General features: G+C 38.1%; 21 protein-coding genes across 33 annotated transcripts; 12 read left to right on the forward strand and 9 right to left on the reverse strand.

Annotated features, from left to right (window-relative positions):
* Positions 1-4108: 4108 nt before the first annotated feature.
* LOC143854274 (uncharacterized) lies at positions 4109-12278 on the forward strand. Of its 2 annotated transcripts, XR_013237473.1 has the most exons (7): positions 4109-4590; positions 6278-6391; positions 8693-8773; positions 10783-10955; positions 11116-11212; positions 11870-12076; positions 12182-12278. XR_013237473.1 is itself a non-coding variant. In XM_077364149.1 (6 exons), the coding sequence occupies exons 1-6, from the start codon at positions 4363-4365 to the stop codon at positions 11978-11980; spliced, it is 804 nt and encodes a 267-aa protein (XP_077220264.1). In that variant the 5' UTR covers positions 4109-4362; the 3' UTR covers positions 11981-12278. The 2 variants fall into 2 exon arrangements, 1 of the variants encoding a protein (XP_077220264.1); XM_077364149.1 differs by having other exon boundaries at positions 11870-12278.
* A 1914-nt stretch (positions 12279-14192) lies between these two features.
* On the reverse strand, positions 14193-25133 carry LOC143854817 (uncharacterized). 2 transcript variants are annotated; one of them, XM_077364921.1, is made up of 7 exons: positions 24965-25133; positions 21323-21474; positions 20818-20900; positions 15599-15685; positions 15372-15517; positions 15146-15277; positions 14193-14550 (listed from the first exon to the last, which is right to left on the reverse strand). In XM_077364921.1, exons 2-7 carry the CDS (start codon positions 21471-21473, stop codon positions 14361-14363), a joined length of 789 nt encoding a protein of 262 aa, XP_077221036.1. In that variant the 5' UTR covers position 21474; positions 24965-25133; the 3' UTR covers positions 14193-14360. The 2 variants fall into 2 exon arrangements, with proteins under 2 accessions (XP_077221036.1, XP_077221035.1); XM_077364920.1 differs by having other exon boundaries at positions 15372-15520; positions 24965-25127.
* Positions 25134-26783: 1650 nt separating this feature from the next.
* LOC143854193 (Phox (PX) domain-containing protein) lies at positions 26784-37949 on the reverse strand. The gene is made up of 5 exons (XM_077364036.1): positions 35613-37949; positions 29955-30971; positions 28754-28979; positions 27399-27541; positions 26784-27322 (listed from the first exon to the last, which is right to left on the reverse strand). The coding sequence occupies exons 1-5, from the start codon at positions 37509-37511 to the stop codon at positions 27011-27013; spliced, it is 3597 nt and encodes a 1198-aa protein (XP_077220151.1). The 5' UTR covers positions 37512-37949; the 3' UTR covers positions 26784-27010.
* A 2550-nt stretch (positions 37950-40499) lies between these two features.
* On the forward strand, positions 40500-51535 carry LOC143854314 (U3 small nucleolar ribonucleoprotein). The gene is made up of 13 exons (XM_077364198.1): positions 40500-41261; positions 41761-41816; positions 42217-42340; positions 42654-42764; positions 42893-43030; positions 47272-47340; positions 47466-47507; positions 47683-47751; positions 49842-49913; positions 49994-50047; positions 50192-50333; positions 50774-50839; positions 50943-51535. Exons 1-13 carry the CDS (start codon positions 40572-40574, stop codon positions 50957-50959), a joined length of 1650 nt encoding a protein of 549 aa, XP_077220313.1. The 5' UTR covers positions 40500-40571; the 3' UTR covers positions 50960-51535.
* Positions 51536-51673: 138 nt separating this feature from the next.
* LOC143854315 (wall-associated receptor kinase galacturonan-binding protein) lies at positions 51674-60536 on the forward strand. The gene is made up of 3 exons (XM_077364199.1): positions 51674-52904; positions 53818-53874; positions 60300-60536. Exons 1-3 carry the CDS (start codon positions 52100-52102, stop codon positions 60329-60331), a joined length of 894 nt encoding a protein of 297 aa, XP_077220314.1. The 5' UTR covers positions 51674-52099; the 3' UTR covers positions 60332-60536.
* A 2864-nt stretch (positions 60537-63400) lies between these two features.
* On the forward strand, positions 63401-71155 carry LOC143854246 (anthranilate phosphoribosyltransferase, chloroplastic-like). 4 transcript variants are annotated; one of them, XM_077364114.1, is made up of 13 exons: positions 63401-63640; positions 63733-63799; positions 63904-64054; positions 64264-64586; positions 64683-64826; positions 65023-65184; positions 65270-65353; positions 67767-67955; positions 69547-69637; positions 69837-69896; positions 70083-70201; positions 70452-70586; positions 70954-71155. In XM_077364114.1, the coding sequence occupies exons 4-13, from the start codon at positions 64398-64400 to the stop codon at positions 70996-70998; spliced, it is 1218 nt and encodes a 405-aa protein (XP_077220229.1). In that variant the 5' UTR covers positions 63401-63640; positions 63733-63799; positions 63904-64054; positions 64264-64397; the 3' UTR covers positions 70999-71155. The 4 variants fall into 4 exon arrangements, with proteins under 4 accessions (XP_077220229.1, XP_077220228.1, XP_077220230.1 ...); XM_077364113.1 differs by having other exon boundaries at positions 63990-64054; XM_077364115.1 differs by lacking the exon at positions 63733-63799 and having other exon boundaries at positions 63990-64054.
* A 2985-nt stretch (positions 71156-74140) lies between these two features.
* LOC143854511 (glutaredoxin-like) lies at positions 74141-78753 on the reverse strand. 2 transcript variants are annotated; one of them, XM_077364512.1, is made up of 5 exons: positions 78667-78753; positions 78561-78624; positions 77006-77094; positions 74651-74749; positions 74141-74421 (listed from the first exon to the last, which is right to left on the reverse strand). In XM_077364512.1, the coding sequence occupies exons 1-5, from the start codon at positions 78707-78709 to the stop codon at positions 74342-74344; spliced, it is 375 nt and encodes a 124-aa protein (XP_077220627.1). In that variant the 5' UTR covers positions 78710-78753; the 3' UTR covers positions 74141-74341. The 2 variants fall into 2 exon arrangements, with proteins under 2 accessions (XP_077220627.1, XP_077220626.1); XM_077364511.1 differs by having other exon boundaries at positions 78561-78721.
* Positions 78754-81094: 2341 nt separating this feature from the next.
* On the forward strand, positions 81095-82413 carry LOC143854049 (F-box/kelch-repeat protein At1g23390-like). Its single transcript, XM_077363773.1, has one exon. It carries the CDS (start codon positions 81144-81146, stop codon positions 82299-82301), a length of 1158 nt encoding a protein of 385 aa, XP_077219888.1. The 5' UTR covers positions 81095-81143; the 3' UTR covers positions 82302-82413.
* Positions 82414-83732: 1319 nt separating this feature from the next.
* LOC143854048 (Isocitrate/isopropylmalate dehydrogenase family protein) lies at positions 83733-97391 on the reverse strand. Its single transcript, XM_077363772.1, has 15 exons — positions 96940-97391; positions 96686-96729; positions 96469-96578; positions 95845-95882; positions 94238-94315; positions 92506-92559; positions 92320-92421; positions 92120-92208; positions 91928-92031; positions 90818-90886; positions 90610-90725; positions 89266-89300; positions 88932-89074; positions 88393-88515; positions 83733-84111 (listed from the first exon to the last, which is right to left on the reverse strand). The coding sequence occupies exons 1-15, from the start codon at positions 97178-97180 to the stop codon at positions 84021-84023; spliced, it is 1437 nt and encodes a 478-aa protein (XP_077219887.1). The 5' UTR covers positions 97181-97391; the 3' UTR covers positions 83733-84020.
* Positions 97392-103193: 5802 nt separating this feature from the next.
* LOC143854152 (protein NSP-INTERACTING KINASE 3-like) lies at positions 103194-113716 on the forward strand. Its single transcript, XM_077363972.1, has 11 exons — positions 103194-104201; positions 105022-105154; positions 105275-105346; positions 108287-108430; positions 108692-108763; positions 108882-108941; positions 109052-109143; positions 109281-109430; positions 110093-110434; positions 111454-111845; positions 113334-113716. Exons 1-11 carry the CDS (start codon positions 104048-104050, stop codon positions 113649-113651), a joined length of 1929 nt encoding a protein of 642 aa, XP_077220087.1. The 5' UTR covers positions 103194-104047; the 3' UTR covers positions 113652-113716.
* Positions 113717-117862: 4146 nt separating this feature from the next.
* LOC143854603 (uncharacterized) lies at positions 117863-131051 on the forward strand. The gene is made up of 5 exons (XM_077364644.1): positions 117863-120005; positions 123480-123672; positions 123789-123979; positions 124417-124575; positions 130338-131051. Exons 1-5 carry the CDS (start codon positions 118039-118041, stop codon positions 130687-130689), a joined length of 2862 nt encoding a protein of 953 aa, XP_077220759.1. The 5' UTR covers positions 117863-118038; the 3' UTR covers positions 130690-131051.
* A 9614-nt stretch (positions 131052-140665) lies between these two features.
* LOC143854868 (uncharacterized) lies at positions 140666-144694 on the forward strand. Its single transcript, XM_077364986.1, has 10 exons — positions 140666-140843; positions 140920-141549; positions 141621-141773; positions 141863-142674; positions 142805-142892; positions 142996-143091; positions 143174-143392; positions 143483-143580; positions 143664-143940; positions 144020-144694. The coding sequence occupies exons 1-9, from the start codon at positions 140841-140843 to the stop codon at positions 143809-143811; spliced, it is 2247 nt and encodes a 748-aa protein (XP_077221101.1). The 5' UTR covers positions 140666-140840; the 3' UTR covers positions 143812-143940; positions 144020-144694.
* Positions 144695-155446: 10752 nt separating this feature from the next.
* Positions 155447-181689, forward strand: LOC143854824 (polyribonucleotide nucleotidyltransferase). Of its 4 annotated transcripts, none has more exons than XM_077364929.1 (17): positions 155448-155901; positions 157828-157983; positions 158088-158258; positions 162662-162787; positions 162872-163033; positions 163308-163427; positions 165543-165680; positions 165784-165946; positions 167645-167770; positions 169100-169230; positions 170233-170452; positions 170566-170649; positions 174184-174263; positions 177326-177469; positions 178828-179368; positions 179447-179568; positions 181008-181689. In XM_077364929.1, the coding sequence occupies exons 1-17, from the start codon at positions 155593-155595 to the stop codon at positions 181110-181112; spliced, it is 2898 nt and encodes a 965-aa protein (XP_077221044.1). In that variant the 5' UTR covers positions 155448-155592; the 3' UTR covers positions 181113-181689. The 4 variants fall into 4 exon arrangements, with proteins under 4 accessions (XP_077221043.1, XP_077221044.1, XP_077221045.1 ...); XM_077364930.1 differs by having other exon boundaries at positions 178828-179356; XM_077364931.1 differs by having other exon boundaries at positions 155794-155901; positions 157795-157983.
* A 576-nt stretch (positions 181690-182265) lies between these two features.
* Positions 182266-186487, reverse strand: LOC143854414 (chaperone protein dnaJ C76, chloroplastic-like). The gene is made up of 6 exons (XM_077364388.1): positions 186330-186487; positions 186026-186200; positions 185303-185483; positions 184352-184458; positions 183392-183596; positions 182266-182830 (listed from the first exon to the last, which is right to left on the reverse strand). The coding sequence occupies exons 1-6, from the start codon at positions 186419-186421 to the stop codon at positions 182697-182699; spliced, it is 894 nt and encodes a 297-aa protein (XP_077220503.1). The 5' UTR covers positions 186422-186487; the 3' UTR covers positions 182266-182696.
* A 9785-nt stretch (positions 186488-196272) lies between these two features.
* On the reverse strand, positions 196273-198178 carry LOC143854285 (F-box/kelch-repeat protein At1g57790-like). Its single transcript, XM_077364163.1, has 2 exons — positions 198040-198178; positions 196273-197655 (listed from the first exon to the last, which is right to left on the reverse strand). The coding sequence occupies exon 2, from the start codon at positions 197605-197607 to the stop codon at positions 196495-196497; it is 1113 nt and encodes a 370-aa protein (XP_077220278.1). The 5' UTR covers positions 197608-197655; positions 198040-198178; the 3' UTR covers positions 196273-196494.
* Positions 197977-199056, reverse strand: LOC143854869 (uncharacterized). Its single transcript, XM_077364987.1, has one exon. The coding sequence runs from the start codon at positions 199054-199056 to the stop codon at positions 197977-197979; it is 1080 nt and encodes a 359-aa protein (XP_077221102.1).
* Positions 199057-200612: 1556 nt separating this feature from the next.
* Positions 200613-221216, forward strand: LOC143853995 (Sec14p-like phosphatidylinositol transfer family protein). 3 transcript variants are annotated; one of them, XM_077363692.1, is made up of 8 exons: positions 200613-200924; positions 208427-208579; positions 208976-209122; positions 211642-211797; positions 213526-213606; positions 213752-215768; positions 216932-217115; positions 220800-221216. In XM_077363692.1, the coding sequence occupies exons 1-6, from the start codon at positions 200799-200801 to the stop codon at positions 213827-213829; spliced, it is 741 nt and encodes a 246-aa protein (XP_077219807.1). In that variant the 5' UTR covers positions 200613-200798; the 3' UTR covers positions 213830-215768; positions 216932-217115; positions 220800-221216. The 3 variants fall into 3 exon arrangements, with proteins under 3 accessions (XP_077219807.1, XP_077219805.1, XP_077219806.1); XM_077363690.1 differs by having other exon boundaries at positions 200623-200924; positions 213484-213606; XM_077363691.1 differs by having other exon boundaries at positions 200630-200924; positions 211645-211797; positions 213484-213606.
* An 11630-nt stretch (positions 221217-232846) lies between these two features.
* LOC143854865 (protein neprosin-like) lies at positions 232847-238286 on the forward strand. Its single transcript, XM_077364981.1, has 7 exons — positions 232847-233584; positions 233682-233768; positions 233895-234104; positions 235006-235170; positions 235839-235892; positions 236035-236181; positions 237655-238286. Exons 1-7 carry the CDS (start codon positions 233225-233227, stop codon positions 238030-238032), a joined length of 1401 nt encoding a protein of 466 aa, XP_077221096.1. The 5' UTR covers positions 232847-233224; the 3' UTR covers positions 238033-238286.
* A 3724-nt stretch (positions 238287-242010) lies between these two features.
* LOC143854690 (2-oxoglutarate (2OG) and Fe(II)-dependent oxygenase superfamily protein) lies at positions 242011-253087 on the reverse strand. Of its 2 annotated transcripts, XM_077364777.1 has the most exons (9): positions 252845-253087; positions 249679-249849; positions 246701-246863; positions 246422-246539; positions 245717-245786; positions 245568-245648; positions 243445-243501; positions 243223-243334; positions 242011-242955 (listed from the first exon to the last, which is right to left on the reverse strand). In XM_077364777.1, the coding sequence occupies exons 1-9, from the start codon at positions 253052-253054 to the stop codon at positions 242384-242386; spliced, it is 1554 nt and encodes a 517-aa protein (XP_077220892.1). In that variant the 5' UTR covers positions 253055-253087; the 3' UTR covers positions 242011-242383. The 2 variants fall into 2 exon arrangements, with proteins under 2 accessions (XP_077220892.1, XP_077220893.1); XM_077364778.1 differs by lacking the exon at positions 249679-249849.
* A 3673-nt stretch (positions 253088-256760) lies between these two features.
* On the reverse strand, positions 256761-270002 carry LOC143855065 (Tetratricopeptide repeat (TPR)-like superfamily protein). Its single transcript, XM_077365230.1, has 2 exons — positions 269752-270002; positions 256761-258168 (listed from the first exon to the last, which is right to left on the reverse strand). The coding sequence occupies exons 1-2, from the start codon at positions 269962-269964 to the stop codon at positions 256927-256929; spliced, it is 1455 nt and encodes a 484-aa protein (XP_077221345.1). The 5' UTR covers positions 269965-270002; the 3' UTR covers positions 256761-256926.
* A 2085-nt stretch (positions 270003-272087) lies between these two features.
* LOC143854019 (cell division cycle protein 48 homolog) lies at positions 272088-282613 on the forward strand. The gene is made up of 9 exons (XM_077363723.1): positions 272088-272326; positions 273947-274112; positions 274203-274431; positions 274542-275308; positions 275403-275624; positions 275749-275820; positions 276261-276542; positions 276701-277060; positions 282020-282613. Exons 1-9 carry the CDS (start codon positions 272268-272270, stop codon positions 282314-282316), a joined length of 2454 nt encoding a protein of 817 aa, XP_077219838.1. The 5' UTR covers positions 272088-272267; the 3' UTR covers positions 282317-282613.
* The last annotated feature ends 3478 nt before the right edge of the window (positions 282614-286091 follow it).

Raw genomic sequence — 286091 nt, forward strand, 5'->3', positions numbered from 1 at the left:
TCTCTCTCTCTCTCTTTCTTTCTTGGCCAGTTCCTAAACTAGGAAATGGAGTGAGTTCACATCTCTCTCTTCTTGGGTTTTGTGTGAAAGTTAGGGTGCAGTTAATTTTCCATATTTGAGGGAAGTGGAACTTTCTAGAAGGGACTTTGGTGGAGGAAACAAAAGGCTTCTTTGAGTCATAAGCCAACCCTTTTTGTCTTTCCTGCATGCAGTGGGTTTAATTAAATCAAATTTGACCTTTTCCTCTCCACTCCCCATACACACACAAACATAACCCCAAAACACAAGGCATACACACACAACCTCAACACCAACCTTGTCCTATTATTCCTGCTCTTTTTTAACCTCTCTTTCAATTTGTCAGAATCCCTCACTTTCATTTGCATTTTCAGTAACTCAACCAATGCCTGCTCGAGGAATGCTAGATTCACAGGTGCCTTTGGAAAAAAAAAAAATTTGGGGCGAAGGGTGCTCCCATTGGTCAAATTGATCTTAAATGTAATTTGACCAATGGGGCCCTCTTTGCCCTTTTCTTTTGCAAGGGCACATGTGAATCTAGCATTCCTCTACCTACTCTCTTACCACTTCTAAACACCCTTCTTTACTACTTCCTACAGTGACCATGTGCATACACGTGGGCATACACAAAATCTTCACCCATCTCATTATAGCATTAGTTTTACCAAAACGCCCTTACTCCAATTGACCACAATGCCCTTGAAGCTCTGAACTAGCTATAATAACCTCAATTTTATTTAGATTGAAATTTGGGTGTACATACAAACGTGCCAAAACCTGCTTTACACAAGGAAAAATTCAAGGGAATAAGACTAGTGGAACACACTAATTTTATGATCATAGCTATGGAAGTGAAACATTTTCCCCTTGTTCTTCCCCGGGCCACCTGACTAGTGTACTCATGACTCCTCTTTTTACACTTTAAGGGGTGCTCCGAGAAGAAAAGGGTGGGGGGCGGGGTGAATATATCGTTTTCCTTTAGCTAATTATCAATTATTAGGGGCCAATATAGATGGGTCATGCGCCAAAAATGCCCTGCTCGTTTTAGATTTTGAGAACTGATTGTGAGTCCCAAACAAATTTTTGTACAAGCTGAAGATGCATGAAGTCATGAATCTTATGGAATACATTATTATGTTCAAATGGCTTATGGATCAGGTGCACAAGATTGATGAAAAGTTGAAGGATGAAGATAAAAGGCCTTTTACTTCTTACTTCACTTCAGGATTCATATAAGAACTTGGTGATAACTTTAATGTATGGTAAGGAAACAATGTAATTAGAGGAAGTCAGAGCATCGTTTTCTCTAATAATCATTTCAACATTTGATTAATTGAGAATTTATATGTTGGACCACCGTGCATGCACATGTAGCCTAAAATTATAGTGGGGCCCATATTGTTCGGGCAATCCAAAATTCCAAACCATTCATTTGTAGGGCCCTGGTGCAGATAGGGTTTGCTCATAAATTATATCCATAGGATTATCCTAACCCTCCGATTTTTGGAGGTTTAAAATCGACGGCACAATATAGAAACCTCCGCAATCAGAGGGTTAGGATCATTCTATGGAGAAAATTTTCTAGGCACACCCTATCTACCTTTGGGCCCGACAAATGAATGATTTGGATCACCTAAACAATGTGGGCCCCAGTGTATTTTTGAGTTCCGCATGCATGCACGGCTGTCCACCGTATAATCTTTGGTTAACTAAGGTAGAGTAAATCATTGGATGCGTGCTCGCAAAGTTTTACCGGTAAATACTTTCCATATAAGTTTTTTTTAGAACAAAAAAATCCGCATTAAATGAGATTATGAAACCGTGAAAAGTTATTATTTTGGTGAATGTTTAAAAAAAAGGAAAAATGACTGCATCCAAACATGCCCTGTGTTCTTACAATCATGGTCTTAAATTTCGACCAAAGACTGGAATTTCGGATTTTGGTCAACCCCGAAACTGGGATACCCGAAACATTACAGGATTTCGGCCTACATGTCGAAATTTAAGAAAATTCAACCGAAAATCTCAATTTTTTAATTATTTAATATTATCCCAAAATTTTGACTGAAATTCCAAAACAGAAATTTGAAACCATGCTTACAAATAACAATGAAAATTCCCTGTGTTATTGGAAATTACAAACCTATTAAACCTGTTAGACATGAAATTTATTGGGAATATTTTTCTGCTTGGCACAACCATTCTTTGATAACCACACTAACACATCTTGTCTGTTATTATTTAAACATCTGTCAAAGGTTATTAAAAGATCTCGGAGGCCAATTAAAAAAGAAAAGACGAGCTAATTCTGTGCAATTACTAAAACATAGAAGTGCCAATATCAGTTCCATATTTTTCTAATAAAAAGGAAAAATTCCATAAAGGCTCCAACGGACGACACGTATTTCAATTTCTGTCCACATACAGCAAAAATCATGATTCGAAGACTCGTGGTTCACAGCACAAGACCGATATGTCCAAAAACATCCTCTTAAATTACCAAAGATACCCTTTTTTATTTTATTTTTCTGAATAACAACACAAACATTGGATTTGCTAGGCAATTTCGCCTAAAGCCATTCGCAGCTCACTTTCACCTGTTAGCAAATTTTGTCTTATTGATTTAATTCACCTGAGGTGGCTGTTCTCTACTGCAAAAATGATTCGCCGAAACTGGCTAGCAAATCCCCACAAAAAAAATAAAACATTACCACCATATAGGGAGATGCAAATGATTGGGGCCCACTAACATGACTTGACAATCTGAGCCCTTTATCTAGGGGGGGGGTGCACCATGGAAACAAAAGTCACCCTATACTCCTATAGCTAGACAATTGGACCCACTAACCGACCTGAGATAGTTTCTCAAGTAAGATAGGGTTCTGGAAAATTGGACCCCGCATGATCTAAGTTGCAAACCCAGTCGATGGGCTTTATGGTAATAGATGGGCTAAGGAGGCAACTACAAGCAAATGTAGCTCATTCTTTTGCTCTAAATTCCTTGTTTAGTTATTTCGACATAAACTATACTTGTTTTATACTAAAACAAAACGAGAAAAGAAAAAGAATAGGCTACTGATATTGGCATTACCATGTTTTGATAATTGCACAGACTTATCTTGTCTCTTTTATTATTTAAACAAGTGTTCAAGACTATTATGGTTCCCAAAAAGCTCACAAAAGCATAGTTAGCAAAATGTGATTCGGCAAAAAAAAAAAAAGGGACAGGAAAAATTCAAGTTTACTACTGTATTGGTTCGAAAAAACGTATAAAAAATTACATTTAAAATTTTGTTATTTGCAAGATATACTGAAGGTAAAGTTGGAAAGTTGACCCAAATACGTGTTTAATACGTTAACGTGTTTTAAACACATTTTAAACATTTTCCCCAACAAAATTAGGGTTTTTTTTTGTGTAAAAGTTTTTAAACGAAGCATTATTGCAAACCAAAAAATGGGTTTTAAAAAAAATGCCATTTAAAACGACATTTTTCTAACTATGCTTAGATGTCAATTAAAACAAAAAAGACAGGATAAGTTTGTGCAATTATCAAAACTTAGTAGTGTCAATATCAGTAGCCAAAAAAGGGATTTGCTAGGTACCATCACATAAGACATTTTATGGGCCGTCTGTTGCAGGAAAGAGAAGCCAAAAACGCTCACTGTTCAACAGATTTTGTCTTATTCATTTAATTCATGTGAGGTGGCTGCATTCTCTTGCCTGTCCATGAAATGCCTTGTGCAAGGTTCCTGGGCACCCTTATAGTTGATTTCTGCAGAGTCAACACGGTTTTCACTTGTCACTTTTATAATTTTAATTTCTGCAAAGCGTGGCGCCGAAAAAAGTGGAAAGTGACACCTTGAAGTTGATTTTTGCAAGGGCGCCTTTCGTATTTTCATTTCTCGAGTAATTTTGTTGAGAAAAGTGTTCCTGGGCTGCAGCACAGGGAGCTTATCTGCACTTTAGTGGTCTATAAAGCATCCCATTGGTTCCTTTCTTGCGGACCTGCTGTACGCTTTCAAAAGGGGGATCCGCTATACTAACCAATGATCCTTTATAAACCACTAAAGCGAAGATAAGCTCCAATGCTTTTCTCAAATTTTGTTTTCCTAAAAAAGAATATGGCACATCTGTAATAATATGCAAATCCGGAGTTATTTTAGTGATTCCAATTTCACGATGTTTCATATCCTTGCATTTCCATTGTTTTCCGAGATAGCCCAAATCCAGCAATAGATCGATCTAATCGAATATAGATTCTCCATGACAAGAATCTCAGAACAGATTTTCGTGGAACAACACAAGAAAAAAAATAGAATTTCTTAAGAACCCAGAAAGAAAATATGCAATCTTTGAATTTGAAAACCTTCACGGATTTCAACCCAATAATCCAAAGGTCTTGGTCGTGTCAAAGAAAATGCAAAAATGTTGGGAGAAACTTGAGAATTGTTGCTTGTTCTTCAGCCAAAAATGGAGAAGGAAGAGAGAATCAATCGACAAGTTCTTTTCTTTCTCGTAGCCAAACATATGCTTTGTTGAAGCAACAGATGGAGGTTGCAGCCAAATCCGAGGTAGGTTTTTTATTTGGGTTGTTGGGTTTTTTTAATTCTTGGGTTTGATGGGTTCTAGATTTTTGAATTTTGGTTTTTTATGGGTTTTGTCTTTTGTTGGATAGTGTGGAAAGGAAAAATGTTGGGTTCTAAAATTTCCTACTTTTTAATACATGATAAAATATGAATATGACTTTAACCAACCATATTCAATTTTTACTTAAGAGTTAGAGATAGCTTCAATATATGATAGTATCCCTCAAAATTAACCATAATCATATCATTTCCCTCTGAATTGTGGAAAGAAAAAAAAAATCCTAAGAAAAATTTTAGATCAGAAATGTTTTTCTTGCAATCCAAACAGGACATTATTTTTTGAATTTCTCTTCTTCAAACGTGTTTGCTGATTTTTTTATTAATTTATATTTTGAAGCATTTTTTTTTCTTTGATTGTGGGTTTTGATTGTTACCTTTTTCTGCTTGAATCTGAAAATTTTAGCTTTTTTTGGCTAGCTCTGAGGTCGGTTTTGTTTTCAACCGTCGGAAGTTTCTAATTTTGGGTTTTTTAGATGATTTTAATTATGGGGTTTGATGGGTGCATTTTGTTTGTTTTCTTTGTTTAGTATTGGGTTTTGATGATTTCTTGTTTTGCTGGAATTTGTGTTTGATGTCTTCTATTTTCTATTTATTTGGGTTTTGATTTTTTCTTCCTAGAATTTCATAAATGTTGGGTTTTTGTTGTCTGTCTTTCACATGGGAATTGATTTTCCATGTTTTTGTTTTTGGAATTTCCTGTCTTCAAAACTTTCTTTTCTCAAAAAAAAAATAAAAAATGGAACAGAAAACAAAACTTCGAGGTTATGGATTTGATGTTTTCTTCTTAGAGTATGGTTGCTGACATTATTTTTATTGTGATTTTTTTTCCAACAATTGGTGCTCTTATATGTCATTTTCATCTTTAAATATAGGATTTGGTTGGTTACTTTTTTTTCCTGGAATAATGGCCTTTTCTAGATTCAAGTTATCAGCTCTGGTTGTGGTATTTTTTTATTATTATTATTTCTTCTTTCACAATGGCCAGTTCTACTTTGAGGTGCTAAAAAACTGGATGGATTTTGGTTCCTTTGGAATTTGGATTTGATTTGCGGATCAAGGTTTGTTTTAGAATTTGATTTGGTTTGATTTTCTTCTAATTTTATCCCTACTCTTTGAATTTGAGTCTTTTTTTAAGTTGGTTTAAGCTTCCATAAGATTAAAGAGTTTCACATATTGATTTTCTGCTAGAATTTTGTTTCATTTTCATTTTCACTCTTATTTTCCAATGTTGGGATTCATTTTCATTTTCACTCTTATTTTCCAATTTTGAGATTCATTTAACATTCAAGTAGTACAAAAAAGAGAAATTCAAGGAGTTGAAGGGTTATGAAATGTGTCACGAATTGATTTCATACTACTTTTATTGGTCAATGCATTCATTTCATGTATTGGGCTTGGGGCTATAAAAGTTGGATTCTGATTAGCATTTCTCCATTTCCCCTAATTTCATATCAAAACTCAGGTCTCTTATATATCTTACTAGGATGCATTAACTCACAACTTTTCTGTTTCATTCTCTATATCTTAGTATCTTAGATGTTGGAAAAAGTATAGGAGTGTTTTGCAATCTGTTTTTCCTTTACCCTTTCTTCAAATTACTATTTTTTTGTAGGATTACAAAGAGGCTGCAAGAATCAGGGACTCACTTAGATCATTCGAGGAAGAGGAGCCAGTGTTGCGTCTTCGGAGTTTGATCAAGACCGCAGTGGATGAGGAGAGATTTGAGGTACCCAATGTTGACCTTTCCCTTTTCTCTGAAGCCCATTCTGCTTTTCTTAAGAGAAATTTGGAAGTTAAGATTGTCATATCGGAGGCTGTCTATATCAATTATCATAAAAAATGGAGATTGATTGGATTCAGTAGAACTGAAAAAAATAACATCAAAGTGGATGTGGGTAAGCATAGATGTTTTTGCATTTGGTAGCTACCAATTGAAACAAACATGACAGCAAATTGTATATCAGTTAACCTAAATCCCATTTCAGCCTTCTAAATTCTAAACCAAAGTATCTGCTCCTTTACCTGTTACTTTTACAACATAATCTCTCTTCCCAAGGGTCCAAGGACCGTTGAAATGTATTAAAGAAAATCAAAGGTAGTTTGTTTAGAATCAATATAGATGATGGTGTGGCAAAAGGTATTTCACTAATGATTGGATCTGGAGGAGTTCTTTGAGACCACTAAGTTCTTTACTGTTTTCAGAGACTTGCAAATTCTGCCAAATTGTTGTAATCTTCTTCTCAACAACCTTTTATATTGAATGTCTTATGCTTGTTATTCATGCAATTAAACAATATAGGAAACTTCATTTCTTAGTTTATTGTGGGGGATACTCGTAACAATAGATTTTGGTTAATTTTCCATACATCTATAGAGGAATCCTCATTGAAAATGAATGGTGAAGACCTCAGTTGTGGCGAAGTTCTCCGTGACATCTTGATTGTTTTTCTTTCTTTTTTCTTTTTTCCTTTTGGGAACTCTCTAGTTATCTTGTTTCTTTATCCTTCATCATTTTGTGTATATTATATTTATCTACATGCCTGGGGAAATAACATGGATCAAGTCTCAAGAAATATTTTGCTTGGCTAATAATCAGTTTTTAGTATAAAAGAGAAGAAAAACAGTATATGCACCTACTATTTTAGTTTCTTCTCTTGTGTGTTCTATGTTATAGTAAATGAACCTAATATTTCATTTCTCTATTGCGTGTGCATATCAAAGTGCATGGACAACAAATTTATAACCTTGTGCATTCTCCTTTTCATAACTGACTCCATGACTTCAATGGAAATTCTCCTTCTCACAAAAGAAGTTTCCAATATCAATGAAATAAAATTTCTTACATCTTGACCAATCAATATCAGAGTTCAATAATCTAACTGTCTAGAGCAAATTCCCTCTTCTATATTGAATTGTCTAATTGTGGAGTCGTCACTACTATGAAATTACAATTGCCAAGATAATTGTTTCTCTGTTCTTATATGCTCTACTTTTCTCCATATTCGTGTGTTTGCTCCTCCTCCTAATAAGTTGATTGACATTTTGGGTTCTCTTAGCTCCTCTACCGAAATAGAATCCTTGCCCCGAAGCTCACATAGAAGAAGTGCCTGGTCAATATCAGAGTTCAATAATTTAATGTAACTGTTTGGATTTGGATCATGGTCCTATTATTTTGTTCAATCGGCTAATTGTAGACTCCTAACTACTATGAAACTACAACTGCCAAGAGAGTAATTTCTCTGTTCTTGTCTGCTGCTTTTCTTCCTATTCGTGTGTTTGCTCCTGCTACAGATAAGTTGGTCAACATCTTGGGTTTTCTTAGCTTCTCTGCGGAAGTAGAACCCTTGTTCGGAAGCTCCCTAGAACGACTGCTTTCTCATTAAAAAAACAAAGAACCAAATTTAACACCCGCAAGCATCCCCCTTCAGAAAGAATAGATTCTGACATAGTTTGTTAGATGGAATCTATATCTGATTAAAACTATTATTCATCTCGCGTGGAACTCACTATGAACTGTATGAAGACTTACCAAATGATCATAGGAAAGGAAAATATATGAATTTTGAAGTTCAGTCCACAGTGGACTTTTAGTCATGGGTTCGCTGTTATCATACAATGAACAATATTTGAAATTGCAATGCCCTATGTTTATAACAGTTCTTGTCATGATTTCATCATCAAGCAAAGGATTAGTAACTCTTTGAAATACTGTAGATTCACTAACTTGGCACATTTCTGATCACAGTTCTTGAATGGCTGTAGTCAAACAAATTTTAAGGTCATATTTTCCTTCTGATAGGTTTAGGAATCTTATAGTCTTTCCAAATTTTGCATCTCTCAGATAAATAGATTTTTTTTGTCAGCTGATATTAAAAAATAAAGCTTTTTTTGTCATCTGCTTGAATATGATTGTGCATGGAAATTTCAGTAGGAATCTTTAATTTCAGTGGATGATTATCTTTGAGGCCATTATGAGGTCTGCCATTTGCTCCTATATTCTTAGATTTGTTTATAATATTTTTTGCAGGATGCAGCTAGATACAGAGATGAACTACAGATTGTGGCCCCACACTCACTCCTTAAATGTTCAAGTGATGCAACGACCCTGGTATGATAAATATACAATCAGTTTGATCTGCACACATAGTAATTCATTGGTTAGTGATTGCGGTGCCGTTAGTGTTTTCATCTAGTTAATTAGCTTACGTGCATTAGTTAATTAACCTTATCAATTTGTTTTGTAGTTTTTCCCTTTACTTCACCCCTTGTTTTCTTGGGGATGAACATATCCTTGAATTGAATTTTTTTTCTTAGATCATCATGGCATGAGTCTAAAATTCTTTCCAATATGCTAACAAGTTGGAAGTACTTTCTACTTTCTTAAAGGCTCATTTTAGTGCCACGATAGCAAAATGACCTCAAGTTTCTTCTCCGTTGGATATTGGTAGAAGTAGCTACTATTTTTTTTATTTCCATCATCTACCTTCTCACCTTGGATTGATATTCAGCTCTCTTAGGTCATTTGAAAACTCTCTGTAGTGGTCCAATAATGTAAATTTTTTTATTGATTTAATGGATGCTATAAATGATATGCAAGCGTCACTTATATAATAGTAAAACTAGGCAAGATTTAATTCATTCTGTCTATATCTCTGTCATATTTCGTACTTCAAAATTATCCCTCCATACTCTCGGCATATGACTTTTCTCTATGCCCTTTACTGTAATTTCTGGAATATTTAAAACTCAGAGTGAAACCAAATTGAGGCCGAGCCTTGGCGTAATGGTAAGGTTGCTCCATTGTGACCTGGTGGTCACGGGTTCGAGTCACGGAAACAGCCTCTCTGCAAAGCAGGGGCAAGGCTGCGTACATCTAGCCCTCCCAGACCCTGCAATGGCGGGAGCCTCGTGCACTAGGGCCTTAGCGTGAAACCAAATTAGGGTTACTCATCACATCATCGGAACTCTAGAATTTTCTGGCTCCCATGATTGCCTGAAGCCCTGAACATCGATTTTCCAAATTATCACAAGTTTTTAGGACATAAGAAAAAATAAAATTTACTATATTTTTTATAACCAAAATTCTTTTCATAAGCACATTATTTTCTCTCAAAATTGTGAAATTTGTGGCAGTTCAGCAAGTATGCATTCTGATATATTGTTTCCATTAAAAATAGGTCATTAGAAATCCAAAAAATATTATTAGATTGCACTAGCAATGAATTTTCTTCAACAAATTTGCTTGTTGGAACAGAGTTGAGATACCATGACCCATTTTGCTTTCGGTTCTTGTTGATAGAGAGGAATCAGTATTACCGTATCACTAACCATAAGAGAACTCCCAAAGAAAATTCAGATCTTTCCATAGGCTATATGCAGATGAATGAGCTTTATACATTATTTTACTTCATATCTTATTAATACCCTTGAACCATAGTTACCAAATTGGCACATCCATCCCGAAAGAAGTAAAGAACTTCAGGTCATCTCGAGCAAACTGCCAGTTATTTAAGATTGTTTCTTTCTTAACATCATTCACTGGATGGAAGCTTCAAATTGGAATTCATGGCCTCAAAGGCATTTGTATGAAAACTCTTAGATGCAATCTTGTCATTTTTCTCGTTTTATTCTTTTGCAATTGTATATGTTGGAAAAAAAAGCCCTCTTTTCTGGTTAAGTAAGCACAATTTCAACCTACTGCTATCAATCTTACATGGCATCGCAGCCTAAATTTGCCCTCCTTAAAACCATCCTGTGCTTGTGCCTTGAGCACCTTTGTTGTGTTTATGCAGACTATTCCTTATTGTTCCATCAAGGTTTCCATTCATTGATATATCAGAACATTCTTTTCTTGATCTTGGGCATCAGTTCTAAGTGTCACCAGAATTATGACGTGTGTTCCTTCATTTTTATTATTTCCAACCCATCTCATAAGTGTTTTTCTCATGTGAGTAAAACCCAAATTTTCCATTCACAAGGAAAATCTTTGCGGTTGAACATGCACGAGAGCTTGAACTTCTAACGCTCTTCTTTTTTTCTTTTTTTTTTCTTGATTGCAATTTTCACTCCGGAGTTTTGATGGAAGAAAGGTTAGTTATTTTAATATATCTTAAACAGGGGATCCGGGTGCAAGTCAGGAGCATATACATTGAGGGCCGGAGCCAGCCTTCGAAAGAGCGGTACTTTTTTGCATATCGAATAAGAATTACCAATAATTCAGAGCGCCCTGTTCAACTCCTAAGAAGGCATTGGATCATCACTGATGCCAATGGGAAAACTGAGAATATCTGGTTGGTTTTGTTATCATTTCCATTCAACATTGCTGGTGTAGATTTTCGTTTTTTTGTTTTACTCCTGTTATGATGTTATTTATCATTCATAATTTTGTGCTACAAATGTTTCTCATTTAAACTTACATTTCTTTTTACTTTTCTTTTTTTTGTTGCATAGGGGAATTGGTGTTATTGGAGAACAACCGGTTATACTTCCTAAGACAGGTTTTGAGTACTCTTCAGCATGCCCTTTGTGCACTCCTAATGGAAGGATGGTAGGTTGAGAAATTTTAATTAATTAATTATTATTTCCTAAAGCTAAAAAGAATCAGCCTCAAGTGGTCTAGTAAGATCTCCTATTTTTATACTACAGTATTGTAATTTCAATATCATGATGAGCCCTATTTAATGAAGATTTTCTGTATTTAATGCTTTCTTGTAAGATCTCCTTGTATTTTGACCATCTCAGTCTTTTATAATGATATTAGTTACCATTCTAAAAAAAATTAATGGAGATCTTCTTATAACAACTTGTATGAGGCCTTTTAGCGTGATTTAGCTTGGCCGTATAAAATTGAGCCTCTCACCCTCTTATCATTTTGGTGTAGAAAAATCCTTTTAAACTGACACAGGAGGCATAACTTTTCATTATTCATTTTAAGCCGTGGCATCTCTTTTCGGAAAAAAATTCCTACCTTCATAGATTTTTTCCATTTTGGGATTCAAAAAATTGTCCTAAATTTCAGCGATGAAAATTATATTTATTTTTATAGTTTTTTATAATAGTTTAGGAAATTTTTGTTAGTAATTTTTGAAAGGCTAGATTTAGATTACAATCAATGGAAGTCTAGTAATTTTGAGTCACGTATAAACATTACAATTCTTTCAGAGGGGTTCTTCTTATCATTTTTTTTTTTTTTTGGGCAATGTAGGAAGGTGATTTTGAGATGAAGCATGTGGACAAGGTGGGCTCATCAACTTTCAATGTTGCTATTGCTCCATTTTCCCTCTCCATCATGGGAGATGACACTGATATCATCTAGAGCAGATACCCTTTTTACATGCACAGAAATCGTGTAGCTGAGACGAGAAGAGAGGAGCAAACTCAAATGAGTTGGAAAAATCATGGCTTTGTTTTAGTAAAGCCTCTTTAGTTTTGTTTTAAGCAATTTTCTTTGGTTTTTTTATTAGATGGGGACTGATCTTCTTGTTGTTTTACTGGTGTTGCTATTGTTGTTTTACAGGGATAAAGGGTCTCTGTATCTGTTTATAGTGTGAATGCTATTATGTTCATTTTACATTTACATATACATTCATATATTGTTTACTGGAGTTCTTGAAGTCATCTCTTCCATGAATGAGTTCATCTTTGTAATCTGAGGATTCTGAACTAATGAAAAGCAATGATATTTTCCAATGGGATTTGCTAGGCAATTTCAAGTGAAGTCATTTCGTGGCTCACTTTTGCAGGAGAGAACAGGCACACAGGCTCACCTTTTAGCAGATTTTGTCTTATTCATTTAATTCAGCTGCACAAAATTCCCTAGCAAATCCTTTCCAATGTGAATTCTCACCCTATTTGCTTTGGTTTCTTTCTTTATGTAGTTTGGAAGCTCTGACCTTAAAGCTACATCCTTTTGCTTGGATTTTGTTTTCACCCTTTTATATTTGTTTTAGACTACTATTCCTAGAGTGCTTTTTGGATGCAATAGATGAGTCTAAAGGAGAGTGGGTGGATGCTACTAAAATAGGGGGACACAATCTCAAATGTGAGTCCCTCAAGAAATTTATGTGTTTTGTTGGTTACTCAGTTTTAAAATGCTAGGTTGTGAGTTGGTATTTGATCTGTTCTCCTCTAAGTCGCACTCTCTGTTTCCATAGCATTAGTCAACTAAAATTAAGGGCCGTTTGGATGCCGAGAAGATTTTGATTTGGATTTCTTATATTTGCAGCCCTTTTTGCATTGTAATTTGGTTCCGGATCAAATTCTTGGATTTCCAATTAGCAACTGACAGTGAAAAAAATCAGATTTCCAAATATGCTGTGGAAATAAGTGTTTGGAAATCCACAGATATGGCAGTTTCCTTCACCCTCTTTGCTCCTCAACCTCTCCCCTCCACTAGGAAGAACACCCTTCCCTCTCTGTCTCCCTCAACATGAGCTGGCGGATCTATTCATTTTGTATTCAAAACTCAATTCCGAATCCCAATACAAAATATGAGGTATCCAAACAGGCCCTAAGAGGATTGATAGCAACCTTTTCTTGGAAAATTCTGTAGGCCCGATAGGCACAGACTAAGGCCATTTTTGGCAGTCATGAAAGCTTTTTCCATGGAATATTAGTTCATCAAGTGGTCAGAGAAGGGCAAGGAAGGTGGGAGAGGGAGAGAATTGAGAGGGCATGAAAAATAGTTTTTTTTTTCCTTATTTTTCAGCCACTTCCCACCATAACCTTACTCATGCCCTCTCAATTCTCTCCCTCTCCGACTCTCCCTGCTCCTCTCTCAACACTTGGTAAGCTAATATTTCATGAAAAAAAAAATCATGGTTGCCAAACAGGGCCTGAGGGGTGTTTGGCTCTAGGGAAAATATGCAAAAATTTGCATGAAAAATAATATTTCAAAGAAAAAATGCCTAGTTGTAGCACATACGCAGTTTTCCTTGAAAATGGGGAAGCATTCCAATTTTTCAAAAAACAAATCCATAGAAGATGTGCTTACCAAAAACTGAAAAATTCATTTTCAATGGAGAAATTTTTTGATGAAAATACTAACAGCTAAGCAATGCTTGTAACATTTTTTTTCCTTGAATTGTAGCAATGCTTGTAACATTGTAATGCTACATTTAATGGGTTGAAGTCTGCACTCTAATATTGGTCGTGATAATTTGTTATCTCTGGTTTTCCTCACCACAAGAGGAGTGATCTTCAACTCATCTTTCCCGCCTTCATTTCCAAATAAGCAGATATAGAATTTTTACTCCCCTTTCTAGAATCACAGATAAATCCTAGACAAAACCCCAATTTCTGTAATTTCAGTTTTTTTTTTTTTCTTCCGCTACTTTATTGTTTTGAAAGATGAAGAATTAGAAGGTAATTGTCCACATTTGAGATTAAGTCTTACAGTCAAGCCTGCAATTTTCAGTGTTGTAATAGGAAAATAGCAAATGGGTTTTGATCAAGGGGTTGTACAAGAAGCATTGAGACATCACCTACGATCCAAATTAGCAAATTAAAGGAAGCCAAACACAAATCAATAACAAAAAGAGATAAATAATCCCAAGGTGTTTGACATAAATAAGTGTGTTTAAGAAGCCAGAACACAGTCCTGAAAACCTTCTTTCATCAATGGATAAGTAAAAACACTGTACTCTACAACAGAAATCAGAGAGAAAAAAAAACAAAGTAAGTCAAATGTTTACTTGCTATGGTCTTACACTCTCCCTAATGAATTCCTCGACCTGAGATATCTCGCCCGTCAATCCCGAAGCTTCGGCTATTATTACCTCATTATGACACTGTGAAAATGCAAAGGCCTCCCCAGCCATGCCAAGTGTAAATTCATTTGCGATATCAGCAGTAGAAACAGCAGTTCTCGATGCTCGAAGCTTGTCGCTGTAATGAATAGAGGAAAAAAAATCAAGATACATTAGTGAGACGTATAAAATTTCAGAAATCAAACGCACCCAATTTCAAAATGATAACAAATATTCATCTAGCGTTTTTTTTTTTTTTTGCCCATGCAAACCTATTCAACTAGGTTTTTTAAACACCATTGATCATACAAATCTTTCTTCAATGATCAGACAAACACGTGTATTGAGACGGATGTTAGCAAGAAAAACTTTTCTACAGAAAATAAAGTGTATTTAGTCCTCAGGCCCCTCTCGAGTACAACACAGTCAAACATGTTTCAATTCATGAAAAAATATTCAATGGAATATTAGTGATAACAGTTGTGAGTGAGAGGGGGCAAGAAAAGACACCAAAAAAATTACTCAATTTGAAGTATGATATTTTTTTTTCCAATGATTTTAAGGATTTCTCATGCTCTCTCCACTATAATGCCCTCTCAAGTCTCTCCTCCATCCTCCTCAGCTCCTCTTTCAAATATAGGCCTATGAATATTCCATGAAATATTTTTGTCATGGTTGCCAAACATGCCCCAAGTGTTCAATCCATGCTTATGGGTCGAAAATATAGGTCTTACATTTCCTTCTCCAGTTGTTTCCTTATGAACTCCTTGGTGTGAGCAGTCACTTTATCTGTCTTGTTGCATAATATCTGTACCGGGATCTTCCTCTTCACGACAGTCGCCTTTGTCAAAATATCATACAGATACCTTCCACATTAAAAAAAATCACAAAACATCATAAACTAAGACTAGTTGCTGTTATATCTCAATGAAAAATACCAAGTTGAGGTTTGTGAGTTACTCGGCAGTGGCTCGGCAATTTGGTAAGAAGTCTACAGCATCCACAACAAAAACAAGGCCAGCTGCTAGAGGCAAGAACTCATCGAGCTTGGGCCGAAGCCGAGAGTGCCCAGGAACGTCAACCAGATGGATTGGCTTTGCTTTGCCCTTCTGTGTATTAAAACATATTATTCTTATAGTTCACATATGTAGAATAGGACAAAGACACAACTTATCTGTAAGTTTTACCTTTTCAGATTCAGAATGCAGTACAAAAATGCCCTCATTTGGTTCCATAGATGTAACAGTACCCTGATGGGAGGAGCCATCTCGAAGCTAGCAAAGGAGAAAAAAGAACACATTAGAGAACAAAATGGTATCGAAAATATTCAGAAGTTATGTTGATGTATCCAGATCTATGAAATAACTGTTGTATGGTGCATAGATGCATATATCTTTTGACGCATACAAACAGAAAAGATAGCACATACGGAGTTGTTCTAATCCTTTGGAACGGTTGGGGTCACTATTATTAAACAAATAAATGGAATATTTGTGTTATTGTCAAAAATCAGAGAAATATTGTGTTACTGGATCTTCCCATACTACCTTCCTTTTGCCTTTTTGATCCTCTCCATTACCTTCACCTGCTGAGGAAACGTCATTTGGCTTATTAAGGTTTTCTTTTCCATTCCCCTTTGGATCACAGAGACGAACTTTTTCTTCTTCTTCTTGTCCCTTGCTAAGCGACCCTGTAACTTTCTTTTAAAGATGGAAAGACCGCCTTTAGTAGCCCGAAGCGTTAACGGTTTGAAATAATGATTATTTCCTTCGGGTAGGTCATGTTTATAGATCCTCACTGATTCACATCACTCAATCTCCACAATGAAGTTGCCCCTTCCATTGCTTTATGTTTTACCACACATAAATCACCCATGCTTTAATACCTTTACTTGAGAAATCTGATATTGAAGACTCGTACCACTATGATGATTTGAACCATGTACTAGAAAAAATGGTTGCCTTATCTTTTTTTTTTCAACCAACACTGTAACGAAGCATTAAGGTACCATATACGGTTAACTTCCAAACGATGAGGCATTTTTCCAATTTTAAAAATTTGTAAATTCTATCATGTCCAAACATTCTTAAATCCCAAAAGTCCGGAAAAAAAAATCATATAATTTAGTGTCTAAATTTTTTACATTTAGTCAGGCACCGGTCAACACAAACATATCAGGTGACAGTGATTTTCCTTTAAGTAAATGTTGGATCTTGATAACCTTGATGTTATGATGGATTGAGTTGCATAGGATGACCATGTTGTTCCAATTTTTAGCAATTTCTAATTTTGGGGAATTTTAAAAAAAAAATTAACTATTAAAAACATTGGTCGCAGTAGCGTCTTTTCCGAAACTTCCGTTCTACTGGCCAAAACGAAACAACGAATGAAACGGAATCAATAACTAAGACCTAAAGATGAAGCACCAGTAGCCATTCAAAAAAAAATTATGAAACACCAAGATCATCTGACAAAATGAAAGATCGTTGCCATTCCTTTCAGCAGGGTGGACAAGAATTGAGAATACTAGAATAGGATCATTTACATGCCAGGAAACACACACATGCCGCAACCACCACGAAAGATAAATAAATAAATATAAACACATTTATTGTCTAATACATACTATAATATAGAAATTGCCAGTGCAAGAAGAGGTAATTGAATCAGTGCGTTTATGGTAGATGGAAGATCTAGTGAAAAAAGGAAGATATAATTAAAGAAACTGTGGATTTCTATAAATCTCTCTATGCTTCAGAAGAAGGTCCCCGCCTACCCATGATGGTGTTGATTTAGACTATTGACAAAGTAGATTGTGCTTTTCTGGAAAGACACTTCTCCGAGGAGGGGATCAGAGTTCGGATTATTGTCCTCAGTAGGGATCGAGCCCCGGGGCCTGATGGATTCTATCTAGCATTCTTCCAGTGTTGTTGGATGCAGTGGAAATTGATATTCTAAGGTTCTTCTCTGAGTTTCACGGAGGCATGGTGTTAAATAGAAGTAAATGTGCTACTTTCCTCACCTTAATCCCTACAGTTGATGGAGAGATAAATGTTTCTGATTTTAGGCCAATCAATTTAGTCAGGTGCCTCTAAAAGGATCCCACTAAGGTTCTAGCAGAACGATTAAAAAACGGTGCTTCACAAGGTAATCTGACAGTGCATTGATAGCCAATGAGATTGTGGACTACTATTTTAAGAACGGTAAGGGAGTGGTGTGCAACTTAGATATGGAAAAGGCTTATGACAAGGTAGGTTGGAGGGTTCTGGATTGCCTCATGAGAAGAACACGCTTCGGAGAGAGATGACGTTCCTGGATTATGAGATGTGTATCTTCAGCCTGGTTTTCCATTTTGGTGAAAGGGTCTCCAAAGGGCTTCTTTAAATCCTCTCGAGGTCTAAGGCAAGGGGATCCACTTTCCCCGTTTCTTTGTTTGCTAGTTGCTAAAACCTTGGATAGAAGGATTGATAAAGCATGAAGTGGGATTTTGAAGGTATTTAAAGTTGGTCCCAATGAGGTAGAAGGGTCGCATGTTAAATTTGCAAATGACACCTTAGTCTTCAGCGTGGCTAAGGAAGTGAAAGTGTTAAGGCTTAAGGCAGTTCTCCGGTGCTATGAACTTGTCACAGGGCATAGATCAAATTTCAGGAAGTCTAAAGTGCTTGGGATTAACATCACTGATGACTCTAATGACAGGTTGGCTCGTACTCTTGGTTGCTTTGTGAACCGATTCCAGTTGACTTACCTTTGCTTGCCGCTTAGGGTTTGGGACCCAATTGTGGAGAGGATAGAGAGAAGGCTAGCAACGTGGAAGAGAAATTTGGGGTCTTTATGGGGAAAGATTACTCTTATAAAGGCAGTGGTGACTAACATTCCAATATACTTCTTGTCAGTGTTTGGATTCCCGTCAAGTGTGGTTAATCGGGTAGAGAAAATCCAGATGATCTTTCCCTGGGGCTGGGGCGGGTCTAATGACGAGAAAGTTTCACTTTGTTAACTAGGAGGAGGTTTGCAAGCCAATCAAGATGGGCGGTATTGGTTGCAACAGGCTTATAAATGTTAACAAAGCCCTCATTGGCAAGTGGATTTGGAGGTATGGGGAGTACAGAAATCATCTCTGGACTATGGTTATCGACAACAAAATGTGGAACCACTTCTGGCAATTGGATTTCCAATGATAGGTTTGCGAAGTGGGGTTTGATAGAGTGGAGGGGTATTCTAAGACATGGTCATTGTTTTTAGAAGGTGATAAGATGGGTCTACAAAGGAGATAAGATTAAGTTTTGGCATAATAATTGGTGTAGAGATGTGCCTCTCAGTCAATTATATCACGGTGGTAGCTAAAAATAAGGATGCTCATGTCAAAGATCATTTTCAGTGGGAGGGTGGTTGTCTTTCAAGGAAGGTGGAGTTTAGAAGAATTTTTTTTATCGAAAAGTTAACCGAGTTGCTTGGATACACTGAGTTCGTGTTACATTAGTCATAAAGAAGCATGGAAAGAATAAGTGGGTTTGGATATGGGGTTCTTCTGGGGTTTTCACTGTAAAGTATTCCTTTGACCACATTGCACTTGACCCTTATGCCTCGCATTTGGAAAGAGTGCAGAACATTTCTGCCCCTCCTAGAGTGTGTGCATTTGCGTGGACTTCCTTTTTGGATAAAATTCTTACGGTAGACCATCTAAGTAGCCACCAAATGATGATTATTGATCACTATTCTCTTTGTTTAGAGGCTAGGGAATCGGTGGAACATATGTTCATCCATATCAAGTTCGCTGGTATGAGGTGTGGTATGCCCATAGTGCTTTGTCGATCTGCTCTTGCCAGTCCCTCTTGGACATGGGGCCGCATCCTTAGGAGATTAGGGATTTTAAGGGCTTTCCCATCTCATATGGCCAACTTGTTGGGATTATGATCCTTGGCTTCTTGGAAGGAAGAGAGAGAATTCTTTGGAAATAATTCTACTTGAGAACATTTGGGTGATGTGCAATGAAACAAATAACTAGGTATTATGCAGCTCGGTTAAAATTTCGCACTTTGCATACACAAAAATTATTTCACTTACCATTTTTGGGCCATGGCCACCCTTGTTTCAAGTTCATTTCCTTGTCTGATTTATGGCGTCGTTGGAGAGTGATTTGTTTTAGTGGAGAGCCAAAGGATCCTGGACGGATTGTATAAGTTAAACTTTGATGGTTCATATCTTGGAAACCCGGGCCTGGCAAGGGTTGGTGGTCTTCTTAGGGACGAGAGGGTTGGCATCAAGTAGGCTTTCTCTGGGCCTATTGGGATAACTGATTCAAATGAAGCTGAGCAAAGGGAGGCCCTTTAGGGTTTTAGACTCACTCATGAGAGCATTTTGCCATAGTTGGTGGAGGCAGAGTGGCAGACTCCCACAATGTCATTAGGTGGATGCCTGAGAGCCATCCCCACCCTTGGAGATTGCGCACTTGGTGGATGAGATTTAGGATCGTGTTGGAGATTCCCTAGAAGATTCGCTAATAGCGAAGCGGATAGGCTAGCTCGGGTGAGAGTTGGTAGACCCCGGTTGGAAGTATTTGGCATTCTCTCTTCGTGAGAAGTGATGGTTCTTTCTTTAGCTCACGGTTCTCTCCTCTCTTTTTTTTATCCTCATATCTTATGTATTGACCATCTTGGTGGTGGGCTTTGCCCCTTCTCACTTTTTTAATATAAGCCAATTGCCATTCAAAAAAATATGTAAATAAAACCTGACAAACAAATTGCTGAGAATAGAGACTAAGTAGAAACTCCCTATCTTGGCCCTCTTTGCATAACAGCAATTCTACTATTTGTTCCTTTTTTAGGAAGACAATATGCCCCTTTCAGATAGCTGTATTCTAATGTCTGCTCTAGAGTCTCGGGATCATTTGTGACATAAGTGTACAATTAGAGAAGCAAAAGAATTCATAAGATCATGGTCTGAACCATTTCTAGTTCAAAAAAGCAAATTTAATTTTGATAACTTATTTTTTTATTTATAAATGTGCAATGCAAGGGCAAGTCATTGTTCGATGACAATTAATATGCCTGAAATTGAAGAAAATGTATGGCTGAAAAATCATCTAATAAATAAGGCTCCAAAAGTACAATCAAGGTTAGAACTATATGAAAATGGAATCTCAGTTGTCTTTGATATCGCTATTTTTGGGTATATTCAACCCATGAAAATTATACTTAGAACCCCAAATTCATGAATTCTCGGAAGCTCAAATATGTTCCATCTGATCGGTCAAAATAAGTGTTGTAGTGAGGTTTCACAAACTGTAGTCATTAGTCAAAACTCAAGAGTTTGAAAGATTTGAAAACCCCCGTAAATAACTCTCATATATACATTGACATGATCATGAGCACTTTAAAAGAACAAAATCATCAATGCAGAAGCCTACCTGGTAGAAAAGAATGGTCTTTCCACTGCCACTTAAACCAGCAAGCACTATAGTATTGGACCTTTTGCGCTTGAAAACAGGCACTGCAATAGAAAAGCAGCAAATGAAATGTTAATAATCAATCAACAATATATTTCATATCTCTTAAGTGCTTAAAACAATAACCTAGAAACGTTAGGTTCTCCAAAAAGGTAGGTTCCGAACAATCTTCTTGATACTTCTAGCAGTCCTATAGAGGATCAGGTAGCACAATAAAAGAGTTCACCCCCACCAAATATCCTCCTAAATCCTAACCTGTTGCCTACACCTACCCCATACTTAATTTGCTTCTTAAACTCTTCTACAACTTTACAAACAGAACCCCCTAGCACCCAACCCACAACCTCTAAAGTCTTTTGAAAGCCTTAACTCTTGCCGCATCTACTTTAAATATCTAATCATAAAACAGATAATTCTTAGTAAGTTAAAAAAAATAACATGGATATGAAGAGAAGTGGTAACTTACACAATAAGAAAAAAACAAATGTGAGGAATAAAATGACCAAAGCAACATAGAGTTGCTCTACGGGCTGTTGACGGATCCACTGCTGCAGTTGAGCTACCCATTGCTCCAATTGACGGCCCCATTTCTCCAGTTCATGTGCCCATTGCTCCATCCTGCAATTTGACATTATTTAACTTACGAATGAAAGGATTACTCGAACACCAATATAGTAGTCACATCATGGAAGCCAATTAACCATCTGTATTTCAGGCATTGATGCACTGATGATCCAATGTATAAAGAATTCAATTAACCCACCAACAAATATAGATTAAAGAAACACTAGGATCAAGATGCATTACTAAAACAAACATCAAACTAACCAGTTAAAAAAAATGAAAAAAAAACATCAAAGTAGTTGGAGAGAATCAAAAAGAAAAAAAAAAGTAGAAAAAACAAAGTCCATCAGTGCAACCGCGTAAAAGAAAAATAACAATTACAGAAATTGAAAAGTCTATTTAAGGCAAACGAGTAAAAAAAAATGAACGCCAACTTAGTAAGATGCAATCACCCTTGATGAGAATCTTTCACACGATAAGTCAACTCAAGTGGGAAAACATCGTGATCAAGCAGCCTCACAGGATAAGGATCACTAAATTATCCAAAACCTTTCATTGTAGCATTGATGACAGTGATTCACTGTAGGAACTAGGAACATGTAAACATGAATTACGGGCCCTTGGTTGATCAAATCAAAGAATTCATCATCATCCTTCGTTTTGTGGTCTCTTACCTCAGCGTGCATATCAGTTTAGAAGATCAACAAGCATCACGTATATCATTGGACCTTTTTTCTTATAGCTGTTTCCAATGTGCTGAATATTAAAAGAAGCAATGGCATATGAAGAACTTCTAAACATTGGCTCTAACTATCTTTTGGGCTATGTCCATTCCAAGTTTCAATTTTGTATCGGCTTTCGACTTACGACATGGTTGGAGGGAGGTATGCCTTAGCTCGGAGATGAGGCCTTTAATAGTTCGACCTTGGGAGCCGCCTGATCCTAGATTCCTAAAGCTCAACTTTGATGCCTCTAGCTTTGGAAACCCAGGGCCGGCTGGTATTGGAGGAGTTCTAAGGGATGAAGGGGGTGGGGTGGGGTGGGGTGGGGTGAGGTGAGATGGGACTTTGCGGGCCCTATTGGTGTGGGCCGATTCAGTGAGGCGAAGTTGCGGGAGTTTCACCAAGGAATAAAGCTTTTAAAGGGAGAAGACTTAAATCGAGCAGTGGTTGAGGGAGACTCCCTCAATGTGATTCGTTGGTTATCCGGCTCTCAGATGTCTCCTTGGAGATTCGCTAACTTTCTTAATGAGATTAAAGACATTGTGGGCAATTCTGGTATTTACTTTAGAAAATATGCCAATGGTGAGGCAGATAGACTTGCTAGGGATGGGGTGAGCATGGAGGCTTTCGAGCGATTTGATTTCCTCCCTCTTTGATTTTGGTTTTTTGTCTTTTTTCTTCATGTTGCCCTTGTTATTTTCTCCTTTTTAATGAATTTTCATTTGCCATTGAAAAAACCCTATTTCTTTCTGTTTTTTCTTTTTGTATTTGACTAACTCTGTCATTTTTTTAATGAAAGTTATGACCATTCAAAAAAATGAATAACTTCTAGAGACCATAACTAGGTCATCAAGGAAGAACATGATGTCCTTTACAAAATAAAGGACAAGATTTAGTGGAAATAAGATGTGAGAAGAATGCTATTTTTCAAAAGAACTATAAAGTTAAATTAAAACATTGTAGCATGATTAAAAGGTTCAAAGCCTACTTAGAAGCAAAGGGATTAATTTCACAGTAAATTCCACTGCACTATTCACCTTGTTTTCCTTCTCATTTAACTACCTTCAGCACTCTTACCCCACTATTATCAATGATGATTCACCTTATTAGGACTTTTGAACCTACATGATGTTCCCCTTTGTTCTTTGTGCTTTGTACTTCGTGCTTTTTACTTAGTAGACGGCATTATCCAAAGCTTCCACAGCTAAAAGACATCATTGGCTAGTACCATTTATACCACCAACTACTGTTAAATCAAAAGCTAAGATAGTCTTTTTCCAAACCAAAATGTAACTATTTAGTTATTCTAAACTAAAAGAAAACTATACCAAAGCTCACTGAACCCAGAGACTAACATAATTATAACAAAAAGGACAAAAATTGAAATAATAGCAATAGATAGGTCAACATGGATTTCTCATCATCTAAACATCTCACTGATAGGTGAGATCCTAGCAATACATATAGACCGGGATTTTTTTTTGTGAAAGCTTTTGGGGTTTAATGCTTTCTCTCTATTATGAAGTTCGGTTTCACGGAAAAATCGGAAGCAAAATTTCGGAACATAAAGAATGATAGTTCAAATTATTCAAATATATTTTATATATATATATATATATATATGAGAAAACGGTTCCTACACATATGTGTAGATAAGTTATCTACACACTAGCTTAAAATACAGTGGGGGCCACATTATTTGGGTGATCCAAACCATTCATTTTTAAGGCCCTCACATAGATAGGGTGTCCACAAAAAATCAGATCCATAGGATCATCCTAACCATTCGAACTGTGGAGGCAAAAAATGGACTAATTTGTGAAGGTTTAAAGACATCCTCTCTCTCTCTCTCTCTCTCTCTCTCTCTCTCTCTCTCTCTCTCTCTCTATATATATATATATATATATATATATATATATATATATATATATATATATATATAGTGTAAAAAATTAAGAAAATAGAAAAAAAATAACAAATCTACATAAAGATATACAACCATCGTAACAACATTTTCGGCAGAAAAGAAACAGATTCTTTTTCCGGTGGCCCAGCGGCTAAAGCAGCAATAACTATGATTTTAAATTTCGGCCAAAACAAGAAATATTTCTATTTCAGCTGTAGCCAAAACGAAATCCACTTGGATATGAAAAAAATACCAGATTTTGTTCCTCTCGTAATTTCGGTTGAAATGTGTGAAGCATGCAACTTTTCAGATAAAAAAATGAAGAAGAAAGGTTTCTATTGAAATTCGACAGAAACCCATTCAAAAATCAAGTCTACTCGCAGTAGAGAGAAGAACAACGAGATTCCTTTAAAAAATAAAAATAAAAAACACAGTGGTGAACAATCTTACTTAGATTTCCGCCGTGATTTCGTACCGAAATGTTTCTTTGATCTTACAATATATCGTCCGAAATTTCATACCGAAATGTTTTCATGATTTTACAAGATACCAGCCGAAATTTCATACCGAAACTGGAATTTAAAACCTTGGTAATAATAGATGGCTGTGGGAACTCGTAAAGGGTCTAGTAGAGGGAGATCAGAGATGGGACTCGATCAATGGAAGATCAGATCAGAGATGGGAAGTAAAGAAAAGGGAAAGAACACAAAAATTCAGACCCACTCAAAACCATTATGAGAAAAAATTCATACCACCAATCAATCTAAAGACACAAAATCAAAATGCCTACAATCCATCATTAGAAAAATGTAATTTAAGACATGAAAAAAGGTACTACGTTCATAACCAAACCAGAGTAAAAAAATATAATCAAGAACAGGATTATGAAGGGTATAAACCTAGATCAAGCGCTTACCTAATTCTTGTATTCACTGCCCCCCTTGTGTTGAGATGAGTTATGGGAGGACTGGATCAATTTAATGGAGAACTAGAGAAGAGAAGGGAAGAGGGTTGGAGGGTTGAGGGGTTGAGCATCTTTTGTCTTTGGGGTTTTTACAAAAAGAGTCTCCAACTTTAGCGTTTTTGCAAATAAAGTCCTCTAGTTTTATCAATTTGCAAATCAGGTCGTGGCTTATGGCTTTTCATGGCAAACGGAGACGTCTTTCAATTATTAGAAAGACGAGAACGCCTTTTGCTTGCTAAAAGTAGATATTACACGGACGATGCACGTGGAGCCCACATTGTTTGGGTGATCCAAACCGTTCATTCATTGAGCCATAGCTTATATTAGGGAGAAATCGTCTTTGTAGGATGATTCTAACGGAGGTTGAATATTGAAGGCACATTATGAAAACCTCGACAAATCACAAGGTTAGGGTCATCTTATGTAAATGATTTTCTAGGCACATCCTATCTACATGTGGGCCCAATAAATTAACGGTTTGGATCACAAAAGTAATCTGGCCCACGGTATGTTTTTGGTGCCAGTGCACACACACGGTCGTCCGCCGTATAAAAATAAGTATACGGCGGACGATGACACATGTGTGTCACGGTTGTCCTTAGAAAGCCTGTATGACCCACAACAATGATCCAAACCGTCCATCTTATGGGCAACAACGTAAATAGGCTGTGCCCCAAAAATCATTTGGGCAGAGATAAATGATAAATCATTTGGGCTGTGCTTAGAGAGAGAGAGAGAGAGAGAGAGAGAGAGAGATGGGGCCACTGGGGGTTGATTTAAGATATTATGGGGTCGATTTAACATTGCCCAAAAAATCATTTTCTTAGGAAGATCCAACATGGGGCCTGTGAGACGGACGGTCAAGATCAACTAAAGGTTAGGACAGAATATTGAACAGTTACGACAAAAAATGCCAGTTTTTTTTATTAAAAAAAATAAGTATTTACAGCCCACTGATATTCCCACTACCATGTTTTAATAAGTATTTACTTAACTAGCTGTTAAAAGCTATTACAATTCCCAAAAAGCTCATGACAGACAATGAAAAAGGAAAAGACACGTTGAGTTTTTTTAAATATCAAAATATGGTAGTGCAAATATCAGTAGCCGATTTATATTTTGAAAATGCTAAATAGAATGTCACTTTTCCTAACTATCACTTTCTATGCTCCCACTGCTTCATTGATTAGATGATCAGATCCATTGATCGGAATTGCTGCTACAAATCCAACCAAATGTCCTTGAGAAGATCTTAATCGGATGATCCTCAGCCCTTTATCCATAAAGACTCGATTAGGGTCCTGCCGAGAAAATATGAACCGTTGAAGATCATGTAGGACGCTATTTAGGCCCTTGATCCCGGACACTCTTGCATGGGGCCACTGTGTAATAGTAGGAGTCCTAGCCCTCCAATCTATTGAGGGACTGCACATTATGGAAACCACAATAGATCGGAGGGTTAGGAACATCCTATGGAAATGATTTTTAGGGCACAGCCTATTTGCATAACTTGCATTATGGCCCAACAAATGAACGGTCAATCCTAGCCCTCCGATCTATTGAGGGGCTGCACATTATGGAATCCACAATAGATCGGAGGGTTAGGAACATCCTGTGGAAATAATTTTTGGGGCAAGACCTATTTGCATTATGGCCCAACAAATGAACGGTTTGGATCAACCTATGGAGTGGGCCGTAAAGTACTTTTTTTTAAAAAAAATCTGCACTATAATACCACCCACCATATAAAAACTCAACTAAGGAAAGCTGATAATGAAAATCCCAATCCCAACAGCTAAAATCCCACATTATTAAACTGATTTTTTTTCAGTTACAAAGAATAATATACAGATCAAACCCCACCCACCAGAATGTTTGCAAAGTAATCCCTCTGAACAGTGATTGTTCTACAGACACACCCCCAATAATATAACAGTTGCAACAAATCCAAATACACAACAATTCTCCAATATTAATAATATGATTGTATTCTATTGATCACAGAGATGCACTTGGAAAAGAACCCATAAGGATGACAGGGTTACTATTTCTAGAGCTCCACAAGTTTTCCTGCCTTCCCTTTGAGAACAGATCAGAGAAAAATCCCATTGATGACTTGGAATCCTGTTTCCTCGCCGATGTATCCAAGATGCCGTTCAGTCCATAACCTGCTTGATGATTCATCCGTTCGACGGAGCCCACTCCATTGTCCACCTCAGCGGGTCTGCCACATGGGCAGCCCGTGAGCTTTGTGAAGCATTGTTCATGGAAGAGAGAGTCACAGGAGGTGCATTTTGAAACTTCGCTTTCCTGTTCATAATTGGTATAGTTAATTACAATTTATTAGGAACTCAAGAAATTTGATGTTATTTTAAGAACTTTCTACCTGAAAAGGAAAAATGAGGGAAGACGGGTCTTCACAAGCTTGTCGAGCGCTACATGGGATTCCCACATCGCAGCACACAAGGCACCGCTGTGTAATGTGCTCGAGGATTTTCCTAGAGACAGTCTCTACCATGACTGGGAGTGCTGCAAGAGGAAGAATATTAAGAATTAATATGAACATAAGAAGGATCATTTACACACATAATAGATGTATTTCAAAATACACAAAAGCTGTTATGTCATATATATACATATGGGAAATGATATCAGCACAATATTGTTTTAATAATTGAACAAACTCAGCTTGTTTTTTCTTTTTAAATTGGCTTGTGAGAGCTTTTGGGAACTGTAATAACCTGAGATATACCCTTTCCGAGAAATTCCCAAAACAAATATTTGTGTATGATTATATGTTTATTTATAATATAGATATGAAGATGCATGGATTCATGAATGTCGATGTACATTGAAGAGCACCAAAGGGAGTCACTACAGCATTGTAATCATCTCATCTAGTTTTTTTAGGTAACAACCACATAAAAATAGAGGCATGGCAACTTCCCAAATCTTCTTTCTTTCTTTCTTTTCTTTCTTTTTTTTTTAAATGGACAACCCAAATTCAAACAAAATATTAGATATAACTATTTTGGTGACTTGTTTGCAAAATAAAACTGATGGTAAAGGCTTGTTTGCAAAACAACACATAGTAAATCCCCAAGTGCGGTTAGCACTTTACAAATTGTTCTAAGCTGAGTTATTCCCATCAAAATTTAGCAGAAGAAAGAAAGAAATTATGCCTAATAGAATGAGGTGAAACAATATGAGGTCCTTTAGGCGCAATGACTGGTAAACGGGACATGCTCCTGAGTAGGGAGGGAGTTGGATTATTAAACACTAGCAGTCTAAATGCCCTGAATTATGAATATGTTTCCAATAGTAAGAATGTATGCAGGCAAAAAAAAAATGGTCAGGATTATCCAACACTAGCACAAGACCATGAGAATTCTCACTGAAACTAGTGGGTTTTCCTAAAACGGTGTCAGAATTTGTGCAGGCAAAGATCTGCTAAGGCCCCGTTCGTTTAAGATTATGGCAACTGATTGTGTGTGCCAAACTGATTATTGGACTCAAAATTACGTTTAAATTTGAGTCCAATAATCGGTTTCGCACTCACAATCGATTGCCATGATCTTAAACGAACAAGGTCTAAAGTTTCACTGGATACTGATTAATTCATAACAGCTGCCCTCATTCTAGAGATAAAGAAAAAACCTCTCGCATCGGAAAGATTGGCAGTAAAAATCCTATTTGTAGATAACTACACTTGCAAGAGAAAATGATTATTGAAAAGCATACCAGCAAATGCCCCTTTTGAGAGATCGACAAGGTCTCGCAGTGCAAAAAAATCATTGCCTTCAAGAAGATAATTGCGAGATCCCAGGCCTCTTAGGATAGACCTTCGAAATGGACAACGAACATATGGAAGCATGGCTCCTATTTTCTTTCTGATGGCCATAACATGGAGCAGGGCTGGAACTTTAGAGAATAGCAAAGGATTAACTGCGCTGACGCAAAGCATGGGCTGCAACAGGAAAATGTTGTGAAAATAAGGAACAATCACCATGATCGGAAATAAGAACCTGTAGAGCTAAAATAAAAGGGAAAAATGTTTCTACTCGATCGAGTAGGAACTGTAGGATACGTTATCTACTCGATCGGCCAAAAATACAATGGGGGCTCACATTGTTTGGGTGATGGAAACCATTCATTTCATGGGCCCTGACATAGATAGGGTAAAGGGCGGCCCGGTGCACGAGGTTCCCGCCATTGCGGGGTCTGGGGAGAGCTAGACGTATGCAGCCTTACCCCTGCTTTGCAGAGAGGCTGTTTCCGTGACTCGAACCCGTGACCACCAGGTCACAATGGAACAACCTTACCGTTGCGCCAAGGCTCGTCCTCTCCCTGACATAGATAGGGTGTACCCAAAAAATCAGCTCCATAGGATCATCCTAACCCTTCAATTTGTGGAGGTTAAAATGGACGGGTATAAGCCTCCACAAATCTGTCCATTTTTAACCTCCACAAATCGAAGGGTTAGGATGATCCTATGGAGCTGATTTTTTGGGCACACTCTATCTATGTCAGGGACTATCAAACGAATGCTTTGGATCATCCGAACAATGTGAGCCCACTGTGTTTCTGCCGATAGAGTAGATAACGTTATCTACTCGATCGAGTAGAAAATGTGAGCCCTAAATAAAATATAAATGTGCAATTTAGGAGCACAACGATTAACTGGCTTGCATGAAAACATATACTAAGGGTATTTCCTGTATGCACAACTGAGGCATAGTGCCATAAAACCAATTCACACTAAGATTACCCCATATTTCCAAATTCAAATAATTGGGAAAATTTATTTAAAATCAAATAATTGAGGAAATTCCTGATGAGCCATTTTTTTAACAATTTCTGTTATCTCATTTTCCATCCAAAAATTGCGGTGAATAACTTCAATGCGGTAAACTGTGACATCTGATGTCAACATTCAGATTACCTGGTCATATATAGATTCAAGATATGCTTTAGCCAACTGAGAAACCGGATAGAGAGAAAAATCCCACAGATGCAACACTTTAGCTGGCAGAACGGCAGTCTCATTCGTATGACACAAATTGCAAAACAGTTGACCAGTATATTCACAAAGTCGAGGTTTTCCCCATCCAAATGTTTGCACGAATCCTTTTATTAGAGTACTCCCGACATCCAACCATTTGTGGCATCCTGCACAAGTGTAATGTTGTCCTTCGAGCAACTGTCTCACAGGCTTGTGAGGTTGTATGTCGACTATCAGTGATATGGTCTTCCCAAAAGTGGAGACACCTGTGCAAGTCTCTCCATAAAATGATGAATTTGAATTTTCATGATCTACGGGATTCTGTATTGATTGATGGGGACTGCTCAACCTTGAAGAATTTGTGGGGGATTTGCGGGGGAATAAAAAACAAACCAAAGGACTAGGTGTGCCAAGAGGAGATCTGAATTGCATAATGGATCGTAGGCATTCTTGAATAAGAGCACTTCTCTCAGTGATAACATCAGGAGAAGCATTTCCGAATATCTTTCGGGATTCCCGTTCGACATCGGACCAAGGAGAAGGGAGACTCCAACCCTGCTCCGTAAAGTAAGTTTTCAGCTGACGATAAAGGGTAAAGAAATCACGGTATCGGCGTTCAACCTCCCATTGATCTTTCCCACTCCACACTTTTAATTTATATACTGTATATTCCTTCACACCAACCAATCTTTCCCCAAATGAAACATCGCCCTTTTTCTGCTTTGCCCCTACTACTTCAACCCAATCAATTTTTGGAGGATATTGGATCGGAGGGTAAGCATCATCTGCACCAGAAGTAGACGCAGTTGAGCTGCCATCTCTATAAGGTTGAGACCGCTGACATCCCCGATTACTTTGAGTGAATCTAGCTAAATGAGGTTCCCCCGAGTCGAGTAAAATCTCCTCCATTTCATGAACCATGTCATCATAGAATTCATTCAGATCGAGTTTCTCAACCTGCAAAATATTCAAATAACAAATGAGAACTCCAGCAGTTATTTTGCAATTCAATTCAAAAAAACAAAAAAAAAAAAACCTCTAGCAGTTACTTTATGTAGTAGAATGACATGCTTTACATAGAGCAGCACCCATAAAGTGCATTTCCAATTTCCATGCTACTACATAACAAAACTAGAGAAAATCAGCTGTAATGGAGTAGACGCGCAGTATATGTCAATGAAATGATGATATTCCCAATGGAAAAAAAAAACCATAGAGATAAGATGAAAAAGAGACTTTGGTTAAAACATGTGTAACAGCAAAGAGAAATTATCTGACAAGGTCCACTGGATTCAAACACACTGCATTGAGATTTGACCTAAAAAGTCATGTGGCGTAATCACATAGTCGTTTCTGATAGTTCTTCAAATAGTGGGGTTTGTGATAAATGATCCGGTAAAGACTCTTGGGTGTGGTTGTGCGGATGTGCGACAGCAGCAAGCCATACTAGTATGATATTAGGGAGACTGATACTCCTTGCTTTTCCCACTTACTCAACAAGCATGAACAAGGAGAATCGTGTGATCCTATAGTCCATATTTATTCACTCTTACAAATGAAGCTCCCACATTAGGAGAGTTTCCCATCAGCTCCGTCTTGAATCGGATTAGAAGGGCTCAGGAATCACACCTTCAGTATATTGGCAATACCGTACTGGTTGAGGAAGCATCTATTTCCCAAAACAGGATTTCCAGTGCCTCAGTTCCGTCGAAGAACTGGGTAAAGAAGATGTGGTATGAATGTGGATAGTAATTACAAACTTCACATAGCAGCTGTGTTAATCAAGGAGTGCTCCTCGTTCAAGTAAATGTCAGGATTTGACTTAATGATGGGGTGGGAATTGCAAATGGATGTTTAAACTCTAGGAAAGGAAGGCAAACCGGGCATTATTTGTAAATCAACATGGAGAAGGCGTAGGACCCTGTAGAATGGGAATTTGCAGATTTTGTCCAAAAGACGATGGGTTTTAGAAATCTTTGGAGAAAATGAATTTCTGTGTGCCTATCAAAGGCTTCTATTTCTATTCTTATCAATAGCACAGTGAAGGATTTTATTTTATTTTGGTAGCTCAAGGACAATTCGACATGGAGATCCAATTCCCCTTATCTTTTCATCATAGTGGCGGAAGCTCTTAGTTTGATGATTAAGAAGGCAAAGGAAAGTGATTTGATGGGTGAGTTTCAAGTTTGAAGAGATGCTCCTATTATATCACATTTGCAATTTGCAGATGACATCCTCATCTTTCTCAACAATAAGATGGAAATGGGGAACTTGAGAAAGATTTTTAGGTGTACTGAAGTTGACTCTGCCCCAAAATTAACATTGGCAAAAAATTTGTGGCGGGAATTAATTTGGCAGAGGGTGAGATTTCAAACATAATCGAGGTTTTGGGATGTATCCAAGCTAATCTCCCTGTAACCTAAATAGGAATTCCCTTGGGAGTAGGCACTCTGTCACCTTCTCTATGGGATCTGATTATTAAAAGGGAAGAAAAGAAGACTTATGTTAAAAAAAAGGTCATCTTTCATCTGGAAGGCAATCAAAGTGAGCATTATCAAACCTTCTAGTTTATTTTATGTCCCTTTTTCCAAATACCTTGAAGGATTGAAAAAAGATTTGAAAGTAGCTATCAACCAGATAATTCAAATCTAAAATCAATTTCAAAGTAAATTATTGCAAAACAATGATAGCAACTCACCTTTTCTTGGCTAATAAACCAGTAACATAAAAACTGTAGCCAAAAGAAATCGGATCTAGGTTGATTACAATCGTAGATCAACTCCTCACAAAGCCTTGCAGGATTTTGCAGCAAAGCTCTTGAAAGTAGAAATTCCTCTCCAAGAAAATCCAACGAACAAGTTTTGTATTAAAATCCACAAACAAAAAAAGTTGCAGAAAAATCCATCATAGGATTTGGCGCAGATTCACAAACAAACAAGCAAATATTTCTGCCAAGAAAATAAAACCTAAATTTCGTTTATTCCATGCCCAAAATGATCCAAAATGAACAGGAAACATAATATATAACCCCCTTTTGGTCCCCTCATAAGAGTCCTTTTTACAATAGAATTTCAAAAATGAAGAAAACACAAGAAAAAACAGAAAGACATAATACTTTCTAAAACCCAACAGTCTTTTCTAACTTAAAACTTCTAGCTACTAACTTCTCATAACAAAACATACCAGCATCAAAAAATTAAAACTCATGCGCGACGCATTGGAGTGAGCCCCATTTACGTCAGGATTGTGATCCAATTATGGGTCACAAATAGTGGGTTTTCCTCCTTTTTTTTGTCTCATATTCTGGCTCCAATTTCGGGTCACGAACTGCCACACTTCTTCCTCTTCTTGCATATGTTTTAATGATCTACGGGTGCTCCAACTATTCCACATGCTGTTCCACACATCTTCAACCTTAATGTCCGGTTGAAATGTATGTCACCCCCTCTTGAAAACAACTCACAATCAAGTTCTTGCTTTCATGCTCCGCATAGTAGGGGGAAAGATGATTGGTGTTAAAGGTGTCAGTAACGAGCAAATCCAGGGGCAACTTCACCTTGTATGTGTTGTCACTAATTTTCTTCAAAAACTTCACAAAAACAATTCTTCTTAGGCTTGACGACCCATATTCGCCACCAACTTCAAAAGGAAGCCCTCGGCGATGACAACCGGCATTCTCCTTGTATTATCATAGCTAGCCTCAATTTTAGCTCCCACTTCTTCATGAATAGACACCAAACCTTCTAACAACTCATCCATCTTTCTTATTTGTCTTTCAAACACTAGGAATAGGAATATGAACAAGTGGTCCGTGAGTATTGCAACCAAAAATAACATGGAATGGAGAGAAAGCCTTTTTTTTAAATGGGATCAAATTTTATTGCGAACTAAGAAGAGAGGACCGAGATAGTCGATACAAAGATATAATCGCAAACCAAACAAAACCAGTCCCTCGTCCCTCTTCCCTCTTCCCACCCCCCACCACCACTACCCAAAAAAAAAAAAAACAGAGGCTTGCCCGCACGCGCGCACACCTTCATGGTTTTCCCACCAAACCAGTCCCTTGACTGTTTTACAGTCTTGACAACAAGAGCAAGAGCCCTATTTTATCACTTTCTTTCACCTCCTACCCCTTTTCTCTCCACCTTTCTCGGCTTTCCTGCCCCCTTTTTGTTGTCTACAGCCCCTAGGACGGCAGGATATTGTTTTGGGGATTCTTCATCAAAATCAGTCTCATCTTCTCTCCTTCTCTTGGCATTCCTTGATCCTACACCGCCCTTGCTGCTTATCTTGTTGTCCGGGACAGTATCTCGCCGATTCCTTTCTCCGTTCACACCTCTTTGCGGCAGCTTCATATTCCCTGTTGATTATTTTACCACTTGGGTTGCACGCATCCATATTTCCATCATATTTTCCCTCTGAACACACCGAATCACTGCTTCCTTGGGACTGATGTGAGCTTCCGGGCTTCTCCACCACTACCTGTGGGCCTCCTTCACCAAGATTTGAGAACTGATGTGCTGCCTTTGGGTGAGATCTGACTTATTCCAACTTCTTGCACCTTTAGGCCTGTTTTTTTTTAATCCCATTAGTCCTTGGACTGCTACACTTTTCATGTGATTTGTCCCCGAGACTACATCCCCTTAGATAGGTGATTTGTTGGGCCTTAGTTTTATCACATATTTTGCTTTCAGATTTATTCAAACTTATATGTTTTGCTGCCCATATCGGTACGCATATTGCTATCTTTTGGTGTGATTGTTATTGCAAACTTGTGTGGACAGATTTTAGTTCCTTGATGATTTTCTTAAAAGACTTGAAAGTGAAAAGTTCCTAAGACTTCTCCGAAATAACTTGTGAACCCTTGGGTTTGCACCAAAATGACTCCATCCTCTCCCTCCCCAATAATTGGATGAAGATGTGTATGTAACTTGAGTTGGAACCTCAGTTAGACTTTTCAGTCACCTGTTTGCTCTCCTAGGCAATAAAACACGAAGCAATATAGCAGCTTCAATAAGGGTCTAGATTCTAGAATCAACCAAGTAATGTCCATTACCTTTTTTGTGTGATTAAAATACATGATTATTTGACGCAGCAAACATGATGTGGATTAGACTTTTCAGTCACCTGTTTGTTCTCCTAGGCAATAAAACACGAAGCAATATAGCAGTTTCAATTAGGGTCTCGAATCAACCAAGGGACGTTCATTACCTGTTCTATTTCCTTTTTATATTACATGATTATTTGACCACAGCAAACATAATGTAGTATAACACTCTAATCCTACTTTTAGATGATAATTTCTAATTGTTACAATAATGAGCCTCGATGCAGATAATTGAAGCAGTAGCTGCAATTATAAAAAGCATACCCTATGCTCCAGCATAACCCATCAAGAACCAAGTAAAGCTACAATCAAATACGAGAAAGTATTCCCAAAATGGAAGACTGGTGTTTTCAAATGCATCAGCAACTCAATTGCCAAAATTAAAGACTGGTGTTTTCAAATGCATCAGCAACTCAATAATATTTATTAGATTGAAAATGCAAGAAAGAAAAGACAACTTGCTTCCCTAATTAACTTGCAAAATAACTGACCTCGTCCGGGACAGGAGAACATTTGCCCAGGTCCGTAGAAGAGGCAGAATCCTTCACCGCATGCTTTAGGATAATGTCATGACTTTGATCGGCCATAGGTGGGAACATATTTGATTTATGGACTTCATGGAACCCTAGCTGTTTACCCTCAAATGCTTTGGCTGCTGTGGAATGAAACTGCCCGACTATGATATCAGAAGCACAGTTCAGTCCAAGCTCTGATTTAAGCAATAACTCTTTTTCTGAAAGATCATCCTCGTCAAGACCGATGACTTCCTTGCTACATATGCATTGAAGTTCCCTTTCAGCAGCATCAGAGTGACTTTCAGCTGAGTATATCTCTGCCTGAGGTTTTCGTGTGCATGGATCCTTCTCTTCTGTCATAAAGTTTCTGACTGAACAGCTTTCTAGGTCCTCCAAAGATCCATTAATAGCTTGGGTTTGACAACTAGCAATGGGTATATCTCGTACAGTTTCTACTTGCACCGTTACTTCAGGAATTGGGGCATCAACATGGGCCATAAGAGTGGAATCCAATGTTTCGATGAGGTTTCTTTCAGTTCCTAATGGCCATTGTTGAGGCTTGAGAGTTTTGTCTGACATTACAGATGCTAATCTGGTTTCCTCCGTTTCATGCTCGAATTCATCCCAATCATCGGAACCGAAGGCCACAGCTGAGTTTATAAGCAACGGGTTTTCATTCTTGGTTTTAGCTTCCTTAAAATATACCAAGTCAGTCTTTTCATATAAATGAATTCGATTATCATCATCTGTACCATAGCCAGGCATCGAGTCCTCATCATCTGAATGTTCACATCTGGATGGGATTTCTAAATCTGCATTTGGAACTGCCCCTGCTTCCCTTCTGTCAGTTTCAAGTTCGACACCGCATTCAGATGTTACCCCTCGCAAGCAGGTGTCCGAAGCACAGCTGACTTGTCCAGTTAAGTCCTCAATGTATTTTTCTTGAGGAACATCTGTCTCAGATTGAGAATCTTCATCCGAACCAGCAAAGAAATACGATCCACTTCTAGCCCTCAGTGAGGTCAGATTCTCAGCATTATTTTCTGCATCACTAGCCTCATACAATGAATAGTTTCCATCCAAACTTGGCAATAACTCAGACGCATTCCCACCCCTCGACAATGTCAAATTTTTGCCACTGTTTTCCGCACCAATATCCCAATAAAGTGTAGCATTCTTAGTAGAACTTGGCATTAACTCAGACTTACGCCCAACCCTCAATGACCCCAAATCTTCAATACTATTTTCTTCACAAATGCTCCTATATAACAAAGAATTTTCACCAAAACTCGCCGATGAGTTCAACCCATTTGGCAGTAGGAAATTTTCATCACTATTCTCCGCAGAAACTGCCACCTGTGATGAACTTTCAACATGACTTTGAAATGACTTCGACAAATTTCCTACCCTAGACAACACATTAGATTCCTCTAACAAAGCCCCATTGTCAACATTGACATTCTCTCTATGAGATTCAATTACACCATCATGTGAACAATCAAGAGATTCAATTACATCATCATGTGAGCAATCAAACGCACCCGAAACGAGTCCTCTATTTCCATAATTCCTCTCGAAATTCGGTCTCATACCATAACTTTCCGAAACATAATCATCTTCCCTAAACCCTAAAGTCCGAACAGGGCCCAAATCAGAACCCAAAAAATCATTACAATTCCCCACAGAACTGCAAAGACTCGCCGTGCCAACAAACGAATTCGCGCTGCAATACCTCTCGAATTCTGATTCTTCACAAGAAGAGTAATTCGATGAGGCAGGCGATGTGATGTCAGCATCTAATTTTTGACCTAACCAGGGCGAAAATTCAACAAACGGATTGGAGGAATTCTCACGAATTTCTTCTCCATTTATCATCTGATACTCAAAAGATTGAGATATTCTTACCCGATTTAAAGAAATTCAACCTAATCTGGACATTCGAGTTCGAATTTATACACCAAAGAATGATTTTCTTTCGCTTGATTTGAATAAATTCAACATGATTTGGGAACTCCCGTGGGAATTAAAGAACTCAGACCTGGAATCGATATTTAGGGTTTTGAAGGGTTACGAGATATTTTAGACGTGGGGATTGATAAAAAAAGATCGAGAAATTTCAATAGGTTAAAAAAGATCGAGATAATTGGTGAGTATGGAACAAAGAAATCTGACCTTGGGAATAGCACTCCGGATTGAGGGATTGAATGTCTGAAATACTGAAATGCTTTGATTTTCAGTTTTGTTTTTAAAAATCGAGGGCGTGAAAATCTCTTATATTCATTTCTCTGCCGGAACAAGATCCCAGTCACATCGTGGGAAAAAAGCTAAAATGCGCCCAATGCGTAGAAACGCACCATCTGTTATGTTCGGTGGATCCCTTGTGGGTCCCTCTGAGTTTAATGGCACGATGAGAGAGGAAAGTATAAAAACGGGCAAAGATACATTCGACTCTTTTTGTTTTACTCGGGACATCCCTCTAGTAGTCTAATGTAAAAGAGTAGCCATAAATGCACTAGCGGGCTGTCTCAAGTATAAAAAAGGGGTGAATATATCACTTCCCGTAAGAAAAAAATAGAACTGGGAGGCCTTAGGACTGTCCACATCTATTTTTGGCCCGAATGATATATATTGAACAATCCAAACCGCTCTTGGTAGTCTTCAAAGGCTTGCACTGCTATGTTTTGATAATTGCACTAAATCATGTTGTCTTTTATTATTTAAACAGCTGTTAAAGGTTATTACCCTTCCAAAACACTCTGGGAAGCCAATTTGAAAGAAAAGACAAGCTGAGTTTATGCGATTATAAGATGGATTTTCTAGGGACCGTCTCGCAGAAGCCATGGCATTTCACGGGTCGGCTGTTGCATGAGAGAGCAGCCACATATGCCCACTTTTTCAATAGATTTTGTCTTATTCATCCGAGGTGGCTGCACTCTCATGCACCAGCCGCCCCACGAAATGCCTTCTGTGATGATCACTAGCAATTTCCATTATAAAAATATGCTAGTGCAGATAGTAGTATCATCATTAAATTGCTAATTAAAAGAAAGGAAAAAACTTTTTGAAGGAATATTATTTTAAGAAAAATAATCATCTTACGGCAGGATCCATTGTCGTTTGAACGATGATCGGGTCCATAAATATTGATTGCCATCACAACTATTTTCCATGGTCCACCGTCATTGAATGATTGTAAACCTTTGATCAATGAAAAATGGGTCCCTTGAGTTGTATTTGGGACGAATGAAAAAATCCTCGTTAAATCATGTGTTGGCTACCATTATTTTTTCCCCTCAGGTATTAGCTTACCCAAGGGTGAGCGAAGGGACGAGAGGGATTAAGGCTGCAAATGAACCGAGACGGCTCGTGAAAATGTTTGGGTTCGGCTCGTTAAAAGCTCGGCTCGGGCTCGTTCGTTTACTAAATGAGCCGAACCCGAGCCCAAATAGTAGGCTCACCAAATAAACAAGCCGAACTTGAGCTCTGTATAGTTTGGCTCGGAAAAGCTCGCGAGCTTTTTAGGCTCGGTTCATAAACGAGCCGAGCCGAGCCGAGCTTTAAAGCTTGGATTATGTTTGTTTTTTATATATAAAATAAAAGAATGTAAGTTGTTTATCACAAATGAATGTTTGGCCGAGTGGTTAAGGTGCCGGATTTAGAGGGGGCTTGGGTTCAAATCCTACAAAATGTATGTTTTTATCATTCCTGTCTTCTCGAGACGAGCCAAGCTTAAGTTCGGTTCGTTCCACTTAACGAGCCGGGCCCGAGCTTTCTTAGTTCGGTTCATTTGCAGCCCTAAGAGGGATAGACACGAGAGCGACTGAGCGAGATTTGGGTAAGAAAAAGCCAGGAAAAACAAGAAGACAGAAAACTCCACGCAAAATATAATTTCCCCCCTTGTTTTTTAGCACCTTCTCACACTAGTCATTCGTGTCCTCACAAAAAGTCTTTCCTCTCAACCTCGTTGCCCCTCTCTCACCATGAGAAACTAATTTAATATGAAAACTTTTGGGAGATGATATTTTCACTCCCTCTGCATTACGCATGCACTCCCTCACAGCGTGATGCGACTTGAAAAGTGGGCAACTTTAACGCTTTTTGACGTCAAATCACGTTATAAGGGGGGCGCATGCTTAACGCTGCGAAGGTGAAAATATCATCGGCCCTTTTCTTTCGTGGTTTTCAAACATGGATTTAGCATTTCATCTCTAAAAATTATTTGTGATCTTTGGGTTTTGGACACAATCATTGTCTGTTAGGAGAAATTTATATACGGGTCGTGGACATTGTCAGTGCTAACCAATACTTGGGTGGCCCCAAGCTTTTTTTTCAAACTATTAAATACCTTATAAATGTAAATTTTGAGTATAGTGTTTCTGCGCTGCAGTGCTCCCTGGGCTTTAGTGGCTTATAAGGCCTTCCATTCGTTACTTTTTGTGGACCGGCAAATGCGGACCTGCTATACGAACCATTCGTCACTTTTTGTGGACTTGCAAAGGTGGACCCGCTATACGAACCAATGGGAGGCTTTATAAGCCACCAAAGCGCAGGAACACTTTCCTCATTTCTTTATACCTATTTAATATCTTGGATCATCCTATGATGTGGCTCGTACAGTATTTTTTGAAAAATACGGAACTGTAAGGGCTTACACCGGATAAAATCTCAGTTAGGACGTCATTTTCATCATATTTGATTAAGGCTAATAAGGGCAATAAACTGGACTTACGATGACCAACGAAGGGAAAGAGAGTGCTACTATCAAAACGAGGCATTGCGGGAATTTTCTTCTGACGGGTGTGTAATACGTACGCATCGAGTCTATGTTGCGATCCCATCCTCTTTCATTAACTATATTACGCCGCTAAAGGGTAATACGCACTCCTTCCCATTTTACATGAGAACCATTTTACTTCTCTTCACACACTACCTGCAATGGCGAGCCAAAACCCTAACGGAGGTCTAGAAGCTCTCCACCGTCTTAAATCGATCGAGCCTCCTCTATGGCTCGCTCCTTCTCCTGACCTCTCTCAATCCTCTCGCTCTGCTTCACAATACCTCTTCTCTTCTCTCCTCCCTTTTTGCCCTAAATCTCCTTTCGATCGCCTTTTACTTGATGGATTCGACGCCGAACAGATCTGGCAGCAGATTGATCTCCAGACTCAGCCTTTGGTTTCGAATCTCCGCCGTGAAGTGAAGCGATTCGAGAAGAATCCCGATGAAATTTCGAGATTTTTCGAGGAAAAAGAGAGTGTTTTGAAGGAAAATGGAAGAAAAGAGGGTTTTTTGAAGGAAAATTTTGAAAACGAGGGTTCTGAGGATGAAGAAACTGAAGGATTTAGTGATGACGAAGAAGAAGAAGAAGAAGAAGAAGAAGAAGAAGAAGAAGAAGGAGGAGGAGGAGGAGGAGAAGAGGAGAAAGAGAACGGAGGTGGAATTGAAGATCGATTTTTGAAGATTAAGGAGTTGGAGGAGTATATGGAGAATGATGAGGCGAGGGAGTTTGGAATAACTAAAGAGAAAAGCCGAGTTCGTGACGCTCATGATGATGATGATGAGGATGAGGACGAGGAAGAGGAGAAAGATGAAGATGAAGATGAGGATGATGAAGATGAGGATGATGAGGTGAGAACATTTTTGGAAATTTTCATTTGCATAAAGGAGATGATTTCATTTCATGTGTTACATATTTTGATTTGAAAGATGGCGATGACAATCGTATTAGCTAAAAAAATAGAATTCGTTTTAGTTGAATCACAATAGGAGAAGATTTTTGGAATTTTTCATTTGGATAAAGGACATGATTTGCATTTACAGTGTTACAATATTTTGATTGGAAGTATAGTGATAATCGTATTAGGTAAAAAAAAATGGAATTCGTTTTAGTTGAATCATAATAGTAGCTAGCAAGCAATGCATATTTTGAATCAATCACATTTTGGCGGGAATATAGAGATTTATTGGAAATAGGGACATTCCGTCTGTTGTGAATTTCAGATTTCTGAAGCATTTTTGTATTGCGTTGTTCCTGAGGATATGATTGAGGAATTTCTACAGTTTGTAGTTTCAAAAATGCTTTCTTTTTAATATTGAATGTTTTCTTATCAATGATTAATTTTTACAGATTGGTGGTTATGGCGACATTGGTGATGAGGGTGTTGACAATTTGGCAAATATCAGGTGCTTTTTTTTTCCTGTGACATTTTTTCTTTATATATAAATTTGCAGACGATGCTTTATTGTTATAGCTGTGCAAGTTTATTTTGTGGACACACTTATGTGAGTGTGTATGTCTGGATGCTGTATGAACGAGTCTTTTGCAAAATATGCTCTATGGTTTGTTTCAAAATTGCCACTCATTTGATTTTTTTTTAAGATACACTCATCTTTCTAAAAATTATCATGACGGACACATGTCACTCATATATTTTAACCTAACCATGAACATCTTTATTCCCCCCCCCCCCCCCCCCCCCCCCCCCCCCTTTTTAGGATTGAATCACCAATTATCATGCAGTAACCACATTTTTTTTTACTTTAGACTATGTTGGTTAGTCTCCAATACATCTCTGTATTTCAGATATGAAGATTTCTATGGTGGTAAAAAGGAAAAGACCTCTAAGAAAAGTTCAAAGTCTTTTGATGGATCAGAAGATCCGGAAACGGATGATGAACAAGAACACGATAAGGACTCCAACAAACAGGTCTCTCCTTCCTTTTTCTTTCTCTGCATTTATTTATTTATTTCAGGAGAGACTATGATTGCATAGCATACATCTAGCAAGAATCTCATTTTTTCCCTCTTATATTTGCACTAGCAAAGAGCTTGAAAATTCATTGCATCTGTCAGCACTTCATTACGAGATTCCCAAATAACTGTGCTCATTGTACTTTTCGTTGCATTTAGATCCTAGGGCTATTTTTCCCACAGGTCGCATGATTGGGAGAAGCATGGCTTTGAAGAAATGACCATTTAACTAATTCATCTCATTTTTTCCCACATCTTTCTCTGAACAGAATAAAGGAACTCTTTCCACCTATGAAAAGCAGCTTCAGAAGGTCCATTCTAAAATAGAGCAGATGGAGAAAGAAAACTTGGAACCTAAAGCCTGGTTCATGCAGGGAGAGGTAAGGGCTGATCTTCAAAATTTCTTTTATCCATCAGATAACCTGACCTCCCAAGTGTGGCTGTCGTAGAATTAAATTCATATGTTTTATCTGTATTTAATCACTATTCTTTGGGTTCCTGCTTATAGGTTACTGCTGCACAAAGGCCAAAAAACAGTTTACTTGAGGTTGATCTAGATTTTCAACTTAATGTGAGACCTCCTCCAACGATCACAGAAGAGTTCACAGCATCCCTTGAAGATTTAATTAAAAAAAGGATTGTTGAGGTAATTTTCTCTCCTATTTGCTATGATGTAAAATATAATTCTAGTCCTGCTAGATACTTTTTTCTTATTGACTGAATTGGCACTGGGTGGGGGCAATGCGAAGTATTTAACAATCATCATAGATCAATTTATAATGCACTTTGGACCGTAAGTAATCACAAACAGGTTAGGAATTGTGATTTCGTTGCATTGGCACTTATAGGATTTCAAGTTGAAATAAAGCGCAAATTACCAAATATCGAATTAGTACAAGACTGCAAGTTAGGTATACTCCACGAGTAAGTCCATGATGAGCATTGAGCACGAACTCTGGTCTAAATGCCACATTAGAGAAGAAATCGCTGAGACTGGTCTAGCTTAGATTTTTGAAAAAGAAAAAGAAATGAAAAAAACCTCAGAAATATCAAGTATCTGACTCAGCATGAAACTTTTGTAGGACCCAACCCTGTTCCGAACAGGATACATATGTTAGTTCAGATCATGGTTGTAATATATTTGTTATCTATATCTAGTCACAGGTCATGAGATCTGTCTTCAGCATGACTGTTGAGGTCTGCGTCAGCTCTCTTCCTTTTCTTTCAGTCTATTGTGTTCAGTTAGTTGCTTGAGGTAAGTGATTTCCTGATTGCATGCCACATAGTGATATTGTCTCCTGATCTCATATCTGGTGTAAAGGATATTTAATTATTGAGGACTTCTCCAGTGTTGCTGTGATATGGGGCCACCTTCAAACATAATTATCAGGAATGGTGTAAATTCAAACTGCTCCACAAGACACAAGTCATTCTGGGTATCCACATATCAATTTTTTTGCTTCACAAACAATGATGCAAATGCTTCTCTAACCATATCAAGAGAGAAGATGAGGGAGAAAATAACAGACATCACACTAATCTTCGAGGTTGTAGACTACTATTTCAAATTGTGCGGGAAGGGAATTTTATGTAAATTGGGCATTGAGAAAGCTTATGACAGGGTGGAATGGGACCGCATGGGCTACATCTTAAGGATGATGGGATTTGGGATGCGATGGTGCGACTGGATCAGAAGATGCATCTCTTCAGCTTGGTTTTCAATATTGATCAATGGGTCACCTAAAGGTTTTTTAAAGTCATCTGAGGGTCTTCGGCAAGGCGACCCCCTCTCCCCATTCCTCTTCCTGATTATGGCGGAGACCTTAGGTTCCTAAACCTAATGCTCGAGAAAGTAAATAAACCAAGGTCTAATTGAAGGGCTCAAAATGGGAGCCCGGCATCTTTTTTGAGTGGTAATGGGAGCCCAACAATTAGAAATATCTCACTTGCAGTTTGTAGATGATACCTTGGTGTTCAGTACTTCCCAATTGGAGAAGCTATTACTTCTAAAAGCCATCCTCCGCTAATACAAGATGGTAACGGGTCAAAGAACCAATTTCAGCAAATCAAAACTACTTGGAATCAACGTTCCCGACGAGGTAGTGGTTGGTTTGGGGTGGATTCTCGGTTGTTCGGTGGACAAATTTCCAGCCACTTACCTGGGTCTTCCTTTAGGAGTCGGCATGCCGAGAAAGAAAGAATGGGAAGCTATAGTAGAGAGAGTGGAGATAAGATTGGATACTTGGAAATGCAATTTAGTGTCTTTGGGGTAGAATTACTCTCATAAAGGCAGTCCTTGCCAACATCCCTATCTATCAACTGTCAGTCTTTAAATGTCCGATGAGCCTAATCAAGAGAATAGAGCAAATTCAACGGAGATTCCAGTCGGTGGGGGGTGGGGGAGTTGATGAGAAGAAGAAACTACCTCTAGTAAGTTGGAAGGAGGTGTGTACCCCTATCAAAGCAGGTGGCCTAGGCATTAGAAGGCTAAAAGGTGTAAACAATGCGTTGCTTGGGAAATGATTATGGAGGTTTGGGGAAGAGCGAGATCACCTTTGGACTTGAGTGGTTGTAGCAAAGTATTGTGTCCGTCCGGGCCAATGGGAGTCGGATGACAGGCTTATCCTTGGGGGAATCACTGTATGGGGTGATAATTTGAGACATCATCACAAGTTTAGTGAGGGGTTAAAATTCAGAGTCTACTCGAGTGACTAGATAAGATTCTAGCACGATAGGTGGTGTTAGGAAACCCTGCTGAACTTTTCATTCCCACACCTATTTTCAGTAGCTTTGGGCAAGGAGGTGTTTGTGAGGGATTGCTTTGCGTGGGAAGAGGGAAGAATCTCGTGGAGAATTAATTTCAGAAGAAACTTATTTGACAAGGAGCTAGATAGGGGGACCAGGTTACTTGAGACTCCAGTCCAGACCACTGTTACATCCGAAGAACTAGCGAAGATAAGAGGATTTGGACATGGTGCTCTTTAGGGGTCTTTAATATCAAGTCATTCTATTATCATCTCGTCCCTAGTCGTGACCCTTCGCACCTATTCAGATTGTGGAGCATACCAGCTCCCCCCAGGGATTGTGCGTTTGAGTGGACAACCTTTCTAGATAGGATTCTCACAGTCGATAATCTTTGGAGCATTCACATGCTCATCGTGGACCATTGTGCTCTATGTATAGAATTAAGTGAATTAGTGGACCATTTGTTTCTCCATTGCAAGATGGCAAGAGAGTTATGAAGCATCGTACTAGATAGATTTGGTATTGCATGGGTGGTCCCGCAAAAGCTCCGAGATCTATTGGATTGCTTGTTCTTTTCTCCTTGGAGGAAAAAAGGCAAGACTCTTTGGAAGGTGGTGTTGCTAGCTGCAATTTGGGTTCTTTGGAAGGAGAGAAGTGCAAGGGTGTTGAAGGGTCGTGTCCAGACCCCTCACTTTTTGTTCACAATGATTATAGCTCTAACCATAGCTTGGGTCAAAACCCTCTCGAGCTTAAGGTTTGTGTTAGCACACGATCTATGACACGGTTGGAGAGTGATATGTGGCAGTGCCGTGCAGGCAGTGATTCCATCCCCTGTGTGGGATCCTCTAGAGCCGGGGATGATGGAATTTAACTTTGATGGTTCTAGCTTGGGAAATCCAGTCCAGCGGGCATAGGTGACCTTATTAGAGATGAGCATGGAGTAACGTTGTGGGCCTTTTTTTGTCCCATTGGGATGTAGCAAATTCCAATGAAGCAGAGGTTAGACCAGTTCTGCAGGGGATCATGAGTATAGAGCATAACACTATGGGCGTTCTATACTTCTATCAATCGATGGAGACTCTTTAAATGTCATAAAGTGGCTTCAGGGGATCCTCCCTATTCTATGGAGGTCTGTGCATTGGTTTGATGAGATTTAGGATCGCCTGGAGGGCTATTCCATTTCCTTCCACCATGTTAGAAGGTTGGCTAATGGTGATGCAGATAGATTAGCAAGGGAAGGAGCCTCTAGAGCATCTTTAGAATTCTTTGATTTCCTCCCCCCTTGAGGGTCTTTATATGATAATATCTTTCTTGTGTATTCTTCATTGTTGTCTTCTTTCTCCCCCTATATGTTTGTATTGACCAGCTTGGTCGCTCTTTTTTCCCTAATCAATTTCATTAACATTCCAAAAAAATAAAAAAATGAGGGAGTACCTGTCCTTTTCTTATTGTGCTGAAGCCAATGGACTCTAAAGTGTGAATAAAAGTTGTTTAAAAAACAAATAAATAAATGTGCGAGGAGCTGGGTATCTGTAATCAAATGCCTTTTCTTTTGTAATTTACTTAAAGTTTGACAAGCAGAATGTGGTTCAGCAATTCTGGACATCATCATCTATCTCTTGGTTTTTAGGAAGATGCACTACTACTGCCTAATAGTCTGCGGTCTGCCTTCCCTTTGTCGTCAGTAGTGGATTATTTTTAGCTTGCAGAGCTGCCTTGATGGATAGAAGGTGTGTATTACATGTCCCCTAGCCTCTCTTAAGACATGAGTGAAGGAAACATTGATCCCTCTACGAAGCTCTACTATCCTATCTATCCAATGCATCTAACAACCTTTTCTCTGCGTGAATTGCATTTTGTTGTTTGTGGAGCTACATGTTGTATTTGAAAGGCTTGTTATACTTGTAAGTCCTTTCCCCTGGACATTCAGTTTATACTAAACACTTTATTATTCCCTTTTGTACTGTTTCTTCCAGTCAGTTCTTGCAGCATTCATGACTAGAATGCATTGCCTGTTATGATATTAAGACAAGCTGTTTTGTGAAGTTCTGTATTGATTGTTTGAGTATATTCAAAAAATGGCCTTTCTTTTTCGGGTATAAGGTTAGTTGGCAATCATAAACTTTATGCTTATTTTTTCAGGGTCACTTTGATGATGTTCAAAAGGCACCTAGCTTACCTTCTAAAGCACCAAAAGAACTCAAAGAGCTGGTATGTGTTATTTTCCAGATGAAGTACCTTATACTATAATGCTTGTCAAGAAATGGATTATTTTGTTTGTGTTTGTATGAATCAGAAGTTTTTGTGATGAGTCTAGAACTTTTTGATATTTACAGGATGATAACAAGAGCAAGAAGGGGCTTGCTGAAATATACGAGGTATGTAGTTCTGGTAACCTCCTTTGTCATGGGCAATACATTGTTCTTTTTTCCGTTTTTGTTTTATTTTTTGTGTTGATGATTACATGTGGTGTGGCTATAAAATACTCCTGTATCATTATAGACACTAATTATGATATTTTGTGATAATTATGTTTCGTATTTCCTCTTGCAGGAAGAGTATGTGCAAAAGACTGGTCTTGCTGATGCTCCTCTATCTTTTTCTGATGAACAAAAGAAAGAGGTACACCCATTCACTATTTGGCCAGCATGGTCTTGATAATTCTTACCTCTTACGTGGGTATGTAATGTAACTAGGCCTTTTGAAATAAAAATATTTTTAGCATGTGCCCTTTGTTTCAATCATGGTTTTAAATTTCGTCCGAAATCCAAAATTTCGGACCGAAACCGAAATTAGCGAAATGTACAAATTTTGGCCAAAATTTCAGAAATTTCGTCAATTTCAATGAAATTTGAAAGAAAATATTAATTTTTTATTCCTTTCCCAAATTTCAACTGAAATTACCAAAATTTCGGCCCAAAAAATAGACGTTTCGAGCGCTTGAAACAAATTTCGCCCGAAATTTTGGGATTTCCGCTGAAATTTCAGTTTCGGATAGATCCAAAATTTTAGCCGAAACCGAAATTTAAAACCATGGTTTCAATACCATCGTCAGGTGGTTGTGTATAGAAGTTGTGTTATTTAGTTTCTAGGATTCTTATTTCCATGTTATTTAGTTTCTAGGATTTCATTTCCATATTTTTAGTTTTAGGTTTTTAATTTTCCATGGAATTATTTCCATTGCCTATATATATTGGCCTCATGTAATGGAGATTTTCATTTTTTGATGAATAAAGATTGAATACAGATTTCTCCCCTCTAAAGATCTCTTCCTCCTTCCTATTCTCTTCTATTCTTTTCCTTTTGTTCTCTTCTTCCCCTATTCTTCTTCTCTTCTTTTCTCCTCTTTCGTTATTTTCTCTTCCCTGGACTACATCACCGGAGCTCATGTGGGACATCTATTTTCTTCACCCTATCTCTGGTAATCGGATTCCAATTATGGATAATTTCACCAATGGAGTACCGTTTAAAATGCTTGTCTTTGGCTATGTTGTTTTGTTATTAGTGGTTAATATATTTTTTGGTAATATATATATATATATATATATATATATAGAGAGAGAGAGAGAGAGAGAGAGAGAGAGAGAGAGAGAGAGAAAAGTGTAGCTACACATACGTGTAGCTAACTTAGCTACACCAATGGCTTAAAATACAGTGGGCCCCACATTGTTTGGGTGATGCAAACCATTCATTTGATGGGCCCTCACATAGATAGGGTGTGCCCAAAAAATCAGCTCCATAGTATCATCCCAACCCTACGATTTGTGGAGGCAAAAATGGACGTGTAAAAACCTTCACAAATCTGTCCATTTTTGCCTCCATAGTTTGAAGGGTTGAGATCATCCAATGGAGCTGATTTTTTGGGCACACCCTATCAATGTGAGGTCCTATCAAATGAATGGTTTGGATCACCCAAATAGTGTGGGCCCACTGTATTTTGAGCCGTCGGTGTAGCTTCACTTAACTCATATATATATATATATATATATATATGAGGAAAATGATTGTACGCTCGAGCGTACCTAAGCTTAGGTATGCTCGAGTGGCACACCCTATCAATGTGAGGTCCTATCAAATGAATGGTTTGGATCACCCAAATAGTGTGGGCCCACTGTATTTTGAGCCGTCGGTGTAGCTTCACTTAACTCATATATATATATATATATATATATGAGGAAAATGATTGTACGCTCGAGCGTACCTAAGCTTAGGTATGCTCGAGTGCTAAATCACATGGGTGCCCACATTTTTAGTGGTGATCCAAACCATTCATTTGCAAGGCCCCATCATAGATAAGATGTGTACAAAAAATCAGGTCCATTGAATTATCCTAACCCCTCCAAAAGTGGGGGCAAAAATGGGCAGATTTGTGGACAAACAGAGTATGTCCATTTTGACCTTCACAAATGGATGGGGTAGGATGATCCTATGGGGCTAATTTTTGGTACATACCCCATCTATGTAAGGGCCTTTCAAATGAAGGCTTTGGACCATCCTAAAAAAGTGGGCCCACATGAGTTTGGGGCACTCGAGCGTACCTAAGCTTGGTGCGCTCGAGTGTACAATACTTTTCCTCTCTCTCTCTCTCTCTCTCTCTCTCTCTCTCTCTCTATATATATATATATATATATATATATATATATATATATATATATATATATGTTCCGAGGGAGTTGGATTTTCATAACTCTAACAGCCTTTTCTCTGATCAGGCAAGTCTGCTTTTCAAGAAGCTCTGTTTGAAATTGGATGCGCTGTCCCATTTTTACTTCACCCCAAAGCCGGTATGCATTGCGTTAAATTATTGTGATATTTAGTTGAATTTTGGGGGTTTATTAATATTTACTCATTATGAGCTGGACAGATTATTGAGGACATGTCTATACAAGCAAATGTGCCTGCTCTGGCAATGGAAGAGGTAAATAGAAAAAAATTAAACTTGTAAATAGACATCCCGACCTTGTTTGATATGGAAAAAATCTGATTTTTATATGTCGTTGATTTGATTCAAGAATTTGGTTGATGGTGAAATTGGAGCTAATTTATATTCTGCTTTGGGCAGATTGCACCTTTGGCTGTTTCAGATGCTGCTATGCTGGCTCCTGAGGAGGTGTTTTCTGGGAAAGGTGATATTAAAGAAGATGCAGAGTTGACACAGGCAGAGAGGAAGAGGAGGAGAGCTAACAAGAAAAGGAAATTCAAAGGTAATCCATCGTTAGGCACTCATATTACTCTAGTTGTTTGAAATGAATTTGATATGCTATGTCAATGCATAGAGGTAAATAGCGCCCGACTACTCACTTTTCGAATTAGGGAACAATATCTTCTTTTCTCCACCTTGCAAAATATTTTTGTTTTCTTTTTTTATTTAAGAAAACAACTCAGCCCTTGTTAACAAAATATATGGAAAAATAGAGAAAAGTACAGATGGGGCAGATAATATCCCACCAGCTAACATCTCTCTAACAGCTCTCTCTTTAGCTAATAAATTGGCAATAACATTAGACATTAAGAGGCAGGGGATCCCATCTAACTATCTTCTCTTCTTTGGGATGCCTCCATCTTATGATATCTTTTCTATACACACCCTCTACCCTTCACCTGTTTTGGTCACAGTATTAATTTAGATCCAATGTGGTTGCAGCCAATACAGATAAAAAGATGGCAGCAAAAAAGGCACGAGAAGGCACATTTTTGAATCATTCCAAAGGTAATTACAGCTAGAATTCTTCCGATTCTTCTCTATTTCCCCGTTTTCTGTTCTTTCTGAATTCTCTTCAAAATTCTCGCCCAAAATCTCCGAAAAATGGCAGGTATCGAAGAATCATGAGCCATAACAGTTTAGACAGAGATGGCATATATCCAACACAGCTCGTGCAAATCCCCATGATGTGGCAGTTCTCATGGACACAGTACAGATTTCTGGGTTTAACCGAAGGCTTTTTATACAGCACAGAGAAAGTAGCAAGAAGAAAAATTAACAAAGAGGTTCTCCTTCAAGGGTGGTGAAAGCCCCTCAGAGTTTTGTTCAGCAGAATTGAATGGGATGGTGAGCTTTTTAGATTCTTGGCCAGTTCACTTCTTCAGGCTTCTTTGAATTCATGGTAGCTTAAACAGAGTTTTGTAATGTTTGTCTTCTCGTTGGGTTTCTGTTTTGTTGGAGTTGTGTTCAGCTTCATGTTTCTCTATTAAACATCGAACTATAAGGTGAGTAACCCAATCGTTAATCTAGACCGCCCACAAGTGGGCCCCGCACCATTGCTGAAATGGTTTATTTGCAGCCCTCGATCATATGGTTATGATCCTAGATTGATGTAATGTGGGACCATTTTGATGTGGACTCCTATTCTGTTTCTTTTTACTATTTATGATCTATTTACAGGCTATGGCCTCGTTTTACTACTTACAGGCTATTTGTCTTGGTGGTCTTTTAAATAAGACAAAATCTGCTGAAAAGCGAGCCTTTGTAGCTGTTCTCTCCTTCAAAAGTCAGCTGCGAAATGCCTCTCCCCTAAACTCCCTAGCAATTACCTTCTTTAATATGAAACGTAAAGGGGGGTGAATTTATCCTCCCTTTTACTTAGGATGTTATACATCCATTTTGATAATGACACCCACTCTCAAAACAGTGCACTCTCTTCCCGTTCAATCTTCATGTCTCCACCACGGCCCCACCGTCTCTGTGTGGGCCCATGTGACATGTCGAAATGCCAACATGATCAAAAGCCACACTCCTCAGTCCTCACAATCCAAAGCGAAAAAATAAAAATAAAAAGTAAATAAAGCACCACGATTAAATAAAAAAAGGGAAGAATAACAACATATAAAACCAAAAACAAAAGTCTCACTTCCTCACAAAAAGCAGAACAAATCGAATCCCTTACCCACAAAGAAAAGAATCTGATTCCATCTACTTAAAACACTCCCCCAACCATCTCTTCCCTTTCCATTCAATCCTCAAATCCAAACCATGACCCGAATTCTCCGGCGAGCAATCGCCATCCTTCTGATCGCGATCAAATCAATCTCTGCCAATCCAACGGTCCACATTTGCCGATCTTACTGCGGAAACCTCACAATCGATTACCCATTCGGAATCCGAACCGGGTGCGGCCACTCGGGTTTTCGTGACCTCCTCTTTTGCATCAATGAAGTTCTCATGTTTCACATAAGTTCGGGTTCTTATCGGGTCTTAGACATAGACTATGCCTATCAAGAACTCACCCTCCATGACCCAGACATGTCCACGTGCGCCACACTCGTGCGAGGTAAGGGTAATGGGTTTGTACTGGAACCATATCGGACCCCGTACCTAGTCCCCACGCCCGATAATGTGTTCATGTTAATAGGTTGTGGGGCCAAGTCGCCTCTCTTCCAAGGGTTCCCTACAAAGCATTTACCGTGTCGTAATGTATCGGGCATGGGTTGCGAGGAGTACTATAGATGCCCGGCATGGGACGTATGGCCGAAACGCGACACGGGATTTGGTGTGGGCCCACCCGAGTGTTGTGGGGTTTCTTTTGAGGCGATTCGGGCTATAAATCTAAGTCGACTTGAATGTGAGGGGTACACGAGTGCGTATAGCCTTGCGCCTTTGCACGTGTCGGCGCCTAGAGGGTGGATGTATGGGATACGTGTGTCCTACTCTGTGCCTGGGGATTTCTCATTTTGTCGAGCGTGTGAGGCCACTGGTGGCACGTGTGGGTATGATGATGTGGCTGGTGGAGATTTGTGTATGTGTGGGCGATGGAATTCTACGTCGAACTGTGATTCAGGTGTGTACAAACTTGTATGTTTGCTTTTCAATGCATAGGATATACACATAAGCTCGCTGTATAATAACATCTTAACGGTATAATTACTGCATTCGAGGTCATCCAACATTCGTACGGATCAGATGTTAAGTCAAAATAAAATTTATATACGGAGGGTTAATGCATATGCGATGGTAGCTAGCAAATCCCCCCATGGAAATAAAATCTAAAGTCTAGCAGGATGGTAATTTTTTTCTTGAAAATAAGGAAAAAAAATTATTCTGGAAAATGAGTTTACAAGATGCTGAAAATTTTATTTTCTATGGGAACAAATTCTAAAAAAACAAATTTATTGAAAAATAATCGAATAAAAAATTTACCATGAAAAATATAAACAAATGACAACGTTTAGCATGTGTTATAGGTGAAATTATGTTGTGTCCTTTGCATTTGGTGTGCGTAATAGGAGTACAACCAAGGTTTAAAATTTCGGTTTCGGTACCGATTTCAGACCCTGAAATTTTGAAATTTCGGTCGAAATCTGGTACAAAACCTGAAACCAATATTTTATTCAATATTAAATTTTGGCCGAATTTTTTGGTAATTTCGATCAAAATTTCGGTAAAATATTAAATTAATATAAAAAAACAGATTTTTTAGGTCAAATTTCGGAAAAACTGAAATTTCGGCCGAAATAAATGACCGTTTCGGTGGAGACCGCCACCGAAATCCGAAATTTCAGATTTCGGTCGAAATTTAAAACCATGAGTACAACAAAGGTGCAGCCCTTGATATTTGTGGCTTATAAAGTCAGCTGTCGTTGGATCAAATATCAAGGGCGGTGCCCTGATTATGAACAAATATTTATAGATAGATAAATAAATATCATCATCATCATCATCAAATGAAAGCTAACGTATTTCTACATATGCAGGTAGATCTATGGCAGCGAGCTATCGGCCAACTTCATCAGCAATAGAAACCATGGCAGGTAATGCGTGCCTTTTGAACTTGTGGGACTAAAATGCTCAACATCAACTAAATAAATTAATTTTCTTATTTTCAAGGTATCCATTTGCAAAAATGAGCCATTAATTCCACGAGAAATTATATGACGTGTGGAAGTATAAACGAGTATTTTTCAAAAAGTATGGTACGGCCCTCACCATAGGATGCTCCAAATCGTTCATTTGATGGGCCACAATGTAAATATGTTGTGCCCCAAAAATCATTTTCATAGGATGATCCTAACCTTCCGATCTATAGAAGTTTCCATAGTGTGCAGTCCCTGTATAGATCGGAGGGCTAGGATATTCCGAAGGAAATGATTTTTTAGGGCACAACCTGTTTTCGTCTGTGGCCCAACAGATGGACGTTTTGAATCATCCTATGGTATGGGCCGTACCGCACTTTTAAAAAAATATGAGTTTATACGGCCACACATCATATAATTTCTCTTATTTCCACTCCCTTGTTTGGTTAACATTTTAAAAAATACGAGTTTATAAGGCCACACATCATATAATTTCTCTTATTTCCACTCCCTTGTTTTGATATCTTTCAACATCATTTACTAATTTAGTATTGGTTGCTACACCCCCAATAAGCGATATATTTGCCCCCGGTTCTTCCTCGGGGCGGGGCACCCCTTCTAGTGCACTCTTTACGTGACAAGGGAGTGGCCTAGGAAAGAAAAGGGGATCAATATATTCATCTGATAAAATGATCGAATAGGGCGTACTTTTCTTTTTTGGGAAAATGACCAAATGAAAGGGCTTTCTACTAACTATGACATTTGAAGAGAGGAGACTTGGAAATAACCAATATACAGTGATGGTGACTGGTTTGCATAGGTTTAGGACAAAAATACCCTCATTTTTAAAATACCGTCACCTCTCTCTCTCTCTCTCTCTCTCTCATGGGATGATCTCAACCATCAATTAGAGGGCCACAATTTCTCTCTCTTTCTCTCTCATGGGATGATCCCAACAGTCCATTAGAGGGCCACAATGCCTCTCTCTCTCTCTCTCTCTCTCTCTCTCTCTCTCTCTCTCTCTCTCGTGGGATGATCTCAACCGTCCATTAGAGGGCCCCAATGCCCCCTCTCTCTCTCTCATGGGATGATCCCAACCGTCCATTAAAGGGCCACAATGCCCCCTCTCTCTCATGGGATGATCCCAACCATCAATTAGAGGGCCACAATTCCTCTCTCTTTCTCTCTCATGGGATGATCCCAACAGTCCATTAGAGGGCCACAATGCCCCCTCTCTCTCTCGTGGGATGATCCCAACCGTCCATTAGAGGGCCCCAATGCCCCCCTCTCTCTCTCTCTCATGGGATGATCCCAACCGTCCATTAAAGGGCCACAATGCCCCCTCTCTCATGGGATGATCCCAACCGTCTATTAGAGGGCCACAATGCCCCTCTCTCTCTCATGGGATGATCCCAACCGTCCATTAGAGAGCCACAATGCCCTCTTTCTCTCATGGGATGATCCCAACCGTCCATTAGAGGGTCACAATGCCCCGCAGGTTCGTGCACCTCTCTCCGATATCCTCTAAACCACTGCTTACACTGTATAAACAACTTATAAACACTCTAAACAACTGTTTACCCTATATAAACCACTTGTAAATACTATAAACCACTGCTTACCCCTATATAAATCAGTGTTTACACTGTATAAACAACTTATAAACACTCTAAACCACTGTTTACCCTATATGAACCACTTGTAAAAACTTTAAACCACTGCTTACCTCTATATAAACCACTTTCAAACACTATAAACCATTGCTTACACTGTATAAACAACTTATAAACACTCTAAACCACTGTTAAGCCTATATAAACCACTTATAAATACTATAAACCACTGTTAGGCTTATATAAACACTCTAAACCGTTGCTAGGCTTACATGAACCACTTATAAACACTCTAACCCAGTGCTTACACTGTATAAACAACTTATAAACACTCTAAACAAATGTTTACCCTATATAAACCACTTGTAAATACTCTAAACTACTGCTTACCCCTATATAAACCACTGCTTATACTGTATAAACAACTTATAAACACTCTAAACCACTGTTAAGCCTATATAAACCAGTTATAAACAATCTAAACCACTGTTAGGCTTATATAAACAACTTATAAACACTCTAAACCATTGTTTACCATATATTATACACTTATAAATCCTCTAAACCACTGCTACGATTATATAAAATACTTATGAACGCTGTAAACCGCTGTTTACCATGTATAAACACTCTAAACCACTGATAAGCCTATATAAACCACTTATAAACACTCTAAACCACTGATAGGCTTAGATAAACCATTGTTTACCCTATATAAACGAGTTGTAAACACTCTAAACCACTGATAAGCCTATATAAACCACTTATAAACTACTTCTTACCCTGTATAAACCATGTATAAACACTCTAAACCACTGATAAACCTATATAAACCACTTATAAACACTCTAAATCACTGATACGCTTATATAAACCACTGTTTACCCTATATAAACCAGTTGTAAACACTCTAAACCACTGATAAGCCTATATAAACCACTTCTAAACACTATAAACTACTTCTTACCTTGTATAAAATATGTATAAACACTCTAAACCACTAATAAGCCAATATAAACCACTTATAAACACTCTAAACCACTGATAGTCTTAGATAAACCACTGTTTACCCTATATAAACGAGTTGTAAACACTCTAAACCACTGATAAACCTATATAAACCACTTATAAACACTATAAACTACTTCTTACCCTGTATAAACCATGTATAAACACTCTAAACCACTGATAAGCCTATATAAACTACTTATAAACACTCTAAATCACTGATATGCTCATATAAACCACTGTTTACCCTATATAAACGAGTTATAAACACTATAAACCACTGATAAGCCTATATAAACCACTTATAAACACTATAAACTACTGCTCACCCTGTATAAATCACTTATAAACACTTTAAACCATTGTTAATCCTTATAAACCAATTATTAACACTCTAAACCACTGGTAAGCCCTAATAAACCACTACTTAGGATTATAAACCACTACTGAGGATTCTTAACCAAGAAGCTATATAAACCACTTATAAACACCCACTTCAGTAATGGTTTATCATAGTGAAATAATAGTTTAACTTAAGAAATTAGTAGTTTACAGTAAAATAACAATGATTATAAAGTGGAAAACAGTAGTTTAACATGGAAAACTTTCATTCAAGTTTATAAACATGCCTTATAATTGAAAGAGAAGGGAGAGGGCTAGAAATACACACATTTCCATTGAATGGAGGCTTTGTGCAATGGAATGGTGGTTTCTAGTGAAGATTTTTGCGATTTCGGAATCTAATAATGTTTTTTTGCAATAGTTGTTGTAAATAGAGGCGTTTTCCAATGCAATGAAGGGTTAGGGAGGCTTTGACATCTAAAAATGAGGTTTTCAGCAATAGAATTGAGCTTTTGGCATCTAACAATGGAGGCTTTTGGATTTCAAAAATGGAGGTTTTTGGGTTTTTCATACGTACGTAGGTGGGAGGAAGAAGACGAGAGAAAAAGGTGGGTTTTGGAATTTGTATTCTAAATGTAATCATTTCAAAAAGGTGATTTGATAGGGATGATTTGATAGGAAGAGAGAGAGAGAGAGAGAAAATCAAGGGCATTTTAGTCATATGCACTCTTGACTGGTGATTTACAAAACACTCCTCTTCAAATGTCATAGTCAGTAGAAACCCCTTCTATTTGGTCATTTTCCCTTCTTTTTTTAGAATATTGGGAAAATGACCAAATAGAAGGGGTTTCTACTGATTATGACATTTGAAGATGGGTGTTTTGTAAATCACCAATCAAGAGTGCATATGACTAAAATGCCCTTGATTCTCTCTCTCTCTCTCTCTCTCTCTCTATCAAATCACCTTTTTGAAATGATTATATTTAGAATACAAATCTCAAAACCCACCTTTTTCTCTCTTCTTCTTCTTCCTCCCACCTACGTACGTATGAAAAATTCAAAAACCTTCATTTTTGAAACCCAAAAACCTCCATTGTTAGATGTCAAAAGCTTCATTCTATTGCTGAAAACCTCATTTTTAGTTGTCAAAGCCTCCCTAACCCTTCATTAGATTGGAAAACGCCTCCATTTATAGCAACTATTGCAAAAAAAGGTTATTAGATTCCTAAATCGCAAAAATCTTCACTATAAACCACCATTCCATTGCACAAAACCTCCATTCAATGGAAATGTATTTATTTCTAGCCCTCTCCCTTCTCTTTCAATTATAAGGCATTTTTATAAACTTGAATGAAAGTTTTCCATGTTAAACTACTGTTTTCTACTTTATAATCATTGTTATTTTACTGTAAACAACTAATTTCTTAAGTTAAACTACTATTTCACTATGATAAACCACTACTGAAGTGGGTGTTTATAAGTGGTTTATATAGCTTCTTTGGTTAAGAATCCTCAGTAGTGGTTTATTAAGGCTTACCAGTGGTTTAGAGTGTTTATAATTGGTTTATAAGGATTAACAATGGTTTAAAGTGTTTATAAGTGATTTATACAGGGTGAGCAGTAGTTTATAGTGTTTATAAGTGGTTTAGAGTGTTTACAACTGATTTATATAGGGTAAACAGTGTTTATATAAGCCTATCAGTGATTTAGAGTGTTTATAAGTGGTTTATATAGGCTTATCAGTGGTTTAGAGTGTTTATACATGGTTTATACATGGTAAGAAGTAGTTTATAGTGTTTATAAGTGGTTTATATAGGCTTATCAGTGGTTTAGAGTGTTTATAAGTGGTTTATATAGACTTATCAGTGGTTTAGAGTGTTTATACATGGTTTATACAGGGTAAACAGTGGTTTACAGCGTTCATAAGTATTTTATATAATCGTAGTAGTGGTTTAGAGGATTTATAAGTATATAATATATGGTAAACAATGGTTTAGAGTGTTTATAAGTTGTTTATATAAGCCTAACAGTGGTTTAGATTGTTTATAACTGGTTTATATAGGCTTAACAGTGGTTTAGAGTGTTTATAAGTTGTTTATATAGTATAAGCAGTGGTTTATATAGGGGTAAGTAGTAGTTTAGAGTATTTACAAGTGGTTTATATAGAGTAAACAGTTGTTTAGAGTGTTTATAAGTTGTTTATACAGTGTAAGCACTGGGTTAGAGTGTTTATAAGTGGTTCATGTAAGCCTAGCAGTGGTTTAGAGTGTTTATAAGTTGTTTATATAAGCCTAACAATGGTTTATAGTGTTTATAAGTGGTTTATATAGGCTTAACAGTGGTTTAGAGTGTTTATAAGTTGTTTATACAGTTTAAGCAATGATTTATAGTGTTTGTAAGTGGTTTATATAGGGGTAAGCAGTGGTTTAGAGTTTTTACAAGTGGTTCATATAGGGTAAACAGTGGTTTAAAGTGTTTATAAGTTGTTTATACAGTGTAAGCACTGGTTTATATAGGGGTAAGCAGTGGTTTAGAGTATTTACAAGTAGTTTATATAGGGTAAACAGTTGTTTAGAGTGTTTATAAGCTGTTTATACAGTGTAAGCAGTGGTTTAGAGGATACCGGAGAGATGTGCACGAACCTGCGGGGCACTGTGACCCTCTAATGGACGGTTGGGATCATCCCATGAGAGAAAGAGGGCATTGTGACCCTCTAATTGATGGTTGAGATCATCCCATGAGAGAGAGGTGACGGTATTTTAAAAATGAGGGTATTTTTGTCCTAAACCCATGCAAACCAGTCACCATCACTGTATATTGGTTATTTCCAAGTCTCCCCTCTTCAAATGTCATAGTCAGTAGAAAGCCCTTTCATTTGGTCATTTTCCCTAGAATATTTTCAGGGAAATGATTTCAGCACAACTATGTTTTGATACAAGACGCTTATGTTTCTTGTCTTTTAGTATTTAATTGTCATGTAAAAGTGCTTTTAGGAACCATAAAACCCTTTTATAGCTGTTTAAAAATGTTTGTGCTGAAATCAATTCCCCATTTTTTTTTTTAGGGAAAAGATATATATTCTTCCCCTTTTCTTCCCCGAGCCACCCCCTTGTACGGTAAAAAGAGGAGCCATAAAATAAATACACAAGAAGGGTGACCCGGGGATGAAAAGTGGCCAAATTTATCACTTGCGACGGTTATAAGAAGTGGGGCCTTCACTGACCCAACATGCTTTCACTCTTTAAATGGGTGCCGAGACCAATTAGGTGGGAAGGGTTTCATTTGTGTACTCTAGAAGCAGTATCTCATGCATGATTATGTAGATGGCATCATTGATGGCATGATGTTACATGGTTGGTGGAGACATTCTTGCTTGTTTTCATTAATTATCTGAGGCTAATACTCAGAGCAATTTTGCAGGATTGTTCTTGGCCAGCATGGCAATATTATAGATGTGGAGATCATGCCATGGCAGCATGGAATATGGATGATGCATCACACGGAGTTTCAATTCTTTCCATTTCATTAAAGGATGGGCCCACATGAGGGACAAAATTTGTTTTGGTTACATACATATATACGTATAAGTTCTTTGTGTGCATCTTTTCCTATTGGTTTTGTATCAATAATAAGCATAGTCGCAAATAAGTTTCTACTTGCCATTGTTTTTCCATATAAGTAGGTATAGAAAGTCACTTTTACTATGAATTGTAAAGGGAAATGTTATCAGCACTACTGTATTTTGATGAGGCCACTCCTCACTTTATTCAAAATACGGTATGGCCCACACCATAGGATCATCCAAACCGTCCATTAGATGGGCCACAGACAAAATAGGTCATGCCCCAAAATTCATTTCCATAGGTTGACCCTAACCCTCCGACCTGAATGTTAGAGGGTTGATCTTAACCGGAGTGTTAGGATCAAGCTATGGAAGTAATTTTTGGGGCACGACCTATTTAGGCCGTGGCCCGTCTAATGGACAGTTTGGATCATCCCATGGTGCGGTCCATGCCGTACTTTGAATAAAGTGAGGAGTGCCCTCATCAAAATACAGTAGTGCTGATAACATTTCACATTGTAAAAGGCAATTTTAAGTCCTAACGGGTCTGCTAGGCACCTCGATAGCTGTCCTTAGATTAGATAGCTTATTCTTAGAGTGGCAGTGCTGACAATGACATATCAAGAATAAAAGCACACCTTCATGAAAACTTTTTACTGGAGATTTTTTTTCCATGGAAAATTTATATTGGAAATTTTGTTCCGTCGTAGATAAAGTTTTCAGCATTTTGTCAAATTCTTTTTCCATATAAATATATAATTGTTTTCTAGAATTGAAAAACTTTTCCCATTTTTGAAATATGATTGCAAACCTACGCGACCTTGGATATTTTTCCTTGAAATATTATTTTCAGTGGAATTTCTTTAACACCTCATGCATAACATGGGTGGGTGGGGCCTACCCTTTTACATCCATGCATAGCATGGGTGGGGCCCATCATTTACACCTCGTGTTTTGATGAGATGGGCTACCATCCACCACCCAAACTCATGCATAGGGAGGGCCCCACCATTTTACACCTCGTCTTTTGATTGGTGTGGCTCATCATTTTACACACATGTGGGTCCACCATCTCCACCCAAACCATTTGAGCCCTACATCAGTAAAGGGTTCGAGGAGATAATACTAGGGCTGGCAACGGGGCGGGTCGGGGCCGGATGTTGGGGTCCCCTACCCCTTCCCCTTTGCGGGGAATTTCCCCCCTCCCCTTCCCCTCCCCTCTGCGGGGATGGTGGGGAATCCCCTTCCCCTCCCCGCGGGGAATATCTAATCCCTTCCCCTCCCCGCATCCTTCGGGGACAAAATCCCCGCCCCGCCCCACTCCAACATCACCCCCTCTTTAGTCATTGATACACTGATGATGGGTGTCCCTAATCAACTTGATGCAATTTCAATATATAAAAATGTTATAAACTAACATACTTGTAGACGAAGGAGATATATTTCTTACTCTTCAGAAGATAGCAAAATCCCTTGAAGTACTGACTTGACTCTTGAGTGCCCTCGCAGCAGTCGCACCAACAGGCGTTATAAACCCAAATAAATGCCTGAGCAATGTTCAGAGGCTTGGGAATCACCAAAATGCAAAAAGTGAACTGTGTCCCTAACCTGAGCAATGTTTCTTTCGTGGGAAGGAATTAAGGAAACCCTAAGTTCCTAACCAAAATAAAAATGCAATTTATTATTTTATTATTTTATTTTCGCCACCGATGTTGGCACTACGATTTTTTGATAATGGCATACACTCAGCTTGTCTTTATTATTTCAACATCTGTCAAAAGGTTATTATAGTTCCCAAAATGCTCTCAGAAGCTAATTAGAAGGAAAAGACAAGCTAAGCTTATGTTTGGGGACATCTTGTAGCCGATCCACAGAGTTTCTAGTAGTTTTCCTTAAAAAAAAACACTTAAAAATATACAAAAAAATGGCATTGATTAACGGGGCGGGAAGGGGACAACTACATCCCCTTCCCCTTCCCCTCCCCGCACCGGGGAATTTTTAAATTCCCCTTCCCCTTCCCCTTCCCCTTCCCCTATCAAATCGGGGAATCCCTGCCCCAAACGGGGCGGGGCGGATCCCTTCTTTTTCGAGTGAAATTGCCAGCCCTAGATAATAGATCATTCTCGGAAATGTGCATATCCAAATCCATTTCCAATAGAAAATCCTCCAGAGACACAGTGAAAATGAGAGAAGCTTTGGACACGGGCTTTGTGGTAGTCGGTCGGAAATCGGAAATCAAAATTTCTTTTTAACAAGAATTCATATTTTGATAAAGTGGGTCCTCCGTCTCCCTCCAAACCCTTGCATAGGGTTGGGGTTGGGGTGCAACTCGGGTCGGGGTACGGTTGAGCCCAACCCTAACCTAACTCGAGATAGCATTCCCTCAACCGTAACCCGACCCAATCCAAGCCTCTGGTTTAGGATTGTCAACCCTAACCCAACCCACCTCCAAATCGGGTTGGGTTCAGGTTCATCTAGGGCCAAACATTAAAATACTAGGAAAAAAAAAACATAATCCATAGAAAATCATGATAACATTTGATGATGGAGGTCGGGTTGCTAAGGCCTCAGCCCTAACCGAACCCAACCCGAGAAAATGCCAAACCAACCCAAGCCAAAATTGGGTTGAACCTATCGGGTATAGGTTGAGCCAGACCCAAGTTGCACCCCTAGGGTGGGGCCACCATGTTAAGTTTCATGTTTTGACAGGGTGGATCTCACCATCTTCACCTAAACCCTTCACCATCAGGATTCAGGTCTACGCCCCCACCATACCAAATATCAGTAATAAGGGCCATTCAATTTTAAAAGTACCTATGTTTTTTGTTCAGTTTATCTTCTTTGACTACACGACAAAATAACACACGTCATGTTTTAATAATGGCAGATAAATGATAACTGCACCCCCTCCCTTAAAATCCGTCGTACAATGTGAAACGTGCGCTGAGAATTTCTTTTCGAGCTTTGTTGGTTCGTGGCGCCAACACCCGTCACTTGTTTTCTTTCTTCGAGGAAAAAAAAAAAAAAAAAAAAATCGCCTTTGAAAGCCAAAACGCATTGAATTTCTCGTCACTTGTATTCCTTGTATTGCTATAGATGGAAATTTCTAAAAATAGGTCAAACTCATTGAATCTCGGTTCATTTATAGATTCCATGGATAACAGCGTAGATTTCAGAGATTGAAATCCATGCGATCGAGGTGAGAAATCAATCGATCGGTATTTCTTGCGTTGTTTTCGCTGGAAATTTCTAAAACTAGGTTAAAGTCATTGAATCTCGGCTCGTTTATAGATTCCGAGGATAACGGCGTAAAATCTTCTTTGGATTCGTACATTTGATTATTGGAACGTGAAATTAGGTCAGATTTTTGGTGTATTTATCAATTATAATCAATGAGAAATCAAAGTTTGCTTTTTAAAAGTTAGACTTGATTTTGATGTTTCGAGTCTTTGCTTATCGCAGATTGGAATCTCTGGAAAAAGATAAAGCAAAGATTACTTTAAAAAGATAGTCTTGAGTTTGATGTTTCGAGTCTTTGCTTATCGCAGATTGGAATCTCTAGAAAACAGTGACGACATCCTTTTTTTTTTGGAGAGTTTTGAAGAATAAAGAGGTGAGGATTCGTCAGTTTTGTATTTAGAAACCCTAATTTGTGAATAAAACAGAGCTCAGAGAGTTGGAAGATACGTTCTGTTTTTTACTTTGTGTAAAATCCTTGCAATGAGAAGGCTGAAATCTCTAAAATAGCATTAATTTACGTTTTTTTGTTGGTTACTTATCTGTAAAAAGAGATAGTAAATGATCCATTGAACATTTTGACAGTAAACACAGATTGGTGAATCGAGACCCTGAGGTTCAGTTTTTCTGAAATCTTGAATAGCGGCGAAAGAGTTTGGTTCTTAGTGCTCTGTTTTTTGTTTAGAAGCTTCACTGATCTGATCTTTATCGAAGTAGTCATGGCGGCATTTGGATGCAGTGTTCCTATTTCTTGCATCAACAGGCCTTTAGAAAGGCGATTTGAGACTCAAAAGTGTTTGTTCACTAGACCAATTCCCCGACTAAATCAAAGGAAATTAACAACTTTGGCATCTTGTTTGCGAAGCAGTAATTCCAGTACAATGCCATCCTCAGCCTCCTTTAAGGAGGTATGAAAGTAGATAATTCTTTGTTTTTTTGTGTTGGTCTGGTTTTGATTGTTTAATCCATGGATTTTATTTTTTATCATCTCGTATGAATTGTAGGTAATTGAGTCTCTAATAAATCGGGTGGACTTATCGGAAGAAGAGGCAGAAGGCATACTTGATTTTTTGTTAAATGAAGCTAGTGAAGCTTTGATCAGCGCTTTTCTTGTTCTTTTGAGAGCCAAAGGAGAAACATTTGAAGAAGTAAACCCACAAAAGCATCCTTTTGTTTTTTAATACATAATTATGGTGTTAGTATCTTGTGTTGCTAATGGAGAATAGAAGAAAATGTACTGAATGGGTTAAATTAGAAGCCTGAACTGTTATCTCCAAAAGCTTTGTAGGATGAAATTAATCATTATGTTTCTCTTGTTGATATTTATTGACACTTGATGCGCAGATTGTGGGATTGGCGAGGGCGATGATCAAATGCTGCAGGAAGGTTGAAGGAATGACTGATGTAGTTGACATTGTTGGAACAGGTGGCGATGGGGCAAACACAGTCAACATCTCGACAGGGGCTTCTATTCTTGCTGCAGCCTCTGGTGCAAAAGTTGCAAAGGTGATGGTCAATTCAATGAACAAATGTTGTCTGAAATTCTTCTATATGACTTATAATGAAGAATGACACCTTATACTTGTTCCAGCAAGGAAATCGATCCAGTTCTTCTGCCTGTGGAAGTGCCGATGTATTAGAGACGTTGGGAGTAATCATTGACCTGGACCCTGAGGTTAGTGTGATGAAATTAGCTGACCAATTAATGAATTCAAATATTGTCATAATCATTCCAATGTTAATGTGCTAATGCTCTGTCTTTCTAACTCTGATATTACTGATGTTATCTTTGAGCTCTCTTCGAAGTAAGAAATACTAGCCAAACAATGTTAATAACAGAACTAGCAAGCACTACTAAAATCTTTGCTAAAAGCACTGTAGTTTAAAATCATGCCTTATTGGATTCCTTCTTCTTAGGTTGGTTCTTGGGAGATAAATTGTTAATCTTTAGTAGTTGTCTGAACTTATTCTAGGGTTATCTACTGCAGTTCTATTACCCCAATATTATTCCTGTCAAATACCGATGCTACTGTATATAGCTCTGTTGTCATCAGTAACTAGGGTGTAAACCATAGTTACCGGAAGCTTATTAGTTGGGTGAAAAGCTTTGCTTACACAGAAGCTTGCTTCGTAAGCTAAATTCTTCTCGCTTCCCAGATTTAGGGGAAGCATGCTTCCTACAAGCTTCCCCTTAATTAAGAATACACTTCCTGTTTTTTTTCCCCCTAAAAGAATGTTTTTTTAAATTTTGATAATGCAAAAGAAGTGTATTTGAAACTTAAAGTCTCATCTTAAGTTTCAAATAAAACTCAAAGTGTATCTTTTCTCAAAAACTTAACATCAAAATCTACATGAATAAAACCTGTAAAACTATAAATCCATAAAACTTATAATTCTAATCAGCCGAGTCCTATTTACTACTTGTAATCCTAACTTAAGCTAATACATTCTCCCCAACCTACTAATAACCATATCTCTTTCTATACACTTCTTGTTCACCAATGAGGCTTCCTATATGTTTCATGTTGACTTTTGATGATGCTTCCTCTGTACTTAAGATTTTTTCGCTTCCCGCATATTCTCTTTTCTAGATCCCTTGCTTCTCGCATTTTCTTCCCACTATGACAACTTACTCCTGACATTGTGGCAGCCACCATTAGAGCCTGCAATTAGTTATTAGACTAGTTAGTACCAAGTGCCTTTTGGGTTGTAAGATATCTCAAGTCTAGTTCATTACTGCAAGCAATTTGGGTGAAGAGCACATTGAATCAACCTACGTAGAGTCTCCTTAGTTCTGTATTTACACTTACATCAATTCGAGAATCATGCTAATGTGGCTTCTGATGTTCCCTTGGTGCATCCTTTTTATGACGATCAAGGAAAGACTTTGCATGCTTCTTCATCCATTTATTCCACTCCACCTGCAGTTTCTGCACCTGTCCACTGGTTGAACATTCCTGCAGAAGTCTTCAAGCTTGCACGATCCTTTTGTGAAATCTAGTATTTAGGTAGTCATTTTCTTTGTTGATTATCAAATCAGGCTTGTCAAAGCATGAATGGATCTCTGTCTTTTTCTTGTCTTGTCCTTGGAAATTTTCACCTGACATTCTTGTCATGTCCATGGAAATTATAACTACTAATGAGAATAAACTGCAAATTATCCATGTGGGCTACTTTCTATTTCAGTTAGCGTTTCAAGTTCCGTCACATTATCCAATGTTGGGTATTCCATCACTGTAAAAAGTACACGAGTTTGGAGCTTGGATTGCCATTATGAACTCAAGAGTATTCCATCAATGTAAACAAATGAACCGTTGCATGACAAATTCCCCTTGAATCTTGGCAAATGCTTGATGTGATCTTTGATTCTCTGGAAGATCGAATATGCTCCAAAATCCCTTGTCAGCAGCGGACAAGACAACAAACTTCTAGGTGGAGAGAAATTGATTGATAAAAAGGAAAGTGATTGTACTTCTGTAGCATAAACAACAATACGAGTGTGTGGTTATCATTTAAAATTAAACTTGTTTTTATTACTTGGATATTTTGGTTTTAGAGCACATTATGATGCTTCTAATTGTGAGATAATATTGCAAACTTTAGTTCCATACAAAAAGCCACCTTTGCAAACTTTGATCCTCTCGTATTTTGCTTCTCCTGAGCCTTGCTTCTCTCGAACTTTGCTTCTTGAATAAACTGCTTTCATTGACAAACAAAAGGAAAATAGAATTAGCAGATTGACAAAAGCATGCATATTGAACTTTTAAAATTTTCATCTTCTTCACTTTAGTTGCTTATCAGGAAATGCTACAACTCTCTTATTTTATAGTAATCATCTACTGAAAACCAGTCACACGTAATCTCTACCGTGGACAACTATGGTACCATGTTGTCTTTAGTTGTAAGCATGTTGAATAATTTCAAGCATGTTGCATTGAACCTCAATCATGCTTCCTTTTTCTTTCTTTTAATGCATCATATCATGGATAATGTAGCTCAGGTTGACTTGTTCCTAAATTTTTGTCTCGTTCAAATGTTTAGGACCTTTTGCCTAATGATTACTTGTTTTCTGGTTTTCTTGGAATTAGGGTATTAAGAAATGTGTAAAGGAAGTAGGTATTGGTTTCATGATGGCGCCCAAATACCACCCAGCTATGAAAGTCGTTGGTCCTGTGAGGAAAAAACTTAAAGTGAAGACAGTATTCAATGTCTTGGGTCCTATGTTAAATCCTGCAAGGGTACCGTTTGCTGTCGTTGGCGTCTACAATGAGGATCTAGTAAGTTCTTTCATTATGGATTATAGCAATAAGGTAGCTTGATTTATTGATTTTTTGTTGCATTTTTTTTAATGGCTACGGAATTTTATTAAAAAAGGCAAACCAGCCAACAAACAAAAGGAACTTGATAGGAATGATCGAGGCTACTAATAAAAGCAACAAAACGACAAAAAAATGATCAAGAAAACAGAAAATGGTCATGAACATCAAGAGCCTCTCTATGCACGCCACCCTGATCTAGCTTTCATTGGCAACCTTATTCGTCGTCCTAAAAATGCGATGAAAGGATATATTCTTTCCTTCGAGGCGATCAAGAACCATCTCCAAAGCATCAGTAAACCTCTGAGGAAATCCTTCCCTTACCTCATCCATCGGATAACGTTTAACGAGTCCCCTCAACAATCACCACATCTAGAAGATCACTATGTACAAGAATAATGCCCGTTTTGTGCGCATGACTTCTGCCTCGATTGAATCCTCCACCCCAATAGGGCCAGAGAACACCATTTAACAACACCACTGTGATCCCTTAATGTACTTATAACTCTGGTAGGGGCAGGATTCCCAAAGCTCAATCTATCAAAATCCAACTTCAAGGAATCCAAATGAGGACACCACCAAGGAGATGGACGACCATGCCTAGTATGGCTATCTCCATGGCTGACATCAGTTGGATACTTGGATGTAATATGACCTGCAAGTCAGTTGCTTCTATATAAGGGTGCAATGGAAGAGATCCTTGAGTCTTTCGGCTAAAGAATATTATATATAGCTTTTCATCCATGTTCTGCACAATTTAGTAGAGATAACATGTATAGTTTGTTCTAACCTCTTTTTCCATCCATCTTTTGTAAAGGTTATCACATGTTTATTCTGTAAACAATGGTCTAAATACAGGTCTACAGAGAATAAATCTAAATCTCTATCTCTGATGTCAAAGTTCAATTCAAAGGAGCATTTGGGATCACGGACAAGGAAAAAGTATGCTACTTCCTACAAGTCGAAGGGGTTAGATGGCAATAGGAAACTGTGCTTCTTAAGTATCTATTGACACACATGTCCATAGGATGCTTCTTTTACAGAATTGAATATTGCTTGGAAAGTGAAATATCTCACCATCTATTGTGTAGACACTTTTATCTTTATTTATGTCATTTGTATGTTCTTAAGAGGAAATTCTATCTAATCCAGAAGTATTGTTAGTTGTTAGGCCTTTCTGAAACTAGATATTGTGCCATGGCTCCTAGTGAGCTTATGTTGCTCAGGTTATCCACAGGCCAACCTTCCACCTCCAAAATGGAGATTATATATTGTGATTTGCAAAAGTCAAGCTATTGTTGTATCTCATCCATGTTAACACTTTTATCCACCTTTCAGAGGCTTAATACACATTTATTTAATGCTCATCCTTGCCTGCTTCGGTACAACTAAGTGTGTTTATTTGAGAATTTCAACCCTTTCAATTCTCAATCTGGCTTTGGGCTATAAATTTCCTTAAAGCTCTAGGCTCTGGCATGACTGGTTTAACTGGTTAATCACATTTACACCTTTGTTTTATAAGAGTATATTAACAACAATATTGCTTGGATAGGTCAAGAAGATGGCTAAATCACTACAGAGGTTTGGCATGAAAAGAGCATTAGTAGTTCATTCAGAGGGTTTAGATGAAATGAGTCCACTGGGTAAACTACCTTGACTTATTGTCTCTTCAGGCATGCATGGAAATCATTTCGTTCTAAACATTCTATTATAGCTTTCTGCCATGGCTAACAGCTAACCTTCCATCTGATCTTTCCTTTTTATGTATCCAGCTTTCTACATTTGTGTTTGGATTTGTTTACTTCTCACTTACTGTTCCATTGGTATGTATTGATTTTGCAGGTCCTGGATTAGTCTTTGATGTTACTCCAGAAAACATAGAGAAGTTCTCCTTTGACCCATGTATCTATCTTCTCCTCACTTCCTTTTTTTTTTTTATCTAAAAATTTGTGTAGAGAAGTGAAAAAAAATACAGATCTCCTTGCTATTTAATGTTGTAGTTACTCAGTGTGATTGCACTTTTTTCCCTTTCTATTGCATATCTTGCTAATAATGTAGTATTTTTTTTATAACCCACCACATGTACAGTGGATTTTGGTATTCCGCGCTGCACTCTGGAGGACTTGAGAGGGGGAGGCCCAGACTTCAATGCAGAAGTTCTTAGGAATGTACTATCTGGGGAGAAAGGATCAATTGCAGATGCATTTGTAAGTCTCTTCTTTGTCTGCTGCCTTGATGGTTACTCCATAAACTGTCACCTGTCTATCTGTTGCCATTTTATGGATTGCAAAAGGGAATTTATTTTTTCTGCTTGGATGATTTTTTTTGTTTATCATGTTACTAAACTGGTCCAAGAAACAACAAAACTTGGATTAGTAGCTCTCTGATCTGGCCAAGGATCTTTAGATACCGCAATATGAGAAACCAGCTTATTAATTTTCTTGTGCAAACAATCAGATCCTCAATGCAGCGGCAGCTCTCTTAGTCAGCGGGAATGTGGGCAGCCTTGCGGAAGGAGTGGCGCTCGCCCGTGAAACTCATCAATCAGGAAAAGCACTCAAGACCCTCGACTCTTGGGTACATGTCTCCAATGTAAGTGAAATCTGCTCCTGAATCATTTGTTTTAAGCTACATCACAAATATCTCACACATTTTGATAAAACGACAAAATCCCGAAATAATTCTGAGATTTTAAAAAATTATAGCAATGTTTTCATTTAATGAGCAATAACATCGTGATAATATTGCAATATATTTTAAATAATTTTATTTTTTTCATTTTCCTTGTATAAACCCGAAAAAAATAAAAATAATTTAATATATCCCGAGAATTTCCAAACCCCGAGAAATTCCCGAGAACGATATTTGTGACTTAGGTTGTAAGCATATAGACACTGCATTGTCTCTTGAAGCTCACTGGAACTGTAAATTTTCTTTTCCTCTTCTCCGACTATTGCAGAAGGTGAAAGAAGAAGCTATGGCTGGAGTTGCTTATTCGTGGTAGGAGTAATATTTGCTGGGCCTTGGACTTGGCTGATAAAAATTTATTAGACTGGGATCTGTACCCTTGAATAATGGCAAAAGCATAATACATAGGTTAGGTTTTTTGTCTTTTGCAACAACTACAAATACCTTATAAAATTGACATTAAAGTTAGGATACTGATATTCTCACTACCATATTTTGATAAAGGTACTTCTCACTTTGTTTTACACTTATTTTATTAGCTTTTCACTGCTGTTATAATACTCAAGATGCTATAACATCCAATTAGAACAGTGTAAAACAATGTGACTAGTGCCATTATTAAAATCAATTAGAACAGTGTAAAACAATGTGACTAGTGCCATTATTAAAATATGCCGGGGGGATCACTCCCCTAAGCCCCTGTTTGGATTGCAAGAATTTTCTGAAAATGTTTGGAAAGGAAATTTTCTTCCAATATTTTCTATTTTAAAACTGTTTAGTTACTAGGACTGGCTACGGGGCGGGGCGGGGCCGGATGTTGGGGTCCCCTACTCCTTCCCCTCTGCTGCTGGGAATTTCCCCCCTTCCCTTTCCCTCCCCACTGCAGGGATGGTGGGGAATCCCCCTCCCCTCCCCACGGGGAATATCTAATCCCTATCCCCTTCCCCGCCCCGCATCCTTCGGGGACAATCACTTTACTTTGTTAAATGTTAGGTTTAAAACTAAAGATTTGCTAGGGACAATCACTTCAGGCATGTTGCGGCTTGGCTATTGCATGTGAGAGTAGCCACACAACCCACATAGGCTAAGATTTTGTCTTATTCATTTTATTAACATGGGACAAAGGTGGTTGCTCTCAGATTCATTTAATTGATCAATAGTCCCTAGCAGATCCCTAATTCCCAATCTCACTTGCCAAAAAGTACTGTACGTGCCACACCATAGGAAGATCCAAACCGTCCATTTGATGGGCACACCATACTACCATAGGCATAGGATGATCCAAACCTTTCACTTGATGGGCACATTGTAGGATAATCCAAACTGTCCATTTGATGGGCCACAACGTAAATAGGTTGTGGCCCAAAAATCATTTCCATAGGATAATCCCAACCCTCTGATCTATAGAGGAATTGCATATTATGGTACCTTCTATAGATCGGAGGGTTGCAATCATCCTATGAAAATGATTTGTGGGCAGCAATCTATTTACGTTGTGGCCCAAAAATCATTTCCATAGGATAATCCCAACCCTCTGATCTATAGAGGAATTGCATATTATGGTACCTTCTATAGATCGGAGGGTTGCAATCATCCTGTGGAAATGATTTTTGGGCAACAATCTATTTACGTTGTGGCCCATCAAATGGACGGTTTGGATGATCTATGGTGTGGCCTGTAAAGTACTTTTAAATTGTAACCTATCAAATGGACGGTTTGGATCATCCTATGGTGTAGCCAATACATTACTTTTTGAAAAATAATGGACTATACGAGCGTACACCATATAAAATCTCATCACTCATCAGAGAGATGTTGCCTTTATTTTGGGGAGGGAGATTTTCAAAGAATTTAATGTTGCCTTACAGTGATGGTTTGATGGAGAGATTTTAGGGATTTCTAAGGGTAATATACTAATATAATGAGGGACAATGCCCAATGGATTATGGGTAAAAGAAAACATAAAAAGCTATTTCAAGGACAAAACTGTACAAATGGAAATTATAAAAATTTTGGGGGAATCTTGTAGATATGTTTTGATCCAAGGGGTTTCTAGTAGTTTTCCCAAAAAAAAAAAAAAACTTTACAAAATACAAAAAAAAAATGGCATTAATGCGGGGTGGGGCGGGGCGAACTCCATCCCTTCTCCTCCCCTTCCCCGCACCGGGGAATTTTTTAAATCCCCTTCCCCTTCCCCACTCAAATCGGGGGAATCCCCTCCCCAGGCGGGGCGGATCCCCGCTTTTCCGGGTGAAATTGCCGGCCCTATTAGTTACACAAGAAAAAGATAAGCAAAGATAATGAAAAAGTTTTCCGGGAATAAAATTTCTTCTAGATAAATTTACTGCAATATAAACAGGTTCTAAAGTTAAAGATAGACATGCCCCTAGCAAAGAGATAAACATAAACAACCCTCTCTCTCTCTCTCTCAAAATAAAACTACCCCGCCTCTCTCTCTCTCTCTCTCTAGACATGCCCCCTAACAAAGAGATAAAAATAAAACTATCCCCGCCTCTCTCTCTCTATCTCTCTCTCTCTCTCTCACACATACACACACATCAGATGAAATGTTTTTTCATGGTTGCTAAAAATGCCATAGGGTCCGTTTGGATTCTGGAATAGCAGGACAGGAATAGTAGTTGGCTACGAAATAATGGTGGGAAAAGTACTTCCCCAATTTTTGTTGCACAAAATATAGTAGTAGATGGAAAATAATAGGGATTGCTTAGGTGAAGATTTCAGCGCACCCCATGCTTCTTTACTAACTCCCTCTCAGGCCTTCATATCCCTCTCCTATGGGCATGTTTGCCAACCACCATGAAGAATTATTTCATGGGTCAGATAGGAGCTCAGGAGTTGAGAGAGCATCAGAAACTCCAATTCCGCTACTTCAAATTTGGGTTTTTCCTTATTTTTTTGGGCCTTTTTTTATGCTCCCCTCCCTCCCCCCATCGCTCACAACTGGCAATAGTTCAAGGGAAACGATATCACCATTAACCGTATTTTGATGATCACACTCCTCACTTTATTAAAAAGTAGGGTATAGCCCGCACCATAGGATGACCCAAACTGTCCATTTGAAATCATTTCTGTAGGTTGATCCTAACATTCCGATCTATAGAAGGTTAGGATCATCCCGATTATTATCGTAGGGTTAGTATCAACCTATGGAAATGATTTTTGGGGCACAACCTGTTTAGGCTGTGGCCCAACTAATGGACGGTTTGGATCTTCCTATGGTGCGGGCCATACCGCAATTCTTAATAATGTGTGTGCGATCATCAAAATTCAAATCATTTCCCTAGTTTAATGGGTGAGATTTTTAGTCGTAGTCCATTCAAAGCAAGACCTGCACAACATGGTTGGGTGCAATTCCTACCTAATTGGAGAAGACAAAAGATGATCTTTGAGGTACTAAACCCTCGAGGTAAAACATGGTATTGAAAGCAGAGGGCATGTTATTTACGTGCTATTGGTCTGAACCCATTTTATTAGCCCCACCTTCTCGTCTGGTGTGGAAAACACACTTCAGCACATAGATAGTAGTAATCAGCAGTGAATGTCTGTTATTTCTGCCATATCACATATGAAGTTCTCATTTATACTGGACAGGGTTTTTAAGTTCCTCACTTACATTCCTGTTTTCACTTCTCTTGATTCTAAGAGGATTTAGTTGCAACGGCACCTGCTTCCGTAAGCACAGGCACAAGCTTCCCACTACTATGCATCCCAGTAACCGCTGTGAAGATTTGATAATAAAAAAAAAGATTTAGACTCAACCATGGTTTGAAATTTCGGTGGAAATTGGTGAGAATCTTATAAATTTGGGCTGAAAATTTTAAATTTCGTTTTTGGTTTTAAATTTTGGATTTTGGCCGAAATTTAAAACCATGGACATAACACCATCCATCATTTCAAATCAATAAGCTGCCTCGAAGGAGAAAAAAGGGAGCCTTTAAGATTGTTACCATCGCAGCCGCCTATATGCTTTCCAGCAATGAACACATTTGGGACAGTGGTTTGGCTGGTCCACGCCAGAAGTGCAGATTGTATTGCATTGCCATCACCTTAAAAAGCAAAAAAAAAGTGGCAAGGTAAATATGGTGGGGCAGACCATCACACTACAAGCATTTGCAGAAAAAAAACTCCAGCAACATCATTCTAAAAAAAAAAAAAAAAAAACAACTCCCGCAACAATTATGGTCTCCTTTTATTTCTAGATATTTCATGGTCTCCTAAAAATTGTAGTTAGGAGACTTCTATTTGTGCAGGATAGTATTTTAGGGTTTCGATAAAATCCAAGATTCAAGGTTATGGGATTGCTCTATAACCTACTTTTTGTTGTAATTTTGTGCAATGCTTATTATGCTTTTTTTCTTTTTTTTTGCTATTTTGTATCTTTTTTCCTTTTCTTTCCGTGTAATTTTGGGTGGGGTCCATCTCGGTCCCCTCCCCTTTCATAATATATCTCTGCCATTTCAAAAAAAGAATGAGTCTATGAGTTCTAAATGGTGTTTTTTGTTGTAATTTTGTTAGCTGTGAAGTGTTTTTCATCTTCACTTCAGGTGCGATGCTTAAAAAGCATTCTAGAATGAGTCTATGAGTTCTACATGGTGTGAGTGATGCTGCTGATATTTCTTCACTCTTTCCATATTCTCAAATTCCCTCAACAAAGATGAGAACCCACCCAAAAGCAGGTGTTTGCTTGTAAAACTAGAGGAAAAAAGTAGATTCCCTTTCTCTACGCCTAAAGAAATCTCTAATACCATCCGTCCCCTAGAGAGTGAGATCAGAGATAGCCTTATAATCAAAGGAAAAGCCCCTCTTGTCTACCACCGAACCTTCCCAACTTAAACTACAATGTGATCTTTGGAGGCATGCCTCAGACTACAACCACTTAAATTTCGAAGCAGTCAACACCTCCAACTGGAGACCACGAACAACTTCGAGTCAAACAGAAGTTATAACTCATAATCAACTGGGACTTGTCATATGGTATGGGCCAAACCAAGGTTGCCAAGGCGGGAATTGAAAGCGGGAATCGAAGGCTCCTGGGATGGTTGGAAGCGGGAATCGTGAGTTTGCCAGAGAGTCGACGGGGAATCGCTGAGAGTCGCTGGGGAGTTGGGATTCGATGGGGATTCGCAGGGAATCGCCTGGGAATCGGGGTTCCTATAAAGTGGGAATCGGGGTTTTCATAAATTGGGAATCGGGGTTCCCAAAATTGGGAATTAGGGTTCCCCAGAATCGAATCACGGTTCGGATTCGCAATTCGGGGATTCGCGAATCCCCAACTCCAGGTACGAATCCTGCTTCTCTGGGCCAAACACTGGGTAAAGGATGAGAGATTCCATCATCACCTTAGAAAAATCCAGATTGCTCTGATATTTGTCCCTCTGCTCTCAACTAACACGTGTGACCTAGGGAACTTGACAGAACTGAACAGCCACTAGCAATGACTTATTGAGAGCCATTATCACTTGCCTCCAACACTTTGCTCGTCACTAAGACCCAAAAAACTTGACAGAACTGATCATGTACCAGCAATCACTTGTTGTGAAACATCTTCTCCACATTGTCACTTGTCTCGAACGCTTTGTTCGTCACTAAGACCCAAAAAACTTGATCTCTAATTATCATCCTGGAGTAAGAGTAGTGTGGAAGGACACTAGAAACACAAACCAAAATAGGAGTAAAATGCAATAAAAAACAATTTAGGACAAAATATTGTTTTTAAAGGCGATTTGAGATTATTTACTTTATTAAAGGATTCTACTCTGTTCAGGACATTTAGAAGTGCTACAAAGGCAGAAAATTTGCAGGAAAGGTCTAGGATGTTTCTCTGGGAAGAAAAATGCTTTGCTGAAACGAGTATTTAGTTGGAGGGTTTTGATCAATTACAAAATCTTCGATTTTGCAAGGTTTTTAGCCTTTATCTAATGATATATCTTCGAAACAATACAGTAACACATTCTTCTCTTCTTTCTTTGTTTTTTGTCATCTTATCTTTTATTGGGGTACGTGCTTGGCTTTATTTTGGGTTGAATTTGAGTTAAAAAATTGTGATTCTTAATTTATTTCTTCTGCACGAGAAAATAGCCCCCATTTTCCAGCTTTCTAATCTAATTAATGAGTATGAAAAGATCTGGTGGTATGCTGCTAATGAATCCAATACCAGTTCCCAGTGTACGAAGCAAAAAAAGAGAAAAACCTTGACAAAGCAAACAAAGAAAGAGAAAAGTGGAGGAACAAACCCAAAACGGTAAAAAAATGGCTATTGACCAACTATAATTTATAGGGTGGTTTAAGAAAAAGAAACTTACTCTCAGAATCCAACTCGATCACCTTGTAATTCACTCCTAACTGTGATAACAACTGCTTAACTCGTTTGCAATACCCGCAATATGTCTTGCTGAAACCATAATAACATATTGGAATCAGAGTGAAGAAGTTCCATAGGAAATTGACAAGCAAATGAGGTGAAGCAGAATGAAAAGAAAAATCAGGATATAAAAAACTCAGCAAATTAAATCAAAAGAATAATGAAGCATGCATTACAGGACCAAACTTACTAAGGGGAAAAAACACAATTGATGCCTTTAACATCAGAATCGAAATACATGAAGAGACCGTTAAAAGTTCTAATGAAGAAATGCACATCAAGAAGAAAAGAATCGAAATACATGAAGAGACCGTTAAAAGTTCTAATGAAGAAATGCACATCAAGAAGAAAAGAAAACCTGAGCTAAACAAATAATTAATGAATAAGTCCCCAAAACAGTAAATTCAACGAATATTAAATCAGGATCACAGTACTCTATAAGAAAAATCAGGATCACAGTACTCTATAAGAAAAATCAGGATCATAGTACTCTAAGAAAAACAAAACGTTGGAAGGAAGAGCACACATTAACCCATAATTTCTCAAAAGAATTCCGAAGAAAAAATGAAATGAATGAGAACAAAAGATTTGCAACTCGGCACCAAAAAAAGAAAAGAAAAAGTGTACAACATTGCAATAGAAACAACATGAACATAACTCCAAAATTCTAAGGAAAAACAAAAAAAGTAAAAAAAGAAACGGAACTGAACAAAACACGAAGCTGGATCGTCATTTGAAGCAAAATCAGAATAACTAAATACCTAATTTTCTCTACAGATCTTTCCAAAATCAATGATCTTAAAATTTTATAAGAAACAGCACATAACAAAAATAATAAAGTAGAAATCGAACAGAAAAAAATCCTAGAACTTCAAAATCGAAGACTCTCAAAATGATGAGAAAAAAAAAAACAAAGCTCACATAATCAAATCTCAAATTCTAGAAGAAGAAACAAAAAATTAAAGTGCAGAAATCTGAAGCGAAGAAGAAACAGAACTGAAAATTAAAGTGAAGGATTTCTGAACCAAAATTAAAGTGAATGATTTCTGCACTTTAAAAGAGTCAAAACAGAACAGAACAAGAAATAATAATAATTAAAAAAAAAAACAGCCTAACTAATTAAAAACTTTTTTTAAAAAAAAATCAGTAGAATTTACCTCAGAAAAGGAACAGATTCAAAGCTTTTGTGAATGACAACAAAAAATCAGTAGAATAAAGGATAATCGGTGGATTAAAGGAAACCTCAAAAAGAGGATCAGATTCAAATCAGTAGAAGTTATCACAAAAATCAGTAGATTAAAGGATCAGATCCAGAACTTATAACAAATTAAAATCTCAAAAAACAAAAGAATAATCTCTTGTAACAAATTAAAACCTTAAAAAAAAAAAGAATAATCTCTCGTAACATATTAAAACATAAAAAATCAAAGAATAATCAGTAAAAATTTACTCAGCACGCAAAGAAAAAGGGAAATAAGAAGAATTATGAGAGAGACCTGAAGATCATGACGGGATTTGAAGAAACGAGTTCTTTTGCCTTTTCGAGCGCCATCTCAGAACCTAACCCTAATTCTTTTGCCTTTTCGTGCGCCATCTCAGAACCTAACCCTAATTCTTTTCCCTCTGAACTGAAAAATCCCCCCATTTATTTATACGTGCCCTAAACTCGTTTCTTCAAGTGGCAACGCCAATCGCCCTTTTTATGTCGCATCAAAACGTTCGCGTGCTTTTGCAATGGTCGGAGTAATTAATCTGAATCATTGTCATAATCCTCTTTTTAATTGCTAGCCAATTTCGCAGAAAGCTATTTTGCAGATGGCTTTTGCATTTGAGAACAGCCACATCAGATGAATAAGACAAAATTAATCAAAAAGTCTAACCATGTCGCTCTGTGAAAGCCAAAAAATTAAAATTTTCATTCCAGGGTTGTATAGGAACTTGGGATTGGATTGTATGGACAAACTCCCTTTTCACTCACCCTAATGATATTTGCACCCTCCCGAATCATAAATTTGTTTTTTTTGGAACCAAACAATTGAATGGGCAGAATTGGAATAGGATTCCGATTCCAACACTTTATTCAAGCAATCCAAATGCACAGTGAGATGAAAAGTAAAGGGTTTTTGCAATGATAACCTTCCTAAAACTCCTAAATAACACGCCCTCTTCAATAGAAATTGTTTCACCTCCCTTGGCGTGACCTAAGAATCAACCTTGATTTTTTTATTTTTTATTTTTTTCTTCAAAGGGTTGAGATGAATCTAATCCAAAAAAGCATGTTTTTTAATCTCAGCCCTTCACGGATTCCCAAAAAGGTGAAGGCTGATTCATGAGCAATTCATAAAATAGGGCTCTTTCTATTTTTATTTTTGAAAATTGCATCGTCATTGTTCAAAATTTAGGTAATCCGCCTCAAACGGACTTAAAATAAATTTTACATTTAAACTGGGCATAAAATTTGTTTTACGCCCATTTTACGTTGAAAGAAAAAGAGGCTAAACAAGTTAACCTAATTAATCCTTCTACTTCTATAATTAGTAGAAACATCAAGATCAGCGGGTAGAACTCACCCTTAAGAGCTAGCCATTATAAGGCGAAGATGTCCAAGTTCTTATAAGCCCTTCCATATCAATGTGGGATCTTTGGTTTCACGCATGGAGCTCCAACAATCTCCCCTTCCATGCCAAATTAACGTGGGAACTAATAAGAGATATCCATCTCCAAGGATTTTCTCCATCCTCGAGAATACACCAGAGTGAGCATGCCCCAGCTCTAATACTTGTTGGAAAGCCCATCTGTATGATTCTTTGATTCAGACAGAGACGAAAAAAGGGCCTTGTTTTCCAACACTATTATCAATACCATCATGCAATTGTATTATATCCCTCCACCCACACAAAAAAAAGAAAGGGATAAAGACATCCACTTCAACCCTTATAGTTTAAAAAGTGACAAAGACATCCCCTCTAGTTTCGTTTTGTTTAAGGTGTGCCCCTCAGCTGAAGGTTCGTTCATAGATTGAAGGGTTAGGATGATCTGATGGAGCTGATTTTTTGGGCACACCCTATCTATGTCAGGACCCATCAAATGAACGCTTCGGATCATCCAAATAATGTGAGCCAATACCCGAATCCAAAGCGTTTGGTAGTGTTAGAAAAAGTCAGCTGTCGTTGGATCAAATAAACATCAAGGGTGGCGTCATGGTCAGGCAACACCATATAAAAAGTTACAAGGTTTTTTCCGATCCACTACTTTTAAATGGGGTGGTTGGCCACACTTATTTTAATATCACTGCCCATATAATTTCTATAGGCACCTAATACCTGGACCACCATATTTTAATAATCACTTTATTTTTCAGGAATTGTAATAGCCGTTGACAGCAGGTTAAAATTTTGTAAAAATGAAGGTAGTAGTGTCGTTATCAAAATAAGGTAGCGTGATATATTCTAGGGTCCACTAGTTAAGGTGCATTATTTTACACTTCTACTTTATCCTTTCACATTATCTGGGGCCCACAATCGGTATGACCCTGATTTTAAAACGAACAATAATGGCTTAACCAGTGAGGCGTGACTTGGAGATTCCAATAATAATAATAAAATTCTCACTCATCAGATGATCCTAGCCGTTTGATTTGCAATCATTCAACTTACACAAGGAAAAAACAAAAAAAAATTAAACACCGACTTCAGTGCCAAAGAAAACAATATTGAATAGCTTGGAATTTTCAATGGTTATGGGATCTATACATCTTTTGCTTTGTTTGACTGAGTGGGGAGTGCAGTTATCAAAATGAGGGAGTGTGTGTATCATTTGCCCATAGTTTTACACATTTTTCCAATGGGAAATATCATTTTTCTTTCAAGAGAGAAGTGGGCCCCATTGTACATTTTGAGAAAAAATTACAAACGAGTGTTGATTTGAACAAGTATACCTAAAAACCTAATTAGAATAGAAGTTAAGATAGGTGCAACCAAACCAACCCAAACTAAACCAAACCTCTTTTTCATATATAAAAACCCCTACTCTCTTAAAATTCTGTCAAACTAAGTTTTAAAGGAAGAGAAGCCCTGCAAATGGCCAGAAAAGAGAGAGAGATGGAAGAAGAAGAAGCTCCTATCTATGGAGATGTCTTAGATACTATCCTCTCACACGTTTCCCTGCTCGATCTCTTGCCAGCTTCACTAGTGTCCACGGCGTGGCAAGATGCAGTCTCCATGACCCTTCATAGCCACGCACGTGCGAAACCCTGGCTCATCCTCCACCTCCAAAACACCCGAAATCCTCATACAACAACAACCCATGCTTATGATCCACACTCACACGTGTGGGTTAAAATCCCGCACGTGCGGATCAAAATTCCACACGTGCACATTCTGCACCCTTCTCCCCTCCGCTCTTCCCACTCAAATCTCCTCTACACTTTCTCTCCATCCACATTTTCCATCTCATCCGATCCGTTCAACGCCACATGGCGCGAGATCAAGGCGCCTCAAGTTTGGCGATTGGACCCGATTGTAGCCCTCGTTGGGTCCCATGTTGTCATAGCTGGTGGCACGTGGGAATTTGAGGATGACCCACTAGCTGTGGAGGTGTATGACATCAAGTCCCAGGTTTTGCACAGGTGTGAGTCAATGCCAACAACTATCAAGAACTTTGCATCTGCACTGTGGTTATCTGTGGCTGTATCTGACCGGAAAATGTATGTATTAGAGAAACATTCGGGCGAGTTTTGCTCATTTGATGTAGAGACACAGACATGGGAAAAAACTTTGAATTTGCAACCGAATCCATCGGTTTTTTTCTCTGTAATCGGATCTTTATCGGGCAATAATAAGTTGATCCAAGTTGGGTTAGTGGGCCACGCTAGTGACGTCAAGAACCTAATGATTTGGGAAGTGAATTGTGATACATTTGATCGGGAAGAGATCGGAGAAATGCCGTCGGATATGCTTGAAAGACTCAAGAATTCGAATTCGCTTCTTCACGCGATCGACATCTCTTCGATGGGAAACTTTGTATATATTTATAATCCATCAGATCCGAGAGAGATCTTCCTTTGCGAGTTCAATGGATGTGTCTGCCGATGGGGGGAGGTTCGTAATTCAGTTGTAAATGATCGATATCGAATGGAAAGACATGTGTTTACATGCTCAATGGTGGGGATCGACGATCTACGGAATGTTTTCCGAGCTGGGAGTCATAATTTTCCTGCGGATTTGACCGGAAAATGATTGGGTTTCGACCACAATTGCATGAGATTGTAATTTGGTGAGCCCCTGTATGTGTTTTGTATTCAGCCACTGATACTATTGGAATTTTGTCAATAAAATGGAATTTCTAACATGACTATGTTACATGAATGAAAGCTGCAAAGACCAAATGCCTCTTCAAATAAAAAAATCAAAGATCTTCTAGCAATATGAATTGTCAAAGTTCTCAGGGAAGGAATAAGGGATGATAAAATGATGAAATAGCTTTTATGAAACCTTAATAACAAGTGAAGCATAGCCCCAACTTCATTTCCTTTTCTAAGGACAATATCTCTCTTCTCCTATACTAAATTGTTTCACTGCCTCATCAACAGCTCAAGTTACTTGCCCAACTAATCAATTGGTTTCATAGATCAAATAAAAAAAAAGAAATGATAAAGAGCCTAATAAAAAGGGCTGGTTGTCATTACTTTTCATCAACTTATTTAGGTGAATGAAGCATGCATATCTAACCATGTGTTTGGATCTAGGGAAACAAAATGATGGAAAAGAAATTCCATGACAAAAAGTTCTTTGGAAAAAAAATTCCACATCTAGAAGTTTAGCAATTTTCCTTGTAAAGAGAGGAGATTTTGGAATTTGGGAAAAAAATCATGAAAAATGAGTTTACCAAACAATGAAAATTCATTTTCCATGGTAAAAATTTGCAATGCGTTCAAACAGCCCTTACGAATTCGTTTAGTTGCTTCACTTTATTAGGGAAGTGCAGCGCAGGGAAATGATGTGGAGAACGAATTGGAAAACCTATGAGATGAGTGTTTAGTTGTCAGCAAACTGTAGAGAAAACCCGTACGGGTGTGGCTCTTAGGGTAATTTTGACACGAGTTCAAATCCCCTTGGCTTACCTGATGCATGTGGTTTATGGGTGATTGCGTGCATCTGTAGGGAATAGTCCCACTCTAAAAATTGGGGTGGGTATACCCTACGCTCAACTCAACTCATCTAAGCCTTCGTCCCAAACTAGTTGGGGTTGGCTAATGAATCCTTTAGAAAATTTTCATGAAGAAGGTGAACGGATCTACCTGGCCCAAATTGACTAAGTCTAATCCTGACACTAGTTGGGTTCGTCTACATGGATCATTTTCTTCCATTCTCCCCTATCCAAGGTCATGTTCTCTGTTATGTTCCAAGCCCTCGAGTCTTTCCTCATTGTTTCTACCCAAGTTGTTTTCAGTTTGCCCCTACCTCTTTTTACTCCATCAACTTGGCGCTAGTCACTTCTTCTTACTGGAGCATCCAAAGGCCTGCATTGGATATGCCCAAACCATCTTAAGCGGTGCTCTCTCATCTTCTCCTCAATTGGTGACACCCCCACTTTTTTACAGATGTCTTCATTTTTAATTCGATCTTAACCTATGTCATCCAAAAAACAAAAAACAAAAACAAAAACTGTACAGAAAATAGTAATGAAGCGTTTCATAGAAAATAAATAGAAAGTTTATTGAGTGAACACTTTGACAAAAGCCATCATGTGGAGCCCACGTAAGGCTATTCCAACATCTAGTTCTCTTGGATTGAAATAGTAATTACTTATATGCCTTCTTTTTCTCTTTCATGTTAGAAAAAGAGACTACCATTCTCACCTGATAAAAGGATGCCATTGCCGCAGATAATTCCTAGCCGAAGCAAGATCAACTATTAACAATTCTTACCATACTGAGCTGTACTTGACTGTAATACTTACAAAGTTGTCACTAGAATCTTCGCCTCCAAATTCAATGCAACTGCATCGATAAATTCTTCTGTGCTCAAGTAGAACTCTCTTGATACCCTGTGTCAGAAACATTGCAGAAATTTGAGCAATTTTTCATAAAGGGAGGTACGTAAATGAAGTAATAACTGAACTGAAGCAGGCATATATTGATCACAACAGTTCAAGGATGATGAACCTTGAAAAGTAGGGGAATAATCACTCGGGCTTAGAATATACAAGGACTAAAATATTGAAACTCAGAGTCCATGAGGAAAACAATTGAAAATTCAACAAGAACTCTGTCTTGTTTGAAACCTTATTAAGGGGTTGAAATTCCCAGTTTATTTTATTTTATTTATTTATTTTGTTTTATTAGACGATCTGAGTCTTTCAAGTTTCAAATCAAATTTTTTGTCCATTGGGTTTGCAAAGAACCTTGATCAAAGTTCAATCAATAAAAAGTTCTTCCTCAAGTTTTTTAATTCTGAAATATATGACAGCTGATCGGAAGTACACTTTAGCAACCCCTATTGCATATTATGGAACATCAGCATTCAATTAATTATTTTCAAGATCTGAAAGAATCTAGAGACGGTATTCTATAAGCTACCATGCCATCATGCCATAGACGTGGATGGGGGTCAGATTGATACCAAATAGGCTTGCTGTTATCATTCCTATTTTTATGAAAAACAGGAATCCAACCTATTTTTATTGGGAAAAAAAAAAACCTTCATTCCTCTGAGCAAGGTCCTGAAATGTTCCTCCACGCCTTTCTATTGAAGCACGTTATGAAAGCTATGACAAAACCAGGAGGGCAGGTACTGTTCTCTTTTGTTTCTCTTTTATTGTTTGATGGGATATTTTCAGAATAGAACTTGCTGCTATAATATTCCAGAAAGAACGGCATCTGAACTAATCAAGAAGCTTACTTTTCACTCATATGGGCATGCAAAGAAAGCTACATGCATGTATAGGTGCTTGAAGAACATTCTAAAGAATCTAAAGTCTAAACCTATTCTAGACTCGATTGTAAAAGTTACATAGAGCTTCGCTCTCATAAGCTACACAGAAATTACATTCATATGTCTAGAAAAATCAAATATACAAGTTTCAAGAAGATGCTAAGACCATTATAGACTATCTTAATTAACTCTCCATCAATTCTTCAACAGACTTTGGAACCCCTCCAACAATTCCATAATGTCCTCAGATGTTTTGTATATGCGAAAATGCCCCCTATTCTAGACTCCATTGTAAAAGTTACATAGTACTTCGCTCTCATAAGCTACACAGAAATTACATTCATATGTCTAGAAAAATCAAATATACAAGTTTCAAGAAGATGCTAAGACCATTATAGACTATCTTAATTAACTCTCCATCAATTCTTCAACAGACTTCGGAACCCCTCCAACAATTCCATAATGTCCTCAGATGTTTTGTATATGCGAAAATGACCCTGATGAAAAACTTCTCAAAAAATATCTTTGTAAACCTGGTCCAGCCGTCCAACAGCCTCCACATCCCACCCTCCCCCTCCTTGGGAATCAGTTTAGGAAAACACACAAAAGCCCTGAAAAGTACTACAGAATTCGCAGTTAAAATTGTCAATCCTGGGTCAAATCGATCGATGAGTTTGTCCATTGCTCCTGAATTTGTCTCATAGATCCTGAATTTTTCCTACAAGTTGGCCATTGATCCTGAATTTGTCTCGTTGATCCTGGATTTCTCCTGCAAGTTGCAGAATTTACAAGTATAGAAAACCCTTCAAATCGACTCCAAAGTCATTGTTTCCAATTGGGGTTTTTTCAAACACCACTTTCGCAAAAATAAACCTCCAGGAAGGTCACAATTCGTGCAAAACCTTAGCTTTGATTTTTACACTAAAAAGAAATACTAAAAACGCTCGTTTGCCGAAAACTCAATCTAAGCCGGTCAAACCAGTTCCAATGCTTTCAAAACTAGCCCATGCACAAATTTTAGTCCCATATTGCTTCTTCAACTCAAATCTTAAAACCCTAGACTCTAAAAGGAGTGGTAAGACCCTATTCAAGGACATGGCAAGACTTCAAGAGAGATACAATACAAGATTTTTTTTTCTCAAAGTGAAGTACAAGAGCTCTGAAAGAGTTGTTCAAGTTCAAGTTCAAGTTCAAGAGCACCTCCAACAAGAAGCCTGAGCCAAGCACACGAACTCACCCTCCTCACCTCTATTTAAGTTAATATTTTCAAGTTTATAATTTAATATTTGCTCAAGTCTTTAAATTCAGACTCCTGCATGCTTAGGGTCTAGATGATTTTTTTTTACAATAATTTAGAATCTTTGTTTTAGATTAGTCAATTTCAGCATGCATGATGTAGATTAGATTAGTTTTGTTGTTCTAAGATGGTTTGATTTCAAAATCCAATTTTTCATACAGCTAATTTGGATTGGACCTTCAAAAGCTCTTTCTAGTTCTTTCTTCAAATCCTGTCCCCTGTAACCTTAGCCAATATAGTATATCATCGTCTCCATCTATCCTACGTTTTCAATCCAAGACTTTTCTTTATCCAAAACTTGATCCCATCTAGAGGGCTCACTACGCCCCAGAAGCTGATCTACTGACCATTAAGTCAATCAATGGGATGGCCTGTCGATCAAAAGATTGACCCAACAATCGACAATAATAGGCGTGGATCGACTCTGCAGCATGTGTGGTTCTAGGCAGTTCTTCACCCTTATTCTTATACTCTTTCAATAGTTTTAATCACTTTAGTTCGTTTGGATGATAGGATACATGTCCCCGTATTATTATTTTGTAGTTTCATGTTAATTTAATGCATCCCTCAAGCAACAATGATAAGCTTAAATATTTTAGTCTTCTTTCTAAGGATGGTGCACATATACGACATGATTCTCTTTTAACATCAAAGTACGATTTAGATTTCATTCTCAGCACATTACATAGCAAAGGCACCATTATTTAATCAATCAAACATGATTAAGATCACATATAGAGTCTTGTGGACATGAGTAAAGACCGACTTTTGCCAAGCAGCGTTGGCGGCAGCTTCCAATCCCATAACCTGATTTCAAACCCCCTATGATTTTTTTTTTCTTTTTTGAATGGTAAACCAGACCCCCTATGATGTCGAAGATAAATCCATTGATATCAAAATCAACTCTTAGGTCCTAGGCCCTAACCTAAGAGGAGACTATTCAAAGAAAGAGGTGGTTAATTCCAACTCCCGACCCCCATCAAAGGCGTGCATCGCTTCACTCTGCATCACACAAGTAGAGGGATGGCGGGGAGATAATACTAGTGGTGGCAATCTTCATGAGAAGAATAGCTCATGGTGATGCCATTTTACTATTGGTTACACAAATTATGCATATCAACCATAAAGTCCATCTGCATGGTGGTCATAGATGGAGCATGGAGGATGCATGCAACTATGAGTTCCATAGGCATGGTAGCAGCAAATAATATTTTAGTTTAGGCAATGGGGCCAGAAAATGAAAAGAAATTGGCTTCATAAATGTTGAATTCGACCGAGATTCCCCCTACAACCAGCTATGACCGCAATGAGCAATATCTTGGGGCTTTCAACTATTTCTTCTTTTTTTTTTTTTTGAATGGCAACTATTTCTTTTCCTCTAGAAAGTAAGAAATTATAGATGATGATGACCTTGAGCCACCTTTCTCTGTTATCAAAATTTGAGGCAATATGCTACCACATGCATTCATGATCTTCTATAATTTCATGTAAATGTTAATCCAGTTATGTAGATTTTTTGCAATTGTTACTTATTTACCTGTTTCAATCTGCATGTCTAAATTTATATATCAATACAAATACTAATATTTAAAAAAAAATCATTACAAATACAGTCGAATTGCTAGCCATAGAAAGTAAACAGGTACCATGTCTCTATCAATAAACTCAAAACAATTAATAAAATACATGTCATCAATAAGTCCAATATACACAAGGTCAAAATTTAATAGCCTAAAAGAGAGACAAATATCAAACTATCAGAGTAATATCACTAGTCACTAGACGGAAACACTTTTTTTAAACAATTCCAAAAATATATCAAGGACCAAGAAAAGTACAGTTACCACCCATGACCGAGGTGATCACAGGGAGAAGATTAGACCACAATATTAAAATTTACCCATACATATATAAAATCAATCCTTCGATACAAATTGCATCAGAAAATGTAAACTTATCCACCATAAAGCATGAAGAAATATTAACACAAGACCATCTTTCAGGAATACTAGGCAAAGGTTAGTGAAGCACAAAAGAATAACACCAACAAGAAATGCAAGATAAATCTTGATTGGAGCACAGGGTAACAATACTAACTTGGGCCCGTGGATCAGAAGGGCGAGATCCTTGGTCATTTTGCCTGACTCGACTGTTTCAACACAAGCAGCCTCTAGCTTGCGCACAAAATACAACAATCTGTCGTGTTTATCAAGTTTTGCCCTGCATAGCGTTGTGAAGAAAATATGACAAGGAAGTTTCAGAACACTGAAGAGTTCAATTATCATGTTCAATATAACTAATTAACTTTTAAATATCTAACAAATTAAGCAGATATCCCTGCTTAAGAGGAAGAGGAGGTCTATTCACTTTTTGTGAATGGTTGAGGTTAAAAACAAGGGGAAACACAAGTGACGTAGGTGAACCAAAATGATTTAACTATCTCTGCAACTATTTTCTTCGCGGCGGATGTTATATCGCCACTGAGGAATGCAAATGTCTCTAAATTTCAACTGCTTTTAGCTTTAATTTCATCGTAGCACTATCTACAGTTGACTAGCTTAGATGCCATATTGCAGAAAAATCAAGTAAAAATCAGCATATTTAGTGCAAGTCCAAGGACAACAAGTATAAAGAACCTGTGTTCAAGGCCACGAGTCCAGGCAAATATAGAAGCAATACTATTTGTACTAGTCTCTTGTCCCTTTTGGTGCAGACGGAAATGTCGAGTCACAGTCCCATGAGCAGCTTCAGCTTCTAATGTCTTCCCATCAGATGATAACTGGAAAAGAAAGCATTCATATGAAGCTTAATGCCGAAATAAATAAGTAAACATGAAATCCATAAAGAAAATTGTAATAAATTGGTAATTGCAAAATCAAGCATTCATGGGGAAACTTATCTAATATTAATGCCGAAACAAAGAAGTCAACATGAAATCCATGAAGAAAGTTGTAATAAATAGGTAATTACCAGCACAGATGACATTAATCCCAGAGAACCAAATCCTGCACCCACCAAACAACTTTTAAAACAGGACAAGGAACTTGGCAATATTGTCAAGATATTTGAAGGTACTTAGTGGTACATAAACTAAGTTAAAAGCAACATAAAGTTTACTGGATAGATTAAATCAATTAAAACAATGTAGAGCTAATTATTTCTAGTGGCACATCTGGAAATAAAAATCCTCATCCGAATTCTTGATTTTATTTTTTCGCATTTATTCAGCTTTAATGTAAGCAAGAATTGGGCTTCAGCCTATAATCGGCCAGATGCAAGGTCCATGAGAAACTAAAACTAGCTGAAGTTGAAATGCAATGGGAAAGGCAAGAAATTGTGCTTTGGATACTTTTCTTCTTTTAGAAACAAAACTGCAGATCTGTATATTTGCTGTTTGCATATATGCGTATTTAGATCTATTTATTCTCAGTGGATTTCTATGAATGACTGTAAATATGAAGTAAAAAACAGAACCTATCATAGTTTCAATAAGTTGTTAGGGGCTTAAAAGAAAATTGGAAAGGTGTGACCCAAGTAATTATGGGATCAACTAGAAAGGATAATAAGAGGGACACCGTATTGCCACCCACTTGTTCTTGTACTTTCCACCCATCAGTTTTATTTAAAACCCTTATGAAAGACAGAAAGAAGATGCACTTCATCTCCCATCATGTTGGTCACGCAAAGAACATGGGAGAAGATACAATCAAGCTAGCCCTATTCGCGCCACTCCAAGCCACTCCATCTCCCATGATGTTGGTGGCACAAAGAACATGGGAGACCGAGATAGAGTAACTCAAACATAAGTCTCATATGTGCAAAATATCCAAGGACCAGGGCATTTGTCATTAAACCAAAGAATCAGAGGAATTTCTCTCCACACAAAGATGTCTATCCTATTACAGTTGAGAGAGATTTAAACCTTCTGGGAGCGCTCTAAAATCATATGTAGAACTTATTAGTTTGCACAAGTTCTTTGTGAATTTTATGAACCAATGAGAAGACTATAAATAAAAGTTATGGGTAAAAGGTACCAAAACAAGGCAATACCAGATCCCTTCAAATTGTATATGTGTGTGTGTGTGTGTGTGTGTGTGTGTGCGCGCGCGTGTGTAAAAAGAAAAAACCGTCAGGTGAACTTCTCTTCTGACTGGAAATCTACTCAAACAGGTAAAGAACCATGCATGCATTTTAAATTGCCAGCATTCATAAAACATCAAGCTGAACGGTTAAACCCATGAGTTTAAGAAAGACAATTTTGCATTTTGTCTTTCACTGATAGCATAACTAAAACCTCTGAAGCAGATAAGGCACCTTGAGCAAGGAAATCACTCTGAACATCCCCATCATAGTTTTTGCAAGCCCAAACATAGCCACCATCACTTTTAAGTGCATAAGCCACCATGTCATCAATTAGCCGATGCTCATACCTAAATAGAGGAGAAAATTTAATATAGACTAATTAAGATATGTTGGGCATAAAAGTACTAACTTGCAGATTCTCCAAAGTATGCACACTAACCAAATTGATTGCTCTTCAAATTTGTCCTTCCATTTTTCTTCATATACCTCTTGAAATATATCCTTAAACCTGTATTGTCCTTCCAATAAGATGGTGCACAAACTGATGGATATCTAAATTCTATAATAGCCTAAATCAATTTTATGAATTAGAATACAATATTTTGATAACTATGCTCTGCAAGTACGGATTCAGGTGCCAACCTGCCATTCATCGCATGGTACAGGTAGATGGTTAGGAAAACAAAAAAGAACTGTGTGGAATCAACATTTTAGTATTCATATAACTTTCTTGAAAGACACATACATGCAAATATTCTCCTAACAGACGCAAATACATACCATGTTATCTGGATATGGATACAGGTGTCCAACATGGAAAGGATCAAATATGTAGTTCTCTAAATTTGACCTACTTAATACTGATACATTGTTACAAAGGATCCAAATTTTAATAAAATTCTGCCAATAAAAAAATAAAAAATACAGCCAGTAGGAGAAGAATTCTTTTATGATAGGGATTCCGAAATAATTCTTCCCCTATCGAAATAATTCTTTTTTTTTATTTTTTTTATTTTTTTTGTGATCGGGAATTCTTTTATGATCAGAATAGAATTATTTCGGCCGAAACCAGTATGAGAAGAATTATTTCGAAAATCCCGTAATTTCTGCCAAATTTTGGAAATAATTAAATAATTCTTCTTTTTTTTCCGGATTTCTGCCGAAGTTTCGACCGAAACTGAAACCGAAATTTAAATCCATGATCATAATAGTGACCAAAACAGGACCAAATATACATAGATCGGGGCATACGGCATACCCTCTTATTGATGAGAAATTGAAACATTTGTAATAGCCACCAGCAGGATAAGAAGCATATGCAGTACACATAAACACCAGAACAATGGTATATGACACAGAAATACAGTCAAGACACTAGTACTTGTGAACCACAGTTTGGAAGTAATTATCAACATATGCTTTGAAAATTGACGAAAATATTAACTATAATCATATTGACATATGAAGTAAAAAGTTTCCCAAGATATTCAAGAAAGCATATTTACGTGTGACAAGTAAAAAATTTAACATAATTCAAAACGAAGGCTACCTGCCATCATATTTTTTTAGGATTGTGTTTTTGGTGCTCAAGTAAAGTGGCCATTTCTTTCCATATGCCATTGACATTGATGATTCAGCAAAAGCTCGAATAGACTAAAAATTACAAAGAAATTCCATTAAATTGTGACAAAAGATTAAACCAAAAAACATTTTTCCAAATAAAAACTTGATAGGGACAAACCTCATCAACATTGTACATAGCCAATGCAATGCCAGGACCTTTAAAATCATAAACATTTAGTTCCATTGATTGGCCTCCCTCAGTTGGCTCTGAAATTCGAAAAAACGAGTCAAAGCATTGACAGAAAGCATTAAGAAGAACAAAGTATTAAAACCTTTCATCAGTTCCTCATATAGCTAATATAGTTTCTATGAGCTCACCAAAAACCATCTTAAGCTTCCCTGGTCCTCCAATGACCATGTCAATTGCACGATACTGGTCCCCGAAGGCATGCCTTCCAATGCAGATAGGTTTCTTCCAGCCTGTATAGTATTACAACTCAATGAAGTATAAGACAGAAACAACTATTTCAGGCATTTTCATGATAATGGGAGAAATAGGGCAACCTTGAATAATCCGAGGAATATTCCGACACAATATGGGCTCCCGGAACACAGTTCCTGCAAAAAAAGGAATTAGCAATTGTATAAATAGAAGACCTAAAATGAAGCCAGACAAAAAAAACCCATAAAATAATGAAATAATCCAAAATACGATCTGGTACACAATTTTTCTCAAAAAATGCATAATAAACCGCCATCTTCTTAAGGTTGCTCGACAACTGTTATTAAGTTCTACAGTGCCAACGAAGTATTGGTCGTATGCCATGTTGACTGCAACATCTCTAATCAACCAAATTTCCTCCCGGATACCCCAGTTGAACTCTTCATTTCAACTACTTTGTCTTGAAAAACCATGCTTTCCCATTTCCTTGTGTGGTCTTTAGTCCTCTCTTCAGAGGGTGTTGGGAGAGTTCAAGGTTGAATATAGTCCTGTCCTGATTCCAATTGAACCCATTGTTCTTCTCCTACTGGTTCTAAGGGGTATTTTGAGAAGGAATTGCCAGTCTACTCAAGAAGGCCACATCCAAGTGGAGGTCCTCCAAATAAGCAGACAACCTAGCCAAGACCCACAGCCCCATATAATCTTGACGATCTTGATATGCCCATTGATCTTCAAAAAACTAAGTGTCAGTACACTGTGCATCCAATTTCTAATTTTGTATCTTATTTTGTTGTGTCCTTCCTACAGAGCTTTCTTGTCTTTTCAGTCCTCTGTGTCTCTTCCCTCCAGGTTTTCTGAGGCAGCAATAGATCCTAAGTGACAGCAGGCTACGAATGATGAAATATAGGCCTTAATAAAGAACAGAACTTGGGAACTAGCGGACTTACCTAAGCAAAAAGAAGCTTGTGGGTTGCAATTGGGTGTACATAGTCAGAAATAAGGCTGATGGTCCGGTTGAAAGATACAAGTCCTGGCTGGTTGCATTAAGATTTACAGGAAAGTATTGAATAGATTACAAAGTAACCTTTACTACTATCGTAAAGATGAAATCTATCATAGTTCTTTGCTCTCTGACAACAAGTTTCTCTCGGGAGCTTCACCAACTGGATGTTTAGAATGTGTTTTATACGGTAATTTACAGGAAGAAGTCTACATTTCTCCTCTTCAATGGTTGACATTCGTAAATTATGAAAGTAAGGTTTTAAGGAAGTCCATATATGGATTGAAGCAGTATCCTCAGACATGATTTAAGAGGTTTAGCCCAGCTGTGAAGAGATTTGGTAATTCACAACCCCATGTCAATCGTACATTGTTTATTAAGATTTAAGAGGAGTGGTTCTCCTAAGCATAACTGTTATAATATATATTGAAGATATCATAGTGGCTGGAAATAAAGCCTCAGAAATTTTCCAGTTGAATGCATTTCAAGAATAACACCTCAGAAATTTGTCAGTTGAATGCATTTTAGTTGTTAAGTTTGAGAACAAGGATCAAGGAGACAAGGAGAGCTCAAGTACTTTCTTGAAATTGAGGAGGCATGGTCCAAAGAAGGGTACCCAGTCAACCAAAAACTCATTAAATTCGCCATGCTAATCATTGAATTGCCCGAGTTGACTCGAAATTACCTTTTGTTAGTTCTTGTCCAAGTACAAGCTAAACACTGATATAACAGCAGCTATGTAGAAATTTTAAAGTGTAAGCAGCCCAATAAACTACAAAATTTATCACAGATAAGGTGGGACCACGTTATCATTGTCATGTGAACCATGCAACAAAAAAGAATGCAATACTAACCATTCAATATGTTTCTAATTGTTCCATTGGGGCTCCTCCACATAGACTTAAGTCCAAATTCCTTAACCCTTGCTTCATCTGAATGAAATGAATCACAAGGAAGCCAAATTAGAACCATCTGTAACTTATTAGCCAAGGAATAATGAATATCTCAAACTGATGCATATACCAAAAACTCTATAATTTATCAAGTTCATCTTAAAGGATTTCAGGAAAATAAAGAGTATATGCTTATGCAACATTATAAATATAAACAGAACCATGAGTATACTTACAACAGAACTTCACATAACACCTTAAAAAGGTAAAAAGATTGAAACTTGACGTCAAATAAACTAATCTTATGACATTCAATCTCAAACAAACTAGCCTATCAAATACAATGGAATATAAATATTCTAATAGAACAATCCCTAATTAGCATTTCAAAAAAAAATAAAATAGAACGATCCCCAATTCATGTGAATTAATAGTTAATAGCTATGTACTTGACACAAACAAGTGTGTAAAACACAAGGAGATAGCAGCCATTGCAAAACTTTATGTAGCAACGCATCAAAATTTCATTTGAGAACATTGGGACTTAGGGTTATCAGTTAACCATTTTACCTTTGGTCTCCCTATCTTGAACAATCACCAACCAATTTCAGTACAGATCTTGAATGGAGTAACCTTTAAACTCCTTTTTAGATATGGTCCAACAACAAAAATTACCATTGCTCTTTCCAAACACACTACCAGGGGTGAACTGCTTGCTGTTGTGAATAAGCCAGCTTCTCTCCTTCTAAGGCCATGTTCGTTTAAGATTGAAGCCACAGATTGTGGACCCCAAACCGATTACAGGACTCAAACTTTAGTTTAATTTTGAGTCCTGTAACAGGACCTAAATCTCCCAACAGATTGCATATGATGTCAGCATCCTCATGGTTTGATTAGCTAGATTAAAGGAAACCAACTGCTACAAGGGCGGGCTACATGTGATACCACCCCACCCCACCCACGCCCCAAAACACCCAAAAAAATTGTAAGATCCCTCTTCTCCTCCCCCCCCCCCCCCCCTCTCTCTCTCTCTCTCTCTCTCCCTCCATATATCCAAATCCTTCATCTGAGCTGTGCATTTAACCTCTTTCTCAAACCCTAATTCTAAGTAACATTATGTTTGGTATGCTACAGTGGAAGTCCCTCTATGCAAGCGTATCAAGTAGAAGACCAAGCATTTGTTCCCTCCCAAAGACCCTCTTCACTCAGCATGCCCCTAAAAGATGTGTACTCCCAGTTTACCTTGTTGCAGCCCAAAATTATGACATCCTTTTCTTCTGCATAAATTCTGCAAGTAGGATTTAAACATATTTGAAGTTCAAGGTATCCTATAAAAGGTGTTTAAACTTCGATGACAAGTATAAAATCCATAACTAAATTATTCTCCAAATTGAAGCAGTCGTGAAGATAGCAATCACAACTTGAGTAACCAACTGGTAAATAGCAATTTGCACAATAGGGTGCCATGATCAAGATGGTCAACATGTTTCAACAGCATGTTTCTTAGGACTTTCTAAGTTCTAACCAAGGGGAATTTAGAACATGCGTAAAAGAATAAATTCACTAACCTGGGGTTATTGTCGCACATTTCACTGCAACGTTGTACCTGCAGCATGAAAAGATTTGAGAAATAAAGATAGATCACTAGCAAAAAGCTCGTAGGAAACATGTAACTGAATTATAGTAACATTTTTTTGTTGCAAATGCTCGGGATGTTTACACTAAGCAAAAAAACCCAAAGTATGGACTTGTTTTGGTATAACTGACAATTATTAAGCGTGAATGATTTTTTTTAGGAATAGCCTGGATTAACTCAGAAACACCACATTGTGAATGGTGAGACCATTGATCTGAAATCCTAAGGTGAGACCCATTGGTGATTGCCAGTGGCCCAAAAATATTCAAGGAGGAATAAGGGTGGACATTGCCAAATGCTACTAACGCATTCAACTACAATAACCAATATCTAAATCATAACTCATTGGCACAAAGGCCACGTGGCTAAATAACAATTTTCAGAGCTTTAATATAAATAAAAAGTAAGAATTTAGTAAAATTTCAAAAGAATTCTCATCATACTTCAACCATGAAATCAAAGCATACATAAGTCAAGCTCTAGCTAAAGCAACTAAAACCAGTATCAAAATCTCTAACAATAAGAACAGTAAAATAAACTTCTCCGCGCAACATACTTTAGTGTAGCTTCAGCACTTTCCACAGTAACCTTGTCGTCTGTCGCATCCCGATTCAAAAGGCCTAAATCGAAATACTTGATATCTAAATCAAGATATGGATGAATGAGCTGTGATCACATTAACCTAAATTAACTTAAAATAGAAATAAAAATGCTTCACGTCATGATTTCTTTTATAAAGAGGAGAAAGAAAAATTGAAAAGATGAAAATTCACCTTCTCCTTAATCATTTTCCAGATAATTCTCGTCATTTCATCGCCTGAACCGAAAAAAAAAAAACAAATATTTCAAAACATTAAAAAAGAAAATTTATAAGAATTTAATGTTCTTGAGTGACAAGATATATTAGGGTTTTGCCATTAAAAAAGGATAAATTAGGGTTTTAAGAAGCTAGAATGTTCTTGAGTGACAAGATATATTAGGGTTTCGCCACTCAAAAAAAGGATATATTAGGGTTTTAAGAAGCTACCGTCCATTTCAACGATGGGATTCTGGACTTTGATTCTGTCAATGGCGGCTGAAGATGCAAAGCAACGAAGGGAAACATTATAAGAGCGATTAGACAAGTTAGGGTTCTTGAGAAGTATTCCATTAAAGGAACACTGGTGCTTGGCAGAGAATAATTTAGGGTTAGGGTTTTTCCTGAGATTTAGAGGGGCGGATGAGAGAGTGGCAACGGCAGACATTTTTCGTAAACCTCGTAGCCACATTCGGTTTTTTTGAGAGAAGCCGTTCGAATCGAAGCTCTGTCTCCTTTCTTTTAAATACGCGAGTCGGATTGGTTAGGTGATTCGCGGGAGCTTTCTAAACTGTGAGCCTCTCTAATCTCCACCGTAGAAGCATACACGTGTACGGGATCGAGTAAATGGGAGGGCCACGGACTAGTTGTCTAAGAACACCCCTTTCCTCTCCTTCAAGAAACGAATTTGCAAAAGAGCATGAAGTTGAAGAGAGGACTAAAGAGATACCCCTCCACGAGAATAAAAAGGGTCCATTTGGTTGGAATCACTTGGAAATGGAGTGGGAACAAACAAGAGTGGATAGAAAGCTCTCGGAATTCTTCAATTAGAATCCAACCAATTAGGATTCAAACGGACCTAGACAGTGTAGATCTGATCAAAATTGGGTCCCTTGATAGACCTGTATGAGAGAAGCATGCAGACTCGAGGCAGCTACATATGGCATTGGTCATGTTGATCAAGTCAAGTAAAGTCAAAACTAGGATGGATGATTGGTAACTGGTGCTTTGGAAGACCAATGGCGGTTTGCAGTGACAGAAGATAGTTATGGACTTGCCAATGGAAAAATCTTCAAGGTAGCTGAAAAATATGCCAAGGTGGTGATAATTGGATTTTAGTGACTTGTTTCTCATTCTCTAGTTGTTTAACATCAGGAAGAGAGAGACCAAAAGGTTGGTTTAGGTTTGGGAAACACAAGCACATAAGGCATTTTATATGCTTCATGTAAAGAAGACAGAAAAACTTAGGACTGAGAGGTTCTTGCAGGCGATGGATACGTTTGCTACTCCTGGGCACGAGAGAAAGCTTGGATTTTCTTGTGGGTTGGGAAAAGACAAGGAATGACTTTAGCCATATTAGTTTTAATTCCTTGTAGTTCTCGTATATTCCTTACTGGAGACACAGGCATTACTGTCAAACCATGTAAACTCTTGTGTGCATCCTGTATGTAAACTACTTTTACTCTTTGAGCCTAAACAGGTGCTCTATTTTTTATAACCATCTATGTTGTTTTTCTAGCCATCCATTTGCGAGGCATTGATCAGATGGTTGGAATTCTCCGATTAATTTGTTGTGAGGCATTGATCAAATGGGTGATTAGGGCCCATAGGAGTTGTAGTTCTTTTGGCATAGTCCTATTGTAACTTGTTAAATAATCAGCAATAAAGATTAACATTTGCCTATTCGCGTGCTCTATTATCTTGTGTCTGCTTGCAAACTCAGCATTTCTTATTCTCCCTGTTTTGTAGGTCTGACCCCCACAACCTTGTTAGGCTTACTTGCTTGTTGTGAGACAACGCAAGTGCCACACGGATCTCGCTCCCCAACCAAAGGTCCGTGACACTAGGCTCTATTTGTTTTGGATTTGGATGACCGATTGTTTTTTCTAGAATCCCATCTCCTAAGAAAGAAGAACAAGAAAGAAAAAATGGAATGCAGTAGGAAAAATGAATGGGGAGAGATGAATGGACTCAAAATTACGTGTAGGCCCTATTTTTGGATTTTGAGAACTGACTTTGACTCCAAGACAGATTATTGGACTCAAAATTAAACATAAATTCGAGTCCAATGATTAGACACTGTTCATTTCATACTGTTTCAACCGATGGTGGGCCCATACTGATTATTGGACTCCAAATTACTTTTAGTTTGGAGTTCAATAATTGGTTTGGGATCCATAATCAGCTGCAGCAATGTGAAACGAAGAGGTTCTTAAGATCAGGAAGACTATGGCCACCGACTGCGAGCGAGTCCAGAACCAATTATTGGACTCAAAATGAAACATGATTTTGAGTCTAATAATCGGTTGGGCCTTAATTTGGAGACCAACAATCAGTTCTGAAATGACAATTCGGTTCTCAAAATCCAAAAAAAACAGGCCTTAAAGTAATCATTTCAACCTCCCCCTCTTGCTGGTGAGTAAAAGCAAAGCATTGAAAAAGGCAAAGATAAGAGATATGCCCTACTTTGAAAATTTGCTTGTTTTCTTTTGCAATGCCGTCCCCACATTTTACAGCTTCATGATTGAAATAAAGAGCCTCATTTCTCCCGCTAACGCTTCATGAAAGCTATATTCACATAAAATTAAAATAGTGTCGGTGTCATTGTGTGGGACCTATCAAATCCTATGCTTTAATTAGTTTAATTGGCCGCACCCCTAATTTTTACATGAACACCCCTTTCATGGGATGATCCACACTGCTCATTTGTTGGGTCAGAAAGTAAATAGATCCTATCCAGTAAATAATATCCATAGGATGATCCAAACTTATCATTTCCATATGCCCCCCCCCCCTTTTTTTAAATAATGGGAGCCCACCACTCATCCATTTATAATGTGTCATGCATCATCATAGACTCATAGTACACGCAAAAGTAACAACAAATTTTATTAAAGAGCACAACACGGGTGGAGAGAATATTTGTTTTGCTTAGTGTCTCTTTATTAATGATAATGATTTTCCCAAAGTTTGAAACTCCCAAGAGAGTGAAGGAAATTGGCATAAAGAGACTAGGAAACGTGTCGCTCCTTTTCGATTGAATTTTTTTGGGTTTTCCAAGCGACAAAAATACCCCTGGGATTCCGAGCGGATGCAGGCGTTTATATTCGATAGATTTACGGAATTACCCTTGTGTTGCAAGAGAGGAGAACTAAAAATAAAATGAAAATATATTAAATTACGGAAACACCCTTGTCCTCTATACAATTGATATTGTCAGTTGGAAAAAGAAAAATTAAAACTGAGTTCATAGCATGAGTGCCTGTGAGGAACAGTATTTTTTTCCAGAAAGTAAAGTAGAGCTAACTCGAGTCGAGTCGAGTCGAGTCGAGTCGAGTCGGGTAGATTCCTTTCTTCATGAAATTTTTCTAAAGAATTCATTTAGCCGACCTAACTAGTTTGGGAAAAAGGCTTCGTTGAGCTGTGTTGAGTTGACAGTGGGGTCAACTTCTTAGGATAATCCAAACGGTTCATTTGATGGGCCACAACGTAAATAAGCAGTGCCCGTAAATCATATCCGTGGAATGATCCTATGATCTGTAGGGGTTTCTATAATGTGCGGGCCCTTTTCAGATTGGGTGGGTTAGGATCATCCCGTAGAGATGATTGAGGGTACGGTCTATTTACGCTGTGGTCCATTAAATGAACGGTTTGGATCATAGTAAGAAATGGGCCTCAATGCACGTTCTGAAAATCATTTTGGATTTCACACGCACGCACCTTATAAAATCTATAGTTTTAATGAATGAATCTTAATATAGAACGACCGTCGGATCTACATAAATCAACGCCTTAGCTTTTCTTGGGCGAATCCAAAACGTGGCTTGATGGATTGAGGGCTGAGATCATCCAGTCAATGTGTAATATGATGATGGTTGGGATGGTTTGTGGTTTTCGCTTGGATGAACGTTCTGATCACATCTAGGTGGCACATGTGGCACAAAAACTGATATATCTGTCCACTTTTCTTCCTGGGTCCACTCCATTGTAGTGTAAAAACATACATACACTACTAGATGGGGGTGGCCCGGGGAAGAAAGGGGGCGAATATATCACATCGCTTTTTTAGTTTTTGTTCTTTCTACTTTTATTCCGAACCCGTGATCTCACTGTGAAAGGGTTCCAGCTATCGTACGCATATAGCTAATGAAACCATTGGGTTTTCATGGTATCGTAACGCGAACAATCTTTTGACTCTTATGTCACGTGCAAGGTCACGTCGAAAATTTTCTATGCTCTTTCCCCATTTCCAATTCCCCCAAAAAATAAATAAAACCAAAACCACTTTTCCAGCTCTTTCTTAATCCGTTAAATTTAGAAAGCAAAACCATGTTTGGCAAGAATGAAAACTAATTCCATGGAATATTTATGGGTCCAAATGTGTGAGATGTTCTGCCTTCTGAGAAGGAGAGGGAGACAATTGAGACCGGACTAGGAATAGAATACAAAATCTTTAAAAACTAGTGAAAAGAGAAAAAACGGGCAGTGATAAATCGAACCCCTAATTTCTCCCTTCCCTCTCTAATCACTGCCCTATATTAGACCCCTATACCTCTTTCTCTCTCTAATCACTGCCCCTATAGGGGGTCCATTTATCACTCCCCCCGCCAAAAAAAATATTTAGAATTTGCTTTTTGTTTCCCGGGATTTTAGGAGCTTTTCATGCTCCCCTCACTCGTACCCTCTAAATTGTCTTCATCCCCGAGGCATCTCTTTAGAGTGTCCCCACAAATGTTACATAGAATTTTATTTTTTTTCATGGTGGCGAAACACGGCTGAAGAGAAAAAAGAGTTACAATTTTTCTGAAAAAAGATATCGGCTATTAGAATAGGGGGATAGATGAGGCGAGCGAACCAAACCTTTGGAATCAACTCTGAATGGGTGGAACAAAGGCGGATGATCTTGGCACATTGGAGTGTCTCGTGTGGTATAATCATATCGTTATAGTCTTGAGTGGGGGCCTATGCAGGTACGGGACGGGTTTAAAGAGCCTAGCCTAACACGGTCAGTCAACTTTGGAGCTTTGGGCTTACTGATTGGGTACCTAACATTAGCCTAACTCGTTCTGTCAGCTCGGAAGTTTTTGGTGCATTGGTTGGGTACCTAACATTTGGTATTAGAGCAGAATCTACGTTCAATGCCCCAGGTCATGGAAGGGACATCATTTGGAGAGGACTACTTGAAAAGAGATATCTAGTAAAAAAACTAGCGTGAAAGCCGTCATAGAATGGGCCGTCACCGAAGGGGTGTCCTATGGAGAGGGCTACCTGGAAAAATGCCATAATGAAAGCCATCACTAAATGGGTCGTCGAGGATAGTGGATGTGGAAGCATAGCTGTATGTTATGGTTCTGAGTGGGAGCATGTTGAGAAAACCTGCCCGACAAATCTGAACTAATTGTGCACAAATTAAACGGGAAGTAAAATCACACACAAATAAGCCACTAATAAGGTAACTTTCCCAACAGGCCCACCTAGGTATGGGACTAGGACCCATCCCATCCTGGTATGTGATGGGCTTAAAGGGTTCCATAAACTTTCCCAATAGGCTCACCTAGAAAAGGTTTTAAATTTTGTCCGAAATTTTGGATTTCGGTCAAAGACCGAAACTGAAATCGACGAAACGTCCCAACTTTCGGCCCAAAGAAAGGTGATTTCTTCTGTTGTTGCCAAATTTCGCCCGAAATTTTAGGATTTCGGCAGAAATTTCAGTTTTGACCAGGTCCAAAATTTAAAACCTTGCACCGAGGTATGGGACTAGGACCCATCCTGATATGGGATGGTACGGGACAGGTTTAAAGGGCCTGGCTTAATGAGTTCCATAAGCTTAGGAGCTTTTGGCGCATTGGTTCGGTACCTAACACATACGTTGAAATACAGAACATACGTTGAAATACAGAACAAAGTGGTGTATCTATCAAATCAGAGAGGTATAAATATCAAAATCTCTTTTGTTCTCGTAAACTGTAAAACGCATAAAAAAAATAAAACTGTAAAACGCATTTCCGCCTTAAATCATTTTGTTAACAAGAATCTACTGAAAATAAGTAAAAATTTCAGAGATTTATATGGAAGGGAGTAAACTAATCCCAATTGCAGAGATCCATGTGGGCCCCCGGCGCATTTTAGACTACAGAGACATCCCCTGCCAAAAAACAAAAATCTCTCTCCCTTTTTTTCTCCTTTTCCATTTTATACATTTTTTTAAACTTTTCAATGCCAAAAGCCAACAAAGCCTAGGACAACAAAAGCACGTGACCTGCCAAGTAAGTACCTGCTTTTTTTTTGGGGACTGATATATTTTCCCTCTTTCTTCCCTGAGTCACCCCCTTTAGTGTAAAAGGAGGACTGATAATGTGATAAAAACTATAAATGGGGTGGCCCAGGGAAGAAAAGGGGGTAATATTTCACTTCCTTTTTTTTTTTTTTTTTCACATCCTCTTGTTCTTTCTGATCATACCCCCATCTTTCAGTCCAATCAATCCAAAGCAGAGAGAGGGGAAAAAACAGGAATTCTGAATTCATCTTTACTCCATTTTTTTGATTTTTTTTTCTTACATTTGCATATGTATCTGTGTCCTCTCTGGCCTTTTGCATTGGCCTTTGCTTGTTTGGCCTTTTGTTTTGAAGGGATGGGAGAAGGGAGAATAGGGAGGGGATCAAGCCAATAAAACTGGCAGTAAATTTGGGAGGATCTGTTAAATGTTGTAAAGATTGCGGAGAGAATTCACATATCCCATTGATTGTAGAGTTTGGGAGGAAAAATCTGTTTTTTTTTTTTTCATGTTTAATGGTGGTGGGATGTTGTAGTTTGATTGAAAGAACTGATTTTTTATTTTATTTTTTCATTTTTATAATGTTTTTATTCTGTATGAATTGGTAGTGTAATGTAGACTGGTGGTTTTGGTATTTGGGTGAGTTTGAGAGTGTTCTTTTATATATTTTTTTTGTTTCTGTATGAGTTGGATGTTTACTGTAGACTGGTGGTTTTGGTATTTGGGTGAGTTTGAGAAATGTTGCTTTCTACAGTGTTCTCTACTGAAATGATGGTGAAATTTCAGTTTTGGCATCTGGGGTTCTGATTTTCCATTGGGTTTGCTTTAAAAAGTGCTGAAATGGAGGTTTTGGGTTGGGAATTTCATCTGGGAAGGTTTCCTTTTTGGGATGTGGTGGTTTTCTTATCTGGGTTTTTAGTGTGAGTGCAATTAGCATTTTTTGGGGGGAAGAGACATTTTTGTCTCTCTTTCTCTCTATGTGTTTTTAATTGTTGATGTGGTGGTTTTGTGGAGGAAGTTTCATTTGGGAATAGTTTCCTTTTTGGGTATGGTGGTTTTAGCTTATGGGTTTTGACTGTGAGCAAGCTGAGAGGGTTTTGGGGGTGAAACAAAGGATGGGAAGGAGGGGTTTCCTTCTATGGGAACTAGTATTGATGCTTTTTACATGGCTAGAGAGCTCAGTTGCAACCCTTTCTCCTTCTGGCATAAACTATGAAGGTCAGTAGGTCTTGGGTTATTTTGCTTTTCCTTGTTTGGATTGCAAGATAAAAATATTTCTAGTTTAAATTATTTTCTTGGGAAATTTTTTTGTTTCTACAATTTATGGGGACATGAGATGGGTATGGCTTATTTAGAGGGATACCATTATAAAGTGCAGGTCTATGGATATAAAGATTGAAATCTTGTGGTTACTTCTTTCATGTGTAATCAAACAATGGAAAATTAAGAAATTCTGAAAAAGTTTATCCTTTTCAAAAATTTCCAGAAAATTCATGCAATCCAAACAGGGCCTTAATGAATAATTTCTATTGCTGCTCATAGAAGATATGATATTTTCAGTGCAGAAAGACATGACATTATGTGAAATTTTTTAATTAGATGATTTTGTTATGTTTTTCATACTTCAGGGTGAAAATTGGAGATAATTTTCTTTCATTGAGTTTTTCTGACTGCCTTTTCGGTTTGTTCATGTTTTTGCCTTTTGTTCTTGTGTTTGTTGATTTGATGATAAACTACTAATGTTTACTCATGCACTCTCTTTCTCCCTTTACTTGAGGTTTCTGATGGTCAGATAGAATACATGTGATCTATTTGCATGTTTATAATTTTTAGATTCGTAACCTGTATTTATGTGATAACAAATTGCCAACTGAGCTCTTACTAGTTTCATGATAGACTGTCCATCTATACTGTTACACCTTATTTTATAGAATGCATTAACAATCGGTTTTATGTTTGCCAATCTTCAAATTCAAATTTTTTATATATTCGATCGCCAATTACTGACTGCTATTTTCTATATCTCTTTCACATGCAGTTGTAGCTTTGATGGCCATAAAAAATGATCTGAATGACCCAAATAATCTATTGGAGAATTGGGATATCAATTCAGTTGATCCTTGTGGCTGGAGGATGGTTACCTGCTCCACTGATGGCTATGTGTCTGCTCTGTAAGATACTTATTCGTACTCCTTTCTAACCTTTTGCAATACACAACAAAGAAGTAAAAACACCCACCATCATCCAATCATTTTCTAACGTGAACTTGCTCACTTGGTTTATATTATCAGAGGGCTGCCTAGTCAGAGCTTGTCTGGGACCTTATCTCCAGGGATTGGAAACCTCAGTAATCTTCAATCCGTGTAAGTGGAAACAGACTCCCATCTTTCTTTTGAGTTGTATTTTTAACGTAGTAATTTCTACTATTGTGATGTGAATTCAAAGCTGGTTGTGTAACTGTTAGCACAATCCTTACAGCACATGTTACTTATATCCACGCAACATCCATGTGGAGTTGCCGAGTTTACTACATCAAAGCGTCTCGGTTCCATGAACACTTATCTTCTCTAATAACTGATAAGCTTGGACTCTCTTCTACATATTCCACGCTTATCTTTCTCCTCTTTGTAATCTACAAAGAAGAGCTACCTCGTAGTCATTCTCAACTCAACTCACCTCAACTAAGCCTTTGTCCCAAACTAGTTGGGGTCGGCTAATGAATCCTTTAGAAATTTTTCATGAAGAAGGTGAAAGGATCTACCCGGCTCAAATTGACTTAGTCTAATCCGGACACTAGTTGGGTTCGTCTACATGGATCATTTTCTTCCATTCTGTCCTATCCAAGGTCATGTTCTCTGTTTTATTCCTAGTCCTCAAGTCTTTCCTCACTGTTTCTACCCAAGTTGTTTTCGGTCTGTCTCTACCTCTTTTTACTCCATCAACTTGGCACAAGTCATTTCTTCTCACTAGAGCATCCAAAGGTCTGTGTTGGATATGCCCAAACCATCTTAAGCGGTGCTCTCTTATCTTCTCCTCAATTGGTGCCACCCCCACCTTTTTACGGGTGCCTTCATTTTTAATTCGATCTAACAAATTATGGCCGCACATCCATCTAAGCATTCACATCCCCGCTATACTCATCTATTGCACATGCTGCTTCTTGGTCATGGCTGGCCTCGTAGACATTCAAAAAAAATAAAAAAATAAAAATGCTACCTCAATCTTGTGGTTAAATCATCTTGAGAACCACTTTACACACACATGTTTATGTGCTTCCACCCTACGCTAGGGAGTAGGCACACATTTACAAATCACATGCTTTATATGGTATCAGAGGCAAACTTTTCACACCTTGTCTCCATTGAATGATAGATCCAACTACCTACTATGGTGCAACCAATTGCTGCCAATCGTGAAAAGCCAGGTAAGTATGTTGATGGTATCTTACTTGCCCCTGCCCTCTTTTTTCTTACACAGACCGCTAATTAGAGCATTGTTACCATTGTCTTGAAACCAGACTATGTCACATGGACACATTGATCAAATGCTCCTCAGCATGCCACCGTCACTGTCTTCGTTCTCGCCCAGGTCATCGGTCTGCCTAAACCTCGTGATGTCTGGGTCTCACTTTAGACAACATTTTTGTCACTTTCCAACAGTTGAATCCTTAGCCTTCGATCCCAACTCTAGCCTGTTTGCAAAGACTCCTCATCTATTACCGAATATATCCAACAGCTCAAGACCATTTCTGATCCTTTCACCCTCATTCACTAACCGGTGTCAGATATCGATTTGATTCTCTACTCCATGAATGCTCTCGGGCAAATATGATAATTATACCGGTGCAATTTGGTTCAATCCGATCCTCTTTCTTTCTCTAAACTTCCCTTTCCTTTTGCATCATGAGCAACGTCTAGACCATTTTCATCAACTGACCCTTGCGCAAGCCCAGACCACAACTCTCACAACCCAATCCAATCTTGGATGAGGTGCGGACAAGGACGTGGCCGCGAGCGTGGTCGAAGCAACACTTGATCCACACTAGCCCACTTTTGCTTCCTGTGACAGGATCCTTGGCATTGCACCTACCAACAATCAGCCACCCACCACCTCCTCTCAAATCTGCTCCATGCACAGGCACTCTGCTCTCCAATCTTAAACCAGTTCAATCATGCTTTTCAATGAGATTATCTTCCACTCTTTTACAGATAATGCATCTACAGTCGAATGATCAATAGTAAGTGCACACGACTTACCAATCAAGATTCCATGAATGCCAGTGGAATCACTTCCGGTGATTACCATAGCGTCAACATAAAGGAGGAAGATGCAGCCATGAAGGTGTGTCGTATAAATAGCGAGGGGTATGAGCAACTGCAGTAAAATGCATGCTCAACTGCTCATGTAATATAGAATTGAAGTGATGAAACTAGGCCCGCAAAGCTTGCTTTAGTCCATATAGGGCATTTTGAAGTTGACATGCATAGTTCGGATACACAGGGTCAACAAAGCCCTGAGGTTGAACCATGTAAACCTCCTCCTGTAAGGTGTCATGTAGAAATGCATTACACACATCTAGATGACAAAGTGGCCATTTTTGGGAACATGCAAGAGTGAGTATGAGATGAATAGTTGGTACCTTCATGAATGAGCTAATGTTCCGTCAAAGTCCAATCTCTGTCTCTGGTGGAAAACCCTTGGAGACCAATCTCCCCCGGGTGGGGTGGCGGGGTGGGGAATCAGGTTAGGATGCTGATTCCAGCAATTTAAATGCACCCTAAAGTACGTGACACGTGACAAACTGAATGGTTTGCACATATCCAGTTCGAGGGAAGGTCTTAGCACAATCCACGCAACACGTCACATCCACACAACATCCATGTCTAGCAACGAAGGCTGCTACATCAAAGCGTCTCAGTTGCCATGAACTCTTAACTTCTCCAACAACCGATAAGCTTGGACTCTGTAGTTTGTTCTACCTAATCCAATCTTATATTTCTACTCTCTTTGTAACCTCCTAAGGAGCATTACCTCTTATCGTAATCTTTTAGTTCTCTCATCATGAGAATCACTTTACAAATATTGTATATAAATAAATGTGTGTGTCTATAAACACACACATTAGGGAGCTAGCACATTACAAATCACATTCTTTACAATAACGACTTTATAAAGGATCCTCTTTCCTTTTAGGAGTAATTGTAAAACCCGCAAACTTACTGATAGTGCATGAAGTCTAATCCTGTAGAACCTTGAATTTATAATTTTATATTAAATGTGATATGCATCATTTTCTCATATAGGTTGCTGCAGAACAATGCCATTTCTGGTACTATTCCTGCTGACATTGGAAAGCTGGGGAAGCTCCAAACACTCGATCTCTCAAACAATCAGTTCAGTGGTGGAATACCCAGTTCTTTGGGGGAACTGAAGAACCTGAACTATCTGTAAGACTGGAGAACTTATATGCTTTGATTTTTTATTAAAAAAATGGATTGTATACTTTGATTTCCATAACCAGGATCTAATCTGAACTGGATTTCTATAAGCTAATTTCCATGTAAACTCAGATACTGTTGAATGCTTTGCAAATGAACGGAGCAATTCTTTGTTGACGTGCATGTGATTTTTTATTGATTTTGCTTTTCAATAAAGCTAATTGGTTGTTTCTCTTTCTTGTTTTCTGTTTTTGCTTATGATCAAGTCAGGCGACTGAATAACAATAGTCTTTTTGGACCCTGCCCTGTTTCTCTGTCGAACATCAAAGGCCTCACTCTTATGTATGTGCCTATATTCTTCCTCTCTTCTTTGACCCTAGTTGTGTCATAAAACCTGCTATTTCTTTTGTTCAATTGTGAATAAACTTTTGAGATTGGTAAGCCCTAAAATTTCTTTCAGAGATCTTTCTTATAACAATCTGAGTGGTTCCTTGCCGAAAATATCTTCTAGAACTTTCAAGTAAGCATATCGTTTTTTCCCGTCATTTCTTTTTACCTTATGATGTGATGCTGTCTTTTGAACTGGTGCTTAGTTATTGAGTTATTCTTCATTTTTTTATTCTTTTCCAGCATTCTTGGAAATCCATTAATTTGTGGGCCAAGTTCAGAAAACAACTGTTCTGCTGTATCCACAGGGTCGCTTTTCTATGCGCCAGACACAGGTGATCTTAGCACATGAAATGTTTGGGCTATTGCAGAGTTTATGTTTTTCATTGATAATCAGTATTCTGAACCACTTGGATACTCCCGTTGCATGGCTAGTCTAGTCTAAGCTTTAAATCCATTGTCTATTTCTCAGGTCAGTCACTATCTGGAGGAACAAGGAGCCACAGAGTAGCTATTGCATTTGGTGCGAGCCTTGGTTCTGTTACTGTGCTTATTGTTGTTGCTGGGATGATTCTTTGGTGCCGGCACAGACACCATCAACAGATTTTCTTTGATGTCAATGGTTAGGTTTTTTTTCTCCAACCCATGTTTTGTTTTTTTCTATTAGATTACTTTCCATGTTGGTTGATTCACTTTTTTGCTTTTGTGTGTCTAGTACTCTAGTCTTCTATACTATACATGCCCAAACATACACACTAGTGACTAGGCCCCCCAATATTTAATATTCTATAACCCTATAATCTCTAAGAATAAAAATGCCTTCACTCTCGTTCTCTGTCCTCTAGTCTTGGTTCAGTTCGTTCCTCTCTCGCTGTGTCTTACTAACGACAGAGTAGTTGATCCACACACACTGTGTGTGTGTGTGTGTGTGTGTGTGTGTGTGTGTGTGTGTGAACTTAGGCATTTTTTACCATGTTGGTTTCTCTAATTTGTTTTGCTTTTGCTTTTTTAAATTAGGAACATGGGTGTCATGCTTAGTTTTAAAGGTATATATGTGCCCCCTCCCCCCCAACACCCATGCCCCCACGCAAACACCCCAAATACACAACTGCATAACGCGACTCTTAGTTCATCAATTTTTTCTTATAGACTAGCATTCATTTGCCGTTGTTGCTTGTTCCTTGTCTTCTGCCTAAGCTATGGTTATTTGTGCTGTTAAGTGGTAGTGTTGCCTTGTACATGTATATTTGTGCCTGGTTATCTGACTCCAATTGTGCCTGGCAGATCAATATGACCCGGAAGTATGCTTGGGTCATTTAAAGAGATATTCTTTTAAGGAGCTCCGATCAGCGACCGATCATTTCAATTTGAAAAATATCTTAGGGAGGGGGGGATTCGGAATTGTGTACAAAGGATGCTTGCAAGATGGTACTCTTGTGGCTGTAAAAAGATTGAAAGATTATAATGCAATTGGTTGCGAAATTCAATTCCAGACAGAAGTTGAGATGATAAGTTTGGCTGTTCACCGAAATCTCCTTCGACTATGTGGGTTTTGTTCATCAGAAAATGAGCGGCTCCTTGTCTACCCATATATGGCAAATGGGAGTGTTGCTTCTCGATTAAGAGGTGAGTGGACCTGGCAGTTAGTACTGTGTGTTATAACATGACAACTAAAGTGGGTACCTTGAAACTATTGGACACTTCCTACTTAGGAAAATGATAAACTTCTCTCTGTTTTTCTCAAATAATTATCTAGGAGGAATCTAATTTATTTTCTGGCAAAAGTTCAATCCGACCGAACCCACGTTGCACCACTAAAATATTTGGAAGATATTTTACCCGGATATGACAGCTGTGGCTTGTGATGATATATTTGATAAAAATGTAGTCATTTTTCTAGATCTAGTCTAAGCTCGATGGCAACGGAGCCCTTTTTGCATAAAAATCTGCCCTAAAAGTTTTTCTGAAAGACTGATCGAAATGCAAAATGAGTCATGTTTGATGTCATCCATGAAAACACGTTTTTTTTGTGTGACCAACTTCGTTGCAACTGAGTTTATCGCCTCATTTTTGTAGTTTTTTTTTTCCATTACTAACTGCCTGCTTGAAGAGGGCGAGCCTTGGTGCAACAGTAAGATTACTCCATTGTGACCTGGTGGTCACGGGTTCGAGTCATGGAAACAGCCTCTCTGCAAAGCAGGGGTATGGTTGCGTACATCTAGCCCTACCCAGACCCTGCAATGGCGGGAACCTCGTGCTCCGGGCCACCCTTTTTAACTGCCTGCTTGAGTGCTTGGGTCACTTTTAAGTGTGTTAAGCAATGAGAAATGCTGTCTTGAAGAAGCTAAAGCATTCTGACATGATTTTCTAGTTGTAAGGCAATGGGATCGTTCCTAACACCCTGACATATGTCAGAGGAGGTCCCACAGCCTACACCAACAAGGGCATCCTGTCAAAACAGTTAGTCCTTGTGGTACTTCTCTAGTATTTCTCTTAGGTAAGGAAACAAATGCCGGTTGCATTACATGTGTCCATGAGGATCTATACTTTATTGTTTTTTTTTTTTTTTTTTTAATTAACATAAGAATGGTTTAGTGTCCTTAGAAAAAGTTACAAATTTGATATTTACCTTGTTTTTCTAGCAGATCATATTCATGGCAAGCCAGCTTTAGATTGGTCACAGCGAAAGAGAATAGCATTAGGGACGGCCAGGGGATTATTGTATTTGCATGAGCAATGTGACCCTAAAATAATTCATCGTGACGTGAAAGCCGCCAACATTCTTCTTGATGAAGACTTCGAAGCAGTTGTGGGAGATTTCGGGCTGGCTAAGCTTTTGGATCACCGTGATTCTCATGTGACAACGGCTGTTCGTGGCACTGTTGGGCATATAGCTCCAGAATACTTATCAACAGGCCAGTCTTCAGAAAAGACAGATGTGTTTGGATTCGGTATCTTACTCCTCGAGTTAATTACCAGTCAGAAGGCACTGGATTTTGGACGGGCAGCGAACCAGAAAGGTGTAATGCTTGATTGGGTAAGCTTTGTTTTCTATCTCCTTTTTCTAATTTGGAGGAATGATAGAATATCCTGGACTCTTCTGATGTGAAAAGCATGTAGCCCATAGTTTTAAAACTCCCCTGAGTCGATTCCCTTTTACCTTGGATGCAGTCAGTGTTTTCTCGTCGTACAAAGTCAATAAAATTAATAAAAACTCATTTGGCTTTGCCGGGTACTTGACCGCGTCGTGCCGAGTGTACTAGGATTTTCTCCGTCCGCGTATTGACCCACATCCGCATTTTGAAACACTAATGTGGCATGTTGTGAAACAATTAGGTCTTGGGCACAATGTGCTGTACAGTCAGCGATATCTAAGGTTTCCCTTTCCTTTAATCATTGTTTCCTTATTTATATTGAAATAGATGGGATGAATAACCGCCCTTGTCTCTTGTAAGCTTTAGTAACCACTGCTTTATTCCCCGCTTTTATTTTGTTGTTGACCATCTCGGTCATCAGGCACCGGCCTTTGCTTTGATATATCATTGACATTAAAAAAAGAACTGTGTGAAACTTCCTTGAGTCAATCATAGACTTGCCCTAATCAACTCGGATTTTTACCTGTCTTTCAAAAAAAAAAAAAACTCAGTTTTACCTTGGCCAAGTTCTCATCGAAATTGGTTTATTCTTGTCCGAGTTTGAGTTTTCATCTACCAAGTCAACCAAAACTCATTAGGCTTGCGCGAGTTAATGAAAACTTGAGCTCATCAATCATGGTTTTGTCCGAATTGAGTCCTTTTTACCTTTCACCGAGTTCTTAACCTAGACCGAGTTTGTAAGCACTGAATCTCATAGTATACCCTTTTCACTAAATGGATAAAGAAAATTTTGGTCCATTTCCTGGTAATCTAGTGATGAACTCTCACAATCGGAAAATATCTCCACGAACCATCTGATTGATTCACAGTATCCCTCTTTGATCTTCAGTGTTGCTTGAGCCGATTTACACCATTCCAAAGGGGTATCGACTCTGCTTCAACTATTCTAGGCAGGTTCTACAATAGGAATATTGCAATTTTAGTCACTGGGACTGCCCATTTTTTATCCGCTCGATCTACAAAATCTTTCAGTTGCATGAATGTATAGAATTCAGTGTCAACCCAGTATGTTACATCCTGAATTTCTTTAGCTTTACCCTATTTGTTGAAGTATAAATGATTAAGTAACACCAACTCTAACTGCTTAAGCTTTTGGATTAATTGGTTGTTTCACATGGTATCAGAGGCGAGCTATTACCTCACAGCAGGTCTTAAGTTCAAAACCCACATGAGAGGAGGAAGTTGCGGGGGTGGAGGGGGTGAGTGGGTGAGATATAAATTGATTAAATAACACCAACTCTAACAACTTAAGCATTTGGAGTTAGAGCCTGTCCCATTGCATTTCTGCATTCTTAACATTGTATCCTGTAGCACTTTGATTGCATTTGCAATAGATTTGTGCTCAACATTTTTTATTTGCTCTTTTTCAGGTGAAGAAACTTCATCAAGAGGACAAGCTAAATCTCATGGTGGATAAAGATCTAAAGAACAATTTTGACAGAGTTGAGTTAGAGGAGATGGTCAAGGTTGCTTTACTGTGTACACAGTTCCACCCTTCTCACCGCCCAAAAATGTCCGAGGTGGTGAGAATGTTGGAAGGTGACGGCCTTGCGGAGAAATGGGAGGCCTCACAGAAGATCGAGACCCCACGATCTCGATCCTATGACAACCCGCCTCAAAGATACATGGACTTTATTGATGAATCTTCACTTGTTGTCGAAGCCATTGAGCTTTCTGGGCCGAGATGACATGAATCTCTCTGGGTTTTATGTCTGCAAGTTTTCAAGCTTGGAAGTGGAAAATATTTTTTTTAGATGGAGTTTAGCTGCATAGTTTATACTTTGTATATATGGTGTAAGCCAGTATAGCCTTATTTACTGTACGACTTACATCATAGGATGATCCAAACCGTCCATTCGATCACAATGCGAATAGGTTGTGCCCAAAAAATCATTTCCAAAGGATGATCCTAGCCCACCTATGGACGTGCATATTATGGAAACCTTTTATAGATTGGAGGGCTGGGATCATCCTATGGAAATTAGTTTTTGGGCACAACCAATTTGTGTTGTGGCCATTCAAATGGACGGTTTGGATCATCCTATGGTGTACGCCGTACTGTACTGTACTGTTTGAATAATACTCTACCATACGGGCTTACACCATATAAAAGCTCAGCAGTTGCATCGATTTTTTTTCGTCTGTGTGTAGAAAAACAGGCATAAAAAGAAAAAAAGGAGACCAGAAAAGTCATGAATGAGTGTCTTTTACTTTCAGTTTCTTTCACCAGAATTAAGCCAATGTTAAATGATCAATGCAGGCAATTTTTCATTAGCTAGGGTGAGTCAGGTGAATTTTGGTTGACTTTGAAAGGGCAAAATTCTCATGACCTTGGTCAAGGCAAAACCGAGTTAACTCGGACTTTGGGACTTTATTTTTTAGGCAAAAATACAAAAACACCCCCTAAACATTTTCAACTATAACCCTAACTTTTAAAAGCTGCGAGAATTGCCAATGGGGGACACACTTTTGAAAATTTGTTAAAGAGGGTTATCAACCCTCTTTTAAGATTTGATAACCCCCTTTTTAGTGACTTGATAACCCCATTTCGTCCCTCTCTAACAATTTTCGAAGTGTTTCCCCCATTGGCAATTCTCGTATTTTGATGTCCCCCATTGGCAATTTTTCCTTTGTACAAGGTAGACCCCTCAATTAATTGTTCGTCCACAAATCGAAGGGGTAGGATGATCATATGGATCTGATTTTTTGGGCACACCCTATCTATGTCATGGCCAATCAAATGAACGCTTTGGATCATCCGAACAATGTGGGCCCCACTGTGTTTTTGGTAGTGTTTGGATTCGGGTATGGGTTTTGGAGGGGGGTATGGGGTCTTTTGTGAACAAACATTTGATATAAAGGACTTTTCATTTGGTGGGGCTTATTCTGTCTTGTGTCCTTTGGTAAATTTCGGATTCCAGTCAAAACCGAAATCGAAATCACACATACCCAAAATGTTATATTTTTTCAGACAAAATTTTGAAGTTTCTTTGAAATTTAAGAAAATTCTACCCAAAAATATAGATTTTTTTTAATTAAGTAATATTTTCCTGAAATTTCAGTCATTTCAGCCGAAATTGTGTATTAAATAAAATATTATTTTTAATTGTTTCGTCTGATTTCGGTTTCGGTGAGGACCAAAATGCATTCCGAAACCGAAATTTGAAACCTTGGCTAAGGCTATGTTTTGCCTTTTTATTTTTTAATATCTTTATTTATTTCTTTTAAACTATTGTGAAAATTAATTGTTGTCGTCTATATTTTTCCGTCGTCCAAACCGCACAAAAGTTAATTCAACACTTGTATAAACCTTTGGTTTCTTTGGTTAAACTTTATACGATTGTCACAAGTCGTAAGAAAGGACTAAGGCCGTAAGGCGTGTTTATCTTATACTTTGAATGGTATATTAAAGAAAGGAATTTGTCCAAATGAATATGTTAGGTTAAGAAGTGGATTATTGTCATTCACACAAGTAAGATTTTTGTTCAATTATATGTTATTCATAGACGGATCAGATCTAGTCCCTCAGAGATATGTTAATCATTAAAATATTTTTATTCAGTGGAGTAATCACATATGACAATGTTTGATAGGTTTAATTGTTGGTTATCATTATCATTATCATGAATTTTTTCTAAAGGATTTAGTTAGCCTACCCAACTAGTTTGGGACAAAGGCTTAGTTGAGTTGAGTTGAGTTGAGTATCATTGTCATGAACTTGACAAAGCATTACAATACTTGTTAAGAAATCCCTGTGGGCATAGATGGTATTGAAAAAACAAATACCCACTATAGAAGTTTTCATATGAATATAAGGTCATATATATGAGCTTTTATACGGTGGCCGACCTTTACATGTAAAGGTCGGAGAGAGAAAACCCCCACCCTTGATTTTTATCCAACAAAAGCCCCTTTTTGTGATAAAAAATCAAGTGTGGGGGGTTTTCTCTCTCTCCACCCTTGTTTCCACACAGTCGGCCACCATATAATTTCTCCACACACGTATAGGGAAATGATAAATGTGCCCATTCATCACTTGGGACACCGAGCAGCAGTGTATCAATGACTGCAGAGGGGCTGATGTACTTTACGTCAGAAGGATTCAACGGATTTGATTGCCACGTACATGTGATGAAAATGGGCGCATTTATCATTCCCTATATATTTATACAAAGAGTTTTTTTTTTTAATTTACCTAAAATAATTATAGAGGATGAAAGAATTAGTGAGCTTGACGACAATTTGAAAGCGAATGTTGATATTTTGGATTTGGTGCACAAAATAAGTATACTACAATTTATTTGTATCATATCATGTTACATATCTAGACGGCATGGGGGAGACATGGATGGTCTGACCTTCACATCCTACTGTAGATTTAAAAATGCCTAAGAGTGGCTTTGATTTTAGTTGCTTTGCAAATGGATGATTGAATCTCCAATCATTTTAATTGTCCAATAGCATACCGCCAATTGTACGGTTAGGATCTCCACTTAAATAAATTTGGGGATGTTGATTCATTTTACGGTGGGTCCCACTCTAAATAAAGGGTCTAGATTGATGATCCATGTATGTCTACACATAATAATCATTGATATTAGACAAGGTGGGCCATCGTTAAAGGGAAAATGGCTTTGATTGAACGATTGGTGTGGATAATAAGATGATCCTAACCATCCGATAAATGGAGATTTCTATAATGTGCAGTCTCTCTACAGATCAGAGGGTTAGGATCATCCTTTGGAAATGATCTATGGTGTATGACGTTGTGGTCCAACAAATGAACGGTTCGGATCATCCTTTGAAGTGGGGGGATAATTTTTGGATGGTTAGGATTGCTCGTTGGTTGTAATCTAAGAACCAGAGACCAACCAACATGGGTCCCACTGGATGGGATATATCCAAATTGAATTGTAATATATCCAAAAAGATTTCCGTATCTTCCAAGAGTCCCTAATAAATGAAACTGCCACGTGTCTGTGAGGTCTGGCAAGGAAGATATACATTCTGATTCCGTGTATAATCATACTACTATAACGACTAATAACTCTCTGAATTGACTAAAATACCCCTATTTGGTCGTTGTAAAAGATCTCGTTAACTTTCACTATCATATTAAATGACTGAAATACCCTTCCGTGGAAAAATGCAGGAAAAATCTGATTTTCTCTAGCAATGAAAATTCAAAGAGCTTTTAGGAGGATCAAAAGCTCTTAGTAAACTAGGATTCTTATGGCTAAATACATAAGTTTCCCTTGAGTTTTTTCCACGATAAGATCAGGGCCGTCAATATGGGCATGCCACTTCAAGGCAACAATGCAAGAATATTTACACAATTTTGAATTAGGTGCACATAATTTTTAAAAATAAATTGAGACCCTCATTTTTGTATTGCGCGTGGCCGTTTAGTCCAGTGTTTTTTAAAAAGTTCTTCAAAACGCTATGTATTACGCGCTCTATAGGATGATCCAAACTGTCTATTTGTTGGCCCATTACATAAATAAATTTCACCCCAAATCATTTCCTTAGGTTGATCTTAACCATCAAAATGATTTTTGTGGTATGACCTTTTCAAGTTATGTCTCAACAAATGGACGGTTTGGATTATCCTACGGAGTGGGTCGTATGGTGCTTTTTGAAAAATAGGCCGCACCATATAAGATCTCTTGTTTTTTACTGTAAATATAGAGGAAATTTGAGGGCATACATGTCATTAGATAGCATAATTTCCTCCACGTGCCTTTTTATACTATGGGCATTTAAGTAATTTAACTAAAATAATGAAAATTACATTATTTTAAAGTTCTAAATGATGGGCACTTATGTAATTTCCATAAACATTCTCCAACTGTATAACACGTCTACACTTCCCCTTCTCCTCTCCAACTCCTAGGAAAAATCGAAGTCCTCCTTTTCTTTGACGGATGTCTTGCTTTGGAAACTCCCACAAAATCCTCTCTATTGATAATTCCAAATCTATTCTCCAATTTTACTATAAAAAGAAACAAACAAACAAACAAAAAGAAGAAGAAGCACTCTTTACTGTGTTCTTTGTTTGTGGGTTCTCTTTGAGCAATGAATTTGAGAAAGATTGCCTCCTCAATGCAGTTTTCTTATCCTTTTAAGAGAAAAGTGATCTCTGGTTTTGGTGTGAGTATTGTAGCTTCTCTCCTTATTTTTACAGTAATTGTGGTAAAAAACCCATTTAAAATCTCTCTCTCGAGCCCTGTTTTTCAAGGATTCAATCCAATTTCTTCTCATTCTGATACTGTTGCCTTTCAACATCCGATAGAGGAAATCCAATATGTGACTGTGGAGTCTAAAAATGTAAGCTTTTCTGATTTTGACTCTGGAGAGAGGGTTAATGTGAAGAGGGGTGAGGGGGATTTATCTGATAAAGATAAAGAAGAGAGGGTTTCTGAGAAAACCAATGGTGGGGGTTTATCAGAGAAGGCTAAAAATTCTAGTTTTATTGAGATGGGGGGAAAAGCTAAAGAAGAGAGGGTTTCTGAGAAAACCCATGATGGGGATTCATCAGGGAAAGCTAAAAATGCTAGTTTTATTGAGATAGGGGGAAAAGATAAAGAAGAGAGGGTTTATGAGAAAACCAATGATGGGGATTTATCAGAGAAGGCTAAAAATGCTAGTTTTATTGAGACAGTGGGGAAAGCTAAAGAAGAAAGGGTTTCTGAGAAGACCCATGATGGGGAATTATCAGAGAAGGCTGAAAATGCTAGTTTTATTGGGATAGGAGCAAAAGATAAAGTAGAGAGGGTTTCTGAGAAAACCAATGGTGGGGGTTTATCAGAGAAGGCTAAAAATTCTAGTTTTATTGAGATGGGGGGAGAAGCTAAAGAAGAGAGGGTTTCTGAGAAAACCCATGATGGGGATTCATCAGGGAAAGCTAAAAATGCTAGTTTTATTGAGATAGGGGGAAAAGATAAAGAAGAGAGGGTTTATGAGAAAACCAATGATGGGGATTTATCAGAGAAGGCTAAAAATGCTAGTTTTATTGAGACAGTGGGGAAAGCTAAAGAAGAAAGGGTTTCTGAGAAGACCCATGATGGGGAATTATCAGAGAAGGCTGAAAATGCTAGTTTTATTGGGATAGGAGCAAAAGATAAAGTAGAGAGGGTTTCTGAGAAAACCAATGGTGGGGGTTTATCAGAGAAGGCTAAAAATTCTAGTTTTATTGAGATGGGGGGAAAAGCTAAAGAAGAGAGGGTTTCTGAGAAAACCCATGATGGGGATTCATCAGGGAAAGCTAAAAATGCTAGTTTTATTGAGATAGGGGGAAAAGATAAAGAAGAGAGGGTTTATGAGAAAACCAATGATGGGGATTTATCAGAGAAGGCTAAAAATGCTAGTTTTATTGAGACAGTGGGGAAAGCTAAAGAAGAAAGGGTTTCTGAGAAGACCCATGATGGGGAATTATCAGAGAAGGCTAAAAATGCTAGTTTTATTGGGATAGGAGCAAAAGATAAAGTAGAGAGGGTTTCTGAGAAGACCCATGATGGGGATTTATCAGAGAAGGCTAAAAATGCTAGTTTTATTGAGATAGGAGGAAAAGATAAAATAGAGAGGGTTTCTGAGAAGACCCATGATGGGGATTCATCAGAGAAGGCTAAAAATGCTAGTTTTATTGAGAAAGGAGGAAAAGATAGAGAAGAGAGGGTTTCTGAGAAGACCCGTGATGGGGATTTATCAGAGAAGGCTAAAAATGCTAGTTTCATTGAGATAGAGGGAAACATCACAAGAATTCCAGAACAGAATTTCTCGAGGAGTGGTAAAATTTCACCGAGGAGTGATAAAATTTCACCCACTCCCAACAATGAAGAGAGGGTCATAGAGAAAAGGGTTGAAAGTTTTCCTAGGAAATGTGACATTTTCAGTGGTAAATGGGTGAGAGATGAAAGAAAACCATTCTATCCTGCTGGTTCTTGTCCTCACATTGGTAGGGATTTCAATTGTTACCGAAACGGACGGCCTGATGATGATTTTGTGAGATGGAGATGGCAGCCCCATGATTGTAACATACCCGGGTAAAATCTCCTCTGAACTTTTTATATTTATCTGAGCTGTTGAAAATTGAATTTCAATGAAGAACACTCAGTAAGTCATGGAAACTACGGAAATTTCTTGGAGTGCTTTAGCTTATGAAAATTATTGAATAGCCCAGGAACTCTTGTATCTCTGTTTTGTGAAGAAGATGGGGCCTTCGCTCTGCTTTGTGGAGCCTTTTTCCTACCAAACAACTTGGGTTTGTCTCTTTATATTTACAGCTCCTGGTTTTCAGGAAATGTTTGAGTTGGAAATCAACACCAAGTCAAACAGCCCATTGTTTAAGCCTATTGCTTCACCCCTTTATAGCTGCTCACTCTGTGGCGGTTAGCTCCTTTCGAATTGGGTAAGGCCATGTGGCCATCATCCTAACATATCCCACTCGGCCACATTGGCCGAGTCAATTCATTTTGAATGCCAAAATTCTTCCATTTAGGATATTTCCTCCAAGTCATTATGGTTTCTATCTTTGACATTTCTAAGTCCCATCAAGTCCACATGCCTAATGAAAGTTCTCGCATGCACTCCTTTTGTGAAAGGATCGACAATCGTGTCACATGTAGGCATGTAACTTACCTTTATTACTTGTTTTTCCACTATATCTCTAATATAGTGATATTCCACACACACACACACACACACACACACACACACGAGCTATTCTCTGTGCTATGTATCATGCTTATTGCCACCTGATTGTCATAATCCATTTCTATTGGTCTATCAATCAAGCCAAGATCCCATTCGACTAAAAATCATTTCATCCAGAGAGCATGAACAGCCTCCATCCTACAAGCTATGTACGCAACTTCTTCTGTGTATCTGTTACACAACCCTATTTCTTGCTAGACCAAGAAACAGCTATGCCTCCAAATATGAACATATGTCCATAAGTGAATTTTCTGTCAACTCTGTTGTCTACGAAATTTGCATCAGAGTAACTATGAATCCCAAGCTTTTCCACTTGAAAATACAATCTGTTGTACTTTGTGTTTAATGTATTTCATTATTCTTTTCACCGCTTCCCGATGAGTAGGCTAGAATCACTTTGATACCTACTTACTAGGCTCATCGAATAAACTAAATCCGACCTAGTACACTACATCGCACACATCAAGCTGCAAACTGCTTGCCCGTACAGAACATTGAGTCTTTTCGGTCCTTCACCTGAACACTGACTCTTAGACAATTTCCTGTCTACCATTAAGAATTTCTGTGTAGTATTACAATTTTAAACACTGTTTTATTCTTCCTCTCCCTAGTGATCTTAATCCCAAGCACATATGATGTTTCTCCCATATATCTCATCTCGAACCTTGAGCCAAGTTCGAAATTAGGTCTTTTGATCATTTGCCATTAGTATATTGTCCATATCTAGGGATAAGATTGTAAATTTGCTCCCATTTTATAGACATACACAGTAGTTAAGCTTGTTAGCCACATAGCCTAGTTTGAGAATTAATTGGTGAAACATCAAATACCATTGATGTGAAAATTGTTTCAGACCACATAGAGGTTTCTTCAATCTGTACGCTTTTTCCTCTTGACCTTCACTTTTGGTTCTTATTGTTAAAGTATAAAAGATAAATAACTCCTTTCTCCAACAGCTTAAGCTTTTGGAGAACTTGGTAAGTTAACATGGTATCAGAGCCAAAAGGTCTCGAGTTCAAACCTCCCGGATAGCAAAAATCCACATGCGATGGTCAGCCCAAAGTGGGACCACATGTGCCACGTGTTTGCGAAGTGGGCCACATGTGTGGGAGTGTTAAAGTATAAAAGATAAATAACGCCTTTCTCCAACAGCTTAAGCTTTTGGAGAAGTTGGTAAGTTATCACTTATAAATAGTTTTTTCGTAGGACATTGGCAATCCAACTTCCTTGCTGGAGAAGGATGAGTTGGAATCGCCGAATGGAGGTGAGTTCGCCATAGATGGAGTCGATATTAGAGTGTATGTCCTAAAAGCCAGTCATTGTTGTGTTGGACTTTAATCTAATCAATGAAATTCATGACATCTATTGGGTAATTTGAATGGAATGTCTGGTGTGCTTTTACATGTTTGTCCTTGAGCAAAGTAGGAATATCATGCCCATGGATTCACAGATCCAACGGGCAGAGAGATATGATATTCCAGCTCTTTGCAGACCTAAAATGTTCCTGGTTGGGAGATATGATATTCCAGCTCTTTGCACCCCAAAATTTAAAACCATGTTGAAAACTAGGGTCGGTTGCTGATTTGGCCGCAAAACATTGTGACTGCTGTGAGCGAGAGTAATGCGGTCGACGATGTTCTGGTTCTTGTCCAACGTGCACAGATTATCAACGGCTCCTCTATTCATCGGGAACATGTGCTCGTTAGCCATCACCACATTGCTCCATCATTTAGCGTTAGCATCGGCTTTTGCCGAGCGTTATGAGAAAAGCTATAAAATGTCGAAAAAATTGATCTTCGTAAGACAAGTGTGTCCTCCGAGATGAAACGACTGTAACAAGTGCAACACTGGGGGTTTTGGTCTTCCGTGCCGAGTCTCCCTTGATCATCTGAGTTTTCATGGGCGGAGCACTGTCGTCGTGACAAATCTCATTTTTTTCTCATTGGTTTGGATCTTCACCAGTCCGTTGTGAGCAACATCTTCGTTGGAGAAGCTGACTTATCCGCGCTCGGCCATATCACCTCAGAAGTTGCTTTGATACCAATCTTGCACATCTATTTTATGAAGAAGAACAGTGGGCTTCGCTCATCTTCCTAGAGCTTTTTTCCGTTAAGATCAAACAACTTGGGTTCATCATTGTATATTTATAACTTCTGGTTTTCAGGAAACCTTTTGAGTTGGATATCAACACCTAGTCAAACAACCCACTGTTTAAGCCTATTGCTTCTGTCACTTATTCCATGGTGGTTTGCCCCACCATCCGAACTGGAACAAGCCATTTGAGTTTCTGGAGATTATGGAAAGTTGTAAAGAGAAGTAAATGGATATGCTTTACTTTACCTAACTTCTAATTTTGCAATGGAAGTTACCGAACTACTGCTATTACCAGTAAAAACTCATTGGATGGAGTACTGCCTTCCGTTTTGATGCTCTTCTGAATTGAATAATGCACCGCAGAGGGAAAGTAGTGGAAGTGTTTGCACTTAAATAATATAGACATTCACAAGGAGGCACCAAGATAGTTGGCATGGAATTTTAACCACCTTTGAAATACAATTAAAAAAAAACACTTAAGTATTAGAATTTGCAGATGTTGTCTAGAAATGGAATTTTAACTACCTTTGAAATACCATTAAAAATACACTCAATTATTAGAATGTGCAGATCTTGTCTAGAAATTTTATTCATTTTTTGAGTTATGAACATTTTGCAGATTTGCGCATTTCTTTTTTATTTGTTTCTCCAATGTATATTTTTCGAGAAATTCAAGTTGAATCGTAATTGCCTAATTTTATTATTCGCAGATTGAATGCTACTGATTTCTTGGAGAGGTTGAGAGGAAAAACACTGCTTTTTGTGGGGGATTCACTAAACAGAAATATGTGGGAGTCCCTTGTGTGTATTCTTCGTCAGAGTGTTGTAAACAAGAGGAGAGTTCATGAGGCTACAGGAAGGACAAAATTCAAAGCAAGAGGCTATTATTCTTTTAGATACGAGGCAAGTTCTATATTTCAGAAATTAGATATTAATTATGTGAATGTATTCAGTTATATGATTTTAACTTCAAATTTTTTCTGTTCATCTTATTTCTGGTTGTGTGGGCTGTATTGCAGGACTATAACTGTTCTGTAGATTTTGTTCAGTCTCCATTTCTAGTAAGGGGAACATTTGTTAATGCTGGAAATGGGAAAAAGGAAACTTTAAGATTGGACTTGATGGATGAACATACTCCAGTGTATCGGGAAGCTGATGTTTTAGTTTTCAATACTGGTCATTGGTGGACTCACGAGAAAACCTCTAAAGGGTTAGTGCTGCAGTTCTACTGCTTTAATCAAATTCTCCTTCTCTTCATGTGGATGACTCATTTTGTACGTTTAACCAAGTTGAAACCTTTAAATGAAAAAGTGTTCAGTGCAGCTAACCAAGGATTGAAATGTCTGTTTCGGTCACAATTTCAGTTTCTGCCAAAATTATGTAAAAAAACAATAATTTCAGTTTTGGTAAAATTTTTGTAAAAAGGCTAAAAAATGAAATTTCTGCGGTAAAATTTCGCTGAAATCTTGTATGCAACCGATTCTTTGTTCTTTCGGTGTCATACTCACCGAAATCCGAAATTTTGGCCGAAACATTGCTGTTTTGGCCGAAATTTAAAGCTATGCAACTAACATTTCACCACTGGGCTGTAAATTATCCCACATGCTAATGTCTGTGAGTCATTCTTGTCTCATGTGGAATTAACAGAAAAGACTATTATCAAGAAGGTCACTATGTGTACCCTATTCTCAATGCCATGGAAGCTTACAAGAAGGGTCTCACCACATGGGCCAAGTGGGTCGACAAGAACATCAATTCCAACAAAACTCGGGTCTTTTTCAGAGGATATTCGGTCACCCATTTCAGGTAAAATATTGGTTCTTAATTAATCCTCTTTCTGTAATCTAGTTTGTGAATTGGAAGTTATAATCCAATAGCCATATAACTGCTTGTGTACATAGCAGTTAGCACAGTTTTCTTCATCCACTCAATCCAACACTTTGCATGACTAAGAAATCACAATTGAGATCAGTTCAGTTTCCCAATGGCCTGTTTTGTTAGTTAAATATTGATGCAAAGTTCTAATTTTATTGGGTCGTGTTAGACATCTTTTGGTCATTGTTGTATTACAGTACCCAATATTAGAATAGGTGCCACTGGAGTGTTCTTTTAGAACGATGATATAAGACACGGCCATGGTGTCATTTTCACTAACACGGTTTGCTATTGGACAACTATGAAACTCAGACAGATACAAATATGGACACGAACATGGGAAAGAAGATGCAGCTTGATATTTTCCAGAATTTAGAACATGTTAAAATGCAAAGGGGATGCGAATGTAGGCATCCGATACCAGGAGATAAGATGCAATACACACACACACACACACACACTAGTAAAAAACCCCGTGCGATGCACGGGCCCACAAAGAACTGTACGGACCACATCATCGGTTGATCCAAACCGTCCATGTGATGGAACACAACAGAAATAGGTTGTGCCCGTAAAATTATTTCCATAGGCTGATCCTAGCCCTCCAATCTATAGAGGTTTCCATAATTAAAAAAGCATAAAGGAGGGGGGTAGGATTGAAATTATGTGGCTTTAATGGGTGCCTTTGTTAAAAAGCATAAAGGAGGGGGTAGGATTGAAAATATGTGGGTTGAATGAGTGCCTTTGTTAAAAAAGGTCAAAAAAAGTGATGTGTAATTCTCATAGAATTTTGGGAGAAATTCAAATAATTCTCTCCTTTTCTCTTCTGCTATATATATATATATATAGAGGAAAGTGTTTCTACTCGGTCCCCTAGATAAGCTTATCTACTCCTCCCTTTAAAAAAATACAGTGGGCCCACGCTGTTTGGATGATCCAAAGCATTCATTTGATAGGTCTTAACATAGATAGGGTGTGCCCAAAAAATCAGCACCAAAGGGTCATCCTAGCCCTTCGTTTTGTTGGGCACACCGTGTCCAAAATGGACGCATATAAACGTGGACGTTTATATGTGTCCATTCTGGGCACCACAAGGCACTACAAAACGAAGGGCTAGGATGACCCTTTGGTGCTGATTTTTTGGGCACACCCTATCTATGTTAAGACCTATCAAATGAATGCTTTGGATCATCCAAACAGCGTGGGCCCACTGTATTTTTTTAAAGGGAGGAGTAGATAAGCTTATCTAGGGGACCGAGTAGAAACACTTTCCTCATATATATATATATATATATATATATATATATATGTGAGGAAAAGGATTGTAAGCTCGAGCGTACCAACGTTATGGTACGCTCGAGTGCCCAATCACATGGGTCCCACATTTTTTTTGTGGTGATCCAAAGCATTCATTTGCAAGGCCCTATCATAGATAGGGTGTGTACCAAAAATGAGCTCCATTGAATCATCCTAACCCCTCCAAAGTGGAGGGCAACCTCCACAAATGGATGGGTTAGGATGATCCTATGGAGCTGATTTTTGGTACACACCCCATCTATATAAGGGCCTTTCAAATGAATGCTTTGGATCATCCTAAAAATGTGGGCCCACATGTGATTGGGCACTCGAGCGTACCATAAGGTTGGTACACTCGAGCGTACAATCCTTTTCCTCTCTCTCTCTCTCTCTCTCTCTCTCTCTATATATATATATATATATATATATATATATATAGAGAGAGAGAGAGAGAGAGAGAGAGAGAGAGAGAACGGTTCCTACACACGTGTAGATAAGTTATCTACACACTAGCTTAAAATAGAGTGGGGGCCACATTATTTGGGTGATCCAGACCATTCATTTTTAAGGCCCTCACACAGATAGGGTGTCCACAAAAAATCAAATCCATTGGATCATCCTAACCATTCGAACTGTGGAGGCAAAAAATGGACTAATTTGTGAAGGTTTAAAGACATCCATTTTACCTCCACAAATCGTAGGGTTGGGATGATCCTATGGATCTGATTTTTTGTAGACACCCTATCTATGTGAGGGCCTTTAAAATGGATTGCTTGGATCACCCAAACAATGTGGGCCCCCACTGTATTTTAAGATAGTGTGTAGAGAACTCTCTACATAGTTCTCTTGTAGGAACCGTTTTCTCATATATATATATATATATATATATATATATATATATATATATATATAAAATAAAGAGGGAGGGGGTTTACTGTTCACCGCTGATGTGGACATTCCCCCCTCCGATCTACGTGGCAAATAAAATCCTACGTGGCTTTCAGATATTAGAAACTTGCCAGGATGCTTAATTATGAAGAGTCACCATATTGTACGAAAGGCTTTAAATGAAGAGTCACCATATTTTGGGTTTTTTTTCCACACCGACTATTCCTCCCCAAAAGTAACTCATTCAGCAGTCAACACCTTTCCCTATTCCAAAACAACCTTTCCCTATTCCAAAATTATATCAGTTCCCAGACGTTACCTTTTTTGTTAAACATATGTTTTTTATCTCAAACCGTGCATCGCACAAGTGGAAGATAAAGATCTACCAGGTATTTGTACTCTGTGTGTGTGTGTGTGTGTGTGTGTTTTCCCTATTTGAAATTGACCCGCGGGTCCACACGGCCCGTCAAAACTGGGCCGGGCCGGTTGGGGTGGACCCGCGGGTGTCCGTGGAGAAGTGGAAAAAGGTTTTATTTTACCTTTTTCCGGTAATTGTCATATTTTTTTCATTTTCTGTGTAGTTTTTTCTGTAATTGTCATATTTTGCTACATTTTTCGGTATTTTTTTTCGTTTTTTTTTTACTTGGTGCCATTTTGCCGTAATTTTTCTATAAAGTTTAGTACCGCATGATTTTTATTTATTGCTAGCCACCTTTGCACAAATCGTACTTTCCTGCTTTTTGCACATAGGACAACTCTCAAAAAGTCAACGTGAATGGGCTAACAGCGCATGATCACATGCAATTGGAGAAGGTAGCGTTATAGAATGTGGCTAGCAAATCCCTTTATAAATAAAAAAAATCTTAAAGAATTATGTCAAGAATCCGGTTGAATGGTCCCAGCCAATCAGAACATGGTGTAAAAATGGCGGGGCCCACCCTTATTTATGGATTTGTGAAGACACTGTAAATTGGTGAGGCCCACCCCCTATTCATGGATTTGTGAAGATAGTGCAAAATTGTGTACCCACCATATACATGAGTATGGTAGAGATGGTGGACCGTATCATATCACAACATGAGTTGTAAAATGGTGCCTTACATTTTATAACAAGATATGTAACGAACAGGGACATCCGATTTTTAAAACAGATTGTGAGTCCAAAACTGATTATTGGGCTGAAAATTAAGGCCCTATTCGTTTAAGATTATGAAAACTAATTGCAAGTGCTACACCGATTATATATTGCTCTCAAATTTCCTAAATTAAGGCCCTATTCGTTTAAGATTATGGAACCTGATTGCGAGTGCTACACATCTAACTATTTGATAAAAATATAAATTTATAGGGTAATCAGTAGTATCAGTAATATGATGAGTAACTATGTTGTAGTGCTTATGAAATTGTTACCAGTTATTTGAGTTTGGCACATGGCCTCGCAAATGTATCAACATTTTATTCTTTTGAATTCATATCACAACATTAGTTGTAAAATGGTGCCATACATTTTATAACAAGATATGTAAAGAACAGGGACATTCAATTTTTAAAACAGCTTGTGAATCCAAAACTGATTATTGGACTCAAAATTAAGTCCCTATTCGTTTAAGATTATGAAAACTGATTTCTTCTTTGGCTTTCCCTACTTCAAATTCATTCTCTTGATCACTTTGTTACTTCTCTCTTTGATAGAATTGAATTTAATTTGTTGATATTTATTTTCTCCAATTATGCCAAAATCGTTAGTAAGTAATGAAGATGTTCTGTTATTTTTTTTTAATTAAGTTCCTTTGTTAGTTATTAATTTATTTATCCTGGGCAAAGTAGTGCATGAATGCTATTTTTAATTTTATTTTTATTTTTTGGGGGATTTTTGCCCATGTTTAATTTGTGGTTTCATTTGTAATTACATTTTGATGTTTAACTGAATCCTATAAGCTTCTACTCATTATCATTTGCCTTTTCTTTTCTCTGTCGTTTTATGTGTCGTGCAACGCACGTCGTGTCCTACTAGTGTATATATATATATATATATACTTCAAAACATAGAAGATGAAATGTATAATAAATTTAAAATAGTTTTTATAAGACCCAAATAATCAAAATTATAATTGCAAATATGCAGCACAACAAGCATAAAGCATGATAGTCAATTCATAGAGAGGAACTGAGGAACATTATGTTTGAAACATGATGGGTATTTTGACCGACAGAAATATCCATCAAGGATCCATATGAGCAGTATATAAAAACTCCTCGGTTGATCTCCCACCACTTCTCATCCAGATTTAAATATTTTATTCAAAATCCTTCCTTTCTTCCAAATCAAGACAGCATTACACTTCAAAATACTTCAATATGGTCCAAACCAAGGTTTTAAATTTCGGTTTTGGAATGAGTTTCGGTCCTCACCGAAACCGAAATTTCAGGCGAAATTTTGAAATTTCATTCAAAATCCGTCGAAATAGAATAAAGTAATATTTTATCCTGTACAAAATTTCGGCAAAATTACCTAAATTTCGGCTGAAATTTCGGGATAATATTAAATAATGAATACAGATTTTTTAGGGATATTCCTTAAATTTCGGCCCGATCAAAATTTTGTAACGTTTCGGACTTCACCCCATTTCGGTTTCGCTCTCGACCGAAACCCTGAAATTTCGGATTTCGGTCGAAATTTAAAACCTTGGTCCAAACAACTCAATAACAACTCAATAGGCTTCAAACCAACTAAAACAAGCAAGAAACAGTGGATATAAGCTTCGACCCAATTCTGCCCTCTCATGATGTTAAGGTCATTGTGGTTTTCAAAACATCAAATACATATCCATCAATCCTTGATGGGACTTGTTACGGCATCTGTGACTCTTCCCATCATTTCCAACTTGCCACGACACATCAACAATATCAGCCACCCAATTTATATCTCGGCTTTATCCTTTACCACTATTATATGGATCCTCATTCACCTTAAATAATTTCCTTTGGATACCGCTCATTTGGACTCTTAATGCACTTTCTCATGAATGAACTGCGGATTTGGTCCAAAAAAATTGAGATTGCAAAATATTGCTTTATCTCGTCGTTAGACAAACTATCTCGGTTAACCATGCACCTCTATTTCTTACTCCATTCATTGTTGATTCTAGACATATTCCAGCTATTGCTGCAATAGAAAAACAATTACTTTTGCATGTGACTTTTAATAATCATTATATGATCAGGCTTTTGGTTCCCTATAGTTTCTGTATGCTGTTAATAACAGTTGATCACAGTTACAAAAGCATGGCATATTCTACTGTGCTAAATTCCAAAGTATAGTCCTTTTTATCTCTATTTCCTGAATAATTATATCAACTCATTCTTCGTTCTTTCATATAGTGGATTTCTCTTTGCTTTTATTCTTAGACTCTTTCTCTCTCTATTTGCAATAGTTTACTGTGCGGTTGAAAAGAACACTGCGTAAACTAGAAACAAAATCCTTTGCTAAGCATTTGATTTGGTTGCAGTGGCGGCCAATGGAATTCTGGCGGGCATTGCCACAAAGAAACCCAGCCAATATTTAATGAATCATATCTAGGAAAGTACCCTTCAAAGATGGAAACCCTCGAACATGTGCTAGAAAATATGAGAACTCCCGTACAATATCTCAACATCAGTAGGCTTACAGACTACAGAAAGGATGGGCATCCTTCAATCTACAGAAAGAAATTGCATCCAAATCAAACAGCTGAAGAAATGATTACCGCTGAGAAATCTCAGGATTGCAGTCATTGGTGCTTGCCAGGCGTACCTGATACGTGGAATGAGTTGCTGTATGCTTCTCTTGTAATGGATAGCAAAGGGTCGTGGAGAAACTAAGTAGAGGATTACATAAATGGTCATATACATGACCTGCAAGTTTTTTTGTTCAAATTACATAATCCAAGTGTTGACGTTCTTTGATTACTTAGAAAAATAATCTCGGTAACAACGTCTTACTTGGTGGCTATAGAATCAGAAATTTTTACCAAAGTTGTATATTGAAACCAGTTCGTCGTGTTCAGGTATGCATGGCCTGAAAAATTATTTAATGAACTTACATAATGGGTGTTGAAATTCTTCGATTACTTAAGAGAAATTACATCGCTGTAACCATGACATCTTACTTGGTGGCTATAGAATAAGAAAATTTTACCAGAGTGGTATATTGAAACCAGTTTGTTGCGTGCAGTTACTGTCTCTCTCTCTCTCTCACACACACACACACACACACACAAACAAATTCATCGATCCTCTGTAACCTCAGAAGAATTGAACATTTCTTTTGGTGGGTTAGTTGGGATCAAACGAAGGACCTCAGTGTAGCAGCACTTGAATCTAGACGCACAAGGAAAACAAACAGTAGTCGGCAAAAGAAGAAAAATTGGCAGAAGATACTGAGGAAGATTTTATTATAATCAGGGGCTTGTGAGTACATCGCTGACTAGCCTTAGCTTTGCCAATCAGCAAGTTCTGTACTAAGTAATCTTCGGACCAGGTAACTATGTTCCAACTGACCAAGTTTAGCAGCATTCTTCTAACCAACCAAGATTGCTGGTATATTGCCTCGAACTCATATCCAGGTCCTCCATTGCCGCTCTGTGACTCTCAGGTTTGCTATGAATATTCGCCAAAAGCTCTGCTAAATTGAGCAAAGGTATGTATTCTTTGGTGCTTAAGAAGCAATTAGTTATGCTAAAGGCTAAACATGGGCAAACTGATGAATTTGGTGGAGGTTGGAGTGTTCCTGCAAGAGATTTTCCATTCCTTTGGGAGGCAGTAGATAGATGTAATATCCATGTGGATCTAATGAAAGCAAGTAGGGAAGTTCTGAATCTGATTGTGGGCTATAAATAGATGTTGGGGTCTGAACTCATCTAGCACTATGCCCCAGTGACCATTTTTTAAACATCTTGTGCAAATGGCACATTTTTATCAAATGGGTGTAAAATGATTGTGGAGGAGAGAACAACTCATTCTCTAGTGCCAAGATTTTTTATTATTTTTTTTGTGCTTATGAGAGAATTCACTAGCACATGCCTATCTACTGCTTTTCTTTATTTCAAAACCCTTCTGATTCTCCACTAATTGGCATCCTCTATGATGGCTCGGATCGTTTCCATCGAGCCGTCTCAGGCTCAGTTGGTTGGCCAATAGCTCGGCTGGACCAGACCCATGTCAGTTTAACACTCTCAAGCGCACGTCAATGAGTGGCGCCCATGTGTCACATTTTACATAAACCAGATGATAATCCAAAGTAAGCCAAATCAGAGTTTCATCCCATACACTGAGTAATCCAAAGTACGCCAAATCAAAGTTTCGTTCCATACATCGAGCACAGTGGAGCCATGCATGGCTCAAGCCAAGTCAAGACTAAGTGGTTCAATAATCATCCTTTGTGTCCTTCCCTAAGGGTCCATTTGGATATGCGGAATTTCCTCAAAATCCTGGATTGCAGACAAGAGAAGAAGGAGACTGTCTGTCGTTTGTTCTGATTTCTTGCTGTCTTTCTGTCAGCAAGAGAGTAGGAGATCATCCTATGTTTCTAGGTTTTAGAAATCTCAGGATGGGGGAGAGATTTCTAAAACCTGGATTTCTTACTTAAAATCCGAGATTCTAAAAGGAAGCGAAACGGACGGTCGCATTCTTCTCGTTTCCCATCCATGATTTTGAGGAAATCCAAGATTCTAAAATCCGTGTATCCAAACGGCCCTAAAGGCTATGTGGGACATCCAAAGCTTGCCACCAACTATGTGGCTACCTGTTAGACTGTTTACTCATATTACTCCTTTCTCTGTTGGATTCCTCTTTTATACTGGAAACAAACATAGATGTTTTTTTAGTTAAATCTTGCCCTGTTTTGAGTGTGAATCACAGTGTTCAAAATTATATACAGTTTTCAAAATCCTAATTTTAGGTTAGGGCGAAATTGTCCCCATGGAATTAAAAGTACTCACAAGATTAACTCACTCCTCTGGGATTTTTTTATAATTAAGAGTAGTCACAAGATTAACTCACTCCTTTGTGATTTTTCTTGATTTTGAGTTGGGCCCTTGTCATACTCTTTTAACACCCGCCCCCCCCCCCCTCTCTCATGATAAGAGTAAGGGGTGCAACATGAGGACTTCCCCGGAGGTCACACATTTTAATACTACTCTCGTCACAGTTAACTTTGGGGTTATGATGGAATCCAATTCATTTACACTCATATGATCATCAAGCTTATCTTATGCATTCAATAGAAAACCAAGGCATTGAATATGGAATATATAGGATTGTAGTGTTTGCAATTAAGGCAACTATTTTCTAGCTTAAGGACCTCTCTGCATGCTATCAAAGATTGGTCCTTAATTGCAAATACTACTTATTTTAAGTAATCTTATGTGCAGTTAAGACATCAGAGCCTTTTTGAGAGTCAAGGGGAAAAAAACACAGCCAGAGCAAGAATTTACATTTTTGAAGTGAGCCCCATTCTACTTTTGAAAAATACTAGACTACAAAGCTAGTGCACCATATAAAATCTCGTGAAATGGACGGTTCAGATCAATCTAGGGTGAGCCCAATATAAGTGGTTCCATTTCCATTTGCAAATGTTATAGGAAAATAGTAGGACCAATAGATGAGATTTTATATGGTGTAATCCCTTCTAGTCTCATATTTTTCAAAGAGTACTGTTCGGACCACAACATAGGATGATCTAAACCGTCCATGTGATGGAAAACATTGTAAATAGGATGTGCCCCAGAAATAATTTCCTTAGGATAATCCTACCCCTCCGATCTATAGAGGTTTCCATAATATACCGTTCCTCATAGATCGGAGGGTTGGGATAATCCTATAGAAATGATTTATTGGGCACAGCCTATTTACTTTATGGCCCATCACATGGACGGTTTAGATCATCCTATAGCGTCGTCCGTACAATACCTTTCGAAAAAAATATGGGGCTATAAGGGCTTAAACGATATAAAATCTCCCTATAAAGTGGCTATGGGCCTGAGGCCCTCTTCTCCATCTATATATAGGGAAATGTTATCAGCACTACTGCATTTTGATGATCTCACTTTTAATCCTCACTTTATTAAAAGTACGGTATGACCTGCACCATAGGATGATCCAAGCCATCTATAGATCAGAGGGTTAGGATCAATCTATGGAAATAATTTTTGGGGCATAATCTATTTAGGTTGTGCAAAGAAGCACGGGTACTCTTCGGAGGTCCACGTACCTGTGTTGGTTGCGTATCGGGTGCAGGTGCTCTTGGGTGCTCTTTGGGTGTGTACCGGGTACGCACCCGGGTTTGTGTACGTATCGGGTGCGCACCCGGTTCAAATTAAATCGAAAATTATAGATTTACAATATATGGGTTGTCCAAAAGGGGGGTTGAATATATCAAAATATCTATAATTTATATGTCCCATAATTAAAAACATAACAACTTAGAAGTAATATTAGATTTTGGTGAAGTAATATTAGATTTTAGTGATGTTATTATTATTTGATTGTTCTCCAATTAAATTGTTTGAAGGGCAAATGATGAGAAAAATGCAATGTTTTTTCGAAATTATGAAAAAATGGTAGTAATTTGTAAATTATTAAAAAATGGTGTGAGGTGAGAGAAAAATTGTATAAAGACAAAAATAGCCTTAGTTTAGGTTTTTACGTTTTACACTGTTTATACTTTTGTTTTTTACTTTTCACACGGTTTTTTTTTTACCTCTCTTCTCCGACGAGAACTCTCACCGCCGGTGGACAAACGACCGTTGTCACCGTCGTACGTCCGTGTGAATCTCGGTGACGCACCACCTACTCGCCGGAAAACATCCCCTCTCGCCGGAAATCTGCTTCGTCCACTATTCAAAGGTAATTTTTAAACATTTGATGTAGGGTTTTCTTAAATTTGGGTTTTTTTCGTGATGGGTTGGATCTCACGTATCTGAAGCTGTTTTAAGTACCTCATTGGTAGTTTGTGAGAGGGATTTGCATGAGTATGTAGTTTTGAAGCCTTTGAAATGCTTTGCAAGGGGTTTCATTTGTATGTATTTTGAAATTTTTGGATTTTAATGGGTTTTGATATAGGGTTTATATCAAAGGGTTTAGTTGGGCTTTGATTTTGTGTTTGAAAGGGTTTCGTTGAGGGCTTAAAATGTGAATAATGAGTAGAAAAATCATAGGAGATCTAAATCCCAAGGGGCATTGCGAATCTTCCGCCATTTTTCCTTCGCTAACGATTTGGGAGTATTTTTGAGAAGCAATTGCATTTTGAATCTGTGTCCTTGTATGTTCCTTCTCTTTTGGTAAATGAACTCAACACTAGTTATCTACAAAGCACCTACATGCAAATACACAGATATGTTAAATCAATGGGTTCTGGTTTTTCTATTATTTATACCCAGTTGCTATCTGATATTCTGTAACTTGGGATGGTTTAAGGTTCTCTACAAAAGCACATACATGCAAAAAAAATTTTGCTTTTAGAGTTTCATATTGGAAATGTTATTTTTAAAAGGTTAAATCATGAAAGCCCAATATTTAATTGTAGGGATTTAACTTTGCCAGACCTACTTACTTTTAGAAGCATTTACCAAAACTTTCTAGAGAGAGATGTCTTCACTTAATATCAGTTCCAAGATTAGCTTACGCTTCAAGTAAATTTAAGGAAGAAAGGAATATTTTCCATCTCAAACTTATGACAACCTATGCAACAATTTAGCACTCTAGCAAATGGAAATTGAAGTAGACAAGAACCATCTCAAAGTTGTTCTATATTACCCCCTCTCAAACTTGTTCTGTATTACCCCCTTCAATTCCATTAAATGTTTAATCCATGCCATAGTTTCAAAACTCCCCCACATCATCATGGACTCACCCAAGTCAACTCTTTTTAACTTGGCTGTGTTCTTGGCCAAGTCCGCGTTTTGTCCTACAAAGTCCATCAAAGCTCCTCTGATTCTCCTGATTTATGTGGGGGAGTCAACCGATTACTCAGTCTCATCAACCAAGTAGTCAGCCGCATCAACCAAGTCGACTAGGATTCACTTTCGCTGCATTTTCACCCCAAAACCTCGCTAATTGATCTTTACGGTGCTTCCTCTATCAATTAGATCCTTTCTTTATCCATAGAATCTAATCTTTTTCATTATCACAGTGGATCCTTAAAAAAACAGATGGATATCTCGTATCCGAAAACTAGCAGTGTACGGATTCTTATAGTACCGTTCGGGGAGTCGATAAGCTAATTCCCGTGGATGTCTATTTGCCGGGCGAACCTGCTAATCATGGAGCAACTTTGCCTGTATTTTTTCCCTTTTAAGATTCCCTCCTGTTCTTGAATTTCTTTTTGTTGGTTAAGGTAATGCTAGCCTCGAACAAACTTGATGATTTGAAGTTCTAATTGGCATTGTGATGAATATTTGTTGTCCCATTTTGTTCTTCAACATCTATAATGAAACTTTCATGTAGTTAATGTATTTTTTAAAAAAAAGGGAAAAATAGAGATACACCCCTTGTGGTTTGGCCATTTTCCACTTTTAACCTCGTGGTTTGGAAGTTAGCAATGACACCCCCTCAACTTTATGACATTTTTTAGTAGACCCCCGCTGTTGACGGTCCGTTAGTTTAACCTGACGGAATGAGTAAAACTAAACATGGTTAATATATTGAGGACAGAAATACCTTTATCACTGGTTTGAAGCCATTTGCAGAGGGATTAGGGTTACGCCATTTGCCACCGCCACCTCCTTCCACCGCCACCTTCGCCATCTCCGGCCACCGCCGTCACCTCCACCACAGACAATGAAACCCCACCCCATGGCTACATTAAACCCACATTTTAAGAAAGAGAACATTGATAAAAACAAAAAAAGCCCAAAAATATTAGGGTTTTTGTGGAAATCATGATATTTGGATGCGCTCATTAACGGGAAGACCACGAGGCTTCAGTGTACATATGCATAACTCGCAACTTCGTGTTGGAGGATGCTATGCCGTTAGGCCTACAATTTGCGAATGACTTTACACCCGTGAAGGTCGTAAACTTGGAGGCCCACCCTAGGGTGGAAAAGGTGTGGAAGTAAAGTTCGTAGAGTTCCATCAACCTCACGACAATGCCCTTGTACGACTACCAGGTGATACAAGGAATGGAGTTCTCATGTGCAGCAAAGGTAGGTAGTTCCCATACCTCATCTTGTAGTGGTAAGTACCATGGGCGAGTGGTTCCCATACATGTTCCCCATTGTACATACGAAGAATGGCAAGGATGGGAGAGTCTCAACCTTACAATTAGTTGAAGGCCCTATGATGGAAAGAGCAATATGGGCAAGAAGGAATGGGCGCTTGGAGTGTCCCAGTCGGTCGAAGACTCGATGGGAGGATCGAGCTCCTCATCGGAAGAATTGATGGAGGAATCGTTGAAGGAGGTGGTATGCTGAAGGAAAGAAAAGGACGTCAACGAGATTTGGTAGGGGAGGATTGTCGTGCGATGACAATTGGTCTCCCTTGATATCATTTTATAGGCCTAAATGAGGCTCAACCAAGGTTTTAAACTTCAGTTTTGAATTCGGTTTCAGTTGTGAGAGAAACAGAAATGTTTCGGTTCGAAATTTTGGTAAAAATCCTGTAAAATCATCAAAACCTATGGAAATGCTGGACATGTAAGATGAGATTTAGGAAGTGCTAGAATAAGCACAAATATCTAATCTCTGCTATTACGTCATCTTGCTTCCAAGGTCCTGACGATTTACTAGCAGCCCAAGCGATGGCGTTAGAGGAGTCCCCTTCGATGATCAGTAGCCCTAGTCTAGCATTTGAATACCATTTCAGCCCCCATAGTAAGGCACGGGCTTCTCTTGTTTTTCTGTCCTTGTAATCTTTGGAGTTTCGACCATCTTGGTCTTCTTCCTTTTAATGAAAGCTTAAACATTCAAAAAAAGAAGAAGAATTAAGGCATGTGCTTCTACTTCATTTGCATCACATATGCCCAGTGGTACAGAAAAAGATAAGATTTGTAAAGAATTTTTTTTAATGGCATGGGATTGTTTACCCATCGTAGTTACGGAAGATTACCCCAATCCTTACCCAGCCCGGGCTTCCTTTCTAGCTTCTGTCAAAATTGAATTTGATTGATCCAAGGGGTGGGGTGTACCACTTTAGCGAGGTTTTAGGTTTTCCACTCTTCTCCATGATAATCGTTGTCCGACCCCTTAGAATATCAGTCACCGTGTTTGTGGCTTTGAGCTTGTTCCCTCTTCCCCATAGTATAACAATCTTGATATTTAGCAGTATTCTTCCTATTTCTCTCTCGCGCTCCTTCACTATTAAGTTGTTCCTTATTTCCGAAGTTGACATATCAAAACAAATCGGACATTCTTCCATGTGAATCAACCAGCTTCGCCGAAAGGGCCTATACTCCAATTAAGAATGACTTTCTTGATTGATCCTTGAGATACCCTACCTATGCCAAAACTCTTGATAACGTGCATCCACAGTTGATAGGAGAATTGGTAAGTCAGCAGGAGATGATCTTAGGATTCTTTGCTGAAGTTATTGCCACATACCTGGTGGTGTCGTTGGTAACTTCCAAACCACGAGGTTAAAAGTGGGAAATGGCCAAACCACAGGCTTCTGTCTTAACTCCACCAAAAACAAGAAATGTAACACCAAAATAAGAACTCTTTATGCTCTGTATGGTTGCCAGGTTTTTTTTTGTTCCTGGGAGTTATGTGGGAGAAAAAAATACCCTCGGATATAGGTGGGAAAAAAAAAGTCGTAGAAGTATCCCGGTAAGATAAAAATCCCATGTTTGGTTATGTGGGAGAAAAAAAAACCCTGGGAGATATGGTGGGGAAAAAAAAGCTTTGTTTGGTTGCTTGAACTGTTGGGTAGAAAAAAATTCTTCTGAAGCTTATTTTTGGTTCCTGAGTTTATTTTTGTTCCTAGGGTTATCTTGGGATGGGATGACATTTCAATCATTACAAAAGTGGGATTAAAAATTTCACCCCACAAGTAATCATTACAAGAGTGGGATTAAAAAAAAACCTAGTGCTAAAAGGCAACCAAACATGGGATGGAACCAAAATTTAACTTACTCTCCATAACTGACACCACAATCACTCAAAACCAACTCCATTACATAGATGGGAGTGACCCTACGCGAAAATTAACATAAAGGAAAATAACTAAATAACTGGTACAGATTCTGCACGTAACAAGGATCCTCTATGTCGGCATTTTTCAATAGGTTCATCTGGTTTCTCTTTATGTATATAGTTCGAACCAATTTTAGTTCCAAAGGGTTTCAATAGTTTAATCTTTGGTTTGAAAGGGTTTCAATGGTTTAGGCTCGCATTTATGGTTTCAATGGTTTGCCTGGTTTCATTTAGGGTTTAAATGGTTGCATATAGGTTTTCAATGGTTTCATTTAGGGTTTCCATGGTTTTCAATGCTTTTCAATGGTTACATTGTTTTCAATTTGTTTGAAGGGTTTCAATTTTCTTGAAATTCACTGTGACTCGTACCCGACTCTCGTCAAGCAATTCTATGCCAATTACAGATTCGACAGAGATTTGAAGGTCTTCCAATCCAAAGTAAACAACAAAACCATCCATATGACAGTTGAAAAGTTTTGTGAAGTTCTCTCTCTTCCCACCACAGGCGACGAAATCTACTTTTGGCCCGGAACCATGGATGACATTAGTGACTGTATACATGATCCGGTCGCCGCCTATGGGCAGCTTGGTTGCCAAGGCCCACCTACTGACGGGTCAACGAACGTATCCTACAATTCCCTGAGCCCTATGTGCAAAGTCTTACACAAGATTCTGACGAGCAATATCACGCCTCGCGGAGGCAATGCTGACATGGTCCGGCCTTTTGAGGCTTTTATTATGCACCGACTTCTTCGCGGCACACCCCTTCACCTTGGCTATATCCTCCTTAGCTTCATGGAGGACACGAGGACGAAGGCCTTGGCTAGTCTACCATTCGGGATGCTTCTCACGCATGTCTTCAACCATGAGAAGTTGATACAAGGTGGTGAAGAACACCTTAGTCCCGCAACTGTGTTCAATGCTAAAACTATAAAGGCCATGCGGCTTGATATACAGGGCCCTGCTCCCCCTCCTCGTCAGCCGGCTCAGCGTTTTGCATCACAGGAGTTTGTTGCGCAGGAGCTTCGTGCACATCGTCAGCACCTTGACGCGCAGTTTACCGCGGTTCATCAGCTTTTACAATCCCATCATCAGGACCAATTGGCGACTCAGCAAGCTTTGACTGGGGTACGCACCGAGATCTCCACCCTCCGCCAGGACTTCGGCACAGCGGTCACCTCACTCACGGACCAGGTTTCTTCACTGACCAACTTGGTCCGCCATCTGTTGCCCCCAGATCATTAGAGCGTTGCTGTGGTTCATTTATGCTGATAGATGGATGTTATGTTTCTTTTAAATTTTTTTATTTTTTTTGTAATGGTTCATGGATGTTATGTTATATACGGGTTTCATATGTTATTATGGATGGATGGATTAAATGTTATTATCGTTATATTTCTGTGTCTTACTTGCATGGTATGTTTCTGATGGTTCTTATGAATTTGATGCAAGTATCTATATAGCTATGGTTGTTTGAAGTGATTTTTGGTGGTTTAAGTTTGAATGGTTTTGGTTGAGTCTCGTACGGTTTGTTATGATTGCTATTAGTTGGGGAGTCATATGTTGTTTGAACCGATGTTTGATTGTTTAAATTTGAAGGGATTAGGTACGGTTGTTATATATGGTGTTCATGATCTTTACGTCTGGTTGTTTCCAGTTATTTGGGGAGCCCTGTGTTGTTTAAAGTGATTACATATGGTTTCTCTATCCTTGTTGTTTCAATGGAGTAATACTGTGTTTGAATAGACTAATATTGTGTTTCAAGTGATTGTTGGTGGTTTCGACAGATACAGACGAAGTTAACAAAATTGTTGATCTTTCCCATCAATTGTTTCCATTTTCGTGATGGTGAGTAACTGTTATATTTTCCGTCTGCATCTCCTGCTCTTTCTCGCTCAATTGTTTAATAGTGCCATTTTTGCAGGCGAAATATGTCTTATCTAGATGCTGTCCGTCACGCTTTCACGAGTCCCTACAAAATATTCGGTTACGGGATGTGCATAGGAATTTCATAAAGGATACCCCATTTACAGATTTGATTCTGCATGAGGGCCTCGAAGATGTCGAGTTGCGGAAGAAGATTTTGACGACAATGGTAAATAAATGGGATCCCAAACGGAAAGCTTTTTGTTTGGGCCGCATCGTACTCCCATTTCTAGTTAGTGATGTAGCTAAAATATTAGGTTTAAGTATGATTGGGGAAAGGCCGCAATTTGATTGGTCTAGCAATGATACTGTGGATGGTTGGAGGTTTGGGGGTCCAACCGCCACCTTTGACGAGGTCGTCAAGGTTATTCATGCCGATATGGATTCAGACGAAGAAGACTTCGTGAAGTCGACTGTGAAGCATTTGATATTGTTATTCTGCAGCACTGTCTTGTTTGCGCAGAGGGACCATAAGGCATGTTCTTGCCTCTTCCCGTATATTGATCTGCAGACTATAGGAAATGTTGCATGGGCTTATCCCGTTCATGAGTTCTTGGTCAGATCATTAGATTCACATGCTGCACTCGGTGGAAAGGGACATATATTGGGTTGCTCTATTATTTTACAGGTAATTTTCCATTCATTGCATATAGTTTTTTTGTTTCTATCTTATGCGGATCTAATCTACTTTGATATCAGGTATGGCTATTTGAGCATACGACGTTATGGGCACCTAATTCTGCTGATGCGTATCCGCGTCTATTTAAGTGGACCGCTCAGATGAATACGAAGAAGATGGAGCATCAACAGTTGATTAACTGTATTATTCGTGGGACGGTGAAAGCCGCAGAGGTGAGAGTATAATGCATGTTGGTCGTTGTATGTCTTTCGTGTTATTTTTACAGTCGTATTTGTAATTAGTAATATGGAATGTATTCCAGGTGGTTAGGAGGGTCGAAGCTACGACAAGGGAAGAATCTCTACTTCGACTCGATGATCAACACGACGATGGTAGTATTCCTTGCGATTCAGTCGGTTCAATTGTGGTCCCAGTGGGGGATTGCATGGGTCAAACTCTGCCTGTACTGAGGGATCCAATGAGGCCAATTGCGACATATCAGAGGAGGGAACGAAGGACGAGAAGTACGAGAGGAAGAGGGGAACATGGGAAGTCCGAAGTAGATGAATCCGTTACAAATAGTTCATTGTTGGAGAGGTTAACCAGAGTTGAACGTGAAATGAGGGAGGTAAAAATTCATTTGTTCGGGAGAAATTCCAGAAAGAGGGAAGGTTTGGAGTCAGGGAATAATATCCCAACGAAGATAACAAGAAAGAGGGAACGAGAGGCCGACAATATGGATGGGGAAGCCGAGATAGTGACTGAGAAGGGGGAAGTAGGGGATGGTGTTTTTGTAGATGATATGGGGAAACACATAGTTGATGATAGCGTAGAACATATCTCTATTGATAGCCTAATTACTAGGGATGTCAGGGATGCTGCAGCTAAAATGGTTATCTTGGTTGACAGTCCTGATTTGAACCTCAGTAAGAGTAAGAAATCAAATAAGAAACAAGATGAAAAAGTTATTGGGAGCATTGAAAAAAATGTGAAGCAACGTGGAAGGAAGTTACAACCTAGTAGAGCAGTCAGTTCACCTTATGTCATAAGCAACCGGAAAAGCATGTATGCTCTTCGCAATATCACCGGGCCTGCAGCGATGAAGGTGGATGCATTGGCAGCGCTAGCACCTAGGTAAATTTTCGTACAACCTACATTGTTTTTTAATTCTAATATCTCCGATTAATTTCATACATAGGTTGTTTCAGTACAATTATATGACCAAAGGTACATAGAGGTAGGTGACTTTTTACTCGATTTGCAGTGAGAGAGTCATTCACAGTGATGGGTACCACATGTGTAAAGAAGACTTGCTTATACTAACCGATCGTAGAGGGTGGATATCATCTCCGGTAAGATGTTATATGGTTCAGTTAGTAACGTAAAGCGTGAATAATGCGTTGGTACACATATCTTCTTAAATTCCTTCTCGTTGACCTATGGTATGTTCTGTAGATTGTTAATGTATATACGGATTACTTGAACTTGCGGGACGAATATTGGCGAACAAAAAAAAAGGGATCATGCATTTGCCTTGCTACCCATCTACCTGTGAGATTAAATTAACTTATAAGTAATGGTTTTTGTTTCTGAAGCTGCGGGCAATTCTAACAAGGTGTTTTTTTTGTTGCAGCAAGTTATTCTTGACGAAAGATGTGAACGTCCCGATGCATGTTCCAGATTCCTAACTCGTGTAGAGAACACCCCTCTTCAAGAGATACGAAAAGTACTCATTCCAATTAACATTGATATGGTTCATTGGGTACTTCTCGTGTTGGATATGGGGCATCGTTCCTTCCTTGTTTACGATTCTCTTTACAGTCACACGGATTCTAGGAAGGTGCAACCCCTTGTGAGTACTACTCTTTACTTGATTCGTATGGCAATTATTAATTAAATTTTTGTTACTATTGCCCTAACGTACGGAATTCTTGATTTGTAGGTCGATTACCTTGTTAAATGGTTCAGAATGGTCAAAGACATTGATATAACTGCATTCCCCATTGATGTAGTGGTCGATCGGCCCCTACAAGGTAACAGGTATGTTACGTGCAATTACTTCAGTTTACGATACCTCCGTAAACGATTAATTCTTCTTCTCGGTTTTGCTTCATGTTTTGCAGCCACGACTGTGGGCTGTTCGTTTTGAAAGAGATGGAATACATTACCCATGACGCTAGCCTCGATTTCACCCAGAAAGATATTACGGCTATGCGAGCTTCCCTACTTTCGGAAATGTTGAATGGGGTCTATGGGAAAGTATCCCTATAAGTTGTTCACATTCTTACCTGGGAGTCATTGTTGTTGGTTGTACATGCATTAGAGTTCAATTGCTTGGCGGGTGATCCGATACTTGCTCTCCTCGTTCCTGAAGTAGGTGGCGGAAATGAACCTGCTAAGGTGAGTGGATATTTTGCACACAATTGGGAAACACCAAAATGTTCTAGTTATTCATTATGATAATTGTGCTTGTTTGCAGGTAAGGCTTGTTCCAAATCCTGGCTCTCTTCAGCGTTAGTGGCAACTTGAAGAAGTCGTGGATGAGGAATGGCTTCAACATCTGGTCCTTCAATAGCAACCTTCTGGATGAGGATTGATCTATTGCCACCTGCAAGTCTCCCTTGGGAAAATCTTTTCTATGATCAGAAATCCACCCCTTCATCTCCAAGCTATTCTGCCCCTACCAAACGCAAAGAAATCACTCCTGGGGAGGAAGAAAAATCTCAGCCGTCCGGACTTCCCGGATTCTATGTAGCTGTGGCTTGCTCCTTGCCTGGTGATCTGCCTCTCTGGTTGTTTGTTGCTGTCATGCTTGTTGGGGCTTCGAGCTTTGTTTTTTCGTTTTAGACTGTTTTTGCAGGTTCTGTCCTGTGTTTGGATGTTGTTGTTTGGGCTTCTTGCCTCTTTTTGTTCCCCCCTTTTATGTAAGGGGGTTGTTTTCAAACTTCATGTATATCTTTGGTTTCCATAAATATATCTGGTCGGGGTCCTGCCTAACCCCAGCTTACTCATAACAAAAATTTAAAACACAACAAAAACAAAAAAGCTTCTGAGTGACCAGGATCGGGAAAAAGCTCTTTCTACTGGGGTAAAGATGAAAAATGTAGTGGGGACCGGTAAACTGACATGTTCCACAATTCCACTCTTTTCTCCATCCGACACAAAAGATATGTGCTTTAAACATCAACTTCTTAACATTACGAGTTCACCACCCAAATGATCATCATTAATATATAATCTGAATGATCTTGCGCCACAAATGATGTATACATGTGATCAAGCCCATTGAATTGGTAGATCCTCGTGTAGAGTTGTACATGAACCCGGTCCTACACCATATATGCTGATGTACTGGAATTCCTTCGGACTTCCGATTGAACTTCGGACTTCCGAGTCGGAAATCCGAAGCAACTTACGGACTTCCGAATGAAGTCCAGTAAAGTTGGCAACTCTACTGGACTTATTACGGAAATCCGAGTATTGGATCGGAATTCCGCGTCGGAATTCCGATGGAAGGTACGGACTTCCGAATGATGTCCAGTAGAGTTGCCAACTCTACTGAACTTCCTTCGGCAATCCGAGTATTGGATCGGAATTCCGACCCGGAAATCCGAACAAACTTCCGGACTTCCGAATGATGTCCAGTAGAGTTGCGAACCTACTGGACTTCCGTCGGAAATCCGAGAATAGATTCGGAATTCCGTGTCGGAACTCCGAACCAACGTCCGGACTTCCGACGCGACTCCAGTAGAGTTGCGAAGCTACTGGACTTCCGTCTGACAGCCGACTATTGGTTCGGATTTCCGCATCGGAAATCCGAACTACCTTCCGGACTTCCGACGGGACTCCAGTAGAGTTGCGAACCTACTGGACTTGCTTCGGAAATCCGAGTATTGGATCGGAATTCGTCCACAGATGGAAGGATTACCTCGATTCGATGGACCTGATTATTTGAGCACACCCAATATATGTGACGCCGTATAAAATGAACGATTTAGATGATCCAAACAATGTGGGCCGACTGACTTTTCGGTAGTGAGTAAAACCAATGATATTGCCAACACCAATGATACATTAATGATAAGTTTTACAACAGTCACAGTCAGCTGTACAACCAATGTAATACTATAAGTCTATAATAACGTTTAATTTATACAAATTTTGTGTGAGTAAATATTTATGTGCAGTATGAAGAGTCCCAAAATCAATGCCACTTTGTACAAACAAACCAACAACTCCATCCCTAAGCAAAGAAAGGAGGTGCGAATGAGACACCGGACCTACAAGAAAAACATGCAACAATCAATAAAATGATGGGTTTGATAGAGAAATCATATCAAGTGAGTAATAATGGAACATACGTATTTTCTGTAGGTGCGGATGGACCGATGGGCGTCATATTTAACTGAAGATTTACAAGGGGGGGATTTTTGCACGTTCTTTTGTTGTGTCCAGGTTCCTCACATGATTTGCAGTTGTGATGTTGTCCAAATTGTAGCCCTCTTTCCATTCGTACTTTTTTGGGTCGTCCAGGCTGTCTTCTTACTCGTGGTGGCAACACTACTTCTAAAACATGGGATGGCTCCGGCCATTGTGTGCGATCTAAAGTAGGGTGAATCACGTCGTCATATGTAGTCCGATAAGTTGAAGCCAAAAACCAATCCTGGCGGTACCTATATTTGTCCAGCTTGTTGACTCCCATGGCTGCTATGGCATGCCCACACGGCAATCCCATAATTTGGAACAGACCACACGTACACGTTCTCTGCTCTAAGTCCACACGATCCGTATTAGTTGACGATATCACTTCATATTCATTCCAACTACACGGCCGGGGTGTGAACTTACTGCCATACAGACATGATCTGGCTAACCATTTTTCTGCATTATGGGTCAAATGCGTTGTCCATTCAGAAGCAGCCTTGCGGCGAAGGTGGAAGTACTCTTGTACTTTCCATCTAGTGTGATCGACTAGAGCCGCGATGGGTAACTCCCGTGCGCCCTTTAATACGTTGTTGAAGGACTCCGCTGCATTAGTTGTCAACATATTCCACCTAGACCCTTTAAAGTATACATTAGCCCACTTTTCTTTAGGAATCTCAGATATCCATTTCTCTGCTTTTGCGTTCTTCGCTTTAATACATTCTATCGTCTCCTTATAGTCTCTCTCCCTTAAAGCATATGCGGCTCTCGAAAAAAGTTTGCAAAGTATTTGGCTCTTAAAGGTCTTCAGGAAATTGGCATTGAGGTGACGAATACAGTAGCTATGGTATGATCCCGGCAATGCTTCGTCTATAGCTCTAGGCAAACCCTTCATCCTATCAGAGGAAATAGTGAATTCGTTGTTGTTTTTTTCGGCTGGTATCACCCTTTGGCGGAGTAAACGAAGAAACCATAGCCAGCTCTCATACATCTCATTCTCAACCACTGCATATGCTAACGAAAATAATCCACCGTCACCATCTACTGCAGTGGCAGCTAATAAAATTCCTTTATACTTGCCTCGCAAATGTGTCCCATCAATTAGTATCAGTGGTCTAATTGTTCGACTGAAGGCGCGAATGCTAGGGCCGAATGACCAAAATAAACGACAAAATGTATTATCTCCACCCGTCCATAGCTGACGACTTCGATATACACACATAACGGTGCCAGGATTGCATCTCTCCATCTCTTCAGCATATGCAGGAAGGATGCGGTAAGACGCTTCGGCATTTCCACACATTTTTTCGTGTATAATGACCTTCGCATTGAAAGCCTTCACATAGCTTATGGTTATACCCCACTTATCCTTGATGTATGCTCTTATCAAAGTAGGCCTCACGTCTCCTGGGCAGGGAAATAACCCAAGACAGGTGTCTGCTGCCCAAGCTGCTGTGACAAGGGGATGGTCATTACCCCTCATAGTACCTGAGCATGTATGCTCTGCCACAAACCTTTTGACCTTAACATGATCCAAAGAAATTCTCCCACTGATTCTGAAGGGGCAACTTTTATCCTTGCATCTAACAGCATACTTTGTAGGCTTTGAATCTACTGGGACGAATACAAACTTCCGTTCAATTGCGTACTCTTTCACTTTCTTCTTAAATACTTTCAAATTCGGGAAGATTCCCCCCACCTTCATCTCCTCAAGTCCTATACGTCCCTCATTTAATTCATCTACAACCATCTCATCTACTTCCAACCGCTCCCTTCTATATGTATTACACAACGGGTCGCCCACAACGTTCTGTAGACCAATGAGGGGGCGTACAGCTTCGCACTCATCTTCCTTACCAAAGTCACCTTCGCGCACACTGTCCTCAACGAAGTCATCATCACCAAATGAATCATCACCCTTTATACTGTTACCATCCTCGCATTCAATGCCATCACTAACATGCATATCACTATGGAAATCCCTGCTGAACTCTGCATCGTGCCTGCACAGTAGGGAGTACGTTAGAATGAATATTGTATGAGAGAAACATAGAACTGGCGAAGTAAATGTAATTAGTAATTACAAGATTACATGGCAGTGCTCATATGTTACCATGTATTTTCCTCTGTCACATTAAAAATAGGGTCCTCATAGTCTTCGTTCAAGTCCACTGAATATCTTTTCGGATTCCGAGGAATATTGGTATCTTCTCGGTTTCTGCCCAATATTTGTATGTTCTTCGGAGCTATAAAATCATTTCGATTAGGTGTTGCTGACGCTGCACGGATGGATTTATTTATGAGGTTCAATGGCGGTTCAAGAGGACGAGAAGAAGGTTCACAAATATTTCCATATAAAATAGGATCTTCATAATGTTGAATTCGATCCCTCATATTCCTGAGCAATGACAAATTTCACATCACCTAATAGTGTAATGGAATGAGAGTTCAAAGAATGACAATTTCCACCTTACTGAATATTTTACCTCCGGATGGGGCTCGGTGCAGAACTAATTCCTCCTACTCTGTACTCTTTGGTTATGTACAGGCTCATACAATTGAAGAGGCTATTCTCAAAAACCATCATCACCATAGCTAGGTCATCGTCATTTCGAATGTCGTACAACACGATTTGATATGGATCCACGACATATCGACATTGTATAGATTGTGAGATACCGGTTGCTGTGGTATGGATTTTTTGGTGAACTAGAGACTCAAATTCTGCAAATTTTATATTCCGATTCACAATTAAAGACATCTTCGTCCCGCCAATATACTCAAATGATACTTTATCCTTCAAGTACCCATCAACGTGTAACATAAAAGAAGCCATTCTTTCCACCATTTTCGCAAACCCTATTAGGATAAGAACCAATATTAAACCCTCATAAAATTAGAATACCACCATTTTCGCAAACCCTATTAGGATAAGAACCAATATTAAACCCTCATAAAATTAGAATACAAAGTAATATATGAACAACCATTTACAATGATACAACCACAATTGGAACAATAAGTTACATTCTTGGAAGCACACTTTTATTCCTTCGAACCACAGCGGATCCACATTTTATACCTTGGAACAACATTTTATACCCCGGGAACCATTACGGATTCACATTCTATACCTCCTAACCACTACGGAACCACATATTATACCCCACAAGCACTACGGAACCACATTTTCTACCCCGGAACCTCTAGGGAACCACATTTTATACCACATAATCACTACGGAACCACATTTTATACCTTGGAACCACTACGGAACCACATTTGATAACTCGAACCACTAGGGAACCACATTTTATACCCCGGAACCACTACGGAACCACATTTTATACCTCGGAACCACTACGGAACCACATTTTATACCCCGGAACCTCTAGGGAACCACATTTTATACCACGTAACTACTACGGAACCACATTTTATACCTTGGAACCACTACGGAACCACATTTTATAACTCGGAACCACTACGGAACCACATTTCATACCCCGGAACCACTACGAAACCATATTTTATACCCCACAACTACTATGGAACCACATTTTATACCACGTAACCACTACGGGATCAGTTTTTGTACTCCGCAACCACTCCGGAACGATATTTTATACCTCGGAACCACTACGGAACCACATTTTCTACCCCGGAACCACTACGGAACCACATTTTATACCCCTCAACCAGTATGGAACCACATTTTATACCACGTAACCACTACGGAACCACATTTTATACCTCCGAACCACTAAGGAACCACATTTTATACCTCTGAACCACTACGGAACCACATTTTCTACCCGGAACCACATTTTATACCTCGGAACCACTACGGAACCACATTTTCTACCCCGGAACCTCTAGGGAACCACATTTTATACCACGTAACCACTACGGAACCACATTTTATACCTTGGAACCACTACGGAACCACATTTTATAACTCGGAACCACTACGGAACCACATTTTATACCCCGGAACCACTACAGAATCACATTTTATACCCCACAACCACTATGGAACCACATTTTATACCACGTAACCACTACGGGATCAGTTTTTCTACTCCGCAACCACTCCGGAACGACATTTTATACCTCGGAACCACTACGGAACTACATTTTCTACCCCGGAACCACTATGGAACCACATTTTATACCCCTCAACCAGTATAAAACCACATTTTATACCACGTAACCACTACGAAACCATATTTTATACCTCGGAACCACTACGGAACCACATTTTCTACCCCGGAACCTCTAGGGAACCACATTTTATACCACGTAACCACTACGGAACCACATTTTATACCTTGGAACCACTACGGAACCACATTTTATAACTCGGAACCACTACGGAACCACATTTTATACCCCGGAACCACTACGGAACCGCATTTTATACCCCACAACCACTATGGAACCACATTTTATACCACGTAACCACTACGGGATCAATTTTTCTAATCCGCAACCACTCCGGAACCACATTTTCTACCCCGGAACCTCTAGGGAACTACATTTTATACCCCGGAACCACTACGGAACCACATTTTATACCCCACAACCACTACGGAACCACATTTTATACCCCACAACCACTATGGAACCACATTTTATACCACGTAACCACTACGGGATCACATTTTCTACTCCGCAACCACTCCGGAACCACATTTTATACCTCGGAACCACTACGGAACCACATTTTCTACCCCGGAACCTCTAGGGAACCACATTTTATACCCCGGAAGCACTACGGAACCTGATTTTATACCCCACAACCACTATGGAACCACATTTTATACCTCGGAACCACATTTTCTACCCCGGAACCACTAGGGAACTACATTTTATACCCTCGAACCACTAGGGAACCACATTTTCAACCCTGGAACCACTTCGGGACCACATTTTATACGGTGGAACCACTGGGGAACCACTAGGGAACCACATTTTATACCTGGGAACCACTACGGAACCACATTTTCTACCTCGGAACCTCTAGGGAACCACATTTTATACCCCCAGAACCACTACGAAACCACATTTTATACCCCACAACCACTATGGAACCACATTTTATACCACATAACCAGTACAGAACCACATTTTATATCTCGGAACCACTACGAAACCACATTTTCTACCCCAGAACCACTACGGAACCACATTTTCTACCCCGGAACCTCTAGGGAACCACATTTTATACCCCCAGAACAACTACAAAACCACATTTTATACTCCACAACAACTATGGAACCACATTTTATACCACGTAACCACTACGGAACCACTACGAAACCACATTTTATAGCCCACAACAACTATGGAACCACATTTTATACCTCAGAACCACTACGGAACCACATTTTCTACCCCGGAACCACTAGGGAACCACATTTTATACCCCGGAACCACTACGGAACCACATTTTATACCCCTCAACCAGTATGGAACCACATTTTATACCACGTAACCACTACGGAACCACATTTTATACCTCCAAACCACTACGGAACCACATTTTATACCTCGGAACCACTACGGAACCATATTTTCTCCCCGGAACCTCTAGGGAACCACATTTTATACCACGTAACCACTACGGAACCACATTTTATACCTTGGAACCACTACGGAACCACATTTTATAACTCGGAACCACTACGGAACCACATTTTATACCCCGCAACCACTACGGAACCACATTTTATACCCCACAACCAGTATGGAACCACATTTTATACCACGTAACCACTACAGGATCAGTTTTTCTACTCCGCAACCACTCCGGAACGACATTTTATACCTCGGAACCACTACGGAACCACATTTTCTACCCCGAATGCTCTAGGGAACCACATTTTATACTCCGGAACCACTATGGAACCACATTTTATACCCCACAACCACTACGGAACCACATTTTATACCCCACAACCAGTATGGAACCACATTTAATACCACGTAACCACTACGGGATCACATTTTCTACTCCGCAACCACTCCGGAACCACATTTTATACCTCGGAACCACTACGGAACCACATTTTCTACCCCGGAACCTCTAGGGAACCACATTTTATACCACGGAAGCACTACGGAACCACATTTTATACCCCACAACCACTATGGAACCACATTTTATACCTCGGAACCACTACGGAACCACATTTTCTACCCCGGAACCACTAGGGAACGACATTTTATACCCTCGAACCACTAGGGAACCACATTTTCAACCCTGGAACCACTAGGGAACCACATTTTCAACCCTGGAACCACTTCGGGACCACATTTTATACGGTGGAACCACTGGGGAACCACTAGGGAACCACATTTTATACCTCGGAACCATTACGGAACCACATTTTCTACCCCGGAACCTCTAGGGAACCACATTTTATACCATGGAACCACTACGGAACCACATTTTATACCCCACAACCACTATGGAACCACATTTTATACCACGTAACCAGTACGGAACCACATTTTATATCTCGGAACCACTACGGAACCACATTTTCTACCCCGGAACCACTACGGAACCACATTTTATACCTCGGAACCACTACGGAACCACATTTTATACCCACTTATCCACTACGGAACCACATTTTATACCCCACAACCACTATGGAACCACATTTTATACCTCGGAACCATTACGAAACCACATTTTCTACCCCGGAACCTCTAGGGAACCACATTTTATACCCTCAGAACCACTACGAAACCACATTTTATACCCCACAACTATGGAACCACATTTTATACCACGTAACCACTACGGAACCACTACGAAACCACATTTTATAGCCCACAACAACTATGGAACCACATTTTATACCTCAGAACCACTACGGAACCACATTTTCTACCCCGAAACCACTAGGGAACCACATTTTATACCCCGGAACCACTACGGAACCACATTTTATACCCCACAACCAGTATGGAACCACATTTTATACCACGTAACCACTACGGAACCACATTTTATAGCTCGGAACCACTACGGAACCACATTTTCTACCCAGAATCACTACGGAACCACATTTTATATCTCGGAACCACTACGGAACCACATTTTCTACCCCGGAACCTCTAGGGAACCACATTTTATACCCCGGAACCACTACGAAACCTGATTTTATACCCCACAACCACTATGGAACCACATTTTATACCTCGGAACCATTACGGAACCACATTTTCTACCCCGGAACCACTAGGGAACGACATTTTATACCCTCGAACCACTAGGGAACCACATTTTCAACCCTGGAACCACTTCGGGACCACATTTTATACGGTGGAACCACATTTCATACCCCAGAACCACTAGGGAACCACATTACTACCCTCTATTCATAATTTCAAATGAACTTTGGATTTTTTCTGTGGTCTTAATCTGTGTATTTTTTGCAGTACTTTTAGTTTGTGACTGATATTTGCAGGAGTTTGGCATCAAATGGTTTTTCAGGAACATTCTCACCTTCAATTACCAAACTAAAGTTCTTGGTTAGCTTCTAAGTTATCATCTTCGTACTGTATCATTTGTTTTGTACTCAGGATTTATTTCTGTAAAATTAATGTGTACCAAATTAAGATGCTCACCTTAATTGAGTGAACGATGTGGCATGAGGGTTAACTGACATGAATTTACGATGATTTCAGCTTTTATTACTGATTTATGCTTTATACCTTTATCTGTTAGGAATGAGTGTTATATAGATTGAAAAAATGTTCTTCCTAACTGTTTCGTTTCTTTTTTATTGGTATCTGACATGAATTTACGGTGATTTCCACTCGTACTACAGATTTATGCTCTATATCTTAACTGTTACGAATGAGAATGTTGTATAGATTGAAAAAGTTCTTCCAAATATGTTGGTTCTTTTTATTGGTCTGTGTGATGAAATTAAAGAAAGCTACTCATATAATAACATTTAACAACTAACCAGCAGTCGGAACTTGGAATGCCTTTTGCATTGTTGTACCTTTTATATTTAAAACTTAAACTTAATCAATGTTCACTTAATATGCTACCATTATTTGGCTTTCTTATTGTTTGGTTTGTATTTTCAGCATGATATCCTTCACATTTGGAAAGTTATGTTGCTTGTGGTTATGCGCTTTTCTTGGATTGTATTTGTATCTACTGGAGTCATTGCTTCCCTTATCTGTGGGATGCTTTGACAGTGCTATGACTGACATATGTCAACCTGCTTGTAGCATTTTTTTTAGAAAAATAAAATTTCAAGACCATGAATTATGTGGTTAATGGATATTTTTATGGGTTTATTTGAATGAAATTCATGCATGAATTCATCTGTATCACTCTATGAGTCTGTCATGTATGTATGGCATAATATGGCAAGGTTTTAAAGAACAAGAGCACAGAAAAACAGAGCATGCCGCTAAAAACATACATTTTTCTCTATCAAAGTAGAACATGTAATTGTCCATGTCCATTGAAGTTCAAGAAACTGATACTGATAGCAAATAAAAGCATTGCAAAGCAGAAAAAAAAAGACTAAAAAAGATTGACACTAGATCTTATATTGTCCGAAATCAAGTTCCCAAGCATATATATTCAACTTCAAAACATTACAACCCAAAAATAGTGAAGAAGTGGTCACAATCTCAAATAAACTCCACAAAAACACCAATAGGTAACCTAGATACAATCTGAATGTTACAAGGAATATAGGATACCCATATGCGGCCACAATCTATTCAATGATTGGAACATTATGAGATAAAAGGAGGGAACAAACCTAGTCAAGAGAAAGGGATTCTGTCACCTTGTATTTTAAAGATGTTGCAGAGGTGCTGTTCAATGGGGTGAGGACGAGAGAGAGAGAGGGAGGGAACATTATGAGATAAAAGGAGGGAACAAACCTAGTCTCTACTCGGTTGATTCACATGGATGGGGAATTTGTTCAATGGGGTGAGGACGAGAGAGAGAGGGAGGGAGGGAGATTTTCGTCTCACCTCACACCCTGTTTTTTAAACAGTGTAAAAGCTAAAAACCTAAACTAAGGGTATTTTTGTCTTTATACATTTTTTCTCTCACCTCACACCCTTTTTTTATAATTTACAAATTACTACCCTTTTTTCATAATTTCGAAAAAACATTGCATTTTTCTCATCATTTGCCCTTGTTTGAATTCTTTAACAAAATATTTTATTTTTTATTTTTATAAATATATAATAAAATATAAAAATATATTACATTCAGTGTACCCTCAACGTACCCATATCCTATTTTTTTAAGAAATCATGTATCCACGTACCCGTACCCCGTACCCGTATCCGTGCTTCATTGAGCTGTGGCTCATCCAATGGACGGTTTGGATATGGTGCGGGCCATACTGTTCTTTTAATAAAATGAGGAGTGTGACTATCAAAATACAGTAGTGCTGATAACATTTCCCTCCACCGTATCTAACATCAAAATATCACGTGTCCCAATCCCCTGAAAATGCTTAAACCCTAAACCCCAAACCGCCATCTAAACCCCTCCTCTTCCTCCCTAGTATTTTTCTTCCAACACTATTTTTCTCCTCCTCCTCCTCCTCCTCTCTCTAGGGTTTCTTCATGTTTGCATTCTCCAGAAAAAGAAGTCCTCTCCTAACATGGCGGAGGCTCGGATACCGCAGATTTTGCAGTGGCCGTCTCGGATTCTTATCATCCTCCGACGAATCGGAGGTCCCTACCCTAGGCCGAAAAGTTCTAGAAACTTTTACAGAGGAGTTTGAGATCGGATCTCGTTTGATTACATTTGAAACAGGGAAGATTGCTAGGTTCGCGAATGGCTCTGTTGTGATGGGAATAGAAGAGACTAAAGTTCTTTCTACAGTTGCTTCATCCAAAGGAGATGGAGTTAGGGATTTCCTTCCCCTCACAGTATGCTTCTACTCTTTCCGTCTTTTTCCTTCTTTGTGGAGAATTTCAGTTTTTTAAGGGTACTGATATTGGCACTACCATGTTTTGATAATTGCACTAACTCGTATCGTCTTCTATTATTTAAACAGTTGTAAAAGGTTATTACAGTTCCCAGAAAGCTCTAAGAGAAAAATAAAGAAGAAAAGACTAGCTGAGTTTGTGCGATTATTAAGCCACAGTAGTGCTAATATCGGTAGCATTTTTTATTTGCGTCTTATGTCCATGTATTTGTTTATGATTTTAGTTTGTTCTCCTTTTGCATACCGTTTGAATCTGTTGTTTTGGATTGGATGGTTACTTATTTTTTTCGGAATTGATGCCGGGACATGTAAGTAGAGCTGAAAAAGGCGGCATTTTTTTATTGCGTTGTTTGTTTATTTAATGTCATTTTTTGGAACAATTGATGCTGGAACATGTGTGCTTTTAATCTTTCCTCCTCTCCCTCCTTTCTGGAGAATTACCGTTTTTTAAGGGTACTGATATTGGCACTAACTCTTATTGTTTTTTATTATTTAAACAGCTATAAAAGGTTATTACAGTTCGCAAAAATCTCCAAGAAACAATTAAAACTCAAAAAACTAGCTGAGTTTGTGCGATTATTAAAAATCATAGTGCCAATATCAGTAGCCTTTTTTTTTTTTTTATAATTTGTTTATGATTTTATTTTATTCTTCTTTTCATTCCATTTGAATTTGTTGTCGTGGTTTAATTGGTTACTTATTTTTTTTGGAATTGATGCCTGGACATGTAGGTAAAGCTGAAAAGGCGGCATTTTTTGTTGCGTTGTTTGTTTATTTAATTTCATTTTTTGGAACAATTAATATAAATATCAAGAATGCGCATTTTATTTTACTATGTTCGAGTAGAGCTGAAAAATGCTGCATTTTTTTTATTGTGTCGTTTGTTTATTTAATTTCATTTTTGGAACAATTAATGGAACTAACAAGAATGTAGTTATTATGTGGTTATGGGTTATGTGTTTTAGGGTTGTGGGTGTTAGTTATTGATGATGTGTACTACCTTTATGCTTGTATTTAAGTAGTTGTATTACAATGGAAATGTAGATAAGTTTACAATCAAGAAAGAAACTTTGTTTAGGAGGGTCATGGTTCGTCTCGAATTGAACCGTTAGGAGGTCTGGTTGCTTCGAATCAAGCTCCCCCTCCCCCCTTTGTCTTTTTCTTTGTTTATTTGTGTTACGGCCAGTTAGGCACGCAACATTTTTTATATGCATTATATGCCAATGTATTTTATTATGATTGTTTTTTATTCTCCTTTTCATTTCCTTTCTTTTTCGTTTAAATTTGTTGTCTTGGATTGGTTAGTTACTTATTTTTTGCGGAATTGATGCCGTCACATGTTAGTAGAGATGGAAAAATCCGCATTTCATGATCGCTTTGTTTGTTTATTTAATTTCATTTTTTGGAACAATTAATGGAACTATCAAGAACGCACCTTTTATTTTACCACTGCAATATGAATTCATTATAGGTCACTTCATTTTTTTTTTTGAATGTTCACTTCATATCAAGAATGCACCTTTTATTATACATCACTTCATATTCTTTTTAGGGATTTATTTTTTGATCATGGACATGGTACACAGTGAAGTTTTCAACCATCTCTATCCCTTCTACCTTGTGTTCTGGGTAAGTGGGTAGGGAGTATTCCTGGTGTTCAATATTTCATATGCATTGTCAGAAATTGTCAGTCCATTGACCAAAATTTAGATTGTAAACGTAGCTATTAACATGCTCGGGATTTCATGCAATGTCTTTTATGTATTCTTGTTAGTTTCTTGATTGACTTTTAATTCTGTATATTCGTGATCATTAGTCTCCCTTGATGAAGTAGGATGCTGTCTGAATGCATTTGGTTTGTCATAAGGTCGATTATCAGGAAAAGCAATACGCCCAAGGTGTAATTCCCACCACATTCATGAGAAGGGAAGGTGCCCCAAAGGAACGTGAGCTTTTATGTGGCCGTTTAATTGATCGACCTATCCGTCCCTTATTTCCTGCTGGCTTTTACCACGAAGTCCAGGTTTTCTTTCTATATTAGCTATCTCTTACAATTTCCTCAAGGTTTTTCTACTGTTGCTTTGATCTCTTATTAGTCGTTCTTGGTCAATATTCCCCTGTTTATAGGTGATGGCAAGCGTTATTTCTTCTGATGGGAAGCAAGATCCAGATGTAATGGCGGCTAATGCCACATCTGCTGCTCTTATGCTATCAGATATCCCCTGGGGTGGCCCCATTGGAGTAATACGTATTGGCAGGATATATGGACAGTTCGTTATCAATCCTACCATGGATGAGGTACTTCTCTTAGTTTATTCATTCTAATTTATTCTGTCAAGAAGAGTTGATCTGTTACCTTTTCTTGTTCAATATTTTCAACTGTCTTTGGTGTCTTTTTTATTATATTATATTATTTATTTATTTTTACACACTGGAAATAGTTTGGCTATTTCAGGGAATTGATGGATTTGGTTTTCTTTTTGCTAATCTCAAAGATGCTTCTGTTAATGGCGAGTCTCTCATTTACATCTTGCTTGTTCAAGGAATCTAGGATGTCTCCTCATTTGTTTCAGATTTCCAGCACCCTTTCATTTTATCGACCATTGAAAAATGCATTACATGGAACATAACAGAGAACATGTCCCTGGACAGGAGAGAATGGAAGAAAATGATCCATGTAGACGAACCCAGCTAGTGGTCAGGATTAGACTTAGTCAATTTAATCAGGGTAGATTCTTTCACGTTCTTCATGAAAATTTTCTAAAGGATTCATTATCCGACCCCAACTAATTTGGGACAAAGGCTTAGTTGAGTTGAGTAGAAAAATGCATTAAATGCATGGAATATGCAAAAGACTGTATTTTGATTCCTTTTTCAAATTTAATTTCCTTTTAATATAAATGAGCATATTTTATTTATAGTAAACTTAAAAGAAATAAAGATGTTATTCTATTTCAAACAAAAGAAAAGAAATAAACTTGTTATTGAAGGAGAAATGTGAAAATTATAGAAGAGCTAATAAAAGAAGCAGCTGTTCCAGAAATAAAGAACAAAGCAAAGGCGTAGCACAAAAAGAGTACGCCTCTTCCTTTTTGCAAGACTATGTTGGTCATAATATTTCCTCTCCTTCAAATCTGAAAGGTAATGATTTCATATACTCGGCAAGGGGACAAATTACATTTCATTCAAGGTGTCAATATCGTTCTGTTTTGGCGGCCGAAACATTTCATTCAGGTCCGAAAAATGGATCAGAAACACCTTCTGTTTCGTTTTGGCCAGAATTTAGTTTTGTTTTGTCCCGTTTCGGCCATTTCGTCCTTGTTTTGTTTTGTTTTTTCTCTTCAAATATGAATGGGTGCGTTTGGATTACAGGAATCATGAACCTGAGGTGGTTGTTCTCTAGTGCAAAAGTCAGCGGCGAAATGTCTTTCCGCGAAATGACAGAAAAATGTAAAACTCTAACCCATTATTTACGACGTGCACATGGATCAACCTCCCCATCAAAAGATGTTCATCAAGGGCGCACAAACAGGGAGAATACTTAAGATAGTAACTCAATCCGTCCTCATCCCTACAACATCATCTCCTCAAACACAACCAATGTCTCAGCCACTTGACATTTTGGCAAAACCCAGAAATCAGGGCATTCCAAGAACCCAAATCTCTAAGTAGCATTTCGTCAAACAGTTCTCGAGCATCACATGTAAACTCAAATCCCATATACAAGTGGACCAAAGAAGCATCCACAAAGAAATACCTCTTTGGCTCTCCATCCATCGTAGCATGCGGCAATCATCAAATTCATCTTGATGAATGTTGGTTTGGAAGATGAAAAGCACATAATAAATGGCAGAACTCCTATTTTCATTGACGGCGGTTTTCATTTTGGTTCTTGGAAGAGACGCGCGAGAATATTTGACATAGTTGTTCTCTTTGATTCTGTGAATCAGAATACCACCTCCTTAGGTGGGAAAGGAACAATGCCCTAAAATCCCGTTTTATTTCCGCTAGGGGTTTAATTCCAACGGCTGTTTCTTTTGGTAAAACAAACCAAACACGGTAATAGGGTGAATGGGATTCAGATGCCGTTTCTAATTCCCGATTACGGAAATCCAAACACGCCCTATAAGCCCATGGCCATCTAAAATCCTTTTAATTTTCTTTCTTTTATTTATGTATTGCAATTAGTTTAATGTTTTAGGTAATAAAATGTGTTTTTTGTTAAATATGATTCATAAACTGGTTTCTTATATATTTTAACCATTTTTTCATTTTTTGGATTTTTTAAATTAGAGCCAAATTGATGGAGTAAAATGAGGTAGGGGTAGGGGTAGACCGAAAACAACTTGGGTAGAAACATTGAGGAAAGACTTGATAGCTAGGAACATAACAGAGAACATGACCTTGGATAGGATAGAATGGAAGAAAATGATCCACGTAGAAGAACCCAACTACAACCATGATTAGAGCCGGGTAGATTCCTTTTACCTTCTTCATGAATTTTTTTCTAAAGGATTCATTTAGCCGACCCCAACTAGTTTGAGACAAAGGCTTTGTTGAGTTGAGTTGAATTTAAAAAAAAATTAACTATTAAAAAATTCATCCAGTAGTTTTCAGGAGTGAAATGCCGAAACACTGAAATCTTTTGTTCCACTGGCCAAAACGAAGCATATAACGAAATGGAATCGACAGCTTTGCATGACATTCAATCCTGAATTTCTATTAAACCAAATAATGACATTCCTTGAATGCATTTCAATCCGAGCTCTAATCGGAAGTTAGTCATGAGGAAAGGCCAACCATATGTATTCTAAGCTTCTAACGGAAAAATCTACACATCAAAATTTAGAATAAATTAATATTTTGCTATTCTTCATCTTTTATCTAATCATGGGCTGAGACATAAAGAGACATAGTTGAGTAGGGTGAGATTTGTGTCAGTTCTGAGCAAGTGGTGCCCCGTTCCCTGGGTGGGAATCACCGGCCCTGGTCAGCTGAAGCTTAGCTGTCTTTAACGAGGCAGAGGTTAGAGTAGGTTCTGAGTGGGCTTTTTCAGGTCCCATTGGGATCACTGGCTCTAACGAGGCAGAGGTTGGAGTAGTTCTGCAAGGCATCAGGATTCTTGAGAGCTGTCTCATGGATTGAGAGATTGTGGTGAGAGTCCCTTAACGTTAGAAGGTTGCTCAAAGGGACCCATGCCTTGCCTTGGAGATTTGGTGAATGCTTTGATGAGAATTAAGATCGAGTGGCTCGCTCATTCATTTTTTTCAGCATGTAAGAAGATCGACAAATAGTGATGCTGATAGGCTAGCTAGGGCGGGGGTATCTAAGGAGAGGTTATAGATATTTTATTTTTTCCTCTTTGAGGTGTTGTATTATAGTTTGTATTTTTATTTCTTTTCCTTGAACTGATCATCTTGGTCGCGGGGCCTTCTGCCTTTTTTTTCCCCTTAATATAATCCTTTGCCATTCAACTCAACTCAACACAACAAAGCCGTCCCAAACTAGTCGGCGTCGGCTAAATGAATCCTTTAGAAAAATTTCATGAAGAATGTGAAAGGAATCTATCCGGCTCTAATCCTGGCTCTAGTTGGGTTCTTCTATGTGGATCATTTTCTTCCATTCTATCCTATCCAAGGTCATGTTCTCTGTTATGTTCCTAGCTATCAAGTCTTTCCTCACTGTTTCTACCCAAGTTGTTTTCGGTCTGCCCCTACCTCTTTTTACTCCATCAATTTGGCACGAGTCGCCTCTTCTCACCGGAGCATCCAAAGGCCTACGTTGGATATGTCCAAACCATCTTAAGCGGTGCTCTCTCATCTTCTCCTTTGCCATTCAAAATAAATAAATAAATAAATAAATAATGGCATTCCCAAAATATCTTTATCAACGACTAATTTCAGTGATATTATACCCCTTAGTTCGGTCCTGTTATTGTTGGTTGACTAATATTTTCACCAAAGCAATAGCCTTCATTAAATTTTTTATTTTCTTTGTTCCAAGCTGGGCATGAATGTCATTTATTTATCGGCTTGAGGAGTAGTGTTAAGAGTACTTTATGCATGAAATGGCCATCACTTAAGTGACTAACACTTATATTTATGTTTATATAGGATGGGGCCCGTCATTATTAGAGGACTAATGGCATACTTGTAATTAGAGTATTTCATATTAAATATGAATAGGGATGAATGTCGTGGGTTGGAATTCAACCCTAACACATTCTTTCATCTCTTCTTTACTGTTCTTTTCTTTATCTTTCTCTTCTTCTTCACTTTTTTGTTTTCTTTTTTCTTTTTTTTTACTTTAGACTTGTAACATCTTTCTTTTTAGACTAGTTAATCTGAAATTTTTGAAAGCTTTCTTTTCATGGTAAGTAGATTGATATTACTTTGAAATGAACTATGACCTTTCTCTGCCTGTTAAAAGATGATGCGTTTGGTTTGCAATGTAGCTCAACTATTTTCTTTTATCATATTTTTGTCATTTAAACCTTATACTCTTTCACATGCAAGTGCTGTGAACTGAAGGTGACATGAATATGGGCTAAACCTCCTTTAAACTATTTGTGAGATTGTCCTAGTTATCCATAAAAGCCTTGCACATACAAATGCACAACCCTTCATGTGCCCGTGTTAAATATTTTACCCTCTTGTTTGTTTTTTCAACCATTGCTTACTGTTTGATGGGATGTAATGCAGCTTAGCTTAAGCGACCTCAACTTGGTATATGCTTGCACACGGGATAAAACTTTAATGATAGATGTACAAGCCCGCGAGATCTCAGAAAGAGATCTAGAAGCCGGGTTAAGGCTAGCACATCCTGAGGTGGGTCATAGTGAATCTTTGGTCCCTTCTTTCTACATGTGCACTAAGGAGTTTACTAAGAGGGTCATGATTTTTATTACACAGGCTGTGAAATTTATTGAACCTCAAATCAGACTCGCAGCAAAAGCCGGCAAAGCGAAGAAGGAATATAAATTATCCTTGGTTACGGACAGTACACAAGAGAAAATCAGGAGCTTGGCAGAATCACCTATAGAGACTGTTTTTACAGATCCGACGTATGGCAAGGTGCCCATTTACATTTTAATTATCCTTTTTCCTGACTATTTAGGTTTAAATTTTACATGAGATATTCCTTCTCTATTACTATGTCAGCAGTAATTGCCTTAAAACAAGTGTGGTATTGTCAAGCATCATATCTGTCATAATATACAAAAACAAACTTCTACTTGCACCATTTTATACTGTTCTTTGCGTGTTATAATTGTTAGATGTGTTTTTTTTTATAGTTTACCCATCGATTTTTATTATTTCGTTGGTGTAATATATTTTGTATTCTCAGTTTGAACGTGGAGAAGCCTTGGATAGAATTACCAAAGATGTTAAAAAGGTACTTGAAGAAGAATGTGATGAGGAAAGCTTAAAAGTTCTGCCTAAGGTAGTGGACAATGTCAGGAAAAAGGTGAGCAGTTCTACTATAACTTTAAATGTATTGCTTGTGGTTTAACTTTATGTTTCCATTTTCTTGCCAAAATTGAACCATTCTTATGTTCAGATCATTCAAGCAATTTTAAACTTTGCTTATAGTTCTTTCTTGGAATTTTTTTTATAGTCATACCATATCTAAGTCATACTATATCAAAAGTGGTGCATGAGACATAAAATGACTGCTAGCGGAAGAGAGAAGAGATAGCCAATGACAGTCTAGCTGAATCAGTAACTACGAAGAAAAAAAATTTAAAGCATAGATAAATAATTTGGTAATAATTTCATATGGTTAATCATTAAAAAAAAATTCATATGGTTACTGGCATCTAAATATTTTGTACCACGATATCTCTATAGATAGACAATACATTCAGATTGGGCAAGGGCCTGGAAGTGGCTGTCTTGCTTATATCTTCTAAATGTTTGGGACTATGGCAGCGAGTATCCCCGTCTCTGTCAATTATTCATGTGAGACGGGGCACCAATGCTTGTGGCTAGTGTGCCCGTCTCGTCATAAGGTGAGAGACATATTTTTACTTTTTCGGTGTATGACAAGCTGTGGACATGAACCCAGAACAAACATTATGCCAAAATGGAAAACACTTAACTACCCAAACCATTGTTGCTAGGTCGAGAAACGAATTTGGGAGGCGAAACATGAAATGGAAATGGGAAACATGTGGAAAAAATAAAGAGGAAATGAGAAATGGGGAAGTAACAAAAAGTGCATCACGCATATGAAACGTGTTGAGAAATGCCTTTAGAAACACATTAGATATGTCTGGGAAACGCAAGAGAAACATGAGAGATGAGTACTCATTCTAACTAATTGTGTCATACCTTATCTTGCAGGTTTGATCCCAGTTAAACCTAACTAAAAGCAAATAAATAAATAATTATTTAACAACTTAAAATGTCTATATGGCCCTCGAAACTCAAATAGAAAAAAAGCATGAAAAGTCGAAAAAGTCCAAATACAAGGAAAATAATAAAACAATTTCTGCTTGTGCTGAAAACCACTTCTCTACTTAGTATTAATATTTAAGATAACTCTTTGTAAAATACTCTATGTAAACTTGTAGAAGCTGTTAGAAGAGATTGAGAAAGGAGAAAAAGTGAGTTGAAGTTAGACTCCCCCTCACTAAGTATTTATATAATGAGAAACTATGTACAATGACAAGAATGCCCATAGGCTTATTCTAACAGAAGCATTATAAAATGTAAAGACTTCCTCAAATTTAATGTGTTGTGTCTGTTTGGGATGAGAACTCTTATACTTTTTAACTTTTAAGACTTGGAACAATTATTGTTTCTAAATGGGTAGGTAGCAAACTACACGGTGCATGTGAGTCCAAAAGGTTGCCATGTATGGAGATGTTAGAAATGCTTCATTAATGAGATACTGCCAGAATTCCAAATGGATGAAGCCTCAACTGGGAAACAAAATTCCCAACAAAGGTAATTCGTAAAATTAAAAGAAAACCAACTAGAACAGTACTGAATCACTGATACATTTCATCCAACTAGAGGAAAAAGCTCAGCAAACAATAAGGCATTATAACTTGAACAAAAGCTTACCCAGTCTGTTCAGCAAGACGAAACAAATAAGAAAATAAGCAAAATCTCATAAGCTTAAAATTTGTATTTCAATCTCTCTTGCAAACCGTCCATACACCATAGAATAAATGAAACAAGAGATGTGAAGAGCCTTGAGAGAAACAAAGGAACAAATGAAGCCTTCCTTGAGAGAAGAAATCCAGAAACCTTCAGAGGGTAAGAGTCATGGGCGTAAGGCTTCTTGTTCTCCTCATTTCTTCGTTTCCCATGTGTTTCTAGAGTGTTCTGGGACATTTCATGCACATTTCCGAGGCTTCCCACATTTTATGGTGTCATGTTTTTTCCTTTTCAGAAACTCATGTAGACAGAAATGTGTTCCCCACCTCTTCTTAGCGTTTTTTGGTAACATTGACCCAATCATCATATATTTAAGCAATTTTTTTCCTGTATCATCGATTTCTCATTGCTAACAGTTCAAGGTTTTTCTCTCTCTTAAATTAGCATGGACAATTTTATCTTTTTATGCTGTCAGGTTGTTCGTAGAAGGATCATTAAGGAAGGGCTTAGAGTTGATGGGAGACGTCTTGATGAAGTTAGACCTCTACACTGTGAATCTGGTACTTATCCAATATTACATGGGTCATCTATTTTTTCGCGTGGAGATACTCAGGTGCTCATTGGCCTTCTTCTCTGCCTCTGTGCTATTTGAACATGCATGAATTTTTTTTATTCTAGCAAAAGCAGTTACTTTTTTTTAAAAAATCGTGCCATAGGTTCTGTGCACTGTGACACTGGGGGCACCTGGAGATGCTCAGAGGTTGGATTCTCTTGTTGGCCCCCCTACGAAGCGTTTCATGCTTCACTATAGTTTTCCGCCATTCTCTATTAATGAGGTCGGTAAACGAGGAGGCCTAAACAGGCGAGAAGTCGGGCATGGTGAGTTGAACTTTTTTCTTTTGCAATTTTTTTTGAATGGTATTTCTTTTGCAATGCTGTGCTATATTTAAAACTGCTTTACCTTATTTGAGTTGCTACCCAAACATTTCATGCTTCCCCTTGTTTGAGTTGCTTTCTAGAAGATTACAGCTTCACCTGTGTACTTTTTTTTTCTCTTCTTACCTTTAGCTTTTCTCATAGTCACAAATATTTGCCTTAAGAATTTCTTGGGAAGTGTTTATCTCAGGGGATTTAATAACTTATTTAGAAATATATAAAAATATATAGTTTAAGAAGGGAAATGATATCAGCACACCCACATTTTTTATTTACACTGTTCTAGCTTGTCTTTTCTTTAAGTGGCTTGTGAGGGCTTTTTGGGAACTGTAATAACCTTTTGACAGGTCTTTAAGCTATGTGTTATATCCTTTTGATCGAGCGACAACTTCTAAGGCATTCTCAGCTTCCAAAAGAGTGCAAGGGAAACACCATTGGACAGAGAGAAGGTTGCAGAAGTGCTTCTAGATCTCATGGAAGAAGGCAGAATTTAGAACAACACTTTCCATCTCTTGCTTTCATATAAAAAAAGAATTTAGGAGAGGAAAAGACAACATAAGTTAGCGCAAATATCAAAACATGGTTGTGCTGATAACATTTCGCTTTAAGAAAAAATATAAAACAAAAAATATCATAAAATTATCACTATATTTCGTGATTTTTTCACATTAAATGATACAAATGAAAATGTGCCGGATTATTTTGGGGTTTTGTTGTTTTATCAAAATGTCATGATAAAATGGCAATATTTTGATAAATTCATTGTGGCTTTGGCTTTTTTGTAGTGGTCCTGTTTTCCCTAATGTCAATGTTTAGAAATGACATGCCCAACTTTTTATTTTAATTAACAGCCTAAATGATTTTCTATGTTATAATGCTTCTTCAAAATCACTGAAGCACCTAAATGATTTCCTTTGTTATTATGCTTCTTCAAAATCACAGAAGCACCTCTGTAATAACCTTTTGACATTATACAGTTACAAGGTGCAGTTTGCATGATTCATATGCACGACCTGGGTGCAGATATTATTATATAGTAGTATGGTATATTTTATAAAGGGGTGTTAGGGAAATTGTATGGGTTGTTCACAGATCTTACATTTTTCTTGTTACAAGTTCTCAAAAACAGCGGAACTCTTGCCGGATTATTTTGGGGTTTTGTTGTTTTATCAAAATGTCATGATAAAATGGCAATATTTTGATAAATTCATTGTGGCTATGGCTTTTTGTAATGGTCCTGTTTTCCCTAATGTCAATGTTTAGATGTAACATGCCCAACTTTTTATTTTAATTAACAGTCTAAATAATTTTCTATGTTATAATGCTTCTTCAAAATCACTGAAGCACCTAAATGATTTTCTTTGTTCTAATGCTTCTTCAAAATCACAGAAGCACCTCTGTAATAACCTTTTGATGTTAGTGATACAGTTATAGGATGCAGTTTGCATGATTCATATACATGACCTGGGTGCAGATATTATTATATAGTAATATGGTATATTTTATCATGGGGTGTTTGGGAAATTGTATGGGTTGTTCACAGATCTTACATTTTTCTTGTTACATGTTCTGTCAAAAAGAGCGGAACTATCGATCTTTTGTCTCAAAATTGTGATTCTTGGCCTATTCCATTGTTTTTAGGTACTCTCGCAGAGAAAGCGTTACTTGCTGTATTACCTCCAGAAAATGATTTCCCGTATACTGTCCGTGTCAATTCAGAAGTCATGGCTTCTGATGGTTCAACATCGATGGCGACTGTCTGTGGAGGTACCCTAACTAATCTTCTTCCCATAACAGGGTTTTTTTTTTTTTTTTTGAAATGGCCATCCCATAACAGTTACACCTAGAGGCTCAATTTGATTTGTTCAAGCTGTCATTAATCATTACTAGACACTTGTGCCTGGTTGTTTGTAGCCTATATGACACTGAACCAATCATTTTTCAACGGCTGCTCTTTTTCTGATCTATAAATTTGAGAAACTATACACATGCCATTATATGAATATGTATATATATTTGGCTGTTCGTTTTGGTAGACTTTTTTCCATTCTTATGTTCTTTCTAGGGGTGGTTATTCGGTTAAAACCGAACCGAAAAAACCGAAATGTTAAAACCGAATTTATTTTGGTTTCCCAAAATTCGAACCGAAACCGAAACCGAATTTATGAGAAACCGAACCGAAACCGAACCGATTACAAATTCGGTTATTCGGTTATAACCGAATAACCGAATTGTGAGGAATAACAGAATTGTGAGAGGAAAAGAGGGAAAAAAGTTAAATTTTGGCTTGGATCGGAGGGCTAGGATCATCCGATCAAAATGATTTTTTGAGCACAACCTAATTAAGTTGTGATCAGTCAAATGGACGGTTTTGATCATCCCACGGAGTGCACATAAAGCAATTTTTTTTGGAAAAAAAATGGTTTCATCCATTATTTCGGTTAACCAATTTTTTTTTAGATAACTGAAACCGAAACTGAATAACCGAATTTCCAAAAAAACTAACCGAAACCGAACCGAAATGGAAAAAAACCAAACCGAACCGACCAAATCGGTTCGGTTCGGTTCAGTTTTAACCGAATAATGCTCACCCCTAGTTCTTTCTGATGAGCTACCTTTGCACAAGGTAGTTAAAAGAAAGGTGAGACTTGAAGGTGCTTTGGCTTGCAACTTGTGGAGGTGTAAGCATCATGACTGGACCAATAATAGAATAAGAACATACTTTGAAAGGGATTTGCCGGCGTCCATCACGGAAGGCATTTCGCGGATGGGCTGTTGCATGTGAGAGCAGCCACACAGGCTCACTTTTCAGCAGATTTTGTCTTCGTTCATGAGGTGGCTGCTCTCACATGCAACAGCCCATCTGCAAAATGCCTTTTGCGATGGTCGCCAGCAAATCCCACTTTGAAAAGTGGGAAAAAAGGAAGAAAGTTATGAAGCACATGCAACATGCAAAGTAGACAATTAAAGTAGTTCCATAAATGCATTTACTTCCGATGATGACCAATAGCTTTGCTTATAGCCGTGCCTTCAATGATTTTCCTTTTGCTGATACTGATATATTTTTGTTTGACATATTTTACAATTTCTTTGTAGGGAGTATGGCTTTGATGGATGCCGGTATTCCCTTAAGGGAGCACGTTGCAGGTGTCTCAGTGGGACTTGTTAGCGAAGTTGATCCAGATTCTGGGATTATTAAGGATTACCAAATACTGACTGATATTTTGGTAAGAACTCTCCATGGGCCACTTCAGTTATTAGGTGACTTTCTTTTAGAAAGGTCGTTTAATTCAATTTGTTCTGTTGTTATTCTGAAAATAGTTAAGCAGGCCAACATTTTAAAACTGCTAAAAACCTACTATTTCTGGTTCTGGATTCAGGTAAAGTGATTAGGAAGTTTGTATGCCCAAGCAAATTTTTAACATTTTATATAGCATATTTGGTTTCAATTTAATATTAATTATTATTATAAATTTTTTGGGTGGGAACTTGCACAGAAACTGTTTCATGCAGACAATTTTTACTTTCAAAATTTCCATTGATTTTGATTGATCTCTTCTGATTCTTACCCGCACAAAAAGGTCTTCAAACGAAGCTGAACTATGTGCTTGTGAAAAAGTCCCAACTTGTAGGGAATATGTATCCCAAAAGCATATTCAGACCCCATCGCAGTGAACCAGATGATGATAACAAGCATATACAGAACATAATTGTAGAAATAATTGCTTTAAGAATAAGGTGGTAAAGCACTGGTACTCTTTTCCTATTCTACGATCTAGACACGCTCTGCCATTACTATCCACATTATGCATTACTCTATTGTCCTTGCTTTGGGGTGGAAACTCAATGGATTTTATTACTTGTCTGTAAAGAATAGAGACTCCAACCAATTCTTGGGGCGTTCCTATCACGATATTTTCACGATTTTTCTAATATATTTTTAAAAGTATTATTTTTATATGTTTTTAAATAATTTTATTGTTATCGTTTTTTTTTTTTGCGATACAAATCCGAAAAAAAAACCTTAATATATCCTGAGATTTTTCCCTGCTGAGAAATTCCCTAAAATGATATTTGTGACTTAGGCTAGGCTAACTGCATCTCACAATTTTAATCTTCCAAAGCATGCCTTCACTATTCATTATAATTATCTTCTTTGTGAGTTTATATATGACAATTTATTGTATAATGACACCATTAAAAAAATTATTGTATAATGAATACTGTAGGGCCTGGAAGATCATTTGGGGGACATGGACTTCAAAATTGCTGGCACACGGAAAGGAGTAACTGCAATTCAGTTGGATATAAAACCTGCTGGAATTCCTTTAGATATCATTTGTGAATCCTTGGAGCCTGCTTTAAAAGGTCGCCTGCAAATCCTTGAGCGCATGGAGCAAGAGATAAATGCCCCACGTACCCAAGACGATAGGAACGCCCCAAGAATAAGTTGAAAACTTCTCCATTTTCAGTCTTTGTTTTTCTTATCGACGTACTTTAGCTATTATTCTTATTTTATTTTGTCACTAAGATGTATTTTGGTAATTTGTGATCTGTTCCAGCTACCTTGAAATTCAGTAATGATTCCCTTCGGCGTTTGATGGGGCCTCAGGGTTCTCTAAGGAAAAAAATTGAACAAGAAACAGGTGTGCTTTGAAACTCAGCATGTTTACTGTTTTATCTAATCTAAATATTTCCTAGGCGACCATAGTAGCCATTTCGATAAACTATTCTAGGTCTGAGCATTTTTACAAGACTGAGATGGTCGATACAGATCATAAGAGAAAGTAAAATAAAAGGAAAGCGAAATACAATCACCCTCCCGTTAGGGAAGGGATAGGCACATAGAAGATAGGTCCGAGCATTCCGCCCTTTTGCTTTGATGAAATTTCTTGTTTTTTCCTTTGAGAAATAGCAGAAATTCATTGATCGCGGCAAAGGATACAAGGAGCCAAGGTGACCTATGAAACAACAAAGAAACAAAAACAATGTGAACAAAGAAATTCTGCTATTGGGGAAGGGGACACGTTAAATGAGAAAGTTATTAGGTGGACTTTGAGAAAGTTATTGTGGAAGGGGACTCGTTAAATGTCGTTAGGTGGCTTAGGGGTTCACATCTTTTCCCTTGATGATTTGCCAACCTTTTTTGAAGAAATTCTAGACATGGTAGGGGTAGTTCTGCCGTCTTTCTCTCATGTCAGGTGGTCGGCCAATGGTATAATCGATAGCTTAGCGAGGGGATGGTGTATCGAGGGAGGCCTTGGAGTTATTTGATTTTCTGCCGCCTTGATGTTCTTGCATGTGTCCCTTGTTTTATTTGTGTATTTTTCTTCCTTTTCTTATTATATTTGTACTTGACCATCGCGGTCTTCTTTGGTTATCAATGAAATCTTCTACCATTCCAAAAAAAATAAAATGTGAACAGGCGGTGTGGTTTTAAATTTCCACCGAAATTGACATGAAACAACCGGAATGTTTCTGTTTCCATCCCCGTCGCAACCCAAACCGAAACCACCGAAATTCGTAAACCAAAATCGTAAGTGTAATAGTGGTATACTATATCAATATGCATAGTTGTCAAACTCGTTTGACTCGTATGAGTCGAGTCTAGTCGGATGTTTTTCGAGACGACTCGGAAGGGTGATCACTGGTGTTAGAAACTCGTACGAGTCGTGTGGTGACTCGTACGAGTCGGAGCGAGTTGATTCGAAATCTTAGGACTCATACGAGTCACAGAGTTCACATGTAAAGTCATTTAAGTAAATGTCTATTATTTTTATTATCCATTTATTTAAGATTTACATATAAATAAAAGAATACCCCCCATTTGAATCTATTAAAAATAGTTTCGAGACCAAAATCTAAAAGGATAAAAAGTCAACTTTCCAGTTCTTTTACAAAATTCGAAAGAAACGTGTCGGGTCAAAATCCTAACTTCCAAACAATGGAGTATTTTTCCAATTTTAAAAATTCATAAATTCTATCACGTCCAAACATTATTAAATCCCAAAAGTCCGGTAAAAAAATGTCATAATTTGGTCTCTAAAATTTTTTCATCTTGCCAGTCAACACACTGGTCAACAAAGGCATTTCAGCTGATAGTGATTTTCCTTTAAGTAAATGTTGGATCTTTTACTATTTGGTTCATTTAATTTTTTCTTATATTTTCTAGCAATTTCTGATTTTTTCATATTTTTAACTATTGACAAATATTTCCCTCGTCGTAGCGGGACGAAAAGTGTCAAACGAAATCCGACCGTACTTAGGTGTATGCTCACTCATGCAACAGATTTTGTCTTATTCATGATGGTCTCTTGCAAATCCCTTTATAAACTTCAAGTCTAAGCATGTAAAATCCACAATTTTATAAAGGGAAATGATATCAGCACATGGATCAATAATTGCGCAGACTCATCTTGCCTTTTCTGTTTTAATTTATTGTGAGAACTTTTTCGAAATTGTAATAACCTTTTGATACCTCTTTAAAAGCTAAACGACAAGCTGCCTTAGTGAAAATAACAAAACTCGGTTGTGCTGATATCATTTCTCTTTTACAAATTACAAATTTACAAGGGAAATGTTATCAGCACAACCATATTTTGATATTTGCACAAACCCGGCTGTCTTTTCTTCTTTAATTGGCTCCTGAGAGCTTTTTGGGAAATGTAATAACCTTTTCACAGCTCTTTTATGTGCTTCATGCCTTCATCTTTTGATATATAATATAATTATAATTTTTCAACTAAATTTCTGTTCCTGTCAAAAACTCTTACTAGACGAGTTGAGTCGAGTCACGAGTCAGAAAATTAATAAATTGAGTCACAAATCGGATCACGGGTTGACAACTATGTCAATATGTATTACATAATTATATTTATATTAATTGCATGTGAACTATGGTGCATTTATTATTTATAAATATTTATATGAATTGCATGTGAGATCCGAAATGAAATGTTTTTGTTTCCATGGCGACCGAAACTGAAATTTAAAACCTCGATATGCGGTAAGGTAGGGTTAATTCATGGTTTTTAAGAAGAAAATCAGACCAAGATACTTATGAATCTTGGTTGTGATATTGTGATAAAGTAAAAGAAAGAGAAATGGTCTTGCAAAATACCACCCAGGATGTGGAATAGATGGAGAAGAGTAATAAGGAGAAGAAAAATAGAAAGAAGAAAGGTTCTACTCTACACTTTTTTAACAAAAAGTTTTCCAATATTGTTATTTGGTACCTTTTGGGGGGAAGAGAAATAAGAGAATGGTGGGAAGATCAAATCTATTTGTTTAATTAGTAATTTAGATCATTGTTTCCATTATTTGGGACAAAGGCTTAGTTGAGTTGAGTTGAGTTGAGTTGAGTTGAGTTGAGAGTTGTGTTCATTATTAGATGGCAGCCACTGACGAATTTTATTTTGGGGTTTTTTTTGGCATTGGGAGTTTTAAGAAATTGGTAGTTGGTGCCAATAAATAGAATGTCAGCTGTGAGAGTAGAACATATTTGAATTCCCCCCTCCTCTAACATCATTTAGCTCAACATTGATGGTAGTTCTTGTGGGAATTCTAGTCTAGCGAGTGTGGGTGGTGTCTTTAGAGATTGTCTTTGGGGAGATTATCATGGCCTATTCCAGCCCAATCAGGAGAATGAATTCTAACAACTTGATTTAAGAGCTTTTGTTACAGGGTTATGTATTTTCAAGTACGAACTGTTTGTCACATTAAGGGGCATTTAAGCAAATCTAATAGCATTGGCTAAAGGCTTGTCACCAGGTCAAAGACAATAGCATTTTTATTGAAGTGTGGGATCTTTCTCGGTTTAGATCAATTAATGATATCGCATAGATAGGTCTGGACTCTGGATGCATCATTGTAAACGCAATCCCATTGAAAAACTTTTTGGGTGCTATTTGATTATATTTTGTTGGTATTTTGAGACACTGTATGCAATTTGTCCTTTGTTCTTCAATTAGTAGAGTTTCCTTTGTTATCACTCAATTATGGTTGATTAGAGTTTGATTGTTCAAATATGTGTGCTTAATTTAGAATTGATATCAACGTGCAATCATTATGTTATTGTCTTGTGCATTTTGAGACTGCAATTTGTCCTTTGTTCTTCAATTAGTAAAGTTTCCTTTTTATCGTTCAATTATGGTTGATTGCATTATTTTTTTATAATCTAGGTGCTCGAATTGCTGTAAGTGATGGGGCACTTACTATAGTTGCTAAGAATCAAACAGTTATGGAAAAAGCACAAGAAAAGGTATAATCTTTTAAACCTATTGGGCTATTTGATTAATTTGTAGATTAAAATTAGCTGCCTCCCTGGGTTAGCATATCCTGTTGAAGCTAGTTTATATTTTTAGTGTGTTTAAAATCACCAGAATAAATTATTCATGTTCTTCCAAAGGAATGGAATTATTCTTCCAAAAATTCCATGATGCTAGGAAAAAGGGAAAAATCATGGTCATGGTAATTGTTGTAATGATGTTGTCTGCCTACCGAAACCACATGAAATACCACTTATGAAAGTTGAAGTCCAAATTCCATTGACAAATTAGCCATTATTTATAGAATGTCGAATTTGTTGCAAACGGGTCTTAGTTTTTTTGTTATGGTATGAATGTGTCAAATGGAATAGACTATTTTCGAATGTGGTTATTAAGAACCTTTATTTTGCCTAAATAATAAAAAAAGAACCTTTATTTTGCCTGGGCCCATTGATGGGTTGATGTTCCATGTGACAAAGTTGCATTTTGAATGGTTGACTATTGGATTAAATTAAATTAAACAGTTTTATGTGCGATTTCAATAAAAAATTTGAATTCTGATGAAATTAAAATGATACAAGAGAAGAAGAATGTGTTTTTGAGTCATAGTTCTAACATAAGTAGCATAAATTATTATGCTGCCCTGAACAAGAAAATAAAATATATAATACTTTTTTCAAGTCGCATAAATTATTATGCTGCCCTTAACAAGAAAATAAAATATGTAATACTTTTTTCAATGCAACATCATCATCCCCCCCCCCCCCCCCCCCCCCCCCCCCCCCATATCTCTCTGTCCTCCCAATGGTGCATGCCCAGTTTGCTTACGAGCAACACCATTCTGCTTCCTCCCTTCCTTTAATAAACATACTAGTGATACCTCTCCTTGCCACCTTCTTCTTAGATAGTGGCAATTCACCTCAATGCGTTTTTGTCTTTTCATACAACACCAAATTGTTTGCAATGTTAATTTTCATTGATTTTTTATTTGACATTAGGAGTTTGTATCTCCTTCCTTATCACCTTCTCCTGAAATACTTGTAATTCACCTCATTGTGTTTATTCTTTTCATAAAACACCAAATTGTTTGCAATTTTAATTTTCACTTGATTGTCATGAAACAACTTCATTGGGTAATCTCCTCCATTAGTTTCTTCAGCTACATCATTTCGCCAGTTGTGCTCAGCCTGGCCTTGTACTCACGCCTCAACCCTTGGCCTTGTTACCATGAAACACTTCTTACTCCAAGTTATGAAACTCCTCCCTCCTACAGAATTACTGCACTTGGAAGTAGAATGTCAATTAACTAGGCATCCCACGCATCAAATAGCTAGGCATCCCACCCAATCAACATTAGAAAAGGGAAAAGTCTGAATTGTCTCTGAAGGAGGTATGGAATCCCATGTTTAGGGCACATCTTACGATATCTCGAAATCTATGAACATCTTCAAGATGAGAGGTTTGTGCCAAGTTGATAAACTGTTTATCCATCTTAATTGCATAAAAAAGCTCTTGTGATAGATGTTTCAATTTTCCCACCAATTTCCGTTGCAGCCTTGAGTCTTACTAATAGAGTTTTGTCAATTTTTGAGCCAATAGCCCTTAACCCCCCCCCTTTTTTTGTTTCCTTTAGGCGTTCCTATTTGTATATATGCTGTGAGATAAATATTCCTTTCTTGGTAGCCACCCTTATTCCAAGGTCTTGTTGGCTCAAAAATGTTGACCTCAAGGGTCCATGGTCTTTTATATGTCAAAGGCCTTATTCAAGTTCAAATGTTGTTTTTCCTCTACCATGGGTTTAAGGTTGTCTCCTGGTAAAACAATGCCACCCACATAAACAAGTTGGACTATGATCTTTGCTTCCCTTGTAAACAAGGAGAAATATGAGTTACTCCTTTGAAATGCTATCTCCATTGTAGCATTGCAGAAATTCTCGTACCATGCTGTAGAAAATGTTTACAAACATTTCCTTCCTTTCCTTGAAGCTTAGTGGTGTAGCCATGTGTAGACAACCCATTTTGTCTGGACCAGACTAATGATAGGTAGTCGCAATGATGATTCCTATGATGAGTCTTGTAGCTTCTCTGGTCTCTCTCTCAATATTTCTCTCAATGTCTCTTTAGGTTTACAAAACTACTGAAAACCAATAACCCCGGCAACCAATTCCGCATTCAAGACCACCAGACTCACCAAAACCTTTCGACGAGTCCTGGGTTGGTCAAACCGAGATCCGACCCCTTAGCCCATTATCACATGGCACCCTGCCTCTTACGGCAACCCCGGATCCCAAGATCCAACCCCCAAACTAAGAAAAACTCCACCGAAAACCACTTTCGGCTACCAAAAACCATAGTCGGGAGCTGGGAATTGCAATCGGTAACCCAAAATCACTTGCAGAACCCAAAACCCCTGAACCGGAGACCTGAAACCCAAAACCGGGACTCGAAAACACTTTTCGGGTGCCCTGGACCCACCCCTGCGATTTTGAAATTGCAGGACACGATTTTGAAATCGCAGGGGTCCCCCAAAACAAATCATCCAAGGGTTCATTCATTTTTATGGCACCTTTTTCAAATTGAGATTTTTATTTGGGAGCAAGGCATGATCATGTGGCCATTTCTTAACCACCATTGGCATCATATTGCTAATAGAAGGTATTATTGGTTATTTGCTTTGCTAATAGAAGGTAGTATTGTCTATTTGCTATGTTCTGCTTTGGCATATCCTCTGATTCTGTATTTGGTTTGTAAAGGCATGCTAATTTCTAATACGATACAATGAATCTTAGTTTCCATTGCATATATGGTTACGACAGGTGCATGTAGTTATTGCTCTGAATCTCATGGTCGTGGTGGTGGCGTTTTTTTTTTGGGGGGGGAGGGGGTGATGTCCTCCTTCAAATGGTGCAAGTGTGCAACTATTGTGTTTTAGAGAAGTTATCATGCTTCATTGAAGTGCTTATGCTTGCTATATGATTGTTGCTTACCACAATATCAATTCCGAGGTTTTCTTCTGACCATGGAAGGGAAATGCTAATGAAATTTTTATTCTACAGGTTGATTTTATCATTGGCCGTGAGCTTGAGATTGGTGGTATTTATAAAGGTGTTATAGCCTCAATCAAAGAGTATGGCGCTTTTGTTGAATTTAATGGTGGTCAACAAGGGCTTTTACATATTTCTGAGTTGTCTCACGAACAGGCATGTAAAACTATTAGATGCTTTATGTTTGTTAACTTTGTTTGACATCTACTTTTTATTTCCATTTAGATGGTTTGGCCGTCATTCATTGAATGTGTTTGAACACTGTTCAGTTATCTTGTATTACCCACTTTTTCAAGCTGCTTGTTATGTTATTGATATCTTTTGGTTTCATTTTCAGCTTACAATCACTTAAACAGTTAAATTCCACAATTATTTCAAGTGATGTGATTGCTTTATGTGGCTTCTAGCTGCAAGCCTGCAACAACAATGTAGTTTTTAAGAGGCCAAAATTTTCATGTGATTAAATCTTAAGTAATTCACTGTTGGAAAGTATTAAACCTAAATCAAATAGATTTACGTGTGGCCAGTGTTTAAAAAACGCTGATGCGATGCGGAACCGGTGGAAGAAAATCCTAGTCGACTCGGCACAACGCGGTCGAGTACTCAGTTGATGTGGTTGAGTACTCGGCTGACACTGTCATAATTTGGGAGAGTCAAGAGAGTTTTTAACTTTTTATTGTCTCTGTAGGGCAAAACGCGGAACACAGACAAGGTAAAAGGGAGTCAACTCGGGGGTGTCCACGATGACACGGGGGAGTTTTAAAACTATGGGTTATCAACCAAACATGTTTCTATTTCATGGCCGAAACGCATGCCAAAACTGAATTCTAAAACCATGAATAAAGCTTCTTGTAAAAGCTAATAATTGCCTCCTCAATATTCCTTTGCTCTTCCACTTGCGACCTGCCACTGCTATACCCTTAAATAAGATATGCTGTTATGATCTCATTGTCAGCTCAATGAACACACACACACACACACACTCTCTCTCTCTCTCTCTCTCTCTCTCTCTCTCTCTCTCTCTCTCCAAGATTCTTACGGTGATTACGTGTACGATAGAATTTTTTTTTTGAGTCATAATTTTGCAATATTCTGCATATTATGCTATTTTTCAATAACTTTCAGCAATTCTAAATATTTGTCCATGATGTTTTTTCGAAGGGTGCATGTCAAAAACATGATGTATGTATGGCACATTTTTTCTCCACATGTGGATTTGCAGCATTCTATATATGTTTTTGCCTGTTACTAGCAAAACAAGGACTTTTTCTCATCTACTAGTTGATGTGACATTAATTCATTATATTAACTATGAGTTGTTCATGATTTACCAGATTTCTCTTTGCATTTCTTCATCTTAAAATTGTAATAGATCCCTTGCATTTTGTATATATAAGTTGCCTTTGAATTGATCTATTTGCAAATTTACTGGAAACTGCTTGCAATATTTGGCAATTTTAATAAACATGTTGATCTATATGTCACACATCTTATCTCTGTTGTATTTCTCCCAGGTGTCTCGAGTCACTGATGTGGTATCTGTAGGACAGGAGGTTTCTTTAATGTGCATTGGTCAGGATGTTAGGGGTAATGTTAAGTTATCTCTAAAAGCAACATTACCCCAATCTAAATTTGAAGGAAAAATTTTGTTGGTTGAAGATTCTGATGTACCTCCTGAGAAACAAACACCTAATGTTTGGGCCTCTGTTGGGGACATTTCCAATTGCCAAGAAAACCGAAACCCTATTCCTGAGTCACCCATCAGCAAAGATGACTCTACAAAATATTCACCACCAACAATACTAATTCGGAGTGCTGCCGAATGTGATGCACAAGAAAGTTCCGCTGGTCAGAAATTTTCCCAGAAAAATGGAACAACTATACAATCTGATTCCAAGTCTAGGCCATTCCCAGTTCCTCAGAATGTGGAAGGATGTGATTCACCAATCTCCGATACTGATCTTTCCTTGCGTAAAATGGTTACATGTTCAACACCTCTTGCAGAAAAGCAGAAAGTAAAAGGAGATGAGGCGGCCTGTGGGAGTAAGTGTGAAAGTGAGGAAAGGCACACTGGTACATTATGTACACTGTTGCCGAAATATGCTACTGACGAGCCAAATGGTTTGGGTGCAGGTGACATCGGTGCAAATTTGGTGAGGCTCGGTGACAGATTTACTGCCAAGGTTCACCAGATACGTGCACATGGTCTCGTACTCGAGTTGGGTAATGGAATTCGTGGAATGTATCGGTTTGAGGTATGCTTTTTCTAGGCCATGGTTATTTCTGTATTCTCTATTTGCATTACACTTAATGAGTTATCTATTTTCAATCTTCTTTCTTTCTTTATTCTCTCATCTTCCCTCTTTGTTTACTTCATTAGCTTAGCAAGTACCAATAAACCTCATTTATGCTGCATCATTTTGGTTTGCAAGTGTTTTTATTATTAAGAGACATCTCAAGGTGTCTAGGCAGGAAATAGTGGTAGATTCAAACCCACTTCTTGATATGACAGCTATATTGATGCAGAGTAGGTTGGCTGTGCAAGGTATCCAAAATTTACTGGGTATGATACATTTATCGGGATAAAGAGATTTTATATCATGTAAACCTGTATAGTCCAGTATTTTTCAAATAGTATTGTACGGCTTACACCATAGGATGATCCAAACCGTCCATTTGATGGGCCACAACGTAAATAGGTTGTGCCCAAAAAATCATATCCATAGGATGATCCTAGCCCTCTGATCTATAGAGGTTTCCATAATATGCAGTTCCTCTATAAATCGGAGGGCTAGAATCATCCAATGGACATGATTTTTTGGGGCACAACCCCTTTGCGTTGTGGCCCATCAAATGGAAGGTTTTGATCATCCTATGGTGTAAGCCATACGATGCCTTTTGAAAATACTGGACTATATGGGCTTACACCATGTAAAAACTCCGGGATCGGGATAAAATACGATTTATTGGAAAAACAGCAAGGAGGATATATTTTACTTATAACACTGATGCATCGAGCTGTGGTGGATTCAGCGAGCGGACTCACTTGATTGAAAACGTGAAATAACTTGTATGTGAAGTTTGTACAAACTGCTACTGTAAACATGTAATATATCAAGCAGATTGCAGTCCCCAGTTTTGCAAATCTGGTGTTCTATGTAAGAAACCAAGGTGTAGAGATCGATTGGCACTTGGTAAGGGTGTAAGGGGGCAAAGTGAATATCAGAAACACCTAATTTTTATATGCAATTTTTAGTTGTACAGAGGTACTTTTGTCGATTCTGGCACACATACTACACAGATTTTGATTAGTATTGTATTGAATTAACAGCGAGTTTGAAATCCCATTTCAGAACTCAACACTTACCTAACTCCATTCAAGCCCACATCAGTATTTACATGTTCAATCTACATCTAAAAGTAGTAGGTAGTTACAGAAATTGAGGCATCAAATATTGTGTGATCATTTGTCTGTGTCGGCAATCAGTCTTCACGGATTTAGTGGATTTGCTCTTTTGATCTTGAAAATCAAATTTCTAAGATCCTACTGTTCTGTTTTTTTTTTGGGTGTGTGTGTGTGTGTGTGGCGTGGTCGTGGTGGTGATATGGGGGGGGGGGGGGGGGGGGGGGGGGAGGGATGATTACGATCAGAGTTTCTTGCAGTTTATTCATACTCCTTTGTTCTACCATGCAGGCAAATGGCAGGAGGGATTTTGAGGTCGGCAAAGAGCTAAGGGTTGAGTGTTCAAGCTTCTCCAGTAAGGGAATTCCAGTGATGTCTTTGTTGAAAGATGAGTAATGAGCTTTTACAATCCCATCCTTCAAGTAAAATCACATCACATAGATGGTGATCGGCAGAATTTCGGCTGGAAAAAGGTCATTTTTCAGCGGAGATGGAGCACTATTTAAAATGGCTAATTGGGTCGAAAATAATCTCCTCAAATAATCTCCTCAAATATTTTTCTTTTTCTCGTGCTCACCATAAATGTTATGATAGGTGATGGAGATCACTTTAGATGACAGATTGTGTCCAAGTCCTTCACAGGCTGCCCGCCGGATTTTCTCAAAATTCCATCTTTTAGCCGACGGAATTACAGACATGTTTTTTTGGTTGATCTCTACCAGTTTTGTAGGTTATGTTGCAGTAGAGAGTTCTCTTCAAGTTGTATGGAACTCTGTTTGAAACCGTAGGGCTTTCATCGGGTTGTGGATAGCTTGTATCCATGTTGTATATAATTCACATTTATTTATGAAATTTTGTCTACCTGGTAAGAATAACATGATAATTAATAAAGGAGACTCCTGGGGTGTGGTGGGGTTTTTTTTTGTTTGAGCTTTTGCTCAAATGCCATTTTAGTGTCCCCTTTTCTTTTAAATTTTCTGTCAACTTCACTCTTCTTGGCTTAGCTGATCCTTATGGGTTTTTTTTTTTTGCAGCCTGTCTTGCTTTGTTTGCAGATTTCTTTTCCCTCATGCTCTTTGATGGGTCTGTTCTGTCGCAATGGGATTTTCGAACTCCGTTTTCTTTGGATTGTCCCAATTCAAAATCTTCCTTAATTTGATCAGTTGATATGTCGTAATCAATATTTTAAAAATGGGATTTGCTACGGTCCATCGCCAAAGGCATTTTGCAGCTTGCCTGTCACATGTCAGACCAGCCACCTCGTGAATGAAGACAGCATGTCAGACCAGCCACCTCTCCATTCACGATGTGGTTGGTCTGACATGAGACAGACTAGCCGCAAAATACCTAGCAATTCCCTTTTCTACAAAAAAAAATCTATAAAAATTAAAATTCCATTTTGACGTGAATGATCTTCTCTAATTGATTTTTTAACTTCAATTAGTACATCAAAATGAGTCCCAACATGGGACATTCTTTGCCATTTTCCGTGTGGTATTGTGTCTCACATCATACCATAGAGTTCATCAAAATAACTTCTCACGTATGATAAGTGTAAAACTATGCTTCATATCAGAGTGCACTTTACATCAAAAAAACATGTCTAAACCAATGCTTCCACTGAATTACTCAACTTCTTGCACATATGTATATTTCCAAATGTTGAGAATAAGTATAGCTTAGCGTAAGACATGTCTAGGATTTAAAAATCTAGTCTATTACTTCAGAAAACATGTATAGGAATTAATAATCCATCGCAGGTTTTATGTTCCTATCACCACTGCACATCATTTTCATAGACTTGTCTCGACCTAATTAGGTTCATGCATCACGGTTCTGCACATCGATAGCAGAAAGTAGAATTCACTAAGCTATGTCTGCTCTTTTGTTTGCCTTGCTTTTTTCTTTTAAGTCTCCATGTATAGTAACATGATTGTAATATTCTTGAAGCCATTCCCCTCCAGTACATTCTCTTATTCATTACCATCTCTTGGAGGTAGAAATTTCTCTCAGCCATGTCCACATTCTGGAAATTTTCTCCATCTGTAACATAAAGCTTGCAGTAGTTCGCGCTTTGGCTTGGGCTGTGGTCTCTTCTTCTACAGTTGCATGCCCTGCAAACGGTAAAAGAAACATGAGCGCATTAGATATTTAGATATCTTGAAAATGTCCATAAGTACTTAAGTAGTAGCCAAAAAGTTTAGATTTGCTGTACTATCTCTTTTGGTATTATTTGAGATAAATTCCATCTTGGGCTGGGTTACATCGGGCCAAACCTAACCCAACCTGTGTAACCCGATTTTTCAAATCAAGTCGGGTTGGGTTCGAGTGGGCCTAGGCCAAAACCAGAAAACATACAAAAAATGGATATTAGATTTCAGGTCGAGCTGGGTCAAGTTCAGGTATCAATAAAATTATGATAAATTTAAGGGGACGGGGTCAGGCCCTCAACCCTAACCCAACCCGAAATTAAATTGGGATGGCTTTTTCCAACCCTAACCCAACCCAACCCAACTTGAGCCAAAATCAGGTTGAACCCATCGCGTTCAGATTGAGCACGACCCAAGTTACACTCCTAATGTAATGACACATTGCTGATACCCAACATGTCCTTAAGAAATTTTAGCTCTTAAAAAACAGTTAGAATGTGCAAATAGAAGATTAAGAGCTATTACCAGTTTGTTGTTGATGGTGCTGCTGCTGTTTTGATTGCTTGTTGAAGGATTTAGCAGCCATGAAAACGTTAGAAGGTCTTTCCCACCCACCTCCATAAACACCGTATGCCTGTTTTGGTTGGGGACGAATGAGGTACTCAAGCAACTCTACCTCTTCTTTATCCACCCAATGGATGCAGTTCACTGGACACGAATCTACAGACACCTGTCATTCACCCACACGTACATAATTTTTCTCATTGTGTTCTTATTTTTGGGAGATGAGAATTTTAGACTCAAAAGTCCAAAATTTTAAATTGGTGTCTTTAAATGGTGAGAGAGGGGCAAGGGAGTGGGAGAATGAGAGAGATGTGAGAGGGCACAATTAACACTAAAAATCAGGAAAAAGTCGATCTTATTTTGAGTAGAGTTTTTTTGTTACGCTAAAAATCTATCTTATTTTGTCTTAAGTTTTTTGTTAAGCTAAAGATAAGGAAAAAGTCAGTCTTATTTTGAGTAGAGCTTTTTGTTTCCCGATTTTTAGCCACTTCTCATCACTCGTACACTAGTTTCCTGTTCTGTGCTTCCTATTTTTAGCCGCTTCACCCTCATCTCCACTCGGATACACATTAATTATCATCGAAAAAGAAATTCATGTTAGGTAAACATGCCCTAAACTTCTTTATTTATGCAAAATAAGGAAATGATATTTCCATCCCCTCTTGAGTATTTTCATCTACTTCTATTGGTCTTTAGTCCTCCTAATACTGGGTGAATTTTCACCCTCTTCTGATTATTTCGAACATGCCTTTCTCTTGAGAATATAAACAAAAGCGGAATGGAAATATCATTATCATTTCCAAAATTAAATAGTTTTGGTAAATTATTTCGAACAGTATTCGAAATCTAGTTATACTTGCAATATACAGTAGTACTATGTCATTGAGCAAGCCAAGTTAAGTCTACAATATAACTTTGTACCTGAATTTTTTCATCATCATCTCCAAATTGGACTTTGACGCGTGCACGTCCGAGTGCTTCATCCATTGCGAAAGTGTTGCTAGCATGATGAACACATTCCCTACACCCTGCGGTGGATCTACTTAAACTCAAAGGGTGTGTTTGGATAGCTAGAATAAGGAATTGGAATCGGCATATTATTCTGATTCCAGCATTTGGCTCAAAGAAATAATGGAATCAAAGCGTGGAGTTAGATGAAAAAAGCCGGAATCAAGAGGTAAAATTCTGATTCCGCCCCGGTCGAAATCAATTTTTTATTAGAGTTTCTTAACTAATTTATTTATTTATTTATTTTCCATTTGGGGAACAAGAATAGGAATCGGAATACGATGCCGATTTCGATTCCCAATTCCGGCAATCCCAACGCAGCCAAAGAGTAAATTTTACGAGTTGTCACATTACATAATCAATCATAAGTTGAGATTAGAAGGCTACTTTTGATAATGGGAAGACTCACTTTGTTTCACATTTTCTCTGATTGACTGTTGAGAGTTCTTTGAGAATTGTCATAGCCTTTAACAGCTGAATAAAAAAATGCAAAACAAAGTCCCATTATCAAAACATAGTGGGGTCATGTTTTGATAAGTGCACTTACTCACCTTGGCTTTTCCTTTTTCTTTTTTTAACTGCCCTCATTAGATGATCCCGGCAATTGAGGATTGAAACGAGCAATCAATGTATTTTCTTTTGGTTGTGTGTGTGTGTGTGTGTGAGAGAGAGAGAGAGAGAGAGAGAGAGAGAGAGAGAGAGAGAGCAAAAGAAGAGAAGATAATATCAGTCACCTTTAGAGAGAGAGAGAGAGAGAGGTGTATATAGCAAAAGAAGAGAAGATAATATCAGTCACCTTTTATTTTGTTTCTTTTGGGTTAAGCTTGGCTTTAGAAGTATAATGGTGTAGGGCATGAAAATCACCTATGCATGCATTTTCATCAACAAAGAGAGCTTGGGATCTTAGGGGCCCATTCCATGAACTGTAACCAGAGAATGGACTTTCAAACCCTTTTTCTCCAGTGGAAATATCATATTTTCTTCTCAAATCTTCTCTCATCAACACACGATATGCCTCGTTCAGCATTAGACTGTGTTCATGGCCCTGGAAAATGGGGATTATGTATTCAAATGTCTATGTAAAACTAGTAAAGAAGCTAAGTAGGGAGGGAAAATATTAGGGAATTTGATGAATTAATATGTCATTGTGAAAAATGGAAATGATATCCACACTCCCTTATTTAGATGATAAAATTTCTAATTGATTCTTCTACAGATTAATTTTTTAGTAGGAGTAATGATTTTCACACCATATTATGTTGTAATTTCTGTGACCCCAAAACCCCATTGACTCTTCCTGAAATGACCCAAAAACCCTTTTATTTCTTTTCTCATTTTTTTTATGTTTGCCTTCTTTGAAAATGATTCTGCTTTTCTGAGATTCTCCACGGTCATGGAAGGACAAACACTGACTTTGTGGGAGAGTTTCAAAATTTTAAAAATATCAAATTAAAATTAAATTAAATTGGATAAAAAAATTGGAAAAAAAAGAAAAGAATGGAAATAAAGAGTATGAAAAAAAAAAAAAAAAAGATCAACAGAAAAGAGCAAGCTAGATTTTCCAAGAAAAGAAGAGGAAACACTGACCCTTTGTCCAGCAATATCTGGATGGTATTTCTTCTGCAATTTTCTATAGGCTTCCTTGATTTCTTGGGCTGTGGATTCAGCAGAAACTCCAAGCAACTGATAATAATCCTCTCTTTTTGGTTCCTTACTTGTCCTTCCATTGGAGCATCTAACCCCAACAAATTTCTTCCTCAGACTGAAAAAGAACAGACCAAAAAAATAACAGTTACATAGATAATTTACTAAAATTATAGCCATGTTAGTAAGAAGATCTTGAAAGTATGTAAGACCCACTAAGAGAAATCCAAGCAAGAGAGAAATTTGCCTTGGAATTGGCTTGTTTGGACTGAATTGGTGATGGGTTTGGGGAGTTTTTGGTAGTGGGGATGGGTGCAATAAGTTGGTGGAATTGGTCATGTTTGAGCTTGGTTTTAGAGAAGATGAGTATTCAGAGCTTTATTTTTAGTGTATTTATGCTTGTAGTTGATATTTTAATTTGAAAGGTGCGAGAGAGATATTTTCTCTATCATTGGTCCTTTTCCTTCTTACTGATCGAAGACTTTGCTTTCTTTGTTCTAGATATGTTTTTTGAAGTGAAAAGACGAAGCTAGCCTTTATCATCCTGTTCTGGCGATTACAAGGGAATTTTTAATGGATTTGTACTTGGGTAGTTTTGTCATTTTGTATAGTGGGATATTTTAAGCATGCGGCTTCTATGTAACACAACTCTGGGCCTATAGGATAGCAAGAAAGTGGTGGATAGCCGTGACAAAGAAAGCCTTTTCCAACTTCTTGTCACTTCCATTATTTCTGGTTTCCATGTTAAAACCTTGGTTGCTAAGTGCTGTTCTTTCCAGATGGAAAGAACTATGCACATTAAGTTCAAGTGCTCCAAAATCGATTTAACCATGAAAATGTGAAAATGAAGGGTTTTTAAAAACAAGGGATCTGCTAGGGCCAATCGCATAAGGCATTTCGCGGACCGGTCTGCCCAACCCCAGCTTAATGACAAAAAAAAAATGATTGTTATATTTTCTTCAATGTTGATAAAAGTTGTGGGAACATCCCACTTCTTCTTCTTTTTTTGTTGAAATAATGACATTTTATTTAAAACAAGACAAGCCGCGATTGAGGTGGTCAGGAATTGACGCAAGTGGCGTCGCATGGAAGCTTTGATATCACTCTGAGGGTGGTGGAATTTGAAACACAATGGATGTAATGGACTAATGGTGTCTTGATGAAGTGTATGGCACAAACCAAGCTTCAAGGAGTGCCATAGGCCAATACAGATAGATGGGCATTCTAATGAAGAATTCAACACATATACAATTGAAATTCTTAACATTTCAGTTGAATCTTCTTCTTTCTTTGTAATTCTTGAATGAACCGAAGTCGGCTCATACGAGGGGATGCAAAAACCTTTAATTACAACACAGAACCTTGCTTGCAACAAGGTGAAAGGGTTAAAATCCAAGAGAAAGGCAAGGACACTTGCCTGCAATTCCCTTTCTTCCAAAATACAACAGTAGAAAATTCTATTCCCGGCCAAAAGTTTCTCCCTCTACAACATCCCAAATCTGATTTAAATTTCAAAACGACAAAGCTTCTCTGTAATGAAGGTGCTAAGGCTTTACATAGGTAGCCTTTCACAGCTAACATTCACCTAACAAAACTACCTAAGATGTAAAGTAATATGTAAAAACAACTAAACTAAGATGTAAAACTACAAAGCCGGTGTGTCAAAACGACTAAACTGATGTGGCCACTGATCAGGCTGATGCGTCAGGGAATGATCTGCATCAAACTCCTCTTCTTGAGTAGAACTCCACCTCAAGTTCACATCAGCTTTACCCTGGGAATAACACCTTCAGGATAAAAACAAAAAGACAACCCCGTTCCAGATTTGTGGCTATCATTCCTTGGAATTCAACCTTCCACCTCAAGGCCCTTGGTGCTTCTGAACTAAACTTTTTTATGTTGGCGGTTGGGTTGAAAAACATTCAACTGTAAACCAATGTAATATTGACTATTGTATATGAGCAGCAGTCCACAATGCAAACCAGTCAGGAATAACTCATAAACTCATCATAAAAGTCAGCAAGACTTGGTTGCGTAGCTGTGAATGACTGCAATCGGTTACGTTGCAACTATGGCTAAGGAAATATTACTTCCCTGTAGAATCCCAATCTCTTCTTCCACTTCTTGCTTTTCAATTTCTACTTCTAGGCTAGTAAACATTTCCGTGTTCACTAGCTCAACATCTTCTTTGTTCTCAATATATTCTTCTTCCTCAACATCATAACTGTCGCCAATCTCCTCCACAACCTTATTCTCGCTAACATCAAGCTTATCACTCTCAATACCATCTTCATATTTTTCCAAGATGATAGTGTCTTCTCCCTCGTCATAGCAATCCTCAGTTTCTTCTGACTGTCCGTCGTCCTCATCAACATGGACAATTTCTTCTTGCATATGCACCAAATGCCAATGTTTTGGAAAGTCTCTAAAGCGATGGCCAAGAGTAGTGCATTCATTGCACTTAGCTAGATGTCTAACTGCTGTAATTACTGTCGAAGCAGCTGGAATTGCACCTTGTATCATCATGACTAGAAGGTTTGCCTAGGGACTGTTCTCCTTGTCTTTCTCAACTCATAATCATTTAATCCATACTCGTTCTGCTCCCTTTCTTGAAACACAAGCTTATTCAATGTGTATCCAACTGATCATATTTATGATGTCAGCTTTGGATTTCAACTAGCATCTCATTCAACATTTGCTTGAGTAATTCAAAAAATCGTCTATGAACTGTAATTTCCTGGAGCCATTTCAAAACTGTGTGCCAAAGATCAAGAAGCAAGTATACTTCTGGGATGAAGGAGCTGCTAGGGCAGCTCGCTAGTTCATTTTTGTCACAAATGAACTGAACTCTCTGCTGGTGAAGCTCTTTGAACTGTTCTTGGGCTGGTTGCTCAAATAAACAACATGAGCAGTTATTGCACAAAAGTCTGCTCTCAAATGATTCTAATATTAATGGCTAACATGAGCAGTTATTGCATACTAAAAATAATTATGCATGCCTATAATTTAGATGGGAACAGTTCAAGTGAACTAAGATGTCTCAAAATTAATTAACCTTGAAAACTTAGCAGCTTCTTATGACAGAAATATGCTACAAGTTTGCTCTCACTTGAGTATATAACTAAGTTAAAATCAGTAGGTTTCGGTCAATGGAGGGGAGTTGCAGCAGGTAGATCCATGCCCAATTGTTCCGAGATCAAGTCCAGATCAGCTACATAAAAAATGATATTCAAGGCTCAACTCACCTTAGATCATAACTATAACAAGGTTCTTGCAAAAAAATAGAATTTTGGATTTGAAATCCAACTAAAGACAAGCAGAAACTGAGAATAGCTTGAGTGGTGCTCGGTTTCACTAAATTCAACAGAAATTAAAATCAGATATGAGCAGCAGTAGGTCTAACGTTGTTGGAATCTGGTTTGAAATTTGATTATCATAACCGACATAACTAATCTTTCCGGTTCTTGAATTGTAAGTTATAGGAAGATCAAGTGTTGTGATGATTTCGTTTTGAAGAGGAGATGAACAAAAACTTGTCAAAAGACTTGCTCTGCTCAAGATTCATCCAGATCTGCTTTCAATGGAATGGAGTAGTGGAGAAATCAGAAAACCCAAGACATAGGTCATCAATCTTCTCAAAAGATGTGGAAGGAGCAGGATACAAATTCTGTTTCTGAACAGAACAGATCCATAACTCACGTATCAATTGCAGCAGGAAAAAAAAGGTGACACTTCATTGCCTATAGTTACAGAGATCATCTACATCTCAGCTGAACAGCACACTATCCTCCAGTTGGACTAAAATTTCAGTTTACCACAATTATCCAAGTTGAAACTAATCCTGCTTTAGATCTGGAGAGATTTTTTTTTAATGGATGCCAGAATTTTATTAATATAACGGGAAAATACCTGAGACCGAGATGGTCAAAATACAAGGCAACAGAAAGCTGAACAATAGAAAGAAAGATAGACCTCCTTCAAAAACATAGAGAAGGCCAAGCAGAAGATAAAATAAGGGAGGAAATCAAATAATTCTAGCCCCTCCAGAGAGATCTGGACAGATAATTACTTCCACTGAAGCTTAAATTAAGCTGACTAATGAATTTTTAGTTTTGTAGAGTTTCACAATCTTAGCTAGATCCAGATACAAGTCTTCACAGGAATTTCAGCAATGCAAAAGTTTAACACAAAACCCATTTGGAGATGAAGAAATCTGGTTCAAATGTAACTGGATACTGCCGATCTGAAACCAGATCTATCAAATCACTTCCAGGATCTGTAGAAACTAAGAATTTTTGCAAGCCTGCTTTGATAACAATTTGACGCAGGTGGTGTCACGTGGAAGCCCTGATATCACTCTGAGGCAGATGGAATCTAAAACACAATGGATGTGATGGCGTCTTGATAAAGGTCTAGCATAAATCAAGGATTTGATCAATTCTCAGGCTGAGGGTAACTCGCGGCTAAGATGTTTTCTCCAAATTTAAGCTAAGATTCAAGGAGTGTCATTGGTCACTACAAATAGATAGTCATTCTAATGAAGAATTCAGCACAAGAACAATTTAAGCTAGCTCGAAGGAAAAAAATGCTGAACAGATCTGAATCATTTTCTATTTTCATTTGTAATTCTTGAATGAACTGAAGTCGGCTCGTGCGAGGGGATGCAAGAACCTTTAATTACAGCAGAGTACCTTCCTTGCAACAAGGTGAAAGGGGTAGAATCCAGGAGAAATGCAGAGATTATAAAATATAGAAGAAAACGAGTTTATGTTATTTCCCACTATTTTCACTTATCATTATGTTACTGTTTTTATAATGGTTTAATTACACATGGTACAAGATATACACATACAGGATATGCATGACACATCATCTAAGAGATTAACATGACAGCACTTGTCAATCACGCATGAATACTTCTGGTGAGAACTTTCTGGTAGTTGAAAGATTTTCAGTAATCTTATCTTTATCACTCCCTTCAAGCGCAACGGCCTACATGTGAGAGTAAGCTTGCTTGATAAAAGTCGAAAACGATGTGCCAAGAGTCCTTTGGTGAATGTCTGCCAGTTGATCTCGCGAAGCCATATAGTGGACCCGAAGCAACTTTCTAGCAACTTGTTCTCGTACAAAGTGAAAATCAATCTCAACGTGCTTAGTTCTTCAATGGAAGACTGGATTTGCGACAAGGTAAGTGACACTGATATGATCACAATATAATAACGGAGGATCACGAAGATGAACCCCAAGGTCCCGAAGTAGATATTGTAGCCAAATTAGCCCTATATCACGATTCAACGCTTGATCATGAGAATGTAGTCTGTTTCTTGGATGAACACAATACCAAGTTTGGTCCAAGAAAGACATGTGACCCGGATGTAGAACAACGATCATCGGGATTACCTCCCCAATCGGCATCTGAAAAGGCAACCAAGTCATAATGCTTAGAGGCAATGAAAGTTAATCCAATTGTAAGTGTCCCTTTAACAAAGCGAAGAATCCGTTTAACGGAAAGGAGATGACCCGAGTGTGGATGTTGCATATGTTGGCAAACTTGATTGACAACAAATGTTAGATCCGGTCTCGTGAGGGTTAGATATTAAAGGCTTCGAACTAGACTACGATATGAAGTAGGATCGTCCAGGCGAGTGTCGTCAAATCCAGAGAGCTTAGAACTAGAAGCGACTGGCGTTTTGTAAGGTTTGCAACCTAACATACCAGCTTTGTGATGGAGATTTATCGCATACTTTGTTTGCGTGGGATGAAGGGAGTCAGCATTGCGAGAGACCTCGAGGCCAAGGAAAAAACTCAAGTTTCCAAGATATTAGTGTCAAATGTAGTTGACAGATGATTCATAAAGGAATTTAGTACACTTGGATTATTGCCTGAAAGAATATTATCATCAATGCATACAAGAATAAAGATTGTATTTCCCTTAGCATGTCTCGTGAAGAGATATGGATCTGCTAAGCTCCCCTTGAGCCCAAGAGAAATAAGGAAAGAACTGAGACATTGGAACCATGCCCTTGGTGCTTGTTTAAGGCCGTAGATGGCTTTATGAAGTCTGCAGACATGGTGAGGAAGCGCGGGATCCACAAACTCTGGTGGTTGTTTCATATAGACCTCCTCTTGAAGAAAATCATGTAAAAAAGGCATTTCGAACATTCAGTTGATGTAGTTGCCACCCCCGAGAGACAACAATGGATAATACTGTGCGTATAGTGCCTGGTTTGCTGACCGGACTGAAAGTTTCATCATAATCTAGGCCTGCTTGTTGGTTAAAACCATTGGCAAAGAGACGTGCTTTGTAACGTTCAATGTGTCCATCTGCAAGTCTCTTAATCTTAAAGACTCACTTGCATCCTACAACATTCATAGTGGGTGTAGCAGGAACAAGTGTCCATGTCCCATTTTTAACAAGAGCATTGAATTCCTCCACCATAGCTAGACACCAATGTGGATCCTTAGAGGCAGTATGTAACAATTAGGTTCTAAATGGGAGGAGAGGTTGGCGGCAAGGCAATTGGGAAGAGGATGCTTAGTAGCAATGTGAGTCACATAATCCGGAAGAGTTTTGGGTTTTGCAATGCCGCCTTTCGCTCTAGTTGTCATAACATGAGTATTGGTCGAGTGGGGAAGGGCAGGTTGTGGGAGGGTTGTGGTGGGGCCAATGGGTTCAATGTGGATTGTAACGGAAGGGGTAGCAAGGGGTAGAACATCAGTATGGATGAGTTGGCTTGATTCCCTGGTGATAGTAACTGTGACAATGCTGGGATCCCATAGGATCCAAATTCTTCCCTTATGAACTGAAGAGTAGTTGCCTATGAAGTTCGAATCAGTAGAGATTTCATTCACAAACTCTTCCATGTTATCTGGTCTTGCTTTTGTCTCAAGGAGGCAGGCAATTGGGATGCGATTTTTGTTTATCCAAACCTTGATTTCTTTTCTTTTTTCCCGGGTGCAAAGCCCCCGAACACTCCAGGTACCAAGACAATTCATGGTGAATAAGGATTTTGGGTTTGGGCCGATTGAGGATCATACGGGGTATCCGGCTGTATGTGGGAGTTGATCAATTTATAGGCAGGATTAGGATCGATTGCAGTATGTTGTTGAGGCATGGATTTTGTGTTTTTTGATACTGGGGCCTGGTTTTGAGGAGGGGGATTTCCATCATTTTTCTCAGTCTGGCATTGGGTTTGAGGTTCAGATGGGCAATGCGAGTGGGGTACAGGAGAGAATGGAAATTCTAGAGAATGCTGTAATCTCCTTTACCTCTAACTGGCTATTGGTCTTTTGCCTCCAAAAGGTCTCCTTTTGCAAATGTAATTAGTCACCATCAAATGGTAACCATTCATTGTTTCGCCACACGTGGCCAGGAAAACATTGTGACCTGATCAAATATGTTGGTTCCATAGTCTTCCTCTGCACAACACTTACCTCCTCTGTCCACCAGCCGCTAATTATCGTCATTCCATTGTCGCCTTTTCCCACTGTTAATTCCTCAATGTCACAATCGCTGCCTCACTATGACAGTACCAAAACCTCCATCTTTTTCTACCCTCCAATACCATTGCCCCCACTTCCTTTCCTTCTCAATCATTAACGCCACTCTGAGCTCACCTTTTCCATTGTCATTGTTCCCTCAACTACTACTCTCTACCGTCCCTTCTTAACCACTCTTTCCCGCCGTCTATTCAACCATGATGATTTATTAGCCTGGCACCTCTTTGAAAATCTTCTCTCCTTTGACCATGACATTCCTCTCCGGTTGGCCATCTTCCATTGAACAATGCTTGATGTAGAAATAGTGGATCTCTCTTTCTTCGTCTGACTCCTTTAAAGGCTTTAATTGCCTTAGAGGCTTCATCTCCTGCAGTATATTCAAAGTGTTCTTAAGGGCCATCATTTGGAGTTTTTCAAAGATGTTCCGTTTAGGATTTTGATTAATGAATGGTTGGGGAATGCAGGGACTTCTCAGAAAACTGTAGACATTTTTGGTTTGGTGCTATCCTTTCTTGATTGCTTGAATCTGAACATCAATGGTAGGATCAAAATTATTTGAATGGCTCAATGAAAGCATAAGGACACTAGTTAGGTGTAGGTATCTATGATAATCTGGTGAGACACTGTTGCTTTTGGGGGCCTATGCAGGCAATTCCATACCTTTGTGGTAGATGTTAGCAGGCACAAGCCTTTAGGATGAGCTCATCATTGATTAGTTAAACCCGTTGGGTTTTTCTAACATGTTTCAACTTTAAAGAAATAGATTTTTTCTGAATTTCTCAGGTTACTGTTTTCGCATATTCATAATGAAGAAAATCCTTTGGCCGATCGTTTGGAAAATTCAAGATTCCTTGAAGCGATACTATATTTTTCCAGTTTATTCCAAAACATTGAGGTGTCACCGGATGTTGGACGCTTGAATTTGCCTTCTTTTTATTTGTTTTTTGTTTTTTAATAACTTTATTTCAATGAAAAATTACTTTGTCATTGGCATTCTGGCATGTAACTGATACTAACTGCCAAAGGTGATCATAAAATTCTAGATAATGTGATTACAATTGGTACTGGGTCAAATCTGGCTTCTAAATCACCAATGGTAGAGCCCCCTAACATTCAGGATTTATCCCTCTATATTAAGGTCATTTTTGTAAATAATGTAATCACACAATAGCTGAGAAACTTGATTGAAACAGAATACGTATCATTCAACTTAGAAACATCAGATATTAGGTGGAAATGAGTTTTTCTATGACCTACTACCACTTGAGAAGTTCATAAACATATGAAAATAGCCACTCTTTAAAAACTTCCACCTCATGAAGGCCCAAGTGTCATAGATTGTTTATTGAACTTCTTGATTTGAATAGCATGTGCTGAATCAGCCATGATAGCTCACAAAAAGAAAGAGAATTAGAAGCCCTACTTAGTACTGTAGGGTAGTCATGGGTATTGTTTAAGTCTACATTGAGGAAAGGAGAGGAGATGAGAGAAGAGATGGGAATAGAAGGTGTGTGTGAAAGACTCTATTCTCTCTTACACACACAATATATTAATATATATGCGATACATAAAGAAAGACAAGAATACACCCAAAGTGGGGTGCGCATACATACAACCACACTTAACAGATATATAGCAAATCTGCAATTTCCCAAAAACTTGACATCAACACAACCAGATTGTGAAATCAGCAATGGTTCAGAAACATGTTCATTACATTGTCAATGACAGGGATAACAATAATGTTCAAGTAGCTTAATTTAGGTTTTATTTACAGATAGATGAGGCTATGCCCTATGAATGGAGAAGTGTTGCATCAGATGTGGTCACAATAAAGGCAAGATACGTCATTGGAAACAAAAATGGATCAGCCAATCCTGAAAAACAATAATGGTCTAGCATGAAACCAATGCTGCAAAAATCTCATATGTCATTGCGGGAATCTTTTTCATTATCCTCTGCCTATAGGAGTGATCTAGCATAATTTTTGGGGGCAATTTGGTCATTTTCATTCATTCGAGAGAATTATTAATTAAAAAAGAGTGTGTTGGAGACATTGGTTACACAAACGCGGTTGGTTTTCTTCATTTTCTACTTTCCATTCTAATTTTTTCTCAATTGGCAAACACCAGATCTAGGGCATTTTTGGCCAAAACTGTTGATATCTTAACTCCAGATCTTGACCAGACCCATGAAAACCTTGATGGAGTGAAAACCTCATGCAGGAAGATGGACCAGAGGGCACTATAAACAGCCCATGCTAGGAGGCTTCATCACACATCCTTGCCCACAACAGGTTGTTACCTTCTACGTATCATCTTAACAACAATGTAGCATGTTGCTATGTTTAATTCAAGGCCTTTGCAAGGCTAGTAAAATGGGAAGCATTCTAACAGCTCTATCTTTTTCATCTCCAATTCCTTTGCAATTTTCATGTAGAATATCCGAAACCATTTCAAAAAAAAAAATGTAGATGATCTAAAAGCAAGGGTAAAAGAAGAAACAGATTCTTTGTCTATTTGAAGCATTCTTTGTACCATATTTGTTAAGCTCGTTATGCAATGATATGTTGAATAGGACTGGGTATATGGAGGAAGATTAAAATTGAATGAGAACAAAGATCTCCAATTGAATATTACTTCTGAAGAGTGGAAGAAAACAAAAGGCCAAATGCAATGAGTGGTACATGATACTAAAATAAAAGAGAACTATTTATTCAAAAGAAAGAAAGAAATAATAAATAGAATTTATAGGTGCTCACATCCCACTGTTTTCACCCAGTTCCAGCTCAGGACATCTACAAGAATGCCTGCCCATAAACATACCAGCAAAAAAACTAAAACATAAGTTTTGCATAACAAATCACCTTATTTCTATTCTAATTTAACTTTCCACTATTAAAATCAACCAATCTAGTTGTAAATCCATATGCTATTGAGATATCTCGTGGAGTTGTGAAAATCTAGTGTGCAGGACTCTGTTTCCATAGAGTAGAACAAGCATCTGTCAGTGAAATCACTGCGATTCATATTGCGATGCGTCGGAAAATATATCTTGTTCTCCATCCCTCTTAGCGTTGCAGAAAGAGATTGTCTGAGGCTGACAAATAGCGTTTGCCTTTTCAAGTCTTTTGTTGTTACCCACTGCATCTTATGACGGTCCAATTGAAAAACATGAATTGAACGTTTGTGATGGTCTGTGAACACTGATAAGAGCTCTCCTTTGGACTCCACCATATAGTTCTGAGCCTTAGTGGCCTTGGCTTTGAGTCCTTTAAGCTTGTCAAGAACAGCCCAAGTATCTTTGCTAGGATAAAAAACACCCAACTTCCCGTCCTGACTCAAGCAATAGAAAAGCCCATCATAGTAAACAGGGTGGTTATGGCCAACAAGGAAAGGTAGATGATTGTTGTATTTTCTTTTTGTCCATTTTTTGTCACCACTACTATAAATGTAGATATGGACATAAGAATCTCTAAAATTATGAATGCAGAAAACAATGAAATCTGGAGACATGGGCCGAGATGCGAATGAGAAGCCACAAGGCTTATAATGGGTAAAAACATCGTCATCGTCCCTCCAATATGGGAGATCGACCTTTTCCTCCGTAAAGGGATTAAACAAGAAAAATGAAAAATCATCGTGAGGGGGTCGAGCTAGTAGCAACCAGCCATCCTTGGAGAAATGGAATTTAGTATCCTTTAGGTGGGGGATGGCATAGCTATAAATCTTGTTGTGTGATGGATCGAAAAGCTTGCATAGGCCATCTTGCTTGTGGTTGAACAAGAGCAGTGGTCTCCCAGATAAACGTACTAGAGGGTCGATCAATCTCCAACTCTGGGATACCTCACTGAAATGTATGCGATCTCTACTTAGAGATAAATGCGATCCGATCAACACTATAATGCCATCTGGAAGCTCTGACCAATTTCGCTCTTTCACATCCATCTTCTCCACCTTGTTTCTAGTGGGGGTGGTGGAGGAGGTTCCTTGCTTATTTTCCCTAATGTTTGCATTTCCTTCCATCGTGCTATCTCGCTCATTGTCACGCTCCTAATTGTTGCCGGACGGAACCTTCAACCACAACAAAGACAAGATATTAAATTACATAGCAAGCAATAGAATTACAGGAAAACATATCTATACTATATAATAATAAAACTTGGTTTGCTCCAAGGTCATAAAAACCTTATAAATGTGAAATCTCTTTTAGCTATTAAATGCCTTGCATTTTGTTTAGCTCACTTACTGTAGAATTTTGTTGCTAAAGTAGAAATATTTTCTTCTTCCTCCAAATGGAATTTTCTAGGCCACTATAGGAATTTCTTTAACCTCTTTTATAAAAAATTCTACAAAATTATGAAACTACCCTAGTGGCAAAGTACGAAAATAAAATTAACTTTTAGCACAATATCTCAAACAATAATTGGAGGAAGTTCTCTGTAAGTATTGACTTACATCACCAAAAGAGACTGCAGGCAGTAGCCAAAATGGGGAGCCACAAATAGCATTGCTGACTTTGTTGTTGCAGGGCAAATCAATTGAGAGACTTCCTTTTTCGAAGTCGAATTGGTAAACGGCTTCATCTTCGTCTTTGTAGTAATGGAAGAAGTAGACAACGTCTCCTTTAACTCCTCTAGGCTGTGTGATTGTGTAAGAATCACAGTGACCACAATAGCCTAAGAAGAAGATACGATCATCACCTATGCTTTCCACCTTCACCCACACCATTTTAGACAAATCCATCCTGAAAACCATTAAACTATACAATGTTGTTGTATAGGAATAGCAATGCTTGAAAATAAGAAAGACCTCTCCACGAGATTCCAATAAATAAGTATAAGCAACATGTTCAGTTGGTATCTGTGACACTGTCTCAATTTCCAGCAAGGTAACTCTATGTCTGGGAAAAATTTCAACAACTGCAACCTTATTTCCAGAGGTATAAGCATACAACTTTCCATTGCAGCTGACAAGATAATAAATAATGCACCCTTGTCCAACATCATACTCATACATGGTCCATATATCATCACCTGCCCGAAAATAATGAAAGTATGGATTTTTCAAACAAGTAAAAACAATCACATAGTTGGGATCAGTTGGGGGCAAGGGAAGAAAGCACTCGAACCAGTCTTCATCTGGTAGTGGTGGTTGTATGGGTATCTTTATGGTTTCCATGGAGATGGGCTCTAGAAGCAATAAAAACTCTTGGTCAGAGTAATCCTCAATCACCAACCACCCATGAGAGGACCTCCATACATGATAATCCCCATACATCTCGGATATTTTTTTCACATCATATCTACCTTTTGATATGCTGAAGAATGTTTGGGTTTCTTTTGATGGAAATACAAGCCAAGGACCTGTTTCAGTAGAGAGGAAGTATCCGCTTTCAGATTTCTCAATTCCCAAGCATCCACCTTCAGATTTCTCGATTTCCAAGCATTGGCCTTCAGATTTTTCAAATTCCATGATACTCTACTTTTCTTTCTACAATAACACAAACGAGTGAGACAGAGACTCCAGTATTAAAAAAACTTTTAATAGAGGAAGAAAGAGAGAAAACATCCGAAAAATCAGGCATTGTGATTTCTAGAAGTACTCTCCTATTTTTAATAGGAAGAGAGACTTTAGGAAGGGGTTCCTCTATCAGTCTCTCACTGTAAAACCCTCTCCATCTCTCTATATTCTTGTGAGATTTTTAGAAGATTAGCAAAAACTGTATAAGAATACTAACCATCTGGAAAAACAAGATATCATCAAATTGGCCATATTTTGAAGTTCCACATCAAATCCTGGTTGATTTTCTGTATCAGTGTTAACATATGAATTATTAAGGATAATACTCTGGAAGAAGTCAGCCTTAGCTGGAAGTCAGAGGGCCCGTACTACCTGCCTAACCCTTCGCTCCTAGGGACCGTAGAACGGAAAAGCGCCTTCTAAACCACTCGGCAGGAGGGAAGGGCCTGTGTATTCGCATGACCCCTGCAGATTTGACCCTACCTACACCCGGAGCCAATCCCCTATATTTCTATTTGTTTGATTTCAAAAGTCCCCAAATCGCTTTCCGTATCATTATTCTACTCTTTGGATGCCACATGCAAGGCATCATCCTCAAACAATTTCCAAGCAAAAACAAACACTTCTCAACAAACTTTAATATGCTTAGTTGCGCATCCAAATCCATAAACAGGTCTAATAATTACATGTATGGTGATGTGCATCACATATCTTTCAATATGAAATAATCCAAAAGGGAAGAAATTTCATAGGTAATCCTCTCTCTCCCAGTTTAACTTTGCATCCAATCAGGAACTTTACTTGGCTTTATCGGGGTTTTTAAATCCTACCCCCCTCTATGGACTTTGCTTGTCCAAAGACTGCTTAAGCATCACATAGCCATTATTAGAGATGCATTTGGTTGTCCCATTGTTTTATGATGCTTGCAAAAAGCAACAGCTCATATTACTTGGATCTTTAAGTCATGACTTAGTGCTATCATAGATAGAACTAGGGCTGCAACTTGGGTCGGGTTTTACTCGACCTGCATTGACTCGACCCGAAAATAACACGGGTCGGGTTTAGAAATCATGGGTCTTGAGTAGGGTGGGGTTTTACATCGGAAAACCTGACTCAATCTTGGGTAGGGCCGGGTTTAAAGGAAGAAAAAAAAACCCCAAAACCCGACCCTACTCATATGGGTGTGCTGTGACTTTTTTAAATATCTCTTGAATAATATAGCAAATTATTTTCCAATATATTGATACAATTGTTTTTGTTGAGGTGATCTTGTTTGTTATTAGAAAATATAGCGCCTTCTGAAATTTATACAATTGATGACATAAATTTAGAGACTTCTGGTGTGAAGATTGGTTTTTTTTTTCTATAATCTTTAAAATTAGTCACTATCATATGCTAAAAAATTAAAACCGGACCCAACCCGAGAAACTACCTTGGTAGGGCTGGGTTTACGAATCTAGGGTTTCGTTCAAAAAAAATAAAAAATAGACCCAACCCGACCAGACCCGAGATAATTCTCGGGTGGGGTACCCGACCCGAGTTGCACCCCTAGATGGAACGAACGTGATAAAAGCTCGGCGTAGGTTAAGGCATCATATGCTAACTAGCGCCGCATGTCATACTGACTTATCGTGCGCTCCCCTTCCCTAATCCCCTTTCCCGCGAGTACCAGATCTATCCAATCTTTCTCACAAATGGCTCTACGTTTCTCTCATCCCCTTCGCCATTCCGTATTCTTTCCCTCTCCTCTCAACAAATCTCTTCGGATCTGCAAAATCTCAGCCGTTAATCCGAGCCCACGACCGATCGAAACGCACAAGGTTTTTTTTTTTTTCATCCCAATTCGCTTTCTCTTCTCGAAGCTTCTTGGTTATATCCTTCCTTCTAGGGTTTCCTGAGTGCAATTGCGTGTTCAATCTGTTGTCGATTCGGGTTTCTTGAGTTCTGAGATCTGAGAGTTGTTAAAGCTAAATGCGGTAGTTTTAGTGTCTGTGAATATGAATAAATTCTGCTTTCAGCAATTACTGGTTCTTTGAATGCGATGTTAGCTAGGGTTTCTCGTTTTGTGAAATTAGGTTGAAATTGCTACCGTATAATGCGATATTTTCTGGGTTTCTGACTAACAGATCATGTTTTCAATAATTTTAGGTTCTTTTGGATTCATGATGTTATGATTCCAACGTGGATTGGATTTTTTTTGGTTTGAAATCTGAATTTTTGAAGTTTGCCTAATTTTGTAGATCTGGAGTTGTGATTGATTTGGGGAGTAATGAGTTTATATTGACATAGTTTTAGTTTGGTAGATGTTACTGACTTCTACCAACCATTACTTTTTAGTGTTTATGGTTGTTTCTACTTTGCTTAATGCCATTGAATTTACATTTTGTATACTTTTGTTTTTTTTCCTGAATGTGTAATTTTAGCTTTTTTGGAGAATGCAATTTTGCTCTTTCTTTGAATCAAATTTAGAGTATCTGAATGTAATTTAGTGCTAAATGTGTTCTGATACTTGTTTCCATTTACTTTTATTTTATTATTATTTCTTATATTTGACTTTCCACATGTGGATGGAGTTATATGGAGCTAACAAACTTATCACAAGCCCCTCAGTTTGGTTGTTTATTTATTTGGATTTGTATGCTGCTTTTTTGAGATGATTTCTTGTAAGTGGTTAATTTAGTTTAGATGCTTTGATGAGCATCCAGCTATTAACAGATGATTACATCTTCATATTTTGTTGATTTAACATTTCTTCTTCCGCATTTTTTTGGAAAGAGGACAGTAAAACCCTTCACTAATAGAGGTTATTGGAGAAACATAAGGCTCAGGGTCGAGATGATCCCACAAAAGAGAGTTCCACAGCAATATGGGTTACGGTAAAAAAAACAAAAAAGCAAAGAGCATTTTTCAACTTCAAGAGGAGATTCCTATTCGTAGCTTCCGTCATTTGACTCTTTCTCAAGCCATGGTATTCTCTACATTATTTGCACGTATTTGTATATGTTTAAATGAGTGGGCCAATTCTTTACTTGGATCAACGGTTTCTAGGATCACATTAGCTAACTTCCACAAAACTGGACTTGATCTCTTAGCCCTAGAAATTTTATTAGAAGCCACCTTCGACCAAAAATTGGCTCCTTAGGTTCTCCATGAAAATCCGTTAAGGTGAGAAGAGCCAGCCTTCAGTATCATTGGAATCTTTAACCCCCACGCACAAACATGTGTGTGTGTGTGTGGTGGTGGTGGTGGTGGGGGCTGCGTAATGTGAATGTGTACGTGTAACCCTCAACCAACAAGAAATGAAATAGGATCAGCGGGGAGTAGAGAGCAAGGGAAAAGGGGACTGTTTTATGGTGAACAGTCCCTAAAAGGACTGTGAGCCGCCCCTTAGGTTGTTAAACATCAAGGATAAGAGATGAGAAATGAAAGAAGACAGGGGGGATTGGAGAAAGGAGACAAGAGGAGCAAAAGAATGGGAAAGATGGAGGAACGATGGATTGTTGCAGCAGTGAGCACTGCTACAAGCCTGCAACGGTTGCACGGTTAGAAAATTGTGGGAAATGGGAGAGAAGGAAAGGAAGGAAAAGGAGGGCAGAAGAAAGGTGGGGGAAATAATAGAAAATGGAATGGGGAAAGACAAGAGGAGGAGGAGAAGTGAGTAGAAAGACAGGAGAAGATGAAGGGATGAAAGGAAACGAAAGATGAGAAAGAGGAAAGAAGATAAGGGAAGAAGTGGCAAATTAGTAGAGGAAAGATTGGAGGAAGATGAGAAGAAAATAGTAGAGTGTTAGAATGTATTAGATCAGATCTAGAAAGATCTGACCGTTAGATTATTCTAGTGATAGATTAGGTGGTTATTTAGTTATGTATTTTGAATTTCAAACTCAAGTAGTTAGGTAGTTATTCACATGTTTTCATGTGTTTCATGGAGAACCACTTGTAATCTTCCTCTATAAATGTAGTGCAATAGCACCCCATATTGTATTGGGTTTTCTCCCATTTTTCATAATCTTATATGGTATCAGAGCTTTCGATCTAGGCTTTGAAGTGAAATTTCATTTTCTGGCGGACAGCCAACCGGTCGTCTGGCCAAGTATCTTTAGTTCTCTAGATTTTTTATATTCTCAACATATTTTCTTCTCTCATTCATACGGTTCATCACCATTATCCTTGTTTTTGCTATGTCCCATCACGATCTCAACACTCTGGAAATTCAAGTGACGCCAAGCTTCTCGGTTCTACTTTCATGGCGGCAACAATCTGTGCCACTGTGCAAAGAACTCCAATGTATTTCTCAAGCCACAACATCTCGTATACTGCGGAATGATCTTAGTGGGACTCCAAAAGATCTTTTCATGCGTCTGAAAAACCAAAGACAATACTCTTGGTAGTGCCTTAAATGAGGACTTAAGAAGGAATTAGTTGAAATTCTTACCCATCAAATTTTTTTTTAAGTATAACCCGATCTCTTTTGGCGTGTATATTTGCTTTCATGTTTTGAGAAAAGCAACAAAGAGAAGTGTCAAAAATGTCACCCCCCCATTTTCATCCGAACACTTTTTTTTATCTGAAGCAGAACCCTTCTTCATTTCTATACACCGTTCAATATTGATATTGGCATCCAACTTTTAGACTCCTTATATTGATATTGACAGCCCCTACGTGTCTTTCAAACACCCATAAATTTGATCTGTCCCCAAATTTGATATGCACAACCCAAAAAAAAAAATCCTTACTCTATCTGATTTGCCATCATTATATTCAATTTCTAGTTGCCACTTTCTTCTTTTCAAAGTCATTTTACACCAACGTCTTGTTCTTCTTCCTCCCTTAATATTTTCCAAATTCACTCTTTCCTATTTCGGTTGAGGTACCCAACTTTAGACGCGTGCTTGGAATAGTTTTTTCTCTTCTCAGTTCAGGTGCCTCGGTCTTGAGGTGCGTGCCTGAGCGATTAATTCAAGATTCCAAGTGGATCGGTACTCAAAACCGACCGTCGAAGCCCATAGAGGCTCACATTTGCCTATTAAGGCGTGTCCATAGTGACCCCACTTTCCCTGAGGATCGGTATCCAAGGCCGGCCCATGAAGACTCGCCCACGGAGGCTCGAGTTCGATCTAGCCCATTGAGGCTTTTCTTTCATCATCTTGCAAGTGAAATTCTCTTTAGCAAATGGCGTCAGTCAACATTAGCAGACATTTGGTGGCAACAATCATCAGAAGACATTCATTATCGGCAATGTGCATCGATCGGTGGATTTAATTTCAAGGGGGCATGTTAGAATGTATTAGATCAGATCTTTCTAGATCTGACTGTTAGGTTATTCTAGTGATAGATGAGGTGGTTATTTAGTTATGTATTTTGAATTTCAAACTCAAGTAGTTTAGGTAGTTATTCACATGTTTTCATGTGTTTCATGGAGAACCACTTGTAATCTTCCTCTGTAAATGTAGTGCACTAGCACCCCATACTGTATTGGGTTTTCTCCCATTTTTCATAATCTTATATAGAGGAGAAGGAATAGAAAGAGAAACTAGTGTTTCTTTACCCTTTTCGTCATAGGGAAGGCTTGTACAAAATGTGTGATCTTGGGCGCTCCCTCTAAACCAATGGGATTGTTTTAACTTAAGTGACTTAAGTTAGAACAAAATGAAAAATAGAAATCATGTAATAAACATTTACTACACCCTTAAATCATCCATAACTTTCTCAAATCACGTCCAAAATGCGTGATCTTGGGCTCATTAGATTAGGGGTGAGCATTATTCGGTTAAAACCGAATAACCGAACCGAACCAAATTGGTTGGTTCGGTTCGGTTTTTTTCTTTTCGGTTCGATTTCGGTTTTTTTTTTTGGAAATTCGGTTATTCGGTTTCGGTTTTCTCAAAAAAATAATTTGGTTAACCGAATAACCGAAATTATGGATGAAAACCATTTTTTTTTCCAAAAAATAGTGCTATATGTGCACTCCGTTGGATGATCAAAACCGTCCATTTGATTGATCACAACTTAATTAGGTTGTGCTCAAAAAATCATTTTGATCGGATGATCCAAACCGAGATTTTGATTTTTTTCCCTCTTTTTCTCCCACAATTCGGTTATTTGGTTCGGTTTCGGAAAATTTCGGTTCGGTTTCGGTCTATTCGGTTCGGTTTAAACCAAATAACCACCCCTACATTAGATAGGTAATCAGAAAACCTTTATAATGACACCAATATCAAGACAAATGGACAAGATTTGACACCTCAAAAGTAGGCTAAAGGTAAAAAATGGAAATCATGGTCAAGACAAAGGGGTAGTGGTGACTGGTGAGGTGGTGGTGAGTTGTGTGGGCTCTAGATGATGTGGACGTCCTCCACATCTAGGCCCTAGAATAATAATATGCTGGAATATAAAGTCCTAAAAGAAAATAAATGAAGAGTCTCTATATGTGGTGTGAACATGTGCGGATCTGGTGCGGGGGGGGCGCAATTGCCCCCCCTGAAATTTCAAAATTTTCGATATCCTTAAGTTAGTTTCTGATTTTTCTTAAAGTTGCCCCCTTCAAATTGGGGATTTTTTTTCAAGTGGATTGGTTAGTTTGCAATTTTTGTAAAATTGTCTTCCTAAAATTTAGGATTTTTTCCTCCACTATGTTAACTTTTGTTTCTGTAAAGTTCCTATACTATTGAGATTTTCTAGTAAAGTTCCTAAACGAGCCACACCTCTCTCCACCTAAAAGAGCCACATCTCTCTCTCTCTCTCTCTCTCTCTCTCTCTCTCTCTCTCTCTCTCAAACACACACACTAAAAATCTAGATTTTATATGTTGGGTGGAGGTAAAGTATTTTTCAAAAACTATTGCGGGCCCACTTCATAGGACGATCAAAATTGATCATTTGTTGGGCCACAACATAAATAGGTTGCACCTCCTAAATCATTTCCATAGGATGATCCTAACCCTCTGATCTATAATGGAATTGCCCATTCGATCAGAGGGTCAGGATCATCCTATGGAGATGATTTATGTGGTGCAAAACATGAGGTGTAAATTGTGGGCCCCACCAGATCGAAATATGAGGTGTAAATTGTGGGCAGCACCTTAAGCATGGGTCAGGAGGAGATTGTGGGCCCTACCTATCAAAACATGAAGTGCGAAATGGTGGGGCCCAACATGTTATAACAACCATTTTTTGCCCCCCTAAAAGCATATTCTTGGCTCCGCCCCTGAGTGTGAAGATGAGATCGAATCACATCAATAGTGGTGTTGATGGCCACGATTTGGGCTATTTGGAAGGAAAGAAATGGTAGAATCTTCATAGGCCTGGTCAAGAGTTCCTATTACTTGTATATGAAAATCATTTCCCTTATGATTGCTTGGGTGAAAATTCTTCCTTGTTTTAGGTCCATTGAGTTTAGACTTATGGAGGTGTTGGAGGGAGATCTACATTGGTCTCCTGAGTGTGGGTTCTTGAAGTTAAACCTTTGATAGCTCGATCTTGGGCAACCCGGGGCCAGTCGACATAGGATGCCTCCTCAAATATGACCAAGGCCTAACTAGGTGGGATTTCTCTGTTCCCATTGGGATTACAGATTCCAATGAAGCGGAATTGAAAGTTGTCTTGCAAAGTATTAGATCGACCGAGGAAAGGGATTTAGTAGGTTGGTAGTTGAGGGAGACTCACTCACTGTTATAAGATGGAGTCTAAGTTCGACTGAGGAAAGGGATCTAAGTTCTTCTCGCTTCCGAAATTTAGAGGAAGCACACTGCCTACCCGATTCCTCTTAATTAAGAGAATGCTTCCTATTTAGGTGATTAATTTTTCTTAAAGAGTGTTTTCTCCTTTGATAATGCTGAATGAGCGTATTTTAAAAACAAGAGTATATCTAAAGCTTAAAAACTCATCTTAAGTTTGAAATGAAACTTATGTGGATCTTTTTCTATAATCTTAACATTAAATCTGCATGAATAAACATGTTTGTCTATAAATCCCTAAAACTTAACCCTAATCATCTGTGAATTCTTCTTTACAAGATGTAATATTTACATTTACCTACATTAGCCCTTCATTACTAATGTATTATAACCCTACTCTTTATATACACTTCTTGTTCGCTTCCAATGAGGCTTATTACATGCTTCATGTTAACTTTAAATGAAGCATGTAACTTTAATATTTACCTACATTAACCCTTCATTATTAATGTATTATAACCCTACTCTTTATATACACTTCTTGTTCGCTTCCAATGAGGCTTATTTCATGCTTCATGTTAACTTTAAATGCGCTTCCCAGATGTATTCTCTTTACTTTCTCTTTAGAGCTTTTCGTTTCCTTCAATATTTTAAAGCGTTCACTTCCCACATCGCTTTTCACACTCGCTTCCCACTTGGGCAACTATGCTTTGGACCAACCTCTATAAAGCTTTGGAACCAAGAATGAAGAAACCCGATTAATATCAAAGCACTGAAGAATATGCTCTCAAATCTTACGGGTATTTTCCGTGGTGAAGAATATTATTCATGGTCGCATCCTCCGTCGCATCCTCCGTCGCATCCTCCATGCACAACACACACATGCAATTTGAAATTTCTTCCTTTTGAGTAGTCCACATGCATTGAACTTGCCTTCTATCTTACTTGCTATAAGAGAAGAAAATGAGGTTTTAACAAAGAATGCCCTTGATGCTCCAAATTCCGTATCTTTTTCTTGGGTTCATAAGGGGACACATGATCATTTTTACACATCTATTAATATTAAGGAAGCACTCCAACTCTTCTTGTTTAAGTTCTCTCCTAAACATCATTCTCTAAACTTAAGCCACTTCTTTAATATGCACCATGAAATGCATTAGGTCTATAGAAGGAAAAGTTTGGACATGGAAGTGACTGGAAGTGACAATTGATTGATTTTAATGAATTACTAATCTGTTAGAACTTTGTAAGTTGTAACAGTTATTTTGGATCACCCACAATCCAATTAGATTGCATACCCTATCTAGCTCTATTGGACTCACAACTAATGCATTAATTCAGTTACTTCCGACTATCCATTCTCCTCTTTCACTAGTTGCCAGTCAATTAGATTACACCCTACTTTTTGCATAGCTCCTTGGTTAGATAGCGGACGGAGCTACTAATTTACTTGATCAATCGTTTCGGAACTAAAGGGTCCTGGTTTGTATCATGAAAATGTTCTTTTTTTTATGTGAAATAGTTGCTTTTATTTATACTTCACTGTTTTTTCTTCATTTTTTTGAATGGTCTGCATTTTGAGGCTTTTTTCAGAATGATTGAGATAAAGCATTGATTCCTTATAGTCTCGAATTCTTCATCTCCACAGCTAGTGTTGGAAGTAAAAGAAAAGCTTGAAAGAGAGCATCCTAGTCTCCCTGTTGGCAGAAATGGAAGAGATGATGAAGATATGATACTGTGGTTTTTGAAGGATCGAAAGTTCCGCGTAGAAGATGCTGTCACAAAGTTAACTAGAGCTATCGTATCCATAACCATGTGATCCACACTTTGTGGAAGATTGGCTTAAGTATGCTACCTTGGAAAAATAGATAATTAGATATCATAGAGTTGTGCTAGAAATTTCCTGCTAAAGTTATCTCTCTAGTTTTTCGTTTTTCAAAAAAATGGGAGCACTTCATTTTTTTTTTGTGAAAACAGAAACTCTTTGCAAGATTACGATGAAAATGTTTATCAATGTTTCATTCAATAAAGAAAGTTAGCTGAAGAAAGAATACCTACTTCTTGGGCTTCTCTAAATCTTTAATCTTCCGTTTCCTGGAAATTCAATGATTATTGGGCTCTTTTCCAAGTACTGCGGACAAAAAGATACTTTTCCGGCATTAATCTATTACTGTAGCTTCCTTCTCAACTCTATCAGAAATGGCGTCAAGAATTCAGGGTATCAGAATTGTCAGAAGAGTCTGTTAAGAGCATAGCTGGAACTGGAGAAGCTTATTTGCACCACTTTAATGATGTCACTGGCAGGCCAGTACTAGTAGTGGTGGCATCCAAGCATTTCCCAGCAGTAAGTGTGAAAGTTGATTCATTTTGCATATTTATTTCATGCAGATGGTATGGATATTCTTTGAGTCAAATGGCCAATTCTGCTCTATAATTTTTTGGAATTGTGAAATTGATTATTGACGTTCACTGACCGAAATGAATAATAAGGAAATTATGTTATGAATGCAGAACTAATATTGATTCTTTTAGTAAATGAAGTGCCAATATTTTGGCGAGAACATGGCCCAAAGACTAAAAATAGGCAATGTGAAGGCATGAAGGGAGTGCACCTATAAAAAATGCCCTCATGACAACCTTAAGGGCTAGGTTACCCTTCATTCTTCCATTTTGTTTAACTTTGCCTTGGCCATCACCCAATGAAGTGTCGGAGTAGCTTCACATCACATCAATTGTGTGAGTGGGTGCGTGGGTAGTCTAGCCAATTTGAAATTTAACACATGCTTTACATTGATTGTTGGCTTTATGGCCATGTTTTCTAGACTTAGGCCATTGACCATGCCATGAGTTCACACCTGAGCATAGCTTCAAAACTCCACTGCGTCATCACCGACTCCCCAAGTCGACATCCTTTTACCTTGACAGAGTTATTGTCCGAGTCCGTGTTTTGCACTACAAACTCATTGCCCTATAAAGTCAATCAAAACTCCTTTGATTTTCCCGAGTTACAATCACATCGGCTAGGCATTCGGCCATGTCATCCGATTACTCGGTCATGTTGCGTCAAGTCAACGAGGATTTGCTTTGGCCGCATTTTGAAACACTGATTCAGATGAGCCTTTATATCTGTTTTTTATTTGTAGATTTGTCACTCCCAACTTCTTCCATCTTTCGACTTTCAGTTAACGCCCTACAAAACCACATGCTTTATGGTTCATTTTCACTAGACAAACATGAGTTGAACGACAGATCCTTTTGATCTGTCAAAACAACGGCACAAAAAGCACTGAAAAAACAGAGCATGATTCAAGGAAGTTCCAAACTAGTAATTTCAGTCCAAAAACTCTGGGTTTTCCACAAGAAAACTGGATTTTCAAGATTGATTTTCAATGCCAAGCAACAAATGTTGTTTGGAATCTGATCTGTGTTTGTCTGGGTCTGAAAATCCCTGGAAATCTGGTGTAACCAATTCACCATCGTGTCTGCTTCACTCTCCGGTCGCCTGCAAACAACCATGAGTGGAACGTGCTCTAATCATTCTCTTGGACCCATCACCGTCTGTGCCTGCAACACAGTCTGCAGCCAAATCTTGATAGGGGAAAACCTAAGGTAGAGGACGGAGTGAGAAGAGGAAGAGGAGAGGAGAGGATGAAACCCATTTTTGGTTTATAATGAAAGGTGGTTTAGGAAAAGCTTGTGATGACATTTTAGCAATTTGTAGAAGACGGGAGAGACAAGAGGGAGAGGAGAGGAGAGGAGAGGAGAGGATGAAACCCATTTTTGGTTTATAATGAAGGGTAGTTTAGGAAAAGCGTGTGATGACATTTTAGCAATTTCTGGAAAGTAATTTACTAAAGACTAAAAAAGCAAGATTATTTTACCAAAAATGCCATTGAGACGGGGAAATCATGTCCAATGCAGTTTTGTCTGGTTTGCCATTTCTGTCAAAATTACTTGTGCCACTAGATGACTATAGATTTCTGAAGTTGAACTGGATGCTCCTGAACTTAGGAGGTTATCTTGTATAGTTTCACAGATGGTCACAAGGTTTTAGGATTGGTTGCTAACATATAAAAATCCATTGTACGAGTTCTTAAGACAAACATAGAAGAATGTTATTTTTTATGATAAAACAGGGAATGAAATGACAAGCTCCTGTTTTCATCTAAAACGACTACACCACTAATTTTGATATTAACAGATATACTTATCAGGCTGATTCTGTAAATAGTTGTCATTTTGTCATCTGCAGGTACTTATTTCAATCTTAAAAATGTGAATCTTGCCAATTTTTTTGCATAGGGTACATACACTTGCAGTTTCTAAGTGAGGACTATGGAGTTAATCTTATCCATTATTTAGAAACATTTGCATAAATTTGTAAGACTACGTTTCTTTTGACGTAAAAATGGACGTAAAATTTGTTTTATGTTCATTTTTTACAACGTAAAACAAATTTTACGTTGAAAGAAATGCAGCCTAAATGAAGAATGTTCCATTCAATTAGCCCTTTAGGCTATTCCTTATTTTGGTTTTATCGCTTAGGACCCTGCTACATGGACATCCTCCTACTTGGGTTAGTTACTTTATTTTGTTTATGCCCAAGTTAGAAGGATCCCCATATATTCTATATTAAAGGTTTGTAGTGGAGGAGAATATTCATGATACACTTAAATTAATGAGAATCTATGCAATATTTGTTTTTTTAAGGTATATATGCCATATTTGTCATTTTCTAGAAGGGTTTATGTAGTTATGTTGTAGTTGATGACCAATTCATTTAGTTCCACACCTGTTTTCATCATTAACTAGTTGCTTCCTTCGGCAGTGCCGTTAATGACATTCCCAATAACGGTTTGGCAGCAGAAGCAGGATCCCAATGAAAGTGAGAAGCTTTGTGTCTTTCTGATTGAGAAGGCATTGAGTAAACTCCCTCCCGGGAAAGAAGAAATACTTGGAATATTTGACCTCAGGGAATTCCGTACAGAGAATGGGGATATTCTCTTCTTAAAATTTCTGGTAAGTTTTGCTGATACATTTGTATTTGATTTCATTACCGATTTTTTTCTTTCTTGATTTCCAATATTTAAATCGGTACTAGATTTTGATGTCAAACGGACTTTTATTTTATAAATTTGATTTTATTGGGAGGAGACTGCTATTACCTTGCATTTTCTGACAATAGCAGATATAACGACGTATCCTACTCAATGCATTTTCATATGACATCGCGTCGAAGTTGAACATTTGGTGATTCACTTTAAAGGACAATTTGACATTTTGAACTTTTGAAAAATATGTCTTCCATATTGAAATTTACACTGAGGATTTTAGGCAGAAAACAGTTGGTGGCCTGTGTGTACTCCCAAATTGTGTCCCTCCCATCACCTGAATGTTAGATGATGCATTAGATGTATATTAAGGACACGCTTGGCTACCGTAAATTATAGTTTAAGCTCCATCGAGTTTTTTGCTTTCTCGGTTTGTTTCTTCAGAGATTTGAAGAGCTAATTTATTTCTGATTATCTACTTCTATATAGCAGAAGAGAAAAGGTTTGAATTTTTTGAATTTCTCCCAAAATTCAAAGAGAATTACACATCACTTTTTTTGACTTTTTTTAACAAAGGCACCCATTCAACCCACATATGTTCAATCATACCCCCTCGTTTACTTTTTAACAAAGGCACCCATTAAAGCCACATAATTTCAATCTTACCCCCCTTCTTTATGCTTTGTTAATAAAAAATCTATAGGGTGATCTTAACCATCCGATTTAAGAGGAACAACATATTATGGAAACCTCTATAGATTGGAGGGCTAGGATCAGCCTATGGAAATGATTTTTGGGGCACAACCTATTTATGTTGTGCTCCATCACATGGACGGTTTGGATCAACCTATGATATGGTCCGTACAGTTCTTTGTCGGCCCATGCATCGCACGGTTTTTTTTACTATATATATATATATATATATATATATATATATATATATATATATATATAGAGAGAGAGAGAGAGAGAGAGAGAGAGAGAGAGGTGTTGCTACACATACGTGTAGCTAACTTAGCTACACCAACGGCTTAAAATACAGTGGGCCCCACATTATTTGGGTGATGCAAACTATTCATTTGATGGGCCCTCACATAGATAGGGTGTGCCCAAAAAATCAGCTCCATATGATCATCCCAACCCTATGATTTGTGGAGGCAAAATTGGACGTGTAAAAACCTTCACAAATCTATCAATTTTTGCCTTCACAGTTTGAAGGGTTGGGATGATCCTATGGAGCTGATTTTTTGGGCACACCCTATCAATGTGAGGGCCTATCAAATGAATGGTTTGGATCACCCAAATAATGTGGGCCCACTGTATTTTAAGCCGTCGGTGTAGCTAAGTTAGCTATACGTATGTGTAGCTTCACTTAACTCATATATATATATATATATATATATATATATATATATATATATATATATATATATATATATATATATGAGGAAAGTGTTTCTAGTCCGGCCGACTAGAGATCATTCTCTAGTCCGCCACCCAAAAACACATGGGTCCCACATATTTTGTGGTGATCTAAAGCATTCATTTGATAGGCCTCATCATAGATAGGATGTCCAAAATATATATATATATATATATATATATATATATATATATGTGATTAAAGCGATTGATTTATATTTTATCTTGGCAGATTGATGTGTTCTATACTAACTACCCAAAGCGGCTGGGGCAGGTCCTATTTGTGGATGCCCCCTTTGTTTTTCGGCCGATTTGGCAGCTGGTCAAGCCATGGTTGAAATCATATGCCTCTTTGGTAAGTGTATTATATTTACATAATCCATATTTATTGCTTGACATAGTTTATTTCCTCTGATGCATTTATTTTGTACTGATTTCATTTATGTAATGATAACTTCTTGCATTTAGTTTTCATTTCATTAAGATTTCTTTCATTGAAGGTGAGATTTTGCTCAGTGGACACTCTTCGGAAGGAATATTTTACAGACGAAACTCTGCCGGCTGAATTCCGGAGCTGAGAATTGTTCCTCCCAAACCCTCCTTTTGGTAATGTACACCTCAGACTGATTTGATTAGGTGCATAATTTCCAAGATAATCCCTGTTGAAATAAAGTTGAAGTTGATGAATACAATCTCAGTTAGTACTTGTTACAATGTGGGAACTGAAAAACGGTTTTGAAATAAAGTTGAAGTTGATGAATACAATCTCAGTTAGTACTTGTTACAATGTGGGAACTGAAAAACACCAGGGTTTGAAGGTGCATTTGCTTGTGGAATTTTATGTAGAGGAATTACTGCTTGTGTGTGAATGGAAAGTATACTGTGTTAAGACACTTTTTTCTTTCTGTACCACTGACTCTAAACTGGTACACATGGAAGACATGTATAAGATCCAAACTGTCCATCCAGTCGGGCCCATTATGAGTGGGCCATTGGCCTGAAAACATCTAGCGGATGATCCCAACCGTACGATGGAAGGGGCTTTTGATGAGTGCGAGGGATAGTATAGAAAATGGACCAAAATCCACTTTCATTTTGGTAAGAACTACCATCTGATATAGTATAGAATATGGTTCGTCACAACTCATGTAAGCTAGTGAATCATGATCAAATAAAATCAAATGGTTCGATTCCCAATTTTAGAAGACCCCAACTCGTTTGGGACAAAGGCTGAGTTGAGTTGAGTTGAGTTGAGCTTTCTTATTTTAGAAATTTCATTCCTGTAAGGGTAGAATCAGAATAACACCTTTTGGGGTGGGAAACAAATTATGACATTTCCCCCCTTTTAATTCGTCCCTATGTCATTTTTTTTTGCACCTTGATTCTATTCCTTTTTTTTTTAACCAAATCGTGGAATCGAGCGGAATCAAACTAGGGTGCTAATTCCAGGACCTAATTCTTGGTAATCCAAGCACAGTTTTTTAGTAATCGATTTGCGATTACCCTGTCTAACCTTCTCGCCCGTCTTCAAGGATAACTACATCCCCAAACAACACCCGTGCTAAGAGTGAATTAAACTCAGTAAAAGAAAAAAAGCCCACTCTTAATACCCTAAACCTGAATCCAAACCAAGCAAACAAATGAACCAAGTAACTTAATCCATGCATAGTTAAAAACAAAATGGTCAATTATACACTTACTTAACTTAGTGACTGAGTGGTAGGGGTGCAACTTGGGTTGGAGTCAACTCGAACCTGGCAGGTTCACCTTGATTTTGGCTTGGCTTGGGTTGGCATTTCCTCGGGTTGGGTTAGAGTTGGGAAAGGCCAAGCAAATTTAATTTCGGGTTGCGTTAGGGTTGAGGCTTTGGCAACCCAACCCGAACCCGACCTCCGTCCGCTAATTTTATCTTGATTTTCTTTGGATTATGTTTTTATCTTGTATTTTTCTGTTTGGCCCTATGTGAATTTGACGTCCTGAACCCAACCCGATCCCAACCCGGTCCGATTTAGGGTTAGATGGGTGAGGTTATGGTTGAGATATTTAGTGGCGGGTGGGTTGGGTACGGTTGAGGGAATACTATCTCGGGTTGGGCTAGGTTTACGTTCAACCCACCAACCCTAGCCTAACCCGATCCAAGTTGCACCAGTGAGTGAGTGGTTACCAAAAAAAAAAAAAAAAAAGGGCCCACGATAGAGATGGATCATTGAAATATTGCCACATGTACGGTGATGTTGGTGGGAGATGAATTCATGAATCAGGCGTCTAAGGCACAAGCTGTCCTTTGCGCGTGTGCAATCCACATTCATCCATCTCTATCACCCTTAAAAAACGAGTTGAACTGAACAGCGTACTCAGTGGAGAAATCGAGAGGGAAAGGAAAAATGCAGTCGCTTCGCAGATTTCTCGCCGCCGGCACTCAAAACCCTAATCTCCGGAGCTTTTCGTCGCCCTCCGATTCGTCTTCTCTGAGGAAAACCGTCTCATCTCTTCTCGATTCCCTCGCTCTAAAACCAGGTATTCGAAACCCTAACCCTAGTACTCCAATTCCGTCAAAATTCGATTGAAGATACTGAAAATTACTTTACATTCAATCGATCTGTAATTAATTTCTTATCCCGTCGATTGTTTTAGTTCAGATCGGGAACATTTTCTTTTTAGGTTTCACTCTACGTTTTTTTTTTTTTTTTTGCATGATCCGAGCTTAGAACTTTGAAATTCAGCATTTTAAAGGCTTTTTAGGGTTTCCCGTGAGGTTTTGTCTGATCTCAGTGCTGTAAAAGTGTTACTTCAATTCATTCAAAATTCGATTGAAGATGCTGGAAATTACAATCAATAGATCTGTAACGAATTTCTTCTGCGGTCGATCGTTTTAGTTCAGATCGGGAGCATTTTCTTCTTAGGTTTTTACATTTTTTTTTTTTTTGGCATGATCCGAGCTGAGAACTTTGAAATTCAGCATTTTAATGTTTTTTAGGGTTTCCTGTGGAGTTTAGTCTGATCTCGGTGCCCTAAAAGTGTTGAAGATCTGATTTTGATCAATTTTTTTTTCTTCGGAACGTGGTGGCAGCGGTGGAGGACGGGTGGGGCGGGGGGATTTAAGTTCTTGTTGGAAGATATTTAGCTCTCTAGCTTGCATTCATAGAAATTGAATTGAATTTATCGCCTTTCTTAGAAACCTATACATAATTCACATATGGCAGTTTAAGAGAAAGTAGATTTTCTATTTTCTGATAAATAACACTTTTATTAGTGGATCCTGCAAAAAAGAGACACTTTATTAATGGAGAATGATAAATTAAGGTGAATATATCCCAAGATTCAGAGATTATTCGCAGCATAAATCTCTATCACATGGTTACAATCATCTGATCAGAGTAATTTTAAGCCATGGTTAACGCAAGGGGAATGCACAGGTGGGCAACTCGAATTGAAGGTGGGGCCCATCTAAATGCGTTGCAGGTGCATTGTATCAATATAGTTGTGCATTTTTCACAAAAAAATCCCTACTTCAGTTTCTCTTGGATTTTCCATTGTAGTTGCAAGTAATATAGTGTTTTGATTGTACTTTTTTTTTTTTTCATTTTTTTTTTCTTTATGAATTTCTCTGCAGTTTCTCTTTTAAACTTTCTCATGATACATGGTTTTCTGGATTTGTTTGTTAAAACATCGATGGTAAGGTGGAACGTTGGTACAGAACTGTGGGGATGGTGATGTTGGAAAAGTGGTGATTGAATTGGCAAAAGAACGCAAGTTTCAGACTATCAGCATAATTGCAGACAAGCCTGGAAATCCCGAAACGATTGAAGAGCTTAAGGCCCTTGGTGGCGATATAGTTGTGCCCGAAAGCTATACTAAGTCCTGGTATTTTCTCCCTACCTGTATTGGTTTGATTCACATGATCGCACAAGTTGCACAACACTATAGTAGAAATGCATTCAATCTGCATAAGGATGTATCTTTTTATCTCCCTATCTATCTGTCCGCACACACAGTTGTCTATAAATGTGGCACACATAGGTATGTTCATTATTGTCATATAATGCATAAAAAACATTGGGGTATATGTGGAAAGCATGCTTCTGATGAAATAAAGTTTATGAATGGAAAATTTTGTTTTCCTGCTGTTTTTCTTCCAACTTCCCCTGCATTTCTCAGTTGCTCTCAATTTGCTTCTTGCTTTCCACATTTTTTAGGACCTGCACTTTTCCCTTCTATTGCATACGCCTTTCATTTTTTTTTTTTTTTGCTTTCTTTTCTGCTAACTATGACCCGGACTATTTCTTATCTGTTTCTTTGTAACAGCTAAGTTTTCCCCCGAACACATGCTTGTAGTCTAAGTGTCGCGACACAGACACATAGTGTCTTACATGGCAAACCCCCAAAATTTAGAAACAGGGATACGGCTAAAACCGAAAGTATTTGTAATCATGATTTGTTGGCACGGAATCGTGGGTCGAGTTTCGACACGGATACGAGTTGTCTGACATGGCAACCCCTAAAAATCTAGAAATGTTGACACGCCCATACACCTACATACATAAAAACTCAACTCAACTCAACTCAACTCAACTAAGCCTTTGTCCCAAACTAGTTGGGGTCGGCTAATGAAAAAAGTGGCAAAGTTTACAGCCGGCTGCCAACCTGACGCCTACCCTCCTTCATCCATACACCTACACAACTCAACTCAACTAAGCCTTTATCCATACACCTACAGACATAGAAAATTACAATCACTAATTACTATCATAATTTGCAACTGTTCATTTAACAAACTATTAAATCTTCGGCGTAATAAACTATAATTCAAAACAAACATGAGATAATCAAATAAGCTTTTGTAATCTAAAATATGAGTTAATCTAAAACAAACATGAGTCTTAGTTTGATGAATGCGTTATAATCTAAAACAGATAATCTAAAACAAACATGAGTCTTAGTTTGATGAATGCGTTATAACCTAAAACATGAGATCTTCTAAAAAAACCATGAAGCCTATACAAGGATAAAGCCTATGTCGAGTGATTATCTCATCCTTGGATAGGCTTCATCCTTATTTGATGCGGAGTGAGTTGTGCCTATGTCGAATGAGTCTTTTAAAAATAAGTTTTTTGTTCATCCTTGCATAGGCTTCATCTCCTCTAGCATGTGTCTTTCCTTCTATTATGTTGGCTTTATGAAAATAAGTTGAATCTTATCTTCTTCATGGTAAAGTCATGAGTCTACAACAATTATCAAGGGTTTTAATAGATTAATTATTTATTGTGCTCTCAAATGTTTGTTTGTATTAGAGTCGATGGTTTCTTGGGGAATTGGAGTGGGGCTTCTTAGAGGTGCTACTCTCTTATCCTGCTATAGGGAGATGGAAGTGTTCCTCGACAGGTGCATTAAAGTTAGCATGTTGGACAATGACACCTAAATGAGGGTGTTCCCTTCCTCTAAGGAAAGTCGCTCTTCTTTCATGACGCCAATTTATTTCCCATTCTTGTCACCGTAGGTCTCCACAATCGCCTTATAAGGTAGTCCTAAATGAAGTGGTAACTCAAGATGGCAAATCACCAGGGCATCCTTTCTATAATTGAAAACATACGTTGGCTTGGCCAATCCCCTATTTGGAACATTGAGTTGAGGCCCACCAATACCATAGTACTTTAAGATTAAGGCATCATCCACAAATTGAAGATGTGAGACGGCAACAAAGAAACCTTCAATTCAGCCTGTCTCTTCTACCCTTCTCATCAAAAGAATAGAGAACTATGGCGATGATATGCCACCGTAAATGCCTTTTGTCTACCTTCGACAAACACCCCTTGAAATGGAAGGGTCACATCGCCTAACACCTTCCTTAGCCCAACTGACAAGGTCTTAGCTCAACTCAACTCAACAAAGCCTTTGTCCCAAACTTGTTGGGGTTGGCTAAATGAATTCTTTAGAAAAATTTCATGAAGAAGGAATCTACCTAGCTCTAATCCAGGCTCTAGTTGGGTTCTTCTACGTGGATCATTTTCTTCCATTCTATCCCATCCAAGGTCATGTTCTCTGTTATGTTCCTAGCTATCCAGTCTTTCCTCACTGTTTCTACCCAAGTTGTTTTCGGTCTGCCCCTACCTCTTTTTACTCCATCAATTTGGCACGAGTCGCCTCTTCTCACTGAAGCATCCAAAGGCCTACATTGGATATGTCCAAACCATCTTAAGCGGTGCTGTCTCATCTTCTCCTCAATTGGTGCCACCCCCACCTTTTTACGAATGCCTTCATTTTTAATTCTATCTAACCTTGTGTGGCCGCATCTAAGATTTTTTTACAAAGTCTAAATGTTGTTATTTGAGGGCTTGTGGATGAGAGATTGGAAAAGATTTTTTTTACAAAGTCATAGGCTTTCTCCATATTGATTTTGCAAGAACACCCACTTTTGGCTCCCTGTTTTCTAGACACTAAGCGCTCATCTGCAATAGGGACCCCTTCCAAGATTTGTGTACCTTCCACAAACGCCCCTTGAAACGACATGATCGCATCGCCTAACACCTTAACCTAACTGATAAGGTCTTACCTAAATCTTGTTGTGGATGAGATAATGAAAAAGAGGAGGGTTTGGATTGTGTGACTCGATTGTGAACCATTTTGTCTCTTACATTATGAGAAGCTTGAGCTGAGTTTGGGAGCCTATGCCATGTTATGGCTGAGTTATCTCTCATTAGTCAATCAAATTTTCCTAAAAAAAGAGGCAAATTAGTAATTCGTCCAAAAGAACAGGAGCAAGTATCAAGGGCAGTGGAAGAACGATATCATCTCTGGCAACAACAAGGAGACAAATTAGTAATTCCATTATCCGGAAATTAATATATACCAGATTAAGCAGACGCCCTAAGCCCTCTCAACCTTAATGCCCAAAGAAAAAAATTCACTTAGTTTTTTCTTCTCCCATTTCTATCTCTCCATCACTCGCTCTCTCCAAGGAATGCAGCACGGAGACCTTGGCATCCAACCTGACTTGGGAGATTGGAGGAAGAAGATTTTCAGTGGCATAACTTGCGGTGTGCTTCTTTCAACTATGGTTACTAGAAGCTTCCTATTTAGGTGATTATTTTTTCCTAAAACAGTTTTTTACTGTGGTAATGCCCAAGGAGTGTATTTAAAACATCTTAAATTTCAAATAAAAGTTATGTGGCTCTTATACAAAACTTAACATTAAATCTACTTGAATAAAACATAAAAAACTTTCAATCTCTAAAGCTTGTAATTCTAATCAGTCGTGCGGTCTTATTTACTTTTTGTACAGTAATTATTTCTAACCTATCTTTTTATACACTTTTTTGTCCGCTTCTAATGAGGCTTACACTTCCTACATGTTTTTCCTATCCTTAACTTATAGTAACCCTTTCTAACCTACTTGTAAGTTGTAACCTTAACCTACGTTAAGCTTGTACTTTTCCCATTGAATATACTGAATCTGAGGTGTGCTTCATGTATTGCTTTCTCTGTTCATCCCCTAGTCTCTCTTCTTTTTAAACAGACTGGTTAAAGTTGTGGCAACTTTTGTGGGAGCAGGTATATGAAACGGTTAGCAAGCGAGCTGAGTCCATCCGCAGGTCTGAATTTCAGTGATGGTTACCAAGCAACTGCTGTTTGCAAGGCATTGGCAAATGGCGGAACTTTCATTACTTACGGGAAAAAGCTTCCCAAGTATGTTGTTTATGAGGGATCGACTCGTAAACCAGTGGAATGGGATTCTTTTGTCAAGGAAAAGAAGCTGAAGGTGTTGAGTTTGTAAGTTAAAAGATCCCCAGAATTGGAGTTACTCCTTTTGCTCTTCATAGGGATTTTAAGGCAAATCAACTTAAGAGCATTTGTTTTTTCATTTTTGAAACCTGTAGTTGGTTTGTTTGGTCCTATGAAGTTTCATAAAAGAGTCGGATTTCTTTCTGTGGGATGGATCTTAATAATGAATGGTTCCATGTTGTGAAATTGCAAAATTTTGCTCACTGTCTTTGGCTCATGATCGTAGGAGAAACACTATGTGGCCAATGAAGAAGAAAAGGAGGCACATTTGGTGAATATTATTAGTAGAGCAGCAGCAGAAGAACTGATAGTTCTGTGCATGAGCATGGAGGATTGATTGAAAGCCTGAGATTTTCTTTGAACAAATCATTATTTTTCCCCCGCGTGATTATTTTTATTTTTATTTTTATTTAAAAAAAATAAAAATGTCTATGTTAGGAAGACCTAAGTATGGGCTTACTTGGGTCCCGTTGGGAAAAAGGATGCCAACGAGGCAGAGGTTAGAGGCAGACTCCGTTGACACCATTAGACTAATAGTTGAGGGAGACTCCCTTAACACCATTAGATGGATGGATGGATGGTACAAGGCAGTATCTGTGGAGATTTGCGGATTTGATTGACTGGATTTGTGGCCATGTGCCCGTTTCCAGCATGTCCGGCGCTCGGCTAATAGCAAGGCAGATCGTTTAGCTAGAAATGGGTGAACTGGGCCTCTTTGGAGGATTTCTGTTTTTTCTTTTCCATCCGAGATTTATGTGGTGCCGCTGGGAAACTCTTCGGCGTAGGATGCCCTTACTGTAGGATGCCCTTACTGCACCGACAGTATTGCGTATATGATTACTGAACGTGCCACTGACTGATTCATCTGTGCAAAATACCCCCTTAGTCACACCCCCACTAGGGCTACAGACATGGTGTAGTGACAACCTATGCTTTTATCCACGAAGAGTATAATGATCGCAAATCCTCCTTTCTTTTGGATGATGGATCGATCAAGCTTTCACCATTGCTCAACGAGGGGGAGTAGCCGGCTTGATTGTTTCGATTCGATAGCTGGCTTTAGCGCGTTCTGTCAGATACTGATAGGCCCAAGTGCGTTCACACCAGACGGGGTCTCGTGCCAGGAAATGTGAGGCGAGGTGAGTTCGCCCCCAAAGTGGTCTCGTGCCCAAGCCGATCAAAGAATATTTGTTTCGACCCCTTGGTCGGATCACTTGGTATCCTATTCTGATTTCAGCGTTCAGTTCAAAAAATGAACAGAATGAAGTGGTGGAATTAAAGAGAGGAAAATGCTGGAATCTGTTTACCACCCCACTAGGTGGTATTCTGTTCTGATTCCTCCCTCGTCAGAATGAAATTTTTATTTAAATTTTTTCCCATTCCGTTCCCAAAGCAATAAGAATACGAATCATATTAGGATACAGATTCAAATTCCTAATTTCGATAATCGAAACACAGCCATAGAGTTTAATCACCAAGATCAGTAAATAAGATATGAGAGAAAGGTTTCTGCCCTAGAGTTCTTAAACAGTTTTTCATTGGATGCAAAGAGGTGGGATTTTGAAGCGTGTAAAACCAGAGAGACTTTTGCTTCGTGTAAAACCCAAATCAGAGAAGCTTTATTGTTTCGATTTAAGAAACCCTACTCTTCTACTCTTCTGCTTCGCGTAAAAACCAGAGAAACCCTAAAACCCTAACTTCAAATACTCATTTTTTTTTTTAAGTATTTCAAATCCAGAAAAGCCCTAGGTATTTGGGGATTCATCTTCTGACCTTGTTTTGGATATATGGCTGGGGACTTGAGAGCTTTTGACCTTTTTCTTGCTTGAATTTTCATGGGTTTCATATGTGGAGGATGTATGGGCATTTGGGTCTGTTTATAACATTGCTTTAGCTCTGATTCTAACTGTTTCTTCAACAAAAACAATCTCAATAGTTCCCATCTCAATAGAGCATGTCCCCTTCAAAGGATCTGTAAAACAAATCAAATAAGAAAAAAGGACCAAATAACACTGCAAAAGAAGATCAAATAAAGGAAACAGGAAATTCATGCATAGAAAATGGGGTTTAGAGAGAGAGGTTTCATGCCTCGAAACTTCTCATGGCGTAAACAGAGAAAAAGACAGAAAAAGCCTTTTGGTCTTTTTCGTTTATATTATACATCCGGCGGGACCCACACGGTAACAGCCAATGGGGTGTGCTTTTAAAGCGCTAGCGCAGGTATCCTATCTGCGCTCAAGCGCAGAAACAGTTTTCTCATAAGGTATTCATTAGAAAAACTTTATCATTATTCTCCAATGCCTTATAATCCATCCACCATTAGATAACAAAAAGCAAAAAACAAAAAACAAATGGTTCCAATCATCACCCAACAATCCAACTATGGTTTTAAATTTCCACCGAAACCGACACGAAATGACCAAAATGTTTCCCCACTACACAAACCAAAATCGTAAGTGTAATAGTCGTACACTATATTAGTATGTATTATATAATTATAATGCAAAATGTGGTACATGCATTATTTATAAATATTTACATGAATTACATGTGTAATTTGGAAGGTACTAAATTGTTTAACGTGCATTTTTAAACCATTATAGATGGTTGTCTTGCTTATATGATGATTTCTAAGTGCGTAATAGTGCTTATTCTAGCATTTCATATAGTTTCATCTTTAAATTCTATCATTTGCATATGTTTTTATATGTTTCCTTGATTTTGTAGGATTTCCACCGAAAGCCGAAACATTTTTGTTTCCTTGGTGACCGAAATTGGAACCGAAACCGAAAGTTAAAACTTTGAATCCAACATCATGAAGTGATGTAATTACTATATGAGGCCTTCCCACAAGGAGGAAGCTCTATTCATATTACCCTCTTACTCTTAGGCCCTGTTTGGACTGCGGGAATTTTGATAGAAAAGTTTTGGAAAGAAAAAATATTTCATGAAAAAGGTAACTTGAACCAATCTTATTCAATTTTTATTTAGGATGATATCCCTCTAAATTAACCATAATCATATTATTTTCCCATATCCTCTAAAAAATTTCTGAGCATAAAAAATTCCGTCAATGTTTTCCTTGCAATCCATACAGGGTCTTAATTTCCATGAGCTACATCATGATGATGCACATGATGATGTATTAGGGTGAGACATGGAGGTACACCATGCTGGTGCAAAAGATGATGGGTCAAGAAGATAGCATCGTAATGATACCTTGTCATGCCAAGCTATGTGGTGGAGAACATTCCTGGCAGAATCCAATCCCTTTAAAAAACTGAGAATACTACAGTATTCTCCACTTAGAGGATCTGGTCAGCGACATCTTTCTCTGTTTATGTCTCTTTGCAGACTCCTTGGTAGAAGCATTGGCTTTGCATACCTCTAAGACAGAATCATTGCCTAACATCACCATTATCATGCGTTATAAGAGTCATTTAGTCACTCTTGTCTATCCTTTATGCCCCTCTTTCACATAGATGAGAGAGAAGCTAACAATCAATTATTCTAGATATATGGAGGCTAATTTTTTATTTGTGGGCCAATTCCTCTTGTGGGGCCTCTTCTAATTGGGTACTTGAAAAGTAAAATGGATTTGCTTAATCTCATTTGATTGCAAAGATCTGAATGTGTGCTTATATAAAGCTTTTAAAGAGATAAGAAGGAGATAAGATGATATGATCAAATTAACATTAGGAAGAGATGATCATAATCTAAATTGGTTGCCTAAAACTAAATACTTCTCATCTGATAGTTGATGATCCAACGGTTGATGATGTCTCATACTCTGGCAATACTATTGTCATGTCCCTACCTCAGAGGGGCGGGGGGGCTAACAATCAATTATTCCAAATGGATGCTAATGTTTTTGCTTTATGGGTCAATTCCTCTTGTGGGTCTTGTCAGAGGGTACTTTCATCTTCCCTACCAAACTAACCGAGAGAGAGAGAGAGAGAGAGAGAGGGGGGGGGGGGGGGGGGTGGTTCAATCAATTATTCCAATAGATGCTAGTTTTTTGCTATGGGTCAATTCCTTTTGTGAGTTCTCTTGTAACAGTGTACTCTTCTCATCTCATTTTAGAGCAATCCCTCACGTGGGCCCCTCTTATAAAGGGTTTTCCTCTCTTATTAACCAAGTGAAATACCAAAATATCAACAAAAGTTCAATTGTGCCATGCTCTTCTTGGTGGGCCATTTCCACCTAGCTAAGTAATGTACATGTTTTTTCTTTTTCTTTTTTACCATCCAAACACAAGCTAGAAGCCTACAACCGTTCAATGTCATGATTTTACTCTTCTTTTCATGTTAGAGCGTGGTCGGCTCCGAATGTGGATGCTTTTAATGTTTCTTTTCAAAGACATGACATCTGCAAGCATCTTCTTTCCTCAAGAATAGCTTCTTGTTGAACTCGCTTATTTTTTGGACCAATTACCAATGGAGGACAGACATTAGGCAAAATTATCAACAGGACCCATGCTTTTCAAAAATTATCAACGGGGAAAAAAGAGGTCTTGTCAGTAAAAGCTAGACGAAAATACCCTTTGGCATATACAACACGTTTTGACCTTGTTTTCTCTTTTTTCCCTCTCCTTTTACTTCTCCATTATCACTTTTTTTATTTTTTACCCTACTAGTCATCTTCCTCCTTGTTCAACCATTATTGTTGCTGGCAAATCTTGAAAACTTGAATGTTGAGTTCTTACCATCTATCTCTTTGTATTTAGGTTTTGTTTTTCTTTTCTTTTTTTAGTTTAGGGTTTTGCACTATTTTTCATTCATCTGTTTCTAATTTATCTTGTTAGGGTTTAAGCGATTTGTTTTTTAGGGTGAGCTCTGGAGATAATGCATGGATGGCTTCACTCACTTTTTTGAAAGACAAGTGGTTGTATAAGAAAAAGTTGATGTAATACATGAATGGATGACTACACATTTTTTGATTTACTTAATTTTAATTTTTTTTGTAATACACAAATTGGGATGTAACACATGAAGCACATTTAATGAAAACAACATCCATTCTTTTGTTATTTCTATCATGAACAGAATTATAATGCCATTAGAAGAGTTGCTAGAGGCAGGGGGTTTTGTAGCATAAGGGGTTTATCAACTCTCTGGAAGAGGGTTAGTAACTCTCAAAAGTAGGGTTACCAATTTTCGAATGGGCTTATCAAGTGCTTGAAAATTGGCAGAGAGTACTAGAGTTTTGGAAGAGGGTTTTCAAGTTTCTAGGATTCGGGTTATCTAGTATAAAAAATTGGGTCACCAATTTCTGAATGGGATGATCAAGTTCCTAAAAATTGGCCGAGCGTACTAGAGTTTTGGAAGGGGGTTTTCAAGTCTCTGGGATTAGGGTTATCTAGCATAAAAATGGGGTTACCAATTTCTGAATGGGCTTATCAAGTCCTTGAAAATTGGCCGAGGGTACTGGAGTTTTGGAAGGGGGTTTTTAAGTCTCTAGGATTGGGGTTATCAAGTATCAAAATGGGGTTACCAATTTCAGAATGGGCTTATCAAGTCCCTGAAAATTGGCCGAGGGTGCTAGAGTTTTGGAATGGGGTTTTCAAGTATTTGGGATTAGGGTTATCTAGTATCAAAATGGGGTTACCAATTTACTAATGGGCTTATCAAATCCCTTAAAATTTCCCAAGGATACTGGAGTTTTGGAAGGGGGTTTTCAAGTCTCTGGGGTTGATGTTATCCAGTATCAAAATGGGGTTATCAAATTCCGAATGGGCTTATCAAGTCCCTTACGAACACGTTTTTACTTCCTGTTTTTTTTTCACTCGTTCATTTTCATTGTTTTTTCTTCTACCGTACGATTCATCTTCCTCATCATCCATTGAAAGGGAGAAGGAGAAATGCAAAACCCTAAAACAAATGAAAAACAAAACTTAGATATTGAAAGATAGATGGGAATGAACTCACGTTTCAAATTTTTGAGTTTTCCCACCTCCAATGGTGGCTAAATGATGAAGAAGATGACTGGTAATGTAGAAAAAAAAGAAGTTGAAAATGAAAAAGTGAAAAAAAGAGGGAAAGAAGAGAGAAGAGGGACAAGTGGAAAAGCAAAACGTGTTGCTTAAGAAAAGGGCATTTTCGTCCAGCTTTTAATGACAAGACATATTTTGTCCCTCGTTGATAATTTCTGAAAAGCATGGGTCTGTTGATAATTCCACCTAATTTTTGTCCCCCATTGGTAATTGATCCTTTTTCTTTTTGGCATATAATTTAACAAAACTTCTCCATTAAATTGCAGCATCTTTCATTTATTCAAGTTGAATATTCTCCAAGTGGGGATGAGGTCAATGCCTAATGAAGATTGACCATGACTACGTGCAAATTTGAATTAGTTTCAATAAGGCTTTTGTCCCATGATTTAAGGCACTCAAAGTAGAATGTAATGAAGTCTTCACGTTTTGTGTGAACACCATTCTCCCTTTTTCATTTGTCTTTCCCTTTTTAGGGTTTCAAGGAAGGGTACCAAAAAGCTCACTATTGGCTCTTCTTATGTGGCCTTGTAATCATACTCTTCTTATGTGGCCTTGTAATCATAAGAGAGAACATATATATCTCTTCTCTCTCTCTCTCTCTGGCTGGCCAGCCTTGTAATCATAAGGGAAAACATCTCTCTCTCTCTCTCTCTCTCTCTGGCTGGCCAGCCTTGTAATCATAAGGGAAAACATCTCTCTCTCTCTCTCTCTCTAGGTTAGTTTGGTTGGGAAAACGAGAGTACCCCTCTTATAAGACCAGCAAGTATTGACCCACAGAGCAAAAAAATAAAATCTAGCATCCATTTGGAATAATTGATTGTTAGTCCTCTCTCTCTCTCTCTCTCTCTCTAGGTTAGTACTACTTTGAACATCATAGAGTATGAATTTTGAACAACATTATTATTCACTTGTACATACTTTGAACAACATTTTCTAAGCAGGTACTTTCTTAGATTTTATGTCACTCGACTTTTGTACTATGTATTAGAAATAGAGAGTATAAATTAACAGGAACCGTGTTGGTTCCCGGTCTAAGCGATAAGATATAAGAGCTTATGAATTTATGGAGCATTAAGTATTAGAGCCTCCTGCCATTTCAAATAAATAAAAAAAAAAAGTATTAGAGCCTCAACACTATATGGGAAATGATATTTTTAACCTCTATTCCAACATTTCCACCCATTTTTTGTTTGTCTTTTCTTAAAAATGACTGCATCTTTACTCCTTTTGTTTGTATTTTTCTGAAAATAAAGTCATTTGCAAGAAATAAGAACAAAAGGGGGGCTGGAATGCTGGGAAAGGGGGTAAAATTATTATTTCCATAGACTTTTAGAGCATTAGTCATCCACAATGTGATTTATCCATTTGTAGTTTATGGACGAGAAAACATATACCATGAGTCATATGGGCATCCTCAAATAATTTTTTATTTTTATTTTTATAATTTCTACGACAAATTCCTTGATTAATATGGTATGGTGAAATAGTTAGGTTTTTTTTTTTTTTTTTTTTTTTTTGTGAGCTAAGTTTTCTTCTATTCAAGAGATTTTGTTGTCCCATGCAGAAAATAGCATATATAAACCGCATTACAAGAGGTGAAAGGGCTCCCCCATTGGCTGCACATCACCATCATGTTTGACTTTTTTTTGCAACGGCTCCCTTCAATTTAGACTTTCACCTCTTTTTTGCAGCCAATGGGGGAGCCCTTTCACCTCTTTTTTGTAAGGGCTCCCTTCAGTTTAGACTTCCTCGCATTTACAATATAGTATACTTGTTTGTTATTTAAAGTATTTAATATCTATAGGGAAATTTACATTTATAAGGTTGACATAAGTAGATGTATAAGCTATTTAATAGCTGGAGGGAAATTTATATGTATTGGGCCGCCCGAAGACCGTTGTATAATATAGTGTAGATAAATAAATAATGTAGGGGTTTTTTCTTCTTCATAATAATTTATCTTAGCATATAGAAATATTGGTTGTCATTAATATGCCATGACCTATGCCCATATGAGGGCTCAACTAACACTTGACAACGAAGGCTTTGGTTGTGAATATAATAAAGCATCCGTCCTCTCAGGATGGTTTGACAAAAAAAAAAAAAAAAATAAAATCTTAGGCCATGTTTGGTAGTCAGAAAAGTTTTTGCCATGGAATATTGGTTTATCAAATGATGGGAGAGGGACAAGAATAGTGGGTGAGGAAGAGAATTGAAAGGACACCAGTGAGGAGAGAGTGAGAAGGGGCTGAAAATATAGAAAAGAAAAAACTATTCAAAATAGAGTTTTTGTCTTCCTCATTGTTTTCACTTTGCATCAACTGTCTGGATCAATGTTGCCGGAAATGCCTATGGGGTGGGAGGTGCTTTTCCGAAGCGGGAAAGGCCGCTTCCCAAAATGTGGGGAAGCACGTTTTTGTTTTTTGGGAATACGCCTTTTGGGTTCTCAAGAATTCGTGTTTCGGACATCTTGGGATCATTTATTTACTATTTTAATGTCCATTTACTTAAGATTTACATGTAAATGGGGAATACCTCCATTTAGATTTATCAAAATAGTTTCAAAATCTAATTCTAAGAAGATAGCAAGTCAACTTTCCAATTCTAGTGCAAAATCGGACTTTTTCTGTCATTTCGTGTTGGGTCACAATCTTAACTTCCAAACGATAGAGTATTTTGCTAATTTTAAAATTTTATAATGGTTGTGGCTCCACCCCATGATATAGGCCCCAACCACTCACGCTCTCTAAAATTAAGAGAGGGTCGGTGAAGTGGGTTTCAACGAGTGAAAAAAAAAACAGAGGAGATAGAGAGGAGAGAAAAAGGGTTTTTCTCTTGGGCATCTAGGGTTTGCTTTGGGGCAAAATCCTAAAGAGGGTTTTGGAAGCCTTAATCTCCATTGAAGATTGAAGTCTTTGCTTTTGGCAAGAAAGAAGAGAGAAGAAGGAGCTAAAACCTAGGGTTTTGGAGTGGTTCTTGGAGAAGAAGAAGAAGATCTCTCACGCTTGGTTTTTGAGGTGGGAAAGCGTTCTCTTGCAAGGGATTTGTGAGGTAACCCGTATTTCCTCCAAGATTTGATTGTTAATTTTCTATTCTTGTGTATTTCTCAAGTTTTTGGGAAAACTTAAGAAGAAAGACTTTGTATTTCTCTTTTCCTTAGTGGATTTCTTTCGGAGTTTGTCCCATATTTTTTTCTCTTCACATCAGAGGATTTTCCATGTTAAAATCGTGTGTTCTTGATTTGAGTGGTGGATTGCTATTTTCTGTGCTTTGTGGTTTCTTGTTCTTAACTAGTTTCTTTATTTGCATATAGAAGGGGAAATTTATCCGCTCCGGTTTATCCGTGTTTCCCCAACAATAAATTCTATCATGTCCAAACATTATTAAATCACAAAAGTCAACACAATTTCATAATTCGGTTTCTAAATTTTTTTTTTATCTTGTCAGGCACTGGTCAATACAAGCATCAACTTACAGTGATTTTCCTTTAAGTAAATGTTGGATCTTTATAACCTTTATGTTATGATGGATTAAGTTGCGGAGGATGACCGTGTTGTTTTTAATACATATGATTAGGTTGGCAAAAGGTTGAAGATCATTTTTGCTTTCTCGTTGCTTCCCTCACACTTCCCTTTAGCCTTCCCCGTCGCTTCCCTTCATGCTTCCCCGACCCATCACACCTCCCGCTTCCCACCTTCCCGGAAGCCTTTGCTTCTCATACTGAAAACTATGGTTTGGATGTAGGAAAATTTTTCCATGAAAAATAATTTTTCCAGCATCTAATAACATTTTTTGATATATAATGGTAGAAATGCTAGAAAAGAAGTTGAAAATATCATTTCCATATATAAGGAGTGTCAAGGCAATTTTGCACAAACCATTTCGCGAGCCCTCCTTAGTCCTAATAGGATCTAAAGATATCTGCAAATTGTGAATATATAGATCCATAATTTTTTGGACCTTAACTAGATCCGTAAAAGATCCATCAAATTAACTTCAGCATCCAGAACCATTTTAACTTTACCTTCTAAACCCATTTTAATCGAATTGATTAGGATTCCTTAGAGGAACTGAGCCCGTCGACATCACTAACAAGAAAGAGCCCATGTATATGATTGCACGCATGCTTGCACATAGCCCGCACACGCGCAAGTACGCGCATTTGAATGCATGTGCATAATCAGATTTCTTGATAAGTGAGATTTTCCTAGCTAATTAGTCATTTTTGGATTGCTTAGTATCAACCTATTTTTTATTTTTATTTGGGCAACGATAAATTCGCACCCCTTCAAAGGGGGATATTGACGCTTTTTTTTTACATTCAAGGGGTGCGAATTATCCTACAGATGGTGTGAATTTATCATCACCCATTTTTTAATCTTTATCTTTATTTGCTGCCTCCCTTCAAAAGCATACATGGCAGCCTTTATATCAAAAGCTTTCAAAGGCTTTATGTAATTTATTATTTGGACCATAATTCATCACACTATTATATTAATGAGAAACCTTCCTAGTTTCTATCCAAGAGAAGCCTTGCATTCACCATAATAAACCCTCACAGATATTAAGAAGATATTTAAGTATTTTCTTTATAGATGTAGAAAATATAATAAAATAAATGAATACATAAAATATTCTATAGACTTTAAAAAGCTTTTCCTTTGGATGTGGTGTTAGAATCTATTCTCCAACCCAACTTTCTAAAGCAAACGTTCCACTAAGATTTCTTAATATCACTGTCTCCTGTTTGAGATGAGAATGACTGTTTGTGGGCCATTATTCTTACATGCTTTCCTTTTTAATGCAGCAGGAGTGAGTGGGTTTTAATTAAAAAGGGAGAGGAAGAAAACTGTTCTGGGAGTGCCGAGCATCATTGCAGAGACTTGGAAAAGGGCACTAAGGAAATTGCCCCAGCCTAGGGCCCCCCACAACTTCGATAATAACTAAATGATAAATAAATTCTAACAAAAAAAAAAAAATTATCATTAGGGAAGTTATATATCCGCCCCTTTTGATTACTTGGGACACGCAGTGTACGTGGCAATCAGCCCCATTGAATCCTTCTGACATGAAGTACATCAGCCCGCCCTCTGTAGTTACTGATACACTGCTGCTGGGTGTCCCAAGTAAACAAAAGGGGCAGATATATCACTTCTCTTATCATTATTGTTATTATTATTTGGTTCTAAGATAATTAGGACTGAATCCATGCCCTCAATGTCGCACCGGCCGAATGATACTACAGTCTACGGGTGTAGTGACTCGGAGCCAAGATAACATTTCAATAGCGATCTTTTGCATGCGTGAGAGAGTAAATTTGGTTTTTTATTGATAAGTTGATAATCTTATTATTTTTGAAGAAATTTACACATGATTTAGCCCTAGTTAATGGTGGCTCATTTAATTGCTAAATAACTAGGGGTGCAACGTCGGTCGAGCTTGTGCTTAAAAAATGAATAGGAATCAACTCAAACATGACCTGATTTTATTTGTAAAATCTCAACCCGAATTCCCCAAAATCGACCCGAGTTGCACCCCTATAAATAACATTACTGGGGCTTAAATTTAACTTAATTTTTTCTTGAAATCACATTCTTTATAACTTATACTTCTTGACAATGATACCTCCTTTTATTAGTTGCAGCAACACCCATTTTGGAAAGTCTTTTTTACTCCAGAAAACAAATACCACTGTTGAGAAATTATGATAAAAAATAGAAAAATAAAAATAAATTTCCTAAAAGCTAAAAGAAGCATACAAATGAAAAATAAATAAATAAAGTAGGCTACCTTTCGTTTGGTATTCAAATACCCCTTAGCTGACACAAGAACATCTAGAGAAGTGAGAAAGTGACCAGGAAATTGAAAACCAGAACCAAGTGTAATTCCTCTGCCTAGAACAAAGTAAAGAATAACTGAAATCAGAAGCATGTATCTCTATAAAGAAAAAAGAAGAAAGCTAAAGTTGCAGTCCTTATATTGGAGACTTAAACCCCCTCATTCCTTTTCCTATAAAAGAACCCATGATTTTTTCAAAACCCATGATTTTTTATCCCATGATATAACCATCCATTTGGACCATTTGTCAGAGCACAACACCACCCCATACCAAGGTATTTGACGCTCAGAGAGGGAGTGTTTTTCTCTCTTCTTTTTTGGAGATTTTAAGGTTTGTAAATGGTGAATTGAATCCCCCCCTTGAATGGTTCCTCCTTGGATGGATTTGCTTGGAAATGAAATTCCAATGACAAAAAGAAAAAATATGAGTTCTTGTGATCACAGAACAAGACAATACCAATGTATACAAATACACACAGCTCTATCAGAAACAACACATAAATATTCCTCAAACATAGCTTCTAGCACCTGTAAGATCTCCCCAATCATTCCCATTTTTGTTTATTTTCTCCTCTCTATTAGTCCCATTTTGTCGATTGCGTCCGACTCCAGCGATAGCTTTCCGGCGAATCAGACTTTCCGGCCAGGCGAAGAATTGCAGAAACTGAAATGGATAAGAGCCCAGCTCAACAAGATCAACAAACCTCATGTCAAAACAATTCAGGCATTTTCCAAATACCCCAACTTTTTTCTATAGAAATTTTATTTTATTCTTCCTTTTTTTCTTACTTGTTTGTTTTTTTCCCTCTGTTTTTGTACAGAGTCCTGATGGTGATCTAATAGATTGTGTACTAACCTATCAACAGCCTGCTTTTGATCATCCCAAATTAAGAGGGAAAAAACCATTGGTATTGGAATTTACTATTATCAAATACTTTTCTCAATTGGGTCTCCTAGAATTTGGATTTTAAACATCTACAAGTATTTTTCTTAAAAAAAATAAATGACAGTTTTATCATTTTTTTTGTTTTCAGGATCCACCAGAGAGACCGAAAGGCAATGATTCGACAGATTCTACTGCTGATAGTTATCAATTGTGGAGAATTTCAGGCGAATCGTGTCCCGAAGGAACGATTCCGATCAGAAGGACTACTGAGAATGATTTTCTAAGAGCTAGTTCAATTGGGAGATTTGGAAGAAAAACAAGGGCTATAAGGCGTGATTCAACGAGCAGTGGCCATGAGGTTTGTATAAATTACAGATAAATGAAAGATACCCAGTAAATATTCCATCAGTTTTAATGAAATTGGTGAAAGAAATCCACACATGTCATGGAAAAATTACAAATTGAGTGTTTGTAGATAAAGAAATCCGTACATTACTTAAAGAACCCAATTGTTTTGTTTTTCTTTCTCTGTCATATTTTGCTTTTAAAGTTCTTTGATGATCAAATCAACCAAGGAATGAGTTTTGAACTTGTTTTAGAAAAACAGATCTTTCCATAAAAATAGCATCCCTGTTTTTTTCTTGGTCAGTAGTTCCACTTTTTTCAAAGAAATTGGATTTTTCGTTCATGGGTTTTCTGGAATTTGACTTAGGATTATTCCTTTCATGTCCCAACATCTTCATATGAGGCTTCCATGAATCTCTACAGAAGCTTCAAGAAAAAGAAAAGCTTAAATAAGGCTACTCTGTTTTTTTCTCCTCCCTAAATTATAACAAAGCAGCTTTGCATTTGGCAACTTTGATAATTGTGAAACAATAATTTCCTTTAAAAATCATTTGTTTTTAATCCAAAACATCTTGATTTTTACGGTTTCCATGATTTCAAACCAAAGCTTCCTAGAAAACTCACATCAACGCCCTGTTGGGATTGCAAGAAAAACATTTCTGATGTTCCATGATTTAAAGGGAAACGAAATGATTGTGAAGGATAAGGTTTCTCTAAGCAAAAATTGAATAGGGTTGGTTCAAGTTATTTTTTTTCTTGTGTAAAGAAGGTAGGAAGGAATTTTTTCCAAAAAATTCCTATAATCAAAACAGGGCTAAAGCTCTGTTTTGCCAGGTAACAAAGAAAAGAAATTAATGAAGAAAAAACTAAAGTTCAAACTGTTTTGTTACTAATGTATATATTATTAATTACAGCATGCAGTTGGGTATGTAATGGGAGGTGAGTACTATGGAGCAAAAGCTAGCTTGAATGTGTGGGCCCCACATGTTAATAATCCAAATGAATTCAGCTTGTCACAAATGTGGGTCATCTCTGGTTCCTTTGGAAATGATCTTAACACCATTGAAGCAGGGTGGCAGGCATGTAATTTATTGTTTTACTTTTTTCTTTAATTCCTTTCTAATAATTTTATTACTTTCAATGTTTTTTTCATTTTATTCGACTATTCTTTCGCATTTCTTGCCTGTTTCAGTGATTTTTATATTTTTATGTGTCTGAATGATCATGGTTTATCGTGATTTCATGCATTTTTTAATTTGAAATTTGAAATGTAAACTGATCTTGTTAAAATCTTATAAGCTTAATTTGGATTTGATAGTTTTATTTCAAAGGCTTGCTATCTTTGAATTGTATTTTTAAACCCCTGTTTCAGATTGGCTATAAACAGATAAGGTCATAAGTTTCAATAAAACCATTTCAAATATGTGATTTTTGTATTTAAAAAGGCTAATGCTATTGGTACTACCAGGTTTTGATAATTTCACAAACTCACCTTGTCTTTTCTGACATAATTGCCTTCTGAGAGCTTTTTGTGAATTGTAATAACTTAATAAAAGACAATTTGAGTTTGTGCAATTATCAAAGCATGGCAGTGCCAATATAAGTAGCCTTGAAAATTTATTCGTTTATACAATGAAAAACAATGTATCATCTTCATATATTGTATACCCATAATGTTAGCTTTTAAATATCGAACATATTTTATTTTAATGTTAAACTTATTATTTTTTTTTTTAATTTTCTTCAGGTCAGCCCAGAGCTTTATGGAGATAATTATGCTCGGTTATTCACTTATTGGACTGTAAGTATTACAAAAAAGCAGCTTATTTTTCTTTTTTTAAATTCATTACTGAATTAAATCATTTTAGTAATGAAATTATTTTTATTTAAATATAAAATAAAAACTTAGATAAAAATATGCTAATTTTTCCGTAATTTTATAGACGGACGCATACCAAGCCACTGGATGCTACAACCTCCTCTGTTCCGGCTTCATCCAAACCACCAATAAGATCGCCATTGGCGCCACCATCTCTCCGACATCTAATTACAACGGCGGACAATTCGACATTAGTCTATTGGTTTGGAAGGTAATTTGTTAAACTAATAATTATTATTAAATAAATAACAAAGGTGTAGCATACGTAATACTACCGAATCGTTGACACGGCTAACGTAATAAGAATCTTTTTCTAAAAATATTAAAATCAGTATTGTTCATGCATGAATTTCCATTTATTTAGTAACAAAATTCAATGATTTTCTAATTTTAATTATGATTAAAGTTATAAAATAACATAAAAAAACAAGACATGAAGATTCCTTTTTCCTATTTATTTATTTATTTTTAGCCTTTCACATTCCTAACCATCTCTACCATCCAATTGGTGCATATGCCTGTCCTTCTAGACCGTTCAAATTGTGGGCCACCTCTTGGATGGGCTATGGTACAAGAATCTCACCAATGAAATTATCAGAAATCCCTAATCATCAGGTCAATGGCTTTGATTTTTCACCATTGGATCATAGAGATGGTTTGCACACCAAGGCTCGATGCATAGCTGATCATACACCAAATACTTGAATTTATTTTTTTTTGCACAAAATATTGGAATCAGTTATAATCAGAATCAGATGCTGATTCCAACGTCTGATTCCAGCAATCCAAACGCACCCTTTGGGCCTTTGGGTTCTTAATCTCAATCCTTCACAAAAAAAAGTGAAAGGCTGATTATAACAAGACGAAGTTAGTCACAGGTCACAACCAAGCTTAAACCACCTCAATAAATAGAGGGTCTCTGGTCTTAATAATGTCACTCCACGCTTTATTTATTACACTTACAAATCCCATAAAGCTATCAACAAACAATAAGAGGGAGTGGGCTTATCATTTCTCTAAATAAATAAAGGGAAATGATTTCAGCGCTCCATTGTTTTGATAACGATGCGCGAGGTTTAAAGGGCTTAAAAGAGTTTTTTGAAAACCGTAATATTCTACTGGCAACCCTTTAAAAACTACATGACAAGATGATTCGAGCATCTTTATCAAGCATTGGAGCGCTGAAATCATTTCCCTAAATCAATAAAGGGAAATGTCATCAGGACTACTGGTTTTTTATGATCGCACTCCTTACTTTATTAAAAGTACGGTATGGCCCGCACCATAGGATTATCCAAACCGTCCATTAGATGGGCCACTGCCTAACTAGGTTGTGCCCCAAAAATCATTTCCATATGTTGATTCTAACCCTCCAATCTATAGAGGGATCCTTTCCATGGTTGATCCTAACCCTCTACAGATTGGAGGGTTAGAATCAACGTATGGAAATGATTTTTGGGGCACAACCTATTTAGGTTGTGGCCCATCTAATGGACAGTTTGGATCATCCTATGGTGCGCGCCATACCGACTTTTAATAAAGTGAGGAGTGCGATAATCAAAATACAGTAGTGCTGATAACATTTCCCTAAATAAATATAGTATATTGTTCATGCACATCATGCATTATTAACTGTCAAAATTCATTCTCGAATAATTTTTTTCTTTTTAATTTTGAACTATAGGATCCAAAACGCGAAAATTGGTGGCTGGAATTCGGGTCCGGACTTTTGGTAGGATATTGGCCGTCTTACTTGTTCAATCGCTTAGCAAACCATGCAACCATGGTACAATTCGGAGGAGAAATTGTTAACACCCATCCGTCGGGGTTTCACACATCAACCCAAATGGGAAGTGGTCATTTCGCCGAGGAAGGATTCCGAAAATCATCGTATTTTCGAAATTTACAAGTCGTCGATTGGGATAATAACTTAATTCCCACCTCTAATCTTCGCATCTTGGCCGATCATCCCAATTGTTACGATATTCGAGGAGGGATTAACCGTGTTTGGGGGAATTATTTTTATTATGGGGGCCCCGGGAGGAATGTGAGATGCCCTTGAGAAGCTTGGAAATGATTAAAAAAAAAAAAAAAAAAAAATTATACTTTAATCTTTTTTCTGATTTGGGTTTTTTTTGGGGGTGATCATTTCAATTTGGGCTATTTTTAGATTATTTTTTTTAAAATCCATTTTTCTTCTTTCCCCCTCTTATTTTGTCTAACAGGTGATTGATTTAATCTTATACTGCCTCTGGGTACTCCATGTAATTCTATATTAAAAAAAAGGAATAGTGAAATATAGTGTGGGTTATGTTATCTGAATTCTTTTCCTTTTTTCCCCTTATATTTCTTTTCATGTAAATAATTTCTTTTCGGCTATGTTTCTTTCTATTTAAAATGGGGGTAAAATTAATTTTACCCCCATTTTAAATAATGGATGTAAAATTTGTTTTACCCCATTTTGCGTCGAAAGAAACATAACCTTTAGATAAACAAAAGGAGTGGAAATGAAGCCAATGTCAGTCTGTCACAGACAAAAGAGAGTGGAAATGCTGAAAAAGAGGTGTGGAAATATCATTTTTCTTTATACAATAAATGCTTTAATAAAGATAGGGTCCAAAGGCACTCATTTAAGGGGACCATCGAATGGACAAACTACCACCACCCATCATTTTGATTAAGACGCATTCATTAATCTAAAATTGACATCGATAAATGAAATTACTATATCACCCCTTCAAATGACAAAAGTTCCTAATCATCTTTATGGGTGTTTTAGCCCATTAAAAATCAACTAATCAAATATCAGAAAAAAAAAATAAGTAATTTAATTTTAGAAATGATACTATGATGGTGATGCGCAGCCAATGGGGGAGCCCTTTCACCTCTTTTTTGCAAGGGCTCTCTTCAGTCTAGAATTCCTCTTTTTTGCAAGGGGTTGTCTCTGTCTTTCTTGGTTTGTATCTATATCTTTGTACTTGAAGGGGGACCTTCTCAGTCTTCTTTTAATGAATTCTGTTACCTTTCAAAAAAAAAAAGTCTAGAACTCCTCTAATCTTAGAAATAATATAGTTAATTGCTTACAGTTTGCATATAATTAAGATTAAATTACAATGATCTAATTTTAGTGAGGTATCTAAATAGAACATTAGGCCGTGTTTGAATTGCGGGCCTTACCATTGGTTGTTACAATCTGAAGTGAACAAGGACTTAATCGTTAAGCTTTAAAGGCAAAGAAAAAGTTTAAAGGGGGTGAATTTATCTTCAATGAGTGAACTATTCTCACAGAAACCATTATTTTGATAATGGGAGGGATTTTATCCGTTTAAAAGAGGGGATATCATTCCCCTAATATTTTTACTCTCTTATTTTGATAATGGCACCCCCTCTGTTAAACACCTCCTTGAATGTAAATTATGTAACAGCTAAGGGAGGAGTGCCAGTGATGAAAATGGGAGTGCGGATATCAATTCCCAAAAATTGAAGGCTTTTTGTTGAAAACTATGCACAGAGATGAGGAAGACAACAACTTGACCCTTTTTTCAACTATAAAACTATGCTAACAGCTCTCACCAAATCACATCATCACTGGATATAACGTACGATGTATATCGGTGTATGTTCTTCGGCATAGATATTTAGGGAAATGTAGGTAGATAGATATCTTATTATATAAAGGTTACACACCGTAGCTTCGTATATATAAATTGACGTGAAAGGCAAGTCTCAGTCAAAATCAAGCTCGGTTTCTTCTATTCGAAGGGAAGGTACGTGAGTGCGTGGGATGATGACGTGGCAGATTTTAAGTCAACACGTTCTATTTTATTGTTTTGCCCTTTATATTCTATTCTATTTATTCAGGAAAAAACTATGTGCGAAGTCGACGTATGTTTTTATTTTTTTCTATGGACACTTGGACGAATGTTTTCTTTGGACACCCCCCGCCCAAACAAAGTGGGTCCCACTATTAATAGATCTGAACCGTCCACTTTACCTTTGCTCTGCTTCTCCTATGAGTCGAAAATTATTTCAATTATGACATGTGTATTTATTTAAGAAATAAGCAGTATTTGATGTTAGGATTGCATGATTGGGAGCATGGTTTAAAATTTCGGTTTCGGTAACCGTTTCGGATCCCACAGAAATCCAAAATTTCGGACCGAAATTCCGAAGTAATCGAAGGCAAATTTGGGTCCTAGGGGGAGGCTTGTATGTGAAATCAAGACCGTTGATCTTATAGAACATCATGATGACGATTTCTTATCCTAAACGAACATCTAAATGCGAAAGATAAAGGACTAAAAAATCAAAAATAAAAAATGGGTGTTGATGGATACTCAATGGCACATGGTTGATGCGGCCAAATCAACGGATCTGATGACATAAATGAGGCAGAAGTGGGTCCCAATAAATGTCTTTTAGGAGAGAAGAAAAGTAACTTTGATTCCTTTGCATGAAAGAGTGCCTGTCTTAGCAGCGGTAGTTGGCCAACCTTCTGGTTAGTCAATGGAAAACTCTAGACAACTTTCTGCCGAAGCTACCAAAAAAACACTACTCACCTATCCATCCAAAATCTGTTGCCATTTGTTAATTCAAAACACTCTGCATACAAATGCATTAGTTGTTGCGTACAAATACTTTGCCAAAAATTCTTGTCTCAGGCTTATTGAGCGGACGAAATGAGAGAGTGAGAATCACCCAAAGTGACTCCCTGTGGCTTCAAATCTCATTCTCCCCACCCTTTTTGTGTGGATAAGGAGAAACGGGCATTGTTGGCCGGGTATCGTATGCCCATCATCTTCTGTCTGATTTCTTTTTTCTTTTTTCTCGGTCACCCGTATGTTTAAGTCCCAAGTGGAGGCCTGCCTAGCTATATGTGGACTAGGTGGGATGCATCATGATATGGGACAAGTTTAAAAGGCCTAGCCTAACACATCCTATCAGTCTTCGGGCTTGTTGGGGTAGTTTAAGATTTTGTACTAGAGCAGCCACATGTCATGTGTTGGAGTGATGGAAGGGCCGGTTTGTGGAGAAGACTACCTAGAAAGTCTACCTGGGTCAGAGTGAAAACCACCATAATAAACTAATAGCGTGGGCTAATGAGAAAGTCGCAACCTGTGGAAAGGGCTATCTAGAAAAAAGGGCCAGAGTGAAAGCCACCACAGAGACAGCAGATATGGAAGCATGGTGAATGTTTACGGTTCTGAGTGGAGGCATGCTTAGGTATGAGACCTAGCCTAGTATGGGACATGTTTAAAGGTCCTAGCCTAATGCATACCATTATGAGCTTTTAGTAGATTGGTTAGGTGATCTAGTCTCATACCTCAGCAGACCCTCTTAGGACGTTAACGGCGTAGAAAAAACAGCACTAAGCATTAAATGTAATACCAAATCTCTCGTAAGGAATAGCTGCATTTCTTCCATCTAAATGTCACTGCCATTGTTTTTTTGGAATAAAACCTTATTTTCTACTGCTATTATTAGTGTACAACAAAAACATCTGTTGATTTTTCTGTTCTTATGTTACAGTTTTTAATTCAGGAAGATGTGCGTATCTCACCTAAATCTTGGCTCGTAATGGTGCCCAAAAACAGTGTACATACATTAAGTCGCTTTAAATACTAGTAGGTGGAGAGGAAAAATGAAGGCTGAATTATAAGCCTGCATTTTTTCTGGTGGGCAGTAGCAGATGCAGAGTGAGATCTACCAATATTAATGTAAAATTTATGGAGAAATTAATCAAGAGCAGTGAATCCGCACTACCATACATTGATAATGATTATTCACTTTGTTTCACACTGGGATTTTTTTTTCCCACCATAGTCCGGTCAACCAAACATGGGATATTTATTTTACCGGGATACGTCCGGGGACCAATCACCCAAGAAGTTTTTTGTTCCACAAAAGTCCCAAGAACCAAAATAATTCTGGCATCCAAACGGAGCTTAAGGATTTGATGGTGACAGCTTCTTGAGTACTGTAACAAGCATGAAAAAGTTAATTATGAAGTGTAAAACATAGTAGTGCCATGATCAAAATATGGTAGTGCAGATATTAGTCCCCTTAATCAATTAATGAATGAATGAAACCCAACAGCCAACATACCAAATAGTACTGTAGAATTTGCAGGGAAATAATGAAGGAATAATATAATGTATATCCCACTACACATACTCAACAATAAAAGCTAATAATTTGGCAACCAAGCTGCCAAATGCCAATCTGATCAATGTGCTTTTACACCCACATCTCCTCAATTTGTCAAGACTTAAGAAAGCAGATGTACATCTTCCTTGGCTATGGACTTGGCAGATACGCATTCAACATAAATGTTCAATGATAGTCAGTCCAACTGGTTATGTCCTAAATCATCCTTGGCAACATCAACATGATCTTTAATGATGTTGATATGCTTATAGAACTGACATTTCATGTTGATTCAATTCAGTTAACAGATCAGTGCTCCAATCATTACCCATTCCACTAAGTTTTGCAAAAGTATAGTCAATTATCCTGATCAGATCTTTAGGACCAGAGACCTTAGAACCACAGGCCTCAGAGAAATCTAGGTACCCAAAATCTGGTTTCAAATAGTTCAGTAACAAACAGTCCTTTGTACAGATAGATGTTGATGTGTCCTTTACCTCAGAACTTTGTTTCCTTTGATCATCTATCATCCCATATGTTCTATTCAGTGCCACACACAGCTCAATGAATTTAGATTCCTCCAAAAATTTTCTGATATCAGACAAGGGACTGCAGTTTTCGACCAAAAAACTACTTAGATTTTCTACTGTAAAAGCCTCGAAAGATTTCATGTTCAAAGCAACCTTACGTATAGATATCAGGTTAGTAATAAGATGTCGCACTTTTCCAGAGGAGACCAGGATAGGATTTTCATGTCCTTTACAAAGATGGTGCAGCTGGGTCAGGTTGGCAAAGGAAAATAGTGTGATAAATATGAAGAAATCGAAAAAGTTCATGCCTGTACAAAAGCAAAGGTTCATTAGAATCAAGAACAACCACAAGATTTAATCTTTTTATTTAATATACAACCAATGTTTTGAAAATGGGCCGAACTTTACTTGTTTTGCATTATTTAACCAGCGGTCAAAGGCTATTAGAATTCCCAAAAAGCTCTCAACAGCCAATCAGAGAAGCATAAAACAAAGTGAGTCACCCCCAATATCAAAACATAATGGTGTGGATATTGGTAAGCCTAAATAAAATGAAACAATAAGATTGGGTTCACCTGTGTTGGCAGCAAGATTACGCTGACATAGCCCTTCAAAATCATCACAGATATCTCTAATGTCATCTATGTACTCCTTTGCCTCTTTGTAATCTTTCAGAAGCAAGTTCCACTGAAATAGAGTGATGTTAATGAAGTGCAAAATAGTTTTCACATAAGATGGGCTTCTGTATCTTTCTACTAATGGTCCACTTTATAATTAGATAAGAGCACAGTACTCACCACCCAAGAAAGGTTATAGGCATTGAACCAGTTGTGGTTTATGGATATTGTATCTTCCTGTAAATGAAGTTGTGTTAGCAGGAAGAAAGTAACATGTCACAAATGATCATACAATAAGGACAAGAAAGTGCAAGATTTAGATACACTGTTCATGAAATTCGTGCCCTTACAAGTTGTTCTCCATGTTAAAAATTCACGCCCTTACAAGTTGTGGGCAGTGTTTTAAAAGGTGGACATGTGAGACCAGGCATTCAGCCTCTTGTGATGTGAGGCATATCCCTCAATCTTTTCCCCGAGTTAAGAAAAAAAAAAAAACAAGGAAATATCTACACCCTTTTTGTTCAGTTGCAGTATCAGTCGGTTGATATTTTCATCGAAGCTATGAGCTTCAGTAGAATAGATTTTATTTGTTCAAAGCCGAGTATGCGTTATATTTATGCTCTAGGTTGAGAAAGCATTATGAGGTACTTTACAAATGATAGGACCTAGCATTTAAATGATGAACTTGTACTTATGTACATATAGGATGGGGCTCATCATTCTTAAAGTTTTACTGGCATACTTGTAATTAGATAGCTTTACAATATATATGAATATGGGACGAAAGTCGTGAGGTAGAAGGCTAACCCTAAGAATTCTTTCGCTCATCTAGTTTTCCCTTCTCTTTTCTCTTCTTCTTAATTGAAATTGTAAGAATTTGCAAGCTATTGATCAAATAGAATCAGCAAAATCGTGAATTATACATGAGATAACTGCTATAGTGTAATGATAACTCAAAAAAAGGGCAGCCCAATGCACGAGGCTCCTGCCAGTGCGGAGTCTGGGGAGGGCTAGATGTACGCAGCCTTACCCCTGCTTTGCAGAGAGGCTGTTTCTGTGACTCGAACCCGTGACCACCAGGTCACAATGGAGTAACCTTACCACTGCGCCAAGGCTATAACAGGATTCACAATGGTCATGCTTAAAATTAAGGAGTGAAATTCGTATGAAATAGATCAAGATACTCAAACTTATTTAAAAAGATACTGAGTATTTGAAACTTAAGAAGGATATCTGATTATGAACTTGATTATAACCATGGTTTTAAATTTCCACCGAAATTGACATGAAATTCCCGATATGTTTCTGTTTCCATCCCCATTGAAAAACATACTGAAACTGAAGCGGATATCGAAACAAAAACTAAGTGCAGTAGTGGTATAATATAACAGTATGTGTAACATAATTATATTTATCTAAATTGCATGGGAAATGTGGTGCATGTATTATGTATAGGTATTTGTATGAATTGCATGTGAAATCTGGTATTTACTGAATTATCAAACATGAGTTGTAGTGCCATTTCACTAGGTGTTGTTCGATGTTGTTAAACCATTGTGGGTGATTCCTTCTTCTTTTTTATTTTTTTACTTATGTCATGGATTTTGAGTGTGGATCTATGCTTATGCTAACACTCCCTGAAGTTTCATCTTAATTATCCAGCATTTGCATATGTTTCCATACATTTACATGATTTTGCAGGATTTCCACCAAAATTTCCATCCAAAACCCACATGTTTCCGTTTCCGTCAAGACCGAAACACATACCGAAGCTAAAACCCGAAACCTTAATGATACCATCCAGTGTGAACAAAAATGATTTCATTGAAGTATACAAGAATAACATAAAGGAATGCACTCAAAGCTAAAACCTGAAACCTTAATGATTTCATTGAAAGTATAAAACAACAACATAAAGGAAAGCACTCAAATAAAATCGATATGAACGTAGCATGAACAGAACATGCAAATGATCTGAAATGCATTTGATACACCAGAAGTCATCTTTAGCTTTATAAAACACGAATTTCACAGAATTTTTTTTGTGGGAAATGGTAGGCAATTTCATTAAAAGAAAAGACCGAGGAGGTCTACCAATTTCACAGAGTTATATGAACATTTACAAGTTTGACAGAAGGAGCATGCTTTACAAGAACAGAAATGGAATGGATAATATTTATACTGATAAAAACAGGATTCACAATTGTGATGTATAACATTAACACATTGAAATTCTTAAAAAATAGTGCAAGATAGACATTCTTCTTTTGAATGTAACAATCTTTGAAGTTTTAGAGGGATACCTGATTGTGAACTTGATGATACCATCCACTAGGCACAAAAATGATTTCATTTTGTTCTTGAGTACACTCCAACCAAATGGCCTGCACATATGCAGCAGTGGATACATATAATGAATGGAAAGAGTAAATAACTCCAAGTAATGAAATACCTTCTTAAAGCCCGGAAACTGTGTCTCAGAAACATCATCAAAAATATCATAGACTGAGCTTTTCATGTTCCTGCATGAGTTATACAAGAGCTATGTCAGAAGGGATATGAAAAAATTGTAGTTTCCTCATTTAAGAAGCGACAGTCCAACTTATTTTGGTCGATATCATTTCGGAGAGATGTTCCTCAGCACATTCATTAAAATTTGTCATGTTTAAACATTAAAAACTCGGCAAAATGAATCCTTACAGGACGTTCATACAGTGCATGCTCACGCTATGTCATAATTCATAAATACCTCCTATATTTTCAAAATATCGTGTTTTTATCGCGACATTTTGATCAAACGGCAAAATCCCGAAATAATCCCGAGATTTTAAAAATATAGCGATATTTCCATTTTTATCATAAAATATTGAGATAACCTCACAATATTAACCCGATATTTTTACGATATTTTATATTTTTTCTTCAATTTTATATACTTTTATACATTTAAATAATTTATTTGTCATTTTTCCGATACAAACCCGAAAAAGGATAAAAAAATTTAATATATCCCGAGATTTTCCCTTGCCGAGAAATTCCCCAGGACGATATTTGTGACATAGTACTCACGGACAAAACCGAAGCCAAATTTGCAAGATAGTAGTATACACTTAAGCCCCTAACTCATAATTATTGATGCTAGAGAATGAGCATATACCTGTCAAACAAAAGGTGCCACTGGGAAGGTGATAAAAAATGCCACTGCTTCTTCCCACACACGTTTGCAGACCAGCTATATGACCTGAAAACATCGGCATGAAGAGGTGTCCAAGTACCTCAACAACATTTTTGGTATCAGTTGCGTATGGATTAATATCAATTCGAAACAACAAAGAGAAAATCAATATTTGCCTATAAAGAGAAAAAAAATCACATGGCTTAGGCAGAAGTAAAGGGACAAAGGAACAACCAAAAACCCAATTTTCTGCTCTCATACCTTTTGCTCCCATGTAAACGAAACGATAGTCAGAGCAATTTATCTCGGCTTTCTCATTATGTAAGTTTGGATCACTATGCATATGATGACTGTCGAGATATAAGTTGAGCCAATCATCAAGGAAAAATGTTGGAGTTGTGTATGGTACATATGTGGGATATTCCTGTGAAGACGAGAAGAAATGTAAAATACTCGACCTAAATGTGGTGAGATATTGAGATATATTTGTTCTGTTCATTAAATGTGAAGGTGGATTAATCACTAGCAATTTGCAAAATATGAATTTTTCTGTCTATTGTTAGTCAGCTTGGTATTAGTGGAAGATTAATGGATAGAGGGTAGACTAAATCTGACTCCCTACTTCACTTTTTCCTCTTCTTTTCAAAACAACATATCAGCAAAACCCTAGCTCTTACTCTAGGTACACAACTCCAAAACAAAGTCAAAAATATCTTCTTCTTTTTTGAATGGTAAAGTAAAAAATATCTTATCAATAAATTATTGGAGTCAAGCGGTTTCTTGGGATCCATACAACTATAATGTCAACTAGTCTCTCCAATATCCACAATATACGACAGATTTTCATTCATAACAATTCTTTCACCATTTTCCATGAATTTCCAGAGCTTTTCAAGTTGAATTTTGAAGCCTCCAAAACAACAAATTGAAAGAAAAAAAATCTCAATTCATATATATGATCATTGAGGGTAACTGTCAAACAGGAGTGATTTCCTGCAAGCTGCTAAGATTCATAGATAAACTTACCCCAGCAATTTGCAAACCCTAATCTTCAGCTAGATCGTCATTTCTATTGACACTTTTTCCTCATGGAACTTGGATGTCTCGGATGAAGCCTAGAGACCAACCATGTTTCACCTTAATATTGTTAGATGTGAATATTAAGGTTTTAAAGTTTGATAATATGAATAACACAGTACATTTCTGGAGCTTTTAAGTATTTTTGAAAGAAATGGGATTGACCATCTAAATGTGTGTCCTCACTCCTCACACTCCTCAGAAAAAAGGAAGTTGGGAGAGAATCGTCATTTGTTTGAAGTTAACAAAACCTTACTCGTACAAATGAAGTATGAAACCATCTTAACTGTTTGTTTTATAATTAAATGTAAGCACCACATGTTGGGGAGGTAAGGACCCTTCCAAGTTTTGAAACTTTTTTTAAGGGTAAGGTTTGAAACTTAATGCTTCAATATTCTCTATGTCCCCATATCCTCGGTTGTTCATGTTCTGCAGATAATTTTGTATCCTTGAATGGATATAGTAGCGCACAATCAGTAATATGTATTTTTGTCAGTAACCCTACTTCATGAAAATGGTAATACATAAAGGAGTACAAAAAGTTTATTTCCTACTAAGCTCTTCTTACTTCCTATAGGACATTTCTCCCATCCATCTTGCATGTCAAGGAACCCACTAACTTGACTAAACACCATCACATCCTGAATGAAAGAGGAGATGTTTGTAGATGAATTGGTTAAGTCCATTTCTACGTCTCATACGATCATTTTTTTTTTTTTGAAAGATAACAAATTTTATTCCATAAAGAAAGAAGTCCAGAGGGGACAAGTTTTCCCCGAAACTAAGATTACATCCAGAATTTAATTCCCTCCATTGGGAAGAATCACACGAGTTGTTTGTAACTCGATGCCTTCCTTAGCAAGCTGATCCGCGCTACCATACGATCATTTTTTCATTGACTCACTAACCTTCAATATTCCCCTATGCTCACTCCACCTCCTCATAGAAGTCAACCTTGTGAGAGAGTGTACATTGTCACCATCATTGCCAACCTAGCTCCTAGATAGACAACATTATTTCAAGATGAAATGGAATTGCACATACATCAAATTGTTGAGCCCATCTGACTGTGTTCCTCATCATCTCATAGACACATCATGTTACCACCATTAGATTAGGGTTTTCAAGGAACCAAGTAACATGAGGACCTCACCACCAAGGGACATCAAACCACGAGAGATGCAAGCCAATAACGCATGACTCAATTGCCACCTGCACCTTTCACTCAGAGAGCTACAATATGCAGCCTAATCTAACAGATAGGGCTGATAAGGGGTTGTTGTGCATTAAACATTGTCAAAGCAGGGCAATGAACAACATGTTAGAGGACTCCACCCAGACCTTTTTCAAGCAAAGAATCACTTCCCCTCATCCAAAACCTGAAATTTCTAAGTCCAGTGGATTGCACACCACCATAGGTCATACTAGAAGAGTGGTAAAACAAGTGCAAGAAAAATACCCCCTTTTCTTCTGTCACTTGGACCTTTCTAACTCATGAGTCATGACTAGCGTCCAATGCCCATTAGCATATTTATTGTTCTATTTGAAGACAAGGCATTTAATTACATAAAAAAATTGTCAAAATAGGTATGCATTGTGAGGCAACAAACAGGACAAATCCTCCATCGTCTTTTCTTGTTATAAAAGTTTAATATAGTTCTAGCTATCTAAATGTATTTTGATTTGTGCATTGTGTTTTGAAGTAATTTAAATAACCTGATATAATTGCAGAGACATAGAGACATTCCCATAAGTTGGGTTGCCAAAGTCAACATGACTGCTCATGTCCCTGGCTTATACCATCTACTACGTCTATAAGTAACATAATTACTTTCAGTATTTCATACCCTAAAATATTCAGCAAACAAATAACTGATTTTCTAGCATCGCTTGAAATTTCACCAAATCTGTACCGACAGCTCTAGAAAAGCACTAGGAAGGTTGCCCCATAATTTTCAACATATAGTGCACCAAAAAATGATCTGAGTCCAGAGAAGTAACATAGTTTATACCACATCACACAAGAGACATGTGATTGACATAGAGAGAACCAGATGACCAAATCTCGTAAAAGACAGTTTATATAGCACCCCCACTAGCCATAAAGTTGGCACCTAACAAGTTATAAAAGAAGAGTAAACATCAGCCTATTTACAACATACCTTTACAAAATGCCAATCCTTCAAATATAGCAGGGATTGGTCATCGTTGCCGTGACCTAACGCATTACTGTACTTCCCAGCAGAAAGCTCCAGCCAACGGCTGATGAATTCCGAGACAGACATTTCAACTCTCTTCTGATCCGTGAACTCTCTTCTACCACACTCTGCAACCTAAAAGAGCCAAGGCAGGAATTGAAACAACCAAACACTCCAAACAACTTGAGCTGTTAGAGGTGGTGTTATTTAACCATTTCTAGTTCAACAATCAAAACTCCCCCTCAAGTGCGGCCCCTCTTATGGGTTGGCTGAACACATGCAATTTTTTTAATATGGAGGAGTTGTTGGGTTTTGAACCCAGGCAATAGCTCTGATACCATGTGAAACAACCAAATAGTCCAAAAGCATAAGCTGTTGAGTTCAGGTGTGGCCCCTCTTATGGGTTGGCTGTGCACGTAGCTGTTAGAGTTAAGGTGTGGCCCCTCTTATGGGTTGGCCGTACACATGAATTTTTTTTTTAATATCAAGGAGTTGTTGGGCACTGAACCCATGACCTGCAGTGAGGCAATAGCTCTGACCACAGACAAATACTCCAAAAGCATAAGCTGTTAGAGTTCAGGTGTGGCCCCTCTTATGGGTTGGCCGTAGACATGCATTTTTTTTTTAATATTATGGAGTTGTTGGGTTTTGAACCCATGACCTGCTGTGACGCAATAGATCTGATAACATGTGAAATAACCAAATACTCCAAAAGCATAAGCTGTCAGAGTTCAGGTGCGGCCCCTCTTATGGGTTGGCCGTAGACATGCATTTTTTTTTTACTATCAAGGAGTTGTTGGGTTTGGAACCCATGAACTGTCGTGAGGCAATAGCTCTGATACCATGTGAAACAACTAAATACTCCAAAAGCATAAGTTGTTAGAGTTCAGGTGTGGCCCCTCTTATGGGTTGGCCGTACACGTGCATTTTTATTAATACCTAGGAGTTGCTGGGTATTGAACCCATGGCATGCCATGAGGCAATAGCTTTGATACCATGTGAAACAACCAATTAGTCCAAAAGCTTAAGCTGTTAGAGTTGGTATTATTTAATCATTTATACTTCAACAGGAACGTGTTTAAGAGTGTTTCTTTTAGAATAATGGAATCCACAAGGTGGTGAACAAACTAACTGTAATACCCAGCCCACACTTGTTTTACGCGTCACACATGCACAAACATGTATTAGACGGTGGAAGCTTCAGGAAGCATTGGGAACTTCCTTTAGCCTTCCTTTAGCTTAAGTCAGTTTCAATGACTTAAAATAATAATATATAATAAAAGAAAGAAAAGGCTCAGTTTGAAGAACGTTAACCGAGACCACCTGAGAAAAAAACCTGGGCTTGGAGGGGGGAGGGGGGGCGGAGGCTGCAGCCTTCACTTGGTTTTACAATTTCTGAGAGAGAGAGGAAGAATAAAGAAAGAGAGGGGTCGTCGAGGAAGATTGTTGGACACTGGAGAATCCAATTAAAGGTGATCATGATCAGTAGGAGATCGAATTTCGAGTTCTGAGGAATTGGGGAATTGCGTTCTAAATCTTGAGATTAGATTTTGCGTAGGACCAGGGGAAATGCCTAGCTAGTCTACCACTCTGAGAGGAGTTTCTTAGCAATTGGTCTTTTGTTATCCAGAGATAATACGAGCTTAGAATAGATTTCCAGTTGATTACAGTGGAGAGTCATCTCTGGAGAAGGAGGTGAGAGAAGAGCGGCTTGTAGTGGTGAGGTTCGTTAGGGATCAGCAGCCGCCGCTTCACGGCCTACTGCCCCTCATCCTGCTATGCCTCAAGAGAGTGGGGCGATAGATCATGACAGTGTTAGAGAATTGATCCATGAGGTGGTTGGTCAAGTTCGGCGGCAGATGCAACAGCCGCCCTCTCAGCATCCAGCGCCCTACTGGCACTCGTGAAAACATGGGGGCAGACTCATAAACTCTGCAATGCCCTGACTATGAGGGGACTAATACACTAACTGGGAGGGCAGTTGTTGCATCTGCTGCCGAACTAGACCAACCACCTCATGGATCAATTCTTTAACACTGTCATGATCTACCGTGCCACTCTCCTGAGGCACAGCAGGCTGAGGTGCAACAGGTCTTGAAACCGACGATGGCTCCCTAATTGACCACACAACTACAAGCTGCTCTCCTCTCCTCTCCTCCTCCAGAGATGACTCTACACTCTGATCAACTGGAACTATATCATGCGCATAGTTAGCAAAACTCTGTTTTAAAAGGTGTTTTTTTTTTTTGGTTTTATTGGTGTGCCATTTAATACTCCGTTTAAAACTTTTACAACGAATAAAACTCCGTTTTTTTTTTTAAGGCAAACATTTTAAACACGTTTTTTTGGCCAACTTTCCAATTTTACTCCCATGATATTTTGTAAATGACAAAATTTTAAACTCATTTTCTATTGTTTCCGTTTTTTTTTTTACTACGTTTTTTTGAACCAATACCATATTAAACTCGAATTTTTGTCGTCCTGTTTTTTTGCCGAATCATGTTTTACTAACTATGATCCTGAGCAAGCATTATCTTTGGATAACAAAAGATCAACTGCTAAGAAACTCCTCTCAAAGTGCTAGACTAGCTAGGCACTTCCCCTTGTCCTAAGCAAGATCTAATCTCAAGATTTTCAACACAAATCCCCAATTCATCAGAACTCGAAATCTAATCTCCTACTAATCATTGTCACCTTCAATCAAATTCTCCGGCGTCCAACGATCTTCCTCGGTGACCCCTCTCTTTCTCTTCTTCTTCTTCTCTATCTCTAAAACTGCTTAACCCCTGAAGGCTGTAGCACCTCCCCCCAACCCCCCTCATATGGTCTCAGTTAACTCTGTTCAAACTGGGCCTTTTCTTTATCTTTCTTATCATAATTTATTTTTCTACCTCAGACTTAAGCTAAAGGAAATTCCCAAAACTTCTTGAAGCTTCCACAGCCTAAAACGTGTTTGTGCATGTGTGACGTGTAAAAAAAGTGTAGCCAGGGTATTACACTAACACCAACAAATGCAATAGAGAATTCTCGACAGTAAAAGAAAAACCCCCCCACAAAAAAACCACCCAAAAGGCCAAACGTGGAGTCATTGCAATATAGGTTTCTCACTGAGAAAGAAGAAGGGAAGTACCTGAACTTTGGAATCCCCAAAGTGGGCAGAAAAGAAATGGAGATTGGGTTCTCCATTTTCATTGACCCAATCATCACAAGCCTTCCAACCATCCATCAGTCCCGTTAGCAAAATGGGTTGATTCTTCTTAAGATATCTCTCCACAAATTGCTCATAACTCAGCTCTTTCCCATTAATTTTCTCTATTTTCCCTCCAATATTCAGACCCATACTCTTATATTTGCCACAGAATAGAGAAAGTTCATTCTCAAGAAGGGTTCTTATACGACGGCTGCCCATATTTTCCAAAGAAGCAAAAGTGGGGGCCACGGGTTAAATGATCCAAACCGTTTAGGCCTTGCTCTGGATGGCTTGGATTAAAATCTACTCTAACGATTCTAACACTTATGCTGGCCCACCACATGTGGACCACGTGAATGATGATCTGGCTGTTGATCTAGTGAGGCCACCTCAAATCTGGTCCATTGATCTTGGTAAGTTAAGGTGATTTTTTTAAACATAATGACTTAAATAACCTTGAATTTTAATAAATGAACGATCATATGCAAAACGGTTCAAAGCTGTAAGCTCTCCCTCACTGATTCTTGGTAGGGCCCACTCTGGATTGAATGTTTCACAAGATTTTATAGGAATCTACTCTTCTTAATAGAGTTTTCTTGAAATTTTATTTGATAATTACCCATTTTTAACTTTAATCATCCATTTATGAGAAACCATCAAATAATTAGGATCCTCCAACTTGTGGAACATTTGCCCAAGAGTCTGGACATGGTGGGGCCTTTGATTGGACGGTTCTGATCGATCCACTACAGGTGTGGTGGAAGATCCAAAAATTCTTTTGTTGGGCCCAACATTATTCCATTACTAAAATCAACTCCCCACTCACTAGTTTGGTCTGAATATGTTTAGATTAAAAGAAAGTGAGAGTTTAAATTGACATCATCAACTGGATGGATGTGAAACTTCTTTAGTGGCTCCAATAACGATTCATATTTAGTTGGTCTGATGGAAAATCCATTCTCTGGGTTTGGATTGCCGGAATCAGGCGGTTGAATCGGCGTCACTCATTGATTGAGGGAACAAGAGTGGGGGAGGGATTAATGGGGGAAATGCCAGAATCTATTTCCTGCCCCAAGAGGTGTTACTTTGATTCCGCCTCAGAATAAACTTTTATTTTAAAAATTTTTAAATTAATTTTGGGAAGTGATATATCTGCCCCTTTTGATTACTTGGGACATCCAAAAGAATTGTACTTGGAAATCAACCCCATTGAATCCTTCTGACGTGAAGTACATCAGCCCCTCTGAAGTCACTGATACACTGCTGCTGGGTGTCCCAAGTGATCAAAAGGGATGGATATGACACTTCCCTTAATTTTTTTTCAATTTTCTTTGCATTCTGTTTACACGGGTGTCGGAATTTGAATCAAAACAGAGAATGCCAATTCTGATTCTTGATACGGGCAATCCAAATGCAGCCCAAGTTTTTTGAAGATTTCTATCAGTGTATCTGTTTAAATGCTAGTTGTCATATTGTCTTCTTCCTTCCATTAAACCCAAATAGGCATCACAATTGAACTGAACACCACTCCACTCCTCTCTTCTCTTAACTATCCTCTTTTTTAACACCCCCAAGTGCACCCTTAGTCTTGAAGAAGAAGAAGTGCACTGTTAGTCTTTGATTTTTATATCTTGATAAAGATGCCAAATTCATTAACAAGAAAAGATTACAAGTGCACTTTGGGTAGTAAATATTGCCTCATACAAAATGAGATGCTAGATGCTCCTCATTTGGCTAGACGAGCAATAGTATCATTGGCGCTTCTAGGAATGAGAGAAAAGGCACAAAAAAAAAAACACCACACACACACAAATCTTTGGGCCATGAATTGTTTGTTTCATGACATTAGTTTCTCAAGTAGTGGCCGGGTGGGAGGAGAGACTTGAGAGGGCATGGATGAGCAAAGTTAAAGAAGTGGCTTAAAAACAAGGATAAAATCAATCCTAATTTGGGTCGAGTTTTTTGTTTCCTTGTTTTACAGGCTCTTCTTAAGCCCTCCCCCCTCTCATCGTGTCTATTCCTCTTCCACCCAAGTATTCAGGAAAAAAATTATTTGGTAAGCTAATATTCAGGAAAAAAATTCATGGCATGTTTGGCTACCATGAGTTTGGCGAGAGTGCTAGGGCGGGTGAAGTGGCTAAAAATCAAAAATCTAGTGTCTCAAGTGGTGACTACAAATCTGGAAACAAAAAAAACCTCTACTAAAAAATGGACATACTTTTTCCAAAATTTTAGCCAGTTCTTACCCTCATCTCAATCATGCCCTTTCAAATCTCTCAGACTTATCCCGCCCACCCTACCCCTCTCTCACCACTAGGAGAATGGACAAAAAAAAAAAAAATCCTGGCTGCCAGGCATTGCCTTAATCTCATCCAAGAGATTATCAACAACCCTTCGCAAGTCACATTAACCAACGAAATAGTATTAGTGGAATTACAATCAGTGGTACGACCTCGGCTTCTATGGAACCGGTGATCCCAATAGATTCCGCAGAGAACAGATGATGTCCCACCGTCAACTTGAGCTTGATGACATTTCAAGGGAGTTTCCATCTCACTACCACTATAGTTTTGGGAGCATCACTATTAGTCTGTAAATTGCTAGTTGATTTGGAGCACTTGTCACATGGCTTATGTGCGATAGATAGCCTTTCTACTCCCATTCCCTGCTTTCAACTGATTCTGGTAAATAAGTACAGTTCTGTAGCATCTTAAGTGCATGCTTTTGAATTTTGATAGGGAAGTGATAAATGCGCCCTTATTCATTACATGGGACACCCAGCTGCAGTGTATCTATGACTGCAGAGGGGCTGACGTACTTCACATGGGAAGGATTCAACCGACCTGATTGCCACTTACGCTGCAGCTGGGTGTCCAAAGTAATGAAAAGTGACGCATTTATCATTTTCCTTCTGTTCAGTATCTTCAACTACTTATCAAAGCTCTTAGGTTCATAGGCATCAATGGCCTGAATCATGAAGGCAAAGTGAATATATTTTCCAGACCTTAGCTCTTTTTCAGACCTTTTTTATAAAAAAATTTGACCTTAGCTCTTTTTCAGACATTAGACGACAATATGGCAAAATGTTGCACTAAATAAACTTTCCCTGCATTCATTCCAGACAGCCCTTGTATGTTGTGAAAGGAACTCCATTAAAGGCACATTATGCTTCACTCAGGATTCTACAAGCTAGAACTTGGATTTTTAAGCTAAAACCTGGATTTTATAAGCTAAAATCTGGGTTTTACAATCCTGTAAATGTGCAATCCAGGTTTTGGCTTATAAATTGTAGGTTTTGGCTTGTAAAACTGCAGATTTGGGTTTCAATAGAATCCTTGTATACAAACAGCTGCCAAAGAGCCAGCCATCTTCTAAATTTCATAAAATCCTTATATCCAAACAGCAGCCAAATCTGGGTTTCAATAAAACCCTAATCTAATAGAAACATGGTCATCCTTGTATCCAAACAGCAGCCATAATCAAATAGAAACCCTAGACTTGTACCTCCCAAGAACAAGGTTCGGATTTTGGGCTTCACCGAAAGAAAAAATAAAAATAACCTTGAGAAACCACGGAAAAAATGCTTGAAGCTGTGTGGAGTGGAGAACCAGAGAAGGATGAAGAGGGAGAAGCTTTCGTGCGTGGAGAAGGCATTACGGAGAAACCCTTTTTTTACGTTATGAAAGTTGAACTCGAAAACTTTTTCTCGTATTAAGGGGACCCACAAACACCAGCGAATGGGAGGCTTTTTAACACTACAGCGCAGATAAGTTAGCTGCGCTACAGCGCAGGAACGCTTCTCTCGTATTAGTTATTTAAAACTAGTAATGATATCAAAGAAATCAGTCCAGTAAAATTTAGAAGGCAGCCTTATCAATTCCCAACTTTTATTATCAAAAGAAATAGCAGCATGGAAAATTGCAAGGGATTTTACCCTCTCTACCAAAGACACAACCTGAAAAATTCCAAACTCAGAGGAAAAAAAAACAACGTTTTCTCCATTGTATTTTGAAAGTCTCATTCTACACACACACCTTCTCAAGCAACTTCTCAGTGGCCTGACTCACCTGCACCTTCTCCATCTTCAACCTCCGGCGTATCACATGACTAGTTCTTCCAGCGGCAGCATAAGTCCGAATTAGCGACTCGAACGCCTCAGCTCCAACATCACATTCAGCCTTGTTCAGAATCTGAAGGAACCCTTCAGCACCATCAACATCCCTATCTCGCTCCAAACGTCCCATCACTGTTTGAACAATCTCGGACGATGGGACCCACTTCCTACCATCCCCTCTCCCTGTTGAAATTCCATTGGCAATGCACTCAACTGCTGATTTCACCTCCCCTTTCTTCAAATGATAATCCATAAATATCTCCCATGTTTTTATGTTTGCCTTCGCCCCCCGCATTTTTGCTCTCTTCTTAAGTTGTTCTGCCTTCTCAAGCATTTCAGCTTTAGCATAAGCTTCGATTAAGACGTTTGCCACCCGAATGTCATATGTCTTACACCCAGATTCCCATTCTCGAAAACACTTCTCAGCACCTGGTAAATCATTCAGATTCACCAACACTTGGATCATATTCAGATAGCTTATATTTGCCATTTTCGAAAATGCTAGCTTCAGAGACCTCCAGACTCTATACACTTCAATAAGATTTCCAGCCCTGCCATACAATGTTATTAGAAACTGGAAACCCACAAGATCCTTGCACGCATTTCTCTTTTCAAGCTCTTTGAGTGCCACTTCTGCCTTCTCCAACATACCAGCATCAACATAGATAGACGCTAAATTGCTATAAGTTGTCCAGTCACTGGTAACTCGCCCATCCCTTTTCATTTCTTCAACGACCCTCTCGACCCCAGCAATGTCATTGGCAGCAGCAAGGGCCCGCATCCAGACATTGTAAGTGAAACAATCTGGCATTATATCATCAGCTTTCATTTCTTGAATAATGGAGGGAATTTTCTCAGGATGACCAGTTTTGGTGTAGAGAGTCATCAAGCTGTTATAGGCCATGGAGGACGAAGCAAAACGGAGTTCCTTCATCTTTTCCATGAGGGCTTCGGCCTTCTCTGTCATTAGCTCCTTGCAATAACAGTTGAGAAGTGCACCATAAGATAAGTGGTTCTTTGTTGGCTCTGGGAGTTCTGTGAAGTATTTTTCTGCAGAGGAGATGCCTCTGGCTTTGGCAACGAGATCGATTCGGATCGCATGATCGCTCAAAGTCAAGTTCATTCCCCTTTTGGCCATTGTTTCTGAAAGCTGCAGCAACAAAGATGATTTCATAAGTCTGTGTTTCTGCGTATGTATTGGGATAACTCATCCCAGGTGCATGCATGATGAATTTGGGATTATCAATAAATTTCTGTTACTTTCCAAAAAAAAAAAGAAGAAGAAAGATCACTCCATAGATAGTCCACAATTAGCTTTATAGGCTCGTCAGCATCAGTGTAGCAGTAGAAGAAGGAGACAAGCTTTGCTACCAGTAAACATTGCCACCTAACAGAAAACTATCACTAAAGATTCATCTTGAAATAGTGCAGAAAACGTTCATTAAGTAAATAATGAAATGCATATTATTATATTTGAAAAATGACTAAGGTAACATATCCAGCACAAGCAACTCATAAACCTTTTATACTAGAAACTGATATCTCAATGCATTGGCACCTAAGGGGATGCATTGACTATGCTAAAAAAATTGTTGAAATTATTTCATTTTCTTGAATTGGAAACTTTTTTCCCTAGCAGAAAAAGAAACACAGCTAAAGCATGAGTTGTTCCTTACAAGGTTTTTGATGAAAAAAATATTATAAAACTAAGCGTGGGAAAAAAAAATTTGAAAAAAGTAAATTCAAGAAAAATTTCAGAATAGTCAAACATGCCCTAAGCATCACAGACTCAAGGATAAAGAGGTAATCTCATGATATAGTTTAGCTTTCCAAAATTTCATAATTTTCAAGGTGTCTAGTGACAGGTCTACAGTCTCTCGTCTTGGTCCATGTGGGGCTCGTGATCGTCCCATGACAAGGCAACTAGGCAAGTCAGCCACACCAACTTGTAGAGGCTTTAACTTACAACGTAATCATAAAAGGAAAGCTAGATTCACAAACACAATAAAACAAGAAAGCACAAGCACCAAAGAGGAAAGCAAGTGATCTTTATTGATAAGTCAATGTACACAAATACAAAGGGGGTCCCTGAAAATTTGGTGATGAGAATGGGCTCCCTATTAGGTCTACTACAAGCACACTGCTCGATGGCCAAGCAAACTCCCATGGCAAAGGGGTAAGGCATCTACCCACCTTAGTTAGCAGTGCCTTCCAAAGGCGTTACGAAAATCATACTTTTGAGAATGAACCAGAGATGAGACAAGCCAATATGTCCCAATATTTAGAAATAATGCCACTACAATGAAAAAAGGCACAAGCCATAGATGTGATGGGCCGTCAGCCGAAATGGATGTAACACTCCCACACCCAATTATGGTGATGCCCTCATCGGTGCCTTTGGCACGTAAGCTTTGAACTTGTCTTTTGGTAGGTGGAGCTTCTCTTTGGGTTCCTAGAAGAATTTGGACTCAGATAGCCCCCTTACACTTCATGAGGTAATCTGGCTTTATGGGACCTTCTTCGTGGCATGATGCACTCAGCCCTCATATGGTGTCCACTTAACATGTAAAGGATGTTGCATCAGGTTCATAACAGGTCCAGATGCCTCTTTATTGGTCATCTTGATCTACATGGTATGGCTTTAGACAATTAGCGTGGAAAACCAAATGAATCTTCAACTGCATGGGGAGTTGGGGCTATGAAAAAGACTTCTCCGAATCGCACAGTAGGAATTGGGCTTTCATTCTTCCAAACCAAGCCTTTGTGCAGCTTCCAAATGAACTTGAGTTAGCTTGGGTTGCTCTTCACTAGCACCAAGTCTCCAACCATCACTGGCTGGTCTTTGGTCTTTGTAACCCACTGCTGCATACTCTGGCAGCTTTCTCCAAGTAGACTCTCGCTATATTTGAATTCATGTGCCACTCTGCAATCAAGTGATAGGATGGATGGTTGCTTCCATCCAGTGCCAATGGAGTGTTGAGTAGAAGGTTGCAAACCGGTAGCTATTTCAAAAGGACTCTTGTTGGATGCAGAGTTCCTTTGCCAATTAAAACAAATTTGGCCCACGTCGAGCAAGTGGGACCCAATTTCAATGCTTACCACTTGCAAAGTGACTCAAATATTCTTCAAGAAGGGTGTTAGACCTTTCTATTTGGTCATCCGCTTGAGTAGGGGTGTAAATGGATATTCGAAAATTCGATTACCGTCCGCATCCGAATCCGTTTCAAGTGAATATTATCCGAATCCGTTTATGAGATATCCGGCTCTTAGCGGATGCGAATCTGGTAAATACTATATCTGATCCGTTTAACATCCGTATCTGAGAAGTACATCCTTTTTATTTATTATTAACAATATCATTAGTATTTATTTTTAGTAATGACACACTATCTTTTGTTTCTAAAAGAAAAGAGAACTTTGTTAGGAATTTTCTTTTTAGAAAATAAACAAAAACAAAAAGTGTTTTGGGTGGGAAATTGAGTAATTTCGTTTTAAGGGCATTCTTGGAGTTTGACATGGCTTCTTTATGAAGCAACAAATGTGGGGTTGTAGGATGATGAATGAGACAAATAGATGATGGCGACTGAAAGAAGATGGCATAGCTTCTAGAGAATTCTAAAGCAAAAGGGCCATCTAGGTCATTGATGGTAAATGGACGGCTCATGTCAATTTTCCAACTTAGGGTTATATAAAAATCCAAATTGCAATTAAAAGAGGGGACCTCTAAGGTTTGCAAGGAGAAGCAAGAGAGAGGAGAAAGGAGGAGGCCGAGGCACCATCTCCGGCATTCCTTGGTGCCCCCAACCTCCACCAAAATCCATAGCTGCCCCTCTCCACCTTCTCACGGCCACCTCCATCACCGCCAGTCACCTCCATCTCTAACCTAATCCCCATCTCCATCCCCATTTCTCTTCATCTTCCACCATCAGCACTCCCACTTCCCCTGTTCAAAATAGCCCAAACCCATTCCATCATATACACCAAAAAAAAAGAAGAAAAAAGCCAAAGACCACTAGCAACACCATCCATCTCTCTCTCTCTCTCTCTCTCTCTCTCTCTCTCTCTCTCTCTCTCTCTGCCTTTGTTTTAAAACGAAGAAGAGGATCTCATATATTTTAGGGTTTGGGAGTTAATTTTGAGAAGAGAAGGTAGTGATCTGGTTTTAGGGTTTGGAAAATTCATTCGAGGAGCAAGGAGAAGAAAGATAAAGTGCTGCAATAAATTTTCGAATTTACCGGATAAACGGATACGGATAATATCCGAATTCAAACAATATCCGCTGGAATCGAATTCGGTAATAGATATTAAATATCCGTCGAATCCGAATCCGAATTCGGATAGTGTATACTGCAATCGAATTCGGATATAGCCATATCCGCTTCGAATTCGATCTGTTTACACCCCTAGGCTTGAGGATGGTCAGCTAGTAAAAAAATTAACTAGGTCCCCAAACATTTAAAAACTTCAGTCCACCAGCAACCAGTGAATCGAGAATCACAACCGCTGACAACCTTTTTAAGGTTCACCCCAATATTTTAGTACAAGTCGAAAGAACCGTTTGACCAACTCTTCTACATTGCAATGCAAGCCTATGAGGGTGGAGGACCATACTGTGAAAATTGGTCTACCACCACCAGAATAGAGCTTAGATCCCCAAACTTTGTAGCCTACGATGAAATAAAAGAGACCCTCCCTCCCGCCCTCCCTCAAGGACTCTTCAGACAAGTAACGACATGGTTTGAAATATCGATCTCGTATCGACCATATCAACCCATACATATCCATATCGGTCAAGACCAATATGATAATCGACCTTGCATCAAAAGAAGAACAAAGCACCTATTATCAGCTTGATATCAGCTGGTATGAATGGTATATTGTCATAATTGAACAAATCACCTCTCTTGTCCTTGAACGTATTATTTAATTTATATTATCTGTAAGGTCTCGTGTTTGAAAGAAGCTTGAGAAGCTCGAGCTTAGAAAGATTGCATCCGGTGATACCACAAGTCATATATTACATGATAGTTGATACATAGCTACATGCATATATAATAATAAGCCCAAAACAAATAGCATATAGATTATAGAACATGATATATAGCTACATGCGTAAAATAACAAGCCCAGAACAAATGCCCCTTTTCATTACTTGGGACACCCAGCTGCACTTTATCTATGACTGCAAAAGGTGGTGTACATCACATGCAATGGATTTAAGGGACCTGATTGCCATCGTACACTGCAGCTGGATGTCCCAATTAATGAAGAGAGGCGCAATTGTCATTTCCCCAGAACAGTAGCATATAGAACATGATATATAGCTCTACATGCATAAAATAACAAGCCCAGAACAAATAGCTTCATGTCCCAAATAATAATAATAATAATAATAATAATAATAATACAATTATAAAACGAATTGAAACCCCAAATATGCTATTCAGTAGCAGGACAAACCTTGATCCCCTCGATAAAAAAGGCAAAGCTAATCAGAAGAAGCAGAGACGGTATAGAAAATTAAGAAGAAAGCATAGTGTCCTGGCAAGTAGCTTCAGAAGTTAAACAACCTTGTGAAGACCAGCACCCTTCCATAAGGGCAACACTGCAGAGGATGCTAGTTTTAGCATTGCTATATATTTGTAGCATTTATAATCATTTAATACATAAAGAGTTATTCTTTAGAATATTTTTTTCATTTGAATATTGGAGTTATTCTTTAGACTTTAGCGTGATATTTTCCTGACTTGTGCAAATCTATGATGATTTTTCTTCGTAGTGAGAACCATTCAGTATCTTTGGGCAGTCTATTTTTACTATGAAAATAAGAGGACCCAGGCTTTTAATAGGAACTCAAGTATAGTGGAGAGAGATGATTAGAAAGGTGTTGGAGAAAACCTAGGGTAGCAGTAGGATCACCTGTGTCCAGCTCATTGTGTGGGAACAGCTCATGATGAGTTTGTGTTATTTTGTCTTTTATTGGTCCCCTCCATGATGCAGACAGCAGTTGAGGATAGATTGAGCTTTTGAAATTGAGTTTGGGGCAACTATGGGGATGTTCAGACTGTTTCCTTCCAATTATAGGAAGCAATAACATGGCAGGTGTATGAACAAAGCATGCCTTCCGCCTTGAAAGATAAAGGGCTTCTGTTGTATGGGATGCTTTCCCATTGAAGAGGGCTTCCGTCCCTAGTTCATGTTCTCAACTTTTAATTTGGTCTGCCTTGATCAAGGAAAATAAAATGAAGCATTTGTTTCCAGGTACTATCACCACTAGTTCATGTTCTCAACTTCTTTATGGATGATTAGCATAAGGGCGGAAGCTTCAATGTCTGATTCTAAAGGGCTGTTTGGATACATGGATTTCAGAATCCAGGTTTCAATTTGAAAGCAGTGTAAAATTCTGGATTTTACAATGGAAGTAGGTTGCATACGAAGGGTTTAAGTAAGAAATGCAGGTTTTAGAAATCTGCCCCATCCTGAGATTTCTAAAATCTGGAAACATGGGATGATCTCCTACTCTCTTCCTAGACAGAAAGAAGGGCGAAAAATCAGAAAACGACGGACGGTCACCTTCTTCTCTCGTCTCCCATTCAGGATTTTGAGGAAATCCAAGATTCTAAAATCCGCGTATTCGCAGGTGTCCTAAGATGAGCTCAACGAGAACAGAAATCTCGTGTGGAACAAAAGGTAAAAGCTCGTTTAATAGTACATGTTAAAACTACATAAAATCTGCGTATCAAAACAGCCCCTAAATCACACATCATTGTTAAATTCAGCGTACCACCTGTGAGGTCATCCTCTCTTTTTTGAAAATTGACATATTTCATTAATATTGAAATAGCATTCGGGACCAAGGGTCTCAGCCTGCATTACAAAGTGTCGAAGACAATTGGACCAGGCATACCAGGAACCAGAAAATAAAGCATCAAAAAAAGGCAAGAACTACAGCATATCACCTCTTGCCTTCTTCCTTCCATTAACAGCCTAACTCTTAACATTACAACTAAATTTTCTACATCCTTCAAAATGAACCCCAAAATTCTGAGCATATACCATAAGCCCGGAGGACAAAACTCTGAATGACTCACTACACCCAAAGAAATACGATAGAAGAAAAATATCCAGAATTAAAAAAGTCTAAGCGAAAGACATAATCTCTCAAGCCAAGACTGTGGAAGTTGCAAACATCTGGATTCAGTCAATTCACTTTCTTTCAAGGTTTTAAATCTCAGTTTCAGTTTCGGTTTCGGCCATCAACGAAACCGAAACGTTTCGGTTTCGATACGAAATCTTGTAAAAATTTCACCGAAATTTACGTGAAATTTTGGAAAATTTTGAAACGTTTAACCGAAATTGCCGAAATTTCAGGTGAAATTTTGTACTTCACCGAAATTTCCAAAACGTTTCACTGAAATTTTCGAAATTTCACCGAAACAAAACGTTTCGGCCGAAATTTCCGAAACGTTTCGGCGAAGTTTGGTACTTTTCCGACTCAATGTGAATTTCGTTTCGCTTTCCACCGAAACCGAAATATTTCGGCCGAAACGTAATTTAAAACCATGCTTTCTTTGTTATGAAAACCTAACCTTGTATCCTGGATAAACAGAAAAGCTGTGAACCCGCTCCCAACACCCTCCCCATTCCAACACTTCTACCCTCCAAACATTCTAAGAATTTTCTTAACCATCTACAGACAAGATAAAAATGGGGAAGGATTGCATCCTAGGCGAATAACCAAGAGGTCTATCAAGCCCAGGAGAATCAACTTCCCACAAATTACTCTTTTTCTCCATTTGTCTACAGCCTTAATTGGCCAAAACACCTATTTCCTGCCCTATTTCCTCACAACACTATGATCCATTCTTCAGTTCTTTCTCTCATTTTTCCTCTTCTTCTTTCCTTCTTCACTTTATCTATATAAAATTTTTTTATCACTTTCTAAACCAACTAGCTACCGGGGCCGACCAGGGCCGGAAGGCCTTTTATTTAGGGTTGGTACCCACGGCCCCCTGCTTTCCAACTTCCTTCTCCGAACAGACCTCCCTACTTTGATGATGACCTGTGAGGTCATCCTCTTATTGTGGCAAACCAGAGAGGCAGTGACCTAGAATCATAAGAATCTTAACCGCTGCAGGTCAGAGATGCAGTCTGTTAGAGATTCTCAGGGTGCAACCAAATTGCAACAATGATAATGATAAGGTCGATTATGTGTATAACTTTGTTGGTGACGAGTTATTTTAGTACTTTTCCTAGGCATTATCACGAGGATCGTCTCTGTAACCACCTTGAAAGAACTTCATCGGAAGCTCTCGCTGATGTACATTTTCTATTTCAATATACAGTTGTCTCCCAATGTTTACCTTTATTTCATCGTGCAGATTCAATATTATGCAGAAAAGCATAATAGCCATCTTCTCAAAAGACAGACAACAACCAAGGCAATCTGGAGTGTCCATAATTACACCTGTCACATACACATTCGTCTCATAAAGATATACAGTGCCTATTCTATTCCAACAGTACATATCTACTGCCCTGATTCATGCATTGTTCCTTAGTCTGGCACCCCAAGCCTTCACAATTCCATCCCTAGCAACACTCTGCACATTCATTTTGTCCAGCAACGGCCATATAGCCTATGGTGCAACCTATTGGCACATGTTCTTAGCCAAGAGGAGACGTCCATTTGCCTTGAAAGGCATCACGTATACTAATTGTCTAAAAGGGAATGTTGTGGCTCAATAAAATTCCTTGGCCCAAATGATGAGAACTATGAAATTTCTCCCCGTATAACACCACATATATTGAATGGCAATTATTTTATTAAAGAAGGAAAAAGAAGTGAGATGATCCAATACAAGCCAAACAAAATAGAACAAAAGTTACAAAGGAAGAACATCCAATAGTTCTAGAAATTTACAAAGGAAGAACATCCAATAGTTCTAGACCCAGGCTATTCACTCCTAGACAGGCCAATCGATCATGTCATGATTTGCGGATCTCCACACATGATGAAACCTAACTTGATGGCCTTCTATCCACCCCAAAATCTCCTCGATGTCATCGGCAAACCTCCAAGGAAATCTAGTCCCCGATGATAGCCATCTAATCATGTTTTTAGAGTCTCCTTCAACAATAAGCCAGCCTAAATCCAATAAGTGAAAGCCAGCTAAAGCTGCTTTCACCTCAGCATTTGCTGAGTCAGTACCGCTAAGCAGCCCAAAATACTCTTTTTTTAGAATACCTTCCATTGTGTGAATGAGGCCTTCCACTCCTGGTGGATTTGGGTTTCCTAGGCTTGACCCGTCAAAATTCAGCTTGATAAAACCAGGGGGGATTCCATCTAGGCAACTGTTTACTACCGTGAATGAAGCTTCTTCTTAACTCTGCCCAAGACCTTCGCATAGATGATTCAGAAACCCCTTTAAATTCAGGGAGGGCCCGGCCCAATGAACTATTAAAGAGAAGATATGCTACTTGTCTAAGGTTTACATTTGTGTGTGTGGAAGGGTGTGTAGGTGTGGGTGGAGTTTTGGTGGGGGAGGCTAAAGGTTGGTTAAAGGTTGTTACAAAGCTACCTATCACATCCTATTTATCTTATTAATATATTATCATGCCTCTTCTCTAGTAACACGGATTGCCCTTACTCGGGCAACTTTCCTTATTCGCCTTATTCGCACGACCAAGCCTTCACAATACCATCTCTACGACCAAGCCTTCGCAATAACATCTCTAACACCACTTTGGCACAACCATTTCACCCAGCAATGCATCACACGGCCTATAGTGCTACCCAATGAAGATGTTCTAACCCAAGAGGAGTATCCTAATTAGACTTCAATGGCACCAAGCACATTATTTGTCTAAAACTACAAGTGAGTGTTGTGGTAGAGTACCATTACTTGGCCCAAAAGATGTTCCTCTATGACAGAACCACGAATTTGTCCTTGTATACCTACATTGGAGAAGCTTGGGTCAAACGAGTAGTTCTCACTTTCCCAAGGGGCTTCCTTAACCATTCCTAATGTCCAACTACTTGACCATTCCTAATGTCCAACTAATTGTATGTGCTTTGTATTCCGTTTTACGTATATCAAAATAGATTGCCAATTTCCATACGAAGTGCAGCTTTAGCGCCCTTCCCTTTAACCGAATGTCTGGATTTTGAGCATTTTTCCTTTCATTAAACATGTGTTTTGTAGTGTTTGTGTGAGTATTCTCAGTCACAAATAGTTTGAAATTTTCTAAAATATCATAATATTTTGCTATTTTTCAGCAAACGACAAAACCCCAAAACTTTCCCAATATTATGAAAAATCATCGAAATATCTATCTTCATATTTTTACAGTAAAAATATCAAAAAAATATCACGATAAATTCACGATATTATTTGTTGTCTTAATTTTTCTTTAAACTTTATATTTTATATAAATTTTAAAACTTTTATTTTTCAGCTTTATTTTCGATATAAACCCAAAATAACAAAAAACTTAAAATATCTCGAGATACACCCTTCCTGGGAAATTCCCGAGACTTGTACATTTTAAAACTTTTATTTTTTCAGCTTCACTTTCGATATACACCCAAAATAACAAAAAATTTAAAATATCTCGAGATACACCTTCCTGAGAAATTCCCGAGACAAAATATTGTGACTGGTGGTGCTAGAGGCAAAAGAACCTGAAGGGTTGCAAAGTTGTCTCATTGTGCATCGGTGCTAGTACAGTGTCGTATAGGCATGCCAAAAGTCACATAATTCATGAAGGCCTGCGCTCGAGATCAATTTCTCATGACATTCTTTTTTTATCTGACATTCATAACCATTATTTAAAACTTCCCCGAGTCAATAATTGACTCACCCGTTAGTTTTGGCCCTACCAAGTCAATAAAAAAACTCCATTGACTAGCATGAGTGACTAAAAAAACTCACCGCGCCAATCATCGTTTCATCCAAATCAACTCACTTTTACAATTTGTGAGTTCTTGTCTGAGTACAAGTTTTTAAACAATGCCCGTTGCCCCATAATTTTTTAAGTGTTACAACTCCATCAAGCAACCATTTTTCTCATGGAACTTCTTTTTCTTTGCCTCAAGTACTTTCTTGAAATACATTGCCTCAAGTACTTTCTTGAAATACATTCCACCACTGGTTCACTTCAAACGCTTTCAAATTAATGAGCTTCTAGTTGGTTGAAGACATTGCTGCGTATGGTTCCTTTTCCTCTTTGACAGTCAGCAACTCTGTTCTACATATGCCATAACTTCCGATCAATCTTTTTAACTTTACATGAAAAGCATTGTGTCGTGATAATTTTAACTATTCATGCACGATTATGGTATCATAAAACCCGATTTCCCTTTAGCATCTCTTCGAAGTTCTTGATTTGCATTCTCATCATTTGTGTGAAACACACAAAACTGAACCACAGAGAGAACATTTACCTACCATGAACACTGAACACATTCTCTCGCTTCTCTATGCACGTGAAAAACTCATCAACCTCTATGGCATGGGTCTATCAATCCATATACAGTTTAAACTCTAATAATTAATATTGTCGATGGCCGCATTTTATATAAGTTATTATAGAGTATTAATTACCAGAAAGGTGTTGTCTAACCCCAACTCCTACCCCTAGCCACATGGCACTTCCTTCGTCCAACTATTTGTCCTTGTCTTGCCCACGTTTTTTGTGTCTATAATCACTGTCAGGCATGAGTCTAGTGCTGCTGCCGTGATTGAATCTGTCATCGGTGCCGTTGCCATCGAGACTGGAGAACGTTTCTTATGTACCTACATACAGTATACACTTATATACAGTATGTATTTTTGAACAACTTATCGTTCACCTACATGTAGTTTAAACAACTTTTTCTAAGAGGAAACTATATTATTTGGATTCTAAATTTACACATGTCGAATCCTAGCAACAGCCTATTCCAGTAAAAGAAAACGTTAAAAGATAAACCCCAGTTGAAAGATATCTAAGTTTTGAAAAGTGGACAATTTTTTTTTATCAAAAAATGTGGACAAATAGTCTGGTCTGCAAAGAAAACCCAAGCCAAAAATCCACAAAATACTGTTTCAAACGCTATTGAATCCGGTTAAAATATAAAAAATGGAACTCGGCCACCAGGATATTTTGAACTGTTAAAGTATAAAAGATAAATAACGCCTTTCTCCAACAGCTTAAGCTTTTGGAGAAGTTGGTAAGTTATCATGGTATAAGAGCCAAACGTCTCAAGTTCAAACCTCCCAGATAGCAAAAATCCACATGCGATGGTCGGCCCAAAGTGGGACCACATGTGCCACGTGTTTGCCAAGTCAGCCACATGTGCGGGGGAGTGTTAAAGTATAAAAGATAAATAACGCCTTTCTCCAACAGCTTAAGCTTTTGGAGAAGTTGGTAGGTTAACATGAACTTTGAAATTTAATAGACAATATTTCATTGTTTAAAAAATAAAGTTAGCAAAAATCAATTACAAATCCACATAAAAAAATGCCAACATCTATGCAGCTCATTATTCAAAGGATTATTAACCATAATAATGATGATCATGACTCATGAGGATAGTAGTAATGATGATTAAAGCTCTGATGAAGAAGGAAGAGATATTCATGTCTAGGGTTTGAAAATGTGGAATGTAAGAGCTATCATTTTTTCTAGGGCTTGAAAATGTGAAAAGAGAATATATATAGAAATTCTACGGTTTCTCTCTGTATGTTACCTTGAGAGCAGTGGAGTATCTCTTGCGTTGTCGAAGCTTCTTTACGGAGAGTCCGACTTCCCATTTCGGAGCTTTTTTGGGTCCGTTAAGGAAGAGATTGAGCTCTCTTCGAACGCTCTCTTCTGAGCTCCCTTCTCTGAAGAGAGTCTTATAGAGAGCTTCTTCTAAGTATTTTTTGGGCCTCCGAACCAGAGTCCTGCTCATCTGCGCCATCTCTCTCTCTCTCTCTCTCTCTCTCTCTCCCCTCTTTATAAACGGGAGGAATGCTTGGATAGAGCGCGCCCCCACTGAAAGGTAGAATGCGTCCCACCATTGACAGATCTGAACCGTCTATTAGATCTTGATTTGGATGTCTAATGGGCCTAAAAGTCCCATCGATCAATCAACGGATCCGATTGCTTTAGTGTCTCGATCACTGTCTGGTTCAAATTGGATAGTCCATCGGAGTGTCACAGTAGGTAATACCCATTTTGTACACAGTTAAATTTCAAGTACCGGGCAATGTGTTAGGGATCGGTGGAGGCCAACCCTAACGCAACCCGAGATAGCATTCCCTCGACCCTAACCCAACCCAACCCAAACTCAACCCGAGCCTCAGGTTGAGGGTGGTCAACCCTAACCCAACCCGCGGTTGAATCTCTCAACCCTAACCCAACCCATCTACGCGAATTTAGGTTAAGTTGAGTCGGGTTGGTTCGAGTTCACCTTAGGCAGAACAGGAGAATACAATAAACCAAAGAAAATTAAGATAAAATTAGAGGACGGAGGTCGGGTTCGGGTTGACAAGGCCTCAACCCTAACCCTAGCCCAAAATTAAATCAGGTTGGATTTTACCAACCCAAGCCAAAATTGGGTTGAACTCGTCAGGTTCTGGTTGAGCCCAACATAAGTTGCACCCCTAGACTTAGGGTTAATGTTTATAGGAGGAGGAGAGGGTGACTTGAGAGATATGGGAACATAATGACAATATAAATTGTTAGAAAAAATGGATATGCCTTACTTTTACTAAAATATACTTGGAAAAATAATTTAAGTTACGAAAGATAATACAATAAATTTGGATGTAGGACCGTCGCACGAGCTTTTGTTACCTGTCATCGGAAATAATTTTGGATCGTATGATAGGAATCCAAAATGTGTCTATGGATCATGAAATGAGAGTAAGTTCGGATTAGGCAACACCCTACTGGTGTATTAATAATACACATGGATACATGCAGAAATGCAGGCATACTCTCACACACTCGCACTCGCACATATGCTTTTATACGCACACTAGTGTCTATAAATTAGTGTCTGGTTGCACGGCATAGGTTCAGAGAGTGGGGGAAAGAGCAGGGGTTTCATTACCAATTTAGAGAGAGTGAGAGATTAACATTACTTGGATTTTTCAAGCCAATTGGTGGAATTTGATTTAAAAGTCATAAGGAGTGGACAAGAATTCCACCTCACCACACATGCAATGATTAACAAAATTCCAACAGCGACCGAGATTTTGTGCAACCAAGCACATCGAGGTTTTCAGAGATTGTAAACAGAGCTTGTCCAAAGAACAAAATCCCAACAGAGAAATGAGGGATTTGCTATGGACCATTCCATAAGGCATTTTGCGAACAGGCTGAATTAAAAGTGAGCCTATGTGGCTGCTCTCATGCAACAGCCGGTCCGCGAAATGCCTTATGCAATGGTCCCTGACAAATCCCAAGAAATGATGCGGGTTTGGTGGTATTTAAGATGGGAATAAGGGCATTTATGGCTGTTCGACTTGCTGCGGCTGAACCTGGGTGCCCTTAGCTTTACCAAACCGAAAGTCCCTTATGGAAGATGGCCCTTTAGCTCTTTGTTTCCATTTTCTTTCTTAAATTATCTGTCAACCAAATACCACATGTAAACTAAACTTTCTTTACGGAGCACTGCTAGGAAAACGGGATTCCGTCCTGGGGAAAAAAGGGCATTATTTATTGTAGCCACGTCCACTAAATGACAAAAAGAAGGGAGCTCAAATCCCATAAAAGCAATAAACAACGTCTAAAAGGTCAAATCAACGGTCACATCACCCCGTCTTCATTTCCAAAACCGAATCCCGTTTTCAAAGTGCTTTATTTATTTCTATTTTAGTATTTTTACCGACTTTATTTTTACCGGGCGATGATATTTTCACCCCCTTGCAGTACGCATTCGCCCCTTGATCACGTGATTTGACGTAAAAAAGCGTTAAAGTTGCCCACTGTTCACGTTATCGTGGGGCGAATTCTTACTGCAGAGGGGTGAAAATATCATCACCTAAAAAAGAAGGAGAAGCCTCTCAGCCTCTCTTCACCTCTCCGACTTTCCAAGTCTCCATCACGTGCACGGCACGTGACACCAGCTTCGCTCTGTATAAATAAATGACCAACGCCCATTAAAGTTCAACTCTAGCGACTCCCATTCGCTTTGTCTCAGCACAATTCGATCTCTCTCAGGTTTAGGGTTTTGTAAGCTTCATTGTTTCTTCTCAGAAACTAATTCAAATATCAATGGCAGATCCAAGTTCTTCCGCACCCGATCATGGCCAGCCTTCTTCTTCCTCTGAACCGTAACAACACGCTCTCCAATTACCCATTTATCGTTTTTTCTCGATGCAATTTCTTGATTTTTGTTCTACCTTTTTTTGTTAAAATATACTGTAGGATTTATGGAATTAGGGCTAGTTAATTGATTATCTGTCTCTTGAATCTGTCAATCTGAGACTACGTGTTTTGTTTTCTGTTCTTGCGTTGATTTAGGGTTAGGGTTCTTGAATTATACATAATTTTACCGAGATTAGAGGTGCATGTGGATTTAGAAACGGAAACTGTAACACATGCATGCTCGTATTATCATCTTCACATACAACAAAACACAGAAAAGAAATCATGAGCCCTGCTTTGAATTTGTTGACAAGAGCTTGTAATGTAGCTGATTAATGAAGGGGAACTTAATTTGAGTATTTCTGATTCTCATGTAATAACTTTGAACCATACTGTACGATTTATGGAATTAGGGCTAGTTAATTGGTTATCCGTCTCTTGAATCTGTAAATCTGAGACCGTGCGTTTTGGTTTCTGTTTTTCCGTTAATTTAGGGTTACAAGTCTTGAATTATACATAATTTTACAGAGATTAGAGATGCATGTGGATTTAGAGACGGAAACTGTAACACACACATGCTCATATTAACATCTTCACATACATAAAACAAAACACAGAAAGAAATCATGAGCCCTGCTTTGATTTTGTTGACAAGAGCTTGTACTGTAGCTGATTGATAAAGGAGAACATAACTTAAGTATTTCTGATTGAATAATGATATGGGAACCGATTTGGGGACCAAGTGGAAGTGTGGAACCGAAAAAATAGCCTATTCACTCGTTAGAATTCACGTTCCCATTTTGTTGGCTTTTTGTTCTTAAAATGACAAAACTACCTCTCCCATGCCATGTGTCATGTTGGGATTTGTTAGGTTCTGTTCTCTGTCTCTCCCTAGCGGCACTCTGATTGATCTTTGTGTAATAACTTCAAAGCATAGTTTCAGTACTCCCCCGAGCCAACTCCCTTTCCCCTTAGCCGCATTCTTGTCGGAGTCTGCGTTTTGCCCTGTAAAGTCAATCAAAACTCCTCTTACTCTCTGGAGTTGTGAACATGTCAACCAAGTACTAAGCCGCGTCATGCCGAGTCATCTAGGATTTGCTTTAGACGTGTTTTGACCTGCATCCATGTTCTGAAACAATGCTTTAAACTTATAGTGATTCTCATGAAAAGAATGGAGAAATCCTGTTTTGCCTCGGGAGTTTTAATAGCAGTTTGGACTTTGGATTGTAGTGAACTGAAGAATAGACCCAAAATTTAATTATGTGTGTAATGGCCTTAACATGCACATACTGTAATTTAAGATTGGAGCTCATTGAGGGAAAACATGAATTTTGCTTCATATGTTCCCAACGGGCAAGAATTTTAGCAGATTTAGAAGATATAAACTGCAGGTTTCTCGTGCATCATAATAGATCTTTCTTTTGTAAATTTATATACACGAGAGTGTATGCTTAAAATTCACACATTTTGATTTTCCTATTGGGCTCACATGATCGCATCAATTGATCATTGCCGGGTCATGAGTCTTCGTAGTAAGTTTTAAACATCTGGTGTTTATTAATAAACTATATGCCTGCTTCCAACAGGAAAGGTACTAAGAGGGATTATTCTACTGCTATTTTGGAACGTAAAAAATCGCCAAACCGTCTGGTTGTGGACGACGCTATCAATGACGACAACTCCGTTGTTTCAATGAACCCTGCAACGATGGACAAGCTTCAGTTTTTTCGGGGAGATACAATTCTAATTAAGGTGATTTTTCTTTTCTTTTCTTTTTTTGTTGTTTTTGCTCTGTTATTGGGCGTGTGTTTTGGAAGTTCTTAGCATCTGCATATGGAACAGGGAAAGAAGCGGAAAGACACAGTATGCATTGTTCTCGTCGATGATCTTTGTGAAGAACCAAAAATAAGAATGAATAAAGTTGTCCGTGCTAATCTCCGGGTACGCCTTGGTGATGTTGTATCCGTGCATCAATGTCCCGATGTCAAATACGGCAAACGGGTTCACATCCTTCCCATTGATGATACTATCGAGGGGATTACTGGAAACCTCTTCGATGTGTATTTAAAACGTGAGTTCATGCAATTTTCCGTGTTTTCTATTTTATTTTCCCATCTTACTTATCATGACAATTTTTCTGTTTTATCATTGTTCCTTATGTTATCATCTTGGTCAAAACAGCATATTTCTTGGAGTCTTACCGGCCTGTCAGAAAGGGTGATCTTTTCCTTGTGAGGGGAGGCATGCGAAGTGTTGAATTTAAGGTCATTGAGACTGACCCTGGAGAATATTGTGTCGTCGCGCCAGACACAGAGATCTTTTGTGAAGGAGAGCCAATCAAACGTGACGATGAAGAGAGGTTAAATGAGATTGGCTATGATGATGTTGGAGGCGTCAGGAAACAAATGGCCCAGATTCGCGAGTTGGTAGAACTTCCTCTTAGACACCCGCAACTTTTCAAGTCTATCGGTGTAAAGCCCCCCAAGGGCATCTTGCTCTATGGGCCACCAGGCTCTGGGAAAACCTTGATTGCGAGGGCCGTTGCGAATGAGACAGGTGCATTCTTCTTCTTAATTAATGGACCTGAAATAATGTCAAAGTTAGCTGGAGAGAGTGAAAGTAACTTGAGGAAGGCTTTCGAGGAGGCTGAGAAGAATGCACCTTCTATCATCTTTATCGATGAAATAGATTCTATAGCCCCCAAAAGAGAAAAGACTCATGGTGAGGTGGAAAGACGAATAGTATCCCAACTTCTTACTTTAATGGACGGTCTTAAGAGCCGTGCTCATGTGATCGTCATGGGGGCTACCAATAGGCCGAACAGCATTGACCCAGCTCTGAGGAGATTTGGAAGATTTGATCGGGAGATTGACATTGGTGTTCCTGATGAGGTTGGGAGGTTGGAAGTTCTCCGAATTCATACAAAGAATATGAAGCTCGCAGAAGATGTAATAATCCATCATTTGCCTTATCATGCTTTAGTTTTTGCATCCTCTGCAGGAATCAAGGATTATGAACTTGTCTTTTTCCTCTTTCTTGCAGGTCGATCTTGAAAGAGTTTCAAAAAATACACATGGTTATGTTGGCGCAGATCTTGCTGCCCTTTGCACAGAGGCTGCCCTTCAGTGCATTAGGGAGAAAATGGATGTTATTGACTTAGAAGATGAATCAATTGATGCCGAGGTTCTCAATTCTATGGCTGTTACAAATGAGCACTTCCATACTGCATTGGGATCTTCAAATCCATCAGCCCTACGTGAAACAGTATGTCTTAATTTAGAATATTCCTCTGATGTTACTTTTCAAAGGTTACAGATTATTGTGTAGTCTTTTTCATTTTAATTTGTGTAATTAGCTCACCATGAGAGATGCAAACTGTGTTTGACAGGTTGTGGAGGTGCCGAATGTATCGTGGGAGGATATTGGTGGCTTGGACAACGTGAAAAGAGAACTTCAGGAGGTATGTCTTTTTTTTGGCACAAGTAATTTAATTTTTATATAGTTACCAAACATCATACCTATATCAATTCATGGACCTTTTGATACCCACAATTTGTTCACGTGTCTGCAGGTTATGTCAGCTAATATAGACAATTAGTTGATTTATATACTTCTAGCAGTAGTCCAAATAGTTTTTTGTCATCCTGTTGACACTTGTGCTGTTTATTCTTTAGAAAAGGACTTGTTTTGCGTTATTTATTCTTTAGAAGAATACTTTTTTTATGCCATTAAAAAAACGAAGACTTGTTTTTAATAACAAGGATTGTCTCTTGTTGTCCTGGCTGCTTATTTTTTTCATCTATTTTATTTACTCGGTTCTTTTTCTGTACTGCTGCTTGCTAATTATTATTGCTGTCGATGATGAATTTAATTAAATTACTAGTATGTTATTGTTGGCAGACTGTACAATACCCAGTGGAGCATCCTGATAAATTTGAGAAATTTGGCATGTCTCCATCTAAAGGTGTTCTTTTCTATGGGCCTCCTGGGTGTGGTAAGACCCTTCTTGCAAAGGCTATTGCAAATGAGTGTCAGGCTAATTTCATTAGTATCAAAGGACCTGAGTTGCTAACAATGTGGTTTGGAGAAAGTGAGGCTAATGTAAGGGAAATATTTGACAAGGCCCGCCAATCAGCTCCATGTGTGCTTTTCTTTGATGAACTTGATTCAATTGCAACCCAGGTAATTAATTTTAACTAGAAGGTATTCCAATTATTTATAATAGCATTTTTTCACTATTGGGCAATAGACAAACAAGTCTGTTTAGTTTATCTCCAGTTTCTTCTCACATGCCTTAGTAATTATAAATTATAATTAATGATTATCATGGTTATTTTCAGCGTGGAAGTTCTGTTGGAGATGCCGGTGGCGCCGCTGATAGGGTTTTGAATCAACTATTGACAGAAATGGATGGCATGGGTGCGAAAAAAACAGTTTTCATTATTGGGGCAACAAATAGGCCAGACATTATTGACCCAGCATTGCTTAGGCCTGGTCGTTTAGATCAGTTGATCTACATACCTTTGCCAGATGAGGCCTCCCGTCTTCAAATTTTCAGAGCGTGCTTGCGGAAATCCCCCGTCTCTAAGGATGTCGACATTACAGCTCTCGCACGATATACTCATGGTTTCAGTGGCGCAGATATTACTGAAATCTGCCAGCGTGCTTGCAAATATGCCATCAGAGAAAATATTGAGAAGGTAAGCCTAAACTTGATTTTGAATTACGTCATATACCATTTTGGTAAGATCTAATACATGAAGACAAACATGTGCATGCATTGGCATGAGTGGGCACGCACAACCAAATTCTTTCTTTAGGTTTTTTATTTTGGATCCTTGCATGAGTGTTTGACTCCCTCTCTTGTTCTTTCTGCTTGGGTCGGTGAAAGTAATATTCTCTTGTGTGATGAATTGCCTTGGTTTATCTGTTTGAATGAAAAACGAAGTAGATCAGAAGAAGGTATCATTCCAAATAAAATAAATAAATCAGAAAAATGTGAGAGCCCACAAACAAATGGTATCAACTAGGGCAACTTGCTGCATATATCTTACCATCACAGAGAAAAGTATTTACTCTGTTACATATCATATATATATTTTAATATAACATATAATATACACCTGGTATGGATATTGCATAAGGCTTCCACGATATAAAATTTAGTTGCAGTCCCTACAATGTGCATTCTTGCTTTATTAACTGAACTTTATGACTTTTTTGGTGCGTGTCCAAAGAAATGATTTTAAGGAGTAACCATACAATCATTATTAGCAACTTAGATCTAGTGGGTGGTGTTTATGTTACCTGGGTATGGGTTTCGGTTTCGGATATTGCAAGGGTCTGATATTAAGATTCCCCAAGTTCCAGAATCTTTGGGTACAGTTACGACAATGATCCAATGCGTGTGGGACATGAGTAGGGACTAATGATCCTTCAAGGAAATGTTATTTCTAAGTGGGTGATGTCAACGTGAGACATAGGTAAGGACTAAGGATCATTCAAGGATATGTTAAAATAGTTTAAACTTTAAACTAATTTGATTTGAGTTTTAAAGAGAACTTACACCTCTCTTGTACAACAAATCAATACTTCCTTTCCTAGATACCTCTCTTTAGATTAGGATTCTCATTTCCTTTAGGATGAGGAATATATAAAGAATAAAGTATTTGCAACTTTCTTAGGGTTCTCATACCCCTTTTGATGACTATTATGGAAAAACAAAGATTTATGCTCAAATCATGATAGGATCGAGCTGTCATCTGGAGGAATATAAAAAGAATAAAGTATTTGCAACTTTTCTTAGGGTTCTCAATATCCCTTTTGATGACTATAATGAAAAAACAAAGATTTATGCTTAAATCATGATAGGATCGAGCTGTCATCTTGGTCATTAGATTTAGTTTTTTTTCTTCTATTTGACTATTTGAAATATCTTATTTTTCTTTTAGGTAGTATTTTATTTGATTTATTAGTATTTTTATTTAGCCTAGCTGTGGGGATGTCTACATCAACATATGACCCACCGCACTCATGTTCCATGACCCACTTATCCTTTTAAACTCATCTTTTATAGCGTTGTAGTCGTAACCCACTTATTTCTTATTTCCTATTATTAGCTAAACCACCAAAAGCCAACTTACAGCCCTTTTAATGCATTTTCTTTTGACCTATTGGTAAAATATACGGTCTCATCACTTAAAATAACTTAATATGAAGTACCTTCATATAAATACTTTGAACACAAACCTAAAAATGGCTAATTTTGGAAAACGTGAAGAAACTTCTTCCCTTCTCATCTCTCCTCCTCTCCTCAACTACACTTTCCCCCTTCCTCCTTTCTTTCACCATCCACCCGCCTTCTTACATTCATCCCTCCCACTTCCCTTCCTTTTTTGCTTTTTTGTCTCATTCGTTGTATTCTCATTTTGTTTTTCTTCTTTTAACTTTATATACCACTTCCCGTTTCCTCCTTATCTTTTTTCTCTCCTTGATCTTCATTCTCCCTTTTCTTGATTTTGATCTTTTCAGAATCACGATCTTTTCTTGATCTTGATTTGATCCTTTTTGGATCTTCCTTTTCCTTTTTTTTCTAGATCTTTATGCTTCTTTCCTTTATCTCTCCTTGTCTTGGCTGCGATCAACCCCTCTTCCTCTCCACTCTAGCTATCCCTCTTCCCCCTTTTGGAGACCACCTACAACAGGATGATGCCCGAGGCCCGATATGACATCATCAGTATGTCTTCAACACATTTAATCCATTAGACCACCTACATCACTCCCTTTTAGCCCTTCTACCCACCTAACAATTACTTTATATGCCTTAATATGTCCCTATTCATTATCCTTAACCCTTTCCTCACACTCTATGTTGCCACTAGTCTGCAATCCATCCTAGATTCATTTGGCCATAGATAGATAGTTTTTTTTTATAGATCTGATTTTCTTGATTAGTAACATGGTTTCCCAGATTTATAACTTATTGTGAGGAACTCGCTTAGCCGACCCCAACTAGTTTGGGGCTGTTAACTTACCAACTTCTCTAATAGCTTAAGCTGTTGGAGAAAGGCGTTATTTATCTTTTATACTTTAACACTCCCCCGCACATGTAGCCCACTTGGCAAACACGTGGCACATGTGGTCTCACTTTGGGCTAACCATTGCATGTGGATTTTCGCTATCCGGGAGGTTTGAACTCGAGACCTTTGGCTTTGATACCATGTTAACTTACCAACTTCTCCAATAGCTTAAGCTGTTGGAGAAAGGCGTTATTTATCTTTTATACTTTAACAGGGACAAAGTCTTAGTTGAGTTGAGTTGAGTTGTGTGTGGAACTAGCTTATGTGATTTGATTTCTAATGGTAAAATAATTCTGTCTTTGCCATGTAAAAAAGTATATCCAAAGTCTTTGAATCTTTTTGAAAACTTGGCTTTTTTTAAATTGCTGCTTGCAGTCTATGTTGTTATGAGAATGTGTGGTGTTGTTTTATTGAAGTTATAAACTTATAACCCATCTATGCACCTGAAGTTCCCAGAAAATGACTTTCGAACCCTAGTTTTGCTCCAAATTGGTATTAGAGCTAGATCCGCATCAAACGGTCATCTTCCTTTTCTCATATATGAAAGACCAGACACCTGATCAGTAGTGGTAGGGAAAAAAAATCCCAAAATGAGGATATAGATCCGACATATTTAACATGTATCCTATACCCCTATCGTATCCTGTTGAGTTGGTGGTGTTCTTATCATCATAATGGTGCCCAGCTAGTAGGCAGTATAACCATCAGCATGAGCGTAACAAGTGGCTGGGGTTCTTTTTTCTTACAGATGCCTAATACCTGCCAAGCAACAAGGGTTCACCTTGCTTATTCTTCTTCTTACTTGGTCTGTGGTTGTCTGTGATTACTGATTACTTGCTATGCCGGAGCTTTTATCCTTGCTCTCTTCCTACTTTTCATTGCTTATCTACAGGCAAAGCGAATTCAATGTAGGGTACTGCTTTGGTGGTTAGGAATTTTATTGGGAAGGATCTCTAGGTTGATGTAGGTATTGACTGGCAAAATCTCATTTGTAAGAATGTTGACTTTTTTTAATTGTTTTATTTAGATAGTTGTTATTCTTCCTCTTTGTTCCTTGGCTTCTCACATTCAAATGGTAGAACAGAGAGCAGAGTACAATGGTAAATAGAGATCCATGTTTCCTGTGATGTTTTGGTCCGACCATGAACGATTTGATTACATTGTAGCAGGGATCTTCTGCTTAGTGCTGCCCCTACTTCAGAATGGCATGCTGCGTACGTACTTTGTGGTATAAAATATCTTATTTGTCACTTCTTCTTGTTGTTCTTTCCACACCTTCCCTTCCCTGCCACTTTTTTCTTAGACTCTTTACAGTGATTGAGTGCCTTCTTTTCCTCTCTACTTAGAACCTGCACTTAGTATGCTCTCTCTCTCTCTCTCTCTCTCTCTCTCTCTCTCTCTCTCTCTCTCTCTCCCTCCCTCCCTCCCTCCCTCCCTCCCTCCCTCTCTCTCTCTCTCTCTCTCTCTCTCTCTCTCTCTCTCTCTCGTAGGTTGGAATAAAAAGCTGTTGCGGTCTTCACCGTAGATGTCCACAAATGATGTGCACGGTAGCATCATCCCATTTAAAATTGCTTCCGTGCCTCATTTGATAACTGTAAAAATTATTTGCGTGTCTGTGGTATATATAAGGGGAAAACTTGGGTGGCCTTGGATGAGTCCCAAAGTTTTTTAAAACCTTATAAATTGTTTTGGCTATTAGATACCTTATAAATGTAAATTTCTTATTGTTATTAAATAGATAACAAATGTAAATTTCACTGTTGTAGCTGCTCCAACAATATTTGTATCATCCTAAAACCTTTATTGTACAAGGCGTCTTTAGGAGCCTGCTAAAAGCACAGCTAAACTGTTGATTTTATCGACGTTGATCTTATGGAATCCTAGTGCATGGGCCATGGAACTAAGTATCATGTAGCAACATTCAGGGATCACAACGATTCAAAAAAAAAAAAAAAACACTCGGGGATCACATGTGTATGTGTGCAGGATCCAACATCGACCATTGAGATCATATGCTAATGGTGATAGTTTCGGCGGTGAACTCATAAATTTAAGCTCTCAAATCGCACCGTCTCTAACTTTACCTACCTCATAAAGACTTCTATTTATGAAAGCACATATTTTTGCATGAAACATGTTCATACAATAGTATGTGCTGTTTTCTTTTAATCTTATAAGCATGCAGTCTTATTTGCATATAATTTTAATTTTCTATGCTAATACTGGTTATAAAAAGATTTGCATATATCTTAGTTTATGTTTTCCAAAGTGGACTTAATGACCTGTTTGCAAACAAGACTCAATTTAAAATAAATCTTATTTGCAAAAAAAAGGCTGATTTTGGTGGCTTCCAAAGACCCTTAAGTTTTACTGCTGAATCGTGAAGCCATTGTGGTTAGTATCTGAAATTCATTCTGTTCCAACTAAAATCCTTGAAATTATATGAACAGCACTTTGTTCTCGATTCTAGGCTTGTCAAGGCGCCCTTCATTTTTAAATGGAACCTAAGTACCCTTTCCTCCATGCTATTGTCTGCATTCCTAGTTGTTTATTTCCTAATTTATTGTACTTGGGTAACAGGATATTGAGAGGGAGAAGAAGAGGAGTGAGAATCCTGAAGCAATGGAGGAAGACGACACCGATGATGTCTCTGAGATTAAGGCGGGACACTTCGAGGAATCAATGAAATTTGCACGTCGGAGTGTGAGTGATGCTGACATCCGGAAATACCAGCTGTTTGCTCAGACCCTCCAGCAATCTCGTGGGTTTGGTTCGGAATTCCGCTTCCCAGACCGTACCGAAAATACTACTACTACTACTACCACAGCAGACCCCTTTTCGTCTGCCACTGGGGACGACGACGACCTGTATAACTGAAATCAAATACAGGTGTATCTAACTATCCAGGCGGACTTAGGTTCAAACGGGTCTTTTGGTTGATTTTTTTTCAATTGGATGATGGGAAGATTGCTATTATTTACTTCTTTTTTTCTGAATGTTATGTTTAGAATCCAGTTGTAGGTATTTTTCTGTAGGGTGGGAAAATGAGACGTTTGTTTACATGCCAATCTATGTGGATACATTTTCCTGACAACTTTGTTGCTGTGTTCCCAAATTTCAGTTTGTTTTGCGGTGGGTGTTTCAAATTTCCTATACAGATTCTCCATTATATTATAGACTGATTACACTATGGTTTACTGAGATAAAATTTTTATTAGGTCGGTTTGTGCAATTATTAGGGTTTACTAAGGGGCTGTTTGGATACATGGATTTTAGAATTCAGGTTTTTAGTTTGAAAACAGTGTTAAAGAGGGTTCATGATCAAGCTGTTGTATGCTGTCCTGATAGTGTTCTTTGGATTTAAGTAAGAAAACCAGGTTTTCTCCCACATCCTGAGATTTTCTAAAACCTGGAAAGATGGGATGATCTCCTCCTCTCTTGCTGACGGAAAGAAGGTTGAGAAAACAGAAAACGACGGCTGGTCTCCTTCTCTCGTCTCCCAACTACGATTTGGAGGAAATCTAGGGTTCTAAAATATTAGAATCCAGGTTTTTAGTTTGAAAACAGTGTAAAAGAGGGTTCATGACCAAGCTGCTGTATGCTGTCTTGACAGCGTTTCTTGGATTTTAAGTGAGAAATTCATCTCTCTTGCATCCTGAGATTTCTATAACCTGGAAATATGGGAGGATCTGCTACTCTCTTACTTACGGAAAGAAGGGCGAGAAGTCAAAAAAGAGTAAAAAACGACATGGTCCGCTTCTTCTATTGTCTCTTAGCTACAATTTTGAAGAAATCCTGGATTCTAAAATCCGCGTATCCAAACGGCAAAAAAGAGTAAAAAACGACATGGTCCGCTTCTTCTATTGTCTCTTAGCTACAATTTTGAAGAAATCCCGGATTATAAAATCCGCGTATCCAAACGGCGCCGTTTGGATACGCGGATTTTAGAATCCAGGTTTTTAGTTTGAAAACAGTGTAAAAGAGGGTTCGTTTCTTGGATTTCAAGTGAGAAATTCAGGTTTTAAAAATCTCTGCTGCAACTTGAGATTTCTAAAACCTGGAAATATGGGAGGATCTGCTACACTCTTGCTGTCGGAAAGAAGGGCGAGAAGTAAAAAGCAAGTAAAAAACGACGTCAGGTCCTCTTCTTCTCTTGTCTCTTGGCTACAATTTTCAAGAAATCCTGAATTCTAAAATCCGCGTATCCAAACTGCCCCTAAATGTTTTGGTTGGTTTTGGGGTGCCATATCATCTAGTGTTTTGTTTCATTTTTGTTTGCTGATGTGGTATGACTCTTTTGTCTCCTACTAAACAACTTTGAAAAAAGAAGGGTTTTTGGTAGCAGAGATTTTGGGATTTAGTAATCTTATCCCTTATTTTAGTCACGACACTCCTCATCGGGGAAACTACTTTAGTTGACAACGAAACACTACTTACCAGTACTCAACATGGTACTGGTTTTAGCAGCAAGAATTGTTCTATCGGCCTGATTTTTTTTTGAACTTGACCCTCTTTCTACAATCAGCATACTCGATGGATGGACTAGATTGATTGTAAGATTGATTGATGAGATGAGAGCCCACCGGATGAACGGCATAGATGGATTGCGATAGATCATTTCTCAATATCTACCACCATACATGTGGACGTATTGATTTGTATCAAGTAGGCCGTAGAAAAACACATCTTAGGTGTGGCACACTTGTAATCTAGGCTGCTGATTGATGGTCCAAAATCATTTCGATCGGACGATATTAACCATCAGCGATTTGCAAACTGATGGTTAACAAGCAAGTCTGTTATTGCTATGAATGATTGTTCATTTTTTCTGGACCCTGGCTCATCCAATGTGTGGGGTCCACCATTTGGATGTATGGTGGAGATGATGCAATATCAGATCGAAAGCTACCTCATAAGTCATAACTGAACATGTTAAAGGTTTACCATGTGCACCCACATGCTCTCTCTCATGGATTCTGTAGTGGATTCTGTTTGTACAGCATGAAGAGACATTCATGTGTGGTCACGCTCTTTAGCAGAGAAAAAATAAAAGCTAAGTCATTTTCTTATTCTAAATGGATGCGCCTTTTAGCTTTAAGTACTGTCGTTTTTTTACAGCTGCTGGCACAGAGCTGCAGAAAGGCACACTGCGACAAAAGGAAAAACCTCTCTCTCTCTCTCTCTCTCTCTCTCTCTCTCTCTCTCTCTCTCTCTCTCTCTCTCTGAGTTGTCCAGAGGGATCACTATCAGATAATCATATTTTGAACTAGACATTAAGGCCTATTTAGGAGTCATTAAATGTTGGGACCCGGGTGTAACTCACCCTTAAAAGCTAAGAGGATGGAGCCCAGATTCTTAGAAGTCCATCCTCATCACTAAACTTTTTATCAGTGGATCTTTGTTTTCACGTGAAACTCCCAACGATCACCCCCTTCCACGCAGAAACTACATGGGAACTATGAGATCATTCCAGGGGAGTTTTTCTCCATCCTCGAGGGCACACCAGAGTTACCAAACCTTGACAATACTAATAATACTACTTTGCTGGGACTCGGGTAGAATAGAACTCACCCTTGAAAGCTAGCTGTTACGAGAAGGGAGCCTAACTCTATTATTTTTTATGGCTGGGGCCTTACTCTTTATAATCTTGTCCATAACTTTTTCTGACATAGAATCCAGGTTTTAGTTTGAAAGTCATGGCAGTCCTCCGCACTCTTATATGGGCCGTTTGGATGCGCGAATTATAGTATCTTGGATTTCCTCAAAATTGTAGATGGGAGACTAGAGAAGGAAGCCAGCCGTCGTTTTCTGATTTCTTGCCCTTCATTCCGTCAGCAAGAGAGTAAGAGATCATACCATGTTTCCAGGTTTCAAAAATCTCAGGATGGGGGAGAGACTTCTAAAACCTGGATTTCTTAATTAAAATCCAAGATTCTAAAGAGAAGCGAAACAGTCAGTCTCCGCCTCCTCCAGTCTCCCATACAAGATTTTGAGGAAATCGGCCGTTTGGATACGCGGATTTTACAATCTTGAATTTCCTCAAAATCCTGGATGGGAGAGGAGAGAAGAAGGAAGGCGTCCGTCGTTTTCTAATTTCCCGCCCTTCTTCCTGTAGAGCAGGAGAGTAGGAGATCATCCCGTGTTTTCAGGTTTTAGAAATCTCTCAAGATGGGGGAGATATTTCTAAAACTTGGATTTCTTAGGATTTGAAAGAGAAGCAAAGCTAATGTATGTATCTAAAACTGGTATATCTATCTTCTGCAAATAATAACCTTTAACTTCAACCATGATAGTATCCATACTATGAGATTTAATATGCTGTGTGTGCGTGAAGTCCAGTATTCACTTTGTAAGATGATAGACCGTACCTTATAAATCATCACCATAGGATTATCCTAACCGTTGTAATGCCCAGTCCGTCTTCAGATAGGGGGTTAGGATCATCCTATGTAGCTGATTTAGGGGCTACAACCTATTTACGTTGTGGCCCAATCAATGAACGATTTGGAATTTTGGATCATCCTACACAATGGGCCCACAGTACTTTTTGAAAAATACTGGACTTCAAGCGCGCATACCATATAAAATCACCTATCCTATGCATATAATCAGAAAACTTGGATAAAAACAAAAACTGAGCTATAAATTGAAA

This window comes from Tasmannia lanceolata, unplaced genomic scaffold, assembly GCF_043159265.1.
Source record: "Tasmannia lanceolata isolate RefF3 unplaced genomic scaffold, GAP_Taslan_0.1 ptg000020l, whole genome shotgun sequence".
Taxonomy (NCBI): domain Eukaryota; kingdom Viridiplantae; phylum Streptophyta; class Magnoliopsida; order Canellales; family Winteraceae; genus Tasmannia; species Tasmannia lanceolata.

Excerpts from the sequence above, each read along its gene's own strand:
- LOC143854868 (XM_077364986.1), top strand. Across the intron at positions 141,550-141,620 it reads GTTGCTCTATTATTTTACAG|GTATGGCTATTTGAGCATAC; the intron begins GTAATTTTCCAT and ends CTTTGATATCAG. Across the intron at positions 143,393-143,482 it reads CTAGGAAGGTGCAACCCCTT|GTCGATTACCTTGTTAAATG; the intron begins GTGAGTACTACT and ends CTTGATTTGTAG.
- LOC143854865 (XM_077364981.1), top strand. The coding sequence starts at position 233,225 with ATGGTTCCTCCTTGGATGGATTTGCTTGGAAATGAAATTCCAATGACA. Across the intron at positions 235,171-235,838 it reads CCATTGAAGCAGGGTGGCAG|GTCAGCCCAGAGCTTTATGG; the intron begins GCATGTAATTTA and ends AATTTTCTTCAG. Across the intron at positions 235,893-236,034 it reads GGTTATTCACTTATTGGACT|ACGGACGCATACCAAGCCAC; the intron begins GTAAGTATTACA and ends GTAATTTTATAG.
- LOC143854824 (XM_077364928.1), top strand. The coding sequence starts at position 155,593 with ATGTTTGCATTCTCCAGAAAAAGAAGTCCTCTCCTAACATGGCGGAGG. Across the intron at positions 163,034-163,307 it reads CAGATCCGACGTATGGCAAG|TTTGAACGTGGAGAAGCCTT; the intron begins GTGCCCATTTAC and ends TTGTATTCTCAG. Across the intron at positions 169,231-170,232 it reads AAATACTGACTGATATTTTG|GGCCTGGAAGATCATTTGGG; the intron begins GTAAGAACTCTC and ends TGAATACTGTAG.
- LOC143854049 (XM_077363773.1), top strand. The coding sequence starts at position 81,144 with ATGGCCAGAAAAGAGAGAGAGATGGAAGAAGAAGAAGCTCCTATCTAT.
- LOC143854193 (XM_077364036.1), bottom strand. The coding sequence starts at position 37,511 with ATGATAAATGGAGAAGAAATTCGTGAGAATTCCTCCAATCCGTTTGTT. Across the intron at positions 28,980-29,954 it reads TTGAATCTATATATGACCAG|CCCATGCTTTGCGTCAGCGC; the intron begins GTAATCTGAATG and ends TTCCTGTTGCAG. Across the intron at positions 27,542-28,753 it reads CTCAAAAGGGGCATTTGCTG|CACTCCCAGTCATGGTAGAG; the intron begins GTATGCTTTTCA and ends TTCCTCTTGCAG.
- LOC143854314 (XM_077364198.1), top strand. The coding sequence starts at position 40,572 with ATGGCGAGCCAAAACCCTAACGGAGGTCTAGAAGCTCTCCACCGTCTT. Across the intron at positions 43,031-47,271 it reads TTAAAAAAAGGATTGTTGAG|GGTCACTTTGATGATGTTCA; the intron begins GTAATTTTCTCT and ends TTATTTTTTCAG. Across the intron at positions 50,334-50,773 it reads CAAGAAAAGGAAATTCAAAG|CCAATACAGATAAAAAGATG; the intron begins GTAATCCATCGT and ends ATGTGGTTGCAG.
- LOC143853995 (XM_077363690.1), top strand. The coding sequence starts at position 200,799 with ATGGCTCTACGTTTCTCTCATCCCCTTCGCCATTCCGTATTCTTTCCC. Across the intron at positions 200,925-208,426 it reads GACCGATCGAAACGCACAAG|CTAGTGTTGGAAGTAAAAGA; the intron begins GTTTTTTTTTTT and ends TCATCTCCACAG. Across the intron at positions 208,580-208,975 it reads CAAAGTTAACTAGAGCTATC|AAATGGCGTCAAGAATTCAG; the intron begins GTATCCATAACC and ends CAACTCTATCAG.
- LOC143854603 (XM_077364644.1), top strand. The coding sequence starts at position 118,039 with ATGAATTTGAGAAAGATTGCCTCCTCAATGCAGTTTTCTTATCCTTTT. Across the intron at positions 120,006-123,479 it reads CATGATTGTAACATACCCGG|ATTGAATGCTACTGATTTCT; the intron begins GTAAAATCTCCT and ends TATTATTCGCAG. Across the intron at positions 123,980-124,416 it reads CACGAGAAAACCTCTAAAGG|AAAAGACTATTATCAAGAAG; the intron begins GTTAGTGCTGCA and ends TGGAATTAACAG.
- LOC143854511 (XM_077364511.1), bottom strand. The coding sequence starts at position 78,709 with ATGGGGGGATTTTTCAGTTCAGAGGGAAAAGAATTAGGGTTAGGTTCT. Across the intron at positions 77,095-78,560 it reads AATCCCGTCATGATCTTCAG|CAAGACATATTGCGGGTATT; the intron begins GTCTCTCTCATA and ends TTATGGTTTCAG. Across the intron at positions 74,750-77,005 it reads GATCGAGTTGGATTCTGAGA|GTGATGGCAATGCAATACAA; the intron begins GTAAGTTTCTTT and ends TTGCTTTTTAAG.
- LOC143854414 (XM_077364388.1), bottom strand. The coding sequence starts at position 186,421 with ATGACCAATTCCACCAACTTATTGCACCCATCCCCACTACCAAAAACT. Across the intron at positions 184,459-185,302 it reads TGATGAAAATGCATGCATAG|GGTGTAGGGAATGTGTTCAT; the intron begins GTGATTTTCATG and ends GATCCACCGCAG. Across the intron at positions 183,597-184,351 it reads ATGATGATGAAAAAATTCAG|GTGTCTGTAGATTCGTGTCC; the intron begins GTACAAAGTTAT and ends GGTGAATGACAG.
- LOC143854817 (XM_077364920.1), bottom strand. The coding sequence starts at position 21,473 with ATGGAGCAATGGGCACATGAACTGGAGAAATGGGGCCGTCAATTGGAG. Across the intron at positions 15,686-20,817 it reads AGACCATTCTTTTCTACCAG|CTTCGAGATGGCTCCTCCCA; the intron begins GTAGGCTTCTGC and ends CTCCTTTGCTAG. Across the intron at positions 15,521-15,598 it reads TGCATTCTGAATCTGAAAAG|AAGGGCAAAGCAAAGCCAAT; the intron begins GTAAAACTTACA and ends TTTAATACACAG.
- LOC143854690 (XM_077364777.1), bottom strand. The coding sequence starts at position 253,054 with ATGGGTCTGAATATTGGAGGGAAAATAGAGAAAATTAATGGGAAAGAG. Across the intron at positions 246,864-249,678 it reads AGGATTGGCATTTTGTAAAG|GAATATCCCACATATGTACC; the intron begins GTATGTTGTAAA and ends TCGTCTTCACAG. Across the intron at positions 245,649-245,716 it reads AGTTTCCGGGCTTTAAGAAG|GCCATTTGGTTGGAGTGTAC; the intron begins GTATTTCATTAC and ends GCATATGTGCAG.
- LOC143855065 (XM_077365230.1), bottom strand. The coding sequence starts at position 269,964 with ATGGCGCAGATGAGCAGGACTCTGGTTCGGAGGCCCAAAAAATACTTA. Across the intron at positions 258,169-269,751 it reads GATACTCCACTGCTCTCAAG|CTTTCAGAAACAATGGCCAA; the intron begins GTAACATACAGA and ends TTGTTGCTGCAG.
- LOC143854315 (XM_077364199.1), top strand. The coding sequence starts at position 52,100 with ATGACCCGAATTCTCCGGCGAGCAATCGCCATCCTTCTGATCGCGATC. Across the intron at positions 52,905-53,817 it reads TACGTCGAACTGTGATTCAG|GTAGATCTATGGCAGCGAGC; the intron begins GTGTGTACAAAC and ends CTACATATGCAG. Across the intron at positions 53,875-60,299 it reads AGCAATAGAAACCATGGCAG|GATTGTTCTTGGCCAGCATG; the intron begins GTAATGCGTGCC and ends GCAATTTTGCAG.
- LOC143854869 (XM_077364987.1), bottom strand. The coding sequence starts at position 199,056 with ATGGAATTTGAAAAATCTGAAGGCCAATGCTTGGAAATCGAGAAATCT.
- LOC143854274 (XM_077364149.1), top strand. The coding sequence starts at position 4,363 with ATGCAATCTTTGAATTTGAAAACCTTCACGGATTTCAACCCAATAATC. Across the intron at positions 4,591-6,277 it reads AGGTTGCAGCCAAATCCGAG|GATTACAAAGAGGCTGCAAG; the intron begins GTAGGTTTTTTA and ends ATTTTTTTGTAG. Across the intron at positions 8,774-10,782 it reads CAAGTGATGCAACGACCCTG|GGGATCCGGGTGCAAGTCAG; the intron begins GTATGATAAATA and ends TATCTTAAACAG.
- LOC143854152 (XM_077363972.1), top strand. The coding sequence starts at position 104,048 with ATGGGTTTTGACTGTGAGCAAGCTGAGAGGGTTTTGGGGGTGAAACAA. Across the intron at positions 105,155-105,274 it reads GATGGCTATGTGTCTGCTCT|AGGGCTGCCTAGTCAGAGCT; the intron begins GTAAGATACTTA and ends TTATATTATCAG. Across the intron at positions 110,435-111,453 it reads TGTTGCTTCTCGATTAAGAG|ATCATATTCATGGCAAGCCA; the intron begins GTGAGTGGACCT and ends TTTTTCTAGCAG.
- LOC143854246 (XM_077364114.1), top strand. The coding sequence starts at position 64,398 with ATGGCGGCATTTGGATGCAGTGTTCCTATTTCTTGCATCAACAGGCCT. Across the intron at positions 69,638-69,836 it reads AGATGAAATGAGTCCACTGG|GTCCTGGATTAGTCTTTGAT; the intron begins GTAAACTACCTT and ends TTGATTTTGCAG. Across the intron at positions 70,202-70,451 it reads GATCAATTGCAGATGCATTT|ATCCTCAATGCAGCGGCAGC; the intron begins GTAAGTCTCTTC and ends GCAAACAATCAG.
- LOC143854019 (XM_077363723.1), top strand. The coding sequence starts at position 272,268 with ATGGCAGATCCAAGTTCTTCCGCACCCGATCATGGCCAGCCTTCTTCT. Across the intron at positions 275,309-275,402 it reads ATATGAAGCTCGCAGAAGAT|GTCGATCTTGAAAGAGTTTC; the intron begins GTAATAATCCAT and ends TCTTTCTTGCAG. Across the intron at positions 275,625-275,748 it reads CATCAGCCCTACGTGAAACA|GTTGTGGAGGTGCCGAATGT; the intron begins GTATGTCTTAAT and ends TGTGTTTGACAG.
- LOC143854285 (XM_077364163.1), bottom strand. The coding sequence starts at position 197,607 with ATGGAAGGAAATGCAAACATTAGGGAAAATAAGCAAGGAACCTCCTCC.
- LOC143854048 (XM_077363772.1), bottom strand. The coding sequence starts at position 97,180 with ATGTGGCTACGAGGTTTACGAAAAATGTCTGCCGTTGCCACTCTCTCA. Across the intron at positions 94,316-95,844 it reads ATGTGCGACAATAACCCCAG|ATGAAGCAAGGGTTAAGGAA; the intron begins GTTAGTGAATTT and ends CATTTCATTCAG. Across the intron at positions 90,887-91,927 it reads CTAAAAAAATATGATGGCAG|GTTTAAGGATATATTTCAAG; the intron begins GTAGCCTTCGTT and ends AGGACAATACAG.